The sequence below is a fragment of the Manis javanica genome, chromosome 14 (assembly GCF_040802235.1).
Source record: "Manis javanica isolate MJ-LG chromosome 14, MJ_LKY, whole genome shotgun sequence".
Lineage (NCBI taxonomy): Eukaryota > Metazoa > Chordata > Mammalia > Pholidota > Manidae > Manis > Manis javanica.
The window spans coordinates 3626368-3914725 of record NC_133169.1 but is presented as its reverse complement, the minus strand read 5'-3'; the positions used below and the strand labels follow the sequence as shown (position 1 = coordinate 3914725).

Genomic DNA, 288358 nt, shown 5'->3' with positions numbered 1-288358 from the left:
ATATCTTCCTCTATTTTCATGCATATTTTAAAATATATTTATTTCACCTTCATAGGACTGGTAGTTTGGTTGAGTATAGAATTCTTCATTGAAAATAATTTTTCATCAATATTTTTGTTTTGGCTTTTTTTTTTTTTTTGAAGTACAAATGATTTTTTTTTCATTAAAATTTTGAAAGAATTGCCCCCCTGACTTTTAGTATCCAATATTGCTGCTTAGGAATATAGTTCTTTTCTCTTCTAAGGGACCTACTTTGTCCCTTTTGAAAATGTCTTTTTATCCCTAGTGTTCTGAAACTCTACAATGATGCGTCCATATTTTTATCTTTTTTCATTCATTTCACTTGACAATAGGGAAGGCCTTCCAATCTGGAGACTTACAACCTGCACTCTGGAATGTTCCATTGTACTATTTCTTTGATAATTTCCCCCTTCTCCATCTTCTCTGGAACACCTTCCTGGGATGATCTAAGCCTGAACTTTTAATTTATATATTCAATTTCTAACTGTTGACTTGTTTTTAGGGAATTTGGGGATATTATTTTCTAAACTGTATATTGAATATTTTTATTTCAACATCTCAGTTAAGATGCATTTCACCTACAAGTGAGGACTCAACTCTCAAAAAGGTTCAACCAAGAAAGGGATTGATTATCTTCCATAGCAAAGAGTCCCGAGGTGGATGACACAAGGATTAATAAATAGAGCTGCTTAATGACACTGAAACCTGACAGCTTCCCTGCCACCCTTCTCGTTGGACTTGGAGACATTTACTGGTGAGACGGCTACCAGCAGCTCCACGTGTCATATTCTCACACAACCAGATCTGAAGGAAGGAAAGGAATAATCTGTATTGTGTCCATTTTTACAAACAAAAACAAGAATGCTCCCAGAGTCACTATTATGGGCTTTTCTTCAAACCTGCTTGGCCACAGTTGTGTCCCAGTCACATGACAGGGAGAACAGAATCGCCACTATTGTCTTAATCAAGACCCAGTCCTGATGCCGGGGAGGGATCCAGGCTGCCCTGAAACACAGGCATTTGGAGGAGGGTGAACACAGTCGGATTCTGTCAGACGGCAGGGAGACGGGAATGGTCGTAGGGGCAGCTGAGAGCGCCACTTGGACACTCGGACTGCTCGCCTCAAATAGTGCTTTCCTGCCTTCATTTTTCCCATTCTCATACTATAACTTCTCACTTTGTGATGTTAATTATTCTTATTATCTCGGAGGGCTCTAATGAGAGCTTTACTTCTCTTAGATGTTCTTATTACGGCTTTCTGTGGGGTCGTTTTGTTCTATCTTCCCCGTTTTCTCTTTGATGATGCTGTCAGTCCTCAACCGCCTGTTGATCTTTAGCTCGATCTGTGTCTTCAATGCGATGCCTGAGAGCCGACGAGGGACTTGTGCCTCTGGGTGGAGTGTTCATCTGCAGGCTGTGGCCCAGGATGATTGGACTGGAAGTGTGTGACTATGTTTTAGGGAGATCCCAAGAAGAGAAAACGCAGAGGTCTTTTCTCCAAAGCATATCCAATTTCTCGAGTTTGAAAAAAGTAGTCTGGAAGTCAGGGGTAATGGAAGGTTAAGGGATGCCAGTGTTTCCTATAGATGCTTTCAGTTAATCCCTCTGCTCAAAACCCCATGTGACCTTCCTATGCCCTCTTCCAGCCGCGTGCCTGGGGCCCCTGCCCTCATCCCCGTGCAGTGGGGACTCCCGCTCTGTCCTTTCTCTGGCCTCAGCCCTCCACGGGGAGCACTTAGTTTAAGGGGCCAAGGCAGGATCCATCCAATGCTCATTTCCCCTTCTAGATGATGCTCTGAGTGACGGGGACCCCAGGGGTCCCTGCCCAGTCAGTCCCGAGGCTTCCTCAGTAGCCATGGGGGGCCTTCTGTTGGGGTGCAGACAGAGCTGTGGTGTGCCATCTGGGCTGACTGTGCAGGTGTAGAGGGGTTCCTGAGTGGTGCAGGATGATGGAGCAGCAGAGTGCCAGCTAGGGCCTGGGGGACTCCATGGGTACCGTTGCCCTGGGTCCCACAGATGACAGGAAGGAGCTGGTTAACCTCAGTCTTTCTCACACCCAGTACTCGCCAACCCAAGCCTCCGGGATGAGAAAAGCAAAGAACAGCCACCCAGGCACCCTGTAGGCTCCTGCTTCTCAAACTGGACCACATAGAACCAGAAAATGGTTTTACTTAACTGAGCCTGTTGAATGCATACCCCTGGCCCACTCACGGAGTCAGATTCAGCAGGTCTGACCCTGGACCCATGAATTTACTTCCTAAACAAACTCTGGATGGATACTGTTGTGCTGGTCACAGACCACAGTCTAAGTAGCCCTGCTCAGCAGAGGCCTCATCTGTCCTGCTTCAATGCTCACAAATTCCCTATCTATTCTACTCTTTCAGTCTCCCTCTCAGCAAAACATGTAACATTTTTGTCTCTGATACTCTCGTCATTGTTGTGTTTTACCCTTTTGAAATTTCTAGTTACTATCATTTCAGTGGCTTCTCAAAAGGAAGAAAAGATAAATGTGTACAATCAATCAGTCATATTTTTGGTGAAAGTTTTATAAAAGGTTCTTAGAAATTGGCATTTAAAGAGGTCATTTTTACTTAACTGAAAATTAACTGAAGTGACCTGCCTCTTCCCTCTGATGGTGACAGATAAATGGAGTTTTATGTATATTATCATAAAATAATAGTATTGAGTCTAAGACTGGATTTGACCTCTACTTGACCAAAAGAACATGGATATTGCTTTACCCTAGCGGCTTCATCTGTAAAATGTCGATATCCTAATTGTACTTGATTCTCGCTTAACAGGACTGTTTTAAGGTTAAATGAGAAATTATTTAGAGACATTTCCAAGGTCTGTATTGCAGTAATTAAGCTCATATTCAGTAGGTCCTGGCTCAGCGTTGCCTCTGACCCCACATGGACCCTGTCTAATTCTCCAGTTCCCTGGCACCCTGGAAAGTGGAATTGGTAGCAAGCTCTGGAGTCAGACAAAGTTCAGCTTGATCTGAGCCACCAGCTGTGTAACTTTAGGCACATTTCCTCACCTGTGCGGCAACTCTACTTAAAAGTGGATGCTAACTGATGAAAAGACTAGAACCCTGAGAGAGCATAATACAAAAGCCAACAGCGCACAAGAAGACGAAATTCTAATACGGTAATACGAAAAATGTTCAGTCTTAGCATTAATTTTTTAAAGATGCAGAAATTAACACAGAATATTGTTTTCACATATGAATTGGCACCTATTTCTTAAAATGGCAATGCACGTGATTATCCAGTAAAACGTCTGGATCATGACGTGCCCCTTTCATAGGGTTCTTCAACAGCTTGACTCAAGATGCTAAAAAAATGCTCACAGGGCCTGATTCAGCACTTCTTCCTTTGTACAGGTGTGTGTATGTGTGAATATGTGTGTATCTAGATACACACATATGTATACAAAAGAATTCTCTTTCTATACATTTATTTTTTCCTCTTTTATATATATGTATATAAATTTTTAATGATGTATATATTTCATGAAAATGCTCTGATGAAAGAATATGCATAAAGACATGGCTATACTGTCTATACTTGCTTTCAAATACCTCGGTAAGGGACAGAGTGACAAGTGTGTGTTCCTTTTAACCTACACCTTCTGGGTAGATATAGATGATACCAAAAGTTCCTTAAACAGGAATACATATTCCAGGGGGTGATGGGGGGCAACAATCAGGAATCTATACTCCATGGGGAACAACTGCAAATATTTAGTGTGATAATTACATCAGGGATATTAGAAATGACTTTTTTCTTCAATGAATAGCTACTGGATGATGGGGGGGTGTTGCATAAATGGACATTGTGTATTTGGGTACCTAGGAATTTTCTGGAAAAACATCTCAATGTGGTCGCCGTCTCTAATCTAGTCTCAGAGACAGGTTCAGCTTCCTGGAGGCCTGGGTTTCATGAAGTTGATCCAGGTGAGAGAGGAGAGGGAGTGGATGGTGACCTCTGCCAGTGACTCACCAGAGACCTCGGTCCCCTGAGATCCGATGGAGCTCTTCCTTGTCCTTCGGTTATAAGAAACAGATGACCCTCCCTACGAGGATGAACCTGCTTCAGCACTATTCCCGGGGACCAGGACGCCTGTCAGCATGGGGGGCCCTGAGGTCTATCTGAGTCGTACCCCATTTGCTGATGCTGCATCTCCACATCCTGCTTTGAAATACTGCCTTGTCCAAGATCCCTGAGACGGTCTGCAGGGAATGAGGAGGCCGTGGAACTTAGGAAGAACTCAGAGGTGAAGTTCAGGGAATAGGTGCTCCTAACAAAGAAACCACGAGGCCCCACTCAGAAAGGGCTGAGAAGCAGAGGAAACATGAGCCACATAGAGCAGACCCCCAGCCACGTGGCACAGGGGCACTCCCAGGACCTTGAGGGTGTCTTGTGAGTCTCAGGACCTCTGCTAAGAAGCTTCTTACAATAATGCCTACCTTCTGGGGCCAGAAAGGTAGCTTGCACCGCTGAAGCTGAGCTTTGTGCAGAAATATTACTACTAGCATTGGCTATGCTTCCTCACGTGGAGCAGCACATGTATCATCGCACCAAATCCTTCTCACTTAACCCTAACTGGCAGATAATATTGTGCCCCCAAGCCACGGGCTTAGAAGGATTCTGTATTTTGCCTAAGGAGGCAGAGCTGAGATGCACACAAGCCTGCAGGGCTGCAGAGCCGGCCGGGACTAAGAGGGTGCACACCCCATCTCAGACGGCTGGCCCACAGGTCACCCAGAGGACCGGGCTTCCACCAGGAAATCCAGGGGCTCCTGCCATGCAGCTCTGGAAGAGCAGGCTGGCTGCCCAGGGGAGGATGTGTGGCCGGGCCTCAGGCCCTGCACAGGCCCATGTTCCCAGGGGCTGGATCCCCAGCCCCTCAGGGCTGCCTCACTCCGACGAGGTCCCTCTCTCCACCTCTCCACACCTGGCCCCCAGCGAGTGACCTCTCTCACAGGCCAAGTGAGGCTGTTCGGTGCATCAGGTCCAAGGCCCACCACCCCAGGAACATTTGCTTTATATTTTCTGGTGGCCAATTCTGCAGTATATATCCCAGAGGGTGACTTTATTTCCAGGGCTGCCATAACAAAGTGCCACAGAGTAGGTGGCCCACAGAGTAGGTGTCACAGAAATTTACTTTCTCATTGTTCTAGAGGCCAGAAGTCCAAGAACAGGTGTCCACAGCCTAGGTTTCTTTGGAGCAGATGGTCATCTTCTCCCTGAGGGTCCACATGGCTTCCCTCTGCGTGTGCCTGTCTCCTAATCTCTACTTATAAGGACACCAGTCACCCTGGAGCAGGCCACCCAATGGGCTCAGTTTAACTTATTACATCTTTAAAAGTCTTATCTCCAAATACAGTCTCACCCTGAGACATTGGGGGTGTAGGATTTTCACACATGAGCTTTGGTGGGGCACCTCCAGCCCAAGTACACACATTGTGGTTCAAAGGAGGACTTTGGGGTTGTGTCTCAGCGGGTCAGATGCACGGGATGTAGAGTTCTCTCATATTAAGAGGAATAAATATTTTATTATCCAAACCAGGATATATCCCAGAAGGAAAAGGAGTCAGTGATACTGATGCCAAAGAAGACATGAATGAACTGGGACCATCCCCAGGTAAACCAGAAAGTAAATCAATAAATTGAGAACCAAGGATTTCCGCTGTCACTATGTTTATCAGAAGAAGTAGGCCATGCACACGATGCCCCCTGGATCTCTCCAGAGGCAGGAGCCATGGAGGCCGGGGCTCTGTTTCCGACAGCAGGCAAGGTGCTGCGCCCTCCCCTGCTGGGGAGTCCAGCCCGGGAGCTGCCCACTGCTGAGGCTCAGTTCCGTGGTTTGCTTTCGCTCGGTGCAAGGCGTGAAGGGACTCCACGCTCCAAATCTGCAGTTCGGCCAGTAACACCAGGTGAAGGCCCTGCCCTTCTTAGGAGACACAGCATTTAACTGGGGACAGCCCCAGCCCGCAGGAAGCTCTTGGAAATGGCTGGGGCATCTTTCCTGTCGTGATGACTGAGGCTGGGACTCCCATTTTGTATTGGCTGAGAGGCAATGATGCCAGACACCTCCCAGCCCTGAGCGGTCAGGATGGCCCCGCAGAACTGCCTGGAGCACCTCTTCATGCATAAGTGGGCCATCACCCGTAATAGCAAAGGGAGCTCCATCATTCCCGGAAGTCGTGCCCACCAGGGAATGGCTCAGCCTTTCACCTGTGCTTGACCAGGATGGGAGGAAGAGAGAAGGGGCCCCTGCTGCTGAGCTTTGCGCCCTCACCCTCCTCACCCCCATGCCATGCTCTCATTGCAGATGGTGCTCCACACAGGAGACAGGGAAGGCCCAGGCATCTAGGCTGTGCCCTCCCACTGCCCAGCCCCAGTCTTTGTGACAAAGGCCCTCGGGGCATTCTTGCCCCTGCACACACCTATCGCTTCCCTTTGCAAGCCGTCTGTGGTCACTCCTAATTGCATGTGAAGTGGTGGAAGCCCTGTGGAGCACATAAAATTCTAATCTATTTTAGTCCCCATTAATTTCCCACCCTTTTCATGTATAACTTGCTCTCTTTTCTCCCTAATGCCCCCTTTCCCCTGAGGGATTTGTAAATCCCCCTTTTATTCCCTTCTACTTGCTGGCAGGCATGATTTCAATCTTCAGTGAGGTTTTTTTTTGCATGTTTCCCCTTAAATCTTTCTGGAGCTCAGTGCTTCTGGAGGGAGAAGGGCGCTCTGGGGTCGGGAGCCCCTGGGCTGTCTGACCTCTGGCTCTGGCTGGCTCTGACAGCGTCCCGCTCCAAGATCCTCCTGCGTCAGCAAGCTGCCTGTGACTTAATTTTATTGCCAGCGAGATGGGACTCAAGGTACCTGCCCACCACGCACTTGACAGGCATGTTGTATAGAGCAGTTAATTAGAGGGTGGCCTAATTCCTCTCCTCTGACGCTCCAGATTACGCCCAGTGGCCCCATTCTCTCCTGTGGTGGATATAAATTTGCAACCACTACACTCAGGTGCAAGATATGTCGCATTATTTAACTTTTCTAAATCAAATTAAATGTGACCCTGAATCCCCCTTGTTATGCCAGGCCTCCCCTCTGAAGGACACGCACAGGTGCCAGGATCTCACCCAGTGCCCATGTCGGGAAGTGGCCCCAGGTCTCCGAGCCCAGAAGTCACTGCTGTCCGCACCTCCCAGACCACCATGGTCTCCTGAAAGTGGGAACCCGGATCTTTGCTCCCAGGGTCCACAGAGCCAATCCCCTTTGCCTGCTCTGTCAAGGGGGTGCTCTCTCACGATGGTTGGAAGTTCCACCTCTACCCACCTCTCCAAGTGCCCCCATCTCCTCACCTACCCTCTACCGCCATCCAGCAACCCTACAAAATGTCCCCCAAATCGTCAGAAACAGGTTGTCACCTTTTTAGGTGCAGTAGTTTCTTGTAAAAGAGACATTCTGCAGAATTTTTTCTGCAAGCTCAGTTTTTTAAACGCAGTTAAAGATTAAAGTTGTGCTGTCTTATATGTTTCAAATCTTCCCCCCTTCTGCGTCCTACCCTGCCAGCTCTGGACTGATTCAGGCCCGGAAGCCCGCTGTGAGAAAGAAGCTCTGCTCCTCCCCATTCCCCCCATTTGCTGGCCTCTCCAAGGTCCCTGCCCCAGATGGAGGTGGGGGGGCAACACCGGACACAGTCCCTGCAGGGTTGGGCCCTCTGTACTTTCAATCCAAACACCGCATTTGGACATCCCACCCCCAAATTCTGGGGCCTTACACCCAGCTTTCTTCTTAATCTGGCCATGTTTAAACTCCTCCTCGGCTCTGATCTGTCCTTCCGTGGCGGTCACCTTGACCTTCCAGGCCAGGAGTCCACCCATACCTGGCGTAGGAAATAAAGCCACACACTTGTCCCCACCCAATTCTGGGAGCTCAGGCCCCCACCGCAGGCTGCATCAGCCAGCCTCTTTCCTGGAAGGTTTGTTTTTAACGCTTAGGCCAAGCAGCAGTCCCTAAGGAACCCTCAAACGCCAGGAAACACATGTTTAATTCCCCCCAGTAGTTCTCTTGGGATTCCACCCTCTTATCCTCACCATTTGGCTCTTTCTCTGAAGAAATCCTTACTCTAAAACTCCGCACATTCCCTCCGCAGGCTAATCCTCCCTCACTGGCGTATCCTGCAAGAGCCTGAGCAGCCCATTGTTCTCGGCCTTGGGACCTCAAAGGCAGGAGGGGTCTCATTTCAATATCATGTTAGACGTGTAATGCATACTGTCAGGCAGGGATAATGGAACAACAAAAATTTAAACTGGTATAAGGGGAGCAAGCATGATAGTAGGGACTCTCTGAAGAGGTGACATTAGAGCAAATGAGGACAGTCAGAGGCTTGCCCGGGCAAGTGGCTGGGGGAAAGGCATTCGAGGGGAGTGGCCTGCAGCGTGTGGGCCTGCTGTGTTTCAGGGGGGCTGGACTGGCTTCTGCAAAGAAACAAAAGAGGTAACCCAGCGAGGAGGCAGGGATGACGGCAGCCAGGGCCCAGAGCGTGTAGGGCCTCACAGGCTTATAGAGCGTGTGGAGGCTGTTCTAACGGATGAGGAAGTGGGTGTTTTGGAGGCAGGGGAAAGGCGTGACCTGACAGGTGTTCTTGGATCAGGGGGCCTCTGTGTGGGAAATCGGCTGGTAAGGAACAGGAATGGAGGCCCAGTGAGGAAACGCAGGTGAGACAGGAACGGGGGTGCCAGGAAGGAGCGACCACATTCAAGATGTACTTTGAAAAGAGAAGTAATGAGACACGCTGATAGAATGTGTCCGGGTTGCAAGACAAAGGGAGGTCTTTCAAAAGAAGATTCAGAACCCCCAGGTAAGCTCCAGCTGGGACAGGTCCTGCCCCGAGGAAGACAATGTCCTCAGGGAAAGAGGGCTCTTCCTGGAGGACGTAACCCAGATCTGCAGACCCCCGAAGGTATTCGACCATGGAATCTTGCTTCCTGTCTCATCTGCAGACCCCCGAAGGTATTTGACCACAGGATCTTGCTTCCGGGCTCATCTCTTGCCATCTTGTGAATAAGGGGGGGTCTGCAAGTCAACACCTATACTATAGGGCAGGTCTTTCCACCATAAAGTCCAAGGTCCCAAGTATGGTCACTGACATAGACAAAGAGCCATTCATATAGACAGCCTAGTTCCTATTGATTTATATCTGGACCTAAACTATAAAAGATCAGAGGCAGTTTGATGGGGACATAAAAAATAAGGAGGAAATTTAAAAGAAATATCACGTTTAAGTCAGTCACTTTCTCAATGAACCCAACCCAAGCCTAATGTTCAATCGTCGCTTAGCTCTTAAATTTCCTCTCGGGGTTACAGGAAAAAAATATTAATTCACACTCAAGGTGATGTCTATCCCTAGTTTTCCAATGCCTCCCATGTTCCTGTTATGTTTTGGTCTTAACAACATTTTAATTGAATAGAGATGTGTACTTTTTTTTTGCTTTAGTACAGATGTATTCGTTTTTAATTGCTACATAAACTCCCATTTCTCTCTGAAATCTATATGCTTCAGCGCAAGGATTGCAAAATCTAAATGGCCTCAGGGGTCCACCAGGTAACAGCTGTAAGGAGGGTCTAGGTGGGAGGCCCTGGGGAGTCATGGGTGCTCTGGGGACCAGCCAGACTCACGCTCACAAAGTCGTCCTAATTAAGAAAAGGAAAAGGCTTAAGTACTGTGCTGACCAAACAAAAACACGATGTTTACAAGACCCCCTCCCACATTGTCTCTTCTGATTACATGAAACAGCATTTTCTCTTAGCACCCAAGCCTACCTTTCTCCTGATCAGTTAAAAACAGAATGCTAAAATATGCCCAAAACAGCAAAAAACAAAACGAATCAAGAAACATTCCTTGGTTTGGCTTAGCAAGGGAGGAGGCTCGCCCTGTACTTCTCTCTTGCAGGGCCACTTCTTTATTACGCATTTACAACTTGACTTTCCACTGGAAAGAAGATATCCTTAAAGATAAAATACTTTCTATGCTTCCTCTTGAGCTCTTGAAAAATTTAAATAGAATAAAAATGTTTTCAAAATTTTCCATGTTACATTCTTACATTTTTATAATCCTTAATACTTTGTAAAGTACTAGCATGTCCTGTATCAGTTAGGATGTGCCAGGTTATGCCACAGTAATAACTCCAAGATTGCAAAAGCCCAGCATAATACAAATTCGTATTTCTGCTACGCGTCCTACGTGGGGCAGCTGGGCTCTGCTCCTTGTGGTCACTTGCAGACCCCCCAAAATCAGCAGGTCCTCTCCATAAGCACGTCTACAGCCCCTACTGCAATGACAAGGACATCTAACAGATCAGTCACTGGTTCTTAGAGTTTCTACCCGAAAGTGACACACATCATGTTTGCTTTCATTTCATTGACCAGATCATTTCCTATGGCAATGCTTTGACCACAAAGCGAGCAGGAAGTGCGACCCTACCATGCACAGGAGGGGAGCCAGAAATGATTTTTGAGCTGCACTAATGAATGACAGCATACATGTACTAAGCACTTACCACAGGATGGGCTGCAAATTTTTCTATTTAGCATAGTGTAAGAATAGAAATAGGTTAGCATAAGCATAGCCATCTTAAAGGCCTAGAAGCCATTTTCTGAGTATATGACTTAAAAAAAAAAACAAAAAACCTGGGCCTGGGTAAGGCCTTGAAAAACAAGTTAATCATGAGCACCAGGTGGTGGGCAGCTGTGACCCTTGGTCAGCTAACCTTGGTCAGTTAATCTTACATACCAAGCTTATCATGCAGAACCTCCCTAACCATTGAGGAGTAGTCTTACCCTGCCCTTGCTTAACCCCAGGATATATGTCTTGCAAGAATAATGTATAGTTGTGGAAAATTACTATGAGTTAAGTGCTTTGAAAATGCTATATAAACCCTTGGCTCTGAGTGCTCGGGGTCCTTGTTGAGACCCGCTGCGTCGGGCTGACTTGGACCCCAGCTAGCTGGCTGAATAAAGATTTTGCTTGAATTTACATCTCTATGCCTGTGTAGTTTGTTCTCTGGAGAAGCCTCGGAAGCCCGGACCCTAACAAATAGAAAGGGACTACCGCTCAAAGAAAATTAGCGAGTCTTCCAACACAATCTAGCGAGTTACTAGAGAACAGAAGAGTCTTGTTTCCTAAATCTTAATTTAATGTCCTTCCATCACAGCATGCTCTCAACCCTTAGAACTGGGTTGGCTCAACTTTGGTTTTTCAACTAATTTACTTATTTATACCCTCTCGGTTTCAAAGAATATTTGAGTGACATTACGTGACAGTTTGTGCCATGGCCTTATTTGATTATAAGAGCCAGAGCTTCTGGCTGTGATTATATTGCAAAAAACATAGGTTTTCAATCATTTGAATTTTTTCATTTATTTTAATGACCTAGTAAAATAATGATATGGTTGATTCAATCAGCCTTACTTAGAGTGTTAAAATAATGATTCCCTTGAAGGGAAAAAAAAGTCAATTCAGGGGTCACCTGTGGGTGTTAAGGCAGAAACCTTCAAGTATAGTGTGCTATGTATGCTGCACACCCCTGTGCTAAGAGCTGGAGGCATTGCAAATTTCCTTCCACACCGGCTTGTTCCAACATGGAAGGAAACCCTTTGGCCAGTAAAGATGATTACTGAGATGATTCATTTAACACTTCATGGGGCAAAATAAGTGATTCACTTTTGACAACATCAGAGGACAACAAAAGATCTATAACCCCAAACACAGGTAATAGCTCAGATAACGTTTTAAGAAATTCAGGCAATATTCTCTCTCATTCTCCTCATGTATTTTTTTCAGAGTTCAGCATTAATAAATCCCTTAGACAATTGGCATACCAGTCCTTAGTTAATAGAATCATCTGCATAACAATAATAAACCCTTTCCCTGTATCTGTGTGTGTAGGGGGGAGGGGGAGGGGTGCGGACTCCTGCGTCTGTGAGATGTGGTGTGGTCTGTTAGCTAGCGGGCATGCATGTGTCTGCGTTTCTAGGGCCCCTGGGATGAAATTATGGTGAAAAATTTAGAGGCAGTCTATTTTTCTCAACGTGCCAGAATCTGGTTTCACGCTTCTTCCGTTTTAATAGGAATCAAATGAAGGATGCTGACTCATTAAGAGGCTGAATTGAGAGGTGTGAATTCCTAGCTGATGGCTAAGAGTAGCTACGGGTTAGTGTTTCAAAAAGGTGAGAAAATGATGTTGCCTGAGGCTTAAAGAATTACATTTTAAGTGTGGACCTGGAAGGTCTGTTTACACAGGCTTTCAAAATTGAGGAATATTTCTGGTTGCCATCGTAGCACGGCCAAGAATATATTTTATTCAAAGCACTACAGAAGGCAAGAAGTGTATATATATTCTTTTAATTTAATGTTTTACTAGGATAGTGAGGGTAATAATAATATCGAACTCGTAAGGTGGTTGTGTCTGCCACAAAATAACGGGTCCAAGGTCATCGTTAACACTATTATAATAATACTAATGGTTTTCAAATGTATTTTATTTTTAGCCATTAAAGTGATTTGCTTAGATATTATCTTAAGTATTTAAGGGAAGCCTTGTATGCAAAGCATTTAAGTAAAACAAAATTGCTCTGGCTCATGGGAGAGCAGCAACCTGGACCCCTCCATCTCCCGACTCCAGCCCCTCCCCCCTTCCTGGGGTTGCATAGAACATGTTTGGAAAATCACGGCTATATCCTATCTTTCCTCTGTGTCCAATGTAGGTAAAATTTCCAAAGACACAACCCCTGTCCACACACACATACACACATACTCATAACTTCAGAAGAGGTTATTTGGCAGATAATTCTAAGTATCATTCACCTCTAAAAGTAACTCTCTTTCACCGAATGCTTGCCCATCTGCTTATGACTTCATACCTATACCTCTAATTCTTATTTTGACTCTGCGATCACATTATCCTTATTTTATAAACGGGGGAAAGGCACACAAAGAGGTCACACAACTATCAAGTAAGTGGAACGTCTAGGATCTGAGCCCAAGTTTGTCTTTCTTGAAGCCTTCCTTCCACTCTTTTCACTTTACCACGTGTTCCTCAAGTTAGAGATCCTTGAAATTCTATGGGTTGTCTATAATAAGTTGTAAATTTGGTTCTCAGTGTTATAATAACCCAAAACGTTTTGGGCAAGGACGGTCTGGGTCTTCCCAGTAACCACCTTCTCACGGAGCTCTGCCACAAGATCTCAGTGTCATTCAATTTTGTTTGCGATCACGCTGTTGCCAAGTGGCACTTCTTTAATGGCGCCTACTAATGGGGAAAGAACAGAGGTGAACTGAAGAGTAAATGATGCGTTTGTGCCAAATGAAGGCCAAATGACATCACAGCAGGCCGTACAAAACAGTGCAGGAGAGGAACCCGGCGTGCAGGGTCAGTGCACAAGGCCGAACACAGGCGAGCAGAGCTCTGAGGAACAGGAGCTCCGGGGGCCATGCCCGGGATGCAAACCGTGACTGAGTTTCAGCCAAACATTACTCACTGCAGAATGCTAATGTTGTTCACTTGCATTTTATTGTGTTTGTGTTTAGTTGGTTAAGTTGCTTTGGGTGTATTAGAGCTCCTACTGCGAGCAGTACATATCTAGTTTTATGTTAAATATAGTTAAGTAACATAAAAATAATCTAACACAGGGATCCATGAGCACTTTCTCCCTCCAAAGGCGGTCTACATAAATTGCTGGAGTCTGAGCAACCCTGTATGGCACAGAATGAACAGGCCCTCTAGCTACTGGGTTTGCTCGCAGGAAAACCTGGGGATGGGGAGCTGATGACGGGTCCCATTTATGAACTTGGTAAGCTCCTTTACCAATTTTAAACTGCTTTTACAGATGTAATATGTGCAACTCTCTGTTTAAAAGCTTCAATTACCTGGCTGAAAAACTCTCCCCATCCACAAGTAATTCTTCTAACTCTAATATAGTAGACTTTTAAATACCATGAAACTTAAGTTCTCTTAAATAATTTAACACTGTCCATAAAATTAGTAAGATTCCAACCTAAAGTCACAGGAATAAATCAATTACTCAATTGCGTATTTTAAATTAAAGTTACAAAGTTAAGCTATTGGTCTAATAAGTTATTATAAGTATCTAAATATTACTAACAACTAAAATTACAAAATTTTCCAAATGCCTGACACAAAGGCCTTAAATAGGATGGTTCTGGCCTTTTACATATGTCCAGACTTAATTCTGAATCTTCAGAGTTTTAAGAGATGCTTACACAGAAAAGAAACAATTATGGTACATAATTTGGGGAGCTAATATCTGAGTCAGTTGAGGCCGTATAATGACCAGAGGTTTCAGCTGAGATGGTGCCTGGGCTGTTGTCAGCAACAGTGATAGGGCTTATCTCGTTCCATTCCCCACACTTACACCCAAGCCCTCCAATGGGGTGGCCTCATAGACTGCTAAGTTCACATCAAGTCGTATGTGACATGATTTATTTCCTTTACTGCAGAAAACTGCCTTTCCAGCTCTGACTTGCTTGATTGAATTTTGCTTTTCTTCATTTCTTAAAATATATAATGCATTCTTTTGTTAACTCAAAGGACTTCTGGACCTGTTGGAATCTTGCATTCTTTTGTAATACTTCCTATCTCTCAAAATTAAATTGTACATATCCTTCGTGACTCGCTGACCATTCAATCCCAACCTTTAAGGTCATTCCTCTGACACAACCTATTTCTGAGACTCATAGAAATTAGTTTGGAAATCACTAGCCCAGTTATTTTCAAAGTTCTTGGTTTACTTGGAACTTTTTTGTTTAGTCACAGTGTTATACAGAACTATGAACAAGAAAAGCAGACAAAACCTGCAGATTCTATCATTCAAAAATAGCGTGTACCTCCCTATGTGAGATCACAGAGGAAGTTTCCCCAGCTCTTATTTTTATGGTCATGGTAGTCAACCATGAACTGTACCCTGGCTAGCAGTAGTAAGGATGGAGTGTAGGGCCACATGGCTTATAGCAGTGGTAGCTGTAAACCATGGCCCTGGTGCCCAGATTACTGGGCCATGTATAAACGCAGGTGAGGTCTAAGAGTAAAAGGTGGTATGGGGCAGGGGGATTGTGGAAGACTGTTACTATTACCTACCCATTTTCCCTCTTCTTTTGGGATGTATAACTAGACTTCCTATATTTCCCAAGCTCCCTTGTAATTAGATGTGGCCATATGACTACGCTCTAGCCAATGGAATGTGAAAAGATATAAGGTGTGTGATTTCCAGGCATTCCATGAAGTCTCCCTGACCCTGCCCTCCATGTTCTTTTCCCTAGCAGTGCAGGCAACCCCACTGCAATCTTGGCAGCCACAATTTGAAGAGGGCACATCCTCTGTCAGCCTGGGTCCCCGACTGATTGCAGGGATGAGGGCCACTCCAACCACCTGCTCTCCTACTCTGCACTGTCACACAGTGAGAAACAAGCTTGGACGGTCCTTGAGCCACAATGTATTTGGGGGATCTTTCTGTTATGGGGGCTAGCCCTTCTTAATTACTAGAGCAATCAAGAGGACCCACATCCCCATCTGTGCCTTTCCCCTAACTTGGTGAGTAAGGTCTCATCACCCTTAATCTCTCCAGCAGAGCACGCCTACTGACCGTATGCCCTCGGAATGATGCGAGCTTGAGCCTAGTCAACAGTGGGGCCTAGGACATCAGCACAAACGGACTCAAGCCTGCATTGTTCTGAGTAGATTCTGATTCAGTGGGTCCAGATGGTCAAGTCTGCTGCCCCAACTCTCAGACTGGAAAGATGTGTGGGAGGATAGTTTCTCTATTACTTGTCTGTGGAGGCTTTTCCTGATGGCTAGGGCAGGATGACTATGCACAGAGTGGCCAACGTCCTTACAACTCAGATGGGGCTACCCCTATTGGAGGCATAGGTGGTCAACAAGTCAGTCAAGTATCCTTCAACTGTGGAATGGGTCTCGATGAAATATGTTTGACTGACTTTTTAGGAATTTCAGCCAAATGGCTATTCAGCCTCACAGAGCAGGGTCATCGGAGTGGGCTGCCCTCACTGCCGGAGCCATCCCATCGCGAACTCCCGCTGGAAGTGCACCTGCACAAGTAACTGCATCCTCCACTACCAGAGCATCTGCGTGTGCTGTTTATTCTCTCCGGGTCTGTGGATGCCCTGGCCCCATACATAGCTGACAGGCTCTATTCACTTCGTTTCGTCTGCTCTGAGAAGCCTATGATCCCTCAGAACGGGTTAGCCTCACCTTCTCTGTTTGTTCATAGTACCCTGAGCATATTTTCTATGCATTACTCAAGAAATATCTGTTAATGACTTAGTGAGCATTTCTTTGACATCATACAGACTGACCCACAGAAGAAATAGCTAGAACTTTAACCTCCAACTGTTCTGTCACCACAGAGTCAGAACATAGAGTTTATGAGTCATAACCACCCTGGGTGTTTGATTTCTCCCTCTTAGCAACCCAGGGATAGTTCTGGGACATGCACTTTACGTCCCAGGATAACAGCAGAACATAGAAGGCATTAAAGGGTTAAGCGTGTAGCCATCTGTTTGACATGAAAAGAAAAAGATATGAAAAAATTTTAATAAAAATACAACCCTACCAGGATTTGGACTCATTACCTCTGCAATATAAGGAAGACACCAGGCAATGTGAATTTACAGGTGTTAATTAGCCAACAGAGGGCTCTTCGATTGTTCCCAGAATACCACACAAACAGAGAAATAGAAAAATGCAATCACAGAGCACTGCCTGGATTATAAGGAGGACTACATGCATGCACAGCGTCATGCAAATCAGGTTTAATTTACGGCGTGTTTTTCTGCTTTCACCAAATTCGTTGAAGAAAACGGATCTTTTCCCACTTACAGCTGTAAATTCCTGCATCATCAAAGCATGCTCAGATCAAGAGGGTGTTTCCCAGCTGATGCTTGAATAATAACAGAAGAAATTCTCTGTGCAAAAGTACTAAATGGATACTCCCATGGGCAGCATTAATTTGGAAATATTCCCCATTGTTCTGTAGAGTAGAGTTATTTGGGTAATAGCAACATGGTTAGGACCTGATTTTGAACCCAAGTGGTTACTCTGATAAGGGTTCCTTAATTGAGAATTGAGAATTGACCGTTATAATGGTTTGCACAGGGGTGGTTTAAAATATTCCTTGCAGCCTCAATTAATTAAACTATATTCACAGTTAAACATAAGTAACACTCGGGACGCAGCTACATTGCAACAAACAACTGGTCTAATGCTTTCCCCACTGCATTGATCTGTTTTTCCCGTAAACTGTGGACATAGGGACAAGTGAGTTCTGCCTGTTGGTGTCATTACGATAATCAAGCCACATCTATTTTCTCATGCAGGCTCATAAAGCCCCTGCCACCTACCCAGATCATTTTGTACCGGGCATTCGGAGTGATTTGAAGATGCAGAAACATTGTAATAATTCTAGCACTTCCGCTAACACTTACATAGGGCTTACTATATGTGAAGCGCTGATGTGAATCACATTTTAAATACTCATGCTCATCTCTTCAATTCTCCCATCAAGCCCAGGCTAGGCACTATTATCTCCACAGAGCAGATGCAGAAATTGAGGCTCAGAGGGGCCCAGCAACTTCTCTAAGATCCTGCAGCTGTAAATGGCACAGGTGGGGGACCTTGCTTTGAACCGTGATCCTCTGCCACCCCAGTTCGCAACAAATCCTTGCCGAATGAATGAATGTGGCTCAGAGAATAAGACCAAAAAGGATGGTATGGCTCACCACAACAGAGACGCGATTAACGATCGCCAGTTGGAGGTTCTTAAAATGGGATCAGTAAGCCCTTTGCAGTTCATTAAGCTTCTACACGTGTCACGTGTTTCGTAACAAGGACATATTATTAGCATTTGTGTTCTGGTTTGCATTACTATTTTATGAAGCCCAGATACTACCTCCTGGCACCTTATCCAAAGGACTGGACATCTTCTCCTGTATCATTTATTCTAGAGAATGTCAGGGTCGTGTTCTTGCGTTGATGAGTGGGGGTGGACTCGCTGGTTTGTAAGGGCAGCTAAACTGACTCACATTCTGAAAATCTTGGAGGCCCTAATCTAAGCGATGGCATGGAAGGTTTGGGAAAGGGGGTGTGATTAGGGTTTACTGCTTCTCTGGGGGGAAAGAGAGTCATGGTACACATACTCAGGACCCTGACTGTCACCCTGGGCCATGGCAGGGCTCAGAACCCAGTAGGTGACTGAGAAAGGGGCTCATTCCTGACACTGGGAAACTGGCTGGCTCTGAGCATGCCCAAGCAAGGCACCATACCCGCCAGTTGAGAACGGGCTCCGGTGGAATGAATTCCTTCGCTGGTGAACCTGTCTAGGTATTTTTGGTTCCATCCCAGACTGCATCAGATTAACTCTGCATTAGGTTGAAACATATGAAATTGCTAATATTCAATCATTTTTGACTCATAAAACATGGCAGCATCACATAGATCAGACAATGATAGCAGTTCTTACATAACACTCCAAATACTCGCCCCGTGGTGGTCCAGCATAAGAGTGAGGCCAACACGCCGGCAACCTCCATCATTAACTCAGTAGTGTGGCACTGCCTGGGTGGCCAGTGTGTAAGGCAGGACGGGGTACAAAGGCTGTCCTGATAAATGGCCTGGGCAGGAAGAGGAGATAAGCCCAATGCGGGCAGCACGCTGTCTCCTGGCTTAAAAAAATAACCTTTGAATGTATATTGCTCAGCACTCCTAGGTTATTAGGAAGCTAGGGCATGACTGATCTAGGACATGACTCCACAGTGGAAACTTGGACTCAGGAAAGGTACAAATCCCAGGCCACATCTGCCCCTGTCACATTGCCTGAATGGTGGAACAGCAACTGGCCTCACGGAAGCAGGAGAAGGAGGTGTTCGTGACGAGAGCCCAGCTCAGGCCAAGACACAAGACTAAGAAAGGCTGGTGTTGGTGAATGAGCCCCTGAGAATATTTTAACTCCTGGGTGCTTTGCTCATGGACTCATAGGAAGGTCACATTTACAATTTTTCTGCCTCTATGGGTAACTCGAGTCCAGTTAAGGATGGCGTACCCCAGGCGGGCTTGGGGACAGGGCCGTGGAGAAGGAAGGGCTGCGAGCCCACATCCAGGCCTTCCTCCCCGCATCCTGGTCCAGAGCACAGCAGGTCATGGAAGGAGCATGTCAGGAGCTCCGAGCAGCAGACAGAACCAGGGTGGAGGGGGGCCTGTGCTGGTGCCAAGGGAGACGGAGGGGGCACTGCCAGGCCAGTGTCGGGAGAGGGGAGGGCAATTCCTCCTCAACAGACACACATACAGGGCTTTCAGACTTCAGGACCATTGCACAGTGTGAAATACTTTTTATATCACGCCCAGGCCACCAAGACGTACATTCAAGTCAAGTCTCACGAAATGACACTTCTCTTCTCCGTGCCAAATGCACAGGGTCAACTTCTGATATTTTAGACACGACTTCACACTTGGAAAACCATCTACCAGCCTGGAGGATTTGATTCCTGAGGCCAGAACTACCCGATACCTATCGTTCTTCCACTCTTTTCATTTATCTCATTAAGACAAGGGCGCTTTCCACTCTCCTAATTAATTTCCTGAGCATAAAAGACACCCGTCCCAGAGCCAGACGGCAAGGAGCAGGAACGCCGCCTCCAGGGGGCCCTCCATGCAGGTGTGCCTGCCGGGGCAATGCGCGCATTTCACTAAACAATGTGAAGTTGTTCACTGGAGTCCAGACCAGGGGAAACTCACCCCTCTGGGTGTGACTCCAGACACCCACCATGCAGAGCCTTCTCCCGTCTCCCCGGTCAAACTGCCCGCACTCTCCTTCCCACCCTGTGCCCTTGGCTTCTACCTCGTGAATGGTCCTACTGTATGGGATGGTTTCAGCTCCTGTTTTCCTCTCTGAATTGTTAACTCAAGAAGAGGTTTGGTGCTTGGTTAATATCTTTCTACCCAGAGCCTCACACCGTTCAGGCGCTTGGCACTTTTTGCATTTGTGGTATTTGCGGGAAGGGTTGCTGGATTGAATTTATTGAACAGAACAGTATTTTTATATACACATCTATATATGAAATCAGATATGTTATTAAATATAGATAACATATAAAATATACATATTTATTTCCCCATCAGCGTGAGTGAGTCATCAAAGGCACTTACACTGGCTGGAGGCAGAACAGCGATGTGACCAGTGTCACATGCTTGGACTTGAATCCTACCTCTGTCTCCAATGACTGTCAGTATTTTATTCAACAGATACATGAGTAAATATTTAGCAAAGATCTATTGAGAACAAGGCACCATATTTGATGCTCTGGGTAATACAATGAGGGTAAGAGACAAGGTTGCTCTTCAAGAGCCTCACATACTTAATATGAAAACATATGCTTGAGTCCCTGCGTATCTACTGATCCCCATTTCCAGCAGTTCCTACCTTATACCAGATGCCTCAGGGGAGCCAAGCCAGCAATGCGGTCCCGACCTCACCATCCTGTTTCCTAGAAGCCTTACGATGTTCATTCCTCTGCGGGGAAAACTCATTCTTACCCCTCCTGCATCCGTGTCCGCAGGTTGAGTGGATTTTCAGGGCTTGGCATTTGAGCCCTTCCTCCAGCCAAGGCAGCAAAGGTCATTCCACGTTTCATGCAATGAGGCTTCGCATGTGGCTCTCCTGTTGCTCTGGCACAAGGGATGGGAACTGTTTATTGGCTATTCCGCTCACTAGAGCACAAGCAACTCAAAGACCACACGTATGTCCGGAGAAGGTAGATGTTGAGTTCATACTTACAGACCAAACTCCTGGCAGCCCCAGTACTTCCACCACCCATTTCCCAGCTGATAAACCAAAGGAAGAAAGGCATGCAACTTCTAATTACTCTTTGGGGCTTGGGTGTAATATAGGAGAGAGAGGAAATTAATAGTAGGAAACAGAGAAGAAATGAGCTTGGATGACAACATTTTAATGGTCAGGCCGTCTCTGGCTGGAGAGATGGGTTGGGACTTGTCACACACATGTTCATGGAACCTACTTAGTACAACTTTCTGATATGAATTTTTTGAGAGCTAGAAACGTGTGGTGCTGCCTGCCTACAGTCACAAAGGCCACCAGGGATTGGAACAAACTGCTCAGAGTTAGAAGCTTCTGATAATTCATTTTCTTGAGCTTCCAGGGCTTCCCCAATGGAGTTGTACTGCCCAGCAATGTCGTCCAGTATGACTAAGGCAGACACAGCAAACGAGTGGGGACAGCGATGTCTGAACCTTGTGTGGAGTAGCTGGCACACAGTGGGACTTCAACAAATGTCTTTGAAAGAATAAAGGAACGACTATCTCCACCGAAGATTAGGACAGACCCTTACAAATTGGCCGTCATCCCTACTGATGCTGTGTAGCATCAAAGAGCTGCCACACGAGCATGTTAGCAGGAGAGTTTCTAGAAGGACAAGAGAGGACAAAATTACAGAGGGGCTCCTGTCCTCAGAGGCCAAGACCAAGTCAAATGGAGACGTCGTGCTGTCTTGTGCTGGTTGAACAACCCTTCTTTGTGCTATTTAAGCAGGGCAATGGGTTAAAAGACTCTTACTCAGTTCATTTCATTTTTAAGCTCTCACCCTGTATTAATTAGCTGATAGAACCCTTATGGTGTGATGTGTGTTTAGGGCCATTGTCGAATGCACATTGTCACCGAAATCTGTTTTGTGGGGCTTGTTAGCATAGATATTATTTAGCTAAATAGCTCTTAATGATTCCTTCCAAGCCTGCTGCATCTGTCGGGCAATTTGTTTTACAGTTGGGGACTTTAAAAATTCTATTTTTTAACTTACTCCACCCGAGTGACCTGTCTCAAGACCAAGGTGGTTAATGGAGTATCATCGTGTTCAAAAGAGATTTAAAATAATTCCTGGTTTGTCCGAGAATAAGGAAAAGCCCCAGAGGGCAGCCTGATTTCATTTTATTTTGAAGAGTCATTAAAAAGTAGGTTATTTTTTCAAACAAATTGCTTCAAGGGGAAAGAAATTTGAATTACATCTCATACCTGGCTCTTTCGAAAATAACCTGTTGACTTCGAACCATCGAGAGCTGCAGTGAATTTAGTTTCACATGTCAGTCTGTGCATCTGGAACAAGTGGACGGCGGTTCTGAAAGGTCCCCCCGGTGAGTCCTACTGCATTCAAGCAGGCGTGACTAACAGATCAGGGGGTGCAACCTGCTGCAGGTGATACCATGAAATGTCACAGAAGAGTTTGCTGGCACCTCAAGTGGGGGGCAGCCAGGAGGCCGTCCTGAGACGTCAACATGGGCATTCTCATCAGAGAGCTCTTCTTACTTGTGAAGTGCAAATATTCAAGTCCGGACAGATGGGGCTTGGGAGGCAGAGTTTCTTTCATAATTCTGTAATTTCCTCAGATGTTCTGGCCCTGGGTAAAGGAGAGTTTGCGAGTATAACGTTTATCAGAACCACGATGGTCAAGAGCTGTTTCTATTCAGACTTCCTTACCTTGCATGATTCACAATAAAACTAAAATCTCACAGAAACGAGCCCCCATCAATGGCTCCTCAGGAGGCTTCAGAGCCCCCAATTCAAGTTCAGAGTTGGCTTGGTTTTCTCGCAAGAGTGTAGATTATGCGCTTGTAAGCTTTTATCCCAAAAGCGGACAGCCATCGGGTCTTTACAGACTACGTGGTATTTTTCCCTTTGTCGGCTGGTTCTGATAAAAAATTTGCAGGAAGTTCATTACAGTAGAGTGGCTGGTAGCCCAGAAAGAGTGAAATTGAATCAAATTCTCATTTCTGCCACTTACAAGTTCTATAAACTTAGACAAGTTATTTAAATTCTCTAATCTAAATTTACTCATTTGCAAAATGAAGATAGTAATGTCTAATTCACAGGGCTGCCGTGAGGATTATGTGAGATAATGTATATGAAATGTTTAGTGAAGTGATAACATGTTGGGAGTGCTGCAAACAATTGTCAGTCTCCTTCAGGGGCTTCCCTGACTGGGGGGACAAGTACAGGGGGGGTCTGGGTGCCCGTAAAAAAGCAAGGCTAGGTGTGAGTTACCACTAAATTTTTTGACATATGTGGAATACATAAATAGCTTCATCAACTTTCTGTAGAATAGGAGTCGGAGCAGCTCTGTCACTGCGGCATAAAAACACCCATAAGACAGCATGGAAACCAATGGGCGTGGCTGTGTTTCCATCAAAGGTTGTGCACAAACCAGGCAAGCGGGCAGACTTGGTAATTTGACAATCCCTTCTGAAGAACAGAAGTTGGACAATGGTCCCCTCAAAGGACAACAGTCAGTAATGCAAAGGAACCACAACCCATCCTTCCATCCACCCTTTAACTGATATGGGAGACTTTGCTTGAATTTAGTAACATAGAGGGTTTGTAGCCTATGTTTTCCAAAGGTATTACTAATAACAAGAACAGATTATGAGTAGTAATAAAATTGAGTAGGCCAGGGATGATCAGCTATACAGATAAGACAAAAAGGAAATAAAAACTCAGTTAAAAAACAAATTTTTCACAGGAAAATTAGACGGCCTACACCATAGAGAATTTATGTAATGAGCTATTGATTCTACTGACTCTCTAGTGAGCATATTTTTTAAGTCCTGGAAAACTTAGAAGGTGCGGTGAGAATTGGGGACATTAACATCAAAACACACACACACATAAATATTCCACTGATCTTCAAAAGAACCATGACCTTAGAAATCACTGTAGGATAAATTCCAGCTGAGTTCTATGCACGCAAACCTATTTTGTAAAACGCAAACTGATCATATTTTCATTCAGTCCCTTACTGATTATGTTAAAGGAGGGAAAAAATGAAAGGAATACAATGGTTGAAATAGATTTTTTAAACTTGACCAATCAGCTAGTTGTTTTTAAAATAACTGGGGTTTAAAATGAGTGAGTTCAGCTTTTCCTTTTCAATTTTAGAGTCTCAATAATTTATGACCTTGAAACAGAAATCCGATCGAATCCTCCTTCCCCAGGCCCTTCAATGGCCTCTCATCTCTCTTATGCTCTCGGGACAAAGGTCAAGCCCACCACCTGGCCCACAGGCTTCCGCTGGGTCTGCACTGACTTCCCGCTCCAGCTGTATCTTTAAGCACCCTTGCCAGACCCTCTGAGCCTCGCCCACCCATGCTCCATCACTCTCTCACCTCCCCATGATCACCTCCACACGCACACAGTCCTGGTCTCGTTAACCGCTGCTCCTCGCCTGGCCTCGGTGCTGACCGCTTCCCCACGGAGCCACCCCTTAGCCTCAGTCGGCTGTCACAGAGCCTGCCTCTAGCTTCCAGCTCTTCCTCTGACCCATTGTACGGTCATTAGGGTAAGGGTTTGATTACAGTCTGTCTCCCCCACTGGGCCGTGAGTCCCCACCCGGACCCCTCAGGGAGCAGGACGCGGGCCTGGGCCTGAAAGGCGGTGGACTCCGCACAGTGCCTGGTGTGCGAGCAGGGTCGGATAAATGGCGTGGTGATCAGAAGGATATAGAATTAAAACAGAGCCGTCAAAGGTCAAAGAGGATTCCTAAGGGATATAATGCAGACAAAGTATGCCACTTAAAAAATACTACAGGTTTTCTTGTGTGCTCCTTGCTCTTAACTGATGATCCAGATTTGGGTTGGCAAACTTTTTCTATGAAGGGCAGACAGTAAATATTTTAGGCTTTTTGGGCCATTTGATTTCTGACTTGCTCAATGCTGCTGCTGGAGCAACCGGAGGGAGGACAGAAACAAACGAATGTGCTTTGGTTCCAGTAAAACCAGGCTCTCTGCCTTCAGGCTATTGGCATGTTGGCATCTTTGTCATGTGGGGCTGCCCCGCGCACTGCGCTGTGATTAGTCGCAGCCCTGGATTTGACCCACTAAATAAATGCCAGAGCATCGCAGCCCCACTCATGACAACCCAGCCGGGGTCCAGACGTTGCCAAATGTTCCTCAGGGAGAAAAATCATCCCAGCTGAAGCCGCTGTGATCAAATTGTATTTACAAAAACATGGGTTTGGCCCATGTGATGTAGTTGGCTAAATCTTGATCTAGGAAAAAAGAGAAAGAAAAGCAGGAAACTCCTTCATGGCGTCTCTTTCTGGAAGGGCTATTAATTTATTCTCCAGCTTCTCAGATCCTCTCCATAGAGTAAGAGTCCTTAGAATATTTCCTTTCTCACAGATGAATATACACCCGTGGAGTGCGGGCGGCGCGGTCCGCAGAGAGAAGCCGGGTGTCCCGATTGTAAGCTGTGCGAAATTTACCTGCTCAAGTAAAGGACGCTGTCCTGATGGTCATACATCACTTCCTCTCCACGTCTGGACACCCACCTTCAATGCCTTTGATTACTTTTATTAGGGATTTTTTTTCTTTTTTAACTAGCTTTCAGCAAAGTATGCATTGCAAGGCAGCTCAAGAGCTGAAGGGAATACAATGAACAACAGCGGGTTGACTTGCTTTAGAGCCAGAGATCAAGATCTGAGGTCGGCTTCAGCCTCTGAGAGCCAGAAGTGTGACCTTAGAAAACAGTCTATTCTTTCCCACCTTTCTTTTTTTTCCCCTTTCTGGGCCTCATCACTGGTCTGGGCATAGGCCGCTCTGGGCTTTGCCCATTTGTTTTGTTTGTTTTTATTATAAACATCTGTGCCCCCCACCACCACCGACACAAGAAGGGAAGCAGGGTCACTAAGGCACATGCCCCTCGATGCTGCATCCCAACCCCGACCCCTGCCTCCCCTCCCCCGAAGGGGGACAAGCTCCTGGCTGACTCTTACCTTCATTTTCCGCAGTCCTTCCCGGGACCAGGCCTTCTGGCCTGTAAGGTGTGGGGCTTCAGGTGAGGGGGCTAAAGAGCCGACCTCTCTCACCTTTTAAAGCCCTAACTGCTCCTGAGCCAGCCTTCACTTGCACCCACACTCTCAGGAGTTGTGCCACACACACATTTTACATCTCTAAATGGGAGCGGAAGTCTAGGCAAATTAGTTTTGTGAGACACACACACAAAAATAGATTTCGATTCACATTGGACAAAACTTCTTACGAGGCATCTCGTAGCTAAGGCTTTACAATAAGCCGAGGCCTTGAAGAGGTGCTGTATGGGAAAATGTTTTTCCTCCGAAAGCCAAATAGAATTTTTTTTAGACATATTGAGGCCTCCCCACTTCCCTAGCCATTTCTCTATTTTAACATTAAAAGAGTCGCACCATTTATACAGCTCCGTGCAAGAGAACTCCATCTATTTGCCCCTGGGGCGTCCATACTGGCGTGGTAAACTTCAACACAGCGTGTAATGTATGGCCTAATTTTAAATTCTCCAAAATGCCGATTTATCTGATTTTTACCAGAGCAGAGAGATAAGGCAGTCATGCCCCCGTGCAGCCCGACATCTCTATATGCTTGAAATTGAACCTTAGGGAAGACGGGCGCACGGCGGGCGCGCTGGGCGTGAAGAAAGGAAGGGGGCGCTGACGCAAGAAGGAAGATACCAGACAGGAGACACTTGGGGGTAAAAGAAAAAAAAAATCCCTGTGCGTGGGGGGAGGAGGATGTAGGGGGAATGAGTAATGTTAATAGCAATTTGCATCACTATTGATTTAATGTGGGAGAAATTGACTTCTCCTGTAGGCATCCCTGACCGTTTGGGTGAGATTCGAGCGACCTCCAGTGGACAGTTTCTAGAATTGCTCTCATTGCCTTGGGACGCCAGGGCTTCTCCCACCCGGAATGCCGGTTCAGTTGTAAACATTTGTGTTCTTTACTGTTTCAAATAATCCATAAAAGTCCTAATTGTAATATCAAAGAAAAAGCCAAGGAAAGTAACTTTTACATAAAACTAAAGTAATGCATAAATAAATGTGTGTATGTATACATCTTGCATGTAGTCAGAATCATCAGAAATGTGACAGTCACAATACAGACGGTGGCCTGGCATTTCTTGTGAAACCAGCAGCATGGCTGTGCATTATGTAATTTCTCAAAATAAGTGAAAAATGACTGGTAAAATCTTGAGTGAAATTCCCTGGAAATAAAAGAACAATAGTCCCTGGGATTTGCACAGCAGGTTCATTTCTGGGAATTTTAAGCTATATTACAATTTTGCAAAAAGTCCTTTGTTTTATGGTTAGAAGCTGGGGGTCTAGGCAGCTCAGGCAACTATAAATAGGCTTTTTGATTGTTCTGGTAGAACTTTCCAAAGCTGCAGGAGACACGGTGACAGTCCTTTGTCATACTAGATGGTCCACTGTACTTTAGGATATCTAACAACCTCTTACTCACAGAGGCCAGGTGGACTCCCCAGCCCATGGGATGGTCACGAATGTCCCTACACATGACCAAATGGCTATGGGAAAGGGCCTCCCCAGGGAAAGACTCCTGCCGTAGCCCTCCTCTGACCCCCAGGACGTTCTTGCCACAGGACAATCTCCCACCCAGGGCTATTGCTAACACTCGGCAATGCGGGGTCTTTACCTTCTGCTCCTGCTGTGGGGGACCCTGGAGAAGCTGGACAGGACATTCCAGGGGGAGCAGGGAAGGGACTGCAAAGAGGGGTGTAGCACCTAGGGGCTACGTGCCACGTGTGTCCATCTCCAGAACACAGACCTTACCCTTGACCTGAGCAGCATGGGGTGAAAGGCCGGGTTGTGAAAGCAGGTCTGACTTCCTCCCGCACCCACACCCCCTGGGGTCCTCCAGGTTCACAGTTAGGCCAGCTCGGCTCACAGCCCAGAACTCTTAGAATTTTTCCTTCTGGGCCTTTTCAATCCCAGCTCTGATTCTCATTTCTGAACACCCCATGGCTGACAAAAACAAAAATATATTCAACAAAGATAATTCGCGGTTATAAATAAATACCATAATCCAAGAATAGATTTGTTTGTTTGTCATATAGAATGTCACAAACTGTCTCCACTTTAGGCCGCCACTCCCTGAAATTTATGAAGAAGGGAGGTTTGATAAGTAGTCATAGGTATTAACTGGCTTGAATAACTAGTCATAGGTATTTCATTAAAACAAGAGAAAATGTTTCTTGTCCTATAAGATCAGAAATGCTGGCTTATGCAAATGGAGCAGGTATAAATTTTGCAAACTCCAGTGTGCACAAATGGCACTTTTCTAAAACTGAGCAATAACTTCCCAACTCCCATCCTTTTTGGTGTCTTAAAAGACGAACTAACACTGACGAGGGGAGTCGTCAGAGCAAAGGCTCTCCATGAGCTCAGGGCTGGCCCTCCATGGCCCTGCTTTCTGTGGCTGCTAGTCAGGGCAGGGCCTCGCCCCTGCAGGCATCAGTGGGGCGAGGGTGCCAGGTGTTCAGGCTCAGCCCCGGTGACATCCACTGCCGGGGACACATGTCTCATCTGCCATCACAAGCCTGGATGTCTGCCTCCTCCCAGCTCTCTCGGGGTCCTTGGGGTCTGCCAGCCCTGTCTCAACCGCTTTCCAAGGCCTCCTCTGGGGTATTTTCAGCGCAGAAGCTCTAGGATTTTGCTAGGCTGGAAGCCTCCCCAGTATTCACAGGACAAAGGCCCAGGGTTGTCTCCTCTGCAAGCCCCAGCTTAACTGGATTTCTGTTGCCCTTCAGACCAGCCCCCACGGGTGTTGCCCTGCAGGAAGATGGGCCAGAGGGTCGTCATCTCAGAAAAACCACTGTAAGCTGCCTCTACTCTCGCCCTTCAGCCTCTGTGAAAGCATCTCCCTCTTCAAGCCTAAAAACAGTTCTGCCCTGTGGCCTGAGATTGTCTCTAGCTTTCCGAGCTGACTGACGAGAGCGCTACTTTGGACGATTTGCCCCCCGGGGGAGATGTGGCATGTCCGGAGAATTCGTTGTCCCAATTTGGCATCTAGTGGGGAGAGGCCAGGGACTCCGCTGGACACCCCGTAATACCCAGGACATTCCCACAACACAGAAGTCTCCTGCCCAAAGTGTCAGCAGTGCCCAGCTTCAGATACTCTGCGTTAGACCAGGAAAGTACTTGTTATTTTGCTTTTACATCAGAAAGAAAAGGAATCAATTCATATTCTTACATTTTTGGGCCTAACTCTGTGGTCCAGTCAATGACCACGCTCCTAACTGCCGACTGCTATGTAACGACCATATTAACGATTTCCACCGGGCCATGGAAGGCCACCCTCACAGCAAAGAGACCGGATTGTCCTGGTGTTGATGGTGTGCACCTGGGTGCTGATGAGTACCATCCCCTCTGCTGTCTTTCGTGTGCTGTCAGAGGGAAGAGGCAGGGATGGGGGGCCTCTCCTGTCTTTGCAATGCATTCTAATATCTGCAGACCCAGGCCTGGGGTTGTGGCTGGCAGCCTTGAAGCCAGCCAGCTTTGTTCCTCAGAAGTGCCAGGACAGAGGCTGTGTCCCAAGGTGCACAGGCCCGCCCTGGGCTGCCTGAGTTCAGCAGTCTCTGGGGTGTGACTGAGGACCAAAAAGCTCCACGCTCCCCTCAGTAGGCGGGAAGGTCACCAGAGGCATTGGTCCTGGGTCATGCAGAAGCTCTGGGGGGCCTGACTCTTCCACAGCGGACGGGCTGACACCCCACATCGTTACATGGTGGACTTTCAGGTCACAGCAGAGCAAGAGCTGTGGAAGTGTCAAGGACGCTGGAGAGTCAGCCTTTGAGAATTGGACGCAGTGTCCTTGTTTCCAAAGGCCCCAGCCAGAGGGCTCATCTCCCTTTGAGCAGCACACAGCCCAGATGGGAGGGGCAGAGGGGCGCGTGTGATGCCCCTCCCATCCCGCAGGGGAGCTGTGGGGTGCTGCAGGGAGCCCCAGCTGAGAGCAGAGAGTTCAGAGCTGCAGAGGGTCTGGGGCAGGAGCCGGCAGCCACCCCTGCACAGACAGCCTGCCCAGGGCCAGATACCACCCCGTGAAGGGTTTGCATTTTGAGCTTCCCTGCGCATCCTCCTCACAGGCAGAGGAAGGGAGAGGCTGCCATCCTTGGGCGTCCTGGCACCGGCACCTGCTGCCTGCACACGGAGGGGATCAAGCCGGCGGCAGCCACGGCTCCTAACGCACAGGACAGACTTGTGTCTCCAGGAACATCTGTCACAACCAGAACGCATTCAGGCTGGGAGTTTTCTTTATACAACTCCAAGCAGCCAGTTTAACTCAGATCTTCACAAAAAGACTGATGGGGTAGAGCAGAGAGGGGACAGTAAAAGCTGACATCGTTTGAAAAGCGAGTTGCATGCAGCCTTAAACGGGTCACTTCAGACCTCTGATCGCTTAAGCCACACTGTTAGCTCATCTGTGACACTCTTGAGAGACTTCTTTTATGCTGACTGACAGTAAAGAGCTGGCAAAGGAATGAGAAGGCCCTATTCTTAAGCAAGTTGTTGATGGATGCAGAAAGGCTACAGAATTAATGGGACGATAATTAATTATCAATAACAATGGGGAATTATTTTAAAATAATTATCACTTAAATAAACTTATTTAAAAACCATTATCACCACTATTATTTGGCAGGGGTCCTCAACCCTGGCTGTCTATAATAATCATGGAAGAGCATTAAAAACAAACAAGAATGATTCCAGGGCCCCATCCCACAACACTTGAATTAAAATCTCAGAGAGCAGAGCCCAGGACTTACCACTTTTTAAAAACCCCCCTGGAGATGTGCCGCCTAGGCTGAGAGCCGCTGCAGCAGTGCATGTAAACATGCCAGGTGACGGCTCTTCAGCAATATTATTGCCCCAAAAAAACAAAACAAAACCACAACAGGATTCTTTCCTTCCTGCCTTGATTTTGTGGCTCTCATGCTTCTCAAACCTGGCTGCACATTAGAACCGCCTGGGGAGCCTGATGAGCCATCGCTGCCTGGGCCCCACCCCAATCCAATCAAGCCAGAGTCTCTGGGGGGGGGGGGTGAGAATTGGCATCAGCACTTTTTAAAAGCCCCCCAGATGATTCTAACATGTGTGGCCAGGATTTTAAGGCACTGCTCTAGTTGGGGGGGTTCTCAACCTTGGCTGCATGTTGGAATCCCCCAGGAGATTTTTCTTAAAAAGATACTGAGCCCTAGATCCCATCTCCAAAGACCCTGTTTCGGTCGGTCTGCTGGGAGAGCTTGGCATCGGGAATTGCTAAGGCACTCCTGGGTGTAATGGTGGGTAGTCAAGGCTGAGACCACTGGGCCTTCAGGAGAGGGAGCATAAGAAGAGAGAGAGGATTCCAGCAGGGTAACACGATGGGAACATGCAGAGGAAGGGCTAAGGCGTTGTTACACAGAAGCCGCTCCTTCTTCTGACCTAACAGGTGTGATGTGCCCCATGGCCCTGCAGAGCAAGGTATGTGCTGGTGCCTTATTAAGTCTGGCTTAAGCCCAGGTCAGTGGCACGTTTGCGGTCCTCTGTCCCACATCCCTGAAGGGTGCAGAGCACCAGAGGCACGGCTATTTCAATGGGATGGTTGGAACCGTTTCCAGACAATGTTTCTGCCCACCTGTCTCACAGCCCTGACTCTTCACTCACTGATCCCCTCTGACGTCTGGCATTTGGGGCTCAGGACAGCACCAACATCAAAGGTAAAGCATTTGGGGAAGAAGCGATGGTCACCAAAATGGGTACCACTGGCTCATCAGCTACTACTGGGCTCACAGATCACTGATCAGAGCCCTGACCACCCCACCCCCAGCCCAGCTCCTGGCCCCCCAGGCTTCCCTGTTCTCATGGGATCTTTCCTCACATCCTCTTAAAATAGAACTTACAAAGTACTTCTCCCCACCTAATAACCACTTTGATTAGACACAGTTGCATTTAAATCACGTCTGGACATCTATTCTAAATAAACAACCTACAATACTAATTTAAAAAATGCTTGGCTCAAAGGTGTTTACTACAATGTTTTTATGATGGTGAAAAATTGCCACTACGTCCAATAGGATCATGGTGAACTGCATTTTGTACAACCGTGAAATGAAATAATAATATTAATCCCAAGCACTTCACTATTAAAAGTTAACTGTTAGAGGTGAGGCTCAGAACCTCACCCCCCCTGCTTTGAGAGAAATCTTCTGCATCCGTGGATGTCTTGCTGCCCTTGTCTAGCCTGGATTAATACTTAGTCCATAGGCACACACCTGATCATCTGATCATCTACATTTGCCCTCTTACAGCACTAAACTATGTTTTCTACCTTTATCTTGCATCTACCTACCACTTCAGCATTTTATTAAAAATAAAAATAATAATAATAATAAAGGGAGAAATGTGGGATCCACATATAAATCAAGTATAAAAATCTAACGAATATTCATATTTGACCTGATTGTTTATAGTTCATAATGCGTGATCAAAACCGCAAGTTTCTGTGATGAATGCCCTTGTACTGTTCACCATGTAAGAACTTATTCACTATGTAAGACCTTTTTCACCATGTAAGAGCTTGTTCGTTATGCTTCAGAAGATGGGAGACTGATGAGAATTAGGCTTGAGATGGATTAATGATTGTACATTGAGCATTGACCCCCCCTATACTGAATTTTATTGTTGTTAACAACTATTTGATCAATAAATATGAGAGATGCCCTCTAAAAAAAAAAAAAAAGTTAACTGTTAGAAGCATGGACAGATTTCAATGGAATAAGGTCAGACAAAACAGGATCATGACAAAGATGGGGACTGCCAGACCTCCTCTGTTTACTACCACCAGCTGGGGAGGCAGGGGAGGCCAGCCCTCACATGCACAGTCATTATCCAGGGCTGTTATAAAAAAGCACCAAAGACTGGGGGGCTCATAAATAACAGGCATTCATTTCTGTTAATTGTATATTATTGTAATATGTACTAGAGATGGAAGTCCAAGGCCAGGGTTTTGCATGGTTGGGCTCTGGGGAGAGCGTCTTCCAGGCTGGAGACGGCCACCCGCTCCCTGGGTCCTCACATGGCCAAGAGGGCCGGAGAGCAATCCGGTCCCTTTTATAAAGGCACTGACCCCATTCAGGAGGGCTCCACTTCACGGCCCAATCACCCCCGAAGGCCCCACCTCCTAACACTGTCTCATTACAGGTCAGGATTCCAAGGGGAGCATTGGTGGGGGACGCAGACACTGAGTTCATAACAGCCCCATCCACATTCCAGAATCCACAAGGTTAACGCCTAAGGGTGGGAGAAGAAAGAGAAAGGAAAGAACACAGCTTGAAGGGACCCATACCAAAGAGGCAACTCGCTTTTCAATTCCTTTTCTCTTTTGTCTTAAATATCTAACAACATATAATATATATTATATAGATATTACGGTTGACTCTTGAGCAACATGGGTTTGAACTACACAAGTCCCTGTACACATGGAGTTTTTTCAGTAAATAGTATCCAGAGCTGTAAATGTATTTTCTCATCCTTGTGATTTTCTCAGTAATATTTTATTTTCTCTAGCTTACTTTACAGTAACAACATGGTATGTAATATATATAACATACATATATATGATAATCAACCATTTATGTCATCAGTAAGGCTTCCCGTCAATGGTAGGCTATTAGCAGTTAAGTTTTGGGGGAGTCAGAAGTTACACCTACATTTTTGACTGCGCAGGGTCGGTGCCCCTATTCCCCACATCATTCGAAGGTCAGCTGCATGTATCTAATGATAGTTGATAATACCGACTTTCCAAAGCACTTCTAAGAATTCACCCTGGTTGATGTATAAACAAGATGTATGGAATCCATACCTAGTATCCTCAAATGGACAGCATTTGGACACTGGAAAATTCTAGGGCCAATAGAATCTATAAACAGAATATACTCACTTCAAAAAGCCCATGTTTAAATGATTATTGAGTCTCTATAGCAACATCAATGACAGACTCAATGTACTTGAACAACAACCAGCAATCATATGTCACTGAACCTAAAATAGATTATAAGATGCATTCAAATTTCAGAGATGTTTATGTGTGAAAAAAAAATATGCATCGTAAAGCCAATGAAATGTGGGACCACAAATGTTACTTTTTACTGGGAGTCCATCCAGGCGGGGAAGTACTTCCTCTCTGGGAGGGCTGTCATGGCCCCAGGGATTTCTGGAAGTTCAACCACCTGGATGCTTGGGAACAGCCATGTCCTACCCCTAACCTAAGGCCCCAGTGTCGGCCTAAGCAATGGATCTGTGGCCTTTCTCATGCTGCCATTCACGCAGGAGACCCACCTCTAGTGGGAGTGTCAGACCCAGAAGCCCACTGCTCAGACTAGGACTAGAGCCAGAGAGCCTTTGAGGGAGACACTGGCTGGCCATCCACACACCCCAGTGTCACTGAAGGGTTTCTAGGATAGGAGGGGCAGAAGCTGCCCCAGATAACTGCCCTGCCACATGTGCCCCGGCCCCAGTCACAGGGCATGGACCTCTCAGCAAGGGGAAAACCACCTTGGTCTTTGCCTCGGAGCTAAAGCCACACAAGGACCTTTCAACAGGCTTGTCTGTGTTCCCTGAAGTCAACCGGCAGGATTCTCCATGGCGTAGACCAGCCTGTGACCATGGGTCAGCAGGCCGAATCCTGCTGCCACGCCACCGTGGATTCGCTCCCCGGCAGCTCCTTGCACCAGCTAAGACTGGGTTCAGCGGGGAGCAGGGCCTCTCAGCCTCTGCACCGCTGACATTTGGGCCTGGGTCATTCTGCATTGCGGAGAGTTGTCCTGTGCATCGACGAGCTACTTTCTTGGTCTCTACCTACGAGAGGCCAGTAGCACCTCTCAGGTGGTTGCAACGAGAAATGTCTCCTGACATTGCCATGTGTCCCCTGAGGAAGCCCCCAGTTGAAAACCAATGAACTGTGAACCACAGAAAATCCAAAATAACGGTAGCTAAAGTGAGGCAGACATCAATCCTCTCTCACGTAAATGAAGCCCAGAGGTGAACAGTCTGGCTGGTATGGAGGCTCCGTGATGGTCAGAGACTGGGCTTCTTATTGCCTCATTACCAGCAACCCCCAGGCTCCTCGTCACGGCCCCATGTGGCTGCTCGGCTGCACCTGCAGAGCAGAGCTTCCAGCCGCAGCAAGGAGGGCGAGGGGAGAGCCGTTATCCTCCACCCTCAAGGACACTTCGCCGAAGTGACACACGGCACATACATCCCATGGGCCAGAATAGTCACCTGGTCACTTCGGACTGTAGGGAAACCTGGAAAAGTATAGTTTGGATTCTGGGTGGCCACGAATCCAGCTAGAGGCAGGGGATCGTTACCATGGATGAAGGGAAAAACAGATACGGGAACTCTACGTGGTAAGCAAGAGCCATATCTGATTGTCCGCCTAAAACCCCGGCTCCACCCGGCTACTCTGAAACCAGGGGGGTCTTCACAGAACCCCTTCCTGTCCCACCACCACCTCCACCTGGCCGCCAGTCAGCCACTGATGGGCATCTTCCCTCTGACTCCTCACTCTCCCCACATTCTTTAAAAATGCTTTCTCTCCTTTATTACACCTTAATGAAAGTTCACTTTGAAAATACAGAGAGAAGAAAAGAAGAAAAGAGTCTCCCACATTGATGCTGCCTAGATCTCTAATAAGAGCCGACGTGCACTGGGGGGCTGCAGAGCACCCCGTGTCAGGTGCTCACCTGTCCCACCTGATTTAACCCTTATGACAGCTCTGTCGGGTAGGACTGTGACTGAAGGACAGAGAGGTGACTGTCACCTGTACTTCCCTGCCAAGGCGAGGGAACAGCCAGGCCAGAATTTGAATCCAGGAGAAGGGCTCTGAAGCCGTGGCTCCTAAGCCATTCACCCCACTTTCACAATCTGCATTCAGCTATTACACACACATAAGCACATGTGCACACACACCCTTTTTTCCCAGAATGGAACTATATTATAATATTATTTTGTAAGCCTTTCCTTCACACGTAATGATCTGCTATGAACATCTTCCGTGTCTCTGTATTTTCATTTCAAATAACTCAGCACCCCGGTTGAGAACCTGAATTTTGGGCTCAAACAAACTGGGATGGAGTTCTGTTTTGGCCAAAGACTGGCCAGGGTGATGAGGCCCTCAGCGCTTCAGGTTTTTCAGCCACAGTGCAGAGGTCGTGTTCATGTGTGATTGCGGGGCTGGCAGGAGCGTGGCACTGACACATTGAAGATGACTCGGTGGACAGTCACAATGGCTAATGCTTATTAAGCAGCTGCCGAGTACGATCAAAAGCACTTTGGCATGTTGTCACTGTTATTTTTCCATAGAGTCATTTTAAATGGTGTCAGCGTGTCATCCTGCAGACGGTACCCTGCCCTCTGGTTGACGCCCCCACAGTTTATGTCTGATAAAAGCCAGGGGCCCTCCTTGTATGGTTGGGATGTACCCGATCCTAGGAAGCTGCCGGTAACTTGCCGTAGACCCAAAGAGGGGACTGAAAAAAGCCCTTCAGATCAGCCACAGCCCACAGGTCCCCACCGGGCTCCACACCCCCAGGAGTGGAGGTCCCCCTGGAGGCTGATGCGTGGGCCCACCTCCATCCAGGATGAGCCCCACGTGGCATCCGTGTTGGCCAACAAGCAGCGTGTGCGGCTTCCTCTCCCTGCTCACACTCCCTGCCCCCCTTTTAGACAAAATGCCCCCTGATGTTGATGAAAGTCAGAGATCACACACCTGACAGCCGTGATCTTGGCCGCCTTTTTGTACTTTGAGAAGTGGTAACATTACCTTATAAAGGAACCGTGTAGAGGGAGAGAGATGAACACGACTGGCAGATACTCAGCCAGCTTTGGTGTCCGGAAGGACAGAGAACAGAGTGCCTGTGGAGGGACGGGGTGTGCAGGGGCTGAAGGGAAAAGCCACTCCCTTACCTCCCTTTGCTCTGACCCCTGCCACACTCCCCACGCTTCCGGCACTGACGGGTGGAGGGTTCTCTGACACCAAGCAAGCAATTCTCTGGGTGTCGTGCAGCTTAGTTTAATGCTGACACTAAGGGCTCAGTCCCAAAGCTGCCTCTCAACCCAGATGCCAATGGCCAGAAGTCAGTGCCCTGGTCACACACATCCTGGGGACTAGGGGTGGGGCTGAATGTCCCAAGCCTCTAATCATAGCTCAGTCTTTCTGGGGACCAGCCCCCAACCAGGCACCCACCCGAGATCACCTCATTACAACAAAAGACACTCCTGTCATCCAGGAAACTCCAAGGGATTTTAGGAATGTCAGGAACCGGGTCAGACCAAATATTAGACAATAAGACGCTCCTGGTGCTCTACCACTTAGGAAATTACAAGGGTTTAGGAGCTCTGTGCTGGGAACCAGGGAAGAGGCCAATACATATTCCTGCTATTTTGTCACCGGGAGCAAGTCAGAGGCTGCAGAAAGGAGAATGCAGACTCCTTGGCCAGCGCGGGGTTGGCCTGCGGGTCTACACCATGCTTTGGCTGGTTTGCAATTTGGAGAGAATTGCTCCAGAGGAGCTGCAGTTCTGTGTTTGGCCACAAGATGGAGACTTCGCCTTTTGGACGAACCCCAGGCCCGCTGTCAGGGAAGACCCCCTGCAGGCGGGGGCAGGAAGTCCCTCCATTGTGCAAGGCTGCTGTGGAGCCAGCCTGGGTGGCGGCTGCGCTGCCTGCACGGGCTCAAGTCAGTCACCTCTGCTTACGTAAATTTCACCAGCAGTGTTCTGCCTGTCAGCTGTCTTTTTAATGCCGGCTGGTTTCTATTTTCTGGGATTTTTCCATTCTTTTTTTCAGACCAGCTCCACCTCCTTTCTTTGAAAATTTTAATTTCATGTTTAAAGTCTAATTAGGTGGAAAAATATTTGTCAAAAACATTTGGAGATGTACGGGGAACAAGTTGCGTGACTGCCTTTGAACTTTATACTAGTACTTCTGTTTCTCCGCTCTCGCGAGCAGACAGGTGTTCTTCAGAGTCTGTCCAGTAAAAGAGACATCACAGCACCTTCATGGACACACACGCACACGTACGCTCACTCACACACACACACACACACACACACACACACACTCAGGCACTTACATGCACACACACTCCCTGACACACAGGCACACACCCGTACAAGTGCTTGTCAGTGCATCCTCACCACACTCCCTCACATTCACTCACACACTTACTGTACACACGCTTACAGATACACTCACACATGCACACACACTCATTGTCACGCACACTCACACAGACACACACACATGCATGCTTGCATATCCACCCACACACAACACCTACTCACACCATATCCCCAATCGGAAACAGGATGAGTTAAAACGTTTTTCTGCGTCCTCATCAGCACTGAGCACAGTGCTTGGCGTGAGTAAAAGGAAAAGATAAAACAAACAGGAAGGAAATAGGAAGAAAAAATAATTAACAATCAACTCCTTCTTTCCACAAACTGTGACACGTGTACCATGCAGAAGACTTCCTAAGCCCAGAACTGTCCACTGAGCTGCAGTGCTGCTTGGGGAGAGGGGACAAAGGGTGACCCTGACACAGGTGCTGAGGCCATATCCCTCCCTTGCACTCTAGGGAACAGTCTGGGCTGGATTTGATGGGCATCAATGGCTTGGGGTCTTAAAAATTAGAACAAGTGAACCTTCAATGATCTCTGTCCAAATGGACTCACATGACCTGTTTGCATGCTGTGCTTCATGTCATCCAGAACAACCTTGCCTGTTTCTGGTTTGTGAGCTTTATCACAAGGAAGAGAAGTTTTGCCCAAGAAGAGCTATATACCCTGACTGCTTCCACCATGTTTTTGAGTTTTAAAAGAGACTGAGCACACTTGACCCAAGATTTCGACAAGCCGTCACAGACTGAAACAGAGGCACTGGCGTGCTTTGGGGTCGCAGCTGGGACTGGCATTCCTCTTTTCTGTCCTCGCATCCCACCCTGTCCCCTGCTATGTGACAGGCTTTGCCAGGCTGCAGTGCGATCGCCTGATATGTGTCTCCCTCCGCAGCAGACTTGAGCTCCTTGGAGGTAAAATCATACCTTATTCAGACTCATTTGAGAAATAAAGGTGCAAAGTTGGCCCAGATACCAACCGACCGTGCTGGGGGGGTGGGGGGGAACTAGTAAGGTGAGTGGCCCTGAGAGGGTCCTGCACTCAGCAAATAGACAGCCACAGTTTAAGGTCATGAGTGCTGTGATTGGGAAGAGGCTGGGTGCAGGGGTCGCTTCAGAATGCCACCCACCCTGTATATGAGGGGCTAAGGTTTCGTGGAGGCAGTGAAGTCTCAATCTTAAAAGACCTACAGGAGTTAAGTGTCCTCAGCGTTTGGCCCAGGGCCTGACTGACTCCCCATGTCTGAGGAGTGAGGGACAGGGTGAAGTGGGGGAGCTGGGAAACGGGTCGAAGGAAGGAAGGGGCCTCCTGGTCCCAGGCCCACTCCCATGCGATTCCCTGAGCAACCATCCCATTAACTCCGCAGACACGTAGGACGGAGGGGTCCCTGGCTGGCTGGCTCCCGTCCAGGACCAGTTCCCCGCCCAGCGGTCCCGCTCCGCCCCGCCGCCCTCGGTGCCATGGCCTTCAGTTTTCAAAAGCGTCCTCCCTCCTTTTAACCCCAGCAGCTTCGGTGAAATCCTGCCAGAAGCAGCCCTGCCAGGCCAGCTGAAAGGGGGTGGCTGGTGGCCAGCAGTGTCCCTCCGCAGCCCTCCCCGTAGGTGCCACCCCTGCCTCCGCGTGCACCTCGCCGCGCGCAAAGCGCTGTCACGACTCGGTGGCCGAGGTGATTAATTAGCGGTGTGGCGGTGCGGGGGACGCGAGCTGGCCCCCACACCTGCCCCGTGACAGCAGGGGCCAGCACGCGGTGTCACTCCTTTCCTGCTCACTCCCTCCAAAGCCTAATTGGCTGTGACACCCGGGCCAGCTGTTCGGAGAGGTGGCGCGCGGCGGGCGCTCCGGACGCGGCTGCGGGCTGGTGACGCGCGGTGCCAGCGTGCGCTGCCCCCTGCCGGCCGCCGGGGACCCGTGCCAAGACCGGGGCGGGCTGGGGCTCCGGGCGGACGTTCGCGGCCCGTTTCTGTCTCCTTGCTTTCCTCCCCGGTCACAGCCAGGGGAAAGGGGGGGTCCACCTGGGGCAAGCGCCCTTGTCCCCCAACAACCAGACGCCCCCCTGCCCGCCCTGACTGAAGTCACCGCACCCCTCTTCCTCCTCTTAGTGCGGCATCAGCTGCGTCACGTGTGCTCCTGCTGAGAAAAGAGCGCGTAGGGGCTGGGGTGGCGGCGGGGAGGGGTGGAGGGGCAGCTAGGGGTAGCTGGCTCGAGCGCAGGAAGGAAGCAGCCCCAGGTCAGGGGTCCGCGTGATGGCGGGAAAAGAGCGCAGGGCGTGGCCCAGTGTGCGGGACAAACACGGTTCCGGGGGCGGCACGCTTTTTCGGCCTTGCAAGCTGCCGTGGAAAACCGTAGGCGGCGGCGGCGGCGTCCTGGCGGCCGTTCCGACGGCGACTTTCTAAGGCGCCCCTGCCGGAGGAGCGGGGAGGCCCCGGGGTCGGGGGACCGGCGCACCCGCAGGGCGCCGAGCGCACGCCAGCCCCGCCCGGCCGCGGGTCCCGTCCGTTCCGTTCACGCCGCGGCCGTTCCAGGAGCTGTGCGCCGCGCCCGCCCCGTGGCGGGCACCGGGACCCCGGGTCGGAGCCGCCCACCGCCCACCGCCGGGCCGAGAGCAGCGGCACGGCGGGCGGAGGGCGCGGGCTCCGGAGAAGGGACGCCCGGCCTGGGCCGGTCGCGCCGGGGCCCCTGTCCGCTCCGCTCCGGCAGAACCAGGCAGGGCAGGTCGGGGCCGGCAGCGCGCCCCCCGCAGGCCTCCGCCACAGGGGGAAGGCGGAGGGGCCGGGCGGCCCGGGAGTCCCTGCGCGGGCCGGGGACAACCTCAGGAGCTGATCGCGGCTCCTCGTTAGCCCCCCACCGCCACCGCCGGGGCCCTGTGCCCCCTCTCCGGGTCCTCCAGCCAGTGAAGCAGGGAAAGCAGGGAGTCGGCTGCACCCTGCGCTCACCCTCACCCCAGCGTCCGAACGCTCTGACGTCCCTGCGAAATAGACACGGAGGAACCCGCTCCACACGCCCTCCAGCCGCCGGGCAGCGGCCGCCCCTTCACTCGTGGCTGGGTGTAGGCTGTTGCACCTGTCGCCATGTCTGGACCTCCCAGGGTGGGTGAGACACCTAGACAGGGAACCAGGGTGCCCCCTCAGATGCTTGCAGAGTAACCGCTGAGTTGTGAGATCACAAGGTGGCCAGGAAAATAACAGTGCGACGGAGCAAGGGGTGACCTGAGTGCCAGGGAGCAGCCTGAGTGACAGGTGGCGGGAACGAAGAGGGAACGGCCAGAGGAGCTGGGGCTGGGCAATACTTGCTGGAGCCGCCACGCCCTGCGGACAAGAGCGCCACAGACTGCCAGGAGGGGATCCCCACCTGTGAGGGGGCCCGCCCGGCAGGGGGGCAGAGACTGAGGCCTGTGGCGGTCCAGGCGGGGTGCTCGGTAGGAGCAGGGGCACCAGGTGAGGGGCAGAGGGTGCCAGGAGAGGCCAGGAGCAGGAAAACCAAGCAGACAGGCGGGGAGCGGGCCGCAACAGGGAGGGGCCCTAGACTGTGGTGCCCAAAGGAGCCTGGGCACAGGGCCCGATCTGACCTCAGAGGGCTGCTCCTTATCTGCAGCCACTCCTGCCGCTGTGCTCCTGCCTTCGTGTGTCCCAAGGGCAGCAGGCTCCAACCTGGGGCTTCGTGGGGCCGAGCAGGGCTTCTCAGAGCTTGCAGGGGCATGCTGCCCACCTCCTCTCTTCCTGTGCATCCCATCACAGGGCTTCCCCCATTTCATACTGCTGCCCCTCACTCACCAGTCAAGTTTCAGTTTAGCTGCATAAAATAGGTGCTTTCTCTTTTAAAGGTCACAGTCAACCTCATGTCTTAGGGACTTCACATATCAACATTCAAGAAGCTTTCGAAAAGTCCAGGGGAAATAATGTCACCATCTGTTTTAAAGTCCGCCTCATCAAGAAATAGGCTTTCCTGCTTTCCAGTTGCACCACCCCTCTATTGGCACCACTGCCCAGAGAAGCCTAAATTTTTGATTTAATATTTTAATCAGTTTTGGCATCTGCTGGGCATCACCCACCTTCCTCGGTCCTGGACCCAGAGGCCTCAGAGCTTTCGTCTGTTCTGCCAAGCACAGAGCCCAGCCTCCTGCACATGAGCTGGTGAAACAGTACAGCTTTCTCTGAATGCTCAAGGTCACCCGGTGGGCTGTGAGGACAGCCAGTGACAGCTGAGTCAGGTGCAACTCTGTGAAAGAGAAGGTGACACCTGAGGCTCGAGCAGAACTGGGAGCTTGCAGCACGTGTTCACACCTCTGCCGGCACATGGAGTTTGCTGAGCTGCTGGAAGCAGTGGTGTGTCTTTGATGTATCTCTCTATTTGCTTCAGCCCTGTTTGCCTCTCGGAGTTTGGCATTTGGCTGTTCTCATGGCCCTTTAAGGCAGCTTTTCCCAGAATGTATTCCGTGAAAACCTAGACTCTGGCGATGCTTAATTTAAAAATTAAATAAGAGAGAAATACAAAGTTAGGAGGGTTCCCGTTCTGAGGTCATACGAGTTTGGGAAGCTTGACTACCCACTCCCCTTGCACACTGGCCTCTTCAAGAAGGTCCTGAGAGGCCCTGCAGCCAGGAAAATCTGTTTGATTTTATTTACTAGAGCTGCCCAAACTTACGTTGTCACAGGTCCCCCCTTTGATGTAACACCTCATAGCGTCTTGTGGAACGCGCTTAGGGCAAATGTTGGTGGCCTACAGGATCATCAATGATAGGTGGAGTTTTGCCATGTTAGCAGGCTACACCTGAAGATGTAAAGCCTTCTTGAACTGAAGGAGTAATTCTTTCATGACAACCAATGGGTAGGCAGATGGTGGCCCCACCAGTACCTCTGAAATCACATCACATGGGTGATCTCCTCTCTGCAGCCACCAACACAGAGAGTGCCCACAGCCATGGGCTCTATGAAGGCACTGGGCATCCCTTCAAAAATCACAAGCAAGCCTCTTTTGTGACAAAAGGTGGAAGGATGGAGCATATCCACTCAAAAAGAATACTCCCCTCATACACTTTATGCAGGAAAATGAACAAAAATAATCATAAGCACACAGAAAAAGGATCAAATCGAGAAGAATGGCAAAGCTACCACATTTCTTCTCATCAAAGTTTGCTCCCCAGCGTGTAACTTTTTAGCCAAAGTAAGCCCGGTGAATGAACGAACTGGATGGGAAACAGTCATTAAATAGAGACTGCACGTCAGCTCTTTTCCACATCACGTCTGGAAACAAAATAAGAAATGAGGTCAGACTGCAGCAAGAAATGGCTTTCCATCCATTCTTTCATTTAACAAGGATTTAATGGGCACGTGCTGAGTTCCAGATATTCTTGCACCAAGAACAAAAAAAGAATTTAGGTGAATAAGGTATCAGTCTTGCACTAAAAGAGTTAGCAGGTTTGTGAAAGAGTTTAACATACAGACTGACATTACAATCCCCAAATCACTGGGCTGTAAACAGAAGGCCCCTTAGAGGCCATACAACCCAAACCCATCACATTGACACATGGAGAAACTGAGGCTCAAAGAGATTGAGAGAGTGAAGGCCTCACACCTTTGCAGTGCCAGAGCTGATGCTAACACATTGTCCCCCTGCCCTCTGTTTGGCCTAGCACCCCACAAAGAGTGTGAACAGAGGCTCCAAGAAGTGGAAAGAGTTACACAAAGTGCTATGGGAGCTAAGAGGAGAGGCCTGTGAAAAGAGAAGCATTTAGGCTGAATGTTTAAAAACATGTAGGATCTAGACAAGTCCGAGATGGCATTGAGGACGGAAGGGCCTTCAGGAAGATGGAACAGAAAACAAAGGTTTAGAAATGAAGTACAGAGTGGGTTTGGATAACAGGCAAGGAGTCCGAGTCTCGATCGGATACTTGATAGAGGGAGAGAATTTGATAACGGAAATGACCCTGACAACTAGGTAAAGCCAAGACCCCGGATATGCAGAGTCCCATCAGGGGCGACGTGGTCTGAGCGCCCCGCAGGGGCTGAGAAGGCTGTTACATCATCCAGGCCAAAGGCGGCGTGGCACAGAGCATGAGGGCAGCACAGCGGGAGACGCGGGGTGGGGGTGGGGGGGGGGGCGAAGCTAGAGACTGGGGGGGGGCACCAAAGGGGCAGGAGTGGCCGAGCACATGGAGGGAGGTACGTCGCGACAGGTAACCACGCTCACCAGGGGAACGGGGTCTGGATGGGGGCCCAGGGGTGGTGGCCTCCTTTTCATCAAAACAGTTCATTGGCAAGTGGAGGGTCACCAGTTCATCTCTCACTTGTGCTTGGAGGTGACTGACCTTGAGGGAGAGAAGCTAGGAACCCTAAAAGCTCTTCTAAGCCCCGGGGCGAGGTGAACCCTGGGGAGAGAATTACCACCCCCAGCCTGGAATCACCAGAGCGAGCAAAGGAGCATTCACTGGCCATGGAGGCGCCACGGTGGCGAGTCCAGACTTTTCTCTTTAATTCATGTGCTTTCTCTTTAATCAAAATATATTTGAACTGCTAGAAACGCTTCACTGTGGACATCTCTGTGCTCAAACCGTGTCGGATCAGTATTCCATTTTCTAAAACTTTTCTCAGAGTCTTCCACAGCATTGTTTTGGAACGCAGCAGGGAGACTGGCATGCATGCGAGTGTTTCAGAAACAAACCAGCTAAGCTGAGCGTCCTGATGCTTCCAGATATTCAGTCTTTGTTTTTGTGGAGTCAAGAGGTTTCTGTATTTTACATGATGAATGACACCGATATTGGGCACTGTGATGACACAGGCTCAGAGCTGGGTCCCAGTTCAGTTCTTGAGCTGGGTGCCCCCCCCCTACACTCACTCTTGTGATTCCTGCCTGTCCCCCCATGCCTCGGCCCCAGCACACACACACCCTCCTAAAGAGGTCATCATGTGAATGCCAGCCAGGCTGTGAAAACACCTGCAGGCCCCGTGACCACTCGGTTTACTGCGGTAGGGGAAGGCGGGCTGAGGGACCCCGCCTTATGTTCAAAGCCAGTACGAGCTCCTTCTCACAAATTAAGAAAAAAATGAAAGGACGGAGAAGACAAGGCAGGAGGAAAAAGGGAAATAATGAGACAAGGAGAAAAGTAGGAGAAGGATTCAGAATGCACCCACCATGCAGATACACACTTTGCAAAAGAACGGAGAAACAGAGCTGCCGGCCCAGTGGGCTGTTTGTGTGAATAAAGAGATCACGTGCGCATATCACAGTAGTAATTAAAACCTCTCAGTCAGATGCTGTAGAGAGATTAGTTGTCACATTGTGTTAAAGGAATCCTTGCCTTATTCCCTAGAAGGGGACAGACTGCCTGCCGCCCCGTCATCTGCTCCCGTGTAGAGGAACCGCAGCCAGAATGCCCGCCTGGCAGGGTCTGTGCGCAGAAGCCCTTTGCAGCTGGGGTGCGGCCTGCCTGCTCAGAGGAGAAACGGACCACATCTCCATGCCCGGCTGCTCCGACCTGGACCCCAACCACCATGCAAAGGCTACCTGGCTACAGTAAAGGCCTTACACACGGCACGGAGAATCGCCCTCCCCAGCTTGCTTCTCAGGAGGTGAGCCGGAAAGCTCAAGAGGGGACAGGGAAGGGCAGGTCGCAGGGCAGTGATGGGCAGTGTGGGGAAAGAGACTGGCCTCGAACTCGGGCCGCTGAGTGCCTGGCCCTGCTCCCCAGGGCGCAGTGAGGCCTCAGAGGAGCCCTGCGACTTCCTCACCTGTAAACTGAGCCCCTTGGGTCCAAGGGAGCCGTAACTTCTATTCTTCTAGACAAACAGAAGAGTTGATGGGGTCGATGAGTTGAATGAGAAGCGGGCAGGTCCCCAACACTGTTTTATTACCAAATAACCAGCTGGTTCAGTCAACATTCGGGCAGCCCAGTGAAAAAGAAAACTCAGCCAAACCAGCCTTTTGACTGAACTTCCGCTATTTTGACTGAGCCTGTGAGCCAAACAGTTGGTCACGAAAGCATTCGCACAGGAGCCCATGGGCACTGTCCTTCTGATCACCCACAACCACCAGCTGGGCTGATTCTTAAAAACTCACCGTAAGCAAGTACTCCAGAATCGTAGTCATATAACCCCTTTACCTGAAGGCTGATTGGAGACTTGCCTTGACACCACCAGGAAAATGAAAAGACAACTCACAGAATGGGAGAAATCATTTGCAAATCCCGTATCTGCTATGGAACTTGTTTCTGAAACATATAAAGAACTCTCACAGCTCAATAAGAAAAAGAGAAATCACCCAATTTTAAAAAAACAAGCAAAGGATCTAAATGGGGATTTCTCCAAAGACATGCACATGGTTAAAAAGCACGAGAAAAAGGGCTCAAGCATCATGAACCATCAGGGAGATGCAAATCAAAACCACACGGGGAAATACCTTCATACCAGTAGGATGGCAAGGATCCAAGATGGGCAATGACAAGAGCCAGGTGAGAGGATGATATGGAGGACAAGGGCCTGGAGAAACTGGAGCCCCGTCCACTGCTGGTAGGAAATGGTGCAGCAGCTTGGAAGTTAGTCCTGCAACAACTCAAAAGATTAGCAGAGTTAATGACCATAGGAGCCAGCAAATCTACTCCTAGGATCCGGCAGGTCTTCTCCTAGGTATGTGTCCAAGAGACACGAGAACATTTGTGCGCACACAAACGTGCAGGAAAATGTTCGTGGCATCATTGTTCATACCATACAAAAAGTGGAAACAATCGCATGTCCATCTAGGATGAATGAACAACCGAATGGGGGGTGTCCATACAATGGGATATTACTCAGTAATAAAAGGAATTGAAGTACTGATACATACATAACATGATGAGCCTTGAAAACATTATGCAAGGGAAAGAAGCCAATCACAGAAGGCTACATACTGTACAATTCCAAGGAAGTACATACTGTACAATTGCCCAGCAGGCAAATCCACAGGGGCAGTGAGTCATCAGTGCTGCCTGGGGCTGGAGAGGGAGCATAGCAGGATGGGAGGTACAGGACTTCCCGGACGTGGGTAAAGGTCTTTGCGGAGGGGTCGTGAAAATGTTTCAAAATTGATGGTAGTGATGGTTGCATAGCTCCATAATTATACTAAAAACCATTGACTCATACGCGTTAAATAGGTGAATTGCATGGTTTGCAGATTATATCTCAGTAGAGCAGGCTTTTCAAAATAGGACATATTTTTTCTTTATCTTCTCATCTCTCAGGATCTGACCTCCAAAAATGTCAATCTGTGCCTACTGATGATGGTGACCACAGTGAAGGCTTTGCCTCCTCTGAGTGCAAACTTTTCTCTCTGGAAGCTGTTGGAGGTGGCTCCACTGTTACAGAAAAGTGTAATGTTCAGTCAAACCACTGAGGTGTTAGGTCCGCAGGGCACCAGGAGTCTCCATTCAGTACGAATCCTGCAGCCTTATGGTGGCACAGCCTGGCTTGGGGAGTGTGCTTCCTGGTTGGAAGGCTGCTGCTGGCGCCTCTCAATCATCAAAGGCTTTATTTAACCCTTTGCTGTCCTGACTTACCCTCTGTAAAGCTGGGAGTTCCCCCATATTCCAAGGTTTGATCCTAAAACTTACAGGTTCAGAAACTAGATCCTGTCAGATGAGCTGGTGTGGATTAGACTCAATAACAACAAATCACTTTGGGGGCCAGTTGCTTGTCCCCAAATGTCTGTTGGCCTTTCTTCCACAGGAATCAAGTTTTGGCTGGCTACCTAACAGCTAGGTATGGCCATATGGCTCCACTCTGGCTGGTATGATGGATGTGACATATGCCACTTCTGGGTACCCTTAAAAGGATTGCATATATGCTCCCCTGCGTGCCCCACCCCCTTTGTTCCTTTGTTTTTATTCTTCTGAAGGTCTGAGAGAGGTTCACATGGAAGCAAACAGCTTTGCCCACAAAGGGATGCCACCTTTTAAGAGCACAGAGCTGTCCTACCATTCCTGGTAATACCACTGGACTGTGACAGGAGAGAAAAGCCTCTATTTAATTTAAACCATTGTGTTTTGGGAGTTTCTTTGTTATAGCAACTTAGACTGTCCTTGAACTAATACAATCAGACTGCCAACTGATGTAGACCTGCCCGATGAGTAAGCCAAATGCTAAGTTATCATTCCTGCTGTCTACATATTTCCCAAAACAGGAATGTCTAATTCATCCTACAAGCATCTTATTCCTTTTGACATCATGAGATACTAAATTAAAAGTTCTGTCATCAGATGGTATTAAGATTGGTGGCTGGTTAATCTAAAGGAGTCGGTTTAAGTGGAGAACCATTTAAAAGTGGTACAAACATGTATTAAACATTTTATTGTAATGTACGTGGGATACTAGAAGTCTCTTAAAAAGAAAGGGGTGGGATCTTCACCCTGAGGCTGGGTAACTGGGGCCACACTGGGCCATGAGGAGGGTGTCACTTTCTAAGGACAGTGTAGCAGAAACCTGGCAGGAACCTGGACACTTAGCAACCTCATGACACTATCGTGTCGTCCGGACTGCTTGCCTCCAGACTTCTGTTCCAAGATACTGCAGGCATCATTCTGTAAGTTTTATGGAAGGAAGGGAGAGGGTTGGTCAGTCCAGTGCATTGATTAAGGGGTGATCAATTGAGAGCATTTGCAAAGGGATCAGACTCTGGAATGAGCAGAGATTTAGAACAGAGCAAGTGACTTACTTTACAAGATACGCCATTCAAGGTAGAGAGAGGCCTCGTGAACGTCTCCATCCCACAGTAAGTACATCCCTCCTGTCACTAGAATTCCTGGAACCACTGGATGTATCACTTCATGTTCTCTCCGGAGGTTCTAAAAACAGCTGACAATTTTTTAAATATCCATTTTGGTTTTTAAAGTCACCATCAGCCCAAGATGTAAGAGAGTCAAACTTGCAGTTTAACTGGTTTTCTTAGCCTCACATGATTCTCAGGACACTTCTTACGGAGTGGCAACAGCCACCACCGTGGCTTCATCAGCCCAGTCCAGCAGTTAGCTCAACAAGGGTTTCCACAAGGCAACACGCCATCCCTGAGGCTTGGCTCTGGGCAATGCCCAAGCAGAGTTTGTGCGGCTTACGAGGGGCTAAGTTGGAAGGAATGTGAAGGTCATTAATCAGCCCTGCCCTGCTTCCTAAGGAAAATCACCCCCATGTTATCCTGAGACACGTGTAGAGCAGTTGGAGAGACCTTCCAGGCAAGGAAGCACAATGACCAAGTAGCTCAGTGGCTGCTGGCTGCTCCGCGCTATTCTTTAAAATCGTTTAAAATAAGAAATGAAGCTATAATCATAGAAATAATAAAAGAATTGTGAAATAAAATAGTCTCTGTTATTCATCCATCTGTGCCTTTGTAGATTCAGCAGAGCGTCCGGTTTCCTGTGTTAAGCGCAGGATGTAGCTTCCCCTTCCCACGGTGTAGTTGTCGCTGGGAAGTGGCGCCCGGCCAGGACTCTGTCCTCTGGCTCTGGGTGCCCAGCCCTGGCCCCCAGCGTAAGTGATGTGTGTCCCGTCCAAGCCGAGGCTGTTAATACCCAGTGTGCCCTCCCCATTTCTCTTCCCTTCCATGTTGACTTTGGAGACCCTGCTGAAGATGGTGGTGTCACAGGCTGGAAGGGGCCTGGAATTCTGAGCCATTACTTACTGGAGAGCCTCCCAGCAGAACCACCTGGCCAGGAGCCCTGCATTGGATTTTGTGTGAACGCGAAAAAGTATCTTGTGTTTCGTTAAACCACTGAGTTTTAGGGTTGTTTTGCTACAACAATTAACCTACCCTGACTGATGCTGAATACATGGGATTGGGGATTATAAAATTCTCATGTATTATAAGCACCCTTACTTATGATCTTATCCCATTGTTATGTAACTTTATTAGAAAATACTGGGGGGTTGTGAAAACTCATCCCCAGAGATCTTCAGGACCTTCTGTACACAAACAAACTCTCACCAAAGAATGAGAACAACCCTAAATTAAGTGCACTTTGGCAAGCATTTGGTATGTATATTTGCAAATTAAAGTCTCTCATAGACAATTGCTCAGTTCACTGAATGGAATGTTGGAAGAGATAGAAAATGAGACCTTTGGGTACATGGACATTTTTAATAGGAACACTTTTCAAGGTCTAGACAATTTAGTGCCAATAGTTTAACTGTCTCTTGAGTTCTTCCCACCCATGCCCTCCAGGCCTCCAGACATGTCTGATTTACAAAAAAGCTGCACACCAGGCTAGCTGGGACTGGGCACACAGGACCTGAAGCATGGACGTGCTCCAGTCAAGGACTGTGGCCTATGGGCCAGGTCCTCGGAACGTAGTCACCACCTCCCATGACCACCTCCCTAGGGAAGTTCTGATGTGATTTAACCAACCAGATTCACAAACTAGAGGAGAAGAGCGTATAAATGGGCCTGAAAATCACTGGAGAACATTCACCATGACTACATGCAACACAGTCAAATATTTTCTGCTCTATTTCCTTTTATAAAATGCTGATTGGATGGCAATAAATTGCTTTCATGACCCACTAAGGAATTACAACTCTCAGTTTGAAAACTGTCCCATCTCCTCTGTGTTACCCTTTCGCCTTACAGGGCCCCTTCTTCCGTGCTCTCTCCTTAGATTAAGCCTGCACAGAGGAGAGTCTTACTCATTTCCATCCTATTGAGGATTTGAGTCAAATTTTTACCTCACAGGAAATATTTGAATTTTTAGCCTTAGAGGTGGGAGGAATCTCAGCTCTCTTTTTCTTTTAGTTGATGAATTGACAGATAAGTTCAGAAAGGTTAAGTTCTTGGTATAGCTGATTACAGAATTGGGGATCAGAACCGGGGTTACCTCTGATGATTACTGCCAGTTTTTCAATTTTTTGTTCATAAATTGAAATAGAGTTGATGAACAATATTATATTGGCTTCAACGTACAACATAGTGACTCAACAATTACATACGTTGCCAACTACTCTCCATAATAAGTATAGCTACCGCCGGCCAACGTATGAAGACACTGCAATGTTACTGACTACATTCCCTATGCTGTGATTCCATCCCCGTGGCCAATTCAATTTATAACTGGAAGTTTGGTGGGAAAACTGGACAACTATGGGCAAAGGAATGAACCTGGATCACTGTCTTACACCATACACAAAATAAACTTGAAATGCATTCAAGCCCTAACTATAAGACCACCACTCCACTTTTCTGCCTCCACTGCAAACTGTATTTTCAGATAGCTTTTTACACCCGGCCCCCCCAGCCTCAGGCAGGCTAGCAGGCCAGCTTCACCTAGATTTTCACAGCCCTCTGGTCTGAATGCCACGCCTGAGCTCGGCAGGGGGCACAGTCGGACACCAGTTGCCTCTGAAGCAGCTCATGGAATTAAGGAGGCCCTTAACTTCAGCAAACCAGAGCTGGTGTGGAAGGTGGAGAGGACAGCGAGAAGGCAGGCACTGATCGGCAAGCCGGCGCTCTGACCACAGAAAGCCACGTCTGTGCGGCCAGGCAGAGGCGGACGCCGTGACTGACAGCAATAAAGGCACAGCAGCTGGTGCACCATTAATAACCATGGGCTCTGGGGAATTATCCCTCCCACCCCACCCCCCCGCAGATGAGGGCAAACAGCACAGGCTGTCGTCAGCTTGTGTGGAAAACAGCCTGCACTCACCCTGGGGGCACAACTTCATGTCCCTCACCTTTTCAACTTGCTTTTCGAGGTGCCTGTGACATTTATTTCCTGACCTCAGGGTGACATCTCATAAAGGCAAAATTACCCCCACCCAGCACCTTCTAAGCCATCAGGCTTAATCCATGTAAATCATTCCTGTAAATGACAGCAGCCCTCATGGACAGAGCTGCGGGGATCCCTCCGATTTGTCCCAAACAGAGTAAGGCTCTTGCCCGTCACACTCTTAACCCTTTTTGTGAATGGTAAACTTATCTCATATAGACAATGTAAGCAACTTGCAGAAGGCATTGTACCAGCCAGAGGGCCACTGCTGCTAGGAGACAAGAAGTGAGCAGAGATGGACGGCAGTGACCAGCAACCTGGATCGGCGCGACCGAGAGCACCTGTATTGGGGCCACATCCGAGCAGTGATGAGCGGCCACGTGCACGTCTGCCCAGAGGACCAGGGGAAGGAATCCCGGGGCCCCCTCCTCAGTCTGGACTTCTCACCAAGAAGAAACTCAGCCCAGCAAGTGCTCAGGAGCAACAGCCTTGCTCATTAGGATGTTGTGGGCTGCGATCTGCAAGCTCTGTTTCATACCGTGTATGGATGGTTTACACAGAGAGCCTTAGGTCTGCAGCGAGGCCCTGGTATTCAAATCCAGGCTCCTGCTGTCTGTCACTGGCTGCAAACCTAGAATAAGACATTAATACACAGTTTTTTTCTTTAATTTGACCAAATGGACATAATACCATAGCCCCTGCCTTCTTAGGATTATGAGGATGAAATGAAATGAAGTAAATAAAAGCCCCCTCAACATAAATGGTAAAGTCAAAGTACATATATGCAGACCCCCATACATGTATGAAGTCACACACACACACACACACACACACACACAGAGGCAAATCACTTTTATTAGTTTCATTATTAAGAATTCTTCAGCAGTGCTTAGGAGAGCCTCTGCCTGCCCTTCTGCCCTGGGGATATTCACTATAGTTCTTTGAAATGCAGGCAGGTTGCAGCAAATTCAGTGCTGTTTGCAGGACCAGGTGCAGCTGAAACAAAGGATGCGGAAGGAGTTGCAACGAGTGAGCTGGGGTGGGGACGGTTGGCCTGATACGGGAAATGGATGCTATGAAATCCCAGAGTGCAGCAGGGGGACCTGGACGCGCATCTGAGAAACTACAAGGCACAAATGGTGCCTTGGCAGTCCAGACCTTCCCTTGCATGGGCATTCGTGCACCCACCCATGTGCTTACTGGCAACTGAGGTGGTTACACAGTGCTGTGGTCTCAATGTTTGCATCCCCCCCAAATTCATATACCAAGACCCCAAACCTCAAAGGTGATGGTATTAGGAGGTGGGCCTTTGGGAGGTGACTAGGTCCCGAGGGTGGTGTCTCAAGAAAGGGGTTAGTGCCCTTACAAAAGGGACCCAGAAAGCACCCTCGTCCCTTCTGCCAAGTCAGGATGCAGAGAGAAGTCTATGACCAGAAGAGGGCCTTCACCAGAACCCAATAGCAGTGGCTCCCTGGTATCAAAATTCCCATCCTCTGGAACTGTGAAAAAAAATTCTGTTGTTTATAAGCCACCCAGTCTGCAGGAGTTTGTTAACAGAGTCCAAATGGACTAAGACACACAGGGGAGTGTCAGACAGGCATCCAAGGAATAATTTTAAAGGAGACAGAAGTAAATCACGCTGGCTCATTGCAACCTGAAGGTCAAAATAATGTAAGCACAGAGGCTCCATGCTCACACTTACCCCCACTTGTACTGGTCTTTGGAAATCACAGTTATTTCATACGCACAGACTTTACACCTGGCTACCTATTCTACATCAACATTGAGACATACAGTAGGCATCACTGTCTTAACATTCCCAAAATTTGCTCCTTATGCTTCCCACTAAAGGGCTCTACCTCCAGCCTTCCCCCTCTTAGTCAACAGGAACTTTGCCTTCCGACAGGAGCCATTCCTGATTCCATTCTCACGATGAACGTCAGCAAGCCCTATTGGGTTTATCTTCGTAACCTCTCCTGAGTCTGACCTCCAGGGCTGCTGTCCTGGTCCAGACCCCCTCCTCCCTCCCTGGGATGCCCGCTATGGCCCCCTTGCTCCACTCGTAGGCCTGACGGATCTGCCCTCAGGAGCTTGCTTGGGTGACTAGAGCGCGTCCTCTAAAAAATACATCCCATCCCTTCACTCATCTGCTCACTGCCCTGAAGTGGCTTCTATTTTGCTCAGAGTAAAAGCCTAATCCTTATATTGCCCCATCCCCTTCCCTGTAAATTCATTTACCAACCCCCCACCCCTTCCTGTTCTTCAAACACACTAGAATATTCCCACCTCAGGGCCTTCACACTCCCTACTCTTCATGTCTTGAACAGTCTCCCCAGGTACCTACATGACTAATTCCCCATCTGCTTCAAGTTTTTGATCAAATCTCACTTTCCCAATGACACCCACTCTGACTATTCTATTCAAAATAACCTGCGACTCTGCACACACACCCCGGATAACCCTGACTCTGCTTTGTTTTTACCCACAGCTCTTATCATCCCCCTGTATATTGTATAATTACATATTGATTAACTTTGCTGTATTCTGTTCTCTTCCCTGATACAACACAAGTGCCTTGAGGCCCGGGACTTCTTAGTCTGTTTTGTTCCCTCATGTCCCAGGTACCCAGAATAGTACCTGGTGCATAGGACAGGCTCTATAAACGATCATAGAATACACTTCTGATGAGTGAATATGCTCCATTGAGAGCCTCCTTTAACATGGACATCTTCTGTAATCCTCACCACAGCCCTGCAAGGAAAGTAATGTCATTATCCTTGATTTACAGATAAGATAACTGCATCCTAGGCTGAGTACTTAGCTCTGAGCCATTAGACTCTAGGGCCCATACTGCTAGAACTGGTACAGGGCCTGTGTCATGAGCACTGGAGTGGAGAGAGGATGCGTGAAACAGCATATTAGAAAGGACTAGAGTCTGATGCAATGAAATAAGAAAAGGAAATAAGAGGTATACAGATTGGCAAGGAAGACACAAAGCCATTGTGTTTGCCAATGACATGATGACCTATGAACAAAGTCCAAAAGAACTAATAAGTAATTATAGCAAGGTTGCCAGACACAAGGTTGATATACAAAATTCAATTGCTTTTCTACATACCATCAATAAGCAAGTAGAATTTGAAATTAAACACAAAATAATATTTATATTAGCACCCCCAAAAGATGAATATTTAGGCATAAACCTAACAAAATACATACAGGGTCTTACACACTTTTTAAAAAATTAGCTTGAAATGGACAATAGACTTATATGTAGAATGCAAAGCTATGAAACTTCTAGAAGCTAACAAAGGAGAAAACCCAGATGACCTTGGGTGTGGTGACGCCCACAGTATCAGGAGATTAGAAAACAAGTCATAGACTGGAGAAAATATTTACAAAAAAAACACCTGGTAAAGTCTGTTACCCCAAAATATGCAAAAACTCATCAAATTCAAAAACAAGAAAACAAACAACATGATTGAAAAATGGGCCAAGGAGCTTAAGAGAAACCTTATCAAAGATGACATACAGATGTCAAAAAAGCATATGGAAAGCAGCTCTGTATCATACGTCCTCAGGAAAAGTGAATTCAAACAACAATGAAATACTACTACACACCTAGTGGAGTGGCCAAAATCCAGAACATGGCAACACCAAACACTGACAAGGATGTGGAGGAACAGGGGTTCTTATTCATTGCTGGTGGGAGTGCAAAATGGTACAGCCACTTGGGGAGACAGCATGGCAGTTTCTTACAAAACTAAAGAGACCCCTACCTTATGATCCAGCAATTGCACCCCTTGGTATTTACCCAAAGGAACTGGAAAGTTATGTACACATAAAAACCCACCCATGGATGCTTTCGCTGCTTATTCGTAATTGTTAAGACTTGGAGGCGATCAGGATGTCCTTTAGTAAGGGACTGGATAGACAAACTGTGGTACATCTAGACAATGGAATATTATTCAGCCCTAAAAAGAAATGCGCTATCCAATCATGAAAATGTATGGAAGAATCTTAAATGTGTATTACCAAGTGAAAGAGCCATTTTGAAAAGGCGGTATGTTGTGTAATTCCAACTATAGGGCCTTTTGGAAAGGGGAAAACTATAAAGACAGTAAAAAGTTCAATGGTTGCCAGGGGAGGGAAGGGAGATGAGAAGGCAGAAGAAGGGCTTTTAGGGCAGCGAAAATGCTCTGAATGATTTTATAGCGAAGGACATACGTCATTATACATTTGTCCAAACCCATTGAACGCACACCGCCAGGAGGGAACCCTCAAGTAAACTATGGATGTTGGGGGACAATGATGTGTCCACATAGGGTCATCCCTGGTAAAAAGTGTACCATTCCAGTGAGTGACATTGGTACTGGGGGAGGCTGTGCATGTGGGCAGGCAAAGAGATAATGGGAAATTTCTGACCCTTCCTCTTAATTTTATTGTAAACCTAAAATTGCCCTTTAAAAAGTCTTTAAGAAAAAAAAGAGCTAGAGGTAGAAAGCTTGAGGGTGTGTGACAAATAAGGGGCAGCAGAGTCTCTAACTCTTCCCACACGCTTAGCTTCCTAGAACCGCCGTTCAAATTGCCACACTCGGCACTCTCTCAGAGTGTGGAAGCCAGCAGTCTGAAATCAGGGGGTCAGCAGGACCACGCCCCCTCTGAAGGCTCCACAGAGGATCCTCCCTCGCCTCTTCTCACTTCTGGGGGCGCCCGTAACCCTTGGTTTTCCTAGGCTTGTAGCTGCAATGTCAGCCTCCGTCCTCATAGGCCCTTTTCCCTCGTGTCTCCATGTATCCTCTCCTGTCCTTACAAGGACACCGGTCACTAGATTTAAGGCCCACCCCAAGGCTGTATGACCCCATCTTAGTTACATCTGCAAAGACCCTGTTTTCAAAGATCATATTACAAAGTTCTGAGTTGCCGTGAACTTCGGAGGGACAGTTTTCAACCTGCTACAACATCTGAAGGAGAGTCCTTATGTCTCAACCTTATAAAGACATTGAATCAAGTTCTTACCAGGAATTTGAATCCCTTCTACAGTTTCACCATCAAAAGTCCATCAAAGCCATTCCCTGGTGGATTTCTTCCCAGGATCACAGTGTCCAAGCAACTCACTCATGGTTGTACGGCTCCATCAGGAATCTGTCTACACGATCCATCATATGTTTACCTATATATCCATCACTAAAACTACATTATATTTTTGTCCCCACCCTCCCTGAAAAAAAAACTGGTGCCTTGAACAGCACACTATACTCCAGAACAGAGTACAGGGAGACCAGCCTATAAAAGCCCCCTGCATTACCAATGCCGCTCCTAGAGCACAGCGCTCGCCCCCAGCCCAGCACCATGCCTCTGTGTAAACAGAGCCCACCTGCTTCTGAAGACGCTATTGTGGGAGAGTAGAAGGAACAAGGCTTTGCAGTGGAGCCGACCTGAGTTTGAACTCTGCCATTTCTACTTTCTGGTTACATGATCTTGAAAAAAATCATTAGCCTTTCTGTGTCTTGGTTTCATAGCTCAGGTATAAAAAGAAAAAAAATGAAGTTTATAGTTTGTGAAAGAATAAATAAAGTACAATAATACATTTGAAAATATGTTGCTGAAGAAAGGTATTAAAACATGTTGGTTTCCTTTTTTTCCTACTTCTCAATATTGTACTTCCATTCACGTGGATCAAGTTTTAATTGTGTACAAAAATATCACATCCCAGGTTTCTATCAAGTTTACAATCGCCTAAAAGCCTGAAGCCTTATTAAGAGTATGCTTAGCAAGCCATCTTTGCCCTGTTCTATACCCTTTTGTTGATTTTATATTATTTTTATCTTGTGAGGTTTGGTTTATTGGCCCAGTCCAGTACCTTTGGGATTCGCATCCTCTCACTCAGCATATTAGCTGGCATCCCCGTCTCCAATCCACACAAGCTTATCAAATGTTTCATTATCTGCATGCAGCATAGACCTAAGAAAGCAGGAGATGAGCCAATTTGGGGTCACTAGTTCTAAGTCCACTTATCCTAGATCTCAGGGCTCAATTCTTTCTTGTCCAAGTGCTTACGAGCCAGCTTTTTGATGACCACTGAGTTCAGGGTGCCTCAAAAATTACTACAGCTCTTTCCAGCCAGCCCAGACGCAAGTTCGCGCAGACTCTGAAAACTGAGCGCTCCTCCAGGGAGACTTGCACCCATATAGAGAATCTTGTTTCTCCTTTTTTGCCCCTCACCACTCCATGGGCTTAAATCCCCTCCCCTCAATGCTAACATTGACCTTCACAGTTGTACAATCTTTCTTTGCAAGTGTTGAAGCTAAATAGGTACTGGGGAGCTGTTTGGCCTGGGACCTGTTACTATTTCCATTTCCACAGTGGCCTTCAGCAGACAACTACTATTCTTTTGTTGTTGGTCAGGGTTTGTGTGTGTGTTTGCTCAAAATCTAAATTAAAAAAAAAAAAATCGGTCTTTTGTCATTTGATGTCATTTGGTTTACTTGCAAACTGCCCCCCAGAGGTCAAGGATGTGGTGTTCTGTCCACCACTGCTTAACAACAGGGTGCTTATCTTTGTGCCTGTTGGTATCTGAACTTCAGATACATTCCCTGAGGACCACTCAGTTTCTCTGAACATCCTTTTCCCTGTTTTTTCCATATTGAGAATTTTTATTAAATGTCTGTGTAAATGCATCCTCAACCTTTGGTCTCAGTCTGTGGAATTTTCCCTATTTTTTTCTCTGAACATTTTTTCCACTGAATCTTTGAAATCAGATTCTCAATCTGTGAGGCACATGGATCAATCTGCCGTATGCTCTTGGATGCTATGAACAGCAAGTGTCAACATATGGATCTTGGAGAGTCAGATTTGGTCCCAGCGCTTCAGATACGGCCCTGGCCTAACAACTCCCCGCTCCCCATCACCTAGAGGAGACAGGCAATCTCCTCCCATCCTACAGGTAGGCTCCCCTTAGCCCCAGAGGAAATGCAGATGCTGGGGAAGTGAATGCCTAGAAGAGATGGCTCCCCTCATTTCCTGCTGAGGCAGGGTTCTTTTCTCTAAAGCTCAGAGAAAAATATTTACTGGTCAAAAACCTTCTTTCTCCTCTGTGGTTCCCTTTACTCAGATGTCACCTGCAGCAGGACCCCGAGGAGCCCCGAAACACTGTGCCTGAGACCCATGCTCTGGAAGGTGAAAGACATGAGTTTGAACCCCAACCTCTTAATTTTCTCATCTGTAAAATACGATTAACGGCAGACCCTGCCACAAAGGGGATAGTGCGAGAATTCAATGAGATAATATCTGGAAACCACCTAGCTCAGTGTGCAGAAAGAAAACAAATGCCAGCTAATGTTTGCCATTTTTATTCACTGGAAGTATGTCCCTCCCACATACACTCAAGTCTGGTATGGTATTCAGCCTACGTAAAAGTCAGGTCAGACTATAGTGTGATCCACACTGTCCACAAGGAAGCATTTAGACAATGGAAGAAAACAAGGGAAGGAACAGATCCCAGTGTGATAGCTTCCATGGCCCACTTCTGGACACGGCCCCAAACGGAAGCTGATCTATGAGACACGCGGACCAGAACCCAGCTTGGCTTTCTCCGTGGGACTAGGAGTTAATGCATCAGAAAAGCTCAGCATTTCAGTGCTTTGACTCAGTTACCCTGTTCTTCATGGATGGATACTGCAGGTCCTGGGGGGAAATACCCAAGTGGGGAGAAGGGAATGGTGACGGGCGGCTTTTGTTTCTGAAATCTCAGCCCGCGGATGGATTTGAGAGAAGAACACAGCTTCCCTTTGTCCATCTGTCAGGACTGGCACCACACTCTTGGCCATCTTTTGGGAGCCTCTGTGCCTGTGCCGGGTTAACTTGGCCTCATCTATTTAAGAATGTTTGATTTGATTGCACAGCAAAATGCTTTTGAAAAGCTGGGCTATTATCCCTGAAATAGAAAAATTAAAAAAATTTGAAAAGCACCTTTGAAGTCAGCTACCCAAATGAAACCTGTGACATCAGAGCGATGGCAGATAAGTGGGGGGCAGAACAAGGCAGCCATTGACCGCCAGGCGGGCCCGGCTGATGCCACACTTTACACCCTACCAAATAAGTCAAAGATGAAAGATGCTCCGGGCAGCTCGCCTGACCCCTGTGCCTCTGTTATCTCCAGTTGATTGCACAGTGTTTTGCTGTGAACAATCCCTCACTGTCTACCTGGTGCAGGTGAATCTCAGCGGGACGGGGGCTCAGGCAGCTTGGCCAGGTTCTGGGAATGCCATGCATAGCACAGGGGGCCAGCAGAGGGCCCGCTCGAATCAAGCACCGTCTTTATTACTCCTCTTATCCTTTGGATGCTAGGGGCAGGGCAGCTAAGTGCAAATGGAGGGCAGCAAAGAAATCCCAAGGCATGTGTGGTGACAGACAGGCAGCTCTTTCTCCATGACTGAGAGAACATGAGAGACTGAAAACAAGAGACTGCAGCTCCCACACAGCCCTGCATATTTACATACAATGTACCAGAACCGTGGCCCAGCCTGACAGATGGTACAAACCTGGACTAAGGTCTTGCATCCCTTAATACCTAACCCTTAGTTATGGAAGAAGGTCAGCTGCTAAGGCTAGTCCTTCGGTGGTTCTCAAACTTGAGCACGCATCTGAATTACCTGGAGAACGTGTTAAAGCATAGATTGTCTGGTCCTGCCGCCAGAGCGTCCAAGTCAGTGAATTGGCATTTCTAACAAATTCCCTCATGCTGCCGGTCCAGGGCCACGTGGGAGGACCACTGGTCTGTAAGATAATCCTAGTCTTGGGTTCAATACTACCATTATAAAGAAGATTCACGTAAGTTTACTAGAATTCAACAGGAGTCGTTGTGATACTAAGGGCTGAAGGTACAGAGACGATAACAGACTGCAGAGGAACAGCTCAGTACAACCTAAGGTCTATTAGAACAAAATGAGATCATAGAAGGCCTGCTGGTTTCAAAACACTCCTACACTGAGTCTCCTTCCCAGCAGAGCGTCTGATGAATAAGCACTGTGGGTTGTCACCTTTAACAAAAAGAAGTGAAGAAACCTACAGGGACCATCAAGAACTGGTGGCATGTGCAAGTTAAGAGGGAAATTTAACAGAGAAATGGTTTACTCTTGTTAAAAATTTTCAGGACAGAGACTCGCTCTGCACATCTAGAGGACGCACCGTGGCCGGGAGCCCATGACAGGGAGGGTGAGGGGATGTGGCTGAAGATGAAGGGACAGGGGAAAGACGTAGACATTGTCAACCACACAGTGCAGTGGAGAAAACACTCAAAATAACTCGGATTCCATGTTCCACTGGAGTCTGACTTGGACGCCCACGAAGGAGAGGAGTCCCTGGGGCCCCCAAGCCTTCCTCGCGGGCACGCTTACTGCCTCGGGTACTCTAGGCGGCCGTGCGGCTTCCCTCAGACACCGAGGGCCACCGAGGCAGGAGGGAGGAATGCACTCTCACATCGCTGGTGACTCGGTAGCTCACAGTCTCTCTCTTCCTGAGCTGGCCGCACCCATCCACCCAGTGAGAGCCTTGAGCAGGTCCGGGTTCCCCGTACAGTGCTGGGCTTGGAGGGGGTGGGCCATACACTCGGAAGTGTGGGCATCGCCTCTGTCTTCAGGGAGTTTACAGGGGACAAGAAAAGCCCTCTTCAGAAGTTAGTGGTCTTTGACTAGCAATTTCAAAGCCACTGTAAGAGATGCTGCAACGTGTAAGTGATTAGGTGCCCGTGGTTACGTGAGTGATTCCGAGGAGAGAAGTGGAGCTGCAGAGGATGGGACGTCCCCACGGAGGAGCAAGATGGGGCCTAGGGGTGAAGAATGAGTAGGTATTACACAGGCGGGAAGGGCAAGGGGCCAGGGGAGTTGGGGGGAAGGGAGGGAGGGGAAGGGATGGAGAGAGGAGGGAGGGAGGGAGACATGCATGCATAGCATGGGGGGCCGATGCATGGCTGCCCTGCGCTCAATAATGTATAGCAGTTCTTGACTTAGTCAGAGGGTTTGAACCACATAGAGCAGGTTGGGATCAGACTGAGTGAAGCACTGGAGGCTGACATAAGGAATTCCGACACGATTTTCCAGAAAATAGGAACTCAACCATGCATTTCATTCATTCATTTATCCACTCCACGTTCATGGAGCACATGTTGCACATGGGCCAAGAATGGGGTGCTCAGAAGTCAATGGGGCTAATCCTTTCTCCTTAAGCATTCACTGTTCAGTAAAGACCCCTGGAATCAGATAACGACACAAAACAGCAAACGCTGCAATGGAAGTTTGGGCCGTGACAATGGAGACAAGAGGAGGTGGCAGCTGGCTCTCCTCGGGGCACTTATGAGAAGTTTCCCAAAGCTAAACTCCTAGAGCTGTGCTTGAAAGCAGGTGGCCAGCCTGAGCCAAGGAGCAGAGGCCCTGTGGCTGCTGGTGGTGGTCGTTCAGCGCTGCCTCCCACGTCCCCTCGCCCACCAATCAGGAGTCACGGGTGAAGGAAGGGGTAACAAAAGGAGGGCAGGGAGGAGGTGGGCGAGCTGGACCGGACAGCATAGGCTATAGGAGGGAAGTGAGAGAAGACATTTAGAAGGGGGATGAGTCTGCAGAGCATTGCAATGTGCGCACGACAGCGGACGTGGGGCAGGGGGTGCCCAGCACGGCAGGTACCAGGTAGGAGCAGAAAGACATTCTTCCAGAAGAGCGCAGATTTCCATCTTCTCCCAAGCACAGTGTGTATGGCTGAGTATCTACCTGGTTCTCTCTCTACTCAAACAAATGTCCCCCGGGCAGGAGAAAGCAGAGCTGACTGGTCTTCGCTCTGGCTTGAGGGGCACCACAAGCCCCCTTGGGGGCTGCCTCCACCCTCCCAGGTTAGGCTGCCCCTGCTCAGGCCTGACTTCACAATCCCAGCAGGTGGCCCCTGTGGATTAGGGAAAGATCGGGGCTCGCTGTTTGCAGAGCGCTGCTGTTAAGGGGTGCACACGGCAGCCCCCAGCTCCTCCGCCCTCCTTGGGAGCACACCAGCGAGCCCCTACATGGGAAAAGGAAGGGAGCCTTACACGTGAGCCCCCTAAGAAATGCATCCCACCAGGACAGGTGGCCTGGGACCACCCTGCTAGGAGGTAATAGAAAGACTAATTTTTTCAAAGCAACTAATGTCTCAATGCCCAGCAAACAAGCTATCTAAACAGACATTTCTATGAAAAGAAAACTTTCAACAGCTACAAGATCAAAGGAGTGGTGCCAGTTCCGAAGTAGATTTCAGCTTCCTTTTGTCATTGCATTTTCTGTTAGCATCTTCTTCGGCCTCTTCTCACCCCGCTCTTCCCCTGCCCCCCTGTGTAATTCCACCTGGGAGTTAAGGTAACCTGGGGTAATGTGGTCTAAGCGCCCTCCACAAGCAATTTTCCCCATCTTCGTGCTCACGAGAAGGACCCTGATCTGGCTGCCCCTGTGGTTGCCGTCCAGGTCACCGATGTGTCCTGTGTAATTTAGGAGCCCCTTTGATTACACAGGTGAATGGCTCTACTTGTTCCCCCAGCAGATGTTTGGTTGAAGTTCCTTCCCTGTGATTATGACTTTCTTTGGTCAAAAGGAGGGTAACTTGAGAAAGCCGGTCCAGGAACGAAGAACAGGAAGGCAGCCGCAAGGTGAATTTTTGAACTCTCCAGGCTGCATTCTTGACTATACAATCCCTGAACCAACCTTATTATTAAGTGTAATTAGCAGCCCCAGGCACAAGCTGTGGGACCCCCACAGGGAACCGAGCTTTCCACCTTAGGCAGCACCAAGGTGTGCTGCCCTTTTCCACGCACAGTCATCTCACCAAGAGGGGGTTATGAACCCCTGGGTGACCATTGGGTCAAGGTGGCTCCAAATGCCAAAAGACCTTAACAGGGTCCTGAAGCATGTAAAACATCCCATATTAAACCTGTAAAAGCTAAGTATGGCCAGGCCCTCATTACACACACTCAATTGACTTTAATGAAACATTTTTCCAATATTAATTATTGGAAAATAATGAGTTTCTCTCCAACCCAAAAAAAGGTCTGCATCCCCTCCAAACTGGTTAAATCAATGGTGCTCTCAAAGTGGACATGGAGCTGGTTTAGGATGACGAGGCCCCGCTTCATGTGAGCCGCACTGACCCGAAGAATTGTTGGCAATGGAACTGGGGAGAGTGTGGTCATTCCTACGGCAGCCATATTACCCCAGCAATGCACCTCACATTACTCCACCCCAGTAGTCAAAGGGCAGAGACAGTGAGAACTTCTACCCACAGGAGACACAGAGAATGCACGGAGTCTGGGAATGATGACTGAACCAGCCGTCTACAAGCAAGGTGTTTCCATGGAGACTAATATTTTATCTTGAACATTTATGAGGACATCACCACTTACTTCATAACATACCCGTGTTCCTCTTCGAACAATGACTTAAATTACTAATATCCCTACAACTGATACTCTGAAGGTTTTGCTGTGTTCGTTCTGGAGCTGACTTTGTGTACCCCAGAGGACTGGTGCTTTAGCTTGAGGACCAAGGTCACAAAGGCCACCAGCCCCATCCTTAGTCAGTGAGTGGGACCAGCTGTGGAACCTTTGCCCTGTGGAGACTGCAGTCCCCTAAACCCAGGCATGCTAGCCACGGTCACTGTCTAGCTAGGGCAGATCAGCGTGCCCCACTCTGTCTGGAGGTGCAGATGTGAGAAAGTGACATCATCTTGTAGCTCTCATTGCATCAGTCAGACTGTCAATGGTTCTGGAAGGTTCTGGGAAGTGGAGACGTGTGTGTGTGCTTGTCCTAAAGAGGAAATCGGTCACAGCCCAGCAGTGACGTCCCAAGTGGTAAGAAATCGGTGCAGAAGCCGCAGGAACTCCAAGCACTGAGCCAATTACTGAAGAAAAGAAGCCCAGGTAAACACGGAGGGCCCGAGGCCACCTGGAGGAGGAATGGCAGGTCGGCCGGGCAGACCTGGGGGGCGTGAGGCAGGAGGAGGTTCAGCACTGCCCCTTCCTCAAGGTGCTGCAGAGATGGTACGCACGCCGCAGGCAACGGGGACATAAGCCCGGAAAGAGATGCTGTGACACAAAGTGGCATTTCCTGAGCATCTCCCGAGGGCCCGCACAGGGCTAAGTGCATCCAGGGCTGCTTCCAGAGCCTAGGAGGCAGATGTGTCTTGAACCCCTCTTGGAGATGAGATAACCAGGACTCAAGAGAGACTGGCTAACTTGCACGACTGTCTCCCCTCTCCTTCCTTCCTTCCCTCCTCCTCCTTTTCTTGACACTCAATCGGTCACAGTTACGGGACCCAACAGGGATCATAAGAGACCAAGTCCCAGAGCTCACATTCCACCAGGGGGTGGAATAATTTTATAGCCTATAATACGGTGCAGTGGCAGGTAAGGCGCGCTGGGGAGGAGCATGGGGCCGGGGCAGGAATAAAGCGGTGACCACGGTGACCGCAGTGAAAGGCTTCTCTGTGCGCATGCTCAGGGGTGGCCTCGCCGGTGACATGTGGGCAGCAACCTGAATGGAGGGCAGGAGGGAACCATTTGAGAAGTGTATCCAAGACAGAATGACAGGTGCAAAATGTGCACGTGAGTCAGGACGGTCAAGGCAGCTGGTGTTCCTGGAGCAGAGAACAAGGGGCAGAATGCTGAGAGGTGGGGAGCAGCCAGCGTGTGGGTGGGGTCTGAGAAGCCAGGCGGACCTTGAAGGGGAGCCACGAGAATGCACAGTGTGGACCCTAAATGCACAGTCGTGGAAGGGATGAGGTGGGTGGTGTTGGTGGTTCAAGACAGAGGCTCTGCAGCGGCCCAGCATGGGTGGGGTGGTGAGAATCGAGGTGGTGGAAACTGGCAGGTTCTATCTGCAGGCAGGGCCAGTGGGACTTGGCTCAAGGATGCAGTGGAGTCTAGATGGAAACCCAGACAGGCGAGCTGCAGGCTCTGCCCAGCGTCTGCCAATACAGTGCCAGACAGGAGGCCTCACCTCACCCATCAGCCCCTGACACCCACCTTTCCCTCCCATCACCCGTGCACTCTGCTGCCACCCGGCACTCACACACTGCCCTGGCCCTGAGAGGTGTGCCCAGCACATGTTTAGGAAGAAAACGCCAGCTCTCCAGGCCTCAGTTTCTTCATCTATAAGGTGTCAGAACTGGGTTAATTTTCCTCAAAGGTCATTTTCAATTCTTATTTTCTATGATCTGGGATCAATTTCCCTAAAATGTAGGGGGAAAAAGACGAGGTAAGTTAATCCATATCTATGGATTTTCTTTTCCCTGTACGAGTATATTTTTTAAATGTTCCTTGGATGGTTCTTCAGCGCACTATTCCAGTGATCAAAAAGAATAAGATGCTACAGAATCATTAGGTCCTGTTGCAAAGCTGGGATTTAAATTGTGTAATTATTATTTCATCATTTAATTAATTATTAATTAAAGTGAGATGCAATTTAAAATTCAGCTCCTCAGAAAGCAGTTGGGTGGTTTCTCAAAGAGTTAAACCCAGAATTACCATAAGACCCAGCAACTCCACTCCTAGGTATCTATCTGAAAGAATTGAAAACAGAGATACTTGAACAGATCCTTATACATGAATATTCATAAAAGCACTATTCACAATAGCCAAAAGTTGTAGCAATCCAAATGTCCATCCATGGAAGAATGGATAAACAAAATGTGGTAGATGCACTTGATGTGAAGGTATGAGATGGTGATACACGCTACAAGGCAGATGACCCCTAAAGATGTTATGCTAAGTGAAAGATGCCCATCATACGGGTCACATACTGCATGATTCCATTTATTTGGAAATCCAGAGTTGATCATCCATAGAGACAGAAAGCAGATTGATGGTTGCCAGGGATGGAGGGGAAGGTGGAAGTGGAAAGTCACTACTTCAAGGTACCAGGTTTTCTTTTGTCATGCTGAAAATATTTTGATTGCAGAGGCCATGTGAATGCACTAAGGGCTGATAAACTGTATAATATGAAATCGTTCATTTTATTTATGTGAATTGCACCTCAATAAAAAAATAAGTGAGTTCCTCAGTCTCACTGGCCGCATCCCAAGGGCTCAGTGGCCGGTTGCTACCATGTTGGGCAGTCCAGATAGAGAACGTTTCCATCACTGCAGGAAGTTCTATTGGACAGCTCTGCTTTAGACAACACGTGGTTCCTGACGGGGCTGTGGGGAGGCTGCAGGGATGGAGGAAGAAAGGGGAGCACTGGGTCCCATTCTCTTTGCTCCCTGCTCTTCACGGAAGCTCCGTGCACCCCATTGTATGTCTGCTCTCTCTCACAGAGCAGGGAGCATGCCCAGCCTAACATTTCCAGCCAAATGCCCACCAGAGGGCACTCGCGTACCCCCGTAACAGCACAAGGCTAGAAACAGACTGTGGGATCCGGAGCTGAAGGAGTGGTTACAGAAGGAAAGCAAACTCTAAATGACATGTTCCACGCGAACTCTCCCATTCGCACTTGCAAAATTGTTCCTGATCTAGAGAAATGTTCCTTCCTGGTCATATTGGGTCTCAGTTTATTGTAGAAAGCTTACACTAAAGTAGGACAGAACGTTTTATGTCAGTGAGAGAAAATAGATGCATACTACACACTAACGTGCAGCTGTACACGGGCACACACCTGAAGCCAACTGACGGTACCTGGGCACATAGGCAAACGGAAAAGCTGGAGTCCAGTGGCAAAGACATTGTGCATCCCCGTACGCCCCCCATAAATACTCGTGGGGAAATGACACGCAGCGTTCGTGAGCACTTCAGAGTCAGAGCCCTCTCATTAAGCCAGCAGGCTTTTCATGAACACCTTCTCTGCTTTCAGGGTAGAAACTATGCCAAAACACAGAGAAAACATTTGAAAATCATCACCCCGTCTGAGACGTTAGCCAACGTTATATGTGTTGCTCAGGGTTTTGTGAGAATCATCTCACAGAACCGTTGTAGTCAGAAGGTTGGCCAGGCCCAGAGCTGGACTCTGGCATTGCTACCATTTTGCAAATCTAAATGTGAAAAATTCTGTCAACTTTACACTCGCCAAATAACAGTACAGGACTCATCTACGGCCATTGAGCACTTGGGGAGTGAAGGTACTTCTCCTGCTTTCCCGAATTTGCAAAGGTTTTGGGCTAAAAATAGGGAGTCACAGGACTCTGATCCGGAAGGCTGTTCCTATCAGCAGTGGTGCGACGGTGACCTGCCCTCTCCGTGGCTGGTTGGTGTGTCCCATGGACACAGATGGTGGGTTTTCCTCCCTCCCTTTTTCCCTTCCTTCTTCCCTTCCTGCTCTCTCTCCCTATACTGACATTAACTTACCAAAATTGGTACCTTTTCTCCTAATTGTCAGCTCTCCTGATAAAGTGGTAAAGCCAGGTTTTGGCTGTAGATGAATGGCTGCTGGAGGAATTGCAGAGAAAAAAATGACTAAACCTTATTCAGCTGATGATTTTTAAATGAGTTATCTTTAAACTCTCCTTTTATCTAGTGCCTTCTAACCTTTATAATTTTTATAGGTAGAAAAATTGTGTATTTACCTATGTTGTTGGTATACATGTTCTCTGGGTCCCTAGAACCCAAAACCAAAATGTCATTTAAATTCCAAAGGACCATTACCCCCGCATGTTCCCCAGATGGCCTTAAATATCTCCCAGTCTCAAAAGAATTACCTAAAATTGGCCACATGCCAGCCAATCAGTTGGCATGTGCTATATATAAGTCACATGATCATGGACCAATCCTTACCCATTCACACAACCTTAATCCTAGGTCTTCTTAAGCCACTAAAAACAAAATTTGCAAGAGAAAGCAAAACACAAGAAGCATTTCCCAAAGAGTATCTTATAGAAAACTGGTAAGAGAAGCATTAAGGAAATAAATGGATTCAAGAACCAAATAAATTTGGAAAACCCTGTTTGATTTTTCTCCTGGCCCTTCACAATTCATATCACACAGTAAAGGCTATGAGGAGCTGCCCGCAGTGGGCATTAGCACTTCATCCAGACGTCCGAAATCTCTGTGTAGTTCTCTGTGCCCCTCCCCAGCTTCTGTGTCAGCCACAGCTTTCTTCAGACAACTAACTGGTGGGTGAGCGGAGAGCTTGGAGAGTCTGAGCTCCCAGGCCCCCCGAGGCTCCCGGCCAGGGCCGACTAGGGCAGGAGTTTGGAAGCCTGGCCCCTTGCCTTGAGGTGGAACACATTCTGTCAAGTCAGGTAAGCCTCGGAGCTTCTTGTGGGGGAGACGAGGGCTGAGGCTTCAGCTGGAAGCACACCCTGGCTGGGCTTCGTCTTCCCCTGTCCTGTGTCCCCCTCCGTTAGTGACTTCTCCAGGGGGCATTTCCTTTATAAATCCCCACCCTTAGGTCCTCACCTCAGGGGCTGCTTCTAGGGAATCTGACCCACCATACTACAAAGAATCCTATTGAACTTTTTAAACTTAGAATTTTGCTTATTTATGCATTCATTCAACAATTCTTTGCTGCATTTCTATCCTGTGCCAGTGTATCCTTAAAGTACTTCACCATGGATGGCTAATAGTTGGCTAGTGGGTCCCACCAGGCATGAATAGGTGACTTATCTCTCTTCTGTAACATCTGTTAGATACCTGGGAAACCAGAATGCCAAGGAACTTACTTTAGGAAATGCTGATACACAGAATTCGAGTTAGCACACAGAAATCTCCCCCTCAAACTTCACTGTACGCTCCTCATGGCAGAACCATAGGGTACATTTCTTCGTATTCACATCATTATTGCTCACACTGCACCATGCCCTGAATAGCAGCTCACACAGATGGAGACATGCCCTGAACAAGGAGTCAGAAGCCTCAAGTTCTCACGCATCCTCATCACCTGAGCAGAAGCAGGCGGAGACAACCTTGTGATTAAGACGTGATGTTGGTAAACACGGGCAGGGCTACAGTCAATTTTGTGGGACGACTACAGTTTTGGCCAGGTGGCAATTCTAGAGATTTTCGAATGAGTGTTGGGTAATAATTTCTCCCAAGAAGCTCCAAGTTCATTCCCAGATGTGGTGTAATCCATCTCCAAACATCCCCATGAAGCAGAAAGCATTTCAGAAGCTCACAGTGCAATTTTTTTCTTTTTTTCTTTTTTTTTTTTTTTAATTGTTGAAAGGTTTCATTTAGCTACAGAATAAGGTGACCTTCCAGATGAGCTTACAGACTTACTTTTTACTGTATACTGTTCAACTTGAAGGTTCTTTCCCTTATTTTTTTTTTTTTTTTTGAGAGGGCATCTCTCATATTTATTGATCAAATGGTTGTTAACAACAATAAAATTCAGTATAGGGGGGTCAATGCTCAATGTACAATCATTAATCCATCTCAAGCCTAATTCTCGTCAGTCTCCAATCTTCTGAAGCATAACGAACAAGTTCTTACATGGTGAACGAATTCTTACAGAGTGAATAAATTCTTACATGGTGAACAGTACAAGGGCAGTCATCACAGAAACTTTCGGTTTTGATCATGCAATATGACCTATAAACCATCAGGTCAAATATGAATATTCATTTGATTTTTGTACTTGATTTATATGTTGATCCCACATTTCTCCTATTATTATTATTATTTTTATTTTTAATAAAATGCTGAAGTGGTAGGTAGATGCAAGATAAAGGTAGAAAACATAGTTTAGTGCTGTAAGAAGGCAAATATAGATGATCAGATGATCAGGTGTGTGCCTATGGACTAAGTATTAATCCAGGCTAGACAAGGGCAGCAAGACATCCACGGATGCAGAAGATTTCTCTCAAAGCAGGGGGGGTGAGGTTCTGAGCCTCACCTCTGTTGATCCCCAAATTCTCACCTGATGGCCCCCCTGCGACTGTGCCTGTCTTAGGTTGTTCCTCCCTTGAGGAATCTTACCCGTCTCTGGCTAACCAGTCATCTTCCGGGGCCATACAGGGAAATGTAAAGTTGGTAAGTGAGAGAGAAGCCATATTGTTTGCAAAGGTTAGCTTTTTACTTCTTTGCAGATTTATGCCCTGTGGCTTCTATGCCCAGCACTTGTCTCGAGGTATCTTTACCACCTGGAGGAATTATGATACTCGGTAAATTCGATATGAGGCACGAATTCTATTTAAGGGTTGTAATTAGGAAGGAAGAAGAAAAGCTATAGATGTAGCATATGAAGGAAACTTGGGAGGATTGATTATTTCTTTGACATATCTTCTTGTATAGTACCTTAAGTATGTATAGGTTTTAAACTACTAACTAATTTGCACACACATATTAACATAATAGGAATACGGTGACATAAACAAAGCAAATCTATAATTACCAGCCATCTCCAGTGAAGCCAAGAAAACCATTTAGGCACCCTAGGCATTTGTGAAAATTTATCTATGATATGATGGATATTGTCCAACTGTACTTGAACCATCAGACAAATTAAAGCAGCCCATTTCTGGGATCTGTTCACATCCCATATGTTCTTTTAACCATAGATAGTCTATAGTCATGAGATTTTGGGGTGCTACAACTTGCACCCCTCCCAACTCCTGGTTGAGTTCCAAGAGTACAGATCCAGTCAAATTCGTTGTCTCACTGTATGCTCACAGTGCAATTTTTAAAGGTATGTCTGCCCACTATTGAAACATCTGATCAACTCATTAAACTAAGCAGTCAGTCCTGATGTTTGGCATCACAGAGGAAAATGGTCCAGGATTTTGAGGCTGAATTGATGGGTAGAAAAGAATCTGGAGGTGGAAGTCAAGTTAGGAGACATGCTTTCTATCCCCACCTTTTATCTGTTCACCCTTCCAAGTGACCACACAATTCAGCACACTTCATAGAAGCCTAGAGTGAGGGGTTTGCACTCAGCCAGGATCTGTCAAAAGCCAAGCTTGGTCAGGGCCAGGCAGGAGGAAGACGACTGCTGGCTGCTTCTAGGGTGCGTGCAATGTACACACAGTGCCTCGTGCAGCTGCAAGCATTTGGACTCTGCGCTTCATCAAAGAAGAGGGTAAAAATGGAATAAAACACCTGGTCCAATACTCCTAATAAAGAGGATGAAGAAGGGAGTGATTGAGATGATGGATAAAAATGGTGTGTGTGCATATCTGCATTCTGGTCACATCCTCAAAGGCTACCCTGCTTTAGATGAATGGAGGAGGATAAAGACTGAGAACACGTCTTTGGAGCTGGCGACCAGGTAGCCATTGGAGAGTGGAAGCCTAACTTCCAAGTTGAGGAGTGTTCAGTGCTGGTGCACAAGCCCCAGACCACTACTGACAGGGCTAGGAGGCCAGAACCCAAGGAAGGACGCAGATAATCAGAGCATTAAGACTTCAGAACAGGAAGAGCTCCGTGCAAAGGGCAGGCAGGCTGCAGACACGTGCACAACCCTCACGGCTCACAAGGGACATGGAGTTAAATCTGAGGAGTTGTGATTGAAGTTTAAAAAGTCTTATCCCAGGACATTCCCTGCCTCATTTATCCTTCAGGAAGAGCTCTCTGAAATTCTAATCTTGGCTCATTTAAGCCACAAAGGCTGAACCTTAAACCCTTTGGGGACCTGCTCCTCAAACCAATCCTGTTGTTGGATTTCCCACACGGCTCCATCTCCCGTTGGTCCCATAATACCTTTTCACGGGCCTCTAACCCTTCCTCAGGGGTAGAGTTTTATGACTTGGGATTGAACAGTTTGACAGAAAGAAGCTATAGCATTTAAGGTGCCGAATGCATCCTGAGCTGCTGGTCTTTTGCTTAATAAACATGACTGAAAGTCAGACCACATGTTAGGGGGAAGGGACCTGCCTGCGGGTGTGTAGGGATGTCTGGGCACTGTCAGAGGGGTGGCCACCTACACAGAACGATCACCAAAGAGCACAAGGCAGATGACACTTTGCTAGAAGAAAGATGCACCACGGCCAAGGTGGGCGCAGAGACATAGACAGTCACAGTGCATCCGAACACCACCACGATCTAATCAACGTCCTCTGCCTGACCGGGAGGGAGCGCGCATGCCATAGAGGTCAAAGGTGTGACCTTGAGTGATGATGGAAACTGGGTACTAAAAGTTAGAATCGCTGGGTCTCAGTCCTGGCCTTTGTGCTTTTCAGTTCAGCGACTTTGAGAGACGCACTTAGGACATCTAACCCTGGGTTTCCCATAAAATTGGGCACTAAAATGCCTGCCTTGCTGAAATAAAGGCTCTTTTGAAAGTAATGAGACAATGACTGTGGAAGCACGCTGCGTACTCGGAAACGGGATACAAATGCACGTTCTTTAACTACAGTAGGTTTTTTTTCCCAAAACAGCGCAAGATGGGGCAAGAATAATCATCATCATAGCAGTTCAAATTCCTCTTTTTTTAATCTAATAATTTATTTATTTGATATAATTTCAAACTACAGAAAAGTCATAAGAAAGTACAAAGAAATCCCATCTGCCATTTACCCAGATGCATGGGAAGCATCTATCGGTGACAATCTACCCCATTTGCTCTATCGTTCTCTCTCTCTCTCACTCTTCTCTCATTGCAGACATCATACCCCTTTTTCCCTAAACACCTTAGTATGCTATTTCCCTCAAATAAGGACATTCTCTCATATCATCCAGGACACACCACAATCAGCAAATTTAACCTGGACATCATGCGATCACCCAGCCCAGGGTCTACGCTCAAGTTTTGCCGACGGCTACAGTCCTGTCTGCCACAGCTCTTTTTTTCTCACTGCAGGATCCAAGCCAGGATGATACATTGCACGTATGGTCACAACATTTTTAGTCTTCTTTCATCTGGAACATTCTCCAGGTCTCCTTTCCTGCCTGACTTTGCTATTTCTGAGGAATACAGGCCCGTTATCTTGCAGAATGTTTCTCATTTTGGGTTTGTAGAATGTTTCGTCATGATGAGATTCAGGTTACGCAGTTTTGAAGAAAGACCCTGGAAGAAATGTGATGTCTTCAGTGCATCAGACCCGGAGGCCCCCGATGTCAGCTTGTCAGAGCATCAGTGAAGTTAACGCTGGTCACCTGGGTAACATGGGTCTCCACTGTGAAGGTACTATTTTTCCCTTTGTAATTACTAAGATATTTGTGTGCAGGTATTTTAAGTTGTTGTATATATGCTGTTTCTTATAAAACTAACACCCACTAATGGTAGCATCCATCGGTGATTCTTGGCTAGATGCATTATTGGTGCTGAAGTGAGAATCTGTAACTCTGTCTTCTACTTTTCTTAGTTAGAATCCCATTTTAAGGCACAACGGTTCCTTCTCCCTCATTTATTTGTTTATTTATTTATTTGGTTACAGCACTGTGGACTTGCGAGTTTTCATTTTATTCAATAGGTTTAATCCATCATTATCGTTATTTATTTTGGTGCTCAAATGTCCCTGATTCGGCTACGGGAGCCTCTTCAAACTAGATCCTGGTGACTTGGACAGGCTTCCATCACGTTTTTGACCACTTCCTTAATTTTTGGTACAACAAGCTGTTCTGAGCTTACTTTATAATCTCTAGCCCTGTAATTCTCCATTTTTCTAAGGGGCCCTGTTTCCTTTGAGTGGGGATGGTCTGAGCCTTCAGGTGTCCTCACGGCTGCTGAGGCATCACTGCTTCTAGGCCCTCTTGGTGAACAGAAGTCAGAAGTTTTTTTTGAGTCACAAAACATAAAACAGGGTTCCAAATGTTAAAACCGTACAAAATGCTTTTCTAAAGGAAGTGTCACTCTCCCAAATGCCTTGCACCCCTTTCCCACAATGCCCTGTAAATAATCCGTCTCCCTAGGTTCCGGTTTATGCTTCCTGTGTTTCTTTTGGCAGCGATGTAGATACGGGTCTATTTCCCTATAATGGTAATATTAAGATCACTACTACTACCTTACGGAAAAGGCACAGTCTGTATACAGCATAGAGTGGATCAGATCAGGTTGCATTTCCCACTGACTCGGAGGAGCCTGCAGGGGTCAGCAGGGGACACAGAACCACTCCAGTGAGCTGAGTGGATGTTACAAGTTCACTGCTGTCCGAACCCACATCCATCATCTGGCTGCTAATCCTTCTTGACAGACATCCCAGAAGAAACTTGATGTGTTAACTAGTTCCAGAGTTTAATGAGTAGGAGAGCCAAGGTTTGTATTTTAGAGGCTGGAAGTAAAGTGATTTATTTCCAAATGTAACTGACAATGAGAAGTCACCAAGACAGTGGCTGGACTCCGTTGCCTGAATGCTCTCCCCCACCCCACCCCTCCCCAGAAGCAAAGCCTACATTTTCAAGGTTTCTCATTTCTTCCCTGTAAGTCTGAATTTAGGAGCCTCAGAAGCCTCAAGCCCCAAGCCCTTCTTAAGATGCATTTGATACCCCCCCCTGCGCAGGCGACAATAGCAGGTCTGTCTGGCCGCCTGTCTCAGCCCCACAGGTGAGGAGAAAGGATGGTGGCTCCACCTGAGTGAGTGGGACCTGTGCTCACCTGAACAGGGGCAAGAATGTGAACAATTCAAGTATTCTTGGCCCAGAAACTCAGCTGTGAGGACAGAGAGAAGCTGGATGCACTTTTCTCTCTGGGTATTTCTCCTTTGTCTCCACTGCTTCACTTGGCAGAAGGGCACAGCCCACGCCGGCTGGCAGGTGCAGAGGCTCAGATGGCTGCCTCAGCCCAGGCAAGCAGGGCTACAGCAAAGGGGGCTGCTTCGGCTGTTCTGGACAGCCAGGGGCACTATGAGCCCACCTGGGCATGAGGCAGACACCCCCAACTCTGCCAAGTGTGCACAGGAGTGAAGCTTCCTCCTCCGCCCCCAACTCTCCATGTACTCACACTAAGTCTGCCTTACCTTCCCCCATCAGCACACTCAGTTGAGAAGTGTAAAGAGATACATGCCTTCAGGGGAAAGAAAGAGAAATTCTCCCCTTTCCTGATCCCCACTTAAGCCCTCTTCAGATTGACAAGCAGCTCCCCAGCCCCAGGAGGCAGAGAATCAGGCATAATGTGTTGATGGATGGTAACATATATCCTCATACAATAACGGCCCTCTACTGTGGCTCTTTTATAGAATCTTGGGTTTGGAAGGGTCTTGAGGTCACCCAGGCCAGTCTCCCATCTCCCCAGCAATCCCTCCACAACACCTTTGACAGGTGGTCATTCAATCTCTGCCTGAACACTTGCAGTGAAAAGGCACTCCACACCGCTGAATAACAGACTCCTATGCATCCTTCAAGACCCTGATCAAATGTCACCTGCTTGGTACAGCTTCTCTCAACTAACCCAGCAGATCGGTTACTCCATAATTTGTGACACCTCCACACTTTCCCCTCACTCCACCTGAGCACATTGCTTTGGAATTGATCTGTTTACATCCATGTCTGTCTCTCTTATTGGTCCTGAGTTTTTCAAGGGAGCAAAATCGACATATTCTTCATCTGTGTATCCTCAACTCAGTGCAACACCTGACACTTAATGTTCCGATCCTGGTTGCATATTAGATGAGTACATTCTCCTAAGACAGCTCATATCATATTTAAATAGCTATCATTGTTTTAAAAACCCATCCTTACATTGAGCCCATGCCTTCTTTCCTGCATTTTCCACATAGTAGTTCTTATTCTGCCACTGAGCAAAGGGACCAGAGGAAACTAGAACTTATCAAACATCTACTATTTGCTTAACACGCTGCTGGACAAATTTACATCATGTTCATTGTCTCTTCCATTAACTATTCTCCCAACAGTCACATTCCTCACGCCTCACAAAACCCTCTCCTGCTGAGGCCACCTTCAGCACCACCTCAGCTGGTGTGTTAAGACTTCAGCCTTCCATCCACACAGTTTGGGATGGGTTTACCTTAGAGAGGCCGAGGAAACCCAGAACCACGGGTTTAGTTCCATTATCTGCCCTTGGGACGCAGTGTCCCACAAGACAGCGCGGGACAGCTGCTCATTCTCAAAGAGGACAGATGCGAAGGCTTAGAGGAAAAGGGAGACACTTTTCCTTAGTACCAGGCCTAGTACTTCGATAGGACAGCATCTCCTGACTCCCCTTCCAGCCGATCTCAAGGGAAGATCCTGTTTAGTTTCCAGCTAATAGAACATGAAGCCTGAGACCAAAGAGCACACACCCAGCCCTCCAAGATCACTGTCACTGATGCCAAATCCTCAGCCCCAGGCTTTTATCCGTAAGTCAGTCAACAGCATTTACTTCTACTCTTGTCTGGATCTATGATCTTAGTTATTTTCAGGTAGGAAATTTCTCTGCAAAATGCTGCCAGAACATGAATATATCTGTGAATTGAGTATATCAGGTCTCTTTCCTCTGAATAGCCAAAGAACCTGGAGGGAGGTGGAGTGAAAGGGGGAAGTGACCCACAAAGCAACAGTGTGGACGTCCAAGCCAAACACGGTGCCTGGGTCCAGCCACCTCCAAAAAGCTGAGCGCCCATCTAGCCAGGAGCTTCCCTTCCTCGCCATCTCCAAAGAAAAATCTCTGAATTTGATATACTTTATTTCAGTCACTCTCTCTTCGCAGCTGACAATACACTGCCAAGCCACCCCTTAATTGGGCAACTTCTTCTTCAAAGCCCCCAAGATGCCCTTCTTATCAAGCTCTTGTTGGCTTTCAAAACACACCTGTTTACCTCAGCGTTCACCTGTCCACCTCTGTGCACCCCAAGTGGCCGCTTCTGCTTTGGGGCCTACACTCTACCTTATAGAAGCTTCCATCTTAATATTTCATTAAAATTATCTATTTACGCAAATGTCTCCCATAATAATAGTGTCTGAGCTGCTTGAGGGTAGGAATTTTGTCTGCCTGTGTATTTCCAGGAACCAGCAGAACTACTGACATGTAGAAAACATTCGGTTGGCACTGATAAATTCCTTATAACATCGCAAAAAATGGCGAGCCAGCATTTGTGACCTTGCCCCCGGCCCACACCAGTGGCTTTGGCATATGTAAGAATCACGTGGTCAGTTTGTTGGAAATGCACACCGCAGCTCTACTGACACTACTGCACTGGTGGGGCCTAGAAACCTGCATTTAGAAGCAAGTACCCCGGTGATTCGGACGTTGTGGATTCTTCATTCCACACTTTGACAAACAATGGCTAACCTGCAGCCTTCTTTCTCACCATGCTCCAGATCTGGGCTAACTTGCCATCTCACACGCAGAAAATTGTTCACCTGGTAAATCGGTGACAATGTGCAACTGTAATATATCTGGTATTCCGTAAGACAAATGTCAGAATCTTTTAGGAGATAAGTACAAGTAAGTAAAATTAATAGCGGGTTCAGCGAGATCAGCATGAGAGAGGGTGTGCTGCAGTAACGACCAGTCACAAAAGCCAGAGCCTTAATGTTACACACGTATACGTCTCCCTCAGTGGACTCGGCAGAGGGCTTGGTTCCTTCGTGGAACCAGGCTGACAGAAGTGCCGTATCAGCGTGGGCCTCCAGAGTCCCACAGCAGGGAGAAAAGGAAGTGGCCAGCAGTTCCATGGCTCTGGCCTAGAAGGGACACATGACCATATTTTATTCGCTAATGACCACACGCAAACTCAAGAGAGAAATACAGTCCTACTGTGTGTCTGGAAGGAAAGGAGAACCTGAACATTAATAAATAGCAACGATGATGACCCAAACACTCACACCCAGCATAAAACTGGAGAGAGGGTGTCACAGAGGCTGGGACAAAGTAGGTGCTCAATAAATATTTATCAGATAAGTAAAATGTGGCACTTAATGTGGGGAAACCAGTACCACTGCTTGCAAAGCTAGTTACATTCTGTTTTAATGTATATTAAAACACATATTCTATGTTATTGAGTCGGGGAAAAGTAGATCACAGAACATCGGTTTGGTATGATTACAATCTCATTTAGGTAAAGTGATGGATGTACATACGCACAAGGCATAGTTATATGTTATACGAAGAGAAATAAATATCTGGAGGGTATTCCACTGAAAATTATTAATGGGTTATTTCCATCTGGTGGGTTTTTATGTGGCTTTTCAAATTTTGTTTTCCTAGTTTGACGTGTTTTCAGTAAGCATGATTAATCAGAAACAAGCAGAAAAGCAACTTCTATTTTGAGAGAAGAATATACAGATCTTCATTATAAGGTAATGAAGAGACAATACTAATAAAAACATGCATGGGAGAATATTAAAACAAAAGCCTATGTTCTGAAGGAAGAACAAATTTAAGAAATGACTTAAGATACGGAGATGTCTGTCCACGGATATTCAATGGAGCACTTCAGATAGTGAAAAACGTGAAATGTCCAACAGAACATAAGCAAGTGCCCCAAGAATGGCATGGACTTGTGCAAAGGACAGGGTCCAGCTGGGAGGGGCTTCCAATGGCAAGTCTGTGACAATATGAGCATCAGAATTCATGATGGTGGCCCTGGGTTATAAGCCACTGAATAAAATGACCAGAGGCCCTCCCTGGGGCTCCTCGTCCTCAACGCGCAGCACCGCTGTGTTCCTGCGTCAGTCCTCAGTCCCCAGTGATTCACCAGCAGCTTTCATCACGATTCACCCTTCCCTTCTCCTTTCAGTACCTTTTTCCTGACCATCCAGAATACAAGGCTCCCCTGGCCTTCCTGCTACTTCACTGCTTCCTCCTTCTCTGTCTCCTTTACTTTCTCTTCTTCCTCTCCTCAAACTCTTTGGCTTGGAGGCTCCAGGGTGTGATCCTTTCCCCCCTTCCCCACCTGCGTGCTGTCCCCTGGGGATCGCACAGACTCATCGCTTCATGTTGGTAATAAATAGCATCCCAAATGTACACACCAAGTTTACCTCCATCACCAAAGCCCCACTGTCCCACCTGGACTGCAGAGTGTATGACCAGCATCTGCAGTCAATGCCTCAGAGACACCTCAGATCCAGTGCGTCCAAAACCAACTGCCTGATCCTCCCTCCAAAACCTATTCCATCTCAGCCCTGCCCCATTTTGGCTGATGAGTCCTCCATCCTTCCAGCTACACACACAGGAACCCTGGAATCATCCACGACTACCTTCCCATCCAACCTGTCCGGAAATCCTCCTGGCCTTGGTTTCAAATATATCCAGAAACCAATCACTCCTCCCTTCACGGCCCGTGGATGTTTCCTCTGCCTGGAACAGAGCCCTAAATCCCTCACCTTCACGTCTTTACTCAAATGCTATTATCTCAATAAGTCTTTGGTTAAAAATGCAGCCCAGTCCTCACACCGCTGCCTGTATTTTCTGGTAGCCCATGTCACCTTCTTAGGTGCTGTATGTTTTTCATGATGCTGTTGTTTGCTGTGTGGTATGACACAGCATAAACCCCATAAGAAGTGGGACCTTAATTTGTTTAGTTCCCTGATTTATTACAAGTGACACATAGTAGACATCCAATAAAATCTATTGAATGAGAAGTTGACATTAAAAGTTACCCATAATATATTGTGGAGGTGGGGAAGGGTAGTCAGTTACAAAGCCATAAACGTAAAACAGTATTATTAGGGAGTGGGGAGGTTGTGCATATGCTACAGAATATATTCGATAGTGTAGAACATATAGCAAAGTGTTTACAATGGCTTTTCTGGGTCGTGGGATCCTAAACAATTTCGGTTTTCTTTGGCCTTTTGGATTTGCCTTTTGAAACACACAGATATTGTGTATATATTACTTCTATAGTCAGAAGAGAGAATGTCTTTAATTTTCATTTTACAGTAAAAATTATAAAAACAAAATGTCACCCAGAAGCCTACAGGGATTAACAAAGAAACTGAATATGTGTTTGTGATAAACTCCTAATGAGAAGGAGGTTAGTCAGGGACCGTAGCACCATGGTCATGAATTTGACTTTGGTTCCAGACAGACCTAGGCATACCTTCCTGTTGTACCAGTCATTCTACCTGATATGATTCCCTCGTCCATGTAACGTACAGCTCACCTGGTCAAATGCAAAATGCATGGGAACCCCTTCACCCAGTACCTCCATTAGTATAAAAAATACTAGCTATTATTACTTATCTCATTTAATCCTTCCAGAAAGCTGGATAGGAAGGCATTATTCCCATTTTCCAGTTGTGGAGGCAAGTCTCTGAGGAGTTAGGTTTTGTCCCCTATAAGAAGGAAATCCAAGATTCTCCCTGAGTCTGCCTGGTCCCAGAGGTCCTGCCAGACATCCCCACATTTCAACTCAGATTGTACATCACTGCAGGTGTCACGATTTGTATACTGGGCACCAAAAAATACATGAAAACAAGAGCATTGTTTCCCAGCTTTAATTTTTAAGAGTGATGAAGAGGACATCACAGGTCACAAACATCTGCAAGAGCATTTTGAGACCTCAAAAAGTATGGGCATGGCAACGCAGAGATGTTAACAGACCACTGCTAACATTTCGCGGCTGGAATGAGGCCTGACAGCCCGCCTGGAGCCGTGGCCCCTCACCCGCCCAGGTCAAGGCCTCGTCTCACCTCCCGGCCGGCCAGGTCCATGTGGGGTCATCTCTCGGCTGCCTTGCCCAGGGCAGGGAGCCCAGTCCTTTTCAGGGTCTTACAGGGCGCTTATCTAGGCCTTTCATCATCTCCACAGGCCTCTCTTGATTTTTACTTTCATCTTCAGTCTCTGAAGTCCAACTAAGGAGCAGTTTTATCTAAAGAGTGAGTCTTGAATTAGGAAAGAAATAGAAACACATCAGCTCATGGGCAGCTGTGGCGAGGTAGGAGGGAAATGCCTGAGCGAGCCTCCCCTCCAGACTGTCTCTCCTGGTAAGGGTCAGTGGGCAGGAGGGCCGGCCAGCTGGGGGAGTGGGGTCAGAGATGAACTCTTAATTTCCAAGAGCCTGGGGAATAAAGCTGCTTGGAAAAAAATGTGATCCTTGCAAAGATAAGACAGGCTGAGAGGATTCAATAAACCTGTTGGCTTATTATGAAAACGTGACCGCACCGTTTCCTATACAGTCTCCTCCGCACACATCCATGTTCTCTGTCCCTCTCTCTGTCTGTCTGTCTCTCACAGACACATTCAGCTCTATTATCTTCATAACATCACATTCCCATTCCAGGTATTTGAAAGCTGCCATCAGCGCTGTTTTAGCCAGGCCCCCACTTTGGTCTGAGGAGGAGTCCCTACACACTTTCCCAGCATCCCCCGTCTTCCTCACCAAATAATGAATGCAGACAGTTGGGTTAACCTAAACCAAAGAGAAATGGGCACAACAGTTCAGTGGCTATTAGGTCCCTTAACTGAAAATCACAAGATTCAAGCTCTGCTTCTCATCTCCTAAAACCTGTGACCGCCAGCAATCGCTCCCGCTCTCCAGGGCTCACGCGTCTCTACCACAAAACAACGATGAGGACAGAGCTTTGCCTACGTGCAGGCAGGTGGTTATGGCAAGCAGATGGTGTTCTGAATCCCTTCCACAGTTCATTTGTTTAGTCAAAAATGTTTAGGAAGTGCTGCTTGCTCCAAGCAAAGTCCTGTCCCCGAGACAGACGGTGCATGCAGGAAGGAACACCTGAGTTAGGGGAGGATGGAGAGCAGTGAGGGAATGCTGCTCTGGACAGGGTGCTCAGGGGGGCCCTGATACATGGCCATCTGGAGCTATGCAGATACTGGGGGCCGGGGGGCTGCGTTCCAGGAGGCAGGAAGAACAAGTATGTCCTCTGAGCCTATGAACTCCATTCCGCGCACTTATCCGAAGGAGTAAGGTTCTCCCAAAGCCGACTTCCTTTAGAAACTCTAGATCTGTGAAGGCCTGGCCAGCCCTGCAGCAGAAAGGCCAGGCATCGAGAATCAGGGAAATGGGGACCTCACCTCTTCTTCCCCACTCCTTCCAGGACCAGCTGGAATGTAGCCGCCTGACGGGGCGGGGATTTTCCAAGAGTCTGGCTTCAAACGGGCTCTCTTTGTCCCAGCAGCTGTCTCGGGGGAAGAACCACAGGAAGGCCACCATCTGCCAGCTCCTCAGAGGATGAAAACACTTCTTCCAAAGCAACTCAGCAAGGAAAACTTCCCCCGGGTCCCCCTCCCCTCGGTTCAGGGGTCGCATTCCCTCACACTCAGATGCCCCTGAAGCGTATCTCCCCAGGGGACGGGGGGCAAAGCAGAACACTTGGTGTGATGAAAGAAATGAACAGGCAACAAAAACAGCACCCCTACTTCGAAATCCTGCACAGGCTGCCCAACAGGATGCCCCAAATTTCCACAGTGTATCATTCTTTTGAATTAGAACAGTGAAATTCCATTTTAAAAAATGTGAATATGGCACACTGTTGATAACACAGTAGAGTATTAGCTGCTTTTAACACCTGCAGTGGGTTGACTCATGGCCACTCCCCCGAAATAGGTCCATATGCTAAGCTCGGAACCCTTGACTGGAACAAGAGCCCTTCGCAGAGAGACAGGAGGGAACACCCACAGAAGAGGAGGCCACAGGAGGCCAGAGGTGGGCATGGAGTGGTGTGGCCATCAACCAAGGGGCGCCTGCAGCCACCAGGAGCTGGCCGAGGCCGGGAAGGGCCCTCCTCTCAGGCCACAGGCGTCAGGCCCTGCCAGCACCGTTGCTTTGGACCCCCGCTCTCCAGAATTGACAGAAGAAATTTCATTTTCAGCTACTGAGTTTGGGGCGATTTGTTTAGGGAGTCCTAGGAAGCTAATGGAGCATCTTAGAATGAGTTCATTATATTGGCTTCTGCTGCGTGCCTGGACCTCGATTCTCTGGGACTGGGGACATGCACGTTTTTCATAGGGAAGAGAAGAGGAGCATATAGGGACGTTGGTCGTTGGTGTGTGTGCTGCGGGTGGGGTGAGCACACCCCGGCGGGGCTCATAATGTGGCCAAGAAGTCACCCCAGGACACCACAGGGGACAGGAAGATGCGGGCACCCGGGTGGATGGTGCCAAGAGGGAAACAGACAAGGCCACCAACAGGGCACGAGGTAGCTGATGACAACCGGCCCCGAAGCCTGCGCTTGATGCCCCACAATTTCACGTCCCTGTGGCTTCCAGCCCAAGACCCAAGGGCTGGACTCCTCCCCAGAAAGGCCCCAGCTCTCCCCAGAGGAGCGGCCAGTCCGACTCAGTCTCTCTGGAATAAGCTCTGGGCTGGGGAAATAGATTCATGAAGGACTTTCTCATTCTGCCTTTCTCTGGAGCGAAATCCGGAAGAACCACCTGGCTTGTGCTCGGAGGCCAGTACAACGCCACGGCCTCGGATGAAGAAGTGGCAGGCACCCCACCCCCGGCCCCGAAGACGGCTCGCCTGTGATTTGTCACCCAGCAGAGGCTCCAGGGACCGAGGAGGAGCCTCAGGGCGAGTGAGCTGGCACACTTCCAGCCCTGAGTGGGAACACACGCATGACCCAACTGCTGTCGCCCACACGTCTTGCCTGAATTCCTTTTCTGTGCTGGATTTGACGGCAGTGATCCAGCGGCCTCTTTGGGAAGCACCTTGAAGATACAGGAGGAAAGAAAGCTTCCTTTGGGGTTTCCAAAACACAGCCCTTTCATGCCTGCTTTTACTTAGTCATTGCCTCCCTCCTGGCCTCCGGCACTGCAGCCTGCATGCTGCCCCCTGGTAACCAGAGCCCTCAACGTGCACAAAGCGCCACTGTACCCGCTGATGTTATCAAGCGGGCAGGGCCTGCTCCACATGGTGAGACAGTCGCTGAGCCAGGGTGGCCTGACTCAGAGCTGAAACAGGACCCCGTGCTGCCGACAGAGGACACAGTGGCCTTTGTGAGGGACGCATCCTATTTGGGCTGACTCCTTATTAACACTGCAGCCATCAGGGCATTTTCTTTCCTGACTTCCAGGGCCAGACCCTGTACAGGCTTCTGCGGGATGCACGTCAAAGCTGGAGTTGACGTCGGGCGGGAGGGGTGATGTGACTGTACTTGGGCTTCAGTCTTGGGGGCCCATCACATCCCTGAGCTCACCACACACCTGATGCAGGGCAAACCTGCAGCTGCACCCTGAGACTTGATTAAAAGCTGGACCTGTCAGGGTTAGACCAGAAAAGATTTGGTCATCGCGGAGGGAAATAGTGTCTTTCACAGGAGAGACTGCAGACTGGGAACAAAGAACCCAGCATACGGATTCGCACCATACCACACACCAGTGGTGTGCCATTCACCAAGGCCCTCACTTTCCTCATTTATAAAATGGAAAGAATGGTGCCTACTGGGTAGAGTTACTGCGATGACTGCAAACGGCAAACTGCAAACAAACTGGCATGTGGTAGATGCTCAAAGCATAGTAGCTTTAGTATTACAGGATTCCCACTCTCCACTCCAGAGCCGGTAGAGCGCGCCTCGCTCACTCTATCACACAGATGGACACACATCCTAAGCTCTTAACAATGTACAGTGTAGAATTTGGCACAGATCAGGAGAAAATCAGCAAATAAACCACCAAGGTATGAAGAGTCCCAAGTTTGAACACCGTAACCCTTTTAACTACACTCACCACACACCCTGTGCCATGAGAAGGGCCCATCCTAAGAATAACAATGCCATGAAAAGGCACAAGAATGTGGTCTTTGAGATTTCTAGCCTTTCACCTCCAACCCAATCGATGGTTTCCCTGTCAATAGTGCACCACCTGAGCCCAGGCCCGATGGGGAGGGTATGAGATGCACGTGTCACCATCCAGCCGTCAGGGAGCTTAGCTTGTCTCGGAGTGAAGACCAGGCAGGCCAGCAGCAGTGTGGGGAGGAGCTGGGCCTGGAAGACAGCCCGTCTGTCTCTCTCCTGGCTGCACCCTCCTCACCAGCTGTGCGATTTGGAGGGAAGCATCTCTCTGAACTGCACAGTTCTGATCAATCAAATGACAGTAGCGAAGGTACTTGCCTCGTGAGTAGCTGTGAGAATACAAAGACCCTGGTGCATAAAGCTCAATCAATATTTGCTAAATAAATGAATTTATGGTGGAATTTTAGACTAGGAAGAAGAAAAAGGCCGATGAAGGATGTAATTGGGGGCAAGAGACATCCTGTGGCACCCTTGGATGGTGCTGCATGGCCAGAGGAAGGGTGCTCCTTCTGCCCCACCTCTGTACATCTGGGGGAGAAAAATGAGGTCAGCTTGAAGTTTGCACAAGTACTGAGAGCTTCTTTACCCTGGAGAAAAGGACCTGGGAAGGAGGGGACATGCTTTTATTGCCTGCTGCACCCAGGGAAGGGCTGAGGCTTTCCCTGGGCTCGTGTCTGAGTGTCACAGCGACCCTGCTAAAAACGAAGTTGCTGAGATGCTAGGTTGGTAAGTAATCAGCATACATTGTGTGCTGAGCAGGGATGGCTTCAGGGAACACAGTTCCTGGGAGAGTCCTGGATGGGGGAAGGTGGATCTCAGTGGCAGTTTGGGCTTGGGTCTCATTTCAGATGAGGCTGGGGCCACCTGTCCCATGAGGGCAGCCCTGAACCTCTCCTGACAAACACTAGAGGCAGTCGGTTTGAATTCTGTTTGTGAGAAAGGCCTCAACATGCCCATCGCATGCAGATGGAAAACCACTATCTCCCCACAGCTGTGCTGGACTCTCCTGGCCAGTTATAACCCCCTCTGGCTGTGGACCCACTTATGAGTCTATAGAATGTTCTCATTGCTGATAACTGGTTAGGACACCTAACAGAAAATTTCTTCCTCCCCCACAGCCCCACTCCAACACCACCTACTCAGTCAAATGTTCTTCAGCTCTGCAGACATTAACAGCCCAGCGGTCACACAGTATGTGTGGTTGTGGCCAGAGCACGTGTGGGTGCCTCAGAGTTAGTTATACAATTTAGGAGAGGTGAAGGAGAAGAGGAGGGTTCTTAAAAAGAAAGAACACAAAATTACAACTCCAATTTGGTTGGAAAGTAAGTATTTATTTAGAATGACAAAAGAAATAAGTTATAAAAATTTCAGAAGCTGGCAAGTATGACAAACATCCCCAATTCCAGAAGAAAACACACTTTTGTGAATTGACTACCAGATACATTTTTATATTTTCCCTATATTTTTTGCTGCATATGATTATGAACACATATGTATTTCGTATGCATCCATCCATATATACTATTTTGTATGCATACATACCTTTATAGTATTTTCTACCATGGAGAATGCAAAGATGATCTGATGTTTTTTTAACCTGGTTGATGAAAATTTGTTACTCTTGATAGTTGAGATAAAACATGGAAACACACACAGATCTCTGCAGTTCTGTAGTACAGCTACAGGTTTGTCCCTACCAACCGAGGAATGGGGAATTCTTATCAGTTCTGTCTTATGTAACTCCTATTGCACACACCCACATAGTCTACAGATGTACCTGTAGTGGGCGTGAGTGAATCATAGGATGCATTCAATCATCAAGTGAATTTCTGACCTGAGACACGTTCCATTTTGGTTAGCCACCCACAAAAACCAAGTCCTCCACCTACAGTTTGGCGTTTGGAAGAACTTTCCAAAGACTGGGTTCTGGCTTCATGCGTCTCAAGTCTTTCTCTCTCGCCCATGAGGTAAATACTTGGGGTGCCACACGTGATGTGACCTCGGGCCCTGCATCTTTGTTTTAACAATGGACTGGATGTCGGTGGGGGGCTGGGGGGTTCCTGGGAGCCATTTCTGCACAGGCATGGCTAGCAACAGATTAACCTTCCACGGCAATGACTGTGAAAAACACTAGTCCCCCAAAATGTGCAATCCCAACCCAAGTGCCCCTTAACCAAAGCTCAGAATCGCTCACAGCTCTTGCGGTGCTGCCCAGCCCTGGGCAAATGGGATGCAGAGAAAGACAGATTGCAAGAGAATGTCCTAAGTGCTTGCTACTTAAATGCCTAAATTATGCAAATTTCACAAAAGCCCATGACCACATGAACACCCCGCCCAGCCTTCTCCAGGGGTCTCTGAAGGCTCCCATGCAAGGGAGGGGTCCTGAGATCTGAGCTTCATTAGCTTCAGGGCAACCCTACCTCTTTATATCACCTCCTCTGATTCACCTATCACATTGCTGTTTACCGTTACCCTGCCTTTATGTCCTGTCTTCACCACTTTAAACTAGGTGGTTAGAGTTGAGTCTACTAACCCTGCTGAGCTTTGCTTGGGAAACCCGTAAACTGGGTGTGAAATGCCCTGCCTGTTCCCAGGGCTCAGGGGAGAACAGCACGAGTGAGGGGCAGGCTTTGGGGAGTCAGCAAGAGGTTCCCGTGCCCCTGGTGAGTTCGGGGACGGAAATGGTGTTGGAGGCGTCCTGCGCACACTGGTGATGACACAGGGGACAAAGAATCGAGTGAGTCTTGAACTGAACTCGGCTTGCCCTCAGGGTAATAACTCACTTTTAACAAAGCTTATGAGGCCCTTTGGGGTGTGGCCTCTGGCCTTGCTCAGCTGTTCCACGTCTCAGATGCCTCTCCAACACACCCCTTCCATTCTTGCTGCTGAAATGCCAGGGATTTCACCATCATGCAACGTCTCTCTGGCCTCTGGGCCTTTTCTCACGCTGGTCCCTCTGTCTGGAAGCCTCACCCCACACCCCCGGCCTTTGCCTCCCTACCTTCTGGTCGTCCTGCAGGACGCAGCTTAGCTGACTTCCACCAGGACGTTGTCTCTGAAGCCCTAGTCTGGGTGAGGTGCACCCCTACTCCCGTGTGTCCCACAGCACCTTGCCCTTCCTCTGTCTCTGCCCTTAGACAGTGGATTCTCACTGTGAGTTCACTCACTGCCCCGCTGGCCGGCAAGCCCCTGGGAACTCATGGCATTTAGCACAGGGACAGCCACCGCTAGATGTGCAGCGACTATTTGTCCGTGAGGACGGAAGTGAAAATGAAAGCTGGCCCTCCCATCTCCTGGCGGCATCCAAAGAGGAAGCACACAAGGATGGGAGTTCTTTGCAGTTGATCTTCAGGCAGGTGATTGGCTCAAGAACAAAGTAGACTTTCTCCTATCGGATGACGGAGGAGGAAAGCCCCTCTCCCAAGAGGCGCCTCCTCAAGGGGCATGGATACCATATGCTGGAATCATTGACCCCAGACCTCAAAGGGTTTGCAGAGGTGGTTGGACTGAATGAAGGGACCTTGTACAGGTTGGGGACAGCTGCCTGATAACACAGGCCTCTCTGGTTGCCGGGCAGCCAGCCACATGAAGGAGCTGCAGGTGCTGTAAGGAGGTGTGGGGCTCCCTCGGTGGCCAGCCCTGGGGCTACTCTGAACGGGAAGAAGGACTCAGCCTGCACAATAAACGAGTCATGAATCAGAAGACAATGGCCTGAGGTCAGCCTTCCCACAATCTCAAGGTACATTTCTTAGGCTCAGGATGTAGCCCACAAATCAACTTTTTTCCTGGAAAAGTGTCTAACCTGTGCTTGAATAAGGTCCCATTTTCCTCTGCAGTAGGCAGACGCAGGGCAGGAAGCTTCTTTATCATGAGAATCTTTTTCATTTTTAGGTGCAATGGAAAGGCCTCTGCTCACTCCCAATTGTCCACTGCAGTCTGAAATTCCACAATTAGGCATGCATTCCTTTGGCTTAATATTTCCTTCTCTGTTAAAGTACAAACATCCCTGGCAGCCTGTGCTTTGAGCCATATGTCATTCATACTTTATATCAGTTGATATAATCCTCTCTGACCTTAGGATTTGCTACCTGATCCCAGTTAAGGGAATCCGGAGTACTCTAAAGTCCTTGTCACCTCCGTCCCAGTTTTTCCAAGTGACTTTGTCCCTGCGCCAAGTGGTATTGATGTTAAATGTGAGCAATCCTATGATCTCTTCACCATGGATACTTTATTATTTTTCCTTTCTCTGCATTTTCTACCTCCCTGCCTTTATCATTTGTCTTCTTTCACTCAATTTCTTCTTTGTTTTTCTTTCTACTCTGCATGCTGCCGGAACATCTGCGGGGCGTGGGCATTCCTGTTCATGGACCTTTTTTAACATAGGGACACTGTAGTATACGATAAACTGCACAAAGGCTTTGAAGCCAAATCCAGCATCTATTGCTTAGTTGCTGTTTGACTTTGGACAGGTCACCAGTCTTATTTCCCTCCATTGGCTAAGCGGAGGTAGGAAGTTTTACCAGGCTGGCAGGGAGCCGTGAAGATTCAATGCAGTCTCGCCGATACTGGGGGGTGGGGGTGACAGCAAAGCCTTCTTCTCTTTTCCCCTCTATCTCCTGGGCCTGAAAAGAGTCCCCAGTGAAACCGTGGGCATTGCTGAACTGTGCTGACGGCAGATCCTCAACCTTCTCATGGGCCAGCCTCACTTTGCTGCTTGTTCATTTTCCCTGGCTTTAACCTTCCTCCAGCAATGTGTTCCCGATCAAGTTGCAGTAAGCCTGCAGCATGACAGCCTGATCTTGAGCACACAGATGCTTTTCCCGATCAATTTACCAGAGTTGAATGGAAATCCTGCAACTTTAGAACAGTGCTTTAAAAAGCATGGAATTGGGTCTCGCTGCATCAGAATCCCTAGGAGTGTACTCTAAACTTGCAGGTTCGCGGGCCCTGTCCCCGAGCTCCTGAACCGGGATCGCTGGGGATGTGGCTTGGAGCCCAGCGTTTCCCAAGCACCTCCTGGGAGCCTTGCGTACTCTAAAGTTGGAGAGCTATGGTCCTACAGGCTAAGCGTAGTACCTAAATTGCCTATTGCAACAATGGGCACAAAAGCATTCACCAGCACTTACTGACTGTTCATGGTAGGAAGACAACCTTTTTCTATTGGCCGTTGAGACCCAAAGAGATGACTTGCCGGGATGCCCACAGGTGGTTGGTGATAGAGACGAAGGAAACCTAAGTCCAGGGCACCCAGGGTCAGCTGTCTCCCCTGCACCCTGCTGTCCAGCCCTCCAGCTGCCCTCCATCCTTCCTTCCAGAGTTCTTAGCACCTAACAAAAGATTCAGAGTCCCAGAAGCCACAGGCAAAGAGCAAAATGTGTGTGTGTGTGTGTGTGTGTGTGTGTGTGTGTGTGTGTGAGAGAGAGAGCGAGAGAGACAGACACAGGCACAGACACAGACACAGGCACAGGCACAGACACAGGCACAGACACAGGCACAGGCACAGGCACAGACACAGGCACAGGCACAGGCACAGACACAGGCACAGACACAGACACAGACACAGGCACAGGCACAGACACAGACACAGACACAGGCACAGGCACAGGCACAGACACAGACACAGGCACAGGCACAGACACAGGCACAGGCACAGACACAGGCACAGACACAGGCACAGGCACAGGCACAGACACAGAGATAGACACAGGCACAGGCACAGACACAGGCACAGACACAGGCACAGACACAGAGATAGACACAGGCACAGACACAGGCACAGGCACAGACACAGGCACAGGCACAGGCACAGACACAGGCACAGACACAGAGATAGACACAGGCACAGACACAGGCACAGGCACAGACACAGGCACAGACACAGACACAGACACAGAGATAGACACAGACACAGGCACAGGCACAGACACAGGCACAGGCACAGACACAGGCACAGGCACAGGCACAGGCACAGGCACAGACACAGGCACAGAGATAGACACAGACACAGGCACAAGCACAGACACAGGCACAGGCACAGACACAGGCACAGACACAGACACAGGCACAGGCACAGGCACAGGCACAGACACAGGCACAGGCACAGACACAGGCACAGACACAGACACAGACACAGAGATAGACACAGACACAGGCACAGGCACAGACACAGGCACAGAGATAGACACAGGCACAGACACAGGCACAGGCACAGGCACAGACACAGGCACAGGCACAGACACAGGCACAGGCACAGGCACAGACACAGGCACAGGCACAGACACAGGCACAGACACAGACACAGAGATAGACACAGGCACAGACACAGGCACAGGCACAGGCACAGACACAGGCACAGACACAGGCACAGACACAGAGATAGACACAGGCACAGACACAGGCACAGACACAGGCACAGGCACAGGCACAGACACAGGCACAGACACAGGCACAGACACAGAGATAGACACAGACACAGGCACAGGCACAGACACAGGCACAGGCACAGGCACAGGTACAGACACACACAGACACAGGCACAGGCACAGACACAGGCACAGGCACAGGCACAGGCACAGGCACAGGCACAGACACAGGCACAGGCACAGGCACAGGCACAGGCACAGGCATAGACACAGGCACAGGCACAGGCACAGGCACAGACACAGGCACAGGCACAGGCACAGGCACAGGCACAGACATAGGCACAGGCACAGACACAGACACAGACACAGACACAGGCACAGGCACAGGCACAGGCACAGGCACAGACACACACAGACACAGGCACAGGCACAGACACAGGCACAGACACAGGCACAGGCACAGGCACAGGCACAGACACAGAGATAGACACAGGCACAGACACAGAGATAGACACAGGCACAGGCACAGACACAGACACAGACACAGAGATAGACACAGACACAGGCACAGGCACAGGCACAGACACAGGCACAGGCACAGACACAGACACAGACACAGACACAGGCACAGGCACAGGCACAGGCACAGGCACAGACACAGACACAGACACAGACACAGGCTCAGACACAGACACAGACACAGGCACAGACACAGGCACAGGCACAGGCACAGGCACAGACACAGATATAGAAAGGGACAGATCGCCCTCTTTTCATTACATTTTCTCTCGTCTTTCCAATTCATTGTAGAGATATTTGATGACCCATGTGTTCTTTTTAAATCCCTGAAAATACAATTTTAAGTGAGTATAATCATAACCCATTATGGGGAAGGAATTTATTTATTTTATTTTGTATTTTAAAATAATAATAATAAAGAAGGCAAGAGGAAACTCCTGGAGGTGACAGGGTTATGGCATAGATTGTGATCAGGTTGGGCTCACAGGTGTATATTTGTCTCCAAACTCATCAGGTTGTGTACGTGAATGATGTAGGGCTTTCTATATGTAAAGAAACATCTTTTTTTAAAAAACTAAGGAATTCCATACTACTGTTATTTGGATGTGTTTTAAAGCAATCTTAGGACCTTTTGGTTTCCAGATTCCAGTGATGTTTCTGAATGACTGACTGACTACAAAATCTGTTTCAGCACTTACGAGTTTGAATCATACTTGTGTTTTGTTTAATTGAAGTATATCTGACACACAATATTATATTAGTTCCAGGTATACAACACAGTGATTCGATGATTATGTTATCGAATATAAGTAGGAAATGCTCACCGCAGTAAGTGTGGTCACCATACAAAGTCACCGCAATATTATTAACTATATTCCCTATGCTGTACTTTTCATCCCCTTGACTTACTCATTTTATAATCGGAAGTTTGTCCCTCTTAAGCCACTTCACCTGCCTCTACCCACTTCCCTACAGCAACCTTCAGTTTGTTCTCTGTATCTATGAGTCTTTTTAAATTCCTGGAAAATACACCTTCAAATGAGTGTAATCATAATTAAATCCCATTATGGGGAAGGAATTGAGATGACTAATGGCATCATTTTTTTTTAATGCTGAGATTTGATCTAAGGTCCATTGAAACATTTTGTGTGTTTCCTTATACTGGGGAGCTGTCCTATCAAATTTCATGCTTCTACCTGACAAGAGATTTTGGGGGCAAGGTAATCATTTAAAACATTAGCTATCATCTGACCGAGAAATGACCTTGACGATGCCTGAGGAAGAGTACCGCTGAAGGGCAGTGGTCTGGAGGTCGGCAGACTCGAGTTCCAGCCCAGAGAATAAGGGGTGGAACTCTTGGTAAGGGCTTGTTTCCTCACTAGAAAAATAAGACAGGAAATCTGAGCATTCACGCGCTGAGTCCTGCGGAGAAGCGTTCCCTGACGTGCCAGTGGTCATCCCCGAGCAGCGCCGAGGCACACACCACATCCCCGCTCGGGCGGGCCCACCTCACGGCCTCACAGTGAAGGCTGGGGGAGGTTCCGGAGGGAAAAACCCATTCTGACTTCTCTCAAGCCGGCTTTGCCCAAGCCCATTTCATTCTCTCATTCAAAAAATATTTACTGAGCACTGACTTTGTACCAGATGCTGTTCCAGGACCTGAGACTCAGCAGGGAACAAAACGCACAGAAATGCCTCCTGCAAGGACTTACATCGTAATGGGGGGGGGGGACACTATAAGCAAAATGTCCTCAGACCGTGAGACTGTAATTTAGCCCACCTAAATCATTATAGTGTAGTGTAGCCTAGTGCCATTCAGGGCCATTAGCAGATGCTAAAGGAGAAACCATTATCTTTCCGGAGGCAGCTGAGGGTTCCACTGGATAAAATAACTGATAGGACAATTCTAGGCCCATGTCTGTGGCACGATAGGACGCAGTCAAGGATAGTGGACAGAGGATCAGCTAGACTGTCCCTGAGTGGCCATCCTGCCCCTCGTTAGTGATTGCAGGTCGTCACTCACCAGTCTGCACCTCATTTTTGTCACACCTAAAATGCAGATGTTGGACTAGATGACCTCCCAAATTGTTTCTACTGATGAAATATTATTTTATTTATGTACATGAGATAGATTTATTCATTCACTTAATAAATATCTGTTGAGTTTCCATGATACTTGGCTCTGGAGCCAGGATAAATAATCTAAGAACCCTTCTTTGAGAAACCTCTCATTTTGGCTAATGTTTACTGAGCACTTACTATGCGTCAAAAAGCTTTTCTGAATGGTCATCACATATAATTCGCAACCCTTTGAGGCGAATACTATTTTTACCCCATTGCAGACGGCAGAATTCTAGGGCAAACCCCAGTGATTCTTACTTTGTCTAACGCTGTCCTACTGAATGTGGGTGAAGCCTGTGAATTTGGTGAGATGTTACCTCTGTGAACATGTCATATCACATGGCAAAGTCCCTAATCAGGAGAAAGAGTGAGAGATATATATATATATATATAAAAGATAGAGATATAAAAGTTTCCAGCACTTGTCTTCTCATAGAAACATCAATTCAAAAAACTATTTATGCATGAAAATACACTCACAAGAACTCAGGATCTAGGTGAGAGATTATAGCACCTGGGTGGAGCACATAAATAAGAAAAGTCACGTTAAAAAGGCTAAGGACAGACTCATGCTACTCCTGTTACCCTACCTCCCAGGACAGAGAGAGACACTGTCCCCGTGGGAGAAGGAGAGTGAAGTGAATATCCACCTTCAGTGTGGACCCCAGCCCCAGGCCTATCCCACAGCTCCCAGGCCCACCGCAGTATCAGGACATGACCCTGCAGTTCGAGGCTCTAAGCTGGCCCCTGCTGACTCAGGACCAGGCCTGTCTCCATGGCTCCAGGCAGTGCCCATCCCTCCCACACTCAGGCTCAAGGCCCACCCTAGCCCGAAGCCAGCTTCTGTGATGGAGGCTCAGGCTAGCCCACGTGATCTTATGCTCCAGGCCTGCCTCCTCAGAGCCAGTCCCTAGGCTCACCCTATGGACCGAGTGACCAAGGCCAGTGGTCCCTGGTGCCTAGCTGGCCCCATAGACCCAGGATTCAGGACTGCTCCACTGAGTCCAGGCCTACTCTCAGGGACCCAGGCGCCAGATGGGCCCACCTGGGAACTCCATCAGGAAGCCTGCCTGCAGACACCATATGAAAGTACAAAACTCATTTTACACAGGTAAGAATATATAGGTAGAATACAGTCAAACTGAGAATGGTACATAAAGCACTTTTAACAGAGGCATAAAAGTAAAGACAAAAGTATTAAAAATAACTATAGCTACAATAACTTGTTAATGGACACACTATATATAAAATGTGTATTGTGACATCAGTAACATTGAATATGGGGAAGGAGTTGGGGTAAAGTGTAGTTTTTGTATGTGGTCAAAGTGAACTTGTTATTAGCCTAAAACAGATTACTGTAACTACAAGATGTTTTAGGTGAGCCTCATAATAGCCACAAATAAAATGTCTGTAGAATACACACAAAAGATAGAGAAATGAATCAAAGCTTACCACTATAAAAATCAAGAAAGGAAGATAAGAAAATATGAAGAGAGGAACAAAGAATGATAAAACAGAAAAAAATTAACAAAATGACAATATTAAATGCTTACCTATCCATAATTAGTTTAAATGTAAGTGGATTAAATTATTGAATCAAAAGTAAAGATGAAGAGAGAAACAAAGAACGATAAAACAGAAAAAAATTAACAAAATGACAATATTAAACCCTTACCTATCCATAATTAGTTTAAATGTAAGTGGATTAAATTCTTGAATCAAAAGTCTTAGAGTTGCTGAATGGATTTTAAAAAAGGGAAAAACCAACAAAACGCAACTATATGCTACCTACAAGAGACTCACTGCAGCTTTAAGGATGCCCACAGGCTGCAAGGAGAGGGTGGAGAGAGATACTTCATGCAAATGGAAACCGAAGGAGAGCAGGGATAACTGTGCTCAAAACAGACAAAATAGACTTCAAGTCAAAAGCTGTAAAAAGAGACAAAGACATTCCCACACAATGATAAAGGAGTAAATTCATTGAAAGAATACAAAAGTTATAAGTATACATGCACCCAACATCAGAGCACCTAAATATATAAAAAGCAAATACTAACAAAACTGAAGGGAGAAATAAAGAGGAATATTATAACTGTAGGGGACTTCAATACCACTTTCAACAATGGCTAGATCATCCAGGCAGAAAAGTCAATAAGGAAACAGTGTATTTGAACAACACTAGTGACCAACTGGACCTAACAGACACATGAAGAATATTCCTTATGACAGCAACAGATTACACATTCTTTACATGAGCACAAGGAACATTCCCCCAGGCAGATCATATGTGAGGCCACAAAATAAGCTTTAACAAATTTAAGAAGAGTAAAATCATAGCCAAGTATCTTTGAAATGAAACCAGTAACAGATGGAAAATCGGAAAATTCACAAATACATGGAAATTAAACAGACACTAAAAGAGGACGTTTCTAGCAATAAACACCCACATTAAAAACGAAGAACTACTCAAATAAACAAGCTAACTTTACACCTCAAGAGATTAGAAAAATAAGAATAAAATCCAAAGTTAACAGAAGGAAGGAAATAATAAACATCAGAACAGAATTAAATGAAATAGAGAGTAGACAAACAGTATATAAAAATGAACAGAACTAAGAATTTTTAAAAAGATAAAATGGACAAACCTTTAGCTAGATCAAGAAAAATCAAGAGAAGTCTCAAATAAATAAAATGAAAAATAAAAGAGGAGATATTACAACTAATACCAGAGAAATCGAAAGGACCATAAGTGAGTACTATGAACAATTATATGCCAATAGACTAGATAACCTAGAAGAAATGGGTCAATTCCTGGAAACATACAACCTATCAGACTGTATCATGTAGAAATAGAAAATTTGAATGGACCAATAATGAATCAGAACATTTAATCAGTAATCAATGATGTCTCCACAAGAAAATCCCAGAACTTGATGCCTTCGATGGCAAAGTCACTGGACACTCGAACTCTTACAAAAAATTGAAGGGGAGAAAACATTTCCAAACTAATTTTATGAAGTCAGCATTACTGTCATACCAAAGCCAGGGAAGGACACTGCAAGAAAAGAAAACTACAGTCCCTGATGAACAAAGATGCAAACATCCTCAACAAAACAGTTGCTAACTCAATTCAGCATCACATTAAATGGATAATACACCACGATCAAGTGGGATTTTATCCCTGGGATTCAAGGATGGCTCGACATACACAAATCAATAAATGTGATACACTACATTAACAAAATGAAGGATGCAATTCATTTGATCATTTCAATAGATGTCGAAAAAGCATATGACACAATTTAATACCCCCTCATAATAAAAACTCTCAACAAATTAGGTATAGAAGGAATATAGCTCAAACTGATAAAGGTCATACATGACAAGTCCATAGTTAATATCATACCCAGTGACGAAAAGCTGCACACTTTCCTCTGAGATCGAGAACAAGATAATGATGCCCACTCTTGACACTTCTATTCAATACAGAACTGGAAGTCCTAGCCAGAGCAATTAGCAAGAAAAAGAAACTTAAAACATCCAACTTGGAAAGGAGTAAGTGAAACTGTCTCTGTTTGCAAATGACACAATTTTATGTGGAAAACTTAAAGATTCCACCAAAAAAACTGTTAAAACTAATAAATTATGTAAAATTGCAAGATACAAAATCAATATACATAAATGGGTTGCATTTCTACACTAATAATGAAATATCTGGAAAAGAAACTAAGAAAATAAGCCCATTTACAATAGCATTACAAAAAAATTAAACACTTAGGAATAAACTTAACCAAGGAGGTGAAAACTCTGGAAAACCATTAAAATACTGATGAAAGAAATTGAAGACACAAATAAATAGAAAGATGCCGTTTGATCACAAATTGATAGAAGTACTGTTGCTAAAATGTCCACACCACTCAGGGCAATCAACAGATTCAAGACAATGTCTATCAAAATTCCAATTGCATTTCTCACAGAAATAGAAAAAACATTCCTAAAATTCATATAGACTCACAAACGATCACAAATAACCAGAGCAATCTTGAGCAAAAAGATCAAAGTTGGAGGCATCACACTACCTGACCCCAAAATATGCTACAAAGCTATAGTGATCATAATAACATGGTGCTGGAGTAGAAAAAGACATATGGACCAATGGAACAGAATGCAGAGCCCAGAAAGAAATCCACACATTTACAGTTAATTTGTCTTTGATAAAGTCACCTAGAACACATAATAGAGAAAGGACAGTCTCTTCAATAAATGGTATTAGAACTGGTTTTTCACATGTAGAAGAATAAAATTGGGTTTTTATCTCACTGCATATACAAAAATCAACTAAAAATGTATTAGGTGTCAAAATATTAGAAGAAAACACAGCCAAAAAGCTTCTTGACATGGGTCTCAGCAATGATTTTGTGGATAGGACCCCAAATCCCAGGCTCCAGAAGCAAAATCAGTGAATAGTATTGCATCAAACTAAAAATCTCCTGCACAGCAAAGGAAACAACTGAGTGAGGAGACAACCTATGTTATGGGACAAAATATTTGCAAGCCATGCATCTAATAAGGGGTTAATACCCCACATATATAAAGAACACACACAACTTATTACGAGGAAACAACCCCATTTAAAAATGGGCGAAGGACCTGGACAGACATTTCTCCACAGAAGACATACAAATGGATAAGAGATATAAGAAAAAATGCTAAATATCGTTTATCATCAGGGAAAATAAAATGAAAAACTACAATGAGGTATCACCTCACACCTATTAGATTAAAAAGTCTATTGTCAAAAAGACAAAAGAAATGTTAGTGAGAATGTGGAGAAAGGGGAACCCTCCAAGTGTTGGTAGGAATGTAAATTGGTGCAGCCCTTATGGGAAACAGTTTGGATATTTCTCAAAAAATTAAGAATAGAATTACCATACAATCTGGCAACACACCTGAGGGGAATCCAGTTAGTGTCTTAGAGAGATACCTGCACTCCCATGCTTCCTGCGTCCTGCTCGTTATTCGTCAGAGTCAAGGTGTGCGAACAACCCCGTGGCCGTCAGCAGATGAGTGGGTACAGCAGCTGTGGTACTGTCTACAGAGGAAGATTATTCAGCCAGGAGAAGGAAGGAAATCTTGCCATTTCCGACAACATGGATGAAACTGGAGGGCATTATGTTACGTGGAATAATCCAGAGAAAGATAAATACTATGTGAGCTCACTTACACATAGAACCTTTAAAAAACACAGTAAACTCATAGAAGCAGAGAGTAGAATAGTAATCGGGGCTGGGCGGTGGAAGAATTAAGGAGGTGTTGGTCAAAGAGTACAAAGTTGACATTATAGGAGATGAACGAGTCTAGAGCTCGAATGCACCGCACAATAACTACAGTTAATAATATAGCACTGACGCAGGGGGGCCATCAGGTGAGAAATTGGGGAACAACAGTGGTGAAGCTTAGAACCTCCCCCCCCCACCCCCGTGTTGAGAGAAATCTTCTGCATCCGTGGATGTTTTATTGCCCTTGTCTAGCTCGGATTAGCACATAGTCTACAGGCACACACCTGATCATCTACATTTGCTCTCTTACAGCACTAAACTATGTTTTCTACCTTTATCTTGCATCTACCTGCCACTTCAGCAGTTTATTAAAAATAAAAATAATAATAATAATAAAGGGAGAAATGTGGGATCCACATATAAATCAAGTATAAAAATCAAACGAATATTCATATTTGACCTGATTGTTTATAGGTCATAATGCATGATCAAAACCGAAAGTTTCTGTGATGACTGCCCTTGTACTGTTCACCATGTAAGAACTTATTCACTATGTAAGAATTCGTTCACTATGTAAGAACTTGTTCGTTATGGTTCAGAAGATTGGAGACTGACGAGAAGTAGGCTTGAGATGGATTAATGATTGTGCATTGAGCATTGACCCCCCCTATACAGAATTTTATTGTTGTTAACAACCATTTGATCAATAAATACGAGAGATGCCCTCTCAAAAAATAATAATAATAATAATAATAATATAGCACTGAATACCGGAAATACGCTAAGAGAATAGATTTCAGGCGCTCCCACCACACAAAAAAAAATGGCCCATATGAGATTATGGGTGATATACTAATTAGCTTGATGGCAGTAGTCATTTCACTACGTATATGTGTATCAAGTCATCAGGTTTTACCCTCTTAAATTCAGGCATTTTTTATATTTAATTCATAAAAAATGCTCTGGAAAGTGTGCAATAGACCACTTCCCAGTATGAACGCTTGCTGGTGCCAACAGACGGGAAGGACCTGGTGCCAGGGGGGTTCCCATCATGTGAAACGTCGCTATTGCTCCTTTCTGCACGACCACATGGGCATCTGAAATCCCAGAGTAAAACCATTTTTATTCTGCTTAGCCAAACCACGTTTAGTGAAGTCAAAATTGCTCTCAGACTAAAATAAACGTATGCCAAATGTCGAAACCAAACAAAACACAAGGTCCCCCGTCAGCTGATCTTTGCAAAGGGAGATTATTCCGAGTGAGTCTGACCCACTCGGGTGGGACTTTAACAGAGACTGGCACTTCCTGAGGAGAGTCAAAGCCTCAGAGCGCCGCAGGAAGGGGGAGTCTCCACTGCCAGCTCTACAGATGGGATCACCACTCAGCGAGGGGTGGTGAGCAGCATCTAGGGACTGCGGGCACCTCCCGGTCATCAGCCAGCAGGGAGGCATGGCTGTGCCACACCGCCTCAGGGAACTGGATTCTGCCAGCAACCTGAAGGGGTCTGGAAGCAGATTCTCCCTCCCGCGATCCTCCAGCTGAGAACACAGCTCAGCCAACACCTGCATTTCAGCTTTGTGAGACCCTGAGCAAAAAGACCAGTTATTCTGTGTCCGGACTCCTGACCTACAGAACTATACGCTAATAAATTGGTGGTGTTTTAAGTGACTGAGTTTGTGGTGATCCACTGTGCAGCAGTAGAAAATGAGCATACCCATTTTATAGATTGGAAAGCTGAGACAGAGAGAGGTAAATAACTTGAGCAAGATCTTACAGCCAGCAAGTACCAGAATTATGAACCCATGCAGCTTGGATCCAGAGCCCATGTCCTTACGTTATGCTCTGCAGTTCAGCAGGAAACTACATCAGTAATCATATGCCTACGGTACAGTTTACTAAGCACAGGAACACCTCAGAGATATTGTGGTTTCGGGTCCAGACCACCACATAGAACACTGCAATAAAGCAAGTCAAGTGAATTTTGATTTCCCAGTGCATGCAACAGTTATGTTTTCACTACACTGTAGTCTATGAAGTGTGCAAAAACATTATGTCTAAAAAAAATACATATCTGAATTTAAAAACACTTTATTGCTGAAAAAATGCTAACCATCATCTGAGCATTCAGTGAGTCATAATCACTGATCACAGATCATGGTAACAAATATAATAATAATGAAAAAGTTTGAAATATCATGAGAATTACCAAAACATGACACAGAGACACAAAGTGAGCATCATGCTGTTGGGAAAATGGTGCCGATAGACTTGCTCGACACCACAAACCTTCGATTTGTAAAAAAAATAAATAAATAACATCTGGGAAGCCCAATAAAGCGAAATGCAGTAAAACAAGATATGTCTGTACAGTTGACGAGAGTCAGTGGTCTATAAAACAGTAGTGTTCAACTCTGTCACAAGGATGAATCACTGACATCCCCTGCAGTGAGCCCATTGTGACATATTCAGAGATTTTGCTAACTGGCTGTTAAACTCAGGTCAGCTTGAAATAGTCAGTGATGGGAGTAGTTACCTCATGGAAATTGGCCCACAATGCAAATGTTTTTCTTTTTTCAAATGGGACTGCAGGCTAACCAGTACCCCACTGGACAGATGATTCCTCAGGTACAGTATAAATGGAGATGTCACACATCAAGAATTGCTCAAATTCAGAGACAAGGAAGGATCATAGTGTGATGGAGTCATGAAGGACAGCATCATGGGAAGTAAGAGTCTGTAGCTGGTTCATGAAACACAGAAGAGGGTGTGGGAGGGGTATTCCCAGTGGAGGGGCTGCATGTCTTTGCGGAGAGGCACAGAGGTGGGGGGATGGCATACGTGTGAGCATCCGGACCAGAGGGCCGTACTGGGCCCATCACTCTCCATCATGAGAGGCGGGCACAGCGCAGTGCCGTGAGAGCAGCATGCCCTGCGTGCGCGGGGTCTGGATGGCTCCCAGCAACCTACCAGATGGGGTGGGGGTGGGGTGCCCACAACTGCCCATCAAGTGCGACCCACAGGCCCAGGGAACCGTATACTGGAATGGGAAAGTGGGGATCGGGGCCCCGTCAACACAGAAGAGTCTGATGCGAACCCAGCTGGAAACCAAGCCAAACTCAGATGGCCCTGGACGGCTGTAGCTGCTCCATGCAACTGACACATTACCTGGCGGTGGAGGCAAGAACTGCCTTCAGAAGCTTGGTTGAGGTTCAGCACTAAGGCCACCACTGGGGAAAATACAAAGTTAGCAACATTTAGTTGCTTGCCTTGTCTCAGAGCCCTCCTAAGCCATGTCAAGAGAAATGGTCGTAAAGAAAACATTTCAGCCCCTGAACCCAGGGGTGATGTGTACTGGGTACAATATGAACGTTATTTGGTGTGTGTGTTTAATGCCATCTCTTGGGCACCTCTTTTGTATCTCTTCAGAGGGATGACTGCACAGTCCCCGCCTCCACCTGTGGCCAGTTATTTCCCACCTCTGGCCTTCTCTCTTGACGCTGTGGCTTGGCCCACCTCAGACACCCTCCTGTAGCCCTGAGCTGCACAGCCTAGAAGTGCAAGGGAGTTCACACCCCATGAACAAAATTTGGGCCAGTGGATAAATGCTTCCCCATCGCAACCCGCATGGCTGCGCTTCTTAGGGCTTCTGGGCTGCCTGGTGGGGTCAAGCAAGCAGCCGCCTGTGTTGGTGGCCAGCTCACCCCGCACCCCCCATGCTTTGTCCTGCTGTGCCTCTCTCCTGCTCCCCGTGACCCTTCTCCTCAGTTAAATCTTTGACTCAGCTCTGCTTTCTGGGGAATCCAAGGTGAGACAGGTACTACCTGGGTGCATTAGTGTCTTGTAGGTATCAGTGAGAACAAGGGAATCTAAATGACCTACCTACGCTCCAGGAACAGATGGTCAGGATGAGAGACTTAGAAAACTTTCCTAAGTGGAAAACAAACCAGCAGGTTTCTCCTGATCCCAGTTCCCCTAACCCAGACGGATACGGTGTAGTTTATAACACGGAGCACAACTCACCATAGTTTGGAAGAGATAAAATTTTGCTCATGATATTAATCTGGATTTAGCCATAGTTTCGGTGGGTATAAGAAATATCTTGTTTGGGGCATACTGGTAAGCACATGCTCAGAGCTGAGATACTGATGCCACTGGGAAGAGGAAAATAATTGTATCACCAGGGATAACGACTAGAAGTCTCTGACATAACAAATCTAAGCAAGTCTAAGAAATTGCCTGTTCAGTTTCTATTTAATTTTATGGGCAACTCATGTTATTCACGCCTTCAGATGTATACACATTCAAAGTTTAATAACTAGCATCTTTTGGGAGGTATTTTTGTTAACATTCCCTGTACTATTTGAAGCCCTTTTATGGATTATCACTTTTAATACAGTACTCACAAAAACTGTGAGGTTGCTATTTTACTATTTCTATTACCCATTTTACAGATAAAAAAAGCTGAGACCTGGAGCCATAAAGCAACTTCCTGAAGGTCACATGGCACATTAACACTATAGAGAGAGCTGGGCTTTAGGCCTAGAGGGGACTGACCCCATTGTTTTTACTCTTAGCCCAATCAGCACACTTCGATGTCCTGTCATGTAAAGACAGGAAAGCGAAACTTGTGGAAATATTTGGTGAACTGGGAATGTGGTAGAACACCAAAGAATAGCTCAGAGCCAGTCTGCAGCTGGGCTGTCATGACACCAAATTAGTGGCTGAAAGTGAGCAATAAAATCGAAGCAGCTCCGCCTGGTACCTGGTGTTTGGTGGACTTCCCACTGAGTTCACGCAAAGCAGGGTGACTACAGTTTGTTGCTAATTGGTTGAAACAATCAATCATCTGGGGCTGTATCAATACCAAGCAATCCAAGTAAAAATGCACGGACAGAAGTCCATTTATGAATGTTCCTAATGAAACTTTTGGCATTTTAATCAACTATTTGGCTTGAAGAGGATGCAGATACAGACCAATTATTATATATGGCTTAGCTCGGCATCTTGACTGCACTGCTCTAAAATAATCCCCTGGTGACATGAGCTTCACAGAACTGAGAAAAGCTTCCTTCATCTTATGCCTGAGCATGTTAATCTGCGCATGCTTACTTTGGGAAACTTATTTTTTCTGTTTTGAGGAACAATAGTCTGTAGAAAATTGATTTCCTGATCAAATCACGTTCTACTTCCGCAATTAAACTGCCTCCACCTAATACCATGTTCATGTGGGAAGGTCAAAGATGAGATCTTGAGAATATTAGGGAAAATCATCTCCCTCCTATGTCTCAGAGGACAACAACTAAGGAATCTCATGATGCCTGTTTATTAACCTCTCCAAAGAACCAAGAGCCTGTGATTTTTCTTAGTTCCAAGAGCCCCCGACATTTGAGCCCTGAGCCTGTCAGGCCAAGATGGTCCCAGCTGTGCACCCATTTGATCACTAATCTATGGAGGAAAGGGTCCTGGACTCAGCTACATGTCTGGCCTAGTAGTGTGACAGTGAAAAAACCATGTTAACTTCTCTGAGGATCACTTCTCCTCGTGTATGAAGTGGCCCAGAGTTGCTGACAGGGTGGAATGAGTGATACATGTGAACGTTATCATGGGGGAGATCTTGTGACACCCTCCAGGGGTGGATAACATAGCGAGGTAGGGGGCACGTGGAGTGTATGGTAGGCTGAACACTGGCCCCCAGTGTCCAAACCCATGACTACTGCTGGGTATGGCAGAAGGGACTCTGACTAAGTTCAGGGTCTTGATTTCGGGACATGAGCCTGCATAACCATGTGGGTCCTAAACACAGTCCCAAGTGCCCTCAGAAGTGGGAACAATCAGGAACTTGACTACTGACGCAGGAACTATGTGCTGATGGAAGTGAGGGACTGGAGTGGTTTGTGATGAGCCACGCAAGGCTGACAGCCTCTGGAAATGGAAGCGGGCACGGGACAGATTCTGCCCTGGAGCCTGCGGAAGGAGCTCTTCCTGCTAACACCTTGACTTCAGCTCCACAAGACCTATTTCAGTTCTGCCCTCCAGGACTCCTAGAGAGTAAACGTGGGTTGTTTTAGGACACTGAGTTTGTGGTAATTTGTTGTGGCAGCAATAGGGAACGAATACAGAGTGCTTGCGATCGGGTTCCCTGTTCCTACAGCTGTTCTCCGGCCTGCCTGCTCAAACGCGATGCCTGGCACGTGTTGTGCACTCTGAATCGGTTAAATGTAAATTGTAAAGTATAAATGGCAAGTATAACCAGGATGGAAAATAATTTTACAGTAGTAAAGCTGAAATACACATTCCCTATGACCTCAAAGCTTTCAAGATCTTTGAGTTTCAACCACAGTAAAAAAATACATTGTACACTGGGAGCCAGCATGTGCACATATGTGCACACACACACACGCACACACTCACACACACTAATTTGAATATACCCTACTGCCAAGCCATGCAACCATATGCTCGTCTGTCACAGCTGCAGCCCTAAAACGTATCTGATGTGAAAAGCATATGTGCATATGCACGTGGGTGTGTACATAGAGAGATCTATATACAAGTCAAATGAATGTTTCAGAAAACAATACTTGTCCTTTAAAAAACAATCCTTATCCTTCCTATATGGGGTGTATTCTGATACATTTGACTTTATTTTATCCCATTAATTTAAAATGCTGATCAGGAAGAATGCCAACGTCCACAGGCTTTGAAACACTCTTGCACACGTGCACCAAGAAATATGCAAAAATAGTCGTGTAACATTTTTTTATAATAGCCCCAAATTAGATACAACTAAATGTCATCAACAGAATGGACAAAAATACCGTGGTCTATTTTTATAGTGCGATACTCTTCAGCGTAGAAATGAATCAACTACAGCTCCCTCTGACCACAGTGACTCTCAGGAAGGTAAGTGTTGAGGGAGAAGCCTTAGAAGGAGACGTACAGAGAGGGAATTATCACACCGTGCTGAATAATTATTTCCAAGTAAGTTGTAAATGTCATCATACGGCCTGTGTTTAATTGAAAGCTTATTGGCCTCAACTAATTTAGGTGACAAAGTGACCAAATGGAGACCAATCTGCATGCAAAGTTGCAGGTGCGTGAGGACCTGATGTCCCAGCTGCAGTTCTCAAGGGGCTCCCCTGCCAATGCAGAGAACTTCTGCAGGTAAATTCCTTGAGAGGGACGGTCTTTTCCTCCCATTATCTCCTCAGCACCCACACTGCCTGGCACTCGGCTGAGACTCAGTCCAGGCTCCACGCTATACAGCTGTGCACTGGTCAGGGAGGCACTAGTTCGATGGGGAACTGGGGACAGCCCCATCGGGGGGATGGTGAGGAGTCAGGGCATCACTGGATGGCAGGTGGCCAGTCACCCATCACAGCTTTATGCAAATGCCAATTGGTCCTGCTCGCGCTCAGTCCCAAGGTCTCAGACCTCCCTGTAAACACGGTTATGGGTCATCTGCCCCTGGAAGCCTCTCAGGCCATGAGCCCCTCCCCCTCCTGCTGGCTGCTACCTGAACCCCATGAATGGCAGGCCAAGATAACGACACAGAAAGGGTGTTGACAATAAGCTTCACCTGGCTCAGGGGAGCAGGCAGGGCTTGTGTTGCTGAATGAGTGTGAACGAATTTGGTGATGAGCGAAGATACCTGCTTACCGGGGGCAGAGTCAGGTCATGAATGGGCCCAGGCCTAGAAATGGAGAGGGCCCTGGGGGCTGAAATCCAAACCCATTCTTCCCCTTCGGGGGAAGGCTCTCACCTGGGCCACTCACCGACTCCTTTCTCCCCCTCCACGCCCCCAGTCTAACCGGTTGGAGGATTAGGAATGTCGTCCAATCTGGGCCTTGCTGCAGGCAATGGGCAGGTGGGCCACCAGGGATAAAGGGACAGAAAGAACCATCCATGTGGCTACAGTCTTCTCTCAGGAGCAGAATCATGTCAGAAGAATGGGGGCAGCCTTCCCAGTGCCATCCCTGCAGGAGAAGCCCACCCGGGCATTCTGTGAACCAGCTCAGAGCCACTGCCGGGATATCAACCCCCGCCAGTGCCCGCCTCAGCCAGCACCTGTCCCGGGTCAGCACGCGTGCATCAGACCAACAGGGCCTGGAGCTGGGGCATAACTGAGACTGCAGGGCAGGTGGTGGCAGCAGCTATGGCCATAGCCAAAAGTCCCTGGGAGCATGGGATGCAGCCACCAGGCAGGGGCAGTGAGTGCTGACCGCACTTGAAGGGTCAGCGAGAGTGACAGTGATGGATGGTAGTGCTGAGAACACCTGGATGGTAAGGGCCGCATCTCCTAGGGTGATTGTCATGTGCCCGGCACTTCGTATGCATAGCATCCTTTGATTCTTGTAGCCAACCTGGGTGTTGGTACTGATATTATCCCCACACAGAGACACGGGAAGTGTCCCAAGGTCACTCAGAGGGAAGGTCGGTCTGTTTTCGCAGTTGGTTCTCTGCCTGGGACTGCAGGGGGCAGTCTCACAAAGCCCGGGGCCGAGGAAGGCCAAACAGTCAGGCCAAGCCCTCCCTACTGACAGACGCTGGCTCCTGTGAGTGCCTGGTGACGGCTGGGAGCTGGGCACACAAAAGCGAGTGACACCGACAAAGCACTACGTCCTACAGCCCGTGTACAGTCCAGCGAGAGATCCCCGTGCACATAAGAAGGGCGGGGCGCCAGCAGACCTCCTGGAAGCAGACTGCCAAGTCCTGGAGGTGCAAGCGCAGCAGGCTGGGGGCAGTGGAGGTCTGGGCACTACACCTTGAGCACAAAGGGAAGTTCGAGAAGACAAGGCTGTAGATGTCTAAAGCCGTCAGCAGTGGTGTCAAATTTGCCTTCAGAGAGATCCCTCTGGCTTCAGGGTACACAAGGGAAAAGAACGTGGCCTGGACAACGGGGGAAACACTGCCATTCTGGATGCAGGGGTGGGGCCTCAGAGCAGAGAAGAGGCTGGCAGAGCCTCCTTCTACTGCCCTGACTCACGAAGGCCCTAGAAGCAGGCTATCTGGGGAAAGAGGGAGCGGGCCTCTGGGGCAGGAGCCCACAGCTTGCCCTGCACTGACCCAGGTGCCCCTCGATAGAGGCATCCACGGGGCACACAGGCAGGTGCCTCCCTTGGGCTGCTGGTCCAACCCAGCCAGAGAGCAAGCCCAGAGCAGGCAGGGCAGGGCACGCACCAGGCGCAGGGAACCCCCTCTCTGTCTTGCATCTCCTCCCCTCCAGCCCGCCCTCCCCACTGCTGCCAGAGGACCTGGTACAAAGCCCGGCATGTCACTGCCCAGCTCCGCACTCTGCACAGCCGTGGCTGGTAACCGCCCGGGGCCTTAGCGTGAGTCAAGCCAGTGGCACCAAGATGCCCAGGCAATCATCAGGTCCACGCATTCCCAGGACAACAGAGCCAGAAAGAGCCGCTGTCACGTCAGAATGTGACAGGCGAGCCGATAAAAATGACTAACGTTCCTACATCGCAGTCCCTGGGCACACAGCTTTCTAATAGTCGGCGTTCCACCATGGGAAGCACACCCCAGGCATTTGAGCTACTTGCTCAAGTAAGATTGTGGCCACACTGAGCGCTTGCACGACTGCTCAGATCCTGAGCTGAACCAGCAGCTCTTCTGGCCAAAACCATTTTTCCTTGAAAAAAATGACTGACAAACTGGGGTTCTGCCGATTTAGGTATGTTAGACAGTTTCTCAAAACCTAGAAAATTGAATCTGGCACAGGTAGCATTTGTCTCCCATGATGAAATTCCAAGGTTCAAAAGAAAATTAGAATTCTGAAAACTCCCATGTGCTTGCAAGCCTGACAGTCGTTGAAGACTTTTCTGATGAGCCCAGTGGTGATATTCTTCGACTGGAATGTCTGCTGTTCTCATCATTAGACTGGGGTTCTAGGATACAGGGGTAAAATGCTGTTTTCATCACATCGTATCAAAGTTACATAGCGCCAACCTGACCGGTGACTAGACATTCACATTGGTCACCTGGCTGAGCTAGTGTTCGTAAGGTTTCTCCACTACTGAGTCACTTTTGTGCCCTCAGCGGGCCCGCACCCAAGGGGTGGGCAGGTACACCCCTGCTCCATGGGGACAGAGCAGGCATGCAACTACGTGCTGCTTTTCACATGGGAGATTTATCTTTTCTTCTCCATTTATTCATTTATTCAATCATTCATTTACATCAATATGGATTCATGATATTTATTTTATACTTTGGGTCACAATCCTTCTTTATTAAATTCTGTTGCTTAATTTTTTTCTAGCTTTGACCACCGGCGGTTATTTCAGTGGACTCTTGTGCATGTTTGACATACACTCATCATTGTGCGTGTGTGTATGTGTGCGTGTGTGTGTGTGTGTGTGTGTGTGTGTGTGTGTGTGTGTTGAGGCTCTTCTTGCATCTTTCCTGCCCCAAGCCTACCAGAATCACCCATTCCTCCCAGCATCCCCAGGCCCTTTTCTTACAGAATGGCATTAGAAACCAAGATCTAGGTGCCAGGTACCAGTGACTATCAGTGTAGCAGAAAATGTGGTTTCAGATTCAAGATTTGCACTTCCTGACGATTAGTGATGTGAAGCATCTTTTCATGTGTCTGTTGGCCATCTGTGTGTCTTTGGAAAAGTGTCTATTTAGGTCCTCTGCCCATTTGTGATTGGATTATTTGTTCTTTGGGGATTGACTTGTAACAGTTCTTTATCTGTTTTGGCTATTAGCCCCTTACCAGATAGATCATTTGCAAATACATTCTCCCTTTCAGTAGGCTGTTTTTTTCATTTTTTTGGTGGTTTTCTTTGCTTTGCTGAAGCTTTTTCATTTGAAGTATCTAAATGCTGATTCAGGTATTTCAAGCTAGAACTACAAATTCTTCTTGCCACTTATTCAATATTTGCAATTCTTTTTGGCCCAAACGGTCTAGATGTATGCTTTCCAAGCAGTAGATACTAACCACATGTGGCTGTTGAGCATTTGAAATATGGCTAGTGGGACACATTGAAAAATAATATTAAAGGTATGTGGGGTTTAATAAAATATATTTTTAAAATTAGTTTCACCCATTGCTTCCTTTTTTTTTTACATTAATGGAAAATGTAAAGTCACACAGGTGGCTCCCATTATATTTCTACTGGACAGCAGAGATTTCCATGGCAGCCTCAGTTACCATTTGACATTCAGATTAGCTGGGGACCTGCTTCCAGTCATTTTTCTGCTCCACACTGACTGTCCACTTGGCCAGAAACCCCTTCATTTAACCCCAAGCCATGGGTCTCTGCCAGCCTTTGCAAAGAAAGTAATTAACACAACATCTCTCAGAGTAAGCTCTTGCCCTCCCCTGCTAACATCACGTGGAAGCCCCCACCTGAAAGGTAATCTCCCGGCCAATCTCAGGCTGGCCATCGGGCAAGATTTGAGGACAAAGGAGGACTTGTTGATGGACTGTCCTAGTCCCTATGGGAAGGTCAATCCTGAATCCATCCTTTCTCTCTCCTCAGCCTCCTCCACCCGAAGAGACGGGCATTTCCCCAGCCACGTTCCCAGAAAAGGCCCTCATCTCGGAATCACCCGTACAGCTCCTGCTATGCCGCAGTTCTCAGCAGCAGCCCTGGAGTGACGGCAGGCGTGGAGCTGCCTCCTTACAAAAACTCCCCCTGAGCTGCCCACTGGCCAGGCTGAATCCCAGACACAGGCCTGATGGGTCCCCAGTCACTTCCGCATTCTGTGTCTCTCTTGGTCAGAGGCTCTCCCCCTGGACAAAAGACAGGATGTGGTGGGATTTACTGTGTGTGCCCATTTTTAAAGGCATCACTGTGTTCCCAGGCACTCAGGGTCCAAAGTGCCTCTAGCTCCCTCTTGTCTCTTCTTCCCTTGTCTGACCAGGGACCAGCGCCTGTGACCGTTGCCACCAAATGACTCCCCACGAGTACCCTTTTCTCCCCACCCCATTCCCATCCCCCTGCACTAGGCTATCATCACTTTGGGGATGTAGGACCCAGTCGGCTGATATGTCATGAGATCTATGCTTAGGTCTGTGTTATAATACTGACTATATATATTTGTTTTATATAGATTATTCAAGAAATCATCATACATTTTGTTCAATAAACATACTAAAATTACTTAATAATATGTTTTATCTCCTTGTCAACCTTTAAGCTTTTCTGGGATAGAAACCTTGTCTTGATCTTTACGGCCTCCCATAGCCGTGCCTCTTTCTAGTAGATGCTCAGGAAGAGTTTGTAGGATCGAATAATTTCTGATGATTCTTGAGTAAAGTCCAGTCCCTTAAGGAGGCATCTGGGGTCCTTCCCAGTCAATTCAGCCCTAAGGAATCTCACAAGCCATGTCTGCCGTCCCCAGGACCGCTTCCCCGGGCCTCCAATGTTCTGGCCACGAAGGCAGTCTTCCCCCAGACAGTGTGTGCTGCTCATGCTCTGATCATCTCTCTTCCTGGACTGCCGCTGCCCACCAGTGTCCCTGGCATCCTCACCCTGCAGGGCCCAGATTAAAGATCCCACCCACCAGGCCTCCCTCCCCTTCTCCGCTTTGCTTCCACGCCGCTCTGTGCACACCTTTGTGAAAAGTCCAGTCGTATCATAACCATCTCTTTTAAACCTTTTCTCACCAGCTGAATTATACTCTGTGGGGAAAGATTACTTCCAGAGCCTAGGATGGCAGAAAAATATAGGGCTCTAAAATACTATTTTATCAGCACAGAACTAAACAAAGGCATAAGAGTAAAGATTCAGGACATAGATAAAATGTCTCGATCTAAAACATAATGAAGAAAAGCTTTCTCCCACTTTAAAAAAGATTCGGGGAGGGATATGAGGAGAAAGTGTAGGAGGCTTCAGGCTTCCCAGTAACGCGATGGGAAGTAATAGCTACGGGAAGACTTAAGAGAAATGACCTCAAGGTGTGTCTATGACAATAGAGGGCAGTGGTGGTGACTGGTGATGGGCATCTTGGGATGATGGCAGAGAGCCAACCAGGTGGGCCTCTTTCTCTAACTCCTCTGTCCCTTCCACCCTGATCAAGACCCCAGACTGTGACATGGACAGGGAGCTGGGAGGGAAGCCCAGCCTCGTGGGAATGGGTCTGATAGCAGATTTTAGGTTGCCATACAGAAAATAAAGAGAGATGTGCTCCTTACAAAGTTAAGTTTTCAAACAAATTCATACTCACTACCCTACTCTAGTGACTGACATGTAGCTCTTAAAATGTTTGTCTTAAATGTTGAGTGTATATATGAATAAACAATGTATTTCAATTTGCCACAATTACTGAATATTTCATGATATTGCCTAATGGGTATTTAATTGTTGGAGTTTTAAGGGGAACAATAAAAAACATCATCATCTTTGCTTCCCAAGTTTGCAACTACCTGGCAGCTATTGCAAAGGAATCTGCCAAATGGACTTCTTATTTTTTAAGTCAGCTTTATTGATAAATCTAGCTAAAGAATGAAGCTTAGATTAGAGGATTCTGACTCCAGTCCCCTTGAATGGACCTGTCCCTCAACCTGCGTTTCTGTTCCAGTAGCTTCCACACGGACAAACCAGAAACACTAACGCTGAGCCAGGCCATGGAAAACACCAGAGACCCACAGACACAAGCCCAGCAGTCGGCACCTCTCCCCAAACCGCCCGTCAGACACTTACTGCTCCTCCTTCGAGAGAGGCAAGCTAGGGCCAAGGCGAGAGGTCAGGGGTGTTTCTCCGGTGGGATTCTCCTCACAGAAACAGGAGGCCAGGGAATGATGATTTCCCTCAGGAACAATAAATAGCTCATGTTTGCAAGATGTACCATTCGTGATGAATCAACACCTGGCCTCCAAAATGCCTTAATCCTCTCCTGGGAGTAGTAAATCGGTCCTTCACTCAGGCCTGTCTGTTCAGGGTGGAGCAGGGTAGGCCTGATGCTTCGGGCATAGTTGTGCCCTTTTTCCTCCGTCAGAGTAGGAGCAAACTTCCTTAGAGTCATCCTCCAACCTCATGTTTTCTATTATTTGGGGGGGAGATCCCCCAAATAATAGCAGAGGGTTAGAAGCAGCATTCTCCATATCGTAGGAGATGAAAAGAACATTCTGATTTAACTCCCATCTCTCCTGGATCCCCAGTGCACACCTAGAATCATTCTCTGCCTTTGTCCAAATTATAGCTTAGAGTTAAGATTAAAAGAAAATACCTGGCCAGCCATGAGAGTGTGACTTCTGGCCAGATCTCCTCAAAGTATGTATGTATGTGTGTGTGTGTGTGTGTGTGTGTGTGTGTGTGTACACATACATGTGTGTGCATACACATGCATACATACCATGCACACACATATGCATAGGTAAATACTGTAAATACATGTGTGTATATACTACATACTCAGTATGTACAGAATACTGGCTTTATATAGGGAACAGTATATATAGAATTATCTGTTCATTCTCTCAGGAAGCTGGGTAGTCTGACCAAATTCCACATTGGCTGTAGATACCCAAATATATGTAGACTATTTAGAGAAGTTTTTTGATACGAGGTGTGAAAATTAACAAACCACCTAGACCTCCTTTTCTTTAAGTGATAAGAGGACCCAGTTCTAAAATCTGTGCTTTCAGAGCATCTACATACAGAGGCTAAAGTCACAAGATAATCACGTTACCCTCTGTCTCTTACCTCAGTTGATTCCCATCACCTAACAATATATTGTCTTGACTATTCACTTTTGCCTTAGTAGCATGAGAGGAACAAAATAGGCTTAAGATTTCTTCCTGAGTTGGGCTTTGCTTATCAGTTAGGATTAGATTTTGTGTGAGTCAAAGAAACACAAAACAACACTAGCTTTAAAAAAAGAATGAACTTTATTTTGTGTGTATATATGCATATATATATATATATGTTAGGACACAGATCTATGTTCTGGGCTAGAATAGCAGTTGGGTCCCAGAAGCCCTCAGGATACAAACTGCTTCTATCTTGTTATTTTACCATGTATAGCCTCCATTCACAAGTTCATCTCATGACCTAAGATAGTTGCTCCAGCTCCAGCCATCACATCTGCATTACAGCCAGAAAGAGGAAAGTGACATGGAAGAGGGAAAGGACACACACCAGTTGTTTTTGGAAGCTACCTCAAAGACGCCCTATGATTCCTCTGCTTATCTCATTGGTCAGAGCAGAGTCAAATGAACACACTTAGTTGCACTGGACTGAGAAATGTAGCCTTCTTCCCAGTAACCTGTACCAGCTAAAAATGGAGGGTTTATTTCAGGAGAGCATAAATTGTGGGGAATCACTAGCAGCCTCAGCTACACCTGGGTGCCTTTGATTGTGTAACAGTGAACTACCAGCAACATGCTCCTGACCCCTACACTTTCATCATCAATCTTATTCGATTCCTCAAATTCCACCATTAATCAACCTCTGCTCCAACCGGAAGGGTCTTCACGCCCCTGCACTTGACCATGTCTTGCATCCTGTCCTCCATACTTGGACACTTTGTTTAGCATGTTTTTCCTCCTCCTTTCAACCTACTTAAATTCTATCCGTCTTTGAAGGCTCATTCCAAGTCCCACCTTCCTGGCAAAGCCTTCCTTCCCTTCCCTTTTCCTGATAACCTCTCTCTTTTCTGAATGCCCTTAGTACACATCGCCTCTGCCACCAACCTGACACTTGACACCTGCAGGCATAGATGCTGAGTTCATGTGCACGTCTTTTACTTTCAACTAGATCATAAGCTCCTTGTAGGCAGGAAGCTACTATGGCTTCTTTGTACCTCTCACAGTACCTAGGCATGCGTGTGCTCCTAAGACTTCCGCATATCTTGTCACTTAGAAGCCAGACTTGGAGGAACAAGCAGAAGATTGAGAGCCAGGAGAAATTAATTTGAAACCCAATGCTGACCCTAACTAGCTCTGCAACCTTGAGCTTAATTTCCCTGAGCACAGATTTCTCATCAATAAAATGAAGAAAGCACCACCTACCCAACTTACTTCACGGCACAACACATGCATACACACACACACGCCCTTTGTACAACGCAAAACACCACAAAACCTGAAGGTACGTAGCTTCTTAGGGTTTTCTGACTGCAAGCACCTGAAACCAGCTCAGGCTAAGGAGCAAAAAAAAGGGTCCTTACTGGGAGAGCAGAGCGGACCGCTCACAGTCAGAGAGTGCCTGGAGACCAGTCCTGGCAACAGCGGGGAGCAGGGCAGCTCCAGGGCCCAGGACGCAGGAACTGTTCGGCCAGCTCATCAGGTGCACCTCCAGAAGTGAACTAGCTCCAAACAATTTTCCACTTTGGTGCCACTCCCCCAGTTTCAAGTCCTGGGAGAGGGTGACAGCCTTGCTTGGGTTTGGAGCCCCCACTCCTCAGACACAGCAGCCCAAGCCACCTGGGTTTATAGTCCCACAAAAGCTATACGTGATGGAGGGAGGTCAAGTCCCTGTAGGAAATAAGGGTGATGTTATCGGTACAGTGAAAGGACGCTGGGTGGTCAGAAAGCAGCAGATGTCCACCATGAGGCTTAATAAACATGTGTCAGCTGAGTGACTGTGTCATTCCCTCAAAATTGTGAAGACACTTTGTACTATGAGATACTATGAGCAACTTCTTTAGGCCAAATCAATGGACACCTTGGGGGACATTCGTTTCCCAGGTTCTTTCCCCTGTGGCAGACAGAATAAGACCTTATAGAAAGGAGAAACAGCATTGCAACCTGATGGGGTGAAAGAGGAATAAAGGCTAGGCTAGGTCATCACTAGAAACCTCTGACCATCCTGATGAGGTCACACCTCCCTAAACTCAACTCTCTTACAGCTCTTAGTCTCCTCTGTGGCTCTTACTACAATGCAAGTGAAACCTATTAGCATTTTTGATTAACAACTGTGCCCCCCACTAGGCTGTAATCTGAGGGCAGGGCCATGTCTCTTCCTGCTCACCTCTATTTCTAGGACTCATCCCAGAGCTGGCATATTCTAGTGCTCAATAAATACTTACAGAATGACTTCAATGAATGAATAAGCTGCTAAAAGGGCCAGTAAATTGGTCAGCTGCACCACTCTCGAGGGGAGGTCCTTCCTACCACAAACAGGGGCAGACCCCACCTCTCCTTACCTAGGAAAATGAGCCGGCAGAGGGAGACTCAAAGCAGAGACAGATGGCTAGTGCACCAGACACAAGGAACTGGGCCACTTCTTGTTTGTTTCCCAGAACCATCCCTTGGAGGAGAGAAGGCCCACCAGGCAGTAGTAACCCCCAGCTGGGAGAGGAAGTCAGCTGTTCTCACTCTGACCTGGGGGGCAGACCTCCCTTCCTGCACTGCTCCCAGGGGTGCCTCAATGTGCCCCTCAGTGGCCATGCACGTGCCCCCGAAGCTGCAAAGATGCCCTCCTACTTGCGTTACATGTCACGGTCTACAAAGATCTTTCCTAATTAATTCTTTTGACACTCACAAGGACCAAGCTGTAAGACAGGCATGCATGAAGACATGGAGGCTCAGAGCCTGGCTCAAGCTTACACATCCAGGGGACTTCAAATATGACATAAACCTCGAGGCCAAGGAATCTCTGATTCTCCACATTGTCCATGTTTAGAGGGACAATATTTTTAGCATAAACATCTCAAGGGCTCCTTCTGAGCTCTGAAGATAGCTCTCCCCTTCATGTCATTGAACATAATGTTGCAACACGATAAACAGAGTTTGAGGAAAACAATGTGACCATTTGGTTTTTATTCTAATTAAATCCTGTATGCTTGTATCCCAATTTGGACTGACAGAATGTATTTGTACTTGTACTGGAGAGGTGGGGAGGGAGAAAGAGAGAAATACTTTGATTTTACTTGCAGTTCCGTTAAAACTTTACTTTGTGTTTGGGTTTAGAATTGATGAAGTCAGTCTACGTTCTTCCCATTTTTGACTCAGGTTAAGTCAATTCCAAACTCGCCCATTCAGAAAAGGTTCAGCCTCTGGGTCCAAGGCTTTGATTCTCTCTCAGCCCTGATGTCTAAGCCCTAAGGGGACAACAGGTGGCTGGAGAAATCTCCTACGACCTGTTTCTTGGGGGTCAGAGTTCCTAATGTGTCTTTCAAATTGGAATTTTATCTACATGCCTTCAAAAACCAAGGCACTGCCCCACAATTGAGAGTCGGGCTGTCCAAGACCCACGCTGAGACAGACTCAAACAAGTCAACAGTAAGAAATGAATAAGGTGACCCAGGCTCATCTCAGGGGGAGCAGGCTCTTCTTTTCCCTCAAATATGGTCTGGGACTCCCCTGCACCCTTCATCAGCAAAGCCCAAGCCAAGAACAGGGGGCAGCTCACACACGTCGGGCACGCACCATGTGCCCAAGACAGAACTAAGCACTCGACGTGCGTCATCTCCCATGTCCTCCTAAACCCTCTGAGGTCCTGAGGCCAAGTCCCAAGCCTGTACTAAGGACAAGGGCTCAGAGACTCAGCCGAGGGAAGCCACTTGCCTGCGGCCACAGTGAAGAGCAGAGAGCTGGGATTTGCCGCTGGACGTGCCCTTTCTGCTAGAAGGGGAAGGAGAGGAGGAGGATAGAAGCAACCAATTGCCTGTGAAATTTTGGCAGCCACGAGACGGGTATCATTCTACATGGGATTCTTTGGGGGATTCTTTGTTGAGGTGGGTGTCTGTCACCAGTTACTGTGCCCAGGCCCCTGGCCTGGCTTTGCAGGCTTCCTCCAGAAGGCTGCGTCTGGGCTAACCTGCAGGGTAAGTGGTCGGCAGCCGGGCAAGCAGTGAGCGGTAAGGCTCCTGCACCTAGATGCTCTCTGGAAACTAGAGGCAGAACCCGGGCCAGCCCAGGGGAGGCCCGCCTGAGGTAGACCCTCCTGCTGGCCTGGCCTCACTGCTTCCACCCCTCCTTCCAGGCCCAGCCAGCTTCTGACACGGGGGTGGGGGAGGACGTACAGCAAAGGATGCCGATCTCAGCCCTGGTTCTGTGGTCTTCCATTCACATTGTTTCCTTACTTCCTTAGAGTTCTGATAATCACCCACGCATACATCCCACCTACAGCCGGTGAGAACACAGGGAGGACCTATTGGGGAGACCACTGCCTGTTGCCACGCTCCCCCATCCTGGCCAGGCACCTGTCTCCAGGCCACCACGAGGGATCTCTCCCACTCCGTGGCTCTGCTCTGCTTTCCAAGCCAAGGTTCTCACAATGCAAGCTGCAAACTCCTCTGCCTGGAGGGAGCTAGACGGTGAGGATGGGATGCTTCCAGCACCTCCTGCATGAATGTGTAAAGGCTGAATCTTCAAATTCATCCTGGCTGGAGGCTGAAGACCCCGTCCCCCTTAGGTTCTGCCACACTTCACTGTAAGCTCATCCCCATGCCCCTGTTGACAAACACCCACATCCCCCTGGTTGTGTGCCCACCATCCCTGCCCCTGAATAAACAACAGCTCATTTGTAAGAGGTTTTTAATTTCATCTTGGCACGCCATTAAGGAGAGGAAGAAGGGGCTCTATGGTGCTCACTCACATAATATCTGCTGTGTTCATTCTCCAACGGCCTTTAGCTCGGCAGCTTGCAGAGCCACATGGCACTGCACAGTTTTCACTCACCAGACTGGTCTGGGTGTCTTGGTGGTTTGCACAAGTTATAAACAAGAGCACAGAAATCACACAATGCAGACCCTACCATGGTTTTGCGGGGAGTGAGAGGGGAAGGGCCTCTGCGTCCGGGACTCTGAAGCCAAAGACACTCCAGGGGTGAGGCTGAGCCCGAGCCGCCCGCAGAGAGTCCAGGCTGGCCTCTGCCTTCCCTGCCAGCTCCGCTTCCCGACAGGAGCTCCCAGCACAGAAGGAGCCTGTCCTAGCACCACAGTGGAGACCAGGGTGGGGGACCGTCCCTGTGTGCAATGGCAGCTGGGTTTCCGTGCTCAAGGTCAGCAAAGCAGGCTGGAAGGAGCAGGCCTGGGGTTCCACCTGGAGTCCCTCCGCCTCTACGAGCTCCAGGAGGCCGTTTAGAAGCAGACCCTGTAGAACAGGAGCCCACAAACCTTTTATGAGAAGAGCCAGACAGTATGGATAGTAAATATTTCAGGCTTCCAGGGCCACATACACTCTGTCACATATGCTTCTGTTCTTTTCCATTTTTTACAACCCTTAAAAATGTAGAAAACCATTCTTAGCTGGCAGGCCATAAAACACAGGCCTGCAGGCTGTAGTTTGCCAAGCCCTGGTGGTCTGGACCACCATGGTGCCCTCCCCCATCGCCTCCTCCCCACCGAAGGCCTCCAACACCCCCTGAGCTCTCCCGGGCTATAATCTGCAGCCCAGGCTTTGCAGAAGGCACCGCGGTGGGTAGAGCTGCCCTCCAGCCTCGGCGCAAGGAGCCCTTCTGCTCTGCAGCCCTGCTTCTCCTTTGCCCAGTGACTGGTCTGTGTGTGTTTGAAGCAAGCACCAGCTTTTAGTCTCAGCCCCGCTCATGTGTCCAGGTGTGAATTCAGCCTCGGGGTCCCCCAAGTGAGGTAGGTACATATGATGAGCCTCATTCCACACTCACAGATGCTTAAGGTCCACAGTAGAACTGACTTTCCTAGTGCAGCCCGCCAAGCCCGTGTCAGAATTTAAAAGAAAGCCAAAACGTAGGCTTTGCATTTTCTGAGACCATGACCGGGGGTTGTTCTGCCCCACCCGAGCCCAGGGATCCAACCCCAGGGGGAGTGAGCCCCGACGAGAACGCTGCCGGCCACACTCTCCAAAAACAAAATTAGCTCAAGTCCTCAGCGCTACCGGCGGAGGTGGAGCAGCCCTCCATGCCCTGTAGACAACTCTCTTCACACTAAAAATAAAGTTTCTAAAAGTAAATCATCTCATTTTATAACTTAAGTGCATCAAGCATTTCCTTAAATATAGTTCACACTGAAAATAAAGTTACTTTTGCTGTACAGTTTGGTGCCTGTTACGGTGAGGAATAAACTTTGATGACAAAGTATGAATGGTTACACACTCACGCACACGTCGGTCTGTCTGTCTGTCTATGGATATATGGACGGGTAGACATATGCACCTCTTAACAAGAGCCTCCTCCAAACGGTGGGAAGCTGTTGGGGTCTCTAGTTATCTAGTTTACAAGAGAATATTAAAATCTCTGTCCTCAGTGATAAACACATCTTCATACCTAACACTAAGACTCTTATTAGAAACATTAAACTATGCACTTCATAATGCGTTCAGTCTTTGGAAATGCCGAACTACACCGTATGGTTGCACAACAGCATTCCTGCCCCCACCTCCCTCCTCCCTGACCTCCCCGTCCTAAAGCCAGCCGCCCCTCATGCAACAGGGTTGTTCCACACAGAGGCCCAGGCACAGCACTCTTGGGGAAGACTCAAGAGGTGAAGTACGAATTCTGCATGGAGTAGAGGTGGTCAATGGGGTTTCCCACTCTGGGCTGCAGGGGCCCGGCTTCTGAGGTTGCTAGGAAACAGTCACCCAGGTTACTGAGGGAAGTGTCGTCACTATCCAGGTCGTGGAAAAGGGGCTCAGCACCTGAAATGGAGATGAAATGCTGGCATGAGGGTCGGGCACAGGTGACCCACTTCACAGCTGGAACGTGCAGGGGCTTCAACCAGTGTGGTCTGAGTATGTGGCCCGGTGAAGCTTTTCCACCAGGTGCAAGGAGGCCAAGCAGGAGACCCACACCCAAAGGAGGAGGAGGCACCAGCCCAGCCCACAGCAGCTCTCCAGGCTCCCCGGGGGGCCGTGCTGACAGGGCAGCAACTGACGACAACATGAATCAGCGACCAAGCTAAATGGAGGGCAGCCTGTGCAAATGTCCGCAGTCTAGACGGCGCATGTGGGGAGCAGGTAGGGCCCAGCACGCAGGATGGAGAGGCAGTGCCGGGCTCCCAGAGGACTCGGCGCAAAAAAGGGCGGGTGCCAGACTAGCGCTCTGCCAGTGAGGTTCCAGAATCCTCCCGCGATAACGTGTCCTTTCAAACTGCATCTCAGTACCCAGCGCCTGCCATTGCCCCAGATGCGTCCTGCAAAGGAACGGGCGCTTGGGTGCCCACCCTCAGCTAATTCACAACCTTGACAGAGAAGCTGGCAGAGAAAATTGTGCTACGGCGTGGGGAGCTCCTGCCCCCAGACAGAGAGGCACGTATGCTTTACCTCCATTTCAAGTAAATGGGAGAGTAGAAAACCACAGCTTATGAAAATGGCCACGTGACCCTCACTGACCATTTTACTAAAGGATTCATCTCATTGTGTAACAAGATTCCCAGGACTCCGAAAATGTGAGTATTTGCAAAAACGTCCTTTGCCCTGTTTTCCCAATTCTGTGGAGGGACCACGGGCACAGACTTTCCATGTGTCTGAGAGGCAGACAGCATGGACAGCACTCAGCACGCATACGTGTGCCCGTGTATCTATGCACACACAAGTGCATGAGGCTGGCCTGGACTCCTGCACAGGGCCAGACCTTAATCGTGCTGCTGTTCACATCACACGGAAAGATAGGGTCTACTTGAACAATAAACAGATTTTTTTCTAATGAAGGCAAAAAAGCAATTGTTTAACAAAATCTGTAAGCTGAGGCATGTATCTCTGTTTTGAAGGTAATAATGTTTTGAAGGCTTGCTGAATAAAAACCATCTTAGCATGTGCTCCGTGGCCCACTGACCTCCTCCGTATAAAGATGCAATCTATCTTTGGCCCTGAGATTGAACTTGAACAGTAGGTCAGCAGCAAGCTGGGTATGTGTGGGAGGCTGAGCCATCCCTAGAACCAGCATTTAGAGCAACCCCAGCTCAGGCGGGGCGTTGAGGGGAGGTATTTTTCACTTCACATTTCAGTTTATGTTCTAGAAATTACATTAGAGCACCTAACTAGTATCCACAGCGGGGTAATCCAGTTAGACCATGTGTTCCCTACACGTCTATAGATGTTCCTTCTCCATGTAGCAGTTTGCTTAACTGAGGCCTCTGCCTGTATCACGGCTGATATTGCTTACGAAGGTGCGGTCCCTGGCACAAACGAAAGCCGGGGAATTCAGTCGCCACAAACAGGTCTGCAAGGAGAACACTACCTCTTTGTAAACTAACAGTCATCTCTGAAAACGAGAATGAGTGGGAATGTCACTGAGGAGTAAGCCTTGGCCTCTCCCCTGTAGCCGTGGTCAGGGGATTCTAGCAGGACCGTGTGGCGCACGTGTCTGCTCTGCAGCCGCAGCGAGCATCTAGGGACGGCCCAGATGCGTTTGGGAGGGAATGAGAAATGCACCCAAGCAAGCTGTGAGAGGTCCCCGTGGGGCCGGAGCCCCTCTTACCGTAAGGGTGCATGTGGTCTCCAGGCATCTGGGGTGGGGTGAGGCCCTGTCGGAAGGGATCGGAGCTGTAGACACTCTGCTCAATGGCCAGAAGCTGCTGCGGGGTGGGCAGAGCCGTGTAGGGGTTCATGATGCCCTCCATCCCAGCACTCCCACCACCATTTGTCTGAGCTGTGGGACAAAGAAGAAGGCAGACCATGTTTCATGTGCAGCCCAGCGTCCCACGCAGGGAGCGAGGGCCACGGAGCATCTTCTGACCTTCATGGCCCCCACAGCCAGGCGTGCCCGCCCAGCACCAGCCTCTGCTATGGCTCCGTGGAGAAAGGAGGGGGCAGGCAGGCGAGTGCTGGCAGGGAGCCCTGGACTTGGACGAGGGGCGCTGCATCTGAGATCCCCCTGCTGCCCTGCACGTGGATCCCCACAGGGCTGCTTTCGTGTCCTCACAACATGGTGCCGGCTTCCTCGGATCACGTGGTCCAAGACAGCCCCAACCAGAAGCACCACATCTCCTGTGACTGAGGCTCGGGAGTCACGCCCTAGGTTCGCCCTACTCAGGAGTGAGGGGAGTCCACACGGGAGCGAGCCCCAGGGGGCAGCAGGACGCAGGGCCATCTGGGGCTCGGGAACCCCCTAAGAGGTGGGACCACACCGGATCATTTGACTTCATGTATAAAGTGGTCAGGGACAAGGTGGCATCAGTGGTCCCCGCCTGTGCCCTACCAAGGCTGTCAGGATCTCCTGGGAGGACAGGGCGTGGCCAGGTGAGCTTGGAGCACCTCCTTGAAAAGTGTCATTAAAATAAAGGCGGCTGATGCTGCACGCAGGTTTGGCAGCTGCTGGATGTGGTGAATCTGAAGAACCTTCCAGCATCACCAGACTGGGAGCCTGTGGGTCAAGGGGAGTCCCAGCACTGGCCGGGCCAACCTCCTGGAGCCAGCGTGGAGACTATGAGGTCATGTGCATGTGCGGTGAACTGCAACTTTCTGTGCTTGTAGACAGAACTTGAGAAAAGGAGGACCCAGTTCCTGCCTCCACATCTCACTGTGGTTCCCTGAACATGGTTCCACTGACTCTCAGAAACTCTCCTTTCCACCAGCGTCTACTTTTATACATGGGCCCTAGGAGCTGCTCTTTAAGTTCTTCAGAATCCGAGCACCAGCAGTTTGCATTCTTGCAAGGTGTTCTCCTAATGTCTGGACGTTCTCCTCTCTCGCCCAGCGTGCATGGCCCTTCCTGACCAAATGCCCGAGGACTTGGGTGCACACTACGGGTGGGAACCCCTGGGCCAGGTGCAGATGCAAATGGACCACTCGGGATTCCGCCGCATGGCTGCATTGGGGGGGCATGTCCCTTAAAAATGGCATTGTTCTAGTTCATTTATTTTTTATTTTTTTCTTTTAACTTCCTTGAAGGATCCCACAATCGGTCCCTTTTTACTGCCACCCAATCCTCCCCCCACGCCTATTAGAAACAGCACAGCACCAAATGAAGGAACGTGCCGGTGGCGGTGGGTTAGGGGCCCATCCCTTGCTCTTCGGGGTCACGCTCGGTCTTGCAGAGGCTTTGTGTGCTCATCTGGGGAGGCGGGGGTCACTGGCGTCTCTGCTCAGTCACATCACCTCGGGGTGGGAGAGGGCTGGTGAGAGTCGGGTCAGCACGTGGGAGCTCTGGGGATGCCCAGTGCCCTGCAGGAGGGTTACCGCTTTCCTGCCAGCAGTTCTGTGTGGTTCCCGAGAGGGCAAGTCCCGGTGGTGTCCCCTGCTGAACTGATTTGGGGCGGGCAGGGCGAGAAACTGGGCCGGTGTGCACTGTGCAGTAGCCGCACACGGCCCCCTGAGGCCGCAGCAGGGTCAGGGCCTCCAACCCTCTCCCAGTTCCTTGTGGCCATGCGGGTGTGGACTGGGCTTCCCTGGGCCCAGGGATGCCATTCAAGGGGCCAGGCGCTGCGGTCCCAGAGGGTGGTGGGCCAGGCACTGTGGCCCCTGCAGTGGGGACCGGGGGAGGGGCAGGCACTGGGGCCCCGGCCAGCGGGGGTTCTGGGTACGGGCCTTACCCGGGCTCAGCCTCCGGCCGCCCTGCTGTTCCTGCTGCTGTTGCCGCCGGGCCAGCTTCTTCACCTGGTAGGGAGACGACCGCAGGGTCAGACCGCTGGGCTGCGGCAGGTGCGCAGAGGAGGGAGGGCCGGGCCGAGAGCTTACACAGGAAAGGCGCCCGTGCGCATGCGCCCAGCCCACGCCCCACCCCCACCCCCAGGTAAGGGGCTTGTCCCCAAAATGCTGTTAACACAGAAATGTCCTGGAACGACCATCTTAACCCAACGTTTCTCAGACTGTGTTCTGCGGAACGCTAGGGTTCCAACAGATGTTAATACAGACTTTGAATATGTCTGTTTATGTGTGTTGGGGGCGGGGCAAGAATCACTAGGCTTCAAACAAAGCTTTCTTTACTGCATGATTTCTCAGAGCTGAAAACTCCTCTGCTTTGTGAGTCCACAGACCACAGGGCCTCCCACACCTAGGGAACCAGGGAGTCCCTTCATAATGGAATACACATTAGCGGCCCTGATCTGGGAACTCAGTTAGGGAAATGCAACCTTAAACAATCATGATCAGATCATGAGATATGGACTTATCGCCCACTAAAGATTAGGGCCCTAGAGATGGGTCAGAGGACACATTCATTTTTAGGAGTAGGAAAATAAATGAGCAAAAGGACTAACAAATACAAGACCATGGCAGAGCAATACACACTTTGGTAGGCTTCAGAGGACAGTATGAGGGTTTGGGTCTACATGGGGGCCAGGGGCCCCAGGGAAAGATGAGTCAAAGCATTCATCCCACTGTGCCACAATGTCATCTTAGACCAGTCATCTGTGTGCTATGCAAGTTTCTCTTTGAGATTTTTAAAGAACTTTGGTATCTGGGTTAAATGAATGTGAATTAAAGGCCCTATATTTATCAGAAGATACTGAAAGACATTTATTTACACAGACAGCTGACCACTAGGAAAACAAGAGTCATTGCCCTAGAACAGATGCACTGCCTCTCCCCTTCTGCTGTGGCTAAGATGATCACTCATAGAATTTTTGGACCAAGAGAACTGCTTCACCCAGTGAGTTCAGGGTACCAAACCCACCAGCAAGAAGAAGGTCCTGCTGCTGTTATTTCAGGAAACCAACCACACAGAGACAGAAGCCGGATGCAGATTACCTTAGCTCTCTGGTTCTGGAACCACACCTGGACGACCCGGACACTCAGCCCTGTCTCTGCAGCCAGGGTCTCCCTTACCTTGAAAAAAAATCAAACATCAGAAATACAGACATACACTGGCATCTCAGAGTAGGAGACCAACTGGCCACACCTTAAACACGATCTAGGTCCTGTTCAGTGTCCAGCAGAATCCCAAACACACGAACATCACTTCCCTTCAGGTGGAGAGAGGGTCATCCCCAGGTAAACAAAGAGGAATGATTATTAATTTAGATGTGCATTCCAAGAGGTGTTTCTGGGTTTCTCTTAGTCTGGAAATCAGGCCTCCAAATGATTCTTGAATATTAGCACAATCCACCTCTGCTTTAGCTGCACGCCATGCACATGCATTCATCCGCTTACAGAGAGCTGAGGGTGAAAATCACTTCGCAAAACCGAATGGCTCTCTTCTCCTTGTCTAAATGCACTGACCTAAATTTTTGGCTTTGCTCCTCACAGCTCTAGGTGACTTTGGGTGTTTCATGAGTATTCATATTCACTGTTTGCTGGAGTGAGCCTCTGCTTGAAGAGATAAGGCAGGAGCCACCTGGAATCCAGGAGAGCAAGGCACACGGCTCTGACACAGGCACGCTCACCGTGGCCGTGCAGAAGGAGTGCATTTGGGATCCCCTGTTACAAAGGGATGTGTTTAAACACCTGCCTTCCATACAGGCACATGCTGAGGGGCTGGCAAGGTGGCAAGAAGGGAAGAGGCAAGGAACACAGCCTTCCCAAGAGTGGGTCTAAGAGCCACTGCCCATTTTGGTGGGATTCTGGGGAGGAAATGGGACTGAGAGACTCCTTGGATAAACAGTAGAGCTAAGTGGAGGCCTTGGGAAGTACTTCCCCTTTATCATGCCACTTGGCTGAGGCTTAGGACAAATGGGATGATTAAACCAGATTTTTAAAACATATCCTCCTGCTAAGCCAACTAAAATAGCAATGTGCCCTGGGGCCCACCTCCACCTGCTGAAACCCTATCCATCCTGCAGAGACCCAGCTCAGAAGCCACCTGTTTCACAAAGCATTGCCTGATTGCCTGGACAGAAGTGGCCATTCCCTGCTGGGGGCTCCCACAGCTCCTGGCTGCCCCTGTGTTACAGTCCTCAGAGCTTTCTCCCTGGGTGTTATGCTTCTGTGCACACCCATCCCCTCCCACTGGTAGCCTGGAGGAATGAGAAACAGGTGGAGCAGTCCTGACCCTGAGCTCAGCTGGGCCACAGCCAATTTACCAACCAGGAGCAGGAAATTAACATTTGTGGGGAGCCCTTAAGATTTTGTTCATTATTGCAGCAAAAGCTGACTAATACAGATAGGGATGCAAGAAAAAGCAATGCTAAATTGTACTTGCTCCATGAATTTCCATAAGAAAGATTTCGTTTCTTATTTTTATTGCATAAATGATAGTATGCAGGCAGTTGATAAGTAGCTGGTATTTAACAAATGGACGCAGCTATTTATAGCAAAGGCTGCTAATTGTCCCCAATGTCCATTCTCTCCTTCCTATTAGCAGTCAAATCCCCACACTTCAGCAGGGCATGTGGTCACCCAGACAGACTCATTTCTAGCCTCCATTGCAGGAGGTGAAATCATAGGATTAAATTCTGGCCAACACAAATTAATAGAAATGATATGTCTTCTGGGTAAGTCCTAAAAAAGGCAGCTGCTTGCCCTCCACTTCCTCCTTCCCCACCGCGGTGGCTTGAAAACATGGTGACAACTGCAATGGCCCCTTGGACCCACGTGATGGGTAACAGAGCTGCCCTGCCAGTCTTGGATTGCTCACCTCTGGACTGTGATATGAGTGACATAAACTCCTCTCTCTATAGTTATTTTTTTATTTATAAGAGTTCACAACAGCCTGATCTGTGATTGCCCAAAACTGGAAACAACCCAAACGGCCATGGACAGGCGAGTGAAGAAACAAACCTCAGCACATCTGTTCTGCAGAACACCATTCATCCTCAGAAAGAGATGAATCCCAATGAGGATGAATCCCAAAAGCACCACCCCAAGCAGGACAAGTTAGACAAAAGAGCACGTTCTAAGAGCCGTGGTATTGTACTGTCACCGTGTCTCAGTCTATGCCCCCGCTAGCACCTCTTATTATATTATCCATTTTTCTTCAAAAACCGAAAGGTAGGAGTGGGCAGCCAAACGGACTGGGTAGATGCACACACAAAAGCCCTGGCAGGTTCTGTTATACTCATGACCACAACATTAGGGATCCCCAGGGTCTCTACCGCGGCCCAAGGCCACCTGCACAGACTCTTTCTGAGCAGCCTCTCCCACTCCCAGCCCCAGGTGTCCACCGACACCCCAGAGGAGGCCAGGGTGCACACAGACAAGTGGAGCCCAGGGCCCTTTCCTCCTTCCGCCCCTCCTGTACCTTCCTGCACGGCTTGGAGGACACTTCAAACGAGGCCTTGAATGCTCTCCTCTGTTGGGTTGTCAAGATGGTTCTGGGGCGCTTGGGGCGCTTGTGGTCCTTGCCGTCCTCAGCACTTCCCTTCCCAGTTCCATGGGCTGACTTGCAAATACTTTCTTCATCATCACTTTTGCCTAAAAGCAGCAGGAAACAATGAGTTGAGTTGCTGGAGCTCTAGGTTATTCCACAAGAAGGCACTCAGGCCCACATTCCCAGGATGCCTTTATAGCTGTGTGTGCAATTACCCGTGTGGTATTGGTTTGAAAGCCTCCAAGAAGGGGCTAAAGAAAACACTTCTAAAGTTCAGAGATAGGAACCAGAAACTCCACGCTAGAGGTCAGGACTTTCTCCCAGGATGGTGTCTGAGCTCCACTCTGCTAGCTCTGTGACCTTGCACAGGTCCCTTAATTCTCTGTGAGTCAATTTCCTCATCAGCAAAATCGGGATAGAGGACAACCTTCTTCACTGGGCCGTGTTAGGCCTGAATGGGCGTACCGGCAAGGCACTCAGAATGCTACGTGATTCTGATAATGAACGCCCCACCAGTGCTGGTGGTTATTAATATTAGTTCCTAGAAGTCATGTTTCACGTCTGGACCTGGAGGAGTCAGGTATAACTCCCTCGATGCTGTGCCTGAAGTTCTAGCCACTGCCAGGTGGTAGGAAGTGTTCGGGCTCAAAAGGCCATTGAGGAACCAGCATTCCATTACCTGCAGGTATGGATAGCTGAGAATGGAAAGACAACATGGGTAATTAATCAGAATTGCTCATCTATAAAATAAACAACTCTCCATTAAAATAACTATTTGTTTATATTTATGTGATTGCTTCAGCCCTATAAGCAGTGGTAAATTCAAGGAATGCCTTATGAAGGAAGAAAGCCTCCAGTTTATATCACATTCTTTACTGGGTTGCCTCTCGCATCCCTGGACTTCACACCCCTGAGATGCTTCTAGGGCCTGAGAAACCCTGTGTGAGAGACACTTCTTTCTACTTTGGGCATTAAAATCCGCAGGCGGTTGTGTGTCCAAATCACCCTGACCTCCTGTCTCACAGAGCTCAGCCGTCCTCTTTCCGCCAGTGGAAGCCTCTGCCCCAAGGGCTTCGCCAGCTCTGGTCCTCGGATTCTGGTCCCCTTCTGCCCACTTCAGGAAACCCCGGATGAGGGGACCCCGCTCTATGTGAGTGACATCGTCTTGTCCTTCATCCTGCCCTCCTCTGTAAAGGAAGCTAGCGCGCATGTGCCATTTTAGCGTAGACTTCAGTTCAGTTCTGATTCTTGGCTCTGCCAGAGCCAAAAATTCCTCATGTTATCTGAAAGGACAGCACTGCTTCTCTCTGTGGACATTCAGGCATGAACTGACCATGAAGGAACACTGACCCGTGGGTCTCTCTGGGGCAGGAGCCCTTCGATGCCGCTGAACAGGGTCTGATGTAGGCAGACCTGGGTCCCCACCCAGCTCTGCCCTATGCAAGTCACCGCAGGCCCTGGGCCTCAGTTTCCCCATCGGCACTCTGGTGGCCATAACGCCCACCCAGTGGGGAACACAGAAGTAGTACTGCCGTGTGCAAAAAAAGTCAACAAGCTCCTGGACATGGCAGGCTCTTAACAGGTGTCGTGGAAAGGATGTCCATTCCTCTCCGCCTCGTTCCCCTCCATCATACAAGGAAAACTCAAACAGTGCAGAAGATATCAGTAAGAGCCCTCCCGACAAGGCCACTCTGGCAGAAGCACCTCTAAGGCTGCCTTCCCAGGAGCTAATTCAGGAAGCTGGTACCAGTCATACCTCTGGGTGAAGGGGCTTTAGGATCTTTCTAGAAGGATGTTAGCAGAAGGGGCGTTAAAAATAGGCACAGAAGAACTAAAAGCCACAGGGAAATAAGAAGACCTCACAAAAGGAGAAACGGTAGAAAAAAGGAAGCCACTGACCACCCACATTCACCCTTACTGCACACCCTACATCCCACTACTCAGAGTCCCCCAGAGCCCGTCTCTGGTGAGGCCAATAATGCCATCCACTGGTGATGCCTTCAGTGGCCTTTCTGAGGAAATGGGAATGGCCCTTCCAAGGATTATGCAGATCTGCAAGATGGGTGACTAGAAGGGGCCAAGTCTGAAATGAGTGAGCGAACAGCCCCAAAACAGATTATGTTCTAACATGCATTTATATGGATTCAGAAACTGCAAGTCTTATACCAGTTTGGTCCATAAAAGGGTATTTTCAAAATGTCTTATGAAGTCATTCTGATTCTTTTATGTGCATTCCTCACAAAGTTTGATGTAAATGCATATGGTTAACTAGGCTAATGGAACTCATGGAAATGTAAAGTCTAAAATAATACCAGATTCCCCAGTGATGGCCCTAGATGTGATGCCATTCAGGAAAGCCATGTGGTATCCGTGAGCAGGGGCTTGGGGCAGGATGTCATACGAACTCAGGTTTAAATTCCGGCTCTGCCAGTTATTGTGTGTGATTTTGGGTAAATTCTGAAGACTCAATTTTCTCATCAGGAAAAGTAACCATGTTGTTGGAATTAAATAATATGACACATGTAAGGTGCACTGTCTGGAATATGATAGGTGCTTAGCAATCATTGTCATTATTATTTCAACATAAAAGTATTCTTGATCTGAGACATGTTTTCTGTTAATAATAGTTGCATGTTGGGGGGGAGTCGGAGTTAAGGTTTTACAGAGCAAGCGTCCACTCCTTTTGCAGATGTGACCCTAGCCAACCCTGAGAGCAGGTGGAATGGGAGAGGGTCAGTGCTTTTGAGAGGGAAGAGAACCAGGGGTCAGGCCCTGGGACTGGCTGCAGAATGAAGGTGTGACTGTAGTTTGCTCAGAGCCCCCGAGGCAGGATGGCTGAGGCCCTGGTGTCTTCCTCCTCTGCGGTCACTGTGCCCACCCTCGCCTGGGACACTCGCACGTGCCCCTAGAACTGCTATCCCCTTATGGAACAGAGGAGGGGAAGGCTCCCCCTGGGCGCCCATTTCTGGAGGATGCACAGAGGACCACAGGTGACTGCTTGTTCAGTCCTTCCACATCCCTGTAGAAGAGGGCACTGAAAGCACGTTTTCAGGAAAGGAAGGAGAGGGGGTTGGGGGGCAGACGGGGAGGGGAGGCAGGGCAAGATTAAGATTTGTCTCTGGAGTGTTCTCATGGCTTCTGAGGTGCATTTTCCCTCTCTGACTCCTCTCTGCAAGGCAATCTCCCTCTCTCCTGTCTTCTCATGTTCCCCATTTTGCCTTCCAAGGAGCACTTCATACTCTAGACCAGGGGTCCGTAAACTCTTTACATAAAAGGCCAGAGTGTAAAGACTATACTCTTTGCAGGCCTTGTGGCCTCAACTTTGCCATCACAGGGCAAAAGCAGTCACAGACAGTCCAGGTGGGCATGGCTGTGTTCCAGAAAAACTGTATTTCAGAAACAAGTGCCAGGCCAAATCAGGCTGGCATGCCATAGTTTACTGAGCTCTGCTCTCAACCCCTCCTGGCCTCCTGGCCTCTGTCAAAGCTTGAGTGGCCTGAGTCCCATCCTCTCAGGCTCTGGCTTGGGCAGGACGAACAGCTGACTGACACCAAGCGGTCAGTGGACAACAGGGTATGATGTGTTCTCGTTATCAAAAACGTATATACATTGAACACAAAATGATTCCAACCATAGTCACTAATGTGGAATTTCAGGGGTCCTGGCAGATCGGAGAGAGGGAGGGATTCTGTGGATGGAGGGATGGAGGGGACCTTGGCACCTCTCAAAGTGCAGACAGATACCACGACCCACGGCCAAGGGGCATGCAGATCATCTCTCGCCTTCACCTGGGTTCTATCTGCCGTGTTGTAGGTCTTAAGGGCTAACAGCAGCCTCTGACTCCCTGAGCAAGTTCCCAGGCTGCTCCTGGGATGTTCACTGAGGCGCCGTCCTGCTCTGTCACGAGAGCAGAACTGCGGGCCTCCAGTCCCGACGTCCCCATGGACATCTGTAGTGCCCAAAATTCATGGCATCAGTTTGTCCAAGAGAAAGGAAGGATCTCAGTGAGCAGGAGGATTGTCCCAGGCCAGCGGGCACACCGGAGAGCAGAGGTAGAAACGCCTTCCAACAGCCAGGCTGGGGACGGAGGCAGCGGCGGCCCCTCTCTGCTCGCCAGAGGTTCCTACGCCCAGATGCGGGCCGGGGAGCCCTCGTAATTTAAACTGACACCCCTCAGCAGAGATGAAAGGAGCACCACTCGCTGTCTCCCACAACAAATGTCAGCATCCCTGGAGGCCATTTAGACACAAACACAGCATAAATCTGACTCCTAGTAGGGAAGTCCAGAGATTAAGTCTCCACGCACAGCCTCCCAGAGTGAAATGAATCTGCTGGGCACAAAGTCTGAACATGTTTCTCAAGGCCTTTCTTTCCCCTTTCTTGTAAAAAAAAAAAAAAATGTGGAGTGGTTCAGGGCTGTTACTTCCCCATTGCCCGGCCCTCCCACCCCTTCATGACATGAGTGAGCACAGATGAAAGACCCGGCCATGGTTTATGGCCCCAGGACGGGCTGCACTACCTGTGGGGCCTCGCAGATTCATTTCAGGTTGTTGGAAAAATCCCAAAGGCCCATAAACAGGGAAAGAGATATCTGAGCTTGGGCCCAGCGGGTGAGGGTGAGGGAGAGGGACCAGAGACCCTCGTGCTAAGGAAGGGAGAGGCGGCCTTCAGATGCTTTCCAGCGATGAGCCTCGTAAATGTCCTTCAGGCCAGGGGAGTAGCGGAAGGATCTGGGACTGGCTGTGCGTGGAGGGGGCAGGGAGAGAGGTAAGGGAGGAATTTATGAAGACAGGATATATAGGAAGCTCTTTCGGCTGCAGCCCCGCACTACAGGGCCAAATTCCATTCTCCCTGAGCTATGCGCTGGTCAGCTCCAGGGCACTGCAGCGTTGAAAATCCAAGAGGCTTCCAGAGAAGTTCTCTAGACAAGTGAAATCCTTTTGGCTCGCTTTGCAACTGCCTTACACACGTTCAGGAGGGGGTCTCAGCTCAGGACAAAACCAGGTTGGACCTTGTTCACGTAACCGTTGGCTCAAAAAGCACTGATCGTGGGCTCCTTTGTCAGGCCGTGCACAAGGACAATTCTGGGAAACAGAGAAGACAAAGATTCAGCCTGCGCTCTCCCAGAGATCTTAGACTAGTAAGGGAGAAGGATTCAGCACCAAAATAACGATAACTCTGCTCAGAGGAGACAGGGGAGGTGACCGGGGAAGGCAGCAGAGTACAGGTGTGACCTGAACTGAAGAAGAAAGACATCAAGGATGAGCACAAGTTGCCAGGTAGGAAAAGACAAAGTGAATTTTATGCCAAAAGAGCAAAACTGTTAATGGCATGGGAACCAGGTACTGACGTGGGAAGGAAGGGTCCTCAAACCAGGAGGGTCTCCTTGCACCCGTCATGCACAGCACGGCTCAGGGCACTGCAAGGGGGGAAAGATCTCAGAACAACCCCTTGCTCTCAAGAAACAGAAAACTGAGTTCAAGAGTGTTAGCATGGGTGAATCAATGAAGAATACAAAGCAGTATTTGCTAAGTTCTTCGGGCATAAAAAGTGTCAATAAAAATGTGGGGATTTAGAAAAGAGCGGTGCCAATGAGCCAGGGAACCCAGTGAATGCAAGGGCTTCAGTGTAAGAAGGAGGGAGGAGAGACTTGGAAAGGCAGAGGGGAGAAAGCTGTTCCAAAGAAGGGCTCAGCCTGCCTGGGACTGAGGAAAGGCAGGGAAGGAACATAGAGCAGAGCCCAGTGGGGCGCCTCGAGGCCTCATTGGCAGGGTACACGTCTTAGGGGAAGAAACGCAGGATAGAGAGGCCGTTCTGATGTTCCAAAGCCCCTGCCATCAACAACAATGAGCCCTCAGGGAGAGTGTGGCTGCAGCACCCTGGGAAAAGAGCGGCCCAGAGCACAGGGGGCCGTGGACCAGCAGGGGCACAGCCGCTGAGTTGTGGGGCCCATGTGTGGGTGACAACAGCAGGCCGCCAGGTCCACTCTGAAGGTTGGGCCAAGGAGGCTCTCAGGTCCCGGTGCTAGACAGGGACCCCACAAAAGAACAAAATGCCGCATCCCAGCACCGGTTCTGCACCAGGCAGGCCCTGTGCCACAGTATGTGTTTCCTCTCATCGCCATGGCAACATGCAGGGCAGAAACTCCCATCCTCCATGTGGAATGAACACTGAACCCTGCCCTGGAGAGGCTCAGGGGCCTGGCCCCTGCATAGAGGCCTGGGCAGCTCTGCCGCAGGTCGAGGAAGGCTTATCTGCTTCCAAGCCCAGGCCGGAGACCCTCCTGCAGGAGGAGAGAAACGGGCCTTTCAACCAGCAAACCAGGCATAAGCAAGACAGTCAACTATGCGTGTTCCGGCCCAAGAGTGGGGACATGCAGATACTTGGTCTCCCACCGACTACTGAAGGCTCACCCTTCATACCAGATGAGCATATGGAGGGGAGGAAAGTGACTCTGGCCAGGAAACAGGAGTCCTGCATTCTAGTCCTAATTTTGCTCCTCGGCTGTGTACACTTGGATGAAATTCCTCACTTCTCTGAGACACAGTGTCCTCGCCTACAGGACGATCCACAGGTCCCTGATGCTTACCTAATACCTGGCATGGCATCACTTGCAATTGCATTGTTTCATTGCTTCTATTCAAGGCAGGAAATGTGTACTTTGCCCTTTTTACGGATGAGTAAACTGAGCTCCAGGGAGAGGGTGCTGATCGCTTGTGCAAAGGTGCACAGCTGAGATGCTCTGTCTTCTACCCCCATCACCCTGTCTGTCTGGCCTGGCTCTAGGGGTTGTTGGGAAGGCTGAGGATACCCAGTGCTGGCAAACATCAGGTGCCTCCCAAGCAGGTGGCACCACTGTTATTAAAGAGTGAGGAAAGAAAAGGCCCACACCAAAGGCTTTCTGGGGCATGGATCGTCCACCCCAAGCTCCTGCTGGAAGAGCCATTCTTTGTAGTCCAAAGGGAACAGAGGCCCTTTTGAGCCCAGCCCCCATGGCTCTGCTTCCCTGACACACACACACACACACACACACTTCCCTCACACACACACACACACACACACACACACTTCCCTGACACACACACACACACACACACTTCCCTGACACACACACACACACACACACACACACACACACACACACACACACACACACACACACACACACACACACACACACCCTGCCCCTGCAGTCCCCAGGAAGATCTCCACTCTAGTGGGGGTTTCTGGGCCAGGCAAAGGGAGGGGCTGCTGGGTGGGAGTCAGGGCGTGCCAGCTCCGAGGTCAGGCCCCCCAAGGGGAGTCCCCTCCCTGGGAGTGCTGGTGGCTGCCAGCCTGGATGCCTCTCCTCTCGCCCTCCTCTGCTGGTGCCCACGAAAGGGAAACCTTGTGCTTGGAGGTTTGTAGGAAACAGAACAATATTGGCGATGACTGGTGGAATCACTGCATCTGCACCAGGCTGGGACCATTTCACATTTGAACAGGCTTTACGCTGACACCTACCCTGTCTCTCTCCCTCTTCACTCTGTGCACAGACACATACTCTCTCTCTCTCTCTCTCTCTCTGCATCTTGTCTTCTGAGTTTTTCCATTGCTTTCTCTTCCCCTTTTTAATGAAAATACGGCTACAAGCAGTCCAAACTGAGAAGCATCAGTGTAAACACTGAAGACCCCTAGGCACAGATCGGCCATAAAATGGGAATACTGATTATTGGGATATCAGAGGATTCCTCTATACCAGCGTCACTGTATGCAAACCCAGCTTGGACAAATACACTAAATAAAAACCGTAACTTGTATTGTTTTCATTTGGTCAGCCTAGAGGGAACCTGGGGAGCTTCTAACAAGGTGAACTGGAGTCCGCCTCACCAGATGTCTCAGCGCTCAGTCTCAGTAAAAAAAAAAGTTCATCCAACTGCTCGACGGGTCACTAGGTGTGCGGTGTGATATGCATGACACAGTATTAGGTTTATATTAATAAATTTGAGTGTGTTCATCCTGGTTAGGCCTGACTTAAGTGGATCGAACACTGTATCTCTTTGGAGTAATCCGATTTTGCTGCATTCATTACTAGCCTTTACGAGAATAAAATGGTCTGAGAAAATGAATTGTATCTAGCAAGGTTGGAAGACAAAGGGTTAATTATCTCTGCAAATCAACAAAGGCCCAAACAACAATCCCCTAGGTGACTGGGGGGTTGGCATGAGTTGGCTAACACTCTGAATGTTCTCATCCCTGAAGTGAACCCTCCCTGGGTGAATTCCCTGTGGGCTTAAGCATAGGGAGCCGATTGCGTGGAAGACCCTCAGGATAGCTGATCTGACTCCTGGCACCCGGGGCAGAGGTGTCCTGCCTGTGATCAGGCCCTGTGTGAAGCAAGCAGAGGCCTGTACCCAGCCAGGTCTGGGCCTGCAGACTCCAGACCATCCCACAAACCCCTGACAGGCTCAGACTAGCAGGGAAAAGTGAGGTCAGACCCCTGGACCCTCTTCTTACGTCCACTATTCACCAGCTACACAACCTAAGACAAATGGCCTAACCTCTCTGAACCTTTCTAATCTATAAAAGCAGGGGAATAACGATCTGCCAAGCTACCCTGAGAGGATTGTTTGAACTTAATAGTAGGTGTGGGTCAAAGCACTTTGGGGGGAAAAAAAATGCAAAGTACTATAAAAATGTAAGATACTTGAAATATTTTTATTGTGATTACACCTCATGACTGCTCGGGAAGTTAAGGTATGAGTATGAAACTATGAAACTCACGCTCCTCGCAGGGAATGCCCGTGACTGACAGCTCCACCCTAAGGGGAGCCCTCCCTGGATGCGGGAGGAGGAGAAGGTGACAAGTCCCAAGATCGACCAACGTCACTACCTTCCTACCTCTAGGGGAAGAGGACAGGCAGTGAATAAAGAAAATACAACATGGTTTAGTCTTTGACAATGTTAAATGCTAGAAATTAAAACAGAGCCGTGAGCTAGATGATGACTGGTAAGAGTAAGGAAAGCTGCCTTCAATTCCGTACTTCTAATCCCCCAAAAAGATCTGGACCTGAAGCTTCACTCAGCTCCTTTCCATGTCCATCCGAATACCCAGAGCACATGTTCCTTTACTTCGAACCTTCCAGTGACATGAGTATATTCAAATGAGAAGACAATTTCATATGTTGTCTTACATTAGCCTCCAACTATTGCAGCAGAAAACAATGAACTGGAAGTGTGGACCTTTTGAAAAAAGTATCGCGCTGGACTAAACATAAGAGTTTTGTTAACGACCTACTTCTGGAGGCGGTACAGCAGAGGGGTTGAAAGCCGTGTTTCAGACTCAAATATTTGGCTGCACCATTGATCATTTAGCTTGTGGTTTTGGCCAAGTTGGCTCTGCCTCAAGTCTTGGTTTTCCCAGCTATAAAATGGAATTAAAAGCACCTATCCAATAGGATAATTATAATAATTAGAGGAGATGATCTGTGTACAGTATTGTGGTTGCCAAGCTGATAGCAAGAACTTAATAAATGCTGGCTAGTTACCATCATCATTGTAATTTTGCATATCTTCTGCCTAGCTAAAATAAGTATCTAGAAAACAGAGTGCAAATCTAAACCATCTCTATATCCCCCACAACACAAACCATGCTGAGCACACTAGAGATGAGTAATTCGTTGTTAAATAGTTCACATCCAATGAATACAGAACAAATTAAATGAAGCCCCAAAACACAGGCACTGCATCACACTAACAGGCACACTGCAGAATCCCTTCCATTTCTCACAAATTTATTTGCCAGTGTCAACCAGCTTCCTGGGGCTACAGAAATTGTTGAAGAATTATTAGCTACCTTCCTCCTTGGGGCTCGGAAGGAATGAAATGCACCTCCCTTCAACTGCAATCGGAATTTCTCTTTCATGTGGACACGGATCCCACCGAAGGTCCACTGTTTCATCCAGTTACATTTCCATAAAAAGGATAGGAAAGCAGGTCATAAAAAGAGAAACCCAAAATTATGATAATTAAGGATAGAGAGGGGAAGGAAGGAGACAGAGAAAATGGAAACAGGGGCAGAGAAAGGACAACACCATGGAGCAAGTGCCACAGGACAATTTGCCCCACAGCCAGTCCTCAGGTGATCAGAACACAGTCTCCAAAGACAGTGCATGAAGGACGGGGGGGCCCTAGCCAGAAGCCCCTCGGCCCTCGGGCTGGGCACCTCTTCCTAAGTGAGGGGTCTCAACAGGCCTCCCCAAAGACATGGCTCTCCACGGGCGAGAACAGAAGATGGAGTTAAGAAAACAGATATTTTTCACAGAAGACCTTTCCCTAAATTAACTATAAGCTGAGTATAACTGCACAGTGAACTCCATTGCAGCAATTTGGAGCGCATTAACCGCTGTTACCTGTAAGTGAAATTAGGGTATCCCAAGATGATCTTGAAGTTGATGAAATCATTACTAACAGCACTGTCATGAGCACTTCATGCAATTAGTTAGCCCTGAATTTCTAACCATAAAAATTCTCTTCTCAATCCTGCTATTACTTGTAAAATACAGGGTTTATTGTTGAAAGAGGGTTAGAAGAATATTGGTACCCTGAACCTGTAATTATAGTCTAGACTCTGGGGCAGTGATTCTCAAATTTGGGCATGCCTCCGAATCACCTAGAGGGCTGGTTAAACACAGATGGCTGGGTGTACCCTCAGCGTCCACGTCAGTAGGTCTGGGATGGGATCTGTGATTTCCCCTTTCCATTTCCCAGGTGACCCTCGTACTGCTGGTCCAGGAACCAGACTCTGAGAATCTCTGTTCTAGGACATTCCTCTCTCCTGATCCCTCCCTCTACCCCTGCACATACACACAGGCAATAATACATAGCTCCCCGCCCCCCATTTATTGAGAAAATCATTGACATATATCACTGTATAAGTTTGAAGTGTACAGCATGATGGTTTGACTTACATATATTATAAAATGATTACACAATATGTTCAACTAACATCTACTCATACAGATACAATAAAAGAAAAGAAAGAATAAATATGTCCTTGTGATGAGAACTCTTAGGATTTACTGTCTTAACAATCTTCCAGTATACCATCCAGCAGGATTAGATAGAGTCATGTTCTACATACTTCTTTAATTTATAACTGGAAGCTTGTACCTTTTAGACCCCCTTCTTCCTATTACCCCTTTCCCTACCCCATGCCTCTGGTAACCACAGGTTTGATCTCTTTTTTTGATGAGTTTTTTTATTCCATATGTAAGTCAGACCATACGGTGTTTGTCTTTTGCTGTCTGACTTACTTCACTTGGCATAATGCCTTCAAGATCCATCTGTGTTCTCATAAATGGTAGGATTTCCTCACTTTTTTTATGGTTGAATAACATGTCATTGTACGTATGTATGTACGTACATACACACATACACACGCACATATATATATATGCGCACACACATGTGTACATACTGCTGCTGTGAACACAGGGGTGCGGGTATCTTTTTGAGATCCTGATTTCAATCCTTTTGGATATATACCTAGAAGTAGAATGGTTGGAATCACATGGCATTTCTATTTTTAATATTTTGAGGGTCTCCCATACTGTTTTCTGTGGAAGCTGTACAAATTTACCAACCCACCAACATTGCACAAGCGTTCCTTTTCTCTACATCCTCACCAGCATTTTTTCTCCCTTGTCCTTCAGATGATGGCCATTCTAACTGTTGATGTCTCATTGTGGTTTTAATTTGCATTTCCCTAATGACTAGTGATGTGGAGCATCTTTTCATGTACCTGTTGTCCTTTTGTGTATCTTCCCTGGAGAAACGTCTGTTTAGATCCTTTGCCCATTTTTCAATTGGGTTATTTGTGTTTTGAGGTGGGGTTTTTTTCCCTATTGAATTGTGTGAACTTATGTTTTGAATATTAACCCCCTAATGAGATATATGGTTTGCAAATATTTTTCCCACTCCGTAGGTTGTTTTTTGACTCTGCTGATGATTTCTTTTGTGTGCAGAAGCTTTCTAGTTTGATATAGTCTCACTTTCATAGTTTTTATTTTGTTGCTTGTGCTTTAACGGTCATATCCAAAAAATCATTACCAGGACCATGTCAAGGAGCTTTGTTCCTGTATGTTCTTCTAGAACTTTCATGGTTTCAGGTCTTACATTCAAGTCTTTAATCTATTTTTAGTTAATTTTTGTGAGTGGTATAAGACATGGGTCCAATTTCATTATTGCACATGTGGCTATCCAACTATCCCAGGACCATTGCTTGAAAAGACTGTCTTTTCTCTATGGAGTATTCTTGGCTCCCTTGTCAAATATTAGTTGACCATACATGCTTGGGTTTAATTCTGGGCTCTCGATTCTATTCCATTTGTCTATTTGTCTGCTTTTATGCCAGTTAAGCTTACTGTTTTGATGACTACAGCTTTATAGTATAGCTTGAAATCAGGAAGTTTGATACCTCCTGCTTTGTTCTTTCTCAGGCTTTCTTTGCCTACTCAGGGTCTCTTATGATTTCATATACACTTTAGAAGAACTTTTTTCCTACTTTTGTAACAAATGCCATTGGAATTTTGAAAGGGATTGCATAAAATCTATAGATGGCTTTCAGTAGTACAGATATTTTAACATTAATTCTTCCAAGTCCATGAGCATAGGATACCTTTCCATTAATCTGTATCTTCTTCAATTGCTTCCATCAATGTTCTTGTAGTTTTCGACATAGGGCTCTTTCATCTCCTTAATTACCTTTATTCCTAAGTATTTTATTGTCTTTGATGTTATTATAAAGGAGACCAATTTCTTTTTCAGAAATTTCATTGTTAGTGTATAGAAACAGTGATTTTTTTATATTAATTTTATATCCTGAGACTTTATTGAATTCATTGATTACATCTAACAGGTTATTTTTTGGTAGAGTTCTTGGGGTTTTCTCTATGTAAAATCATGTAATCTGTAAATTGAGACAATTTTACTTTTTCTTTTCCAATTCTGATACCCTTCATTTCTTTTTCTTGCCTGATTTCTCTGGCTAGGACTTCCAGTACTATGCTGAGTGGGAGTGATGAGTGTGGGCACCCTTGTCTTATCCCTGATCTTAGAAGAAAAGTTATCATCCTTTCACCACTGAGTATGATGTCAGCTGTGGACTTGTCTTACATGGCCTTTATTATGTTGAGATATATTGCTCTATGCCTAATTTTTTTTTTTTGAGAGGGCATCTCTCATATTTATTGATCCAATGGTTGTTAACAACAATAAAATTCAGTATAGGGGGGTCAACGCTCAATGTACAATCATTAATCCATCTCAAGCCTAATTCTTGTCAGTCTCCAATCTTCTGAAGCATAACGAACAAGTTCTTACATGGTGAACGAATTCTTACATAGTGAATAAATTCTTACATGGTGAACAGTACAAGGGCAGTCATCACAGAAACTTTCCGTTTTGATCACGCATTATGACCTATAAACAATCAGGTCAAATATGAATATTCGTTTGATTTTTGTACTTGATTTATATGTTGATCCCACATTTCTCCTATTATTATTATTATTATTTTTATTTTTAATAAAATGCTGAAGTGGTAGGTAGATGCAAGATAAAGGTAGAAAACATAGTTTAGTGCTGTAAGAAGTCTATGCCTAATTTTTAAAGATTTTTTTATCGTGAATGGATGTTGAATTTTGTCCCATGCTTTTTCTGCACCATTGAAACGATTATATGATTCTTTTTTTCATGATTCTAATGTGATATACATTGGTTGATTTGCATCTGTTGAACCATCCTTTTATCCCAAAGGTAAATCCCACTTGATCATGGTGAGTGATCCTTTTAATGTGCTGCTGAAGCCTGTTTGCTAGCATTTTATTGAGGATTTTTGCATCTATATTCATCAGAGATATTGGCCTGTAGTTTTCTTGTAGCATCTTTTTCTGGTTTTTATATCAAGATACACTGGCCCCCTAAAAATGAGTTGAGCAGTGTTCCCTCCTCTTCAATTTTTTGAAGAGTTGGAAAGGTACTAATGTTAATTCTTCTTTAAATGTTTGATAAAACTCACCAGTGAAGCCATCTGACCCTTGGCTTTTCTTCATTGGACGATTTTTTATTAGTAATTTAATCTCCTTACTAGTAATTGGCCTATTCAGATCTTCTATTTCTTCTTGATATAGTCTTGGTAAGTTATACATTTCTAAGAATTCTCCCATTTTTTTCTAGGTTTCCAGTTTATTGGTGTATGGTTGTTCATAGTAGCCTGCTATAATCCTTTGAATTCTGTATTACCAGTTTTAATATCTTTTTCATTCATAATCGTGTTGATCTGGGTCCTTTTGCTTTTTTTCCTTGGTTGGTCTAGCTAAGGGTTTGTCAATTTTGTTTGTCTTTTCAAAGAACAAACTCTTAATTTGGTTAGTCTTTTCTGTAGTTTTTCTGTTCTCTATTTCATTTTTGTCTGTTTAGTCTTTACTGTTTCCTTTCTTCTGCTAACTTTGGTCTCAATTTGTTCTTCTTTTTCTAGTTCCTTAAGGTGTAGAGCTAGGTCACTTGTTTGGGATTTGTCTCGCTTCTTCATGCAGGCATTTATTCTTAGGAACTTCCCGCTTAGAACCGCTTTTGCTGCATCCCTCAAGCTCAGCTATGTTGTTTCCATTTTCACAGGTCTCAAGAGATTTATTTCCCTTTTAATCTCTTCTTTGAATCATTGTATCTAGATGTCCATTTCCCTCCCCAGATTTGGGACGTTTTCAGACGTTATTGCCTTAAATGGACTTTATGTTCCTTTCTCTTTCTCTTCCCCTTCTGGAATTCCCATAATGCTAATACTGTTTCTTTCACTGTGTTCTGTAATTCCCACAGGGGTTCTTCAATCTTTTCCATTCCTTTTCCTTTTTGCTCATCTAACAGGGTCATTTCCACTGTCCTATCAAGTCACTGATGCTTCTCCATGGTTGAGTCTAATTTTAAAACTGTCTACTCAGTTCTCCAGTTTAGCTATTGTATTTTTCAACTCTAGGATTTCTGTTTGGGTGCTTAATATTTCCTTGTCAAACTTTTCATTTTGTCCATGCACTATTTTCCTAATTTCATTTAGTTGTCTATATTTTCTTGTAGTTCGCTAAACTTTAGATTTTCTGCATTCTTCATGTGATAGGTCACAGATCTCCATTCCTTTGGGGTCAATGATTGGAGATTTATTATTTTCCTTTGATAGTGTCATGGTTCCCTGATTTTCCGTGATCCTTCATTGCCTCATTGGTATCTGCGCATTGGGGTAAGGGGGCTCCTCTTCCAGACTTTATAGGTTTGTTTCTGCAGAGACAGTTCACTAATCAGCTCAGTTTGGGTTTCTGGGTGTGACTGCTGCTAAAGTCTTTGAGCAGATGGGGCCTGCTATTATAGTCTGCTTTGGGGTGAGACAACTGTTTAGATTCTGAAGACAGGAATGGGGGATGTTCCACTGGCTGAGCACAGCTGGAAGGGACTGCTGGCCTGGATCCCTACCCAAGTGAGGCTTCAGGGTGGGCTCTGCAGTGGCCTGAGTTCTCTGGTCAGGCTTACCACATGATACCATATTCACATGGGGCTATGAATTAGCTACCCTGAGCTGGCAGAGCAGCAGGCCAAGGACCAGGACCTGTACAGCTTATTGTTTGGGGGCCCAAATCAGGCCTGAGCGCACACCGAATTCTCTGGTCAAGTGAGGCCATCGATTTTACTCTGCAGACAGGGAAGCCATGGGCTCTGCTCTCTGTTCAAGTGCCACTGTGTGCAGGGCCGTTGATTGGGTGTGTGCTTTGGTCAGGTTTCCTGGTCAGACAGACTGCAGGCTGCATTCAGCAATAAACAGGACTACAAATTAGACTCCCTGTGCAGGCTCAGCAGGAGCACGGCTCTAAAACTAGTAAATCTCTCTGTTGTCTTAACTCAAGCTGACCCAGACCCCAAGTTTCCCGGCCAGACAGGGCCACTGGCTCTGCTCTGCCACCTGGCCGATCTTCTTCCCTTCTCTCTCCGCTCAAGCGCAGAGCTTGCAGAGCTTCAGGGCTGCAGAGCTTCAGGGCTGCAGAGCTTCAGGGCGTTGTCATGCATCCCGGTCTGATGGGCCAGGAGAGAGTCTCCGCGCAGCTGGGCTGTGTCTCGGCCTACTTGCCTGGGCAGGAGGAGGAAGGCTGCTCCAGGCTACTTTCTCAGTCTCCCAAACAGGTTCTTGCATTGCAAGGGACCAGGAGCTACCCTCGGCCTTGGCTGTGAAGTAATCTCCCCGCCTGCGTGTCGCTCGGTAAGCCTCCACACCCGGTACTCACTTTGCTCGGGGTCTAGTAGCTCTGCCCGCCCCAACTCTCAGCTCCGGCTCTGCTGGCCTCACACCTCCAGGAACTGTCACCAGCCCATCTGGTGGGATAGGGCCGCCAAACACTCTGCCTAGCAGCCGGGACTGCCATTCAGCGCCTTGCCTAGGCATGGGCAAACTGGGTTCTAGGGCCTACAAAACTCCTCATCTGAGGATCTAAGTCAGGCAGATCTGCACCCCCCTGAGCTTGCTGGTCAACGTGTCCCCCTGATTTGGTCCCACAGATGAGCGAAACCACCACGGGAGACTTGTGCTCTGCAGGCACGAACTCAGTCTGCAGAGATGTCCGCGCTCCTCCATCGCAGCAGATTTGCCGTGGCTGGGCCCCACCGGTCCCCCTGCAAACCCTGCGGTGCAAGACCAGAGTAGGGGCTCCCACAAAGAGACCCACAGTGCTGGGAGGCTGGTCGTCACCCCGATCTCTTTTCCCACTGGAGGACTTGAGGCTCCAGGGAGGCCTCTCCATGTGGAGCTGTGCTCTCCTGGGGGAGGGCGATGCAGACATGCACCTACGTGCTTCACCCTCTCCTGCAGTCTGTCTTGGTCTCTGAGGTTCTGGGGGTGCCTCGACCTCACCCCCAGGCTCTACATTTTTCCCAGTGGTACCTTGTTCTTGAATACATGTTAGTTGTTTCTGTGAAGGGGAGTGAAGTCAGGACTGACCTACATTGCCATCCCGGTGACGTCACTTTCTCCAGGACACATCTTTACTTTCAGTCAACACAGGCCTTCAAACCTCTTCAACCACTCCAAATCCTCAGAGTGATTCCTGCTGTTGTGGATAATTATGGGCTAGTAAAACATGCTTTTTAAAGTCATGTTTTCCCCTTTAACATGGTGGGAGTGGAGGAAAAGGTAAGGAATGAACATGCAGTGACCTAAGATTGACATGAACAGGGGTGGCCCTTGGGATGCACCACCCACCTGGGGTCAGCTCTCCCTTTCTGTCAGTGAGATGGCCACTGAGCTCCAAAGCCCTGGGCACCTGAGCTGGTAGGAGCGGCGAGCCCCTGGGAGGGCTCTGCAGCATCATCCGTATCTCCCTCGCCCTCATGTCAAGGTGCTCTCTTCTCCTTGTTCATTCTCACCTCTTCCAGGATTGAGGCAAAGTGCTGAGCAGTCCCTTCTGCTTGCAAGGCCAGATGACTCAAAGCTATGCACCTCTCACAAAACACACACATCATCAAATGTGTCATTTAGCTTAATGTCCTATACCAAGTCCTCCCTTGAAGGCAGCTGTTTCATCTCCACTGATGCCAATGATATCTGGAGCAAGACGTTATCAGGAAGCTTGACAATGGGGAAATACCTTGCTGGACGTTGGGAAAATGCAAGTGACCAGTGGATGATAACAGCAGCTGCAGTTTAACCTTGCTATCGGGTTCTACCCGATATAGCTTCTCTTTATACCGTATGTCTTGTTTGATATAATGGATGTGCACTTAAAGAGTTGTGCATGGATGCAACTTCTGTAAAGCTGAATTCTATTCTCCCAGTGCAGTTCTTAGTTGTATAGTTTCTTAGTTTTATAGATGCTTTATCTTCAGGAATATTTTTCAATATGCATGTCACATAATTGTCATTTCTTTTCTGTGGTGGGAACAATTAAACTTTAGTCTGTTAGCAACTTTGAAATTTATAATACAGTATTATTGACATAATCACTGTACTATGCCTTAGCTCTCCAGAACTTACTTATTTACTGGTTCCCAGTTTATACCCTTAAATGACATATCCCCAATTCCCCCACTCCCCAGCCTCTGGTAACCACCATTCTACTCTCTGTTTGACAAATATTTAATTTACAAAGTACTTAGTATACGCCATGAACAAAACAGAGTCCTGGCTCAAAGAATTTACAGTCAAATGTAGGAGACGACAGGTTAGCAGACTTTGACAACTACAGAATCACAAAATAATATAATATTACCCTATCCAACATAGTAACACAAGAAATGGCCAAATAAAATGTTTTTCTTTTTGTTAAGACAGAAAGGAAGATGAGGGGAAAAAAAAACCTTTTTGTGTCAAACTAGGGAGACAGTCATGCAAACAGAAGGCAATACCATTAAAGGAGATTCTTTTGTTCCCCCTTTAGCAACGGGGTACATAATGTTGCAGCCGCTGTTTTTTCAAGTTCTGGGAATACATGTTGAATAAAATAGATAAGACCCCTCACACTTGCGGAACTCACATTTCTTTGGGGAAAACATAGCAAATAAAAACAAATGAGATCATTTTAGAATTTAAATCATGAAAAGCAATAAGCAGAGATTTAAAACAGGATGACTGTGATGGAGAAATCCATGGTTAAGGGTGCATTTTTAGATCGAGTGGCTAGGGAAGACCCCACTGAGAAGGTGACATTTGAAGGTGACAAGAAAGAGCAAGCCAAGTGACTAGCTCGGGGCAGAATGTCCTGTGTGTGCTCAGCCATTAGGGCCACGTCGGTGAAGAGGAAAGAGGATGGTGGTGGAAGACAGGTGCCAGACCGTGTTAAGGCACCTAGGCCACGACAGGGAGCTGCTCTCTGTAGATGGAAAGCCATAGCCAGTCAGCGTCAGAGACCGGAGTAGAGTCCTGGCCCCTATCCCTTATGTCTCCAGTTCGGGGCTTTCTTCTATGCTTTTATACCCCTCTCCATCCCTCTAGGGGTCAAGATACCTGCCTCTCTTCAATGCAAAAGAAACTCAGTGCAAAAATACCCACCTTCATGAAAAAAATGACTTCAATTTTCTTTCCACCGCTTTAAATGCCTCTAATTTCCTTCTTCGTCTCTTCTGTGGGTTTCATAGTTTAAGTGTCATTCCTTTGCACCCTTTCCTTTGTCTCCTCTGCATCCCCGGGGACTGACGCTTGTTGGCAGTGGCATCTGTGCAGGCTCAGCCAGTGGGAGGTGTTTACAAGGAAGTCAGAAGAAACGGAGAAACCAAGGTGTTTCCTTGACCTCCCTCTGCCCTGGGCAGGGTCTCTGGCAGCTGCTGCATCTCCTCCAAAGCTTCATGTCACACCTGGGAGGCCCACTGCAGTGTCAGCTTACACCGGATGTCCGCAGGAGTTACATCACCTGTCACTCTGCAGCTCCCCTCTTTTGCAAGATTGTAGGTTGCCTCACCATCCCCATCTATTTGCATGTCCACAATCTCATCGCCGTGTAATAAATTCTCTGTATCAAGCCCTGTTTTAAATATTGACAGCTGTTTCTGCCCTCCTGGTTGGCCGCTGGCTGATACCGTTCTCAAGCTTGACAAGGGATTTCACAGACTTGGCAGCTGTCCCATCATTTGCCAGGTAAGCATCTCCAGACAATCCATCTCACCAGCCACACGGAAACCTAAGTTGGCTCGAATCACTTTCCTTTGTTATTTTCCTTGAACTACCTTTGAAGGTTTATACCAGAGTAGCAGTTAGGTAATGAGACATGGCAATTGTTTACCAGGGATTTATATTTTAAGTACAAGAGTCACTGAAAGGCAGTACTAAAGGCCTATGAGCAGTCAGCACCATGGCCAGAGCCAAAAGACCACAGACAAAAGCTAGAGGCCAGAAAAGATTCCAATGGAAATCTATTTCAAGGACAGAAGAGAGATTAGCTTATTATTTTTGCTTGTAGAGTTTCTCTTCAATTTGTCTCCATATTTGCACTGCTGTGTCATATACAGACCAAACAATTAAAAAGGCCAGTCATTGCCACATGGGTAACACCTCTAGGAAGAGTTAAAATTGAAATGATCTCTACAACCTGCCCTGGAAATTATCTACCATATTTCATCAAATATAAGATGGTTTTAATTATTAAACGTGCCATTCTTTTGCAAACCACCAAGAAGTTTGAAAATATGACCAACTGACCTTTGATACAATGCTTTCTCATCACATCAATTGTGAGTCACATCCCAACTTAGGATATGTCAAAACATAACCAATCAAGTCTTAGAATATGAAATACAGCATTTAGTGGATGGAGGCCATAGATGCGAAATCACAAGCTGTCTCGCCCAAATGCCTATAGGTGCTCATGCTGAAAAAGGGTGACAGACTTCTGGGAAGGTGCTCATGATGGTTGATAGAAACCTCTGAACTTATGCTCATAATGATTTTCTCTAGTTTTGCTATCATGACTTAACGTGGGTAGCTAAGAAGGGAGATAACAAAATTGTCACTTAGGCAATACCTAAGAAACCCCCTTTCCCAGCCATTTGCTGTCTAGACAGCAATCAAAGTCTTAACATTCTCCCATGAACTTCTTAAGTTCCACTTTTCCTGGTGGTGGGACCAGCCCCACTTGTAACACAATAATTCCCTGCATGGGCTGAGAGGAGTGGAACCAATAGGCTTCTCACTGTCCTGTCACATTGTCCACAAATCATCACACAAACATAGAATGATGAGTTGCCCTTCCAGCTGCCCCTTGGTGGAACGTGCTGAGAGTCAGGACAGCATCAAAACATGTAGGAACTTGGAGAATGTCCAAGGGCTTGAGCCCTTCCCATTGGGAATTACATGTCCGGGTCCAATACATGTGGCGACTTCACAGAGCTGGTGAGGAAACTGAGTCGCAGAGAGCTGAAGGAGCTCGTCCGGGACCACACAGCTAGCGGCAGCCCCAGTCCAGGCTCCCAAACTCTGGGCTTTTCCTACACCAAGTGCCATCATGGGTGGTGGGAGGAGAAAGCCCTGGACAATTCTGATTCAAGCTCCTGTTGAGGTGAACAACTCAGGGTAAAGCTTAACTGAACCACTGCCTGAGGAATGGGCTGTTCTTTTTCTCCCTTCTCTACACACTTCAGCATTTCCTAAGAATAATGACATTCTTAGGGATACCCATGGTACACAGCCATAACATAGTACATAGCCATCACCACAGCACAACTGTCAAAATTACAAATGGACATTAGTACAATACAAATTCAGATCTTCCTCAAATTTTGCTAATTGCCCCTCTGGGGTCCTTCTGGTCCAAAATCAAACCCAGGAATCCACACTGCAATTAGGTGCTGTGTCTCCTTAATCTTCTCCTGGGACAACCACTGTTTACTTTCGTGAGCCTTCACTTCTGTCAGTGATTGGGTAGGATGTCTACCAATTTAGGTTCGTCTGATGTTTCCTCGTTATCTGTTTCACGTTATGCATTTTTGGCAGGAACCCCAGGGACGATGTCGTGGAAAGGGCTATTCCTGTGAGCTCTGCACCGTCAATCTAGAGGGTTGAGCAACAGCACTCTTTACATTTGCTGATAAGAAGTTTTCTAAAGTAGATTATTCTGTTCCTTCTGGTTCACTAAGTAGAGTTTGCAGACATAATTAGTCTTTTTTTTTGTATGGTCCTTGATCTTTCAGGAAGTCCTAAAGGGTACAGGTTGAAACCTAAGCAATTGCTTTATACAACTGCACAGGCGGAAAGCACAGGAGGTCACTTTCTCAAAGGTGTTGCTGGAAATAAATCTTTAATATGAACCTATATTTAGATTAATTCCTTATTTATCCTAAAGGCAGACTTCAAATGACATATTCTACCTCACTGAGAGTTCTGGTTAGTTGGGTTCTGTGAACTTACATTTGGTGCAAAATTATAGTTACTGTAATTATATCTAAATAATCCTTTTCTCCCTACTAAAAATGACACAAGAGGCATTTTTACTTGTTCGGAAAATGATAAATTTTAAAGCGTGTACCCTGAGAGTTCTAGCCCCTCAGTTCCTAGTACAAGTTTCTCCCAACTTACTAGAATCTTAGAGATCACAAATCTGACTGGAAGTTTGCCTACATAGACTGCCCAAATGGAGGGAGAGCCACACGGTGACTGAAGCCAGTATGTTGTGGATCTGACAAAGCGCTCTTAAGAGGCATCTCTTAGACGAGGAGAAGGAAAATCATCTTTCTGTTGTCCCACCGACCCTTGGGCATATCCAAGGTCAAAGAAAATGAATAGGCTTGGGGAGGGCCCTGTAAAACCAACGTCTATGGAACACGGTGTAGGGGAAGCTACGTATACCCTGTGCTGGTGCAGCAGGGGCCTCAGATGAGGGCATGGAGAGGCCCATGGGAGCTCTGACATCTCGGCAGAGAAGCACAGCCCTGGCCTGAGCCCTTCTCATTGGGAATTACATGTCCAGGTTCAAAGACCCAGGGTTCATCAAAGAGAGGGAGGTATTTCTATTCCTTTGCTCAACCTAGTAAAACTGCCAGAAAATGCAAGCGTGTGGTTCTACCAGCCTCTTGAAGGGAAGACCAGGTCCCCCTGGGTCTTTCTTACATATAATGTGGAACAGGCTCACAGCATCCCGAAGAGCTGTGAGGCACTAGCAGAGGAGTAGTGCGCAGTGAACACTTCCTGGAGCTTTTTTCAGGGGAGGAGGCACCTGGGGTCATTGCTTCGTCTTCTTTTGGGAAGTTGCATACTTCTGCAAAGGTGACAAGCTCCCTAAAAGTCCACAAAAACTTCAAACTCAACATGGCCCAACTGAGCTCATCCCTAAATAAATAAACACAATCTGAAATAAACTGCCCCATACACATAAACTGAAACAAATTCTTGTAGAAAGTGCCAGAATCAATGTCACATTCCTGCAGGACGCGTTCCACTTTGCAGAGATTGTGTCTGGTGTCCTTTGTCCCTCCTTCAAGCACCTGAATTCCCTCTCGTCTCATCCCAGCTGTTAGCTCGGGAAGCCAGCTGCGGTCCCTGCCGCACTGTCACAGCCTCACACCCAGCTTCTTAGGCATAAGCAGAGGACACTGTGGTGAGTTAGGACGCTGTCCTTGGAGTGTCACCAGCTTGGCTTTCCTCTCTCCTTCACCAGTGTGTGGAAAGGACATTGACAGGACCAGCCGAAGTCCCTGATGCTTATGTATAATAGTGAATTCTCTTTACTGAGCACTTACTTTGTGCCAGTCACCGTGATAAACACTACGTATATCATCCTGTACAAGCCTCACCACAGCCAATTTTATAAGAGAGGGAAGGGAAGCTCCAAAGCTTAGCCAAGGCCACCAGCTCACAGGTGGAAAGACCTGGAAATTAAATCCAGCTGTCCATCATCCCAAAGCCTTTGTTTTCAACACCACATATTAATAAAATCACTGACTACCCCTGTTCTCATCAATCTCTCTCTTCTGTAAAATAATTTAAACACTAAGAATACACATTATAAAATCACTGTCAGTTTATTCACAGACAATAATGTATTGGTTGCTGACAGATTCAAGTGTGTTGAAGTCCCTCTGGGCTACTGAGTCGGGATCTTCCGTACCTTTATGTTCCCTGGGGGATCAGTCTGAGGTTGGTCACAGAGGACAGGCTCAAGTGTTGCCTGAAGGAATGACATTGGAGGGGGTGATATTAAAGAGACTTGTAGATGGCTGTGTGTATCATTTGTACCTTGGAATCAGAGTTCAAAGGAATTTCAGAAGCTGTTTTCTCCAAGCCCCATCTGATGCTTACACCCTTTCATATCCACTCATTCACCATGTGGTTGGGGACAGAGCAAAAAATATGGACGGAAGGCTGCATTAGTCAGAATCTGAGGTGGGTGGGACACAGTAGAAGCCCCACCATGTCACAGGATTATTCTAGAGTGAAAAAAAAATGTTGGGAATCATGGCATAACACTTCAAGGCTTAATTAATCTTTGGGTCCACATGTCCCTTGGTGGAATCAGACAGCTCACAGCTGTCCCAGTGTCAAATTTACATCAGTTTCTGTAGATGAAGGTCACTAACAAGTACAGGTTCTTACTGCTCACGTTTGGGCTACAGTCATTATGACCCGTATCTGGTGGGCTCTGCGGCTGCTCCCACTCGGTAGTTCTCAAACCTTACAGGGCAGCAGACTCCCCGACTGCTGGAATGTCTGATTCAGTAGGTCTGAGAAGGGCCTAAGGATTCACATTTCTAACAAGTTCCCAGAGGATGCTGGCACTGCCAGTCCTGGGATGTGTTTGAGAACCACTGTTCTACTTGATGTTTGTTTCTACTGTTTCGTTTGCTTTCCCACAGCCATGCAAACCCAGATAACTGCATCAGTGGAGACACTGATGAAAACTACTAGTTCTAAACCCTCAGCTTTCCTGTGATTCTTGAAATCACCCTTGACCTCGCTCCTTCTTGGACCCCAGACTGTGTTCAACTAAGTCCCATCAGATGCCCACATCTACATCGTCCACGAAAACTTCAAACTCAACATGGCCCAACTGAGCTCAGTATCTAGATCTCTCTGAACTTCCTGTCTCTGCTTGTGGTTTCATCATTCAAGCCATTTACAAACCACAAAGTTATCCTTGACTTCAACTTTTCTTCCTATATTTAATGTCATTTAATTCTAGAACCTAACCTCCTCTATGGTAGCTGCTTGCCCTGTTTTGTTCTCCATAGCATCCCCAGTGCTTAGAATGATGGCTAGCCTGTGGTAGGGATTCACTGGACATTATATAAATAAGGAAGGAATTCCCTGAAATCTTTCTGCTCTGTGCCTTGGCTTAAGCCTTCATCTCCTTCCTGGAACCCTGCTACAGCCTCCTGTCCCCGCCTGCTATATTACCCGCATTCCAATCCAATCTCCATACTTCTCCGTTGAAAGCACAAATTGAGTAATATCGCAACTGTGTTTACAAACTTCTGATTAGATTTCCCATAACCATCAGAATATATCCAAGTAAAATGCACAAAGCCCTTCATTGCTGGGCATCAATCTCGCCATTTACCAACACCAGGATCTCAGTGCCCCAGAGGAACCTTGCATCCCAGCCCCTCCTCCCATGCCCAGATACAACCCCACTTCAGCAACTCTGCACACATGAAGCTACACCATTCTTTCTAACGACATACTCGTCTGCCCTTTCGCCACCTGAAAATGACCTGCTCTGTCGAGACACAGTCAGTGTCCGTTGTGAAGCATTTTCCAGATAGTCCCCGGTCCCTCTGCCCCAAAACATACATACACACCCTAAGAGGAATTACTGATCTTATCTTGACTATGGCACTCTGTATCTCTACTATTACATACATGCATATTCTATTTTATTACAGTTTTCTTTTTATTAATTTATTAATTTATGACAGAAGTTTCTCACCCACTGAGAACCCTAAGTGCTTGTAATACAGGTTGTTTGTCCTTCTTCTTATAATCACTAGCATCTAACCCAGAATCTGACAGATAGGCCCTCAAAACATTTGCTCAACTGGCCTCAATTTAATTTAGTTGGCATCAGTCGGAGCAAGGTATAAACAAACAGCCAGCCATTGACTTAGTGAGACTAATGCTCCGAGGTCTTCCCCACACAGGCCAAACTGAAAACAAAAGGAATGACTTGGGCAGGCCCTTCATGCAAGCAGGAAAACCATTTGCATTTGAATGATAGAGTGAGGATTTTCTGCTTGTTGATGATTCTGGAATTTTCAGATAACGGCTTCAATTCTTTGATTCTTTCTGGTACAGAGAGTAGGCCAGGAAGTTAATCTATCAATCATTCTCCAGGCAACTTTCAACGAGTTCTGCTGAACAGAAAAATTCAATTGAAACCAAGCTTTTCGAATGCCAGAATGCAGAGATAGAACGGCCTGCAATGAGCAGTCAGCCCTGTAAAGAGCTCCTGAACAATGCCAGGAGGTGTTAAGTGGCTTTCCTGCTATTTAAGCAACCTCACATCTGGCTGCCATCTATTGATGCCCTTGGAATTCTCTGGTTGGGGCAGGAAGGAAGGAGGGGGCAGCGAGACTGTGCAGTGATGTCCGCAGCACCCTATGCATGAATCCCGGAGCAAAACTCAAAGCAGGCCTCCCCGGCTATGGTAACCAGGAGACCACAGTGCAGGTGGCCGGACTGTCTGTCTCCTTCTGAGAGCATGTGCCCGGGTGCAAGCATGGGGGTGAGCAGGAAGGTAATCTCAGTTGCTAAAAAATCAACAACATGCCCTCTCCCACCCCACACACACCCCCACCCCCACACACACACCCAAATCCCCAGCACCTGCTTGGAAAGCCCTGTGTCCTCTGCCCTCGTCTGGCCCAGGGGAGGGCCTGGTGACTGCTGCACTGCTTTTAATTAACTCCTGGTGGCGACGGGGCTGGGGCCCTAATCCCGGTGCCTGACGTCACCGGCCAGGACAGTGACCCCGCCGCCACCGTGCAACCCACCCGGTGGGAATTAAGGGAAGGGGAAATGCTAGTACACTTTTAATTGGAACCCGGGTCCTCCTTTCAGAGCACATGTTTACTCAGGCTGGGCCTCGGAGCTCGGGGAGGCTCTAATTGAAGCACCGGCTTTAGAGATTATGGGCACATATGGCCCTGCCGCCTGGCTCTAGCCTTTCTCATCAAAGTGCCGGCCAAGTGCGCCCTGCGCAGCCCTCTGATGCCGCTAGGCCTCCAGGGAGCAGCGGGAACGGGTGACACGCGGCGGCAGGGTCCCTGGTGACAGCATGGCCCAGAGGAACCCGGGTGACAGTGTGGCGGGATGGGTCCCGGGGGATGAGCGGCTGGGAGCCTGCTCCCTGCACCCCAACCCCAGGCACCACTGAGTGTCTGGGGCTCCCGCCTGGGAAATAAACACATGGGCTGCGCAGGGGTGCGGGTCAAACCGATGTGCCCCAGCGCCGGGGGAGCTGTCACGGGCTGATCAGGCCCACCTGCCTCCTTCGCCCAAGGCCCAGAGGGAGCCTTGTGGGCCTGGCTGGGGCCAAGCCCTGGCCCGGGGAAACCGGAACGCGGCAGCCCGGACAGAATTCCTTCTCCCCATCTGTCCACTGTAGCCGGTACACCCCCCACCGGCCTTCCGTGCAGCTCGGCACCCACACCACCCAGTTGCCCCCACCCCCACCCGATTCTCAGTGTATCAGGAGCCACCAGTGAACGGAATACAGGATACTCAGTGCAACTGAATTTCTGATAAATGATCATTTTTATATCGCAGGACACATACTTACACAAATCTTTCATCGTTGATTGGAAATTCAAATTTCATGGGATTTTGGTTTGCTAAATCTCATAACCCTGCTCCTCTAAGGAAAGAGCCACCTTCTGTTTTAACAACAGAATTTCCCTGATTCAAGATCAAAGTTCTGCAAAGGGGAAAGAAGGTGACTGAGGTACCCCAGCTCTTCCCCCCGAACTTCGCCCTCTGCTGAAACGAGGCTTCTCAGCCTTGACCACGCACCAGTCTCCCCTGGGCAGCTTAAAAAGAAAAAATAAACAAAAAACAAAAAGCCCAGGCTGCACCCAGACCAACTGAATCCTAAAGGCTCCTTCCACAGGAGCCCGAAGTACTTTTAAAAATAGAAGTAGAATAAGTCTTACAGGTTGATGGCTCTGTAGAGCAGCCTTCATTTGAGCGTATACTCTTGTTCACCTACGGATCTGGTTATTGACTGTCGCCCTCCACTAAAACATGAGCTCATATGACAGCAGAGTTCTGAAGCCACGCCCACACTAGGCCTGCTACGTCATCGGCACTCAAAAATATTGTCTCAGTAGTCAAATCTCATGTATTTCTAGATGTTCCCCCACTGCCCAGATGCAGTCCTGGCCCAGTGCAGGTGCTCAGCTAATTCCTACAGGTGGAACCGATGCTCAGCTGGTCCTACTGCTGCTTTGGTACCCTGATGGGGTCCTAAGAAGCAATGCCTGGACACTTATCCTGGACAGCAGCCTGATGCACCCATCCCACCTGGTGCACCCACAGACATGCAACTCAGAATCCCTGCTCAGAATTACCAAGAAAAAACAACCATGCCTCTGCATCCCAGCATGTAAGCCTGGATCTGGACCGCTAAGAATCCAAATGGTTCTTCAGTTACGCACTTTTCCACATGCTCCTACAACCGAAAAATACCCAAGAGTATTGCTTCTCAGAGGAAGCCGCACCTGCTTTGCCACCAGCGCTTAGTAAACTGGACTTGGGATTCCTTCTACATCGCCGATGCCGTGGCTCAGAGAAATACTGGAGGTGATTCCTCCTTTCGCTCAGTATACTGTCGGAAGCACCTTCAGGTCCATCGTGAAACCTCTTGATTGGAAATCTAAAAGTTGATGGGCTTGGCTGGAATGTCAGGGCAAGAAAAAGTGTCTCCCCTGCACCTCCTCCCCCACATTTACTACTCGACAGTAAAGGAAACTGAGTCTGTGGCCATTTTGCTCAGGTAATGAAAGGTCAGACTCAGGGGTCGGCTCTGCACGGCCAGAGACTACACTCCTCACATTCACCAGTCATACTGCCAAGTCCTGCCACTGTATCCAAAAGGGACCTAATATAAAGATGACTGAACAGAGACACCATGTCTTACCGCCACTGAAAAAACAAATGAGTGTGTTTCTCCTGATAGTAGGGTTATGACAGACGGTAGGACATTGCAGATCGGTCTCTGGAAGCCTGTGAGAAGTTGTGATGTGTGCTCATCTACTACACTGTTGTACTTCCATTCATTTAATTAATGAGGGTTGTGGGCTGCACAGCTGATGACTTTCATCTGGACAAGGAGATCAATTCATTTTTCCTACTACTATCAAATAACCACAGGAACAGAATAGAAAGTGGTTGAGTAACTGTAATAACACAAAACAACAACAGTCCCTTATGTGCACTTTTAAAGTACCTCCACATTCATGTGCCACGTTGTCTTCGGTTCCTTGAAAGCTTCCTACTTCCTTAAAGGAGATGCCCGTGAGAAGCACACAGTGACAGTGATTCATGATTAAGGAAGATCTGGAGGTTAGGACAGAGGTGAGCTCGCAACGGATTTGAAAGGAAGTATAAGCTCAGTTCAAATCACCTTGTTGTCATTGCTTTAATTACATGTGAAAAAAATCATCAGTTGGGGTCCCTCAGGTAGGAAGCCCTCCTGAGTACCTGGCAGTGACTTAGCCGGCCAGAGAGAGTGTCAGGGAAACATGAGAACAAAACGTGAGGTCTGTTTTAATACACATGCACATTTTTATCCACTAGGGAACCCAGAACAGTGCTTAACCATGTGGGCTCTGGAGCTGGACCGAGTTTGAGTTCTGGCCCTTTCAATGACTGCTGTAGGACCTCAAGCAAATTGCTAATTTTTCCATGCTCACTTTCCTGCTCTGTAGAATGGGAATGATCATAACATTGCCTTCCACATCAGCTTGACGAAGTTAGCTGATTCCTGTGCAGCGCTTAAGGCAATGATTTACGCCGAGGGAGAGCTGGATAATTATTAACATCATCGGCATCATGCAAAAGTCACAGTGATCGATTGTCCATTTGGCCCATTTTTTTCTTACAGGGATTGTGCAAGAGAAATGAATGCACACAGCACACTATTAAGATTAAATATGCTCTAAAGCTATCACACTGGTTTTAAGATGTGGTTTTCATCAAAATTATTAAGTGTGAGCACATATGCAAAATTAAATTACAGTCATGGAAAAGAGACAAGGCATTGTCTGAATCTGTACATTGCCTGTAATTTTTCAAGCACCAAAGATAAATTCTGCCTAACTCACAATTATAGCAAAGGCTGAGTATCAAGTGTCCTGACTCAGTAATTGGTAGAATTAAGTTCTTATTCTGGCTTATCCCTGACTCGAGTATCCTGTGTCCTTATTTCTCCATCTATATATGAAGACAAAACAAACACACTAGAAGACATAGGTTTAGAGCAGAAAGGAAGCCCTGAGCCTCAGACTGCGGGCAACAAATAATGCTGGTAGTCAATTTCAAACCTGATTCTGGAAACAACCTGGATGGCTCAGGCAATTATAATTGCCTCTTGCCTGCTACCCAGAGATGCCAGACTGATAAACCAAAAAATATCCATGAAGACCTCTGTGCTAGGGATGATATAAATATGTGTGCTTTTCATGTTTCTTTTATAATAAAAACCACAATAAAAACAGATAACAGTTATTGTGAGTTTACTCTATGCAGGGCGCTATGCCAAGTCTTGGGGGCCAGATGATATCGTCCGTGTCTCTGCTCTCATTTCAGCACCTGACACGTATGGGTACATGTAGAAGATTTAAACATAGTTATTGGCTTGAAATTTGAGGAATTCCTACCAATTCCAAAGCCTAGGGATAGGTTTGTAAGTAATTGCCCTTTGAAGCAGTATTCTTCGGATTTCAGGCCATGATCCATCAAGGGGTTATGACATTAAAAGAGTGAGCTAAGATAAGAGTTAAAAAATAAATAGAACAGGAAGTGCCCCGTAGGAAAGCAGAGAGCTGATGGAAGTGCTGAATGAAACTCTCATTTCATACACACACATACGAATGTGTATAGTAGGTCATGATACAAAATGCATCTTTTACTGAGCTATACTTAAAATTTTCTAGAAAATGCTGTTACAGAGGAGAATATTTTGAAAACACTGCTTTATAGGAAAACAAAATATGATTTAAGTATATTTCTTAACAACTACAATATCAGAGTATTTTAATACAAACTCAAGGTTTGTTTTGAAATGACTCACCCCTTTGTTTCTTAAAGAATGACAACACTCATCTCCGGGCTTCGTCCTTTTCCCCAGCTCTCAGCCCCTTTATATTCCTAAATTCCCCTGACCTTAGGAGGTTGACTTGAAGATGTTTTCCTGAACTGAGTTGTTCAGTATTTACTAAATCCTCTGCCCTTCTTTTTCTGAAACTAAAACACAGCATTTAGCACAGAGCCTGATACAGTGTGGGTGTCCATAAGTTTATTTCAAAATTTTAAAAGTTTTTAAAAATAGCTGCACAAGACACTCTCAGATGATTCCTGATATTAAAGGAAATGTGGCAATAAGAGGTAGAAAGTTAGGAAATGCAACCTAGACCAGCCAGGAACCACAGTCACCTCCAGTCAGCCCCCGAGCCTCCACCCCAACCCCAGGTCAAAAAAATAATAAGTCGTGCGTCACATCAATAGCATAAGAGGTCCAGGGCATGTCATAGCAATACCACTATGCAAGACCAGACCACACGTGGAAGATTTTATCCCCTTCTTGGGTGGCACATTCTCAAGGGAGTATAGTTTTTTGCAGATACAGCACAGAGCCTCTGCTAAGGGACAGTTGGAAGACTGGGGAGCAGTTGAAGAGGAGAAGAGAGGACCCCGGGAGTATGAGCATCTCCGTCTTCACCTCCAAAGGCTGCCACACATCGGGGAGACTGACTTAACATTGAGAAACTAGAGTCAAGGCTGAGGCCGAGGTCATACATGGAGACAGACAGTGGGGCTCAGTGCAGCAATTCTGACAGAGCGTGCGCTCAGGAGCTCCCCAGGATCAGAGACATTCAAACAGCAGCTGCGTGGGCTTCTGGAGGCATCTGACCCGACAGCCTCTAATGCACCTACCACATGCAAGAGCTTGGGACTCCCTGGCCAAAGAGAAGAAGGCAGGAATAAATGTCACCAGGTCTCTCCTGGACACCCTGGGCATCTGAGCAGCCCAGTAAACCCAAAGAGAGCAGTCTGACTCCAGCTACAAATTCCTTTCCTCTTCTTGAGAAGCAGTTTGAGGCTCCTGGCAAAGCAGGAATCAGGACACAAGAGGCTTTTCCGGCCTCACCAGAAAAGAAATCTAGCCTCTGAGTATCTCCTACATTTGGTGTCCCATATAGTTGTAAATGTGTCACATGCTCTTGTGTAAGTTGGAATAGTCAGCATCATAAAACCTTAGATTCTGGAATCCTAGACTGAAGCAGCCCTAGAGGTCCCTGGCCCGGTCTTCCACCAGCAAGAATGAAAATGTTTCCAGGAAGGGGGCCGAGTCGGCACCTTGGCTGGACACAGTTCGAGCTGGTATTGCACCCAAAGCTATCATTTTGCCCCTGGTACATGAGTCTGCACCCTTGGGTGTGACTCCTTGTATCTCCTTTAGCATTATTTTTACAAAGTTAAATATACTGAGGTTCTTCAGCTATTCATCATTTAACAAGCTAATCCCTCTCCCCAAACTCTCTAGTCTGTCAGTGACCTCCTAAAATGCAACATTTAAAATGAGCCCAAATATCCCAAATGCGCTCTGACCAATGTGAAAAAAAAAAAAATGGGATACAGCAGAGCGTCAGGGGTGTTCTAGTCCTACTAGCGCAACATTCCTTTTTGCCCCTCTTGACTTTACGACCAACTAAAACCCCATGTGAAATGCCATCAAAACAGGCCCCATTCCATCTAAACACTATGGAATTTTGGAACCCAGCGGCTAGATGTCATCTTGCTGACTTTGTGCCAGTCCGTGAGCTCGTCAAAATCTTTCTGAACATTGAGCAGATCGGCGGCCACACCAGTGTTCCCCTGTCAGGTTTGTGTCACCTGCAAATCGAATAAACCTGCCTTCTGGGTCTTCATCTAAGTCATTGATGAAAACGTTAAAGATGACAGGTCATTCGATCATCCACTCGGCAAATATTTACCAAGCACCTATGCTATGTAAACCGCCCAGGAGAGAAATGAGAGGAGAAAGTGTATCTGTACTGGAACCTATCCTAAAATCGTTTGTTCTCTGTAAGCCCCTGATATGAGGTGGACTTCTTCCCTTGAAGATTGGATTCAACTCATTAGGTACTTACTGATCGCTTAGTCTCCTCTTGGTGTCACGCTAAGCTTTGTTAAGAGAACAAAGGAATTAGAAGCCAAAGCTCTTCCTCTAGAAGCTTGTCCTCTAACTACTAAGGCAGGCTTTGGCACACAAAATTTTATGATGCAAGGCAGGCAACATTTGCATAATTACCAAAAGGTGCACGAGCAGTACAAGCAATATATTTGATTCTGGTTGAGACTCTCACGTCATCTCACTCAAAGCTGCGAAAACAGTGCAAGACTTTTAGAACTGAAAGGGACAAAAGACGTCTTTTAAAATCGTCATCCCCTCCCACCTCGCCAATATTGGTTTCAGCAAGGGAGGTTCTACCTCCTGAGAAGTGTCACTCTTTGTTAGCTCTGGGACTTGGAGTGACACTGTGACATTCCCTCCGTTGAGTGGAAAGTGCTTGCCGTCACCTTTCTACCTACAGTGTAAAGTACCCAACAGTTTTGTTAAGTAACTGAATGGATTCTAAGTCTGCTCTCTGAAGTTAGAAGAAAAACAGGTCTGATCGAACCCTTTGAAGGCAATGTTTACATCCTCATTTAGTGTTTCCTTTTCTAGCCTAAATATCTATGATTCCTTAATCTGACATGGTTTTGAGACCTCCTCAGTCCCACACCATCCTTGTCATTCATATCATGACTCCATCCCTGGCATAAAGCCAGCCCTTAAAATACATCTACTGAATGAATGCATAAACGAATAAACCAGAAAGCTCCACTTTGTCAACATCAGCCTCAAAAAGAGGTGCTCAGAACTGAACATACTGCTGAAAATGTGGGCAGAAAAGTGGGCCTGCCACAATTGCCTTGCTCTGAACATATTTCTGTTAATGCTGTTTAGCTCCAGTTTTTTCTTGTCTTTGCATGGGGAGGATGGGGCCAGTACATTAATGCCTCCTGCTAAGTTTGTAGTCCATTAAAACCTGTAAGTCTTTAACTCAGGGGCCAATTGGATAAGTGGGTAATCAAGCCCCACACAGCCATGTACCGAGAAAGGCCGAACCATAGCATTTACTTCCATGTGAGTAAGAATGCTATGTCCCTCTGGGTATGCCTGTCGTTTTAAGGTCACGCTGGCATTCCGATCACCATAGCACCTAAGCCCGTTGGGAATTTGGAGATTTTGCAATAATTCTGGGAAGGAGGCTTAAGTGGGTGGGCACAGCAAGACACCTAAAGGGACAGACTAGGTAAGCGGACCTTCTGAGGCCAACCAGAGGCCGTAAGCTTGGTTTAGAATGGGCCCAATGACCCCGGAAGGAGAAGGAGATAGTCCACATGTCAGTGACAATGTTCTTGCCAAGGAGAAATTTCCCTCAAGACAAATCCAGGAAACGGTAAGCCCAGCAAGCCCGACAGGTGCTTACAGCTTGCGTAAGCCTGCAGGCAGGGTCCAGCAGGACGGACTGACCGGGAGTTAAAGGAGGCAAATCCCAAGGGCTGTGGAAACGGCGACACCAGCAGCTACTTGTTAAGCTCCAGCGTTACTGAACACCAAGCTTCTAATATGCACAATCTCTTCTGCTCCCCCAAATAAACCACTAGAGAGGCACAATTATCACTAATTTACAGTTGTAGAAATTGAGGCTTAGAGAGGTTCAGAAAGTTGTCCAAAGCCACATAAATACACATGGTACAGCCAGGGCGAGGCCACCTACCCGTCTTCAAAGCTCTCCTGCTCCAGAATCATGTTTCCTGGGTCATTCATTCTTTAATAAAGATTCCATCAAGCGCCCTTGGCATGCCAGGCGTGTGCTAAGCCCTGGGATGCCGGTAAAAGGATACAGACTGTCCCTCACGGGCTTAGTTCTCTGGCCAAAACAACAAACAACCAAATAAGCAACCATAATAAAGTGGGATCCATGTGGCAGAAGTTAAGGTTAAGTCGCCCAGCACGAGGGAACAAGTCTTTCTCAATAAAGCAGCCCCTGGGGAGAAGCTTAAAGGATATGTTAACCCAAGAGCTAGAGGGAGACAGTGAGGGAATAAATGTTTAAGACGTGGAGTCAGCGGGAGACGCCAGCACGCCCTGGAGTCCAACAAGGCTGAGCCAAGTGTGGGAGGGGTCGGGGGCTCCCGGGCGGCTGAAGACATGGGCACAGGGAGATTGCAGAGGGCCTGGTAAGCCGGACTGAGGGGTTTGGAACTCCCCTGGAATTGGCCATGGCCAGAACTGGTAAGTCTCATGGATGTCACCTCACTGGATCTCGCAGATTCTTGGGGGAAAGGGAGAAGGCCTGAGACAAACACTGCCCTGTGGAGGCATTCCGTGCTGGCCTGGGACAACTTTAACTGAATTTCTCTGGCTTTGTGCTCTGTAAGATCTCTGAACCTCTCCTATCTCCTCTTTCCCCCTCTCCAGGCAGGGAGGGTAAGGAGTGGGTGGGTGGAACAAATATATTCTACTTCCTTTCTTTACGGGACCCACCAAGCCTTCGATAGATTCTAGCTTTTTTACTTGTCAGATGAGGAAACAAAGCTTAGGGCAGCCCGGTGGCTGGCGGACTGAATTCCTGGTTCCAGTTCATGCTCCACTGAATAGTATTACGTATCTATACCCTAGCAGGGCTGCAGGGCATGCAGGGCACCTCCTTCTCCCTGGACTTTGGGTTTGAGCAGTGAAACATGAGCGGACAGGATATGGGCGGGAGGCTTGAAACGTGTGTATATGGCAGGGGATGCCTTCCTGGCCTTCAGGAGATCACGTCCTAGAGCGGCGGCTTCGCAAGCGTGGGCTCTGGAAGGAATCACAGAGCAGGCTTGACCTGCCCTACAGCCTAGAGCTACGTTCGGTGGAGATGAGCAGATTCCAGGTTCCTTGCCAGTCTTCAGCCTGAAGCAGCGTCACTCCCTTAACCCAGACCCTTGTGGATATGTCAGCACCTGCGGTTGTGTGCACGGAGCTGGGGGGGCGATCTGTTACACAGCAGCACCGGGGAAATTCCTGGCTGATGAGAGATTGCCCTGAGCGTACAGAGAAGCTTCCTGGAAGGCAAGGAGCTGCCCTGCCTGGAGCTAGGAGCGGGTGGCTAGCCCACTGCCACCCGGCTCCACACCCCCGCCCAGCCCCCCGCAGCCCCTGCCTGCTGGACGGCACTCACCGGAGTCTGACGCCGCTGGGCTCACCAGGCTGAGCAGCTCGCGCTCCTTCTCGTAGTCCCCTTTGCAGAGCAGCTGCCCCTCCTTCAGGACGAACTCGTCCCCCTTCTGGAGCTGCCGCTCGCAGACACAGCAGCAGAAGCAGCCCAGGTGGTACACGCTCTTCTGGGCCCGCATAACAAACTCGTTGGGCGCGATGGCCTCGAAGCAGCCCCCGCATTTGACGGCAAACAGCCTGGAGTCAGGGGAGAGGAAAGCGAGATCAGTGAGAAAGGGAAACTTCCAGAACTGAGACAGAGATCCTTAGAATGGAACACACTTCAAATCCAGATGATTCATTCCCTGACGATGTTGAACCAAAGAATTCAGTTGAGTTCCTCTCTCAAAGGCACTGGAGGAAGTCTGAGCTAATGCCCAGGGCGTGTTTGTTGTGGCATATAGGCTGGTGACAAGCAGGATGCCCAGAACTCCTGGGGGAGCTTATTATTTAAACAAAATAACAATAAAAATGTCCAGGCCCACTCCTATCCCCATGTAAGAGGATGGGCCCAGAATGGGAACTTTTTATAAGATCCCCAAGGGCATTCTGCTAGAATGACACTCATTGATATTCAGCCTCTGTCTCAGGACTTAATTTATTTCACTTGTTTTCAACAAGTCACAAAGAGGGCATCTATCTATGCAGAGCCAAAGCAGTAGGTACTAGTGATGTGAAGGCGAATAAAAGAAAATCACTTCCAGAAATGAGGTCAAGCTAATGGAAAAGCCAGAAGTGTCCAAATAATTAAAGTAGAGGGCCAGGGGTGCACGGAGGAGGAAACCAGGACCTGGGGGGGAGAGAGAAGGGGACATGCAGTTCATTACGGATTCAGTAAGTCCTGGTCAAAAGCAAGACGGGAAGGCAGGTGGGTTGACTGGCATTAAGGAGTGGGAGACGGGGTCCCCAGCAGAGGTGACAGACTGTGTGAAAGCCTGCAGTCCTCCAAGTCACGGGCCGAGAAGCAGCAAGCGAGGTGAGGCGCGACAGGACCACACCTCCAGCTGTATGTCATCTGGCAAATAATGGGATTCTTGAGCAGCTTTTAGCAGGATGAGAGCCCTGCTTTAGGAAAGGGGCCCTTTGCAGTATCAAAGGTGGAACAGAAATGGCAGTAGAGAGATGAGTGAGGGACAGCAGCTGAGTGGTGACAAGGGTCAGAGAGGAGGGACAGAACCCACAGTTTGGAAGTAGGAAGCATGGAGGTCGGTTCCCAGGCTCCCAGTGGCCAGAGCTGGGGACAATAATGTCACCACTCCTACACACACATTTCTGATTTCCTACCTCTGGGCCTATCGATGCCCTTCCACCCTCCTGCAAAGCGCTTCCTGCTCTGGGTAATCTTCCTGAGTCCAACCTGCCCTTCAGGACCAAAGGTTTCCATCTTACCCCTGAATCTTGCCCTGACCTCCCCCACTCCAGTCTAAAGCAACTGCCCCTGCTTGGAGCACGTTACCCTGAACTGTCTGGGGTGGGGGTTCACTCGGTAGTTACCTGAGGACGTTTCAAGACACAAGCAATGGGATCTGGAGGCCTGGGCTCTGCTGCCAGCTATGCCAATGACCATTTGCAAAGCCTTGGGCAGGCTGTGGCTCCCCTTGTCCCCTACCCTGCTTCCGTTCTCTAGCTGTTGACAAGGGTCAGAGAGGAGGGGATAGGCTAGACTATCTCTTACAGCTCCAAAAATCCTATGCCCCTTGCTTTCTATTGCTGACTTAAAATATCTTAAACTTGCCCCACTATTTAACTTTCCCCATGTTCACAACTTATCTGACCAACAACATATATTTCAAGAACAAGGCCTGTGGAATATTTATACACCCCACAACCCCCGCACTTGGTAGATACTCAGTAAAAGTTGATTTGATGTGACCCGTGGTTCTAACTTGTTCAACCTCTTCTGAAACCATGTAAGGAAATTGCTGAGCACAGGAGCTGGCACACAGTAGGTTCCCACTGAAGGTGACTCTTTTCCTTGCCACCCCAGTTTGGGGTAGTTTATGAAAGACTACAATTCTTTTTTCTTTTTAAAATTGAGTCATGATACCATAAATGCCTTTGTCAAAGCGTATGGTATTAGGACAGAGATAATATACCCAAAAGCGTCTCTGGGGTCCCTTCATTAGAGCATCCATTTTTCTATTTCCAAAATAAAGAGTTATTTTCTTTTTTAAAATAGTAGCACAATGGCAAGGAGGGTCTCTCATAAACACTCTCTCTGCTTGTCTCTGCAGAGCAAGGGGTCAGCAGATGCGAACGGTCAGGCAGTGTAAGGGATAGGATGGTGACAGGACAGGGTCAGAACGGCCAGAGGAAGCATGCAAAAGCCCACACCCTCCCCTCCTCGCCAAGACAGACAAAAGCTGACTCGGAGCAGATCCAGGCCCCTGGTGCCACCGTGCTCTGCCAGGGAGCCCACCTTGGCAGGAGCTGGGCAAACAGTAGCTGAAGAGCATTTTCCTACAGACAGACCAGCCCTCCAACAGCCCGAGTGTGGTCACCCCACCTCAAACGCTCATTCACACCTTCATTCTCCCATTTTTTTTCTCCTTTTCATTTGCTCTTTCATTTATTCAGAAGCATCCGCCATGCATCACTCCATCCACTGTGTCTCTCCACAGGCCGGGGAGGCAAAGAAACCCCCCCACACACTCCCAGCAGCAGACACCTATGTGACAAGTCTGTATGGAGTGTGTGTGAGTGGCAGGCACTGTTGCTGGAGCAAAATTATGGAAAACCAAGCCCCCAACCCCAGGCAGCGTACATGCTAGTGAGAGGGTCGGCTAGCACATGAACGGGCACGTAAATAATGTGACCTATCGAGATTTACCCGTGGGAAACTGAATATATGAACAATACAAAGCCATCCCAATGAATATAAAATTAATGGCATAAAGCTGCTATAATGTTTCTGTTTAGAATGTTTATGATGTTTCATCGTTTCCCAGCTCTGAGTCTGTCCTCGCTCACGACTCCAAGTCTATGCACATCTTGGAAGCTTTCTGGACGGAGGGCAGAGCTTAGGAGGTGGAGTAAGACCGCACTAAGTTGGGGACCCAAGGAGGCATTACCCACAGACTGGCACCAGAAAAAGAGTGCCTTTCAAACTCTTTGGGTGGAGAAAGCAAACGCCTGGGGAAGCGCATGGAGCCGCCTCCCATGAATCTGCCAGGGAGGCCCTCCCAGGATGAGGCTGGCCTGCAGGGGCTCCAGTGCGGCTTCCCGCAGCCCAGGTCTCGCACTGCACCGATCCTCCTGCCCTTGGCCATCGGGAGCCCCTCAGGGATGCCCACCCTGACGTGCCCTCCCTCTGCCTCCCAGCTCCCGAAAGAGGGCAGAGGCTGGGAGAGAGTCCAAGGGGCTGGAGCGGCCCCTTGTCCACTGGCGAGGCGTGGGACAGTCCGAACAGCAGAACTGCGGGGCCTGGCAGCCCTGCCTGCCCCGTCCCTCCCTCCGGCCGCACGGCCCGGCTTGGTCCTCCTCACCTGCACTCAGCACCCACTGTGCGGGGAACACCTGCGGTTACTCTCTCCCCCATGCTGGGCGACTGCTTGGGCACAAAATCCACCCAGTTCGTCCCTGGCCCCAAGTCCCTCGTCACTGTTTGCCAACCCAGAGCGTTTCCCGGAGCCAGGAGAAGGCCCTTTGGCCCACGCCCTTTCCCTGCCCCTTGCCGGGAAGTGGCCCCCGGGGAGTCCGCAGGCAGCCGAGAAGCTGCAGCCGCAGGTGGGAGCTTCTGTGCTGGTCTGACTTCCAGCCCGCTCGTCTCCGCCCCCTTCTGCTCCCTTCCTCACTGCATCTCCCACTCCAGAATTTGCCCCAAGTTGGAGAAGAGAGGGTGAGGGTGAGCTCAACAAAGCGAGCCCTCCATGAGCGCAGGAGAAGTGGTGGGAGTTGTCTGGGCTAGCATCCTCAAGCGGTCGTGGTCCGTGGGGATGACGGCGCGGGGAGTGTGGGCATGGTCCCCCCACTCTCCCCATCAGCCCCCGCGCTGAGGGTGAACGCCAGGTCGGCCTCACCTGGCCACCCTGACTCTGCTCACCCTCACTAACCTGGGAGTGATTCAAGGAGAAAAAGCACACGCGGGCCACCACCTGTGTGCCAGATGTGTGCACAGCTGTGCGGGTGCCACTGTGGACCCAGCTGCCGACTCCACACCTCCCACAAGTTGTTTTCTCTAAGGCTCAGACAAGCAGAGAAAAGGATTTGTTCAAAAGTCCAGGTCGTAATTAAAACACAGCCTGTCTCTTCCCCCTGCCCTGGCTGGCGTCCCCCACGGTGACTTCCCCCTCTGAATGCTAATGATTCCTCCCTCTGCATTCAGAGCCTGGCGGACTGGCTGCGGCCTGGAAAGTTAGGCGAGGTTTCCAGAACGTCCGGCTCTTTTGGACGTACCTGACACTCTCAACTTCTCCGGCTGCAGTCAAGTCTCCCAGCCCTGAGATGACTCCCCATCTCCTCTCTGCAAGATGGGGGCACCACTGGCCAGCTCACCGAAAAGCTCCCAGAGACCAGCGCCTGCTCAGTTCTCCTACCCCTCCCAAATGCCCTCTGCAGGAAGGCCCCGGATGTGCCGACAAACCAGGCTACCTGGCCTCAGGGAGCTCACGTTCTCCAGCAGGCCTAAATAAATGACCACAGTCCGTGTGTTTGGAGGATGTAGGGAAAGCACGAGAATGGCACAAGGAACCCATCCACTTGGCTTAGGCCCCGTATCTCTTTCTCTGCCTTCCCGCTCTCCCTCACCTCCCCGCCCCTCCCTCTACCCGGTGGTGGGCAGGCTCCGCCACCTCCACGTGCTCAGGGTGACTTGGAGCACATGAGTTCATCTTCCGCAGCCTCGCTGTGCTCAGACGTGGCAGGCGATACCAGGCCTGCGTTTCTGGACAGGGAAGGATTGTGTGGGGTCATACAGGTGGAATGCTTTGTGACTTGTAAGGTAGACACAATTTCTAGTCACTTGTATTTCCTGTGCCTCTGATTTTTGACCTGTGCAGATTTTTTATTCCTGAAGGTGGCTCTCTGGGCATAAGAGTTTCCTAACCCCTGTCCTATGAGAATCCGGCTTCCCCTGCAGCCCATTTGCTGGCTCCTCCTGGGCTGTGACCTCGGTGTGGCCTCATCTCCTAGGAGCAGTGCTGACCTGAGCCGGGAGCCGTCCACAGGGCACACTCCCTGGACAAGGCGGCCCTCTGACCACAAGGGGCCAAGAGCGGAGGGTGCAGTGCTCACTGTAGGTGGCCTCCAGCCTCCCCGCCCCTCACTGGGTGCCCGGGAAGAGGGCCAACAGAACAAGGCAGGGCAAGCCAGCCAGGAACAGGGCACAGGGCCCCAGGGCAGGGGCTGCCCTCACCTGTGGGCCTGTTTTCTTGCCCACAGTGGAGAAGCCCTGCCTTAGATCAGGGTTAGCCTGAGAACCCAGAGGGCACAGGGTGTGCACCTCCCCTCCCCTGCGTCTCACTCCACGTCTTTCAGCCGGAGAAGGCCCCTCAGCCAGCTCCAGACCCCGGTCTCAACGGTGTTCTGGCACGACACAGCCTTGCTGCAGTAATCCTCCAAACAAAGTATCTTCCACGACTGTATCACTCACAGGTATGTATATGTATAAACCACTGAGGCCAAAAGAGAGCATGTGGACACACAAATGCCGAAACACACAGACACACTAACCAGCTAAACCCAGTGATTCGCACACTCGCTCTCTCCCTATCTGCCTACATTTTATATGTATATATTATATATATATGCACACACACACACACATGTATGTATATTTCTAGAAAGATTACACTCTCTCCCTCAATATATATAATATATTAATATACATCTATAATTGAAATGTACATATAATTTCTAGAAAAGATTTCATTGGAAGAAAACATTTTTGTCCTAAGGCGTGTGTGAAACCACTAGGCTGGCTAATTTCCTAATCAACCCCACTTTTACAATGCAGACCTTCACTACGGAAGTGGGAAACCACCTCCAGCTGAGGAGACCAGAGTGTCCCAAGGGCAGATATGAAGGCTGACCACTAGGACAGTCCTGGAGAACAAGTCCAGGGGTCAGGAAGGAGGCAGAGAGCGGTGGGGCCACAGCAGCCCTGGAGCTGCAGGATTCCCAGCAGAAAGGGGGCACCTGCTAGATGCCGCACGGATGCCTGTGCTTTGGGGCCACGTGGGTGACCTTAGGAAAATCATTCCATCTTCTGCAGGCACAGTCCACCAGGCAAGAAGGTATTTCAGCCCCAAGTTATTCTGCCTCAAAGAGCAAGAAGCTTGTAGAAAACAGCGAAAATGGAATTAAGCTTTATTGAACACCTACTCGGTATTGGCAACTGTGGTTCCTGTATCCATTACCACCCTAAGTTTGGTAAGAGTAAGAACAGCTCTTCAGTGGACTCACAGAGAATCTTGCCACATCAGCTCAGCTTGGCCCATGGTGTGCCTCCTGTGGGAGGGAGATTCTTGGGTGACTGACCACAGGCTCCTTCTACCATTTCTCCTGTCCCCTCTCCAGCTCTGGTTCCATGGCGAAGTGAGTAAATAGATTCAGCAGCTGAGAGGGCTGCCTGGGCTCCTGGGAGGGCCTCTGGATGGGCCCTGGCTGTGTAGGACACCTGAGACGCTGCAGATGGAAGGCAGGACACGGAACCAAGTGGATCCCTTCCGGTTACTGCCTTCAGACCCCAAAGAGCATGAAGGGATCCCTGAAAGAGGTCTGCCCTCTGTGGATTTAGGTTAAGAACAAAAAACACTGACAGGGAGACCCTCTTTGCCCCAACATCACTAGGAAAGATTGGGAAACAGACGATGCTGGCTGGACCCCCACTCCCTGGGGCACATGTTGGGTCCCTGTTTTTCAGGGATAGGCAAACAGGTAGGCCAGGGGGGCCTGGACCCGGGAAGACTCAAGGAAAACCAGCCCAAGAGACGGAGCTGTGGAGACAAGGAGACACGTGGGGTCAGATGAACGCAGGGCCGAGTCCCTACCCCACCACCGTTAGCTGTGTGATCTTGATCAGACTAAGGTTTCATTTATTGAATGCATTAATTTACTCATCTATAAAACAGGCATAATAAAAGGACCTACCTCACAGAGTCCCAATAATTGAACTAATTAATTGAACTAATGCATCAAAACTACTTAGCATGGTGCTTGGCACGTGGTAGGTCCTCAACCAAATGAAGTGTTACCATGGTAATAGTAATGAGTATGAAATATGAGATAGAAATTAGTAAAAAACAAAGTAGGCTATGAATCATAATATCAGAGTCTGGGAGAATCAGGATTAAGTAAAGGAACATGGGGAGAGCGGGACGGGGCAAGTCGTTCAGAACTAAGGCCATCATGCGAGAACGCCAGAGGTCAGCATTTTGGGGTGCTGGCTGTGGTCTTGGGAGCCAGCCCCGACAATATATGGAGCCAGGGTCTGAGTCTGCCCCTGCTGTAATGGCCTCAGTCTAGGGTTTGCACATAGCGTGTCCACACAGGATTTCTCTAGATTTACCCAGCTAACTGTTCTGGCATGACTGGATGTGAACCTTTCTGTTCTACATATCAAAGTAAAAGCCAAGCGGCTAACTGAGGCTCAGTTTTCTTCTCCTTGTCAGGACACCTGACCTCTTCACCCGTGGCTTCCCATGGCTCCCTCCAATCTCTCCCACTCCTTGCTGCGTCGTACCCTAGACACCAAATACTAGATGCCGTGTCATCCCCACCCCTACCCTCCAGGCTGATGATACCTTCCCATACACAGAAATACTGCAAAATACGGCAAACGTATACAAACCCAGAGTTGTCCCAGGGCAAGGGCTTTGAGACCTGAGAGGACTGAGCCGGAATGTAAGGGGATCCCCCATTATGGCACTCCAGAAGGTTCTTGAACCAACAGTATGTTTGGAAAGACTGAGATATTCATTAACCTTGACCCAGAGTCCTGCAGACCCCAGAGAGAGCTTCTTAAAGCCTCCACTCATAGACAGTTAAGTGGAAGGATGGAAGACAAAATAAACACACGAAAAACCCTCATTCCAACTTGAGACAACTGGTTGGGTAGTGTGTGGGGTCACCAGAACAAGAACTCAGAGCGACTTTTAGCCTTGGACAGCAGGCAACAGACCCCGCAGCCTTTCCACCTGCTCTGCCAAAACTAGTTTCAATCGGGCAGTTTGGGAGGTAGAGAGGGTCTTTGGGCAGCTCTTCGCCGCTGGGGTCTGGGATCGCTCCGTTCCCACCCTGTCCACCAGGGGGCAGCACAGCAGCATTCATTAAGTGCCATGTTGACTTGGTAACTGAGGTCACCCAGGCACAGAGACAAGGATTGGCCCTAAGCCAAACCTGTCTGTCGGGGAAATCTGCTGCTGGGAGTCTAGGAGACCATGTGGCTAAGCGGGAGGAGGGTCGGTGAGAGAAAGAGCATTCAAAAGTATTGGGAACCAAAAGCGTGGCTTGTGGCCTTAGAAGCAGTGACACGAGCAACCTTGTCAGCTGGCTCGAGGTCTCTGTCCTTGAGGCTGAGCCAGCACCACCACAATAAGCCACTGGGCCTGTGGTCCTAGGGCGGTGGGAAAGTCTCAGGGACAATAGAAGCGGCAGGATCTTCCAGAGGAGACAGTCTCAAGGCTGCAGCGGGGAGAGAACAATAAGAGCGTGGCGGGGCCAATCAGAGTCTCGTCTCCTCGGGGCTCCTGGGGAGCAGTAAGGGGGGCCGGACAATGGGATGAGAACCGCTAGGCGTGATGTCTCACGTCCCAGCGACTCTGTGTGGCGCTGGCCTCACAGCGAAGGGCAAAGCAGTGCACACGATTTTCGTTGCAAATGGTGCTGCAATGGGCAGCTTTTACCTCGAAACGGTAGATGAAGTACTTGCCTCGTTCCCACAAAGCGTCTGTTTCCAGAGGCAGCAAAGCACAGTGGGAAGAGCGTGGGTTTTCACGTCTGATAGATTCAAATCTTGGTTCCGCTTTTGAGAACACGGGCAAGCTGTAGACTCTCTTAGGGGCTCAGCTCCTTTATCTATAAAATGGGATCCTAGGTGCCTTACAAGATGTTTTGAAGATTAAATAAGAATGTATTGGAGGAATCTGATACATATTAGCTGCTTTCCCAAACTCCCTTTATTGAAATCAGTTTAACATATCTGCCCATGTAAATTATCTGTATAAGATGATTTATTTCAAGACAGCAGTCCAAGCCAAAAGTAGAACTTCATGTATATTTCAAGGCTCCGTCCTTCATTTTGTAACAAATTAAATCAAACTTCAACAAGCCTTTCCTACACTATTAGAGAAGAGATGACCAACAAATAAGAAAGGACAAACGCTTGGCAGGACGCTGAAGGTGCGTTTCGTTCAGTGACTATGGCTGTGGTCTACCCTCACCCGAGGTCAATATTGACACTGGCCAACCACTGTTGACCAACACCCACTTTCACTGCCTAACACCCAGCATATGGGCAGGAAGTCGGCAGCTCTGTGTTTGGCCTAGCAGAGCCAACAGTTGCTATTTGGTTAATGCTGACATTATCTGGCAAATATTTGGAACAGAGCCCTTTCCCATATCATTTCAGCTCTCAGATGACTGCCTTTTAAGGAGGCTGCTGACCCCTGTGGGGAGCTGCATTGAGACGTCCATATTCTGCCTTGCTCCCCTCACTGTCAGACCCCGTAGGAGATCAGTCAACCTCTCCCCTCATTTTATAAATGGAAAGGAGCAAGGGTCCATGGAGCAGAGGCCCACCCCCAAGCACAGAGAAGGTGAGATGACTGAGAAGCCAGCCCGAGCTGGAGGCTCAGTCAACGGTCCAGAAATAAAAGAGGTGAAATACAGCCCAACTAGGATGGAAAGGGATGCTGGGACTCTTCCCCAGGGCCCTCACCAGTTGGATGAGTGGGCAGTGAGTGCCAGGCAGTGAGTCTCCCCTGCTCACAGGCTCTCTCTTCCCTCCCCACCTTCTTCTTTGCCAAAACCTGGAAAGCTGTCTAGGAGACAAGCTGCAGAGGAAAAGCCTGCGGTAAAGCACGGATTCCCATAATCCAAGCCAAGGCAGCAGGAGTCACATTCTTGGCTTTCCGTAGTGTCACACAGATGTGCAAAAACAGCAAGAAACATAGAACAGACATACAGAAAATACACGTTTCTTTTCAGGGAGTTGAAAGTTTGCTTGTCTTTGAAACCGTCAGTTTTCCTTTGCCTTCGTCCTCATTAGCCTCCTGGGATGCTCTTACATACACCCAGAAATCAACAGAGCAGAGGAATGAGGTATTTTTAATGGGTATTCTGGGCGCAGATTCCTATTGTTCCACAGTCATTGGCTTGGCCGGATGGCACGTGGCCAATACAGTGTATACAAGGGCAAAGAATGTACGGTTCCCGGGCTGTGTGTGTGACAGTGGGAAGGACAAGGGCATTATTGATGATGTTTTGATGGGAAAGATTCTGAGATCCCAGCAGGGGGCAACACCGAGCTCTCCGCAGCGTGTGTTTGCCTTTCTCACCATCATTTTCTATCACCACTGTGCTACACAGATCCCTCAAAAAAAGCCATATTGTCACAACCCAAGCGCTCCTCAGAGAGTCAGCTGAGCCCAGCAGCACTGTGTTAGGACCTAGATGTGTTCTGAAGCCCAGGGATTCTTTCCAACATCATCTGGTGCAGCAACTAGCACAGGAGAGTGTTCAAATCATTGACAGCTGCTACTACGGCCCTTCTCCTTCCATGTCATGCCTGTTCTCACGCATCCTCCAGTCTGCCCGGGGGAGACAAGAAAAGACATTGACTGACACGTGAGCAAGAAGCTGCTACCATGGCATAAAAGCCACAGGGAGCTGCCATGGGCCCCTCCCCTTCCCACTTGAAGGGTGGAAAATAGCTCAGGAGGATCTGAACATCCAGGAGGCCTTTCCCTCACAGACCTCAGAGCATGTGTGACCTTAGATAACCTCTCGGTGCTGATGTAATGACAAGGGGGCTCAGAGTCTTACCTGATTGCCCTCATCCCACAGAGGCCAAGTTAGTGTCACCGAAGGGGACGTCCATGCACACTCCCCAAAGCCAGCAGTGCCAGCCCCGGGTAAACGCCAGGGGCCCCGGACCGCCCGTGTGACCTCTTCCCTGTGAACCTGTGCTGCCTTCCTTGCAAGTTAGACTCCAGGAGTCCAGAGAACTCCAGGAAGGTGGCCACTGCAAGTGAGACAGTTTCTTGTTTTTATTCTTACCCTGCAATCTTTTTTTTACCCTTTTTTATCCTTCCACTCTGTCCCCACTCATTAAAAACTGGAAGACACCGTACCGATTAGGATGGCTAATGGGAACCCCTGTATACTGTTGGCTGCAAAATGGCTGCTACAGAAAACAGTACAGATGTTGCAAAAAATTCATAAGAGAATTACCACGTGATCTAGAAGTTCTACTTCTAGGTATGTACCCGAAACAACTTGAAGCAGGGACTCAAGACATCTCTGCACACCCACGTTCATAGTAGCATTCTTCACAATAGCCGAAAGGTGGAAGCAATCTGAGTTGCATCAAAAGATAAATGGATGAACTAATTGCGCTGTGTACACTGGACTGTATTGGGATGGGATAGTATTCAGCCTTAAAAAGGAAGGAAATTCTGGCACGTGCTGCAACACAACAAGGACATTCTGCTAAATGAAATAAGCCAGTCACAAAAGGACAAATGTGTGCATGATTCCACTTATGCGATGTGACTTGTCAGATGCATAGACAGAATGTGGAATGGTAGTTGCCAGGGGCTGAGGGAAGCGGGAACAGAGAGCTCTTGTTTAATGGGCACAGACTTTCAGTTCTGCAAGGTAAAAAGAGTTCTGTGCATGGACGGTGGTGATGGTGACCCAACAATGTGAATGCGCTTAATGCCACTGAGCTGAGTACTTAAAATGGTGGAGATGGCAAGTTTTGTTATGTGTATTTTACCATCATTTTTAAAAATAAAAAAAATAAAAAATGTAAACTGAAAGACACAATGAGCTTTCATGGTCTACCTCTTATAACCAAAATCCGGATGGCTGTGTTGCCAGTGGAAAATCTCACCTACCACGGCTCCTTTGCGGCTATGAGCGACCATGTGCGGGAGTGGGAAGTTTTGGAAAAGCTGTCCTCTTGATAGAATGAGGCAGACCGAGCTGGTGCATGCATTTTGATCTGCATTTTTCTCCTTATTTCTGCCTGGACTTGAAATGCACCACCTGGAGATGAAACAGCCAACTGGGTCCTAAGAGAATAAAGCCACTTAGGAAGGATGCAGACCAACAGCAAGAAGCCCGCATCCTTCAACACCTTGCACCGTCCCTGGACTTCCTGTTTCTTGACTTCTTTTCAGTGAGACAAACAGAAGCTCTTTTTAGTTAATGGGTTCCCTGTAGTCAGGATGCAGTTATACGGAGCTACATGTCATAGGAAGGACGTTCTCCTTTCAAGGGGTGTGTGTCCTCAACACCTACCGGGGCAGCTTCTGCGCAGAGGCACTAGGCTTCATCACTTTGCTTATCCAAATGCTACATCCACAGTCTTCCTCCGTATCAATGTTTTTACATGGGTTTCTTCCTTATTTCTCACATATTCGGGGGAAAGATACCCTTCTCTTAATCTGACTCCCTCTGCCATGTACGTCCTCATTTCATTTGATAGACTTGGTAGAAAAATTCAAAAAGAAATTCCCTGTTTTCTGTCTATAGCCCCTCTCCTTTATTCTCTTGTAAGGCCCGTCTAACCAGGCTCTGTGCCACTGTTTCTAAAAACACTTTCCTGTGGAAGTCCCTACTGTCCCACTCCTACAAAAAGTTTTCCTGCGGACGTCATCAATGGCCTCCTCATTGCTCGTTCCTAGGCGTCCTGGGCCCGTCAGCAGCATCTGACATTGCTAGATCCATTACATCACCACCTCGCTGAGCTCCTAGCCACTGGGCTTCCAGCATCCCCCACTCCACTGGCTTCCTTCCTATCTGCCTGTCACTCTTTCTCAATCCCCTCTGCGAGTTGCTCCTCCAGTGAGGGGAACCAACCTTGAACTGTTTCATCCTCTTCTCTAGCTGTACTCGGTACCCTTGGCGATCTTACTAGTCTCCCTACTTTAAATATCACCGACATGCCAGATGACTGAAATTTCTTATCTCCACCCCAGATCTCTCTCCTAAATCTAACTTGTATATCCATCCACCTACTGAATATCTTTATGTGGATTTCTAATCAAAATCTGAAGCTTAATAAAACCAAAACACAATTCTCAATCCCCCTACGCCTGCACACACCCCATCAGAGTTCAAATCTGTTCCAGCCAACAATAGACTCCTCTTTTCTATGGATGGGTGGTACCTACATCTTTCCTGTTGCTCCACACAGACATTCCAGAATCATTCTTGACTTATTTCTCCCACACACTTCACATCAAACCTGTCAGCAAGCCATTTCTGTGCCACCTTCGGAGTACAGCCGCAACCCAATCACCTCTTGGCATCTCCACTGCCACCCTGCAGGCCATGTTCTCACCACACCTCACCTGGACTACCTCCCTAGCTTCCTACATGGGAACACCTGCTCCTTTTGGCCACCCACCAAGTTGATTTTCCACACACCAGCCAAAGTGATCCCACTAAGTGCTAAATTAAATCATTTCACTCATCAGCTCCAAATAAATTCCCATTTTGCAGATGAGAAAATCGAGGCTTATGAAAGTTTCAGTAATCTGTTCACCTTTACACAGCTGGTAACTGAGGATGCCAGGATTCAAACTACATCTGTCAAGGCCAACACCCAGCAGAGATCCCTTATATCACCACCTCACTTGGCTCCTAACCAAATGGTAAGGTGGTACTTAGCAAATTAAAAGCTCTATGTGCCTATAAGGCAATAATGTCATCAACCTAAGTTCAACCTATTTTATTCAGGAAAGACAGGCCAGAGGTTGCCCTCCACTTCTTGAAAGAGAGCCCAGGCTGAGAGGCCAATGACTCAGGCTGGGTTTCACCCAGGAGAGTGTCAACCTTGGGACTTGTGTGGAAGCAAGTGGGAACCGGGGAGAAACGGCAAACGAGGGGGGATCCGGGGGAGGGCGCAGTGCCAGCCAGCCCGCCCCGGCTCCCAGCCACAACATCCGCGTGCAGATCTGGGGTGTGATGTTTATCCTGGCTGCCTTCCATACGGCCCCGCTCCCCATATCCAGCCCCACTCCAGGATTAGGGAGCAGGGACGGACATGAGGAGTGAGGGAACCACAAGAATCTCTGTGAAACGGGATTCCTGGTTTGGAATCGCAGTGACGAGTTATGGGTACAGACGTGAGTGTGTGCTCATGTGCACACACACACACACACACACAAAAATTCCCTTGGATTAGGGATCTGGCTTGGTTTCATAGCCTACTACAGCTAGAAGTTTAGGGAAAAAAAGTATGTAACAACTCCTCCCCATCGTGGGAATAAATAACAAGCTAGGGGACCCTGAAGCCAGGGCAAGGCTTGAAGAGAGGGCTCTGTCTGCTCAGGGCTGTGAGCTCGCAGAATCTAAAGGGCAGGACCGGAGGGAGGGTGCTGTAAAGCAGCCCAGCCTGCTTCTCACAGACCTCCAGGCTCCCAGTTACAATTGTAACAAGAGTTAAAATGTTGAAGACCTGTTCTCCCAAAGTGTAAGACTAGAGGCTCTTCATGCTGGTTACAGGAGAAACGCCTGCCTCCATCACCAGGTGGCAGGCAGGTTACCTACAAGCACGCACAAAGGCAGGGGCTTACTGTTCCTTCTGGCAAAGGAGAAAGCAGAGCAGCTATTGTGAAGGACTGCAGACCTGTCCCAGTCTGCCGGGGCAAAGCGATCCCTGTGTCAAAGGCAAGAACTATTTGTGCTCAAACACGAAGGCCCCTGAGCACTCCACATGTCTCCACTGTGTAAGGAGGGGCCCACGCCAGCCTCAACCCCCATCCCAGCTGTTCCACCAAACACACTGCTATCTAGACCCCAGCCGTGGGTTGCATCCCCCTAAGGACCGGTCAGGACCTCCAGGAAGGAAAACACTCTTCCCCACAACTGCAGTCATGAGAGGGGCAGAGGATAGAAGGCTGACGTAGACCCAACACAGCTTCACACAAGCTGAAAACAGCTTATAGGTCGTGACCAACCAATTTAGGGGCAAGCTGGGCTGGGGGAGTGGAGAGAGAATCTGCAGCTTCCCTCACAAAGGGACACGAGGTCCTCATAACTGGCAAATGTTGGAAAGGACGTTGGGCAACCCAAACTGTTGATCATTTAAAGATGGGATTTTATTCACACATATGACAGATATTTATTGAGCACCTACTATTCTAGCTGCTGATATTGAGGCTCTGTTCTAGGCACTAGGAACATAACAGTGAAGAAAGCAGGCAAAATCCCAGCCCTCAGAGTTTACGTTTGATTGAGAGGAAACACCAAATAAGGTATCAGATGAAGGGCAGTGAATAAAAGGAAGTCGTAAAAGACAATGCAAAGCACCAGGGCGGGAGAGTTGTGATTCTGACTGAGCAAAGACCTGAGGGTGCTGGGAAGGAGTGCACCCTACCACTCTCTCGGGAAGAGCACCCTAGGGAGAAGGACCAGCAAGCACAGACGCCCTGGGGTAGAAGCACGACCAGCCCACTGGGAAAACAACAGAGTCCAGATTGACTGGACAGAGTGGGCGAGGTGGAGAGGTCAGAGCCGCAGCTGGGCAGAGGCTGGGCGGGCCGGAGAGGGCCTGCCACAGACAGTAGGCACTTGACTTTGCCTCTGGAAGGCAGTGGAGCGAGTTTGGCAGAAGAGGGATGCACGGGATGAAAGTTTTTTCTCTTTTTTTATTTATCGAGGTGAAATTCATATATTTCAAAGGGAATTCAAGGCCATTCAGTCCATCCACAAGGTCGTGCAAACACCACCTCTATGTAGTTTTGAGACATTCCCACCCCTCTAAAACAAAACCCCTTTACTCAGCAAGCTGTTTCTCCTCCACTCTCCCCTCCAAATTTGGGCAGCCACCAATCTGTGTGCTGTCTCTCTTGACACACCTGTTTTGGATACTGCACATAAATGGAATCATGTAACATGGCCTTCTGTGTCTGACTTCTTTCACTCAGTATAATGTTTTCTCGGTTCATCCACTTGGCAGCATGTGTCAGTACCACATTCCTTTTCACAGCTGAGTAATATGCCACTGTACAGGTTTGCCACACCGCATTCGTCTGTTGGCGGATGCTCAGCTGTCTCCACCTTTGGGCAGTTGGAATGGTGCTGCTGCTATGATCATGTGTCCATGAACTTGTCTGAGTCCCTGTGTTCAATTCTTTGGGGGACACACCTAGGACCGAGCGCTGACCACTGGCCTCAGCGACGTGGAGGTGAGGAGGGCGAGGAGCTGGGAGAAAGCCTCGGAGGGGTGGAAGGATAAGAGCTTCCCCAAGGAGTTCTGCACAGGGCACAGAGAAATGGTGTGATAGGTGGAGGGGACTACAGGTCCAAGGACTGCTTTAGGGGGAATAATTATGGAATGTTTGCTGATAAGGATAATTTGGTCTGGGAGGAATCTTCACATTTAGAGGAGGGGTGGGGGAGCAATGGAGCTCCAGCAACCTGCCCAAGTAAATGAGTGGGGGGTCTGGTGGGCAGGCCCTGACTGGGAGCAGGTGAGCCTTCTGGGCGCTGTAGGAAAAGTTCTCAGAAAGTCATACTAGAAGGAGCTCAAGTCTGGACCACTTTGGATGATTCGACCAAACAATGAGGGAAGCCACACTTAAGCCAAAACATCACACCCAAGGCACAGATATTTGGTGGTATAATATCCCAAATAATTTCCCTTTGCCTCAGATTTACCCTTCTCTTGAGGTTCTTGTGCTGACTTTAAAGATTCGGCCATGAATGGTGGAGCGGCTGGTTCAGGCGTGAGCTGGGGACACAACACAGGCACAATATGGAGGCCTTAGGAATGAATGGCAGAGAGAGAGACTGCTACTGTCTCCGCAGGGTGGCTGGTAAATATTCCACAGGTAACTGCCAATATGCACCAGTAGGAAGTCCGGTGGAAGGGATGTTACACTGCCTTTTTATGACTCCATTTAAGGGGTAAGGAGAGTGTAATGGAGAGAGCTTACAAAGGCTGAGTTCGAGACCCCACTCTACCACTAATTAGCTGTGTGACCTCAGGCAAGCTAATTAACTTGAGCCTGAATCTCTCTGGCTGAAAAATGGGGTGATACCCACATCACCAGTTCTCAGTAGCAAATGCGGAATATCTCTAAAAACATCTTGTAAAATAGTCAGTCAATGGTTATCCACATAACCTGGCTTTAGCTCTCTAGAGGTACTTCACATTTTTGAGAAAATTTTTGAAAGCTATTGCAAAGACCGTATGACAGGCACTAAACGATGCCCAGAAGGGGAGCTGTGCTTTCTGTATACTGGACCCAAAGTCAAGGAACAGGACAGAGAAATCCCCGACAGCTTGGGCCTCTTGAAGAGTGTAGACTCATTTCATTACCTCATCCCTGGCTAAGCCACCAAAGGCCCAGAGCTACCCAGAGATTGATACCCTGTTTCATCATTTACTCCCATTATCTTGCCAAGCACACTTCAGTCCCTTGGAGGGTTTGAGACAAAAGAGAGATGTTAAGTCTAGACTCTCTATTTGGAGATCACCTCCAGGGGGTTTTATCTATCCCAGTGCTCAGAGCAGACCTGCTTGGACGAGGCCTGTCTGTGCAGCTCTGCACACCCATCCCCACACTAGACACCACCAGCGAGCTGCATGGATGGTGTGGACACTGCCCCTGCATCAAAGGACATCAGTATTTCAACCCCCCTAGACACCTTCTCTGGCAACCCTCCCAGTCATCACTGCCCTATAGAACCTTCTGAGGCGACGCAATCATCCTGTGTATCTGCATTGTCCAACTCAGTAACCATGAGACGATTTTACACACTCCTGGAGAAAGAGTATCAAGGTGCTTAAAGGTGAGACAGAAGTGGGAAGCTGCAGACCGTGGTGCATTCTTACAGCCTGTCTCATGCCAGCCCCAGCTACTCACATGGATGCTGTCCAAATCCTTCCCAGCCACCAAGGCTCAGCTCGAACTTTGTCCCCCACCATGAGGTCATCTAAGCCCACCCAGTTCTCTCTGGGGCTCGTGTGGGCACCCTGGCAACAAGGGCTACAGACATTCTTAGGAGACTCAGGAAACTTCCAGCTGGGGCAATCAAAGAGGTATTTATTCTCCAAAGAAATGCCTTAACTGAGAACCTTAAATGCGGAGAATCTGATGAGGCTGAGTCATGGAGTCAGACATACCCAGGGTAGACTCTAGAGTGAGCAACGTTTAGAGAGAAAAAGCCCAGGATGAGCCAAGCAGGCAGAAGGCAGACCCCCTTGACCACTACCTGCCTTGTTCAGAAAAGCATCAAGAGATAAAACAGGAAATGTGTGTTTCCTGCCAGATGCGAGGTTGTTTTGAGCCGGAGGGAGAGGGCCTCGAGTGCTAAGCTCAGTTTGACCTCTGTATCGTAGGAAACAGGACGTCTTGACACAATTTTGAGCAGAGGCAGAACTCAAAGAAAACTGCAGAAGGAACAGCGCTAGAGCCAGCAGGCGGGGGGCCTCAGGAGGGCCTGGGACCCCAGGATCTCCTAACCCACACGCACCACTGCTTCTGGGGCAACTCTCCCGCCCAGCGGTTCCAAGCATCCCAGTGACCAATGCCTTCCTGGTGGTAGAGGCTCCCACAGCCGATCCTGTTGGCCTCTTCTGCCTCATCAAGAGAACCTGACTTCATGGAGCAGCGATGTGCCCCATGGGGATGTGTCATGATTTCCCTAAGCCAGGCGGGCCAGGCTCTTTCCCCTTTACCATGACTATCCTAGAGGGGGGCAGGTGACCCGGTTGTGGCCAAACAGATACAGGGGGCAGTCCTGCTGGGACTCTGAGAACAAGTTTCCTCTGAGGATGAAGCCATCCTATGAAGAAAGGCCCAGCCCCAGCTCTCTCCTTCTCACTTGGACTCTGCCATCTGAGACCGGGGAGTTTATCTCGCAGGCATTGGGTGATAAGCTGGACAATGAACCAACACACTGAAGGCAGAGGGTGAGAATTTGGAGACAGGGTTGACGTCTGAGGACAGTGTTGGACTGGCAAACCACCCAGGAACACAGGCCTCCCAGTTTCTGGATAAGGAGAAATCATTCTCCTATTGGTTTGAGCTCCTGTTCATTTGGTTTGGGGTTACTGACCGCCCGATGGAGCTCCCCTGGGATTCGTCACAGAGCTGACCTGTGCTTGTTCCTACTATGGATGACAAAGCACGTGGACCCTGCAGGACAGCCCTACAGCGGAAGGCCCAGTGGACCCAGAGCCCAGGGGATATACAGTGGCCAAACCTGAGAAGCAAAGGTCTCTAAGGCCAGAGGCTGCTGAGCCCCATCATAAGAGGAAGAGAACCACCTTCCCCTGCGGGTGGGCAGGTTGAAGCACCTGGCTGGAAGGGGACGTGACAAGCCAGAGGGCAGGCTCAGGGCCCCGGCTGACCCACAGATGACCACTTAGTTCACCTGGGGCTCAATGCTCCGCACTGAGTGGAAAGACCCCGCCCACCCGCTCGGCCCAGGGCGTGACAGGCTGGGTACGCTCCCTGCCAGATCCTTGCTGGCTATCATGCTTTATGGACACAAAAACAAATTCCACCATATGTTAAAGTTAATTGCAAACATTTGCTGCTGAAGAGAGCTCCATTATTCAAGAGCCCGCAGAGATCTGGTTACACCAGTGGCTGAAGCATCAACCAGCCTCAGTCACTCAGGCAAGCAGCAGGGCGAAGCCGAGGGTGGCAAGCCGGCCGGGGAAGGGACCCACACTCATTCCTATGTTCCCTCCCTTCCAGTCTGTCCCCACCTCGACTGGGCTCAAACAAGGGCACACCGCAGGTCCCATGGTATGCATCCAAGCTGCTGTGGGGGCGCCAGAAAGATAGGGGTTGTGGGGGCGGGGAGAGATGATGGCAGGAAGGGGCGGAAGGATGAGGATGGGCTGGGACGTCAGCTGGCTGAGTTCCACTGTCCACTGAGTGCTGAAACAAGAGGCACCGAGAAACTCAGAAGCCCCCAGGAGGCCCGGGGAAGGCAGCCTGGCTTTCCAGGGGTCTGCATGGGGTCTGTGAGTGACCGTTATTGATGGTGTGGTTTAGGAAGAGGCCGGTGAGGGTAAATCTGGGGCTGACAAGGCCCTCAGCTTAGAATGCAGCATGAGGAGGTCCCCAAACAGTGTGCATGGCTGGGAAGGAGGCAGGACTTAGACCTTCATCAGCATTCTTCTGTGGGCCACAGAGAGGCATTTATAAGCACATCCCTGGCAGCATGAAGAGGAAATCGGAGGCCTTTCTGTGGCTCAGCCTGCGCATTGCACCCACATTCCCATCCGTCCCAGGAGCAGCATTTCGTGGTTTGGATCTGCACCAGCCCAGCTGGAGACATGAGCTGGGAGGGGCCACAGCCCAGAGCGCTCTGGCTCAGGTAAGGGCACCACTGGGGGTGTGCGAGGAGCAGCTCCCCACACTTGCCAGTTAGGTGAGTGCAAATGTGTGTGTCTGGCTGACAGAGAACTCTTCTGAGCGTGCTTCTGCAGGAGGGATGTGTGGAGTCATCGCAATCTCTGCATGACCTGTCTCGCCCGGGGGCTCATCCCAGGCTTCCCAGCGGGTGTGACATATATAGAGCCTGCCTCGCCAGCTTCATAGGGAGCCCACCACCCAGTGGGCACCTCCTGGCAGCAGGTGCTGAGGCAGTCTGTGTCCATTCACCCTGCATGTGCAAAGATGCAATCAGCTCAAAGGAGAGAAATCCGTCCAGCCAGCCGATCAGGAGACCCTGGGAACCTGTCCGCTGAGGCAGAGCCACCTGCCTGTCCCGGCTCCCGGCAATGAGCCCGTGGCTGCCAAACTCCTTGGTTTCTCCCTTTTGATGTGAATGCTGCCCCCGCCAAACACACTACAGCCCTTTGTTATGTACTCTTTCATTGGTAATAAATAAAGCACCTGCTGTACTGAGTCGCCACGCACTGAGTATCACAGAAACATGCCATCCCTGTCCAAGAGGAGCCCACCACCCACATGGGGGTCAGGGCACACAGAGGAGAAAAGCTCTGTTATGACCCCAGAGTTAAGTGAGAGCTCCAGCTGAGGGTGCCAACTCTGAGGCACACAGGATCAGAGGCACTGCCAGGTAGCACCAGAGAACCACAGGAAGACAAGAGACACTGGCATCGCCGCGCTCACTGAGGCCTTACATGCCCGAGACACGACCCAAGGTGCTAGATTAAGTCATTTATTCCTCACACCCACCCTGGGTCAGATACAATTATCATCCCCATTTTACAGACGAGGAAACTGAGCTCAGAAGGGTAAGTGAGCACATCGCCCCATCCCAGCTCGGCCGTGATGTACCTGCCCCGGGTCGTGGGCAGTGCACACCTTCCTGGCTTCCTGGAGCGACTTCTCTCTTCCACACCTTTCAGGTCCAATGGGTGCCCTTCCTCTACCGTCCTCCGCTCCCATCCTCAGCGCCGCCGCACACACACGCATCTGCACTTTCATTTTCGTGTTCTAAGAACAGTTTTATGCATCTACTTTAGTTTATGCCCCTGTGTTTATAAACACCTGTTTATATTTGTCTCCCCCTCTATATTGCATCCCTAGAGGAACAACATGTATTTTTGTAACCCTGGCACATGGCATAGTATACCCAGCATACAGTAAGTTCTCAGTAAGAGTCGGTCGGATGGAATTACACTGAAGGAACTGAACTGATTTGGGGTTTAGCTTTGCGGGCGTACAAGTCAGGGCTTATTGCCGACGCTAAGAAATGGGGAATGATCAAACTTCCCTTCGCTAATCCACCTTCCCGGCCCTGGCCTCCAGGGGTGAGTGTTTACTGCAGAAATCAGAAGTGGCGGCGGGACTGATGGATGGCCACCCCCCTCATAAAGAGCTGTGGGACGCAGTCTCCAGCCACAGCCTCAGGGCTGCTGAGTCCCTTGAAACTTTATGGCATCGTTGCCATGGCGGTCACGGATGTAACGCGCCATGGAGGCAAAAAATGAGACTCCCCTCGAGGTGAAACGCGATGGGGGCCATTCACGGGCAAGAATAAGGTAGTTAACTTCTGAGCCTCGGTTTCCCAACTTTACCATGGAGATGATAATGTATCTCCTATGGCTGCTAGGAGGGTTAAATATAGTAACATACATAAAACAAAGTGCCTGGAACATAGTAGGCCCTCAATAACTGACAGCAGTTTCGACTTTCTTACCTGTTGTTAAAACACAAGTTTAGTATTCTTTCATCTTAAATGCCAGAGTGGCGTTTTTGGGGGTCTTATTTCAATGTTCTGTTTAAATACACTACAACAGGATTTGTAGGAACTCTGGGACTAACAGTGGAAGGAATCCTATGGTTTCCAATAAACGAGGTTTCTCACTGATCAAACACAGCCAGACTGACATCTGGAATTGCAGGAGCTATGGAACCAATTCTTCCCAGCTTCACAGCACCCGACAGCCCGGGGTCCTGGGCTGGGCCTCTTCCAGGCCTGTAATTTGCTTCTGGGTCCCTGCAGTCCCTTGTGTGACTTTGCTGGTTAATGACAAATGGCAGATATTCATTAGCAAGTGTGAATGACACCCCTGAACAAGCAAGCCCGATGCAACTGCTTGCTAGCATTTGTGAGGGACGCCCCAATAAAAGTGCCCAAGGATGTCACACTAGCCCCGGCTGTGGGACAGAGGTCTCCTCCCTTCCAGGTGACTTCTGGTCACCACTCAATAACTTTCTCCACATGTGCTCCTGCCCCCATCACCCCCTGCCCCAATTCCAGCTCCTCAGCAGATACCCCCACTTAGAAAACTCTGACGGCGGACATCAAACACAGGGACACAGGGAGTGGGAGCAGGCAGCACAGCTCTGAATGGGCCAGGGGGCTGGGGGAGCAGTGCACCCACCCTCTGGTGCCCGTGACGTTCACGGACCTGGCGTGTGCGTCTTACTGCCCTGTGAGTCTGAACGCCAGCCCATTCAGAGGGGAAGAACAGCCTGCAGCGAGGCGAGGAGATAACCACAACTGTGCCAGGAGTCCCTGGGTTTCGGGGAGGGAAGCAGGTGTGGGTGATGGGGTACACACAGCAGAGAGACTGGGTGGAGGGGGGAGAAGGGCAAAACCCAAGGGCTGCACCGTCAGCCCCGACTACAGTCTTGAGAATGCATCTTCTGATTCTCCTTGCCAAATTTAGCCTCCCAATTTACAGCATATTTTGGGGAACCCTCTCTGCCTTTCCTGCCTTCCTAAAGGGTCTTTAACACTGAGGCAAGCCCCTGCCCTTCTCTGATAACAAGAGTCTGCACAGAATTTAGAGCCAGACCCTTGCCAATGGAGAGCTCTTTAGGCATTAAAAGACTGCAGCCAGACAGCCCTGCCCAAGAGGCAGCCGCCCCTGTGCCGCCCGCCCTGCGGTCTTAGGCACAGTGCAGCCCAAACATGTAGCTGGGGGTTCCAGGAAGAATCTGCACGTGTAACCTGCTGGGTAACTTAAGACGAACAGCCAGCCACAACCTTGTGCTCTAACCCAGGGGGAACACAGGACCCAAAACTTGAGGCTCTAATCATCCTGTCCTGACTTGGCCCCTAAAATCACCCTGGACGATGTTACTCTACAACATTTTCATCCGTAAAGAAAAGTAAAAGTTTTTTTTTTCTTAAGTGTGACTGATGACAATCTTTCTTGATTGAAATAAATTCCTCAGCTCTTAAGAGAGTGCTTGGGAAGAAGAACATGCTCATGAAGAGGAAGGGGCCGTATCAGAAAGACAAAGCAGGTGGGCATACTTTACACGTGCGAGGGGCTCCGTACTGTCATCTGATTCTTGTGGATGACTTATGGGAAGAGAAAGAGGACACTAGGCAGGACAGACATACGAAGAGGTGGAAGGGCCTCAGCTGAGGTCAAGATCTGGGCTGTAAAATCAGGCATCAGTCAGACTCGAGGTGTGCCACACCACGGTGATGATGATTTAGGGCACCGTGCAGGGTAGAAGCTACGGCAGCCATAGTGCCACAGCTCTGGGGACTGAGGCTTGACCGTTTGGGACAGGAATGGTAAGCACCCCAGGAAGCGATTTGTATGGGCTCGTTGGTGACAGCTGCAGTGGGGGGAAGGGGTGGCCAGCTCGCTGGGCCAGAGGGACCCTGAGGGCAGGGCAGGCCGGCTCAGGAAGGCACCAGTGACAGAAGGGGGACATCAGAAAGACTCTGTGGGTGGCACATCCACTCAATGAAGTTGTCTTGGCATCTGCCCCCCTCTCCACTCTCCGCCTGGGCTCACTACCAAGAGTACCAGTTTCAAGAGGCCAAATCCTCCGCTCAGGAAGGGGCATGCCAGGGCTGTGCCAGGGTCTGGGAGACTATTCAGGGACCACAGGGATAACGTCACTCAGTGAGTCTTCATCTCATACTCCCTCTCCCCGTGGGCGAATATAAGATGGCATCAGAGACAGATTTATGCAGGTATCCCACAAAATGCCTGCTGCCAGGAAAATCCACGCCCTCCTTTGCCCCATGGCCCTCTCCAGACTTCAGATGTCCGGAATCCCCCACTCCATCCAGGTCTGCGGGCAGGTCTGATCTCTGGTGGGCACACCCCACCTCCAAGTCACCCAGAAGCACCTAAAATGCTGCCTGCTTGAATGGCAGAGAAAGGGGGACATCTGTGGTCTTAGAGGGCGAGAATGCAGCTTCTTCCAATTGGCCAGATGACATAAATGAAGAAATAAAGTGGGATTCCTATCCAGGAGCCTGTGACTGGGCATCAGGAGGTCAATCATCCCCCCAAACTTGCATGGTTTTGTGTGTGTTTATGGGAATTTCGGGGAGTAACTGCAATAGCTAATAATGTCTGTCACCACGCACCTGGCTGCTGTTTGAAGGGATTAACACATGTCAGCTAATTTAATCCTTATGTAGGAGATCTGAACTGTTTTTACCCTTTACTAAAAGATGGAGAAATGGAGGTGCAGAGAAGCTACATGGCTAAAGGTCACAGAACTAAAACGCGGTGGAACCGGGGTTCAAATCCATACCATCCAACTCGTTTCCCTGCTCATAAAACCAGCCTCATGTGGCCCAGTCCGCCCAGGGTTTTCAGGGAGGTCAAGGACTTGCCAGGTGTAACTGTCCTGAAGGCATTCAGGTGGCAGCACCTAACACGTGGCTGTGACTCACTCACCCTTGCCCGCTGAGGATGCAGGCCCAGGAGACCCTCAGCAGCTGCTCTGAAAGGACAGGGACGGTGACAGAGGTGCTCTCCGTGGCAGCCGCCTTCCTCCGAGCACCTCCCCTCTCGGTTCCCAGTTCTTCTCAGCACCTGCATGATGCCCGGCCCCTCATCAGACCCTGGGGTCCTCTCTGCCTGCCCACTGGCTGCCTTCTCTCTCCCCCCAGCCTCCTCCTCACTGCAGTCTCTCCAGGCCTCACCATAGACCCTGGGGCGGTCCACACCCCCTGCTTTTGGACTACCTGCTGGTTTGATTGGCAGCTGGGTGGGAGGTGGGAGGATGAATGAGCGCGCACATCGCCCCTCAGGGGAGAGCTGCACTCAAGCCCAGCAGAACGAATGCCTGGTTCTCACCCAGAGAAAACTCACCCGAGGCAGCAAGACCACAGAGGAGGTGCGCTGCAGCGTCCACCCTGCAGCTGGTGCTGAGGGAGCCGCCTGGGACCCGGGGGCACCAGGTAGGAGCCAGCCGACCCCCTTTGTGGGGGCCTCTCTGGAGTTCAGCTGGAGCACCTCAGACCTTAAACTTCCAGCACCAGCTGTGCAGCCTGTGGGCATTCACTCGGTGCATGCTCACTTGCCAGCGAGCTCTGGGGCAGGACTAGAAGCCTTCTCACAGCGGTGGCACACTCACCAAACTTGTCCAGTGGAGGTGACATCAGTTCTTTCCCGACAGGGCTCTGTGGTCCAGGAGAAATGGGCAGACAGAGACTCCACCCAGCAGGATGGCGCCTCATCCCGGAAAACTGCCACTGAGGCCCAAGCCCTGGCCAGCGTCTGCCTCCTGTTACAGCTGGGCCTTGGAGGAAGTGCCAGCATGCCCAGCTCAGTGCCCCCTCAACAACAGGCACAGTTAAGTATTTCCCAAACTGCAGTGCATGCTAGCTACCTCGCAGGCTATTCTACGACAAGGGGACATGAGAGAAGGTCTAAGAGAGACGCTGGCATTCACTCCATCTTCAGTGCCATCCTGCCTTGTCCGTGAAGGTAGTTCTAGGCTCAGCTCCTCTGGTTTCTCCGTGCAAGAAGTTCAGCTGCCTTATGCCTCGGTTCCCCCTCCAGGTAAAGGGGGTCAACACTGTGTGTCCAGAGCAACATGAGTCAAATGATTCCATCTAACACCCTCCCAAAAGGAACACACGGACAACCATCCTACTATTAGATCTCTGTAATCATAAAAATAATTTGTATTATTAGTTCCAACAAATGACCACAGTTTGGGCCTATGCAGCCACGTCTCTCCACATCAATAAACATATCAGCTGCCCCAAGGACTCTCAAGTGGAGATTTGGGGGGAGGGCTTGAGTAGTCATTGATATGACCCCTTTCCATCTTGTGGTCCCCCCTCTCCCGGGGCGGGCAAGTGCTCGTTTTACTGCCTGGCAACCAGACTGGGACTAAGCTTGCTAAAATATGAGTGTTTTTTTGGCCGGAGTACCCGAGAGCCTGCAGCCCTATGGAGAGAGAAAAATTGAACACACCAGGCCGTGGCTCCAGAAAGGGGAAGAATTAGGCTTCACACTGAGCGGGCTGAACCATGGCATTCTTTAGATAATGCTTAACAAACCCCCAAACAAAGGCAGCCAACTTAGCTGCATGTTCGCAAAATGTATTCTCAGCAGATTCGGGCTTATTGGAGCACCGAGCTGCTCTGCAGCCAGGGCCCCCATCCTAAGCTTCCCGTTTTTCCGTGCCTCTCCCCTTGTCTAAATTCCTACAGATTCTGCCAATCAGAATTCCTCACCTCAGGCTCAGGGGGGCTTAGCAACCAAGGTAAATGGTGCTGCTTTTAAATTTGATCCTAACTCTTAAAAACAACAGCTCCCCACCCCAAAATACCCCACGCTGGTGAGCCATCATCTGGAGCCAGTCCTCAGTGGTTGGAAGCCTAACGTCGTAAAGATGAAGGGCATAGAGTCTCTTGGATTCACCTCCAAGTCTAACCATTCCACCTCAAACACCACCTCTCAGATTTATTCAATGCTGTATTATTAGGTTATTTATCACCACAATCCTGAAAGTTTGAACTGGAGGATTTGGGGTTTTTTTTGCATCTATGCCACTGTCCCTGTTATTTTTAAAAGCACAGTTACCATCAGCATGATTACTACTTGTGCACCGGCATGGAAATCTATCTTGATAAATGAGAAGGAATGTTTTTGTGGTTCAGTTTATTTTTCTATTGAAGAATTTATAGGGCTGGGAAGAAATGGTAAAAGGTACGGAAGCAGGCTTGTCTATCTGAGATCAAACACAAACACTGTTGAATTTCATTATGACTAAATGCACCTCTTGTTTCTTCTCAATTCCTACAGTGTTGCGTTTAGCCCTTCCCCAAATCCCCGGCATCTGTGTGTTAGGTGGGCCCTTTGTGACACTAGTGGAGAATAGGAATTTAAGGTCTGGAGACTAGATTGGAGTCCGTATAAGACGTACCAGCTGCAAGTTTAAGGAGATCAACATTTTTCCTGCAGAAAAAGTCACCTCTCTCCACTCCAGGCTATGAGAACGGCCCCGGCAGCCCGGAGTCCCACCAGCAGCGCCTGCTGACTTCATGACCTCAGGCAGGGTTCTCTGTTAGGGGCCTTCTTCTCCACGAACACAAGAATACAGATTCCTGCCCCTCCCTGAATTCCCAGGGTAAATGGGATAAGCAGAAGAACACACTCTTAGTGCCTCTGAGAAAGAAAATGCAGAAATGCAGCCTATTAAGCTTTCTTAACAAAATCTCCAGAACTCCAGCTCTTGAAGATCCGTGCATGTGGCTGCTCTGAACCCTTGTCCCCACTGAGAAATAGCAGCTGAGGAATAACGCTGAACCCACTGACGTAGTGGGAGCTGAAGCCTGCTGGGGCTCATTACTGTAATGTCCACACAGATTCGGGTCTGGCTGATTTAAGTGGTGGGCACAGCAAACCTGAAGGCCAGGACACACGTCAGACACAGGGCCTGATGATAGAGTCCAGCCCCATCCCCAGGAGACCGAGATGCCAGGATTGCTGGAGGTGAGAACAGGGAGCTTGCGTCAAAGGTTTCAGGCTGACCCCAGGGCAGGAAAGCAGGCTTCCAAATGATGGCTGTAACTGGGCGGGGAAGACGGGTGTGTGTATTATGTGCCTACGGTGACAGTTTGCTAAGGGCTGCCCACTTGGCCAACACGGAACAACCTACATAGCTGCATGCATGAGTCTATGCATGTGTGCAGCCCCACTGTGCGGTCCTCTAACACAAGGCCGTGTGCCTAGAAGAGTGCCTAACCAGTAATAAAGGCTCAGTTAGTTACCTGTTGACTGATGAGCAGGTCTACTGGCTTTCAGATTACCCATAAAACATCAGGGCTTTTGCCCCAGGAGGTAGCAATGGGTTCTCACTGATAAAGCAACCTCCACTGAGCCCCCTTGTGATTCTGGCCCAGTGCGACCCAGCCGGCCGGGCTTAGGAGCACAGACAACGAAGAAGGGAGCACACGGCATGGCCAGCCCGGCCCCCAGGCTCAATGCTTCCACTGCCTGCTGGAAACTGAGTCCCGGGTCCTGGGCCTCTGCCTCTTCCCTCTCCAAACACTCTGCCTGGGTCATCCATCCAACCCCATGGTTTTCAGTACCACTTATGGGCTGGTAAACCCCAAATCCCTCCCTCCAGCCACTCCCCCAAACTCCGAACTCGTGTCCAGTGACCTGTTTGACATCTCCACTTGGACATATAACACACAGCGCAAATTTAACACGACCCAACAGAACCTGCACGCCCTGTCTACGCGCCATCGTGCCCATGGCCGTCGGGTCTCCAGGCCTAGGGTTCACCTTTGCTTCCTGTCCATGTGTCAGTCCCACCATCTGAGCCAAGCAGCAGCCCCATGAGGCCTCTGAATCGTGTCCAGTTCTTCCACATCTCACCATCTCCACTGCCCCCTCCATCTCCTATCTTCCTAAACTGCCACACAGCAACCACAGGCATCTTGAAAATGGTAACCAGGCTTCGCTCTCCTATGTAAAGCCCTCCGGTGATTCCCCAGTGGGCTTAGAATGAAGTTCAAAATCCTTACTCTGTTTCCTCAAACTTCCAGTCTGATCCATGCCACCCTTTCCAAGTCACAGCATTGTCCCTTCCTTCATTCAGCTCCAGCCACACTGACTTCCTTCTGTGGACAGCTGTGTCAAGCTCTTTGCTGCCACAGGTCCTTTTCACTGGCCTCATGTTCTGCCTGGAACAGCGGCCTCCCTCCACCCCCTTCACCTTTTCCCTCCTTCACCCCATGGATGGCTCCTTCTGGCAATCAGATCTCAGCTCAGATAGGCCTCCTGGTCACCCCCTGGCCACTGTATGCATCACCCACACAGCACTGCTCTTACTTGCATCTTTATTGCTAGTCTGTCCCCTCCAAATCTAATGTAACTGCATGAGCAGAGGGTTATGTCTGGGGCTAGAACAGAGCCTGGCAGGAAGCATCTCAAAACATTTCTCAAATGTGTGGCTCTTCTAACCAATAAAATACACCAGAAACCCAGCTCGTAGTCCCAGACATTTACATGGGGTTTTCCTCATTCCCATTGCCCACCATATGCCAGGCACTGCAAGCCTGTGCTTCCTTCATGGCTGACGTTCCTTTGTTGCCAGGAGGCAGAAGAAAGAAACTTCTGAATGATCCTCATCAGCGGGAAGTAAAGATCAAAATTCGCCCCCCCACTCCCCGACCCCCATCGTTACAAGCCATCTCTGTGGGCCACTTGAACACCAGTCTTTGAGAAACAGTGCTGCGATCAGAAGACGGGGTTCTGAGTCCAGGGCTCAGCCGCTTGCTACACAGGGATGTCAAACAAGCCACCCCCATTCCACGCTCTGTTTTCCTCATCTGTCAAATGAATAGAATACCAGCCTGCCCAGCTCACAGGGGCGGCCTGAGGAACGGGTAAGTATGTGCAAGCGTGAGCCGTCGACGTCGGGACTGTTGGCACCCCTGAGCTAAATGGAATGGTCAGGGACTGCAAAACCTACCGAGGTGTTGATTTCATTTGCTATGTCCGATCACTTTGGGGTGTGTGTGTGTGTAATAGAACTAAGGAGGGCTTCTAAAGAAGTTTAAAGAGCACATCCCAGGAACAAACCCCGACGGCTCACTCAGGGAGTCAGAGCTCATGTTAAGAGCCAGTGAGCAGGCAGGCAGTGAGGTCAGTTCATTAGGGCCCGCGGCATGTTACCCGGTGCCTGCCCAGTCCCTCTGCTGGGAACACCGCATTCTAAACCCATGCTGGCTGATATCCGTGAGCACCGATTAGAATATGCCCACAGGGCCTCTTAAACTTTCCCTCTCAAGGGAAAGAAAGCATTTCTTTTCACCAAGATTAATGGGCATATCTGCCGAGAGCAAGCAGGTTTGCCAACACAGAAGTCCTTCCACTTGGCCACCTCGCACCCACCTGAGCACCCAGTGGGAAGAAAGGAGGCCTCCACCTGGGTGTTCTCCTTCCCCACGGCAAAGGGTGTGTGGAGAGATGGCAGGGCGTTTTCAGATTTCCGACCAGCCTGCAATGGCCGCCAGGACCAGGAGCCACGGGTGTGGGAAAACGCTGTGGCTGTTGCCTTTAGGAAAGACACAGTGCCTCAGTCTGTCCATCTGTAAAACGGGTGAGAAGAGAAATGCAAGCTGACCTTGCCAAGCTCCGATACATAGGAAACACTCGATGTTTGAAGGAATGTCATTTATACCTTAGCCACACCTCCCCCGTGCTTTTCTTAAAAAGAACCAATGTGTTTCCTCGATCTGAATGTTAGTTTGAAACTGGCAGCAAGCTCTCTGGCCTGATGCAGGGTCCAGGAGGAAAATTAGAGAAGTCTTGTTTCCTCTTCACAGTCACAGCCCATCCCACGCCTGGCAATAAATCCTCAGGTGGAAGCGGTTCTGTAGGAACCCTATAACCCGCTTCCCTACCATGCTGGGTCAGCCTGGGCCCCTGGAACTAGGTTCATCTATAAAACCAGATGGTTAGGTGAGACTGTGTGTCGTGTTCCTTCCAGTTCTAAACACCATGGTGGTGCTGAATTACATTCCTCTCCTTGATCAGTAAGGAAAACATAGCCCAGGACTTGCCCAGACTCTAAGGCTGGAATCCAAGGGGAGGCAGGATCCCTGTGGAGTCTGAACAGGGGGAGGCCGAGAGGGCAGGAGGGCCGGTGTCCACAGTCCAGGGGGCTGAGCTGACTCCCGTCTTCACCACTTTCTCTACCTCTGTGGCTGTGTACAAACTGCATAAACCTCCTGCACCATGATTTCCTCATTTGTAAGAATAGGTTCTATAATTCCAGCCTTGGAGGGTTTTGAATCTGATGAGTTAATTTCTGTAAAAGCACCTGTTGTGTGGACACTCAAGACATCTAAGTGTCCTCCTCCTCTTTCTGGCAGGCCCTGGAGCTGTGCAGGAGGTGCTCCAACAGGCTGCAGGAATCTGGCCTGGGAAACAGCAGCCGGGAACAGCCAGGGTGGGCCTGACATGCCACTTCCTCTGACTTCAGGATGGACCATTGACTGGGCTACATTACCCCAGTTCTGTAGACCTGGACAAAGCAGGCACATGGCTGCAAAAACCAAATCTGAGGGTTCCACCCTTGGTTTGGCACTGCTTCAGTTTCGCCTGATTCAGTAAAGACAGAATAAGAACGTCCAGGGGAGCGGACGGAGCGCCCACCGTGTGCCAGGCACTGAACTCGGCACTTCCCATACCTTCTCTTCTGTCATCCTCACAGGAATCCTGCAAGTCATTATTATTGAGTCATTTTACAGATTAGTGAAGTGAGGTCCAGAAAAACAAATCACCTGAGACCCCACAGATCCTGCATGGCACCAGGATTCAAACTCAGCCTGCCCATTTCTGAAAACAAGACCTTTTCCAACTTCAAATGTCTCTGAGAGGTATCCAGAAATAGAGAAAAGCGATAACATCGTGCAGAAAGGAACGTCCGTGTGGGAAGGGGACTGACAATTCTAAGTCCTGCAGAGTCCAAGGTGTATCTACCTTAAGCCTCCATCTCTTTGCCCCCTCCTAACACCCAACTAAGTTAAAACCCAGGAGGTAGAGATGATGGGAATTAATATTACAATTAGGTCAATAGGAAAAAATAAACCAAGACAGTCATTGTGTTTGTCTTGCTAGTTGGAAGCATAGGAGCTTTAAAATGCCAACTACTAACTGTCTGCGTGAAGCTCCACGCTGCCCAGCCAGCTGCCTCGGGTGGTGAGGGGTGGACTGCCTTCCATAAGAGCCATCTAACCCAGCCCAACTGACCACAGCCTGAAGGTGCTTCTGGGAAGAATATAATCAGTGATGTCAGAAATCCTCTTCCCACAGGGAAGCCCATTGCACTGAGGGGCTTAAAGCACCTCACTTCCCACCTGCCTCCTGGACGTCCCAGCACTTCCCCACCTCTCCCTCCTTAAAGACTGAAGTCCACACTCACAACGTGACAAGATTTGATTGGAATCGGGCCCTTGGAGTGGGTTCCACCCGCGAATGCTTGTGTTCCTCTGTGTTCCGGGGCACTGGTTCATCCCAGTTGTTCATCCAAAAGGGTGAAGGTGGGCCCCCCACCCAGGCCTCCCACCCCAAACCTGGCAGGACCTACTAGTATTGCTTCATTCAGCTGCCACCCAGGCCCCCTGAGTTGTCATCCTGAGTCTAAAACAGGGTGCTGCTGAGGATTATTTCCAACGTGTCTAGACAAAGTCAATCAGAATTTTATATACACTCCAAAATGCATCTGATGAATGGACACCTGCCCAGGACTGCTGCTGTTGTGTAAGGCAAGGGATTCCTGAGCACAAACCCCCAGCCAGGGTCCCTTGCTTGGCTATATAGCTATAAAGCTGGTCTAAGTTATTCATTAACTTCCTGTATGAAAACCAAGTAATAAAACTGAAGTGTGTTAAACAAATCCAGATGAGGGGGTTTAAATCACCTCCAAGTCACTAGGCTTAAAACCGCTGTCATTTGCCGTGGAACAAATGCGCTCTGCCTTCCTCTGACACCACATTATTAGATGGAGATAACAATATTTATGCCCCTCCCAGGGGGTGACTGGACAGACAGGCCTCCCAGCCAGGCCAGCACAGAGGAAGAGCTGACAGGCAGGGGGGGAACAGGTAGGTGGCCCCCCCAAGTCCCCTCCCAGCCCTGTGATTCCAGAACATGCACAGGGATTAGGGGCAGAAAGGTGTCTCAGGATGGGAAGTATAATGTGGAAGAGCCAGGGATGTTGCTGCGACCAGCCGTGGAAGCCAAACCCTTCGCCCCTCTGTAACAACCACTTAGCTCTGATTTCTCCCCAGGGATCTATGTGTGAGCAAACTGCAGGCAGCTGTGTCGTCGGCTGCGGCTGCCGCCGGGAACTACAGGACAACCTGAAGTCCATGCTAAGAAAGGGCCTCCTGGGCTGGTCCTGCGGGCAGCCAAGATGTGCTTCAAGATTCCAATTCTGGTGGGACCCCATGTCTCCTAGGTTACAGCTGAGGACTGTGTTTTCCTTTATTACAACAGAAAATGTGTGTCCTCCAGGGACTATTCAAACAGCTGTATGAGGTATACCGTGTGTGTGTGTGTGCATGCGTGTGCATGTGTGTGTGTATGCGCCTGCACACACTCAGGTGGCCATGGCAATCCTGACCCAGCTCTTCAAATTACCTTCTCCAGATATTTAAAATTCACGGCGCCTTACAGAGGTCCTGGCAGCCTGTCTGCTACAGACGTGCAGCAGTGCAGTTGCATCTGAGGCAAACAGTCTCTGAACTCTAATTAAAATAGAGGAAATGATCTGCTCCTCAAATTTCCTTTAGATTTAACGCCATAAAAATCACTAGGTAATATCCGATTGACAGAGCAAATCACAGGAGTGAGCAGCTGGGCCAAGTGGACAGAGCAAACAGACTTCTGGCCCCTGCTGGGGGGTCTAAAAAACACCCACCCCTGCCTCTATGAGCTATGCCTTCACCTAACCCTCTGCGGTCACAGTTATGGTCATATGTCCATCCAGAGCAGGGATGGGGAGGGACAGTACAGATACACCTTCTAACCATGGACCCAAAGTCCCTAAAATGTGTGCTCAACCACTTCTCGGATGGAAGATGAAAAAAATGAGAGCAAGCAAAAACCTAAAAGAAATGGACGACTTCCTAGAAAAATACAATCTTCCAAGACTGACCAAGGAAGAAACAGAAAATCTAAACAGACCAAGTACCAGCAAAGAAATTGAAACGGTAATCAAAAAACAACGCAAAAACAAAACTCCTGGACCAGATGGACTCACCGCTGAATTTTATCAGACATATAGAGAAGACATAATACCCATTCTCCTTAAAGTTTTCCAAAAAATAGAAGAGGAGGGAATACTCCCAAACTCATTCTATGAAGCCAGCATCACCCTAATATCAAAACCAGGCAAAGACCCCACCAAAAAAGAAAATTACAGACCAATATCTTTGATGAACAAAGATGTTCATCAATAAAATATTAGCAAACCAAATTCAAAAATACATCAAAAGGATCATATACCGTGATCAAGTGGAATTCATCTCAGGGATGCAAGGATGGTACCACATTCGAAAATCCATCAACATCATCCACCACATCAACAAAAAGAAGGACAAAAACCACACTATCATCTCCATAGATGCTGAAAAAGCATTCAACAAAATTCAACATCCATTCATGATAAAAACTCTCAACAAAATGGGTACACAGGGCAAGTACCTCAACATAATAAAGGCCATATATGACAAACCCACAGCCAACATCATACTTAACAGTGAGAAGCCGAAAGCTTTTCCTCTAAGATCGGGAACAAGACAGGGATGCCCACTCTCCCCACTGTTATTCAACATAGTACTGGAGGGCCTAGCCACAGCAATCAGACAAAACAAAGAAATACAAGGCAACCAGATTGGTAAAGAAGAAGTCAAACTGTCACTATTTGCAGATGACATGATATTGTACATAAAAAACCCTAAAGACTCCACTCCAAAACTACTAGAACTAATATCTGAATTTAGCAAAGTTGCAGTATACAAAATTAATACACAGAAATCTGTTGATTTCCTATACACTAATGATGAACTAACAGAAAGAGAAATTAGGAAAACAATTCCATTCACAATTGCATCAAAAAGAATAAAATACCTAGGAATAAACCTAACCAATGAAGTGAAAGATCTATACCCTGGAAACTATAAGACAGACACTCTTAAGAAAAATTAAAGAGGACACTAATAAATGGATACTCATCCCATGCTCTTGGCTAGGAAGAATTAATATAGTCAAAATGGCCATCCTGCGTAAAGCAATCTACAGATTCAATGCAATGCCTATCAAAATACCAACAGCATTCTTCAATGAACTAGAACAAATAGTTTTAAAACTCATAGGGAACCACAAAAGACCCTGAATAACCAAAACAATCCTGAGTAGGAAGAATAAAGCAGGGGGGATCTCGCTTCCCAACTTCAAGCTCTACTACAAAGCCACAGTAATCAAGACAATTTGGTACTGGCACAAGAACAGAGCCGCAGACCAGTGGAACAGAATAGAGAGTCCAGATATTAACCCAAACATATATGGTCAATTAATATATGATAAAGGAGCCATGGACATACAATGGGGAAATGACAACCTCTTCAACAGATGGTGCTGGCAAAACTGTAGAGCTACACGTAGGAGAATGAAACTGGATCACTGTCTAACCCCATACAGAAAAGTAAATTTGAAATGGATCAAAGACCTGAATGTAAGTCATGAAACCATAAAACTCTTAGAAAAAAGCATAGGCAAAAATCTCTTGGACATAAACATTAGTGACTTCTTCATGAACATATCTCCCTGGACAAGGGAAACAAAAGCAAAAATGAACAAGTGGGACTCTATCAAGCTGAAAAGCTTCTGAACAGCAAAGGACACCATCAACAGAACAAAAAGGTATCCTACAGAATGGGAGAACATATTCATAAATGACAGATCCAATAAAGGGTTGACATCCAAAATATATAAAGAGCCCATGCACCTCAACAAACAAAAAGCAAATAATCCAATCAAAAAATGGTCAGAGGAACTGAACAGACAGTTCTCCAAAGAAGAAATTCAGATGGCCAACACACACATGAAAAGATGCTCCACATTGCAAGTCATCAGAGAAATGCAAATTAAAACCACAATGAGATACCACCTCACACCAGTAAGGATGGCCACCATCCAAAAGACAAACAACAACAAATGTTGGCGAGGCTGTGGAGAAAGGGGAACCCTCCTGCACTGCTGGTGAGAATGTAAATTAGTTCAACCATTGTGGAAAGCAGTATGGAGGTTCCTCAAAAAACTAAAAATAGAAATACCATTTGACCCAGGAATTCCACGCCTAGGAATTTACCCTAAGAATGCAGCAGCCCAGTTTGAAAAAGAAAGATGCACCCCTATGTTTATCGCAGCACTATTTACAGTAGCCAAGAAATGGAAGCAACCATCAGTAGATGAATGGATAAAGAAGATGTGGTACATATACACAATGGAATATTATTCAGCCATAAGAAGAAAACAAATCCTACCATTTGCAACAACATGGATGGAGCTAGAGGGTATTATGCTCAGTGAAATAAGCCAGGTGGAGAAAGACGAATATCAAATGATTTCACTCATCTGTGGAGTATAAGAACAAAGAAAAAAATGAAGGAGCAAAACAGCAGCAGAATCACAGAACCCAAGAATGGACTAACAGTTACCAAAGGGAAAGGGACTGGGGAGAATGGGAGGGTAGGGAGGGATAAGGGGGGGGGGGGCGAAGAAAGGAGGCATTACGATTAGCATGCATAATGTGGGTGGGGGGGCACAGGGAGGGCTGTGCAACACAGAGAAGACAAGTAGTGATTCTATAGCATTTTACTACACTGATGGACAGTGACTGCAATGGGGTATGTGGGGAGAACTTGGTGATGGGGAGAGTTTAGTAAACATAATGTTCCTCATGTAATTGTAGATTAATTATACCAAAAAAAAAATGAGAGCAAGCATGCCCAATATTCACACAAGAAAAATGGGCCAGCAGACCTAGCTATCTCCAGGGGGTGTCCTGTGTGTTGGCAACACTCTAGCACATGCCTGGGGCTATACATGGTCAGACGCTGGGCCAAGGATCAGCCACCCCAAGCCATCTAATTTCTCGTGGGTCCTGTTACTTACCTGGAAAAAGAGGACAGCACCCACCTGACTGCCTCAGAGGGCTGCTATGGGGGTAAGTTTGATAAAAGTCACACATTTAAGTTCTCAGTAGTCATCACAAAGCTATGAGAAGGGCCAGTTTCTATGAAGAACCTGGTATAGACAGTTTTCAACCCATTAGAATCATGAAGAACTTTTCTAAAAATAATAAAGCATAGACCCATGGCTAGGAATTCCAGTTCAACTGTTCTACCATGCAATTGGGAAAGAAAACTGGCTGGTGGAAAGAAAACTGAAGTGGGCATTGGGCCCAGCCCCTCCCAGGGAACATGTATGATATACCAGATGCAGAGCGGCCTCAGGTTATGTGTCAGTTAAGTGGACATCACAATACCTGCATCTAGCTCCCCTTTTCGTTTCATTCATGTTTACTGAATACCTGCTATACTCATTTCCTATGGCCACTGGAACAAATTACCACAAACTTGGTGGTTGAAAACAATAGAAATATATTCTCTCATAGGTCTGGAAGCGAGAAATCCAAAATTCATTTCACTGAGCTGAAATGAAGGTATCTGAGGGCCACACTCCCTCCAGGGGCTTTAGAGAAAAATGTATTCCTTGCCTCTTCTAGTTTTAGGTGGCTGCTAACATTCCTGGGCTTGTGGCCACATCACATGACGCCAATCTCTGCCTCTGTCTTCACATAACCTGTGTCGTGTGTGTGTGTGTGTGTGTGTGTGTGTGTGTGTGTGTGTGTGTGTGTGTGTGTTCTCCCCTGCTTCTCTCCTTAAAGGATATTTGTTATATAGCATTTAGGGCCCACCTGGATAATCCAGGATAATCTCATCTCAGGATCCTTAACTTAATCACATCTGCAAAGATCTCTTTTCCAAATAAGGTCACATTTCCAGATTGCATAGATTAGGACCTATATCCTTCTGGGGACATTTTCAGCCTTCTCTACCTACTATGGGTCAGGCATTGTGCCAAGTGCTGAGAACACCACAGACAACAAGACCATACTGTACCCTCAAACAGTATTTGGAATTACACACTCTCAGATTTGAGATATCAGAGCAGTGGTGCTCAAAGTGTGGTCCTGGACCAATAGCACCACTTGGGAATTTGCTAGAAAGCTAAGTTCTTGCCCCTAACCCCCAGCTTCTGAATCAGAAACTCAGGAGTGAATCCCAGCACTCTGTTTTATCAAGCCTGTCCTAACAAGGTGGTCCTGATGCATGTTCATGTTTGAAAGCACCAGACTAGCGGTTATGGAGCTCCTCTATTCTAGCCTCCTTTCCCTGTTTTCTCTGCTAAATGTATATCCAGCTTCTGCTTAATTACCTGCACTTTATAGGCCTGCCCCTTCCATTGCTCACAGTTAAAATGATGAGAAATGGCTTAAAATCACTAATAGAAGATCTAAGAATTGTTACTGCAGTTGCACTCCCGACAACACCAGCCCTCCCCACCCGAGCAGGAGCTCCGGTCTGTGTGCCCCACTTCAGTGACGCAGCAGCCGATGACTGAAAGCCAGCTTCTGGTCTGTAGTGCCACCCTGAGCCCCAAAAGGGACACAAAGGGATAACAGCACAGCTCTGACTTTAGGGATGTGACCGTCAGAACAGCAAAACCAATCAGAGGTAGTTAAACACTGATGTGAAGGAGCAGATGTCTGTCCTGGCTTAGAGGTGAAGAGGGGGTTCAAGGCTGGGACCTGCCTCTCTCCATCTGTGTGCATAGCAGCTGACTGATTTGGGCCCCTCATTTCACCTCTCTGCACCTCAGCTCCCTCATCTAGAAAATGCAGCCAGTGAACTGGACAATGTCTAGTCATCTACAAACACTGTGTGGCCAAAGGGGCTGCCTGAACCCAACATAATGGCCATGCCTAATGCCGAATGCCTCCTCATAGCAGTGCTATTTTAAACATTTTGATTCACTTGGTCTCCATTTCAACCCACAGGTAGGTCTGTCCTTATCCGCATTTTATACATGAGAAACTGGGTAAAGAGATTAAACAAGTTCCCCAAAGTCACACAGCTAGTAAGTGGTGGAGCTGAGATTCGAAGCTGGCCTCTTAACCACTGTGCCAGACGGCTGCTCACGGTAGCCTGTGATGGAAAGGGATGCCTGGCCACAGGCGTTGCATGAATGTTTGGCTTTGAAAGACAGTCAATGTGAACCAACTGTCGAAAGCAGGGGTCAGCATCACGTGGACAGGATGCTGCGGGTCTTCTTTTTTGAAAATGAGCACAGCAACTGGGGGCATCTCTTTCGCAGCAGCTCTAGACTTGGGGCCACCCATTCTGGAAGCACTGTTTTCATTCTAAAAGCCCTTGTGAACCACACAGAGAGGTCTGTGGTAAAAGCTGAGGCAAGGCTCAGGCGGGGGCGTCGGCCATAGGAGTAGTTGTTACATATCAAACGGCAGATGATGAAGGAAAAGACGGGTCAGACAAGCGAGGTCTTAAGGCCCAGCTGGAGCAGAGCGGGCAGCCTCTCACCTGGAGAGCCTCCTGGGCAGGAGCCCTTGGCACTGATGCATTGACTGTGCAGCTCCCAGCTGAGAGGCCCGAAGGGTTTGTACTTTAAAAGGCCCGATGACGAAAATTATTCCCCTGAACTTCCCCACTGCTAGGTATCATTCATTTGCTCATCCCCTCAAAATGTGTGCAAGGTGCTGGGTCTCAGAAATTAACAAGGTCCAGGGAACAGAAGGACCAAGAAAACCACCAGATCTACAGGGATCCACCACCACAGCCTGCTGTCTTGGGACTTGCGCCCGTGTCACATTCATGGGCAACATATAATACACTTACGGGGTCAAAGTCATATGCAAGACACTGTCCCAGATGCACCCAGGGAAAAAAAGGGCAGAAGAAGCATCCAGTTAACTGAAGGTTCCAGTTCGCCAGTTTCTATTTGTATTTTATTTCTTAAGGGCCATATAGACAATGCACAGTTAATGAAAGATATTAATGCACAGGAGTTTAAAAGAGCTTTACATAAATATTTGGTCCCTAAAGCAGCCCTCAGAACCAGGAGGCATCATTCCTGTGTCAGTGTGGGCAAGTCACACCATCACCTTGACCTCACTGGTCTTGTCTGTAGAATAAAAGACGTGGGCTGAGAGAGACCTCTTCCGGTTCTGAAAAGCTGTGATTCTCAGCATTACAAGGAAGACTGGCAGAGAAGGGACCTGAGGAAAGGTCCACACCTAATGATGGCTGTACAGTCGCTGAGCAGGCACTGTGCACTAGACACCAAGCTGAGTACTACACAGGGTTTTCTGAGTGAGCCAGGCACTAACATTAGATCCCTATTCTACAAACGAGGGAACGGAGATGACACTTACACACCTGTGCAAGGTAACCCAGCTAGTAATCAGAGGTACCAGTGTGGAAACAATCAAATCCTACCCTGGCGCCTGAGTTCCTCACCGCCACGCTGCCTGGTCAGCCCTGCAAGGCAAGGGGCCCTGATGACTTAGAGCACAAACCCCATCTTCTAGTTACAAACCCTTTCAGCTGCACCCCAGTAATCCCACAGTACTTTGGGGTGAATACTGACTCTGCAGTGCTTGAGGGTATATTATAAGAAAAGAGCAAGTATGGCCACTAATACATTGTTTCATTTCAAAAGGGGTAATGCCTCAGGTTGGCCAATTGGGCCAGGGGGCCGGAGGCACGCTTAGCTGCTGCTGGTGGTAATGCTCACTGCCACGGCTCCACTGAGAGGGCGCTCCGGCATGTCATCAAAGCCCTCAAAAATGTACAGACCATCTAGCCCCCGCAATTTCTCTTCTGGAAACTTAAGTAAATTTCTTAGCCATTTTGACCCTTGAGCAGGTAAGCCTTTGAGTAGCTATAAAAAACAAAGCTATTCTTTCTCCGCATAAAAACCAAATGCACATAAATATTTGCACACAATTACAGAGCATGCATGGATTCAACCTGCCACCTATCTATGAGTTCCAGGTCCGAATCCCTAACAACAACAACGAAAAACCACCAATGATGTCCAACACCCAGAAAACATGGAACATATATTCAATTTACTATTAGGCAGCCATTTAAACTGATGCTAGAAATGTGAGCAAACTTTTAATGATGTGGGAAAGTGCTCATGACCAATCGTTCAGTGAGATTAGCAAATAATATATGTAATAGGATCCGTACAAAAATATAGGCGGGAAAGGAAAAAAAAAACATACAGATGGGAAGCTAGATCCTAAACCATTAAAAGATATTTATTTCTGGAGACTGACATGACATGATTCCAGTTTCTTCTGTAGGATTTTTTGTGTGCCATGTGCCCAGGAGAAAACTGTCTTCCCAGAGGCAGATGGAAGGCGAGCTGGGATAAACCAGTCCAAGGAGCTGGTAGGAGCAAGCGAAACAGGTGGACTGGAGGCACACCGGGTCTGGGGCACCATCCTGAACAATAGGAGAGGATGTCCCACACTTATTCTTCTCTCCTAAATAGTTCTTTGACTAGCAAAGGTGGGTTGGAAACAGTTGTAACCATTAGCAAACCAATTAAAGATCTAGGTTAGCCATCTCACTCAAAATGTATACAGAAAAAGAAACTAATAGACCTAACTTGCTTGAGAGTGCTTTTGAATTGCTTTCATATACCCACATACACACAAACACATATTTATAAAAGACAGACATTTGAAAGGCATGGGCTCTGCTCCTTGTGTATAAATGAACTCCAAACCGTCTTTCCAATCTAGAGAGATTTGTTGAAGCAACCAAACGCTCCACAATACCATCAAAAGTTCATTTTTTTTCTTCTAAAACAGATTTGATTGCATCACAGTCCTCCTCTGAAAACCCCGCACTGGAGCCCCAAGTCCAAGCTTAGCCTGCCAGCCCCCCAACCTGGCCTCGAACATCACAGGGACCAAACCCTGCACCCTGAGGCCTGCCAGGGACGGCCAGGCCTTGAGAACATGCTGCCCTGTGCTGTTGGCATTCCTCCCTTTGCCAAATGCTATTTCTTAACCTCCCTCACCTCACCTGTTATGCACTTACCACTATTCTTCAAATGACTGACTCCCATTTTTGTTCAAAAGCAGATCGGACCCCTTCTTTTACAGGGAGATTTTGATGTAGCTGAGGACAATTGTAAGTAAGTTTGGTAATCACTATTTCATCATATCTTTTGAAGAGAAGAGTGTATAAGGATGGGCAAAATTTATACACCTCCCTCACCTGCAGGGCAGGCTGGATTTACCATCTCAAAGGAGCCATCCCAGCAGAACCCGCAAAGTGCAGACAGCCTGTCGGAGTGCCACAGTGGAGGGGTGTGTGGCTGGTGGGGGACAGCCTGTGCTAAGCCAGCCAGTTCCAAGTATTGTCTCTACCGTGAAGCCGTCTGCCGACAGAATTCACCCCCTCGTCCCCACGCTCCCTGTGAGCTTTCTCTTTGTTCCTTGAGTGTAGGACAAACAGCACACACTTGGGCCCCACCGCAGTTACTCAGTCAGATCTCAGGCCCCTGCCATTTTCCCCTCTCACACATGCTCTTTTTTGAGTGGATAAGCAGACATCTCAAAGAACAGAACTTCCTGAGCTGGCTGCTGCTGTAAGCAACGTATCTTTATGTTTTTGCTTCATTTTTGTTCCTAAAGAATCTCCTTCCCTTTACTGTGAACTGGCTGCTGCTGCAAGCAATGTATCTTTGTTTTTATTTTGTTTTGTTTCTAAACAAAGTGCATTTCCTTTCCATGACAGTGTGGGTCACAAGAAAGGTTGTGCGGTTTGACTTGGCTTGATTTAGCAGGAAGGAAAACCCACGTTTAACAAGTGCGGTCACCAGAGAGCTTCTGCATTCGCACCAAGCTCCTGGGGTGACTTGGACATAGTCTGCAGACCGCCACCAGTGCCCTGGGCTGGGCCAGCCCGGGTTAATCCTCTGCTCTGCATACATCTCCGCCACCCCCCGCCCCGCCCCCAATGAAGAGGAGGGTATCCGAGGTGGTCCTAGAGCCTCCATGTCCAGCACAGGCTTAGGATGCTAGGTCCCGAGTGAATGAGCATGTGAACTGTCTGCCCTGCTCCCCAAAACCCTTCCTGCTTCTGCCCATGTATCAGCCCAGGTACCAGAAATCTTTTCCTTCAGAATAAAAATCAAGGTTCTCTAGCCCAGCTGTACACTAGTGTCACCAGGGGAGTTTTAAAAATCCAGATGCTCAATCCTCACTCCCCAAGGATCGGGTATTTTCTGGAGCCCAGGGAGGGAATACCGTGTCTTCTCTCTCAGCAGGCAAACACGGGGCCGGAAGCAGCTCTGGAAGCCTCCCTCCCAGTGGGGCAAAAACGGAGTTTTGTTTAGTTTCCATTTAAGGAACAGAACACTCAACACTGAAAAGCAAGCCGGTGGGCGATGGTGTAGGGCCTCTACATTCTGCATGGAGACAGTGTGCGTGAGGGTGGGCTAGTGGCCGGGCACTTGCGGAAATAGGAAGGGGTCCCAGGAGACCCAAACTTGAGGCTCTTAGTGTGAACTCCAGGGCTGGGTCCCTTTCCAAGACCCTGCACAACAGCCTCTGGGCAGCCCGTAAGGCCAGGAGGCCCGCTCACCCTGCGTGCCACCCCAACATCTTGGAGTCGGCAGAACGCTTTACAGCTGTGGGAACCCAGGCAGATTATGCAGCCTCTCAGAGCCCGGTTCCTCTCCTGTGAAATTCCTCCATCTGTGAAATGGGCCAGGAAAACCCAGCCTCCTGCCCTGAGGGAAGGCTTCACTGAGGCAATGTTTGGCAAGTGTCTAGCCATTAAAAGCCAGTTCCCACGTCCTAAGCTGGGAAAGCAAAGCAATATGGCGTCAAGACAAGTCAGGCTATGCCTTGGAGAAGTGGCCTTACAGAACTTGAAAGAGTTAAACCTGAGATAAAGGCTGGAACCTGAGACACCCGGAGAGCATCTCCTTGGATGCAGGAGCTACAGCCCCTGGCTGCCTCGTCTCCTTTCCGGGAAGCACCCATGGCCACGGGCGGGTGGGGTTTTCTCTGCAGGGCTGGCTTTCACGTAGCCAGCTGGGGAGATGAGAGCCGGTTCTCTGCCAGCAAGAACCTCCATCCCTTGAGGACTGAAATGACCTGGAGGCTCAAGAGCAACTTTCAGCTGAAAGGCATGTGGCCCCATCGGTGGGAAAGCACAGCCCGAGCTGAGGCTGCTGTCAGCAGGATCAATGCGAGGAATTTGTACAACTGGCCAGAGGGTTCTAGCTCGCAAGAGCAGGACGTCCACAGTGCTGCAGGCGGGGCCCAGACGCATACTGTCGGGAGGCCCAGCTCCAGGAACAGACCCGCTAACACGGGGCCCGCAGGGCTGGGAATGACATTCTAAGTGCCATTCTGGACTTGGGCGGCTGACCTCTGGCCTGGGCAGAGGTGGCTGGTCCGTGTGAAATGCTGCCATGGCATGAGATCATCTCTCATCATGCTGCCCAAGCAGCGTGCTCCTGTCTGAATCCCCACTAGGTCTAACTGCCCCTGAAACACGAGTCTCTAAGGCCTCACAGCAGAAGGGAAAGCAGTTTTGGGGAACAAGCAAAATGACCGATAATAAGTGTAGCAAATTACCATACATGATATTGGGCGCCACTCACGGTGATGGGGAATCTAAGGAGCTGCTTATAGTGTAAGGTCGCCACGTGAAAGTGATGCCAACCCCGTGATTTCAGCTCTGAGGTGTGCCTGCCTGGGGAAAGGGAATATGGAGCGTCCATGACATGCTGAGCTCACTACACAAATAACCTTCCTGAATCTTACCTCAAGCCCGAGAGCTATTTTTATTCTTCCCATTTTGTGGAGGAAAAAAATGAGACAAAGAAACTGAATATCCCGTGCAAAGGTAAGATGTTTCAGACCCGTGATTTTAACAAAGGCAGTGTCCTTCCAGTGTTACCTATCTCCAAACACCCCATCCTTCCTCTTCAACATCTGCTCCCCGACTGGAATGTGGCAGTGGACACTCACATCCGTGAGAATGTAAGCCATCCCTGCTCTCTGGGTGTTAAAGAGTGCAATGAAGAGGAGAGGTCCCTTGTTAATGGATCTGAGGTTTCAAAGAGCCGCGAGGGGACACATCTGCCCAAGTGGATGTCCAGTGCCCACTCCATCCCCCCAGCCACCCCTAACTGCACGCTTATCTGGGGACCAGGCAGGAAGGCATCTAAGTCCTCTGATTTCCTGCCGAGCCACTGGCCAGGGGGCCACGCTCTTCATCATGGAAAGCCCTTAATGCCACAGGATGGAAGGTATTCTCTTCCTGAAAGATATCATTATTGAATAAAAGGGGAGGGAAAACAGAAAAAGGGCACCAAAGCCTAAACAAATAACATCAGCATGAAATCTTTAATGAACGGCTCACCCAATGCCATCTTCTGAAATCCAGAAGGTTTAGCAAAAGATGCCTTAAACCCAGTTTATACTGCAAATCAGCCGTGAAGAAAAGTCAACACCAAGTTAATCCCCATTTAATAATTCAGTTTCAGGATGTCAAAACATATTTCTCCTGGAGCCCCTGCATGTATGACTGACAACAGGGCAACCAAGAAGTACACTCAAAGAAAAGGAAGGAATTCTTTCTAGAAGTACAGGAGGTGCAGCCCACTCTTCCTGACTCCTGATTTCACCTCCCAAATTCTTGCTTTTCCCCCTCAGACCTTCTCCCAGGCAGGCAAGTTTTGTGCCCTGGTCTTGAGCCAGCATCACTGTGTCACCGGTTCAGAGACCTAGGACTGGAGGCCCCAGACCTTTCTGTGGGACCAGAGGCATCGGAAGGCCAGAGACTCTTCCTGCAGACCCTTGGGAAGAGTCAGTCACATGTAGATCCTGATTCAGCAGAGGCCTTGCTGAGCAGGACACCAACAGGGGGTAGCAGGCCAGCACTGCCCCCAACCCAATCTTCAGAACCCATGTAATTCTCAGTGGATATTCTGAGTTCCCACCAATTCGTTCTGGTCTCAGAGATGACCAGAGCCTGCCATCAACCAAGACGTGCTCATAACCTTAAGCCTGCTACGTGACGTGTCTACTGAATTCTCCCCTTGACTTTCCGCAAAGGGCTTTCTCATCACTAATGTTCCCTGGGATTTGGGCAGCTTCCCCAACAGAGCTCCCCAGACACACACAAGAGTGGCCAACCCATCAGAACCCTGATGGGATCCCTCCTCCCAAGCCTCCTTCATTTCTAAATGCAGAGAAAACTCTAGAGTGAGTGTGGTTCCCACCAGCCCTTCTCAGAAGAACCACACACGATGCACGCGTAGAATAGGAAGACCACATTCGAGACCACCGCTGACCGCAGAGCAGCCCGGCTTCTCCTGCTCTTCCTGCCTCCCCGCCCCTCGCAGTAGCTCCCAGGATGCCTCCCCAGTGCCTGCAGCTACGCAGGAGAGAAATTGGAAGCAAATTCGCATCACCTTTGCTCAGTGCTAGAGCGCTCAGTTTTAATTCGCATTTTATTTGCACAGCACTTGCATATAATATTGTGGAAATGCCCAGAACTCAACCTTCCCCCCTTCCCACACTGCCCATTTCCCCTCATCCACGAATCCCAGGATGCCTGTTATTAGAGGGACTTAGCACCCAGTGAGCTAAACTGGAGAAGCTCTTGGGTGGCATCTAAGGGTGAGGGAATCTGAGGGGCAGCAGTTCGATGGCAGATGAATCAGAGCACAGATATCTGCTCCCCTTACATATGAAATCAGAGTAAAATTCTCTCCTCTGCCCACTGTGCAAAGATGCATATGATACTGACCCCAAACTGCCCATTCTCAGAACTGGCTTAACACCATTCCAGACCTGGTGAAAAGCCACCAGGCACCTGCTTTGTGCCATCTGTAGATACCTTTGATGGCCCATTTAATATCCCTTCCGCTTTAACAAGAGAACCTTCTACAGCTCCGGTTCTACTGGGTGTTCAAGCCCCTGCCTATCATCTCACTGGGACCTGTACCATTAAACATCGCAAGCCCGGAGCCCCTACACACAAACACAGCGTTTGGCTCGCTTCAAAAACTAGCCTGAGTCCAAGTCACCCACCCCCAAAACACACGGTCTCCTGCCAGTGTAATACCATAACATGCTATGATTGCTGTAAAACCTGAAATTTACTTAAAATGCACACCAAGGACAAGGGCTAGGAGATGCACACCATCATACCACGTAACAGCTAACCGTTCCCTGCTTACTCAGTGCCCATTGGAAGATGTGCCTCCTCCCTATTTACACAGACAAGCTGCTTCCAACCTGATGGAATTCAGCGACAAAAAAAAAAAAAAAAAAAGGTGGGAACACTTTGCTAAATATGCTCCTCCAGTGTCAAAAATGCCAGCCAGGTTCCAAGATGTACTCCATGGAGAAAACAAACGCAGGAGAAAAAGCAACAGGCTCGTAAAGACAGAAAGAACCAAAAAATGAAGCGCACAGATTCAACTGGCTCTTTCCATTTTCCCTTTGTTTTTAACTGTTGCCAAGTTATTTACCCCTGGAAAACCGCTTGCTACTGCAAGGTGAAGTATTTCTTTGTGAGATGATTCATTTCGCTTGGTTTCCCTTAGGCGTATGGCTCTTGGGAAAGAGGGAAAATAAGCAAATCACAGGCAGCAGAAGTCCAGCTGGATCTTCAAACCCCACTCGCCTTCTGCAAGGCCCCCGTCAACTGACTTTGCAAAGCCACGCGGACACTCCATCAGCAGAGACAATGGGAACCCGAAGCCATCCTTTCTGCTTTCCCTCACACTGTGCCACTAAGAGGGGACCTCAGAACAGTGGGGATGCTGGCCAAGCCCCTCCCCACTCCCTGGCTCCCCTCCACAGCGATGCTCCATGTCCCTGCACTCAGCTTCCTTCCTATCCACCATAAACAGCTGTGCCTAACTGCTTTCTCCTTCACCTGGGCACCAGGAAGTAACTGAGACATCGCTGCCCACTAAGTCTCCCAGAGAGCCCAGAACACTCACCCCTGGATCCCTTCTCCTTGCAAAAAAGCAGCAGGGGAGGTCTCTCTCAGTTGCACCGGTAGGCTAGCAATTAACCCCCCAGGACCTCAGTCTGGTTACTTTTCCCGCTGGCTTCTAGGAAGCTCAGCACTAAGGCCCACTTGCTCCAATGAGTGACTCCTCTGAGGCTGGGGTTTTGGAACACCTCCTGCTCGATGACACCACCCACTTCCATACTTTGCATTCTCTGGTCTTGTTTCAGTTATTTTATTATATCCTTGTCTTGAGCAGGTCAGGCTGCTATAAAGAATACCAGCATTTATTTGTCAGCATTTATTTCTGACAGTCTATCGGCTGGGAATTCCAAGATCGAGGTGCTAGCAGACCTGGGTCCTGGGGAGGGCTTCCTTTCTGGTTTGCAGATGGCACCTTCTCGCTGCGTCCTCACCTATGCCCTCTGTGAGCAAGAGCTCAGGTCGCCTCCTCTCCTTGTAAGGGTTTTAATGTTTTGTGCAGTCCCCACTCCCACCTCATCTAACCCTAATCACCTCCCAAAGGCCTCTTCTCCAGGGACAACCACACTGGAGATGAGGATCCAGTGTGAATCTGGGGAGGGGTTACAGACCTTCAGTCCATAGCATTTGTCATTATTATAAATCGCCTCAAATCTTCTTTGGAAGGCTATGGTATAAATAACAGTAATGAAATTCTAAAGCTTTGAAGGGAAAGATAATGTATAATTTTCATCCATCTTGGACCAAAACCAGGAATGTCGAGCTAGTAAGAATCCTCCTTTCGTGCCAAAATTAGACTTGAATCTGACGTAGAAGTCCGAGACACTCCTGGGTGTGAAGGCGACTCAGGATGGGCCCCACACAGACCCCCCGGGCCCATCCCCCCACAGCCCCGGCCCTCCTGCAGCCTTGATTCCCGAAAGTGAACATCGCCTCTGTGGCCCACAGTGGCCGCTGACCTTCCCAGTGCGCCGGGGGGTGGGAACGCTTTGGGGCTGACCTTGTACCCACACTGGTTCTTTGTGCTGTTCATGCAGCCTCGTCAAAATTTACAAAAGCCCAGGACATCTGAGAAGGGGGAAGCACATTCCTCAGCTGGAAGAGGGGCCAAATAACCACACACCGCTGGCCCTCCTGGGATGGCGCTGGTCACGGACTTGGCCTCCGCAGCCCAGTGACTTGTTCCTCCAGGCAGCGCCCACGCCTTCTGCACGCCGACCACCAGCCCTCCGGGTCCAAAGGAGCAAAGCCTGACGGGGAGTAGGCAGGAACCGACAGGGCCACGGGAGTGTGGGAGGGGAGCCACGTCCCCCCACCCAGTGCCCTGCCGGTTCCAAGGCCCCTCTGTCCTAACAACTATCCTTCTAAGCAGCCTTGCCCCAAGCTATGGAGCTCCGGAGGGATTCAAGGCAGTAGCCACAGACCATAAGGCTCCCCATGTCTTCCACACAAGAAGTCCTGTTTGGCGTGTGTGCGGGATTCTCCCAGATACTGTTGCTTTCTTAAAGCCCATCCAAGCGGTTCAGACCCTGGACCTGGAAGAAGGAGGAGTTCGCAAGTAGACCCACACACTGGTGCGGAGTCCGAAGTGAGGTGGACAGACCAGGTCACATGGTCACTCCAGAAAAATTCCTTAACCTCTCTGGGCCTTGGTTTCCTTGCTATAAATGGGAATGAGGACAGAGCCCACCCTGTAGGCCTGGGAGGAGCATGGTATGTGCTGGGCTCAGGGCAGTACCATATAAACTTTGCTCTCCCTCCCAGAATCTTGGCCCCCAAGATGGTGGTCCAGTCCAGAAAGAGAAAGGAATTCAGTAGCCTTGACGTAGTTCTGCCTTCTCTCAACTGTTTGCAAGAACATCACATTTCCTCTTCAGGGACCATCTCACGCAGATGTGCTTCCTCTGAACCTGGTCCTCGGGGGCATGCAGGGTGGGCTTGGACGTGCAGTGAAAGATGAAATTATTTGTTATTGGGTCTGTGCCTTATTTCTATTCCTTCAATCAGGATAATCGAGAATTAACTGTAGATGTTAATGGTTTTATACAAACACAATGCAAATCTTACCACGTCACTCCCCTGCTTCATATGGGACTTTCAACTGGGTCCCCAAACCCAAGCTCCTAACATGACATCCAAGAATCTCCATGCTCCGACTCCAGTCGACTTCCCCTGCCTCATCACCTTCCAGTCCGCATCTTGACGTCTGCAATCCAGGACCATTGAACTGCTTTTCTCCGTATTGGACAACACAATGATATGGTGTCACATTACATATAACATACACGGGATATGCTTCCTTGCCTGCTGCCTTTACTTATACTGTCTCACTAGCCTGGAAGGTTTCTCCTCTCCTTTTCTGCCAATTCTTCTCAGGCATCACCGTCACCTCCTCCTGCACACCTTCCTGCACCTCCCCTACCCCCCACCCGCCACCCACAGGCTGGGCTGCACCTACTTCATGTTCCAGTTACAACCCACACATCCTTTCACCGCTAAGGTCATCACGACACGATACTGTTCTCCCTTCCTTATCTCTTGGGCCCCCTGACAGCCACGAACGTATGCTTCTTTCTTTCATGTGTGTCTCAGGTGTCCAGCACACAGTAGGTGTGTGTGGAAGGGATGGCAGGAAGGAAGGAGACAGAGATGCCCAGCTGCACTGGTCTGCAGGTGGGTGTGAGGAACGGGGTCCGACCCACTCACCCACACAGACTGCTGCCCAGTTCTCACAGGGCCCTGGAGAAAGAGTCCCTCTGCTTGAAATACATGACTGAGCAAGACAGAGGCAGAAGAGAGAAGGGGGACAGAACCTTCTGGCATGTGACACTGTCTGGGCTGCGGTATTCTTGACGACTAGCCTGAGGGAAAAAAGACACCAAGCAGAAAAGCTTAAAAGCTAACGGGCCAAATACTGCACCTGAAAAATAGACCTGTCCATTCAGGGCTGAGGTGAGGACAGCGAGCTGGGTGAGTGCGGGGCAGCAGAGAAGTCCCAACCGCTGCCACCCTTCCTGACAAGACTCCAGGCGACACATTCCCCAGCAGGAAAGCCGACCCAGATGGCCACTGGGTGCCCAAGAGAAACGCAGGGACCCGGGCATCTAAGCCCAGTGCCAGCAGCACCCAGCTCAAAGCTGGCCTCTCTTGCTGGTCTTCAGGACCTGTATAAAGCCTCTCTTTGCAGCTCCCCGAAAACAACAGCAGGGTGACGGCCAAGCCTCCAGACGTAGGGCCTCAGAGGAAAGGTGAAGTGAGCAGGACACGGCTGACCGCGCAGGAGGCTTGGTACCCAGACGCCAGCGGAGCGCTCACCCTTCCCACAGCCTGGCTGCTGCCTGGCCTGTCCCCCAGCTGCCCACCTGTCCCCTGGATGCCCAAGCCACACCCACGCCCGCCCATCACACAGCCTCCCGCCTTCAGCACCCTCCTCCCACCTCCCACCCGCCCATTCTCATTCTTCAGACCAAGGGTTGATGGAAGGTGTAGATGTATAATGTTGTATAAGACTTGAGATTTTCATTCAGAAATACTTGTTCCCATCCCACCACTTCCATTTGAGATACAGTAAATTTCCCTCCCCCACCAGCCTTGGGCGGCACTCTGTGCCTGGCTTGGCCAGGGGAACACGAGAAAACATATGTGTGTGGTTTGGCCTCTATCATCCTCCATGAGAATAGGACTAACTGGCTGCTGGTCCAAAGGGAATCTGGACAAGACCTGAACCCAGCCTCGAGCCTGGAGCTGGGTCCCAGTGACCCACAGCCTAAAAGAGGGTTGCCCCTAAAGACCCATGAATAAGAAAAGGAAATTCTTGGTTTTCTCAAGTTCTGAGTTTCAGGTGCTTTGTTACGCAGCTTCGTCTGGCAACTGCTAACCAATACCCTCCGCAAACATTAAATTTGATCGCCACCTTCCTTCTCCCTTTGTCTATATCGCACGGTAACAGCTCTTTCCCAAACTCAGTCAGTGCAGATGGTGTCCAATCTCACCGTTGGCCCGCTGGTGGCTCTCACAGCATCACACATCCAGTAGGTGCTTCCTGATACCCCCCACAGATAAGCTGGCTGGAGGCTTGGCTGCCTCAGCCCGCCTTCCCACCATGGGCAATGCTTCCACGCCATCCTTATTGGAGGCTGTGTGTGCCATGCCGCCTCCACCCTTCCCCCCCCCCCTGTGCAGGCAGCACACAGAGTGAACTGGTCAGCAGGCGGTGGGCTTGGCCCAGAGCTGCTGGCAGCAACCTTCCCTGCACCCCCCCAGGCAGAAGACAGACGCTGTGTCCGTGCACATGGCCGCAGGAATGAGAACTCCCTGCGGCTCCATGCAAGGGAATCGGGCGGCACAGGCAAGGCCGGCCAACTTCCCTTCTTGCTCCAGAAATGACAGGGAAACAAATGGCAGGAAATTCATTCTGCTGACCAGCACAGGGAGCCATGCCACGGCACAGCTCTGGAAGTGGAGAGAAGGAAGGAAGATGGGAGGAAGGAAGAGACAAAGAAGGAGAGCAACTCCAACTTTTGTGTGAAAATCCACCTGCATCAGCGGCCCTCATTACTCTGTCCATCCAAACCCTAATCCATCCAGTTCCCAAAGGGCTTAAATCTTACAGATGCCTACTACCCAGAAAACCTGATTGCCGTTCCACAAGAATTCCAGATAACCAAAAAGCCAGATAGAAATACACAGGGAAAGAGGTTGGCTTGGGCAAGCCCAAGTCCACGGTGCAACTGAGAGATTTATTAGACACAAACATGCCCCGTGCCATAGAAGAAAGGGCCTCCATCCCCATGATCATGCTCTGCCCAGGGGGAATTCCGGGAGGCATGCAGCATGTACATACTTAATAAGGATGCTGCTAGATTCTAGCTGATTCACCCATAACCTCCAGCCCTCAGCTTATTTATCCCTTACGACAAAGCCATCGGAGTTTGCAACTAAGCAGCCGCCCTCACTGAGGTCAGCTGGTCCTGGTACTCTGCACGCACCTCCAGCAAATATCCCTCCACAGGAGCCAGGCCGACGGGTGGAAAGATGGAGAAGGAGTGCCATGACTTACTAGCAGAAGTCTCCCTCAGCCGTCTGTATTTGAACCGACATTTGGACGCAGGTGTTAAATCAAAATAGTCCCTAAGCAACGACACGTTTTAAATTCTAACTTAAAATAAAAAAGGATGAAGGCCACTAGCCATTCCACAGCCCCAGTCTGTCTGGTTATAAATGCTATTACCCTGTTCCTCTTTGGGGCCATAAAGGTTGAGATACAGAACCACTTACAGGGGTTGGGCAGCCCAAGATGGCTTCCGGAGCCTGCTTGCCAATGGAAGGGAGAAAGGAGAGGAAGCTCCCAAAGAAGAAAGTTTCGAAGAAAACCCAGTCAGAGTATCCTTAAGGGAATGAATGATCAGTCCAGGTCTGAAATAGATGCATCAGTGCTACAGGCTTCATCACGTCCAGAGCACAGGAGGCCAGTCCAGCGGCCAACGGAGGGGTCTCACCAGACTCCACGGAACCCACAGGAAGCCCCCTGTGAACTAGATGTTTTGAAGGAGAGTCAAGAATTCCCAGGACACTGTACCTACAAGCCACGTGGCCGCGTCACTTTAGCTCTACGAATCTCAGCTTCCCTCAACTGCAAAAGCAAGTAGTAAAAATTGCAGCAAGAAGCAACTGAAATCGTTTTGGGGCAATGAAGCTCTATACAAGTTTCAGGTTCGATGTTTATGCGTGACTGCAGGAAGTCTGGTAGGAGCTGAAGAAGGCGAGGCCTCTAAGGGAAAACTACAGGAAAGACACTGAATCTCTTTTATATGATTTTTTTAAAAACTATACTTGGTGATTCACATTTTCTCAAAAGTTGTGTCACTGGGTCCTCACAGCCATTCTATGACACAGACATTATAACCCCCATTTTACAGGTAAGAAAATCAAGTCTCAGAAAGGTTAAGTGACCTAATTAGAATCACACAGCAATGTGGGTTTGGTCCCCTGGCCTTGTGTGCTGCATCCCACAGCCGGGGTCTGTGTGGCAAGTGACCTACTGTGCCTGTCTCTGCATTTAGAGGCGGAACTGGTGCTGCACATGCGCTCTGATGACCACCCCCTCGGAGATACTGGAAAGGTAATGCGTCATTTCCAGAGGGGAGAGCCGCTCATCCTACAGCGCCTCCCAGGTCGGATGATGGGACCTGACACCACCCCGATGACTGTTCCCTCCCCTCGGTTTTGTTGACATGGATTTTATTATGGATGATGCTGAGGGAGGCTCGTGGGTGTCTCATATTCCAGCGTCGGTCCCTTCTGGAAAGAGGAGCTGCTTACAGAAAACCTCCCTCTCCATCCTGCGTGGACACATGCCTGGAGATTGGAGGGAGCGCCTCCGCACTGCCATTTGGAAGTGATTAGCCCTGCGCCCTGAGAGTGACTGATGCTCAGGGCCACTCCCGAGTGCCGTGCGGGGCAAGCACAGCCAGAGAGCTAGAATCCCCCTCGGACGCCGATTTCCAAGGTTTACTTTCCACTGTCTGATACACTGATCAACTTTAATAACAAAAACCTGGCAGAGAATGCGCTCTGCCTAGCAAGAGCCCCCAGTGGCAAAACTGAGGAAGTCCTGGTGGGAGGCTAGCGGGCAGCTTATGTTACCTGGCAGCCCAGAAGCAAGGGTGCCCTGCAACCTTCTCCCAGACCTTCTGCCCAGATCTAACAGCAGCAGCACCTGTCCATGTGGTGGCCTCCTCCCCTTTCCTGGAGCCACGCCCCCATCACCTCCAGCCGTTTCCCCAGGTCTTCCCGCTGGCTCATTCTTGGGGTAATCTGTACCCCTGCACAGCTCTCAGCAGCTTCCCCGGGAAGAAATCTCAACCCACGGGGCACCTAACATCACCAGGTGCTTCTGAAGATCAGCTAATCCTCCACCCTCCCTACAACTCGTGAGAACCATCACCTCCTTGTGTCTGGAGCTAGCAGCTTGTCGGTAGGCTGGGCCGGGCAAACCAAAATCACAGCATTCCGCCTCTGCAAAACTCACGGTGTTGCAAGGGCCCAGAGAGAAGGCATATCCCATTCTGCTGCCTGCGCAAGAGAGAAACAGGAATGAGAGTTCCGGGCTCTGCGGACTCCTGTCCCTCACAGTAGCCTGATCATTCTCTGAAAGCCAGAACCTTCTATACCCTGCCAATTCACCCCAGCTTTATACAGCATGAACTTGAGTTCTTCAACAGTGGTGCGTGACCACGATCCTCGCCTCTGACCCAGACTTGATCTCTTGTCACCTTCCTAAAGTCCTCCTCCGCCCACGCTTTCCTACGAGATGGGAAGATTTGTCGTGCTTCAAATGGTAAAACAAATGCAGTGAGGGGATAAGAAACACCTCCTTTCCTCACTCCCTTTGTTTCCTGCTCAATAGGAAGTCATCAGACAGGGCATCACAAACTCAAAGCCACCTCCATCAAAATCCATGGGGCACCCAAGATGGAACAGTAAGGAAAGTGAGCTATCAGGCACAGCCGGACATTGTCACACCCGCTGAGGGATCTGGAGAAGCAGAGAGTCTCTGTGCCGAATGAACAAGTAACAGGGTTCCTAAATCCACAAGCAGAGACGCCGGGACGGCCATGCACCTCCCTCCTCCCCTTTCCTTCTCTCTGCTCCTGTAGTTTCCGTCTTCGCTCTGTGAATGATTTGGGGCGTTATGCAGGGACTCCAGTCAGACGTCCCTGGGATGTGTGGGGTGGGCGTCACTGAGGGCTGTTGGAAATGAATGGCAGCTGAACAGCCCAGCCAAGGTCCCAAGAGCTCAGGAAACCTCCCAGGTGCTCCCGTCAGGCACCTGCAACACAGAGCAGGCACTATGCGGATGAGGACTTGAGAATGGGTATCCTATTTGATTATGACTTCTAGAATGATCTTGGGTAAACGTGAACATCCACAGGACAATGGAACAACTTTTCATACAAAAGCTGCCATATTCGTGGTGTTTGCTCTGTGTCCCCAGATCGAGGGTCTGTTTCTATCCCGACTTTCCCACTTCTTTTACTTCTCCCATTCAAAGGGTTTGAGCTTATCTGGAATCTCATCCGCAGCTATAAGTGGAATCCCAAGAACGAAGCATTTCAGTCAACAGGATTCACATTTTTTCTTTCTGGGGCCCCTCACTCTTCCCCAGGAATGCCCGAGCAGAATCAGGATGGTCAGGGTAAACTGCATTTATTCATCTGACTTTTTCAAACCGATGGGCACAAAGTGATAAATATTTTATCAAAGGTTTGTAATTACATGAAAAACAACCTCCCATGTGTAAGATATCTCAGGCCCCATCCTCCTTGCACCATTCCGAGCTTCACATGGTTGGTGTGGCGAGAAACCTCCCCTCCGCTGGATCTGAAACCACTGGAAGTGCTCAAGCCCATTCTGCCCCCTCCTTAAAGACCCCATGACAACAGCCCTCTGCCCCTCGGAACTCCAGGTCCTGGAATGGATGGATGTGGAGGCTCCCTGGCAGGCCATTAACAGCCTATGACCCTGCAGAGACATGCCCCAAGATGGGAAGTGCATCCCAAATGCCATACCAGAGGCTTACACACTTCAAACTTCAAAGATCATCAACTTCTTTCCCAGAACTGTCGGAGTTTAAGGGCTGGCAGCCTGGGTCAGGCAAGTTCTAATGTCGACCCTGCACTGAGGAGGCAGTGCTCATGCCAGGGGACCCTAGGGAAGGGAGCCCTCCTTTGGGCTCCCTCCGCACAGAGGCATTTACGATCTTTGCAAGATCCTGCACAGGACAGCTGTTACCGCAAGGCCCAGTTCCCGTCAGAGCCCCTCGGAGGGCGCTGGAATGTGACACGCGCTTCATGAGGGCTGAGGGCCGCCCCCACGCCTTCCACCTTCTCTCATTGCCTCAAAGTGACCCAGAGGAGGACTCCTCAGACTGCCACAGCCCTTCCAGCAGGGGGTCCCGAGCGACCCATTCTGCCTCTAGAACAAGAGGCTACCCTGTACTGTGATGCCCTGTCACCCAATCAACCAAGACCAACGAGAATCACCCCTGTGTTTATGGTTTGGGTGCTTTCCTTTGTTTTTCAAATTCCCAGACTCGACTTCAGCAGTTTTAAAAAAGCCCTGGCATATCTCCCTTATTACTATTCTAATGTGCTTTGAGGTTGAAGACTAGGGCTGTGAAGACAGAGACGAATTATTGCTGTTTATTATATTATGCAAAATAGCAGTATGGTGTGCTCGGCAGAGCAAAGTCTGGGAATCAGGAGCTTACAGGCACTGAGCCCAGCTCAGCCATGTGCCTGCTATTTTTCGGAGGAAGATTTCACTGCGTTGTTGCCTTTAATTTCCCATATAACACACACACACACATGCACAAACGCACACTCACACATATATATACATGCTGATGGTGGCAGGTTAAAGAGATCTGATCATAAATTCTTTGACTCTCTTTCCCTCAATGGCTGGCACTATGTCCCATCACCATGAATCTGGCTGAGCACTGTAACAGTGGAAGTGACAGAAGTCACACTGTGCAGATTCTGGGTCCATATTTTAAGACTGACAGTGTCCACTTCCTGTCTCTTGGATCATTCACTTCTGGAAACCAGCCGCCATGCTGTACGGAAGCCCAAGCAAGCCTGTGTAGAAGCCCACATGGAGAGGAACCGAGACCCTCAGCCAACTGCCCCAGGGGAGCTCCTGGACAAGAGCCAGGACCTGCTTGCCGCCACGGCCACCACAGAAAAAGATGCCCTGTCCCCAGCAGAGCCACCCTGGGGGATATTGCATCAAACAGTAGTAAGCCATCCTTGCTGAGCTCTACCCAAACTGCAGATCCCTTAGCGAAACCAACAGCCACTGTGGTTTCAAGCCACCGACTTTGGGGTTGGTTTTCTAGGTGGCAATAAATAACGGGAACCAATACTCAGACTTTTGGGTGGAATAAACAGAACTGAACAAAACATAGAGGAATTCTCTTTCAACTACTGCTCTCTAGCCCATACGAAGGCGCTGCACCCCAGGGAAAAGCAAGAACCAAGTAGAAGTGGCGCCCTAGTCAGTGGCCTCACATCCCCATCATGGGTGGAGGGTTAGTCGTGCTCAGCTCACGCCAGTCGGAAATGAAACAGGGTCCATGGGCAAGTTCATCCCAGCATAATTCAGGGGCCTTTGCCTGAAAATTCAGAATTATAATTTTAGAACTATGTGATATTGAGAATGTTGTTCCTCATAACTTTTTATTATGAATCAACCATTTAAACGTTTTTAAGAATTATTAAGATGGGACAGCAGAGAATTAAAGCAAGCCCAGCCCCTTGTGAGCACAGGCTGTGTGTGACTGCACAGATCGTGCACCCCGGAAGCCACGCTGCCCCCCCAGATTAACAGCCTAGCTGCTCACATCACAGATGCATGTTACCTAGACCCTAGAAGCCCGTCTCCTCTGCTCCTTATGCCAACCTGTTCTGATATTTTCACTTAGAACAAGCCAGACAAAATGGGGAGAACAAGTCACCGCACATCATAGACCATTTTTGAAACCACTGGCCAGCTTCGTATTTAGTCACACACACATCTCCTCTCCTTTACGTTGTTGTGGTCATTAGGTTAGGTGATAAAGAGCTTTAAAAAGGCACTATTAACCTTTCCAAAGGAAAAGCACTTAAGGAGGAGAAGCATTTAAGAAAAGCAACAAAAAAGTGGTGCAGTACGCCAGGGCTGGGCACATCGGGAGCTGTGCCAGCCATAGGCGGGGGGCAGCTAGGGACCAGCCTGCAGACCCCCACGAGAGCGGTATGGAGAGACATCTGAAGCAGCTGAGGCTCTTAGTGGAGGGACAAGGCCAACACATCAGGACTGAGGAAGGCAGGCACCTCCTTCCCCCTCTGCCCACAGCCCTCCCGCCAGGACCTCTTCCTGGTCAACACCCAAGAGAAGCCAGAGGTGAGTGAGTCCACTGAGGCGGAGCCCACGAGCCAGTCCCGAGGGACAGACATGAGCACTGAGCAGCTGATTTAGCTGAAAAGCCTCTTTAGAAAGTCTCAGCATTCCTCATTTCCTCATCTGAAGATGCCAGCTGGTGTCATAGGAGGAAAGCCTTGCTTGCCCTCCCCAGCTGCCCTCAGCAGCCAGGCAGGCCTGGGTGGTGGGGGTGGGCGTGCAGAGCGGGCCAGGGCCAGTGCTCAGCCTGCAGCCACAAGAGCGAGGTGAACAGTGAGCATGCCCACAGCTGACACCTCCAGAAGTAAGTGCCGTCTCAGCCAAGCATGCGGGAGATGCCAGGACGGGGACCGCTCACCACACATGAGATTCCTGAGCATCCCGACATGCCGCTAGCTCATCCCTTGGGGGCCAAAGCAGCAAACACAGCAAAAGGGGTCCAGCACCATCAGTAGAACAAAAGGCATCCTACAGTAGGGGAGAATATATTTGTAAATGACATATCCAACAAGGGGTTAACATCCAAAATATATAAAGAACTCACACACTTCAACACCCAAAAAGTAAATAACCTTATTAAAAAGTGGGTGGAGGATATGAACAGACACTTCTCCAAAGAAGAAATTCAGATGGCCAACAGTCACATGATAGGATGCTCTGCATTGCTAATTATCAGGGAAATGCAAATTAAAACCACAGGAAGATATCACCTCATACCACAACACAGTTAGGATGGACAACATAGAAAAGGCTAGGAACAACAAATGTTGGTGAGGATGTGGAGAAAGGGGAACCCTCCTACACTGCTGGTGGGAATGTAAATTAGTTCAACCATTGTGGAAAGCAGTATGGAGGTTCCTCAAAAAACTAAAAATAGAAATACCATTTGACTCAGGAATTCCATGCCTAGGAGTTTACCCTAAGAAAACAAGATCACAGATTCAAAAAGACATATGCACCCCTATGTTTGTCGCAGCGCTATTTACAATAACCAAGAAATGGAAGCAACCTAAGTGTCCATCAGTAGATGGATGGATAAAGAAGATGTGGTACATACACACAATGGAATATTATTCAGCCATAAGAAGAAAAAAAATCCTACCATTTGCAACAACATGGATGGAGCTGGAGGGTGTTATGCTCAGTGAAATAAGCCAGGTGGAGAAAGACAAATACCAAATGATTTCACTCACCTGTGAAGCATAAGAACAAAGCAAAAACTGAAGGAACAAAACAGCAGCAGAATCACAGAACCCAAGAATGGACTAACAGTTACCAAAGGGAAAGGGACTGGGGAGGATGGGTGGGAAGGGAGGGAGAAGGGGAATAAGGGGCATTACAATTATCACACATAACCTAGGGGAGCAGGGGGCACAGGGAAGGCAGTACAGCACAGAGAAGACAAGTAATGACTCCATAGCATCTTAGTACACTGATGGACAGTGACTGTAACGGGGTATTTGGGGGGGCTTGAGAATGGGGGGAATCTAGTAACTACAATGTTGCTCATGTGATTGTATATTAATGATACCAAAAAAAAAGGGGGTGGGGGGTGGGGGGGTCCAGCGGGTCACCCAACCTGCCTCAGAGGGTCAAACTTCCCAGGACGCTTCACAAAGGACTCAACGACTTTGGTTTGGGGCTTTGGGGTCTCTGGTGGGGTTGCCATGAGTCTCCAGATTTCATAATCTGACCAGAGACAGTGTGCAGTGGCCCTGATGTCAGGACGGACTGCCGCTTCCTAGGGACCTGCCTTGCTTTCCCCATTCGTCCTTTAGTTTCCCTCTCCCTTCATTCATTTCTTCTGGTTTTTTCTCTGCATGTCAGCAATGTATATTCATCCAATCTTATTTTTCTTTTTTCCCCTCCTGCTAAGGGTTCGCTCTCTTTTCTTTAGTCTCTCAGGGCTTGAACAGAGAGCACAGTGTTCACGGTTTCCAAACTCACCAGACTTCTAGGACCTTCTCCCTTTGTGAAAAACTCCCTTTTCTCTAGTAGCCTGGCTCTCTTTTCTCACAATAAGCTCTCAGCAGCTGTGGGGTGACCGGACTAACAGTGGGGCCTGCTGGGCACTGGCTGGAGCAGTGTGGGCAGAGGCCACCCCACTGCCTCCTGGATTGGAACCCCGGACATCAGCGCCCAGGGGTTCCCGGGGTGCTGGCTTCAGACCTCCTTTTTCTGTCAGCAGCGTACCAGGTTAAGTGACTGAGCAGACACCCCACACGAGAAAGGATAGTCGGCAGTTCTGCTGTTTGTCCCTTTGACATTCCAGTAAGACACGACCACCCGTTCGTTGTCTCTAATAGGCCCATTCTTGGCCCTCATCTTTCCTGTTGGCTCTCTTCTCTACCCTCCCCATTTAGGGAAACACAGGGTCGCAGCGAGCCACAGCCTCTACCGCAAAGGCAGCCACCTCCCCACAGCTCCCAGGGGGGCCTCCCCGGCCGTGCCCTCTCTGGGATGGCTCCACCGTCCCCTGAGCTCCCCCAGCATCCATGCGAACCAAGGAACACGCAGGAAAAGCCCCGCTTCCTCCCGTCTCCACCAGCTCCAGCCTTGGCTTAAAGGCCCCTGGGACCCCAGCACAGGAAATCCTAACCAGAGCTGTGTGCTTTGAATCCTGGCTTTGAAGTATGTGCTAACGGCGGTGATTGGCATTTTGGAAGAAGGTTAGAATAAATTACTTGTAGCTAAGGAGCCAGCAAAGAGAAAATTATCCAAGTCATCTTGCATTTGGTCCTTAATCCAACGCTGTAAAACTAAATCCTTGTCACCTTGACTCGGTGTTACTCTGAAGCACAGCGCATAGGCCGACAGCCTAGAGACCCGGCCCACCAGCCAGCCCAGGCCCCCGGCAGAACCTCAAAGTCAGGAAGGAGGCATGAGAGACTGTGGACAGCCCTATGCTCCTGACACGCATGCTGACCCGTGTGACCACAGACACTTCTGCCCCTCTCCAATCCTCAAGGACCTCAACTCCAGCAGCTGAGAGTTAATCCTCACCACGGTGTCGCCTAAAAACAATCCAAGGATGCCTCTCTCAATGGCACTGGTTTTAAATCAAGGGTCCTGAAGGTGAAAGCCTTATAGGTCCAAAGGGGGTGGCAGCGCCTCAGCCAAGGTCATGCATGCAGACAGGAGTGGCCAGGTGAGGGCCTCCTGTGTGTCTCCTGCAGGAGAAGGCCAGAGTCAGAGCCAGGCCACCAGTGAGCAGACCCCTGCTTGCAGTCCACGTGGCACGGGGCGTGGGGGCTTGCCTGTTTCAGTGGGGTGGCTCGGTCAGTCCTGGTGGGTTTTTGTATGTGCATGGGCACACGTGTGTGTGTTGTGAGTGAGTGCACACCCAGGTCTGAGAGAGGCGGGTAGGCCTGGGCACAGGAGGGGTCACATGGTGCCCATCCCCTTCCCAGCCCTGTGAACTTAGTCTGAGCCCAGGGACAGAGCACAATGCTCAGCTTCCATGTGGAACCAGCCCCTCAGGTCACCTTGGCAACTGTGGCCCTGGGAACCCAATGTTGCCCCCCACCCGGCACCTACACAGGTGGCCTCAGGTGGGCACCCTCGGCAGGAGGGCCTGTGGCTCACTCCTGAACTGCTTCATGCGTCGAGAACCCTGCAGGGACGAGCTGGAACTGGAGAGGAGGGTCGGAGGACTCTGCTTGGAGCCCGGAGCTGATGGGCTGCTGCAGAGCCACACACAGAAACACCTGGGGTGGGGCGGGGGTCCTTGCCCAGTCTTAAGGGTCCTGCATACTAGTGGAGCCATGCGTTAACCTGCCCTCATTTGCAGGCACAGGCAGGTGGCGCCACCAGGGATACCTGAGTCATGCATGGGATGCTGGCTGTGGAGCCATATTTGTCCTTTTACAGCACAAGGAGAAAATGGAAGTGCAGACAAGAGGGAGTGTGAGGGAAGCCCAGTGGCAGCTGGGTCAGCACCCTCCTCTCCTGGGCCCGAAGGTGCACCCAGGCCTGGGCAAGCCTTCTACCCTCAACAGGATTGACTTTCCCTTCCTTTATGGTCTAGTCACAGGAAATTGTCACTGGGACAGTGATCATGAGCTTGGAAAAACTGACAGGAACGGTCCCACGTTCTGACCTCGGGCCACAGTACCTTCTATAAACACCGTGCACCGTGAGCCCTCAAATGGCATTGCTTCCTCTGCTCATCAAGAGGTGCTCTGAATGTGTGGGACCCACGCAGAGTAAGAAGGTAACGATACAAACTCCCACACAGCACCGACACTCACTTTGAAAGCCCACAGAAACACAACTAACACACACACTCCAGGTCCTCCAACTGAGCGATACCTGTGGGGGTGGGGCGGGCGGTCCCCCAAATAGTCTCAGAAGAGAAGTTACACAGAAGACAGCAGGATAAAGCCACACACTGAACTAACTCTGCTCTTTGTTTATTAGGTAAAAGCTGGAGCTTTGGAATAAGGCAAAAATGGAACTTACTTATTTATACAAAATAACTATAAAAACACAGAGACACAGAGAATGCCTGTATACTAAGGCACTTCAGATCTGTCAGCCGGGCTTCCTCCGTGTGGGGAAAAATTAGTCCATTCTGGGAACCACTGAGACACAGGTATAGACCCAAAATGGGAAGCATGATAATAGAAGAGGATAAAATCCTGCTGAGTGGGGCTCCGGGCCCAGAAGATTTCTGCAAACTATTATCTAATTTGATTCCCCTCATTGCATTACATGGGGATTTAAAACACATCACCTCCAGCTGAAATGGGTTCTGGTAAATTTCTTGAGAGCTCTTGAGGATCTCACGTCATCCTCTGCATTCAGGGTCAATGCTACATTAATGACCCACCATTTATCCACTGGGTAATTCACTCTCTGGCAACCTACTTTATTTATACTGTAAAAATTCAGGGAGCAATTAATAGTTGCCACAAAAACAACGTGATTGATTGAGGTTACTTTTCCCATTAGAAGTGGGAAGCTAGGTATTTCTCTTACCCTAAAGAGGGTCAGAGAAGCAAAGCAGACCTGGCTCACCTTGAGGGCCAGCAGTCCCAGGGCATGGGCAGTGCCCCTGGTACCCACATGAGTGGCCTCACAGAAGGCACCCTTGGCAAAAGCCCTAAACAGATCTGTTCATGTTCTGTCTTCCATCTGCCCCCCGGGTGCAGAGACGTTGAGATGGCTTTCTGGCTTTTTTGCTAAACACCTTATTTCCACTCCTTTTCAAAGGAAGCATGCCTGTTGCTAATGGCTGCCCATGCTATCTTTTTTAACATCCTGTTCACCTATGGTTCTCTTCAGGCAAAAGTAATTTAATTACACTCCATAAAAATCAGGGAGAAAGAGATGTGTACTCATTAACCAAAAAAAAAAAAATCCTAATGAAAACAGAGGCACTTCCAGGATTTGACTTGATCTGCACCTCACAGCATCCACCAGAGAGGCAAAGCAGGTGCCACCCCACCAAAAGAGAGGTGAAGTCACTTACTCAAGCAGGCACAGAGGGTCGAAAGGGAAGCCCAAATCCAAACCGAGTCGGCCGGCTCCCTGGTCAGAGCACTGGCTCTTCTCGAGGGGCTCCAAGCCACCTGCCTCCAAGCTGCCAACACTGCCGTCAGTTAGCTGACCCGGCCCCCAGGCCCAGGCCCCTTCTCACAGACAATTTCTGTTTTTAGGGAGTGTCCATCAGACTTAACGAGACGTCAGTGGAAGTCCCGGGGCAGCTCTTAGGAGAGCTTCTTAGAGGAGAAAAGGCTCACCTGCTGTGACTCTTTGGCCTTTTGCCCTTCACCCTCTGGCCCTGCCCTCTTTCTGCCTGGAGGGTGGCTGCAGGCTGGAGCTGCCGTGGGCCTGTGTGCCAAGGATGGTTGCTGATGGCACGGAGAAGCTGCCACCCCATCTCTGCACTGCCCACCCCCAGACATCTTGCAATGTGGAAAAAACAAACTCCCCTTCCCGTTTAAGCCAGGGTTAATTAGGTTTCTGTTAGTTGAAGCTGGGTGTAATCCCTCTCTCCTCCCCTTCTCTCTTCCTCTCTCACACATACACGCACAAATCAATACCCACCAGCCTCTTAGCAGGAAATACAGCTACTCCTCAACACCATAAAGAATGCCAGTCCTAAACCTACAGTCGACGTCATATTTAAAAAATCAAAAGACATTCACTTTCCCTTAAAACCCAGGGGAAAGATAAGAATGTTCCCTATTACCTCCATTATTTAAATACTTAAGATATTCTGTTTAAATACAACAGATAAAACAGACACATAGACACACAACTGCTGGAAAGAATCAGATACAACAGTCATTTGCAAATGAATAAAACCAAGAGAGCAATGAAAAACTCAAAAATTGTTACATTTAATAAAATATAGAGACACAAGACAATATGTAAAAATTGATCATTTTTCTATGGCCTTAGTAACAAACAAAATTTATGATAGAAAGCAGGATCTTATTCACAGCAGCAAGATGACAGGACAATATCTAGGAATAACCCTAAAAAGTAATACATAGAACCATTATGATGAAACTTCATTGGGAGATGTAAAATATTTGAATAAATGCAGAGATATGTCCTGTTCCTTAATGAGAAGATTGGTTTATAAAGGAAACCTTTTTCCAAAGTTTAAGACACTCCCAGTCAAAATCCTAAATATACGTTTTTCTCTATCTTGACAAAATAAATAAAAAGAACAGCATAAAGAGTGAGCTGAGAACTAAAAAAGTGTTTATTTAAAAAACTATAGTGACAAGGGAGGCCATGCTCTAGTGACATATTAAAACATATTATAAAACTACTAAAGTTAAACTAGGGTGGCGTTGGCAACCTTAGAATTGAGGAAAGTCAATGAAACAATTTAAGTCACCCTGAAAAATACCCTCATGTACAAGATTTCAGCGTATGATAAAAGCATTATGTACAAATGGAAGAGATAAGCTATTCTACAAAAGATGTTGGGAAAATCGGATATTGAAGAAAAATCATTTTGTCACTTGACAGTATAGAGTACTATGACTCTAGATGGCCAGAAGAGTCAAATGTAAAACATGAAACCTTGGAAGGTAGAATAAAGTACAGGTGATCTCAGGAGTTATGAGCTCCACGAAGACAGAGACTGTGTCTGCCTTTCACTATTATTTCTTCAGTGCCTGGTGGGCTTCCTGGCATGGAGAACAGCTTCCATACTTGTTTGTTTACCAACTAACTGACATCAATGCCATGAAAGAAATCACAAAAGGAAAGGAACATTTCACTAAAAAACCAAATACATGTATATGGTAAAAAACTATGCAGCAAATGATAAACTGGGAAAAACATATCCAATAAATATGATAAAGGGTTAATTCATATATACACATGAAAGAGAAGAAGAAAAACTGTGTTATAAAAGAAGGAAAAACACAAAGCAGAAAAACGCAAATGGCCATTAAACATTTGAAAAATTATTCAAATTTATATGTAATTTAAAATGCAATTAACACTATATATGTAAGCAAAAAACAGTCGAGTAAAAACGACAAGATACCACTATGGAGTTTCTAGGATGGCCAAAATCCAAACACTGACAGTAGCAAACAGTGACAAGAATGTGGAGCAACAGGAACTCTCATTCATAGCTGGTGGGAATACAAAATGGTACAGCCATCTCAGAAGACAGTTTGGCTATTTCTTACAACACTAAACATACTCTTAACATCCGATCCAGCAATTGCACTGCTTGGTATTACCCAAAAAGTTGAAAACTTATGTCCACACAAAAACCCACATATGGATGTTTATAGCAGCTTGTTCACAATTGCCAAACCTTGGAAGCAACCAAGATGTACTTCAGTAAGTGAATGAATAAATTGTGGTCCATCCAAACAATGGAATATATTATTCACTGCTAAAAAGAAATGGGCTATCAGGTCATGAAAAGACATGGAGGGATCTGAATGCACATCACTAGGTGAAAGAAGCCAGTCCAGAAAAACTACATACTGTATGATTCCAACTATATGACCTTCTAGAAAAGGGAAAACTATGGAGACAGTAAAAAGTCAGTGGTTGCCAGGGATGAGGGAGGGACAAACAGGCAGAGCACAGGGGGTTTTCAGGGCAGTGAAACTATTCTGCATGATGCAATAATGGTGGATACATTTCATTATAAATTTATCCAAACACATAGAATGTACAACAGCAAGAGAGAACTCTTATATAAACTACAGACTTTGGGTGTGAATTGTCAGTGTACGTTCACCAAAGGCACAAATGTCCATCTGGTGGGGGACGTTGATAGTGGGGGAGGCTGGGCATGTGCGGGGGCGGAGGTACATGGGGAATCTCTGTGCCTCCTCTCAGTTTTTCTGTGAACCTGAAACTGCCCTAAAAAATAAAATCTATTGTTAAGAATGGCCAGTGAGGGAGGGATGAGAAGAGCCTGCCACCTTCATACGGTGCTAGCGGGAGTCCACACTGGGAGAAGCTTTCCGGGAAGTGACTTAGAACCAGACCTGTTTCAAAAACAAAGAAGCCTGTCTTTTCATTTACTATCAGTTCTCCTTGAAAAGGTTGCATTACATTGACAGTATAACTTAGAATCCATGACATCCTAACATGGAAAAAATATAGTCTAGAATATTTCCCCAATGTCCCAACAGAAAATAGATTGTGCATATCTGCTTATGAGCAGGGGACTCCATCTGGAAAGTAATGGGGAGGCAGCACAGGCATTTTAAACAAGTGGGTGAACAGACCGGATTGATCTGACTGCAGTAACGAGTCAGCACTGGTAGAGACCGGGACGGAGAGACCAGCAGGAGGCAAGGAGCAAGGTCAGCACCTTGGTCGCTGTTTCTCTGAAACAGGAAAAATCAGAGCGAATCCAAGAGCTCTTTCAGCAACAGAACCCACAATAGGCAGTTGTCATCTTCATATATAATTGAGAGGAAAGGCAGGTAAGGAAACCCACATAGATCCTAACTACTCAGACCTAGAACTGGGAGGGAAAATAAATGGTTGGGCATCCTGAGTAATTCTCGAAAATAGTTCATAATCAGGGACAGGTAAAACCATGGTTTTAGGAGGAAAGGAACAGGTCCCTGAATCACTCCTTGAGTCAGGCAGGGAAGGTGGCCAAAATGTGGCACCTTCTGTATGCACTTGACGCTGCACCATCAAATGCCCAAGCCCTGCCCCAGCTTAACCCTCCTGCCACTGATACCTGAACCTGGCTAGACCCTTTTACAAGGCAAAAGAAAAGAAAAGAAAAAGAAACATCTTAAGAACCTTAAAAAAACGTTACTATGTTTTATGCTATAATCCCCCCTTCAGTAATCTAAGGAAATAATCCAAGATAGAATCAAATACATATTCTTAGGAAGGTCACCTAAGTGTTAATAATGTATTTTATATTTTTAATTAATGATAAATTTTATAATATTATAGTAATATAAATGGTTGAACAAACTATGCTTTAAGTTTCATAGCCAATAAAACTCTACTTAGAAGGATGAATGATATGGGAAAATGTTTGCCACATACTGTCCAATGAAAATAGGTGGTTACAAGCTATATAGACAGTATAAATAAAGAGACAAAAGGCATTCATATAGGCTGACATGCATAAACACACATGAATAAAGGGAAAAAAAGACCACAAAGAAAGATGCCAAATAATAAGCAGATGATCTGTGAATACTGGAATCATAGGTGATTTTCATTTTCTTTATATTTCTAATATTTTCCAAATGTTCCCCAGGAAGCATTTAACTACCTCATAATTCAGTGTCTCTATTACAATATTATAACACTCAACCACATGGTCCCCTTTGTTCTAAAGTTAAAATAAGAAATATCTCATTGAATTTCATCAAAATTAAAGATTTGTCTATCAAAAGACAGGATCCAGAAAATGAAAAGATAACAGAGAAAATATTTTGCCCTACCTTTCTCACTGGGCATATATTTTCAAGGTTCATCCATCCTGTAGTATGTGTCAGGACTTCACTCCTTTTTATGGATGAATAATATTCTCATATAAAACTGATAAAAATATATATCTGGAATACATAAAGGCTCTTACAATGCAACAAAAAGACAAAAACAACTAAAAAATGGGTAAAGAACTTGAATAGACATTTTTCCAGAGAATACATGTAATTGGCTAAGAAGCATATGAAAAGATGCTCCACATGATTAGTCATCAGAAAAATACAAATCACTCCACACCTTCTAGGAGGGCTACAGTCAAAAGAAAACGCAAAATGTTTTGGTGAGGGTGTGAAAAAACTGGAACCCTCATACACTGCTGGTGGGAATAAAAAAATGGCATGGCTGATGCAGAAAATAGTTTGACAAGTCCTCAAAAAGTTAAATATAAAATTATCACACCCAGCAGTTCTATGCCTAGGTGTATGCCCAAGAGAAATAAAGACAGACACTCAAACAAAACTTCTACATGAATATTCACAGCAGTATTATTCATAATAGCCCAAAGATGGAAACAACCCAATTGTCTATCAACTGATGAATGATAAACAGAAGGTGGTATATCCATGCAATGGAATATTATTCATCCATAAAAAGGAGTGAAGTCCTGACACATACTACAGGATGGATGAACCTTGAAAATATATGCCCAGTGAGAAAGGTAGGGCATAAAAGGCCATATGTAGTACCATTCAGAGTATAAGGAATGTCCAGAATAGGCCAAATCCATAGAAACAGACAGCAGAGCACGTGTTTACAGGAGGCTGGGGAGGGAGAAAGGAGTGTCTGTTTAATGGGTATGGGGTGGCTTGGGAGATGATGGAAATGTTCTCGATTTGGTTAGTGGGGATATGATCACACAACACTGTAAATGTACTGAAAGCCACAGCCATATGCCTTAAAATCGTTAAAACAGTAAATTTCATGTTACGTGATTTTTACCGTAATAATAATAAACCCAACATGTTTCCTTAACCCCTAGACTTCGTTATCCCTTCTCTACTATTCCCACCTTTGTCTTTCCTGATTTTTTGATTGACATGTAACCATGTTCTCATTCAGTACACCAGTTTCCTGCTGAACCCCTTATATCAGAACAAGTTTGCTAATTCCAACTCCATTCCTGCAAATGTCATCTTACCTGTAGTAACTTCCTTATTCCTCTACCACAGAACTGCCTCAGAATCCAGAGGCCCAGGACCTAATCCCTGTCCACTACTCACCTGGGAAAAGTCAACTTCTCCAAGCCTCAGTTCCTAATATTGTATATTGTCTATTTGAGGGAGTCAAAACTCAATTAATAAATAAGCATATTAAAATTCTGATTTGTGCCAGGCTAATAATAGCTTCCCAGTCCACCACAGAGGGCAGTTATGATGATAAACCACCTGAAATATATTAAAGTGTAAACTACAAAGCACCCAACCTATCTAAGGTGATAATATTACCAATGCCACGGTCTGCTAAACTTCAGGAATTTTCATGTTACAGACATGGTTTATGCCAAGTGTCTCACCATGGTTCACCTATAACCTACTGTTTGTAATCAATGGACTTATTTTACTTAAATAGATTTATTTTAGTATAGAACCTTCATAGCACCACCAAGATATCATTGGTTTGATGTTACCATTTTTCTATACATGTTAGAACTAAAGGCACTACTATTACAATAAAAAATGTGCACCTATGTGCCATGTAAAATCACCTTCTGTACCCCTGTCAGCACACCTGGGAAAAACTGACCTCTGTCAACTGCCTTCCTAAAGACTGGAATCAACCTACCTCCTCCAGAAAGTCTCCCTGGACTTACTTTTTAGCTCATTTTAGAGACTCCTTTACTTCCCCACGATAAGCCCTTGCATGTTTAATTGATATTCTACTTCATCACCCTTGCACTGGGTTTCTCTGTTCTCCGTACTTTCCCATTGATGCTTTCAGTCCCTGCACTGGATCATAAAATGCCAAAAGGCAAGGATCTTGTCTTGTTTCTTTTATTCCCTCCCACGGGCCCAATGACAGTACAGCAAACATTTGCTGAATGGATAAATGTTCAAATGAATGAAACTGCCCACTAAATGCTAATAGCTCCCTTTTTATCATCTGTGTTCTAAAGATAGAGTGAAACTCGCCCACAGCATTTCCTCGTCTACAGTGTGGCTGCATCAACAGCCTAATTCAGATACCCATCAGTGAGAGGGGTGGTTTATTAAAATAAGTCTAGTCGTGCCTGGCACACAGCGGAGTTCAGTAGATTTAGGAGAATGCATGTTGATTAAGTGGAATGATTACTTAAAAAGCCCTGCCTTCTTGGACAAACCACCTGCAAAACAGGAGGGAAATGAGCACAGACAAGTCAGCAGGGGAAGATGAAGGTCCACCTGGGGCTGAACATCCGGGCATTCGAGGGGTCTGGACCACAAAGCTCCAGCCGGGGCTCCATCAGCCTCCTCCTCCCAGCCCATGAGTGGCTCTACCTGGATGAGGGGCCCTGTTCTCAACTTGAAGCTCTCCTAATTAGAAGTAAATCCCTGTAAGACAGGAGAGCCTCTGCGTGTCCACAGTGCATTTTGGCCCTGACTCTCAGAACACGGAGAAAAGAAGCTGCAAGCGAAATTGCTGATTGAATACATCCAGACACAGAGCGATCCTTGTGTCAATGTTGACAGAGCAGCTCTTTATCGTCCAGCTCCAAGAGGGCAAACGTGAAACCATCACAAACGCTGGAGGGAAAAAAAAAAAAACCGTGTGCAGCTACAGAACTGTGGAGCCTCGTATTCATTTTTAAAAAACAATACATGTTAATAATAACAATAACTTTTTAACAAAAACTTAGAGGTGGATAGCTCTTTACTGTCTACTGAGATGTGGCTATCTCACACAATCCTTATAACCAACACCGGGCCAGAGACATGATTTGCCCCATTTTTACACATGAAGAAACTGAAGTTCAAAGGGTGTCATAAACCTGGATTTCCTGCCTCCAGATCCAATATTGAAGTCCTTTCCATCTTGAAGTCATCTAGGTAAGCTAGTTCCCTCTTTGAACTGAAAGACAGTAAATAGTAAATACATGTTTCATATGAGGATTTTGAGTGCCTGCTACGGCAGCATAATAAAGGGCTCAGTCTGAGTTCAAACACAGTGTTATAACAGTCTTCTTTACACCTGAAGCTAAATGTCTCTCCAAGAAGCCCGTCCTTCTCCTTAGCCCCCATCTCTAAGACCCTCCTCAGGCCACCACACAGCCCCTTGGAGGAACCCAGGGAAACTCAACCTAATCCTCGTAAGACATCAGTTTCATAATACTGAAATTTCCCCCAAGATTCCACTCCTCACCATAATGCTCATCAAAAGTTTTCTACCTTCCCCAAGACTTGACTTATCAGTTTTTTCTTATATGGTGAGTCTTGGTTTCTTATCTGTATGAGTAAATAACTTCAGGGACAGAACTTGAATTTCTGATTAAACTGTCTTTTTTATTTTAGTTTTTCCTTTTTTGTATTCTGTACCGATAATAGCTAGAGGAAAAAAGGTATGCTTCCTTCCCACACTGGGCAATTCCTATCTCTATTTCTAAACAAAAATATTCTTTCCAACACTGCCTTTCACAACCTGCCCAGTGCCCCCGAGATAAGCATCCCCATGCCCCACGGTCTTTGGATGCGAGAGAACAGAGCAGCCCCCTCTCTCAGTTAATTACCATTTCTTGCCTGGGCATTTGATTTCAATAAAGTCTCTCTAATTACTTCAAATATCACTGCTCCTCCCTCCTCCCCTCTTCGAGCCCCCCTTTCTCTCCCAGAGCCTGGGCCTGCTGAACTCAAACACACCCACAAGCCTCAGGCAGATGCTGCCACGCGCACAGACTCCTCAAAGTTAATAAGCTAGGAGAGTTAATAAACCAGACTTCCCAAAGTTAATAAACCTGGAAAACACAATTATTACTGTTTTTACTATTATTAAAATATTGCCATTATTGTTGTTGTTATTCCCCACCTCGGCAGCTTTCCTAAGCGCCTCCCCCGCCGGCCTGCCTCCCCTCCTGCCACCCTCCCCGGTGGCAGTAATATTGTGTGAGTAATCCCAGAGGGGCTCCCCGGCACTGCCCTGTTGGAGGAAGCAATATTGGAGCTCGTGCAGCCCCCGGTCCCTTCAGGCTCAGCTCTGCCCTTTTATATTACACGCTGTTCAGTCAAATCCATCACCGGCCTCTCGGATCTTTCCAATAGGCTGGATGGAGACGGTGATTAAAGGAGCTGGAGAGAAGGAGGGCGGGGAGTGGGCCGATGAGATGGGGGGGAAGACATTTGGTTTTTGGACATGCCTGAGCTGTCAGTGAGTACGACAGCCTAGGAGGCTCAGTATTGCCCTCAGCCTCTAGGCAATGCATGGTTCTCTTAGATCAGCCAGACATATCTGCAAATAAGGGCAATATTAGCCACCCTGTGTCCCAGGCTCCCAGCGAGGGTGCCCCTCCTTTACCTGCTTTCCTTCCCTTGGAAGGAATAGCTCCATCCGTGAAGCAGGCAGCTTTGGAACTGGTTGGTGGATGAAAAACATGTGGAGGAAGAGTCGCAGGGCAGCACAGCCTTACAATTCATCCCGGCCGCTTCCGCATCTGACAGACGGAAGAACTGAGGCCCGCCTAAGTCCTGGGCTGCCAGCTGAGAGGAGCACATAGAGCAGACCCCTGGCCCTTTGGTCTCCAGCACTTCTTCCTGCAAATGCCTGCATCCTTTTCTTCGGCTGCTCTTCCCAGGCCCCCTCATCCTGTTTTCTGCCCATACCCATGGTATCAATTCTCTCAAACCGAATTCATCCATTTCCCCAAAACTTGCTCAGTTTCACAGTGGTTGCTGTCAGCTGCTAGTTTCACTGTACCCCAGTGGCTCACAACTAGGGGGCATTTGGCCCCAGGGGAGATAGGGCAATGTTAAGAGCTTTCCTGATTGTCATGACTGAGACTGGCATCCAGGGGGTGGAGGTCAGGGAAGCTGCCTGATGTCCCACAGTTTGCAGGGCGGCCCCCACAACCAAGAATCATCCAGTTCAAAATGTCAACGGTACCGAGCAGAGAAGCCCTACTGTACCCACTCTGACAGACAGCTCAGCTTCAGAGCCTGGCTGGGCAGTTGAAAATGTGGGCCTAGAGACTAGGGTAGAGGTGAGCTTGGCTCATTTGGGATTCAAAAGTTCCTCCCCTAGGGATGCCAGCTGAAACCGTGGGAGGGAATGTTTTCACTGGGAGAAGGTAGGCGAGAGAGAGCCAGGGAAGGACGATGGGAAAGGCCCCAAGACCAACTGGAATCATGGGCCAGCTCTGCCTGTGTGCATTACACAAACCCAACTCCGGTCGCAGGCCGGCTTTCGAGGGGCTGCTGCAGCAGTTGTGGACACGCAGGAAAAGCCCCAGGTCATCCTGACCTCAACAGAGCCACGCCTGACTTCAGAGGAGACCCACTGAATCGCCCCGCCAGCCCTCCGGGCATCAGGACCGCCAGGAGGGGAAAGCAGGGCTGCTGCTGCATCCTGGGGCTGAGCGCGGGGTCCAAATCCTACCCCAGGACCCACCGAAGAAGACCCCCGACGTAAGGGCGACCATCCACTGCTGCTGTGCAAACTCTACCCTTGGAGGCACCTCCAGGCAGTGCTCCACCCAGAGGAGAAACTCCGAAGACTGCGGGACGGGCTCCACGCTGCCCGGCCAGGGAGCACCTCCCGCGCGCTCAGCCCAATGCCGCCCCTCTTCCCCGAGGTAGCTCGTGCCAGCAGGAGGCTTTGCAAGGAGTCAAGTGTAATTAAAATCTGTGAAAGCCGCATTGTCTGAATCGTAAATCCTTCTCCCCGAGAGGCCTTTACTGGGGGACTCTCAAAGAGGGGGAGACCAAAGCTGCGGCAGCCACCACCTCTGCCCAGAGAGTCCAACAAGGGCCTTCAGTGGGAAAAGGTTTCCATCAAATATGGAGGCCAGGAGACCGCGTGGCTTCTTTGAGTCTGGCTCTCGGGCCGGGACGGTGGGTGAGGGGGAAGGAAGAGCAGTGGAAGGGGACAGAGAGAGAAGAAACACAGGAGACACAAACTGCGGGAAAGAAAAGCTCATTAACAAAACGCCAGGCTGTGTGCCCTTGTCCAGCTCTTTCTCACGATTTCACACAGAAACCTCTGTATTTTGATCAGTTGCCCACTGGGCCAAGAATCTGCTCCTGGGATTAGTGCTTGGGACAGAGTTCACTTGTCTAGAGGTTGGCCCCACCTCCAGGAACAACCTGAAGCAGGCACCCAGCGATGTGCACAGTTCTCACTCCGCCTCTGGGCCCCGTGGCAGGCCCACGGCACCGCCTTCTGAGTGTGGGCACTCAGCACGTGGGTACTAGTGACCCTGGTACAAGCTCCACAGGCCTGGAAGGCGAGCTCCCCGTTATGCCTCTGCAGTGTCCCCACCCGGCTCTAAGGCTGTACCTGCACCCGGTCAGGAGCCCAGCCAAGACGGAGACAGGTGATTGGCCTGGTGAGGCCTAGGACTCGGGCAGCGGTGCCCATGATGGCCAGCATCCTGCTGGAGTCACGTGTGTGGAGGGGCCACCGAGAAGAGCCCCAACAGAAAGATTCAGCTCTCTACAATCCAGTCACACTCACAGAGACCTGAATTAAGGCAGACCTGAATTTTCCAATGAGCTTGAGCTTCCCTGATGAATCTCAAGAGGAAATGCATGCTCCACTACTTCACTGCCGTGCGTCTCCGGGTCTTATCTCAAACCCCCATGGAAAAAAAACATGGCTCCCTGAGACATCTCAGCTTACAATGTGATCGTCAGGAAAGAAGCAGCAATTGTCTCTCCGGGGCAGAAATCTCAAAATGCAAAACGATGCTCATGACTGTTTCAATGAGCATCATGCATTCCTCTCCCCAGGTGAGAGAGAGCCCTGAGTGGAGGACGTCTCCCACCTGCACCTTTGCAGAGGTGCAAAAAGCTGAACTCCCTGACTTGATCTCACCCTCTCAAAAAGTCAAAGCCCTCTCGCCCACCTCTCAAAAAGTCAAATCCCATGGAAACATAAAATACTTTATAAAGAGTTATAGTATATCAAGTAATCAGAAATGTTATTGACAGGCAAATGGCTACTCTAAGATTGACAGCCATCTTTCATATGCATATGAAGGGTGTGTAGCCAGTTGGGAACCCAGGTTCCAGCACTGGCTGCTCTACCAATTGCCAGTGTGAGTTCTGCATATGAAAAATGAGGAGACAGGAACTCATAATAACAATCCCTCCATGGAGCGCTTGTCTATACCAGACATAACTCTAGGTGGACTTCCTGTACCTACTTCATCTCCACAACCATCTTGTAAGTTTGGTGTTATTCCCATTTTACAAGTGAGGATGCTGAGGTATAAGAGGTGGTAACAAGGTCATATGTGAGTGTCTCCGTCTGAAACAAGGTTCATCTTCCTACAGTGGCCAAGTAGCTCCTATCGACCAACTCTCCCACCAATCATCAGAAACTCTAAACAAAATATAGAAAATAACTATGTGGAGATACTCGATAGTGACCAAAAGCAGGCAGACATTGAAGGGGAGTCTGTACATGGAAGTAGGGATTAGAAGTGGTGACTTTCTTGATTTTACAGCTTTTAGTCACACACTAAGAACCTCAGAGGGAAAAGCCCAGTCTTACTGGCTGGAAGGACCAGAGGACAGAACTTTGGGCAACCACAACAGTTAAAAGTGAAAGAAGAAACTTGGAGAAACCCAACACAGGTAGCCTCAAATTCTGTATATTAGCTTGGCCCAAATCTGTAGCGGGTCCCTGAATCCACCTGCACTGGGTAGATTCTAATCAGCCCAATTAAGGGTCAAAGAGCTGAATGGGAAAATTCCAGCCTTCACCCACCACAGGGAAGATAGTTTGTAGTTTGAGTTCAGCCAAATTAATTGCTTATTGGAAATTTCTTAAAATAAATACAAATATTCTTTGAGAGAACATAAGAATTAAAATTATCTATAATGCATCATGTTCAGATACAATCTAAAATCATTAATATGACCCATACTTAAAAAAGAATCCACAGAGACCAACCGCAAAATGACCCAGATGTTAGAATTAACTGACAAGGACTTTAAAGCCCCTAATTATGCCCAAGGATATAAAGAAAAATATGTACAAAAAGAATGAAAAAATAGGAAAGAACATCAGAGAAATTGAAACTATAAAAAGAATCAAATGGAGATTCTGTAATAGCATTGTCCAGGGTAACTTTCTGCAATGCTGGAAATGTTTTATATCCTTGTTGCCCAATATAGTGGCACTAGACACATATGGTCATTTGAGTGCTTACAATGTGGCTAGTGAAACCAAGGAGCTGAATTTTCAGTGCATTCCATTTCAATTAATTTAGATTTAAGTAGCCATCTGTAGTTAGTGGCTACCGAATTGGGCAGAGCAGGTCTAGAACTTAGAAGCACAATATCTGGAATAAAAAAATTCACAAGATTGGCTCAGCAGCAGATTGGAGATGACAATGTGTTGATGAACTTAAAAACTGACCAATGGTAATTATGAATTCTGAAAAACAGTAAGAGGAAAAAACACATACAACTATAGGGAAAAAAAATAGAGGGAGAGAGTAAATGAATGTATATAGTCCCAAGGTTCTTCCATGTTATGAGCAATGGTACAGTATTAATTCTAAGTACATTGTGAATAGTTAAGGATACATGTTGTAATCCTGGGACCAATCACTAAAAAATTAATTATAATCTAAAGAGGTACAGTTAAAAAGCCAGTAGGTAAATTAATATGAATTCTAAAAAAATCCCACTAAGCAAAAACAAAATAGAAAATAATATAGCATAAAAATAGTAAAATGGTAGACTGAAATCCAACTGTGTACACAATTACATTAAATGCTAATGAGCTAAACACTTCAATTAAAAGAAAAAGAATTGTCACGATGGATTAAAAAGAAAGCAAGGCTCAGCTATATGCAGTCTATAGGAGATATGCTTTAAAAATAAAAAAAATTAAAGATTAGAAATCAGGCAATCTGTTTCCTGTGGCTGGCTCTTATATTATGCAAGACCTATGAACTACTTTTCATCTCTAAATTCAAAGTTTCCACATGTATATGCACATGAACGTGTATGCATAATGTAGAAATATTTCTTGTGCTCAGGATACAAATACGATAAGTAATGATGAAATTTATGCACGTCCAAACCCAGGGGAAACAGTGCAAAGGACAGATTCACCAAGTTAACACATCCATCATTGCTGATTCTGTTTCTCAACCCATGTTCATTCTGCCAGGTAATCAGATGGCATTTTTGTGTAGTTGTGTCCAGGATAATCACCTTGCTCATTCTTAGAGAGTGACTTAAACCTATGTGCTTGGCAACAGACCTGTCCCAGAACTGCTCAAATTTAAATTTCCATGGAAGGGATTGGCATGACCTTTCCGCACAGCCTGGTGATTAGAACAGGAGGCATCTCCAGGGCTTTGCCATACAGACACGCAGCTGTGACATGGGGCAAAGGGTGCTGGAAAACCTGAGCCTGATTCCCAGCTACACCACTTAGAAGCCACGTGACACTGGGACTGTCACTTATTCTCTGTGAGCCTCAATTTCCTCATCTCCAGTGAGACTGTGGTGATGATTCCATGATACAGTGCCTGTTATCCCAGATTCTCGAGAACTTTGTCTCTAGGCTCTCAGTGCCCACTGTGGTATGTTGCGTGGCAGCTTCAAAGTAAATTTTACAAGGACTGAGAAAAATACATGTGGTTTTCAAAAGAAAATACAAATTCAAAGGCTCTGAACTGCCTTGTAAAAGCTAAAATACTCACACAATGCATGCATAAATTAATTAGTGTCATAAATACATTTGAAAATTGGAGTATACATCCATTCACTAAATTATTGTTTGCAAACTGATTAATTAGGATCCATTCTGCCACCTTGTTTATGAAGGATGATCAATAACTTAATAAATCTGGTCATTGTGGGTACCTTCTGAGAGAGACTGAGCCTTTAATAAATGTACTATGAGACCTGGGAAGTTCACACAACTGTGAAATTCAAATGCATCATTTCCTCCTGACAGCTGTAATCAAGTCAGTAGGCCCCAGTTCAACCTTCAGTTGCCAAGAAATGATCATAATTATTGGCAAAGAAGGGTAAACATAAGCCGACTTAACAAATTTGCTAATATCTTTCAGTTCAGGACAAATGTAACAAATAAATACTAGATGCCTGCAGCTTAAGTTTCTCGGTCAGGTCATACAAACCAACTAAGGAAGTAGATTTTAATCTGTTTTTATAGCACCTGTTCTCAAACCAAGTGTCTCTTGCTCTTGATTTCTCTTTCCTGAATCTGATGTGTGTTTTTACTTTACAAGGCAAACTATCTGCCCTTATATCCTTCTAAAATATTAGGTATATCCACTGAGAATTCTTAGAAAAGTATGCTGAGGGTTAAAAGTAATGAAAGAAATGAACCACTGGTATGAGAATAAATTTGGCCATATGGGCATAATCTACAGCTGACTGGCAGCACTGAACATTAGTGAAGAAATTATTAGTATAATTAGCCAACTACTGAGGATCTTTACTAGATGCTGTATAAACACACATAGTCTTTAATCCCTATAACACATGTAAAGAGATAGTTTCTGCCTTTTAGAAATAAGGAGTCAGATCTCTCAGAAGTTAATTTGCCAAATAACAGAGCTGGGATTTGAACCCTTGTCCATGTGGTGGGAGGTGGGGGAAGGGAGGTCTGTCTTCCCACAGGCCATTCTTACAACATTATTATCTCCATGTGAAAATGTGCCTAATACTTTCCCTTTCTTTCAGATCACAAACTCTTAGCCATTTGGGGATCACAGGCAGCTTCCAGGATCTGATAAGATCTATGGAAACCCTGCCCCCTAGATAACACACACACACACACACACACACACATACAACCCACTTCTGGAAAAGCAATTCAAGGGATTCATGATATCCTGAAGCAAAACCCAGGTTTAAAACCTCTATTCCAAACAGTCTCCAAATAGCGCCATTTCTGGAGTTCTCACACACTGGCCTCCTTCACATTTGCCCCTCCTGCTGGGCTCCTGTAGAAGCTCTTGAGGAATAAAGTAATAGAGCTAAGAAGCAGGTCCATTATCTCCAAGAAAAGTCTTGCCACCCCCAGGGCCCCCAAAGCCCCATTCCCCTGACATCTGTGCCATCTCAGAAAGAGTGCCCAGCTCGAATGGAATGTCTGGAAACCATTCCCCCACCGCCATCTTCACTTTTGTTTGCCGCTGGTATGAGACAGTCCAGTGGGTGAACCAGTCTCTCCAGGCCGTCCCAGGTGTCAGACTTGTGAATAAAACCATTTATTTAAATTTGAGCAGTTCTGGGACAGCTCTGTTGCTGAGCACATCGGTTTAAGGAGCTCTCTAAGAATGAGTGAAGTGATTCTCCTGGACACAATTACACAAAAATGCTGTCTGATTACCTGGCAGAATGAACATGGACTGAGAAACAGAATCGGCAATGATGGATGTGTTCACTAGGTGAATCTGTCCTTTGCACTGTTTCTCCTGGGTTTGGACGTGCATAAATTTCATCATTACATGTTCCAGGTTCTCATCAGGGAACAGAACCGAGATCTCTGTTCTCAGGAGGCTTACATTCTAATGGGGAAACAGTATATTGGCAAATGCTAGAAGGTGATGCATGGCTGGGGAAAGAGACAATACAGAGAACTTAAGGGGGATGGCAAGTAGGGTGTGTTACAATATTAAATAAACGGATATTTAAGTATGAGGCAAAGTCCAACACCCGGGGGAAGATACACTTCACTATTTCTCTATTGTTTTTCTTCCTCTGGATAATAAACTCCATGAAGTCAGGACCTTCTTTGCTGTTGTTCACTGCTTGATGCCAAGTGCCTATAATCATGCCTAGAACACAGGAGTTGCTCCATAAATATTAGGTAAAGAGGTAAATAAATGAATGCTTTAAAATGCATCTTTCAGGCTGGCCAAAACTGAGAATTAGGACCACAGTTCTAAGTCTGACCCTAAATATAACAATATCCCTAATTAAATGGTAAATTCAGAGCAGAGAAAAAAGAAACTGAGTCAAGATAAGCTTACATTTTAGAAGGGAAAATTAAAAATTAACTATATATGGAAAACAATAATAATCTGAACTCCACCCTCAGCACAACCAAATAAGGAGTGGGCTTAAAAAAAAAAAAACTCCAGGAGATCCTATATGAAATAAGATTTTAAAATTAGAAATGACTCTTGAAATATAGGACTTCTTAATGCTGAGTAATTAGGCTGTCAGTGAGGTGCAAGGAGACCTCGTGAGTAAAATAGATGCCACCAACCTGGAAAGTGCCAGCTACTCACCCCTTGCTGCACGCACCCTCTGCCCCCACCCGGAACACTCACTGTGCGCTGACACCATGGACTTTAAGCTGGGTTGTGGCTGATTAGCTTAGTTACCTACCCTTCAGTGCTGGTGAATCTGAAGATATGGGTTGGGTCCCCACTAAAACCAAGAACTATTGACTTAGTTCTCTGGCCACAGGGCACCGCTTACCTTGCACTGTGATCCCACATGTGCATATCCGCAGGTACAGAGGGGGACAGAGTGTGTGTGTGTGTGTGTGTGTGTGTGTGTGTGTGTGTGTGTGTGTGTGTATTACTAGCCCAAAACAGAACAAGTCAAAGCACATGCTCCATGTCAAAGAAGGTTGCAGTGACCACTGAGGCCTGACTGGCCCCTTATGTGTGATTCCAACATCAGACCAAGGCCTGGGAGACCTCTCTGTCCATTAGCTTCTCCTAAAAACATTATTCAATTTGAAGAAGAATAAGTACTATCTGGAAGGAAGCCATCGCTAATTGCAGGTCCACTGGGAGGGCACATTCTCCCTCCATCCTGTCCCCAGAAATAAGCTCAGTCTGGTAAAAAGTCAGGAATATGAGCTACCTGGATCTCACAGCATGTGCCTTTATTGGTGGTGGGTCTTATCGCGTGGCAGCTAACGTGAGCTTCAGAACCTTCTTTCCTGTCTGAGTAACCAGTGATGTCAGGGCAAAGCTGAAATCACTTCATCACAACAGTTCAACCTCTGTAAGGCTGAACATCATTAAATTTTTAAGGGAGTTCAGTGGGGAAGCCCTTTAATCCTTTAATCATGGAGTTGGGGGAAAGGGGCCAGTGATGGAGGGCATCCACCTGAGCTGATACTAACTAGGTTTGGCCACTAATGGCTTCCCAACAATCCCACTGTATCCACCCTGCCACTTAAAGGAGTGCAGTGCCTTTGGCCCCGGCTCTCTAACTGCCAGCAGGGAAACTGAAAAATAATACATCAGGAAGGAGGGCAATTTCTATTCCTATTACAGCTCGCCACCCATCTTTCCCTTCCAGCACCACTGAGCTCAGTCTAAAACTAAGTTCTTCTAACCAGGTGAAACACAGAAAAATTCATTCCATCAATCAACTGTGGGTGGGAGGTCGGTCTATGATATCAAATAACCTATCACATATCATTTTCCACTGGATTTACTGGCCACAGAGGCAAAGCTGTTGGAAAACACTCAGCTTCCTTGGTAGCACGAATTTCAGTTTCATTCCCTCCTAAGTTAAGAGGTCTGGCTCCTGAGGACCCTGTCAGCTTCTCTTTCCTCGGGCCGATGGTATGCAAGCCCTTGACGTAAGGGAAGAGTCCGCCGAGGCATTCATTAGCCTCGCACTCCTGTCCAGCCATGGCACTCACCCTCTTCACAGGTCAGCCAGGTTGTAGTCATGCTCCGCACCTCAGAGAGCTCCAGGTGAAGCCCCTGAAGCCAGCCAACGGCATAATCTCAAAGAGGTCAGACAATGTGCCCAGGCCTGCCCAGCCACAGCACGGGCAAAGGCACAATTAAAGCCCTGGGGCTCTGAAAAACCCCCTTATCATGAGGGCGCTGTAGCCTCTGGGCGGGGAAGTGAGACCATGAACCAACCATGCAAACAAAATTGTAAAATAGAATGACAGACAGGAAAAAAGACCAGGTCACTGTGGTCAACAGGACAAGCTGTCCCCAGTGTGGACTCCCTTTTCTTGAGAGTTCTGAGTACCACGGGGCAAAGGCCTGCAAGTGACGGCAGGTGGATGGCTTGGCTGCTAAGCACAATGACCTGCTCCCAGCCTGGGGAGGCCTGCACACTTGTCCTGGACACTCAGCCACACCACGCACCCCCTGGACCAGGCTGTCACCAAACAGAGCCCTGCATGGACGAGGAGTGGAATCAGAAGATGGACAAGTGAGGTTTATACCACGACAGGTCTTGAAGGACACAGGGCGGAGCCTCAACCTGCTGCCTCCCCCAGGCGCAGGAACGAAGGTGACCTTGGGAAAGAAGTTATATGGGAAGCTGCAGTGCCCACCTCAGGAGAGACCCCGAGAGCAACAGAAAGAGGAGACCCACCTTCTGCTGGCTTCCGTCCTGTCGTGAGCAGTTCCAGCCAGGCCGTGGAGAAAGGCACAAAGATCACAGGGAATGAATGGCCAGCAGAGACCAGAACAGAGACAGAGCCTGTACCCTATGTTTACCTGACTTCCCCAGGCTTCTCCTCTCTACTGGATGCCTCCTTTCCTGCACCCTCAACCCCTCACTTTCCTGGCTAACCTCACCATAGACATCAGCTAGGCTCAAAGTCACCCCACCCTAAACCATCTTCCCTGCCTCCTATCTCCACCCCTGGTCCTGTGGTTTTTCTTCCACTACCCATCTCCTCGGATGAGCTGGCCACATCGCCGCCTTTACTGCTTCACCTTTTTTTTACTGTGTATGCATTAAAATGCTGTCCCATCTCCTCCAGGCCTCTGACAGAACTCCTCCTCATGGGGTTACCAGTGACTAGCAGCCAGACCCAAAAGCAGACAGACGGCCCCACTATTTGGGAACTGCCCCCCATCCCCATGGCCCTGTCTTCCAAAACCCCGCTCGCCCTGGCATTCTCCCCTTCTCCAATGTGTATGACAACACACCCGAGAGCTTCGTGTCTCTTGGTTATGTATTCATGTGCTATTCATCATGTCCAGAGTGCTTACTACAGCTTCCAATGCCTTTATTTTGGTTTATTGTCCGTCACCTCTCCCATGAAGCTTTTGCAACGACCCAAGCAAGTCCCTCCTTGGTTCACTGACCCACTCGGCAGACACGCATTTGTCTAAAGTCTCCTACCTGTCAAGGATGGCGTGAGATGCTGGAGACACAGGCATCAAAGAACCAAAATGAAGCAAAAACAGGAAGGTCCCTGCCCTCATAGAGCTCATGATCTCCTGGCGCAGGCAAACAGTGAACCGGCAAAGAACACGTCTTTCCTGCTGTGCTAAGCGCTATGAAGATGACGTATAACACTTTAGGTTAGTTCTCCGTCCCACTGGCCGTGTCTCAAAATGATTTTACTCTTCTTCCGTTAAGCATCTGTTTAATTTGTCTCTAAGCAGATTGTTAATACATCTGTGCTTTGTTTTATTCACTTTTTTACGAACCTGGCACATAAAGGAATTTAATAAATCTGATGATTAAATGAATGAGTGATTTAATTAATGAACCAACTGTTTATAAGATTCCACTTAATTCTAAATTTGAGAAACCCACATTCAACAAGGTAACGTGCACTGCCGTTGCTCAGGTATTACCTGAAATCTCTAGTTTCATTAGACATCGGTTTACAGAGATTAAATTCAGGCATAACGTTTCAGCTTTCTAAAATTGACTGGAACTAGTTTTAATAGAACCACGTGTGGGCACCGGTGAGAGAAGTAATACAGTGCAAGAATACTTAATTTCCTTAAAAACTAAGATGCCATCATCCCTTTTTCAATCCAGCCAGACCCAGCAATAAACAAGAGAGAGTCAACAGTTCTGGAAATCAGCCTCACGCCATGGCACGGTGAGATCTTGCCTAGCTGGGGCTGGGGCTCATTTGAAAATACAACACAACTCAGAAGAAAACTTGGAAAGGGTTATCCAAGGGATGGATGGACAGCTGCTGGCTAGTCCCAACGGAAGTTAAGTTTGGAAGGCTCCAGAGCTGATTTCTAACAGCTCTGCTGCCAAATGTACACACAGGCTCCCAGAACAAGTCACCAATAGCCAACTCTGGGAGCTGCAGAGCAGAAAAATGGATGCTCGTCTGCCTTCCTGACGTTCTTCCAGTGGGAGGAAGAGCTCTGCCGGAGGAGCGGAGGGGACTGCGGCAGATGGGATGGGGCAGGCAAAGTGGGCTAGATGGCCCTGCGCTTTGGAGGAGCTGATACACAGAGGCGACGGGTGTACACGAGCAGCTTCACACACACACAAACCCACAGGCTATTGCTAAATCCAAAGCCCTTCCTTTAAAACCACGAATATATTATATATTCACAGCTGACCATCAGAAGGCTGCCTAAAAGCTCGAGTATCTAGCAGGTGGGGACTTGTTTCTCAAGAGCTGGTTCAACAGGACAAACTGAGAATTGTGATCTCACCGGGGTGTGAACACCAGAATTCGAGCAGCAGATGGTGTGATGTAGAGGAAAGGCCACTGGACCGGGAGTCGGCAGCTGGAGAGAGCATCCCTGCTTCTCTCCGGACGGAGAATGTGACCTTGGGCAAGTGCTTAACCTCTCTGAGCCCCAGTGTCCTCAACTATAAAATGCAAAAGGGAAAAAAAACCTCCTCTTATCTAACTTTAAAAATTGTTGTGAGGTCCAATAATGATAATATACCTGGAGGCTCTTTGGAAATTGAAAAGGATGCTTTTTTCTCAACACATCCTTTTTTAGAATTTTCCACGTGCCAAGCATTCACCCGCATACTCCATGAATATTAACTCAGAATGACCCTATGAGGTTGGCACTATTATTATCCCCACTACAGAGAGAGGAAACAACACATGGAGACAGTAAGACCGTCACTCAGGGAACAGAGCTAGTGAGCAGCCGGGCAACGATTGAAGCCCAGATACTCTGGGTGCGGAGTCTTTGCATCACTGTGGTGGGTCACCATACACAGCTCTTAAGAAGAACATGCATTTCTTCACTCATAATAAAAAATAAAAAACAGTAATATACCCAACCTTATATAGTTCTCCATATTTTCCCAAAAGGTTTTTCGTAGTCACCATTTTATTTCATTCTTGCAATACTCCCATGAGGCTGTAACTACATTTCTTTGTATAGATGAGGAAATGGTGGCGTGGACGTCTCCTAACAGTAGGACATGTGTTCTGAATTATTTTTCCAGTAATGGAGAGAGCTGTGCAGTGCCCAAACCATTGCTATCCACCTGTCCAACGCCCTTCCATTTATGGGCATGGGCTTTTGAACGGAAGACCCCAGCCAATGACAGAGCACAAAAGAAAACAAACCCAGAAGACGACTGGGTGTGTGATCACCGCCAGCCCTACCCAGAGACAAACAGGGAGGCACTCACCAAAGTGCTATTTGCACTCTGCCCAAAATTATCTCCTTTACTGGTCCCTTTCCAGGGCCTCTGTTTCTACCATAAGATAGCCATTCCTTTGACTGAACACCTTTCAAGCTTAAAAAGTATCTTTGGGAGAATACCACATTATCACGTACATTCCAATGTGAATCATTTCATAAGATCCTGACAGCTGGCAAAGAGCAGGCTCTCACCGGTACAAAGGGTGATTTGAAATGTAAAAGGTCACAAGATGGGTTCAGAGGCTAAGACAGGCAAGGGAGGGCTGGGCTGAGACCCTGGTAATGGGTTGGAAAACCAGCGCTGTCGCTGAATCCAGGGAATCTAGTGGGAAGAGCCTCGGGGCAGAAAGGTGGGGGGACCAGGCGACACTCCAGCCAGAGCCGCAGAATTTCTCCCCTTTGGATTCCCAAGCCCACCTCTCGGCACTGCCCACAGGCTTCAGTCTCTGAAGAGCTGTGCCATGTCCCTGGGAAGCCGGTGGCTGTCATTGTAAGTGTGCAAGACACATGCACAAAGGAATCCCCACCACAGCGTGGGGAGGGGTGGGGGGAGGTGGGCGAGGGGAGCCAGCAGCAGGGGAGGAATCTCAGGATGGTTATGTGAAAAAGGATTTGTTCCACTGTCGAAAGCAGAACGCTCTCCCCAAGAGCCAGCTTCAGGCAGGGAAGCCTGAAAGGACAGAGAGGGGGTGGGATGTATTAAGGAGGCTCTCTGCAGAGGAGGCTGAAATAAAGGACAGGGCACCAGGCAAGAGGCAGGTGTGGCTGTAAAGATCCACCTCTGGACTATGCCAGACTAGCAATGCCTGGGGGTTGAAGAGGTGGGGCTTTTGTGTTTCTGCTGGGCCCCCAAAGCCACCATGACTCTCTAGGGCACAGACAGACCTTTAAATCCAGGCAGTCAGAACACCCGCCCATTCACGGTTCCCCCCAGCAGCAGGGAGAGGTCCGGCTGACTACCAAGTTCCTGAAAACTCTACAACCATGCCTGACTCACTCAACTCTTCTGGACCTTTTCTGTCCCCTTTCCTGGGCCCCATCCTGTCCCAGAGAAATCAACCTCTTTTCTGGCCTGCAGCTGGGGGCCCCAGGGCCAAGCTGGCATCAGCTCCCACTCAGGTTCAGGCTATCTGGAGACTCAAACAAAGACATATTTGGACCCTCCTGTGGAGAGTGGGGGGGGACTGGTCCTGGGCCCAGGGGGAACTGGCCTTAATCTGCTGCACAGTGAATGATAACAATGTTAAGAATGAAAATATGGTTTGGGGGATAGTCCCCAGGAGCCCATCATTTTGGTATTTAAAGGAACTTTAATGAGCTTAGGAGGCTAATCTGGAGTTCAGAAGGGGGTGTTTTGTTTCGTTTTGTTTTCAAAAATCCTTTTAAAGGTTCCTGAGGCTTGATAAGGAGGAGAATGGAGAGTCACCACATGGCTTTGGTGTAGGGAGAGGAGGCTGCTGCAAAGATGGCCTTCCCCTAGCAGCAGCAGAACCCGGGTGCTCCAGGGATAAAGGACGGTTCCTTCTTGCCTGGAGAAGTGTCAGGGCCAGAGAGTCAGCAAAAAGTTGAGAATGAGCAATGCATTTACATCCTCTCAGAATGCCAACCAGGCTTCCCACCAAATGGCTCCTTCTCCTGGCGACTGTACCCAACTCAGACGCTTCTCTGACCCACCCAGACACCCACCTATAGCGACAGGACATAACCTGCTCTCCACTCAGATGCCAGGCACAACTGGAAAGATGTCCAGGGGCCCTGAATGGCCACCCGAAGAGCACCCGTCATGGGATCACGCAAACTGGAGAGTAACTCCCCGCACCCGCTCTCGAGCTGAGCCCTGTTCCACGACTGGGTGGCGTGTGACAGGACTATTATTTTGTGCATCTAAAGACAGATTAGTTTCCTCCCAGTGAGAAAAATCAAAAGAGGGCTAACAATCCATAAGGAAGGCCTGGGGGGAAAAAATGAGGCATTTGATGAGATGGTGTTTCAGTAATATTTCATGCTTGCAAAAATCAAGTTATGGGATTCCATGGGGCATAGGGGAGTGAGGGGAGGCAGAATGGGATGGGGCCAGATGCAAAGTCTAGCTAAAGCCCATGGTCCATTCCCAGGAGGGCTGGATGCTAAAGATATTTGTTATATGAACAGAGTTTAATTGGGCCTGTCAGACAAGGCAGTCCGGTCCTTAGTGGTCAGGTAACTATCTATCAGGGCTTGTCCATTAGATGATAATAATGATAAAACACAAACCTAATAGGGTGGGGAGACAGCATGCCTAGAGAGTCAGAAAAGCCAGACATATTTACTGTTATCCAAAAATAGGATCCCCAAACTGGAATCTTGAGAGGCTGAAAGAGACCAAACTCTTTCCCGTGACTTCAGTTACAGGACTAGGAAAAGCACACTCCATTTTGTATTTTTAGTTGTTATGACAGCATGGTGCTGTATGGGGAATCTGGCAATGGTTTCATTGAATCCTAGCTAAGCCGAGCATGGCAGCCAGGTGACAAGCCCTGCAGATGACTCGGCTGCCTCGGTTCCCGCTGAAAAGGAGACTACAGAAGTAGTTCTGGAAAATCCTCTCTTAGGTACCCAGATGGGGCTACCGGAGAGGTGGGGAGCTGGGGTACGACCACAGGTTACTCATTCCACAATATCTTCACTAATACCTCAGTGTTCCTGCTGCATTCCATTGGCATCTGTTGTCTAATGCCAAAAGAAACCTAATCCCAACCTAAGTCCCATTTTATTTATTTTCAGTAGTGTGAAAATAAACATGTAGCAAGATTACAGTGTTTGCACCTCCTTTTTAGCTGATATAGCTCTAATCCTCCCCCTAATTAATGCCAGGGCCATAGCAGTTTTATTAATTTCATCTTGGTTAAAAATATAGAGACAGATAATTGCGCCCGACTGAAATAACAATTTGGCATTTGGAAGGTGTTCACTTCATCCCAGCCAGCCTGTTGGCTGGGTTTCATTCGATAGTTTGACAAAGGGACACAAAGCTGTAGCCGACATTGGTCAATGAGAACATAACTAATTCTAATTGTGATAAATGGACTGAAACATCCCACATGTTGCTAGTCGGAGACTCGGCAGAAAATATAAATCCTGGGGAGCACCAAGCCAGTGTCTCTGTGGGTTCCAGAAAACAGGCACAAAGGAGGATTGAGCCTCTTTTCTCTGCCCTTTAATATTTTCTCCAGACCTTTTCTGAACTTTGCACCTAAAAATCACCAACTTCCCCAAACCGATTGTGAAAAGGCGGCTGGCAGTAATGCGGAGAGCGGGGGCAGAGTCTCCACGTTGCTAAGGGACTTTCAGCAGAGCGTGTAGGTGTTCGCAGGGGAAAGCACAGGCGTTCTGGAATAGGCCCCCCATATAGGAACCTGGGCAGAGGGCGGAGGGGCACCCGCGCCCCACACAGCCCCGTCCTCCTGAGCTCACCCTCAAGGGGCTTACTAACAACTCCCCTCTGAAGAGGCACAATGCATGTAAAAGTCCACGTTATATAGATGGGAAAAAAAAAAGATTTCACAGGTAAGGCAGAAATTATTTTTAAATCTTTCTATGGTGGGTGTGGTTGGACTTTTCTCATGTCATCTATTTCCCAGTGTTGCGCAGCTATACTTAATAACGAAGTGAACATGATTCAATATGGGTTATTGTGAACTTGACATAATTCAATAATGACATCTCATATATGCATTTACTTTAAGAAACTTTAATGTGTCTGCTAATATAAACAATATTTTAAATCCTTACCTATTTCTCACTTCTAAACACTATGACCCAGTAAGTCCTTCAGCAATAAAAAGTCATTAGCTGATAATTAAATAAATGGGATTATTCTCATTAGAGAAATAGTACACGCTCATGAGCTCTGAAGAACTTCCAGAGTCAACAAGCAACAATGAAAAGGCATCTCTAAACACTAGTAACAGTATTTTGGTTCATGCAAAAGTTATAAACGAGAAAAATGAAACTAAAAATCAAGGGAAACAATGAACTTTCAGAGAAACTCTTGTCTCTGAAATCTGGATGGAGTTAGCCCCTGACAAAGGTGCCCGAACACTACAGGATGTAAAACCAGATTGGATAAGTCACTTTTTTTAATGCACTCCATTTATATAAGAATCAAAAGACTCTCACAACCTACTCTGAAAAGCAGTGTTCATATCTAATGCCCAGAATACTATTAATAACCCTTTCTGCTATCTAATTTTATTTTGAAATTTTAAGTCCTAGATTCTAGGAATGTCCTATCTGCGGACCAATATATATAAAAAGAGAAAACACCTCGGAGGAATCACCCTCTAAATAAAAAAGAGATAAGTCGGTCTGCACAAACACAGCCAGTGCACACGGACGGTGCTTATCCTGAGCTGAGCCCCCCTGCAGTTTAACACAGACATCAGTTGATTACCTAGCTGTGTTTGATTTTTATATTCCTTAAATTTTACTATGCCAGGAGCGGGGCCAACAAAAGACAAAGTAGAGCAAAAATCCAATAATTGCCCCTGTCATTTCAACTGCAGGCTCCTTTTATGAGTAACTGCATGCCCAGTTTTGATCTGCAAGTAATGCCACAGAAATAAAACCAAAGTAACTCTGCTCCCTACCCATACAAGCCCTCCACCCCCTTGATAACATGCCGAATGAGTTCATTACTGGTCCTAATGGAGATCATTACCTCAGCCATTTTCTCTGAGGGCCTTGCCAATCAGCAGGTCAAAGAAAGATAGAGAAAGCTCTAACTGGCATATCCACCTTGCCCCATTTCAGTCCCTTTCTTCAGCAACTTCGTCTGCTCCAAAAGAAAGGGGAGAAAACGTAGACCTGCCATCTGAGGAAAGGTTTCCCAGGGCCTGCGATTTGCTGACATGCGGGGAGTTATGATGTTATGAGAACAGCCCTGTTGACAGCAATACTATCCCACACCGCTCCTAGCATGTCCAGAGCAATCTGAGGGATAATGATAAACTTCACAAGCGAGGGCAAAGGGCCCCGCCTGACACACGGAGCCGCCAGGCACATGAAAGAAACAATATAAACTTGATTTAAATGTGGGACTCTTTCCAGAAGGCTTAATTATCTATTGTATTACCACATTCCCATTATTCAGCAGCCTCTTGTGTCTCGACTGAAGCCCAACTATGGTATTTGTTTGGAACAAATTCAGGGAAAACTCCAAACTAACCAGATCATAGAGGACTGAGTCAAATAGGGAACAACAGTTATATAAATAGAAGTCCCCGAGGCTGGAAAATATTCTGGCTGGCTGTTAACTTTCAGGACTGTTGAGGATAGTCAGTCCAGTTCTTTACCATCCACCCCTACGGTATCCTAACGGTTTCTATGACATGGCACAGCTCCATCCGTTTTGTAAACGTGACGTGCCGCCTAACAAGTTATTTGATGACCAATAAAGATCACCTCTGGTTCTTAACTTCTGAACATGTATAAACCAGCTCTCTACACTCCAGCCTTCAGGGCTTATTTGTTTTGGAAGATTAGAAGATAAATTATTCCTAAGGGTGTCATGGTGTATGAGACAAACATTTAACGCAACATCTTCAAGTCTCCAAATGAATGGCTGTGTGACCAAGAGGCCACTGTCAATTCATTTTTGTTTTAATTAGACAAATTTCTTGTTTGATGATCAAAAAGGTAAAACAACTAGTTGACAGAGTAGAATTCTCATTTTTGACCTGGCTGCCTGACGCCATGAATAGGCAGCTAATGATTCAAAGGCAGAATTGCCTAACAGGCCAGAACTGCACACACACACACACACGGCTGAAAGGCCTTGGGTGGGTGAGCTGGCTCCGATAATACCACGTTTAGGCCCCTCACTGAGGGCTGCACGTTAGCGGTGTATTCTTTCATTTTAATGTGTAGAAAGAACATGGGAACTTCGTGCACATGGGAGACAAGTGCCCTGCCTGAGGGCATATCTATGAAGTGCTCCACAATTTACCACCATCATTGTCCTACTGCTTTACCTCCCACTTCATTGTCCTCTCCACTTGCCATGTCTGGGCCTCAGATTTTAAAGAGAACCACTGAAAAGGGCAAAATTATTTTTACCAGTGTGTTTGTTAAAGAGGAAAAGTGCTCCCTCTGTGACGGTTTCATGAGCATCATCTAAATTGGATTGTATCCCCCTGAGGGACAAATATTTGGTGATTAGGGGCAGCCTCTTTCCCTCCCGAGTCCGGCACTCCAGGTACAGCAGGCTCTCAGGAAATGCTTGGTCGTTAGACAACAGAGCTGCACAACATGCTAGGCTATAAGCCTCCTGTAGGCAAGCGCTGAGGCTTTCTCCATATGCTCGCATCACCTCGCCTTCAGTCACCAGGGCCTTGTATGTAGAAGCTTGATAAAAGCTTGTTGAGTAATGGAATTTTTATCTTGAGCCTAATTTTAAAACAACCAACCTCTTCTTTCTCTTCGACAGCAACAACCATGCAAACTAAGATCCTGAAGATTATCAAATGCATGAAAACCCCATTTTGTTGGAAAAAAGAATAGGATGAGGAATGAGGAATACAGGAGAAAAAAAAGAATAAACTTAATCTAAAAAAATAATTGAGGGGTAGGGCACAGACCAGTGCCAACAGGGTGCCATGAGCTAGAGTCCAGTCAACTCCATTCCAGACATCTGTGTTTCCAAACTATATGTGACACTTAACATTAAAAACCCTCATTGTAACATCAACACCTCTCTGAAAAACGCAGTTCACGCTCTTCTATAAAATATTCTTGGTTCTGGCCAACAGCTGGAGAGTTGATCCTTGCAATTTTCTCTCAGCAGAAATAGCTTTGTGAGGAAAAACGGACCCACTGGGTTAATAAGCCCAAACCTCGCCCGACCTGGGGGCTGAAATGTAAGGGACATTGTTGTGTTAAGTACTTTACGACAACTGTTTCTTCTCCTCTTGACACAGCCTGACTTCCTTAAAGAAGATTTGACTGGCCGGACAGCTGTGTTGACCCTTAAGCCTGCTTTGATTCGTGATTTTTTTTAACAAACAGAATAGAAATTCACAACCCAAATCCTTCCCTAAGCTCCAATACTTTTGAATTCGCTAGTGTTGTGCCTGAAGGATGTGGACACTTCAGTCATCTGTAAGCAGAAAGATGAAGATGGGGTCTGCACAACCCCCAAACCTTCAGCTGAAAAGCACAAGGGGAAAAAAGCAAGCAATTAAGCCGAAGCTTTACCCAAATATGATACGTGAAGTTGTGTGGGCAAAATCCGCTCAAGCACCTACAAATCCCACTTTTCAACCTAGACACTGTGGCAAGAAAAAGACAAGACCAGAAACAGGCATGATGGGACCCAGAACCAGCACTTCGGGGGTGGGGGCTGGGGGGTCATGCATTTTCATTATATGCATATAGTTCTGTATTGTCCAGCTCATCCAAAATCAAACATATATTTTATTTTTTAGTTCTGAAAAATGTAGAGTTATCTTTTCAAAACAAGCCCGTCAAAATGCCCAGTTCTCATCCCACCTGCTGGAAAAATTCAAGTACGTGATGGCAAAGGGGCACAGAGAAAGCACAAAAAATTTGTGTGTGTGTGTGTGAAAGAGAGACAGCTCTCGGGCTAATTACTTCCTCAGTTTTTAGTAAACCGCAGAGCCCAGGAGCAGGAGATATTTCTGTTCTTTCTCAGCGCTTTTTGTTATACTGAGACTTCTGTACAGCCCTAGTTCATTGTTTTTAATGACACGATAGGCACTAACCCTCCCTTGATTATCATCCAGTAGTGCTGTCTCTGTTCTCACCAGTAACAAATGCAGGATTCTGCACCAGCCCCCTCAGTGCTACAGGCCAGTCTTAGTGTACAAAACAGAGGCCCCCGTTTCTGCCACGTTTCCTTCCTCAACACCCTGCACAGCTCTTCCAAGTCAGTGTCCCCATTAACTAGCCACTTTGTCAAGGAAAAGCAGTTCCCTCTCCTTAGATCTACTGAGCAACTCCAGGCTGGCTGGTGAGAACCAGGAAATTCTAACTAGACTCCCTGGCCTCATCCAGCCTTTAGGCATTCCAGAATTCTAGACACCAAAAATCCACTTTCTTCAAAACCCACCTTATAATTCTCCTCAAAACGCACCAGAACGTTCGTGTCAGCTGTGGAACCGAACCTGCTGCCTGGCAGCATTGCGTACAGGAACCAGGGAGGGGCCGTGGGATGGAGGACCGGGCCTCACTCAGATCAGGCCCCCATTCGGGCCTAACAGCTCCTGTGCGCCCGAGGATTTTGGACCGAGTTTGGGGGTGGGGTGGAAGACAGCGACAGAAAACGCAAGCAGGGTGTGCGCGAGCTCAGAGGGGCAGCAGCACCATTTCTGAGCCCAATATGTCCGAGACCCTAGTGGACAAAGCCGAGCGGGAAACGTGCAGAGAGGACACGAGCCCCGCGATCAGGACAGCCCCGCGGTCGTACGTAACCGCCCGGGTGGCGGACACACGTGGGTAAGGAAGAGGCCCGGGCCGCTCGCAGCCCGTGAGGCACCCCAGCGAAGGGGGACGGGGAAAACCAGCTGGGTGGGAGCAGAGCCCCCGCGGAGTAGCAGGCGAGCCGAGCGCAGAGGGGAGCCACGGCTCGCATCTCTGCGGGGCCCCAGCCACGGTTGCGCACGGCGGGACAGACCTCTGCGGCCCCGGGGGCGAGCGGACCGGCTGGGGGTGAATGGACGAGATGCGTCTCTGGGCAGCGGGTGCCTCTCGCGCTTTGCAGAAGCGGACGGGGATAGGGGAGGACAGAGTCCGGGCGCGCGCTGATGCCTGGGCGCGGGGCGCGCTCCGGTGGGCGGACACTTACTTCTCATAGTCGTACTTGCAGTAGAGCTTCTTGTCCCGGTAAAAGCAGGTGGTCTCCAGGGGCTCTTTGCAGGAGACGCACTGCACGCACTGCTCGTGCCAGAAGCTGTCGTTGAGCCGCAGCAGAAACCTGTCCGAGATGACCCGTTGACAGCCCTCGCAGACAGACTTGGGGCTCACCGCTCTGCCTACAGCACCAACAGACGTTGGCGGGTGAGCCGCGCCGGCCCCGCATCCCGGCCAAAGCCGGCCGGGACCGCTCGCGAGCACTCCGCACCCACGGGTTTCCCCCCGCGCCCCGTCCCCCCACGCCATGGGAGGCCCCCTGCTCATCAACTGGGCTGAGATTTGGAGAGCAGAGAAAAATCAAACCAAGTGGCGCCTGTAATGAAGCAGGGACTATTTGGGACGTTTTAAATTCTACCTGGGGAGGGGAGGGAAATCAGTTAAGTGGCCTTTAATTTTCAAATCATCCAGATATGCCCGCAAACGTGCGTACATGCTGTAAAACTAGACCACAGATAAATTTGTGCTCCCAGAGACGTCACGTAATCGTTAAATGACTACGCTTGGTCCCTATTGACTGTTACTGCGTGTGTAAGAAGGATTTTTGTTGTTTGGTTTTGTCTTCTGCTGAACGCAACTCTCCTCTGTTTTTCGAGGGAAAGCTTTCTTTTCTTCCTAGAAAGTATCGTGCATACGGAAAAATAGAGTCTCGCCCCAGTCAAATTCGTTATTGTTCAAACCAATGAACTCCAAACTACGGCGTCGTGGCTGCCGTGCAAATTGCGGGTGGATTTTTCATAATTAAGAGGCATCAAAATAAAGCTAAAAAATAAAGAAGCAGGGCGCGGAGACGCGGCGGAGTGCCCTGGCCAAGGACTCGGAGGATCAGGCGCGCTCAGCGGCAGCTTGCGAAGGCGAAACCCACCCTAAACCAATTCTGTGCCAACAGGGAACCCTCTCTGCCCTACCTTTGCGACTTTTGTGTGTTTGGTTCCTTCCGTTTGCGGGATTAGGGTGCTTTTTATGGGGGGCGGGGAGAACGCTTGTCCTTTGCCGGCACATTTCACAGCTATTTAAAGCAGGCCTTGTCCCCGTAACAATACCCTTGGGCTTGGTGTCCCCAAGGGCCTGACCCTTCCCCGTTTCTGCTACACTCCTATTGTTTTCCCGTTGGGGGACCTGGTCACCAGCTTGTGAATGGGGCCGGTGCCTTGGGGCACGGGCAGGAAGGGCTGGAAAAAGTAGCGGCAGAGTTCACAGTCTGAACAATTCTCTTTTCTCCCTGCCCTGCCCCGGCGCCCAGGGTCAACCGTGGACGCTGGGAGTCGACGCGGGCCTGCGAAGCGCACGGGGCGAGCCGCCACGCAGGGCAGCCGAAGTTTGCCAGCTCGCGGATGCCAGCTCGGCGCGCGCTCCTCCGAGGCTGAACGCGTCGGGAACTGGAGAGGGGCGAACGCAGGGAGCGTGATTCAGTCTCATCTGGAGAGCTGGGGAGGGGGTCCTCTTTGGACGCGGGTTCTCCGCGCGAACTGTCTCCCTGCCTTCACCCCGCTCCAGCGGTCCCGAGTGGGGGCAAGAGGCAAACGGTTTGGATGACAAAACGAAAATCCCTCCCGCTAAAATAAAACACCCGCTCCATAAACTTGAAAAGCACCAAAGGCGGGTAGGGCGGGTGGCGCGGGGGTGGGAATCCCTGGCCTCGTTTCTCTAGACCCTCGTGTGGACGCTCTTTCGAGGCCCTCGGCTCGCCGCTCCGACGCGGTCGCTGCAAAGGGAATGGCAGGCGGGAGACCCGCCGGACCCGAGATCGCTTCCAGTTAATTACAGCAGAGGGAAGGGCCCCGCCGCGCCGGCTGATCCCCGCGCTGCGCTGCCCACCGGGCTGGCAAAGCCTCTCGCCTGGGCCTGGAACTGGTGGGGCGAGAAGACGCCTCGAACTTGGGTGCTCTGAGCTTCGGGTTTCTCGGGTTTCACACGCTCGGCCCTGGTCCTCCGAGAAGAGGGCAGCATTTATGAGATGTCGATCAGCTCCGTGATTAAAAATCCAGCCCTGGGTATATTTAATCGCTTGCCACTCAGACGTCTGCGAGCAAGCTCGCCCGCCCCAGGCGGCTTTGGGGAACTCGGTGCCCAGAGATTGAGGCCTGGGGCGGTTTGTGGGTTTGGGGGTAGGAAGGAGCCCCCCCCCGGGACCGGCAGACAGAGAGTGGGTTCACCTGAGTGCGTGAAGCGGGACGCTAACTCCCTGATTGCCGATGGGGTCCCAAAGAGCTGGGACCAGAGAGAAGGAGAGTGCACCCCAGGCGCCCGGCCCCAACACTCACCCAGCAGCGAGGAGAAGGAGGCCGAGGTCTCGATGGCGCTTTGGAAGTTCTCCTCCATCTTCAGGCCGTCCAGCATGTTGGGGCCGGGCCGGGGGGACCTGCAGAGAGGAAGGATGCTTCTGGCGTCTGTGCCTCTGGGACGCGGCGCCCGCAGCCTCCGCACTCCTGGGAAAGGACGGAGGGCGCGTCCGGGGTGTCAGAACGAGCCGAGGGGGTCGAGTCCAAGCGAGACGAGCGCGGGGTGGGAGGGGTGAGGCGGGTCCTGGCGAACCGCTCGGACTGATCTGATTCCACTCGAAGTCAACGCGTTATGTACTCAGGCCTCCGCCCCCCAACCGCGTTTCTCCTTCCCCCGGCCCCCCACCCCTCCCGCCCGGCCCCCGGCCCCAGGTTTCCCACCCCGAGTGCGGCCCCGCCCCAACCGGCACTGGCGCGGGCCCCGGGGACGGCTCTGCGGGAACACAGCTCCGGGGGCGGGACGGGGAGACAGGCAGCGGCGCTCCCCCTGGCGCGGAGTGACCCGGTTCGCGGGGAGCAGCGGGAGCCACCCGGAGAGCGTCCCGCCCGCCCGCGGACTCGGGGCGCTGAGCCGCGCTGGGGGCGCGCGGGGCGGTCCTCCCGCCGCTCGGCCGGGGCCGGGAGCGTCTGCAGGAGCGGAGAGGTGGCCTCGGGGAGGGGCCGCGGCCGCCCCGCTCGCTCTTGGACGCATTTCAAATCCACTTTCAGGAACACGCCCGCCCTTACCTGATGGGAGCTCGCGCGCCGCGGCAGGAGCGGAGGGAAGCTGCGAGCGCCGCGGGAAGCTCCGGCCGGGGGAGGCGCAGGCCCTCGAGGCTGCGGCGCCGGCGCGTCCGGGAGGGAGTGCGAGCGAGCGCCGGCCCCGGGCTCCTCTCCTCCGCGCGCCTGGGCCGGGCCGGGACGTGGCCGCGGGCGGCCGGCCTCCTCGGGACGTCCCGGCCGCCCGCGTGCTGCTCCTGGGGAGCGGGGGGCCGATGCCGCCCCAGGGAGACGGGGAGGGCGGCGGCCCCGGTCCTGGGTGCGCGTCGGGCCTGCTCGGCCAGCGCGGCTCGGGCCGCTCCTGTCGGGGCCGGCGCGGCGCGCGGAGGGAAGGGGTGGGGAGCGCAGGGAGGGCCTGGGAGGCGCCGTGCAGCGGCCGCGAGCTGCCCGCCCGGCCCGCCGCGGCCCAACTCGCGGCCCCCGCCCCGGGCGCCCTCCGCCGCTGCGGCTCCCCGGCGCGCGGGACCCTCCCTCCTCCGGTAATGCTGCCGCAGGGTGCGCGGGCTGTGGGGCCGCCGCCCTCACCCCCCGAGGCCTTCGCCCGGATCGACCCGCCACGAGCGCTCAGGACCCTGGCCGCTCTCCCGCCGCCGCCAGTGGTGAAAGCCCCGCGGTCCCCACCCGGGCCGTCGGAAGCGCCGAGAAGCCCTTTGCCTGTTTGCTGTCGCGGCCCTCGCAGCTCTGAGCCCCTCGGCCGGCTTCTTCGTCACCCGGGGCTCCTGCAAAGTTCCCGACTTCCGTTGGGCTCGAAACCCGGTCACGGTTTCAGATGGAAACCCACCCACTGGTGGGGTGCGAGGGAAGCCAGAGGACCCCCGGCCAAAGCTTGAATCAGGCTCCTGGTGGAGACTAGACGGAATCTGATCTCGGGTCGAGCCCCCAGTGACCCTGAGCAGGAAGCCAGCTGAGGGGGCGTCCTTGGGGTGCCAAGTATGAGGGGGTGGGGTTCACTACACTCCCAGCCTCAGTTTACAGGGGTAGAACCTTAGCCCCATCCAGCACAGGATCAGGGCCGCAATCTCTGGGTAGCCCAGGAGGTAGCCTGCCCCCAGCCTCAGGTGGATAATCAGTAAGTAGATCCTAACGCTGGCTAACATTTATGCAGCACTTATTTTGTGCCAGGCTTGGCTACTTGGTTAACTCGCTTTAATCTTTACAATGATCCTACGAGGTGGAGACAATTACTATCTCAATATTACAGTGAGGAGACTGGGGCCCAGCGTGCACCTCAGTCCACAGGGAAGTTCAGTTCAGTTCAGCTCATGAAGGGAACTGAAATGGCATTGCCAGGCCCTCTGGCAAAGTGATCCTGAGCAGGCGAGATGCCACAGGGCAAGTGCCTTCTACTGCCTTCTCCAAAGACAGGAGCCCTCCCTTATTTTTTAAGAAAATGTGCTGGCAGCATTTGCCTCAGTGTGGCCCCACTCACCATTGTAAGTGCCTTCTGCCATCACGCACAAGCCAAACACTGAAAATGACTCCAGAAAAACAAGGAAAAAGGCAGAGAGTCTAATACTTCACATTTGAAGGCCGCTTGATAGTTTTCAGGTGCTTTCACATACGTGGCGTTGCTTGATCTTTACAACAAACCTGGGAGGTAGGCAGAACAAAATAGTTTTATCTATTGTTTCAGCTGAATCTTTGGGGCTCAGAAGGGCTGGGAAGAGTCCACTGATACCGCCTGGATGACTAGAGACGTGTCCTAGGCCATGAAAAAAAAGAAAATGAATTGCAAATACTCTTAGGGTGATACGTAAAATAGAAGTTAGGCGAGGGAGGAAAAATGGAGTAGGGCAGATATAAGGAATATTTTTCAATGCCCAGCAGAGTTTTGCTCTCACTGAAGGTCTTACATTCATGAAATATGTCTAACTAGTAGTAAGAATATCCCTTTTAAAGAATATCCTGAAAGTGTACAGATTCGCATCTGGTCTAGGACTCAACCTTTCAAACGGAAGGCAGCCTGGTTGCTGCAGGTTACACAGCGCTGGGTGGGAACGTCTTTCCCCAGCGGCCCTCGGGCACCTTCAGGTTGGAGACTGTCTCACAGTCACATTACAAGCCCTTGGGGTCCTTACTGCAGAGCCAGGCCCACATATGTAATTAACATAGGCCGTGACTTAACTGGCTGCTGGGTGGGGTGCCCACTGTGGTGAGAGAGCCCTCCAGTAAAGGTGGAAACACGCTGGGTCAGGAATCGAAGGCCCTCAGTTCCCTTCCCAGTTCTGCTACTGAGTCAGCTGGGCCACGTGCTCACCTCTCCAGGCGACCATACTTCCTCCCCGAGGCGAAGGTGCAAAATCTTAGGGTCTGTAAGGCGTCAGTCTGAATTCTGTGCCATCAGACTGACTGGGACAGCAGTGTTCCCCACTGCCACCCCAGTATCATTTCACTTTGGCCTTAGTCAACTGAGCGACATGGATGGGGGAACACGTATCTTTCCATCTGTGATACGTAAAATAGAACCCTGGTCACACTACATGGGTTTTAATTTCAAACTCAAATGCTACTATTTCGCCCTCTTAATGAGAGCAGATGCCACAAAGCTACTGCCCAGCAGTCCTTTATTAAGAAAAAGCCATAGTCTCCCTTTTATCAGAAGTATATTTTTTTCTGAGAATTTATGGAAATGAGGTAAACAGCCTTTATAAGAGACCCCCAAATTGCAGACCTTTAGAGGCGGAAGCACCTTAGAGCCCATCTGGTCCAACTCCTCAGTTTATATCAGCTCAACATCCATTTCCCTAGAACTGCCACGTCTGGTCCATTCGTTGGTTCAGGGTTGGGCGTTCAAAACGTCAGCTCCTACTTCCAAGATGTGGGCAGGGCTGTCCTCTCCATCCCGTTCCCTTCTCTCTGAACCTGCTCCAGTTTTTGTCTTGCAGTGTTAGGAACAAACCCCACCCCCACCCCGCCTTCTCCACATGGGCTGCTGGTAGGCCACATCTTCCCCAAATTGCAATTGTACAATTGGTGTTTGGCCCCAAGTGTGGAAACTTGCATTTATCCCTGTTAAGAGATAGGCAGCTGTTCCAAACATCAGGAATCTTGCAACTTCAAGGAAATGCCAAGACATCCGGGGACTCTGTCTAAAGCCTAGTACTTTGCTTTGAGGAGGAAATGTGGGGCCCTTTGCCAGGCCGGCCTGGAAGCTGCCATCACTGGGGGAAGACAGCGAGGGCCAGTGGGTAAGGAGTGACTGGGGGGACCTGGTAGCCTGTGGGTACATCTTTGAGGGAAAGACCCCCTGCCCTGCTCAGGTTCCCCAGTTCTCTCTCACCTCCCATCTTCAGTCAAGGACACACGGTGGAAGGCGGAGGTGAGATGCGCAGACCAGCCACGGGGCAACTCTTTCTATGGCAGAAAACTGAGAAGCCACACTGCCCAAGTCGTAACTCCTCGGGCCTGGGGCTCAGAGAGACCAGGACGGGAGGGTCAGAGACCCAGGCTCAGTGGGCGGGAGCCCGGCAGGGCGGGGAGACGTCCCGCGACAGAGTGGAGATGACAGGAACATGTTTTTTCACTTTCCTTTTCTTGCTCTCATTTCTGTGTTTTATTAAGGGAAACACAAAGGGAAAATTGTGTTATTTGTTAAAAAATGTCAAAGTATATTTCAAGAGAGAGGAAAAAAAACAGACACTCTACTGCCTGTACAGAGGAGGCGGGACTCTAACGGGGGGCGGCCGGAGACTAGTGTTGTAGGGGACACATTGGAACTACAAACCCCCCTGACCTCTGGATTCTTTTCCCAGGAAGCCCCCTGGCCCCTCATTGACATTCAGGTATGTCAAAGCAGCAGGAGGATTAGTGCCTCGGCACTTTCTGGGGCAAGAGGGGGCATCTGCAGTCAGCAGCTGGAGTACGAGGGAAGGCGGGCAGTGCACATGTGGGTGCACACTCAGCTCAATCAGACTCTCCTGCCAACCTGGCAAGGACAGCCCGAGTCCCAAAGGCCATGCATCCAGGCTCACAGGCACCCCCACTCTGTGGATCCTGCGGTAGCATCGCCACACCCACTTTATTTCCTGTTGGGCAGCTAGCTCCCTTAGAAAGGATCCATGTCGGATTTGTCTGCATTCCTCCTGCACCCAAAACAATGCTTTACATACCAACCAACATGTGTTACCTAAATAGAGGACGTTTGTTGACTAAATAGAGAATGCCCTAAAGTTTTCATCTACCCCATGGCATAACTGAGTGCACTGGAAAGAGCATATCTGGGCTTTGCAGACAGAGAGGCCTGAGTTCAAATCCGAGCTGTGCCATTTATAAACTGGTATCATCTTAAATCAATCACGCAACCTCTCCATGTTCCAGTTTCCTTATACAGAAGGGAAGGAACAATATTTTCCTCAAGAGTTAATAGAGGTGATGGATGAGAAACATCTTATAATTTGTTTGGTTAACTTGAAGTTCACATATCCTTTGTCTCCCTCAACCTCCCCACGAATGAATGGATACAGCCTCTGAAGGAAGTCGCCTCGGCTTCCCCCTGTTCTCATAGACAAACAGGAGCCACACCAGCATTCAGACAGTCCGTGTGTCCAAGGACAGCAGTTGTCACACTGGGCAGGTGAGGTGTCTCTGTGCCCTGGATAGACTGTGCTCTTATCTCCAATGAGGCTGGCGCTGCCGGATGGTGAGCGGACTGGGCCTGGGGTCACACAGACGGGAGAGATTGTTGACTCTGCCGCTTGCGATCGCCTTGGGCCAATTCCTTCCTCTCGCCAAACCTCACCATCCCGTTAGAAAACCAAGGGAATAATTGGGGTAGTTTTGTGAGTGTTACGTGAAATAATACATGCAGAAGCCCCGGCACAGAGACAGCCATGCAGTGAGAGTCCAGTGCCTTTTAGCTGCTGTCCTCACCCCCCTGTTTGTGGCAGCCGCCATCACCAGACACTGAGCACCTCTCAGGCTGTGCTTCATCTTCATCTGTGGCCCTGGCACCTGGCACCTGGCACCTGGCGGGCATCCAGAGAACGCGACTTGATAGAACAGAATTGAACTGAGTTGTCCTGAAGCCAGTCTCTTGCACTGAGTACCATTCAAGAGGCATCTGGCTTTTGAGTCCATCTGCAACTTGCAAGGGCAGTTTCTCCTGGGACGCCGGCACACGCTCCACAACAAGTCCCCAGACTGCAGGCTTCCTGCATGAGCATTTTGCTCCTGGACCCTGACATGCCCTCTCTTAGACATTAGTGGGGTCCTTCACACTAATACAGGACCCTGGAAATGATGGGGGACAGGGGGCACAAGGAGTGAACTCCCCAGACACCAAAACAGAGACCCAAGAAGGTCTGTTAACATCCTGGGCCTGAGTCATTGACTCACGTGCCTACCACAACTCAGTTGCCACGTGCTGAACGTGTAGGTGGAGTCAGTGGAGATGCCTGACACGGTGCTCAGCGGAACAGCCAGGGGCCTGGCTAAAGCCTCTTCAGCACTGGGGTGTCCAGTGCTGGTGGACAGCAGCTCTGAACAAGCCCCATAGGCAGGCAATGTCCAGTGCAGAGGCAGCTCTCTGCACAGCGGAGGCAGAGACCACCCAGCAGAGAACCCTGAGAACACCCCACACCCCTGAACCTACCACACACACACACACACACACACATACGCACACTCGTACACACACATGCACTCATGCTCTCATTTCCTCAGAAGTGACATACAAAAACTACCAACACTGAGATGAATTTTTTTTAATGTAAAATTATATACTGGGAGCAGAACAGCAAACCACCCACCAAAATAATAACCTGGGTCTCATATTTCAATTGTGAGAGAAGGTTAACTATCACTCGGTGTTTACAAGGTGAAACAGAGCAGGGGGGGGAAGCCCTACAAAGCTGCCAGGACCGCATCGTGCAGTGTGCCAGTTATACTTATGTGTCTAGGTGGCTTTAGGAAAGAGTCTATAAGAAAGGAACAAAAAGATATAACTGAGGACAATAGACATCAAACCTATGACTCATTAACAGTGTCAGAACATTGCTTCTTTTATATATTGACAGTCTCTCTTCTGGAAAGAATGTCCATTCACATAAAACTAAGGATACATACAACAAAGTAATAAAATGGGACTACAAAAGGTCAGGAATAGATAAAACAGAGAATGCAGCATGCTGAAAATGAAAGTTAATTGTTGCCTCTTGAGGACAGGAAGTACGTCTGTGTCTTGCTCACCACAGGTTGATCCAACATAGTTCTGAGGGTGTTCGTGGTACCCATTATGTGCTCATTAGGAGAGTCAAAATTGCCTTTGAGCTTCCTGGCAGCTAAAGCAAAAAGGGAAATGACTGCCCTACATATATTTCTGTAGCAGTCCTACAGCTGTAATTGTGAATTTGATTTAACAAATAGGAAAGTATATACCCTTAATCCTCATAGGTCTAGATTCCTGTGCCCAAGGGGGTAAATAGTGACCTTTCCACCCCAATCCTCAGCACAGTTTCTTAGCAATTGAGTATTTGCTGCGTGAATACCTTAATAAGATCATTAAAAAGATTCTTTGATGCCTCTGCAATACAATCACGTCCACCTTTCTCATCTGCAAACAATTTATCTACAACCCTTTGAATCTAAAGAATGGCGGGAAAAACGTGTCAGGAGGTTGAGGAAGTGAAGGCATCGCAGGCAGAAAGCACAAAGGACAAAGAGACCAGGGGAGTCAAGAGTCTGTGAACATAGGGCAGTGGGGCTAAGCCAGCAGATCTGAATCCTGGACCTTAGAGTTGATTCCTCTGCAGGCAGCAGAGAACCTTTGGAAGTTTTCGACTGGAGGAGTAAAATAATCAGGAGTATGGTCTAAGTGACTTCATCAGTAGCAGCGCAGACGATGATTCAAAAGATGGAGGGGGGAGCAGAACAGATAAACTGTATTACTCTAGTATAAGTAAGAAATCCAGGGCCGGACGGCGCAGGGACAGCAGAAATGAAATCGAAGGGGCTGAGCGTCAGAGACATCTCAGAAACCGGGTCAACAAAGGTCAGCATCTGTTCAGTCGTGAGCAGAGGAGAAGGGAAGGAGAAGAGGAACCAGAGACTGAGAGGAGGAATACGGAGCAGTAAGCGGGGGTCGCAGGAGGCAGAGCTCTGGGCTGCGGGCAGTGAGGAGTCTGGTGGCTTTTCAAAATGTTTTCACATTCATTATCTCATGGATTTCATACGCAAGTGGAGAAAGACCCACCCTGACAGTCAGCCTGGAAAAAGCTCTGCCCCTGTTTGGAGCTGCCAAGTGTCAATGAGCAAATGGCTTCAGATCCTTGCAGTGACAGCGGGGCGCCCGCCTGCAGGTGTCTCACCCACTCCGGCAGCCCCGAGTCCTCCAAAGGGCTAAGTCACCCTGTCCTGGCTCTGCGCCAGCAGCAGCTAAAAGCCAGGTAATGCAAACACTCAGCCAGCCATGCTCGCCAGGAACATGGACGGGTGGGCCCGGGAGCTCAGCCAGTGTGCAGAAAGGTGGGGCAGGCTGGGGCGGGAGGGGCCTGGCGTGGAAGTTTCGGCAGTGTCTCATCTCTCTTCCCACTGGGAGGCAGGCTTAGGTTTCTCCACTGACTCACTCCCAGGCACAGGCAAGGGGCTTCATCCCTGGCCGCATCTCCCCCCGACCCCCAGTCCAACAGGCAGAGTATTGCTCACCTCCCAAGACCCTGAGGGCGCCCGGGAAGGGGGTAGGGTGCTCCATGTGCACTTGGCTGAGCCCCAGTGGACGGGGGCGGTGGCTGCATAAAGGGAGGCACCGCTGCCTAGCTGTGCAGGGTCAGCCCTGGAAGGGACCCCTCCCACTGACGATGGAACCATCACTGGTTTTCAGACACACGTGTTGAGTCCTCTGGCAGATCCCCCTGTTCCAAGAAAAGACCAACTTTCTCCTCACAAACTGGCCCCTGCCGACTTCCCTGGCCTCACCTCCCCACCTCCACTCAACTCCGCGAACAAGCTCGCCTCCCACCAGTGACCCTGACGGTGCCCAAACACTTGGCCAGCGCAGCCTTGAGGTGGGGCGCAGCTGCGTCCTCAGCCTGGAGGCCCTGCCCTTCCTTCTCCGGCCTGTTGAATACCTGCCTCTTACGCGCTCAGACAGGTAATTAGCACTTCTGCTGGGCCCCTTCCAGGCTGTTGAGTATTCATCGCATGCTATCGCCAAGTTTTCTTTAGATGCCTGCCTCCTTCACTGGAAACACACACATCTGTGTCCTATGGATCTTTGTGTTCTCATAGGCTGGCAGAGTCGGGCCTGCTGACAGGTGGGGAGGGAAGAAGGGAAAAGGCAGGTGCTGATAGGTCCAGAGCCAGGGAGTGACAGGTGCAGTGAGGCCCACCCACAGCCCCTCACACAGTTCTCCCTGACATCCACCGTGTATCAGGTATTCGGGTCTTACGGATCCTTCCAGAATTTCTTTACACACATCAAAGAAAATACAATATAGATCCTTACCTCTCCCCTGTAAAACCCAAAAGCTGACACTGCTCTAAACTTTTTTTCCCCCACAAAAAACCCTTTTTCAATACTTCAAAGTTCCTCGTATTTATCCTGCCTCCATTCAATCTCCAACTTGTAGATTTAAGTATCCACGAGCAAAACACATCCAAGGTAAGTAACAGTACAGGCGCAGCTCGCTTTGGGAAAGGAGTCAGTTCCTGGGAGACTGGGAAACGCACATAAACCTCTCATAAGTTCGGAGCACTGAGGTGACATGTTGTCTAACGCTCTCCAGGAGTGACCCCCTCATCGATGAGGACACGGGATACGGCACTGCTCCCCAGTCTTTGCATTCGGTTCAGATTTGTGAGCACCATGATTTGTTAGACCCAGTGACCCACGTTTTGGTGACACTGAGGTGCTCTGTCTAGTTAGGAAAAGGGTAAAATTTAGAACCAGAGATTCTCCCACAGAACCCCCCCCCCCGAAACCTGTAAAGCAGGGGGGCCGAGATCTCTCAGGCTGGCCCGTGGCCTGCGAGATCCCAGGAACTGGTGCACAGATGCGTGCTGTGTAGCGCAGAAGCTGCTTAGATGATCGTAGCTCCCAGGGGCGCCCCCTCGGGACTCGAACCATGGCAGACGTAAATCAAGCGTCCAACAGCTCTAGCCATAGGCCCAACCAGCCCACTGCCTGTTCTTGTAAGGCCCGCAAGGCAAGAATGGTTTTTACATTCAAAAACCATTTTCTAAAACCAAAAGAATAGTATTTCGTGACATGTGAAGACTTCATGAAATTTAACTTTCAGTGTCCCTGCTAAAGCATCAGAAAACAGTCTGCTCTTCCCTTGGGCTACTGTCTCTGGCTGCAGCAGCGCAGTTGAGTGACCGAGATGGAGAGAGTACTGCCCTAAACCCGAATTATTTACTATGTGGCCTTCCCAGAAAAAGCTTACCAATCCCTGTTTCAGAGGAGACTCCCAGACCCAAAGCAGACGCCTCGATGAGGTGGGCCAATACGCATGACCCAGTGCTGGGAGATGCCTCGTCTGCATCAGAGGACTGAACTGACCTTTCCCAGCTGGTCACTGCTGGAGTTGAGGGTGGACAGGTGGAGCCGCCGCCAGCTGCCACTCACCCTACCCTCCTGCAGAGCCACAGGTCTCCGCGAGAGGGCGGCAGATCCCCCGTTTGCAATCCTATTGCCCAGCTTTGCACAGCAGCCCCCAGAGACCTCAAAACCAGAACACAGAATTTTCTCTAGACTGATGGCCGAGAACGGGGCCACCGTACTGTGCGGGAAGCCATATCAGCCCCCTGGTCCCAGGCAGCCAGGCTGACCTGTTGGAGGCTGATCATCAAACCTATTAAAGTGTCCACAATAACAAAAAGGAGAGAAAAAACACTGATGGAGCCTCTCACTTCCTGCCCTCTCCTGACTTCCTTCTGGCCTTCCAGTCAGGCCACTGCACCAGTTTTCAAGCGGTTGCCTCACTTGGCCCACAACACTTCCATTTTTCCAGGCGATTCCATGTTAGGCTCAGCTAGGTCAGGATGGTGAAAAAAGAGATTTACCTCTTTCTAGAAGTTTGATTTTTTGGGTTCCTTACTTGTAGCTGTTGCTCAGAGGGTCACCCAGCCATGCTTCCTCACCCTGGTAGTAGTGCCCGCTTCCCGGTAGCAGCTGAGGCCAGTTAGCATCTTCCCACACTGCAGGGCCGGCTGCCTGGTGTCCATTTCAGAGACACATACACCAGCCGGCCACGCCTGGTCCCAGAGACCCAGGTCCTGCGTCCACGCGGCCTCTCCTCCCAGGTCCGTCCCACGAGCCCTGCGGTCATTGGGCCTCCTGCAGTTGCTACATTCAAGATGACCCCGTGTCCTCTTTCTGACTTTTCAGTGACTGATTAACTATGTTATGCCTAGTTAACTATTCTTCATATTAAATTCTCGCTTTCCAGTGACTTCTGTTTCCTGCCTGGACTCTCACTGACACCTAACTTTGCTCAGGGCCAAAACTAAGAAGAGAGTTTGCTGTGAATGGTGGATCACAGACCCTCCTAGAGCCCACCTGAGAAATTAGGTCTACAAACACCTGTGCGGGCACTTAAACATGAAGGACACTGGGCTTGCAGCCGAAAAACGGCCGCCACTCATGGGCTCAGGTCTCATACCCCGGCTTCCTCTGCCCTGGTCCCCGGCCCTACCCAGCTCCATGACTGTGCCTGCTTGGGTGCTGGAGTAAAGAACGCAGGCTGGCTGGACTTGGTCTCTCTTGCGAACTCTCCCCCAGCCCACCCAAACCCACCATCCAAAGGAACCCAGAAAAATAAAAGTACTCAGTGCCCCACAATGGCCTGCGAGACAGCCAAGCAAATGCTCACAGACCTGTGACCTTGGTCCTGGTCTGGCAGGGAGCCCTAGTGGGCAGGCCCCTTCCTTCCAGGCAGCACAATGTCCGAGAAAAGAGAAAGGGGCCACCAAGTCCAAGGAAGGGGGCTCGGAGCTCCACCTGCTCAAACTAACTGGAATGCCTGGGGGTCGCTGCTCAGGAAAGAACCACAAAGGAGAAGGAGCTTTAAGGTCAGAAGCAGGCAGTGCCACTGATGGGATCGCAATGGAAATGATTTTCCAGTGGAAAATAAAGATAAAAATGCCTGGGGCCCGGTTTGGACCCGGGCAGGGGCAGAGTGGGCAGAGAAGGCCGACAGGGACGGAGGAGGGAGAGGCGGGGCTGCTGTGTGTGCCTGGACCAGGCTGGCCCCGGCACACCACCACCCAGGGCGCCGAAGCCCCGCCCCAGGGGCCACCGAGACCACACAGGTGCTGGCCGTGGCGGGGACACAGAGCCGCGTCACCGCCCCCACGGGCAAGCGCAGTCTCAACCAAAACATTTCCCTGGGGTTCCTTCTAATGAAGTCAGTCCCTCCTTTCCCGCAAGGCCTCCCACCCAGACCCGCAGCCCCGGGTCACTGCTGCGACCTTGCGCGCCCCCTGGTGGCACCTGGCTGCCAAGGCATGAGGCCCGCTTCCCAGACTCCACGCCCCCGTCAAGGCTTCAAAGGCCCCGCAGCCTTGACATTGAAAGCTGCTTTACCCACGTCTTTATGTTCTCTTTCCACATTCCTGTGGGGTTAAACAAATTCCAGCATCCGTGTCTCCCTCTTCTTTCTGAATTTTCCATCCAGGGCTTTCCCCACGTGGCCACTGCCCTGCTTGGCCCACCTCGGTGCCCTTCAGTTTGAAGGCTGCCTGCTTAACCCAGACGGCAGTGGCTCCTCAGACTAGAGGAGGAGCTGTGGGTCATTGGTGGAATTTATATCCGTGACTGTATCTTTGGAGGGGTGGGGGGATGGAAGGGTGGTTTCAGAGGCCTGGAGGAAGGGGCCAAGAAGGGCCTAGAGCACAGAAGCTCAGTCGGGCAATTCACAGCAGACCCACCCTTCCTGCTGACCTCAGGCCACCAGAGCCCAGGGCCTGAGAGGCCAACTGGCCAGCCACTCACCTCCTCCTGGACGGGGGACCAGGGCTCTGAGGAGGTGTGCCTGAGTACAGACATCCCGCCCCAGCAGACAGGTGCAGGTGCCTGTCTCAAGACCTCACTTCATTCCCTAACAAACAGTCTTGCTTGAGTCTCCCTCCCAAGGAACTCTGTAGACACTTCCTCCGCCCTCCTTTCTCTCCACTCCAGCTGTCCAGGTGCAGGGCGCAGGCGTGTGAGGCCGCCAGGCCAAGGCGGGGTGCACAGCCAGGGCTGAAAGGGCAGCAGTTATTCCGGGCACTCCTCCGCCCCAGCTCTTGTCCCAGCGTCCACCACCAGGAGGTCTCTCGGGAACCACAGTGTAAGACACATGCCCTCGCTTGATCGCCCTACTGACAGGATGTCAAATATGAGGCCTCCACGTCGGCCTCCCCAACACACACACACACACACCCATAAAGACCCAAGTAACCGCTCACAGCACTGAGCTGAGATGCCGTTCCCATGCTTGCTCTGCCGTGAGCTCCAGACAGCCACCCCGAGTCAGCCGGACTTGACAGACGGGATAAAACCTTCTCACCAATCCTGGCCTGTTTTAAAACATAAAGATAAACACAAATACGTGACTTATTGTCATCTGAAACATTGACTTTCCAAACCTTAGTTCCAAAGCTGCTTAACTATGGCCTTGTAAATACCTCAAGTCCCTCCCCCAACCTTTTTATAATTTGGGCGTCTTGGTTCCTTCAATATGTTCTTGAACATGATGGCACCTCAGGGCCTTTGAGCTTGCTTCCCCACTGCCTGTCCTGCTGCTCCCCTGGATACCCACATGCTTCATGCTTCACTCCTTTAGGTCTCTGCTCAATAACTGTTTTATCAGAGAAGGCATGCCTGGATGCCACCTCTAGATTAAGAGGCCCCCTCTACCCCCATCTTCATTCTGTATCTGCTTACCCAGTTTTTCTTTATAGCCTTTATCACCATTAGACTTACTATTTGGCTATTTCAAGGCTGATTTTCCGTTTCCTTTACATGAAGGTAAGGTCCATGAGATCAGGGGCTCTATACGTTGTTACTATTTCCACAGTGCCCATAGTACACCATCAGTAAATATATGCTTAATGAATGAATAAGTGGGTCCATTAATAAACAAATGAAGAAGTTTGAAAGGGGGAACTTTTGCCACACTCTGGAAAGATACCACCTGCTCTACGCACACTGTGGCCTCCAACAGAGGCAAGACGCAGGAAGGGGGCAACAACTTCCAAATGAGTCCTTGCCACACATCATTACCGTTTACTCCGAACAAAATTCATAGTGATAATTTTATTGTAAATACAGACATTCCCACTCCCTTTAACTGATATAATCACCCAATATATGCATGCAAGATGGACAATATATGCATACATACAAAAAATATACCCTCAACGCAAACAGAATGCCTCACTCACTCAGACTCTTGGGAAATAAGGCATAAGCGAATGACTGGAAAGTCCAGACTATTACTGTTAATGAAATGCACTTTCATTATTTTCAAATCCAGGGGTACTTGGACACTTCATATCTCAATTCAGTTTAATTCAATCCAACTGCCAAGAAAAGCCACAAACCCAGAAGTAATCAAGGAGTCCTTCAGGCATCAGCAGGATTGAAAATATCCCCACATAGCCAAAAGCAGGAAATTTGCTGAGATTTCGTTATTTTGAACCAAAAGAGAGAGGGACTCTCATTGACTGTCAATGCCTATAAAAGTGAAATTCTGCAAACTTCCAAGTCAAGAAAAACAGAGGAACAGAAAAAGTAATAATGGTAATAATCATGACGCTATCAAACATTAACAATTAATATTTATTAAGCACTTACTACAGGACAGCCCTCCCCAATTACTTTCCATGGGTTACCTATGTAATCCACATAACAATCAAATCAAGTAGATACTTTCATGTCCCCATTTTACAGATGAGGATACTGAGGCACAGACCATACATATAATGAAGGAAAAAGAGAACTAGGAGCCAGTTTCACACAGTTATATACAGAAGCTGAAGGGACAGCGTAGCCCACTCAGGTGTCGTGTGTGACAAGCAGGCCTTCCCCACTCACACAGAGAAGCTGCAGCGCCCAGCCTGGACACGAAGCAGGACAAGGGAATCTTCTAGGTAGCCATGTCCTTTCCAGTTGCTTGTATGGAGCCGAGGGGACCCACAGGCTACAATGCCTGGGAAATGCCCTAAAGAGCCCCTGGGGGAAAAAAAAACCGTCAGCCCTTAATGTCTGGGCCACAGGATAATGAGTCCAGAACTCATTTTTCCTCCAGGTCTCATGCAGCAACCAGCAATCAGTGCCATTCACAGACTGTTCTCAGTTGTCCCCCTAGTTTATAGGGTGGCTCCAAAGTACCCCTTAAGCCAAGCCTACCCCCGACATGTGCCATACTTCACGTCCAGGGAGGACCCCGAACCTAAAATGCATCCATTGCTCTCGGAGGGCAGGACAGGAGCAAACTCTGTGAGCAGTGAGCCCAGGTCACCCGGCCTCTCTGTCCCATGGGGCGTTGGGGGGCATCCCCTGTCCAGTCACACGCCAGGACTTGGGACTTGTCCTCCCATCATCTCAGCCGCAGTGGAGCTAAATCTAGTTGTGGGTGTTCACAGCTTGTCTGCCTCACGCTGTCCACGTGCACTGATGCTCCCAGTTTGTATTGCCTTTACCAGCCCTGCTCCCCTTAAGGAATGGGACTGGGCATCACGGTCCCTTCCAGTGGAACATGGCCGTTGCCCTCGCCCCTGCCTGACCTCTCCAGGTGGCCTAGCAGAACTGGAGAACCTAGTTCACTCCCCAGAGAGTGCAGACTCTGCTGAGGACCCTAAATTGTTCCAACCTCCAAAAGGCAGAGCCCAGGAAGCCTGTTCTCAGGCCTTAGCGTCCTGTCCGGGAGGTTTTGCATCATTCCGAGGCTTTTGCGTGTGATGTTGGTCAGCAAAGGGTAACAGTGGTTAAACTTTGAGTGCTACAGCCCAGGACAGATTCATTCCCTCCCATTTAGTCTCCCTGAGCTGGTCCGTCACATACATGCATTATCTTCAGGAAGAAAAACATCTTTACTTGATAAAAAGAAATATAAAGGGTTTAGAGTTGATAGGAACTGATTCCCTATGTGTGTTGAAGTTTTTAAAAATTGTTAATGCTTTATTCCAAGTTTGTGATATCTACAAGTTGCTATTTATATTTAACAAATTGGCCCACTTACTGGGAACATCCATGACTCAGGCTGTCGTAAGACTTGCACCCCTCCATCCACCTGACAGGGAGGGGCCGGAGCATCTCTCCTCTTCCCAGCGGCTGCCAGAACCCAGCAGGGCAGAGCACACAGGCCTCAGGCTTGGCATGCTCTCTTGGTAAATCTCCTGGTGGGAAATTTTACAAGCTCCTATTTTCCTTCCACCCTGAGAAATGCACAAAGGCCAGACACAGTAGTTTCAGCTTTGCAAGTGAGAAAGTCCAGCTACTGGAAGTGAGGTCCCTTGGATTTCCCAGCTACACAGAGGATGGATGGTAGGTTGTGCGGTGCTTGCAGACAGATCCCCTGGGCCCTGATCATCCCATAGACTTCCTGAACTCCCTTGACGGTCGTCAGCAGTGACCTCTATCAGCCCAACAGGACAGGACTAAAAACATATTTCATGAATTCTCACAAGTTTATCACCTTCCAAAATGAAGTCACCCCAGCTGACCCCAAGACAGACCTGGCTTGTTCCCTCCAGAGTCAGTCACATGAGCAGATCCCACCCTTATCCTCACCTGACGCTGCTGCAATGGAGCAGCCACCCTGTGCGTGGAGAGGAGAGAGGCCATTTAGGTGCAAACGCTTCCCTTCCCACCCACCTGCACAGCGCCCCCACCCCCCTGTAATCCTGGCCACATTCACCTGTCCTCAGTAATCAAATGGTGGGGGCACGTCCCATGGCTCCCGAAGGTGCTGCCCATGGGCCACCTCAGGCCAACCCCTGCCCTCCAGCAGCCCCCAGCTGACTGGGGATGACAGCCAGGGAAAGCAGAGGCCTCAGGACAGGGCAGTGGGTGCCTTCAGGTGGACACAGGCGTGGAGGGAGCACAGGGCGATGGCGCTAAGACCTAGCCAGGTGCAGTTTCCAGTCATCACAAGGTGGCAATGGACCGACGCCCTCTAAGAAAGTGCTGCGGAGTCCACGAAAAGTGGCTCTGCCCTCTAGCACTTTGCTCAGATCCCCTTCCTTCGTATTATATCTGCAGTCTTTCAACTGTCCTATATGTCTATTGAGTTAAATTTTAAAAGCCTGTCAGGCAAGTATTTCTAATTTTGTGGAGTTTTATGGTGTGTTTTTAATTGTATGTTGTTGCTTTTTAAAACATGAAATGTTTTCTTTTTGTTGCTCCATAAAACTGCACAAATGATCCTTGGAAAGCACCGTCCTGAAACATCCTGAGACACGGGAGCATACAAACCCTTGTCGGGACAAGCCGCGGCAGGATCACCAAGAGGACAGAAGAAACTGGCCACTTACGTCTCTCCTATTATCTTTAAAGGTAGGGTTTAAGCCTGCTCATGCTAATTAAGAATACTAAATACTAGTACTTGTTTAACCCAGGCCACAGCACTCATTGGGCTTGCGAGTCTTCCTGCATTTGCGCCGACCCCACCCCACTAAGTCGGGCGGGTTCCATCAGACAAGGGTACCAGGTGGGGAAACTGAGGCAGGGGTGGGCTGTGGATGTGCCGTGGCAGGCTGAGCCCCATGCGGCCCCTGTGCGTCCCCCTCCCGCCCCCCGCCTCCCAGACAAGCCCAGGAGCTTCTCCTGCCAAACCGCAGGGAGGGACCAGCCAGGGCGAGGGTGGGGGTGCTGGGAACTGCTGGCCGTTGCTTTTTCTGAATTAAAAGAAAACAGGAGAACAGAGCGAGGGAGGAGGCAAAGTTCACGGAGGAATCTGGCGAGTCACCCTGGGCAGACGCCTGGGCCGCGGCCAGGGCTCTCTCCTGGAAGGGGCGAGGCCGCCGGGTGGGTGATGAGCGCCGGGTGAGTGTGCACGCGGATGACGGATGGCCGGCCTGGAACCCGGCCACACCGCAGATGTGCTCCCCGGTACGCCGGGCAGCCGAGGGCCCGGGAGGGCGGGGGCCGCGCTGGGCTGACGGCAGCTCCGCTGGCTGCGGCCCCGAAGCCCGGCGGCGAGCCCGCCGGGACCCCTGCGCCCCCTGCGCCGGGCCGGCCCCTCCCCGGAGGCCCGGAGCGCGCGGCGCCTCCCGCGGCCCGCAGCCCCTTCCCTCTGTGGCCCCCCTGCCCCAGCCATCGACCCGCGCAGCTGCCAGAACCGCGTTTCCGCCCCCTGGTTTTGATCGTGCAACATCCCCGCTTGGAAGACCGGAGTGCATCCCAGCGGCCTTGTACGTCAAATCTCAGTTTCCAACCCTGCGCATCACCGCCCTCCCCCCACGGTCCCCCATCTCGCCTGCCCCACTCCAGCAGCCTTCTCCCCAACCGTCACAAGGCAAAGCTTCTGCTCACATCCTGCAAAGGTTAATAGCCACTCCCTCCCCTGCTTCACCACTTAGTCATTCGGCAAGTATTTCTTGAGCATCTACACAGTGCCAGGAACGGAACTACGGGCTGCGGACACAATGCGCAACAAGAAGGAAACCCTCCACCCTCGCAGCATGGACAGTCAAGTGAGGAAAATGCCTGAACAAAAGGTGAAACTTCCTTGCTCCCAAGTGCCCTTGAAACAGCATGGTTCATATTTAAACCTGAGCACAGCCAGGCAAAACGAACCAATAAACAGACCACGCACACGTGGGACCAAAGCGAAAAGCACCTCAGCACGGCTGTCCCTGGACAGCTGAGTGTCTAGATAGAGGCAACCCCTTCCTTCCTCCTACCTTTAGGTAGCTTCCAAAATTTCAGTCCTCATCAAGTATTAATTTTATAATAAAAAGCAAACTGTTTTGTGATATGTCTTACCTTTGTCTGATTTTAAAAGCCATGCTTTAAAAAATTTTAAGACTCCAGAAAACATAAATAAGGAAATCTTCCACAACTCTAATCAGAATACAAAACAAAACCTATATCAACATTCATTTTATTAGCACCTACCCCTCCAAAGGTGGAGATCTGGCAGTTCGCCAGCCCTCTTTCATTCCCACCAGGGTTACTGGTCCCTCCCCTAAACTGTCCCACTCCTGGGTGGAGTGTTCCTAGATGGCCCTCTACGGCTTACCCGGGGAACCTCTCTCTGAGACCCTGTCTCCCGAACGCTGCCAGGGCTTCTTCACTTCCGGCTGCTTCCGACTTCTGCAGCCGCCCCCATATGCTCCCACCACCTCCTCCATCAGACTGTAAATTTCCGAAGGCGAACACCAAAGCCAAGCCATGAAAATTAAATCGCCTTTAGTTCTTTAATGAACCATTTGCTATTTTGGAAAACAGTGAATTGTCTATGGTCAGAAGTATTCAGGAAGGTCTGAGACGTGAAAATACTGCACTTAAAGATGCCACTTTACAGGTGACAAAATCGGGGCCCCAGCAGGAGCTGTGCCCTTCCAAAGGTCACACAGAAGTAATAGGGCCCTCTCTGTTCTATTCCCCGTCACCCTGCATTCCTCCGGCCCTTGGGCCACCTCCCACCAGCTTGCATGTTTTATTGTTCACGCTCTCTCAATTTGAAAAATCTTGCCCTTGACTCTTGCTTTCATGCAGCCTGCTGCCCTGCTATCTGTCCAGATCGGTTCTGCGTTTGGACACCACACTCCCACCCACCACCCTTCCTTGAACTGGAGGAGATAACAGAATCTGTGCCCACCCCGACATTCCTGCACATCCCAGACATGAAAGCAGTTGTGAAACATGCAGAATCCTCCTCGATTTATTTCTTTTTACCTTGCATCCCTTCCACTTTGATGTCAGGAGAATATTTGAAAGAAAGAATTTAACTTGACCTACTACCCTGGAACGCCAAGAAAAACAATTCCCAGGGCACTGGAGTGCTGTGAGCAGAGGATGGGGATGGGCTGGGCAAGAATGGGTTTGTTTTCTGAACTCCTGTCCTGCCTCAGGGCTGATCAGCAGGACCTTTTGCTGAAAGCTTCCGGAGCTCCCCACTCATCGAGTCCCAGGATCCTGTAATACATTCCAAAGAGGGAGAGGCTCCTGTCCTCCCTCTGATCTCTTGGGCTCTTTCCAGGGCTGTGTAAGAGCTCTAGAAACTTCCCAGAAATGAAGTAGATTCAAAAACACTGAGACTTGCGTGGATGGCGGGGGCAAGGGGCGGGGGGAGCAGGGTGGGAAGGAGCAGAAGGAGGATCTGACATCTCCCCAGGCCTGCTCCCAAGTGATGCTAAGCCCCCTCAGGGAGATGCTGCAGGTCATCACAGAGCTCTGAGCTGTCCTGCCCAGAGCTCCCAAGCCTGCGAAGACCAGCATCTCCCAGCTCCAGAGATCGTGGCAACCGTGCGCCTCCGTACGGCGGAGTGGTGTCGCAGATGAGGTAAGTCAGCGTGGGCTTCGGGAGGGGCTATATTTTGGTGCATCAGACCGTGACCCTTAACCATGGACAAGAAGACCCATCTTGATGTGGCCCTTCATCCCCTGCCCTTCCTCCTCTTGAACACCAGGTCACCATGTCCCTGTCACAAGTTTGCTGCTCCTCAACCAGCCAAGCCACTTCCTGCCTCAGGGCCTTTGCCCCTGCTCCTACCCCATCGGTATGGCATGCTGAGCTGAGCACCCCGAGTATGTAGCAACTGCCTAAAACCTGATGGCCTGTACCCGCCGTGCCTGTGGGCACTGCTGCACACACACACACACACACACACGCATCCTCTGCATGGAATACTCTGCCGCGTCTCAGCATTACTGGTACCTTCTCTGCATTCACCCCTCTGGCCCCTCGTCACCTCTTCAGGAAAGTCTCCCCCGCCTCCGACCGACTCTGTGTGAAATAGCAGCCCGCCTCCCACACATGTCATCCTCTCTTTACGTTGCATTATTTTCCTCCTCACAAACTCCACCTAAAACAAGATTCTTTACCTATGGTTTCCTTGTTTTCCTGTTCCTTCCCCAGAATGTAAACTCCATGAGAGCAGAGGATCGCCTCTCTCACTGCCAAATCCTGAAACCCAGAACAAAAGCTGACTCAGAGCAGGACCGAGTATAATGAGCATCTGTGATGGGTCCCAAAGAGCACCTCCAGGTTTCTCCTTGATGCCTGGGGAAGAACTTTATGTAAGCTGAGAAAGGCTGGGGAGCTAAATCTCTCCCCTCTTCCCCCTCAGCTCTTTGCCTTTATTTTAATGAATCAGTAGACCTGCTGCCTGAGTTGCTTCTGCATAAGGGGGACACCCCAAAGCCCAGGGTTCAGGGCTCCCCCAGTGAGAACGGTATAGATTCTTCTGGGGGAGGGTGGTCGAAAGAGGAAGTCTTGGCAAATGACTGTTCAGGGGCCCATGGTGTAAACTTACACCCCAAGTCAAGAGCCTGCCTTGAACAATGATATATCTTTTGTAAGTCAGACCTCAAATTCCATTGTTTACAGAGGAGGTACTATTGCTGACAAGCATAAGCCATTTAGAAATATGACAGGAGTTAGGACCCTGGAAGAAGGGACAATCCTTGAACTGGAAGGCCTGCCGGTGGAATTTCATTCCATTTGCTCAGACCTTTCTGTAACCCATGGGAAATGTTTCTTTTCAGTATCTGACTAGAGGAGAGGAAGTGGCTCAGAAGAAAGAAGAGTCAGAGCAACAGGCGACTCCCCGGGCAGCCGCGGGACACGGGAGTGAGCCCCGGCCCCGAGCCCGGCCCCAGCAGGGAGTGCGGAGGCTCTCGGCCCAGGGTGCTGACGGCTCCTTCTGCCCCGGGGTTAATGGATCCTTACACACCGCGGTGGACCTTACCAGTGCTCACCACCGGTCCTGAGTCGAGTTCACATCCCTCAAAGCTAGATGTGTTCCTGCAACTTGCCTTGGCCACTGAGCTGTGAATGGAGTGATGTGCACCCCCTCGGGGAGAGCGCTTTGCAGCAGCCCTGTGACTCGCCGTGTTTTCTTTCCCCACCCCTGAGATCCCTGAACCTGATGTTGAGGGGGTGGCCCTGAAGACTCTGCCACCGTGGGTCCCAGAGGGCCTGTGACCCGCAGAGCCCCCCGCCCTCCCCGGAGCCTGCAGTGTGTGGGAGAAGGAAGGCTGTGCTCTGCGCACTGAGATTCTGAAGTTTGTCACAGAGGCAAACCTGCCTGTCCTGATGGCATCACACACCTAAAGGACAGGCGCCGACACACGCACTGACGCCGTGGCCACCACAGCCCGTGAGCCTCATTTATGCTGTGGGAACTGAAGCCCGGCAAGGCCAGGCTTCAGAGCTCAGATTCAAAAGCTGATTCCAAAACGGATTCGCCTGCTTCCAGAGTGGATTCCCTCTCCACTGTGTTTGATGCCTCCTGTGCTGGGAGATGCTCAGCTTCTATGGTTCTCCAGACCCCACGGGGCTCAGAGCCCTTGTTCTGGGACCATGGCCTACAGTTTAATTGGTTGTGGTCTGTGGCCTCATGGGCGTTATGATATAATGAGGGAATCAGAGAGACAAGTAAACATATTTTCACTCTAAAAAGTAGATTAAGGAGCAGGCATAGCGTGAACACGTGGCAGAGCAGTGCAGTGTGGCTGAGTGGGACCAGGGAGGCCGGGGGTGCCGCAGGGGTGTGCGGGCCTCGCAGCCTCGCTGCCACAGGGTGATGTCAGATTGCACAGGGCGCTAAAGACTTGGTCCCAGGCCTGGCTCGCAGCCTTGGTGAGTCACCTTTCTGGGCCGACCGCCCAGATGTGGAATAAGCATCTTGGATTTCAACCCTGCTTGCACACGAGCATCTCTCCTGGGAGCTTTAAAAAGACAAATATCCAGCCACCCTCAAAGATAATGATTCAGGGAACCAGGGCCTGCAACACAGGCCTCCAAAGACCTCCAAGACTTTTAAAAGGAAGGTGATGATGCACGGACAGCCCTGGATTTCAGCGCCCTCCCAGCTCTGCTGGGGTCTGTTTTGGTCCAGGGTGTTTAGCCATTTCCAGGGTCCACCACAGAGCTCTGGCACGAGGTGTCTCAGGCCTCTGCTGAATTCTAGTAGCCGTTCAGAGTCAGAGGCTCCGGATGGGCCATGGGATTCCGAGGGCCCCCAAACCCACTTCTCAATCGACGCCATGGGGTATAAGGCCTCCCTCTCTGGGTCCAAAGAGTAGTGAGGTGGGGAAGGTTTGTGAGCAGAAGCCTTCCTGGAGACATTGCCTAAACTTACACAGAGGCAGGGCGTCTAGGTCACAGAGGCTTCAGGGTGCAGAGGACCCCCGTGCTCCTGCCCCGGCCTTGCTCCCACTCACATCCATCCTCCAGGCAGCTCTCTCCTGGCCTCTGCAGCACTAGCCCGTCCACCTCTCGCTCGGGCTCTGCTCCAGGACCTCCGGCCTTTGCACTGTCCTCCTGGCACTGTGGTGTTAGCTGTGGGCTTGCTTGGAGAAACCGCAGCAATGGCAGAGAGGCAGCAAGGAAGACCTCCCGCTTCCCCAGCCTCCTGGCAGAGTTCCTGGTGGCCTCCAGGCTGGTGCCACAGCCGGGCTTCAGGAACTTGCTGTCCCCAGTGCCAGACTCCACAGCAGAGGGCAGGGCACATGGCTGCTTTCGTGTATGAGCCCCTTCCGCTCCTAGGAGCCTAGTGGAGTCAGGCTGCCGATTAGCCGTCCAGGGAAGGCGGCCAGAGGCTAACACGTGCCTGGTCATCAGCACAGGCAGCTGCTCAGTGTGGTGGAGGGGAGGCCTCACTCACCCGGCTCCCACGCCCCTCTCCGTGGATCCAGAGCCATGTGGGGAACACCCAGGGAGGTGCGGGGTGTGGCCCCTCTTGCCTGAAGGTGCTTGGGGCCTCCATTGGCTGCCTCTGCCCCCTTGTGAGCGTAGCAGCCTCATGTGGCCCCCAGTGGCTGTATGGGCACAAGGCTGGGGAAGTTCAGGGTCCGCCCGCAGTCCTGGTGCACAAGCCGTGCCTGTGCCTTGGCCACTGCCCCTGTGGTGCATCTGAGAAGCACAGAGGGAGCCCACGGCCCAGATAACTCACTCGTCTTCCCGCCACAGTGCCCACCACACTCTGCCTTTATCCTCCCATTTCGTGTCTACACCTTGCCAACTTCCCAAAAGGACTTGAACACAACAAATGACAGTGTGTCCCACGAAGCTATCAAAAGAAAAGGCCAAGGGGCAGGTACTGAGAAAGGCTCCATGAATGAAGGTAAAGAACAAAAAGAATGATTGCATCAGAAAACCAAGTGCCAGGTGTTTCTGCAACCTGGCACAGACCTTCGCCCCGAGCATCCCGACAGCCAACATAAAAACAGGAACTGGGTTATATTACCGCGCCCTTAGTTGTCTGTAAGAGAAAGTATATCAGATGGTGTAGAAAGGCAAACATTTCCTGGCTCTGTAGGGGTGAGAATACTGTATGTTAAAGATCTTTGTATAAATATCACTGAACGATAAAATAGACAAGATCTCCAAAACTAGTTTCACCAAACGACCCTGTCTAGAAAGAATAGTGATAAATTATCATTTTGTGGTGAAAGCACTGTGGGAAGCTAGAGTAATATATTTTAAGGATTATAGTTCGTGGTGATTGGGCTGGATATTTATTATTATGGATAAATATTTATGGCTTCTTTGGGGACTGGAGTGGCTTCTACGGGGTCCAGCCAAGGACTGTGATCTGGGTTTCAGATTGCACAAGGCCCCAGAAACACACCCACAGTCTCCGTGTTCACCTGGGATGACTGCCCTCGCCTGCCAATTCGGCCTCTAACTCTTTTGTGCGTCTCCCCTTTTCCCTGCCAGTATCCGACTTCGGACCCTTGCCTCCTCCAATAGGATCTCGAGCGGTTCTCCCACTCCTGGCCTCTCCTCCCCTGACGAATCCTACGCGGTTCCGCCTAGATGATGGTCCCCAAGTCACAGCTCTCCGCCTGCCAACCCTACACTAAGGCACAAAACAAAATCCCCAAGTGTTCCTGTTGCAGACTGGACTGTCCGGAAACAGACTTAAATGGGAGAACTGCACACAGGTGTCCTGGGGAGGATCTGGGGAGATAGGCCAGGAAGGCAGGATAGGCCAGCGGGAGAAGCTGGCCCACCCGCCTCGGAAACCGAGGCCTCGCTGGTCGTTCCGGAGCACTGGAGCAGGGAGGGCTCTGCAGAGCAGTCCCGAACTGAGGCCGGGTCCAGACGGCGGCCAGTCGTTGGTGGCCGTCTGCCCTCTGGAAGGGGGCATAGCCTTGGGCAAGGCAGCTCCCTAGGGCCCAAGGTGATGCCCAGTGAGGGAGCAGCAGCCAATCCGCCCTGCAGCCCGGCGGGTGGCCGTGTGGACCTGCCAACAGCTCCAGGCAGGAGCCCAGCCTCTGCACAGTTCCCTCCCTCATCTGGACGCTCATGCCTGCACCAACTCAGTCATAAAGCCCACCCTTCCCTTTTTTTCTTTTTCTTCTTGCAGTAAAATATGTATACATAAAATTTGCCACTGTAACCTTCTTTAAGTAACTTCATTTTTTAGAGCAGTTTTGGGTTCACAGCAAAAGTGAGAGGGGTTACAGAGATTCCCCATACACCTCCCATGCCCCCCCCACACACACAGCCTTCCCCATCACTTGCAACCCCCCAGATGGCGCATTTATTCCAATGCATGAGCGCACACTGACCTCATTACGGGTCCATTACATGTCCCAGAATCCAGAGTGTACATCAGGGTTCAATCCTGGTGCTATGCATTCTATGGGTTTAGGCAAATGTGGAATGGTATGATATTGTAGCCATTTTTAAGTGTGCAATCCAGTCTCAATAAGTATATTCATAATGTTGTGCAACCACAAACGTTTTCATCATCCCCAACAGAAACTCTGCAACCCTTAGGCAGTAACTCCCCATGC

At 48.7% G+C, this 288358-nt stretch overlaps 1 protein-coding gene and 3 long non-coding RNA genes across 8 annotated transcripts; 2 read left to right on the top strand and 2 right to left on the bottom strand.

Annotated features, from left to right (window-relative positions):
• Positions 1 to 114461: 114461 nt before the first annotated feature.
• Positions 114462 to 264164, bottom strand: LMX1A (LIM homeobox transcription factor 1 alpha). Of its 4 annotated transcripts, none has more exons than XM_073221257.1 (9): positions 263428 to 264164; positions 262684 to 262848; positions 260355 to 260541; positions 164585 to 164817; positions 128534 to 128706; positions 126106 to 126183; positions 124950 to 125013; positions 122897 to 123067; positions 114462 to 121116 (listed from the first exon to the last, which is right to left on the bottom strand). In XM_073221257.1, the coding sequence occupies exons 2-9, from the start codon at positions 262757 to 262759 to the stop codon at positions 120956 to 120958; spliced, it is 1143 nt and encodes a 380-aa protein (XP_073077358.1). In that variant the 5' UTR covers positions 262760 to 262848; positions 263428 to 264164; the 3' UTR covers positions 114462 to 120955. The 4 variants fall into 4 exon arrangements, with proteins under 4 accessions (XP_073077358.1, XP_036879833.2, XP_036879841.1 ...); XM_037023938.2 differs by having other exon boundaries at positions 262684 to 262781; positions 263428 to 263612; XM_037023946.2 differs by lacking the exon at positions 263428 to 264164 and adding an exon at positions 263083 to 263308 and having other exon boundaries at positions 262684 to 262781.
• Positions 264165 to 265037: 873 nt separating this feature from the next.
• On the bottom strand, positions 265038 to 274212 carry LOC140845942 (uncharacterized). 2 transcript variants are annotated; one of them, XR_012124864.1, is made up of 3 exons: positions 273495 to 274132; positions 266741 to 267006; positions 265038 to 265162 (listed from the first exon to the last, which is right to left on the bottom strand). It is a non-coding gene; the product is annotated as an uncharacterized lncRNA (long non-coding RNA). The 2 variants fall into 2 exon arrangements; XR_012124863.1 differs by lacking the exon at positions 265038 to 265162 and having other exon boundaries at positions 266008 to 267006; positions 273495 to 274212.
• A 4482-nt stretch (positions 274213 to 278694) lies between these two features.
• On the top strand, positions 278695 to 281351 carry LOC140846117 (uncharacterized). Its single transcript, XR_012125017.1, has 3 exons — positions 278695 to 278926; positions 279817 to 279937; positions 280963 to 281351. It is a non-coding gene; the product is annotated as an uncharacterized lncRNA (long non-coding RNA).
• A 1303-nt stretch (positions 281352 to 282654) lies between these two features.
• Positions 282655 to 286897, top strand: LOC118973435 (uncharacterized). The gene is made up of 2 exons (XR_005062743.2): positions 282655 to 282890; positions 284096 to 286897. It is a non-coding gene; the product is annotated as an uncharacterized lncRNA (long non-coding RNA).
• The last annotated feature ends 1461 nt before the right edge of the window (positions 286898 to 288358 follow it).

Bases quoted from the DNA above. Each gene is read 5' to 3' on its own strand.
- LMX1A (XM_073221257.1), bottom strand. From the start codon at position 262,759: ATGCTGGACGGCCTGAAGATGGAGGAGAACTTCCAAAGCGCCATCGAG. The intron at 126,184-128,533 runs GTACAGGAGGGG...TTTTTTTTCAAG, and splicing joins CCTCCAAGCCGTGCAGGAAG to GTAAGGGAGACCCTGGCTGC. The intron at 123,068-124,949 runs GTAAGGCCCGTA...TTTGTCCCACAG, and splicing joins CGGCCGGAGGCTGAGCCCGG to CTCAGACAAATGGTGGTGGG.